A 288,358-nucleotide genomic window follows, 5' to 3' on the forward strand; every position below is an offset into this window, starting at 1 on the left:
GTACATAAAATATCATATTTCACCTAATAGGTATTATATACTATACATAAAATATGAAAGTACACTACATATATATAATATACTGTATATAAAATATCAAATTTCACCATATATGTTATATAACGTTTATAAAATATCAAATTTCACTAAATATGTATTATATACTGTACAGAAAGTATGAAAGAACACTAAATATATATTACATACTGTACATAAAATATCAAACTTCACCAAATATATATTATATACTGTACATACAATATCAAATTTCACCAAATATGTATTATATACTATACAAAAAATATGAAAGTACACTACATATATATTATATACTGTACATAAAATATCAAATTTCACCATATATATTATATAACGTACATAAAATATCAAATTTCACAAATGATATATTATATACTGTACATAAAGTATGAAAGAACACTACATATATATTATATACTGTACATAAAATATAAAATTTAACCAAATATATATTACATACTGTAGATAAAATATCAAATTTCACAAAATATATATTATATACTGTACATAAAATATCAAATTTCACCAAATATGTATTATATACTATACATAAAATATGACAGTACACTAGATATATATTATATACTGTACACGAAATATCACAGTTCACCAAATACATAGTTTATCCAGTACATAAAATTTCAAACTTCAGAAAATATATAATATACTGTACATAAAATATCAAATTACACAAAATATGTATTATATACTGTACATAAAGTATGAAAGAACACTAAATATATATTATATACTGTACATAAAATATCAAATTTCAACAAATATATATTACATTCGGTATGTAAAATATCAAATTTCACCAAATATATATTATATACTGTACATAAAATATCAAATTTCACCAAATATGTATTATATACTATACATAAAATATGAAAGTACACTACATATATATTATATACTGTACATAAAAAATCAAATTTCACAATATATATTATATAACGTACATAAAATATCAAATTTCACAAAATATATATTATATACTGTACATAAAGTATGAAAGAACACTAAATATATATTAAATACTGTATATAAAATATCAAATTTCACCAAATATGCATTAGATACTGTACATAAAATATCAAAGTTCACCAAATATATATTATATACTGTACATAAAATATAAAATTTCACGAAATATGTATTATATACTATACATAAAATATGACAATACACTACATATATATTATACACTGTACAGGAAATATCACAGTTCACCAAATACATAGTTTATACTGTACATAAAATATCAAACTTCAAAAAATATATAATACACTGTACATAAAATATCAAATTACATAAAATATGTATTATATACTGTACATAAAGTATGAAAGAACACTAAATATGTATTATATACTGTACAGAACATAGCAAATTTCACCAAATATATAAAACATTCGGTATGTAAAATATCAAATTTCACCAAATATATATTATATACTGTACATAAAATACCAAATTTCACCAAATATGTATTATATACTATACATAAAATATGAAAGTACACTACATTTATATTATATACTGTACATAAAATATCAAATTTCACCATATATGTTATATAAGGTACATAAAATATCAAATTACACAAAATATGTATTATATACTGTACATAAAGTATGAAAGAACACTAAATATATATTATATACTGTACATAAAATATCAAATTTCACCAAATATATATTACGTACTGTATGTAAAATATCAAATTTCACCAAATATATATTATATACTGTACATAAAATATCAAATTTCACCAAACATGTATTATATACTATACAAAAAATATGAAAGTACACTACATATATATTATATACTGTACATAAAATATCAAATTTCACCATATATATTATATAACGTACATAAAATATCAAATTTCACAAATGATATATTATATACTGTACATAAAGTATGAAAGAACACTACATATATATTATATACTGTACATATAATATAAAATTTAACCAAATATATATTACATACTGTAGATAAAATATCAAATTTCACAAAATATATATTATATACTGTACATAAAATATCAAATTTCACCAAATATGTATTATATACTATACATAAAATATGACAGTACACTAGATATATATTATATACTGTACACGAAATATCACAGTTCACCAAATACATAGTTTATCCAGTACATAAAATTTCAAACTTCAAAAAATATATAATATACTGTACATAAAATATCAAATTACACAAAATATGTATTATATACTGTACATAAAGTATGAAAGAACACTAAATATATATTATATACTGTACATAAAATATCAAATTTCAACAAATATATATTACATTCGGTATGTAAAATATCAAATTTTACCAAATATATATTATATACTGTACATAAAATATCAAATTTCACCAAATATGTATTATATACTATACATAAAATATGAAAGTACACTACATATATATTATATACTGTAAATAAAATATCAAATTTCACCATATATATTATATAACGTATATAAAATATCAAATTTCACAAAATAGGTATTATATACTGTACATAAAGTATGAAAGAGCACTAAATATATATTATATACTGTACATAAAATATCAAATTTCACCAAATATGTATTACATACCGTTTGTAAAATATCAAATTTCACCAAATATATATTATATACTGTACATAAAATATCAAATTTCACCTAATATGTATTATATACTATACATAAAATATGAAAGTACACTAAATATATATTATATACTGTACATAAAATATCAAATTTCACCATATATATTATGTAAGATGCATAAAATATCAAATTTCACAAACTATGTATTATATACTGAACATAAAGTATGAAATCACAATAAATATATATTATATACTGTACATAAAATATAAATTTCAACAAATATATATTACATACTGCACATAAAATATCAAATTTCACCAAATACATATTATATACTGTACATAAAATATCAAATTTCACCAAATATGTATTATATACTATTCATAAAATATGGAAGTACACTACATATATATTATATACTGTACACGAAATATCACATTTAACCAAATATATAGTTTATACTGTACATAAAATAACAAACTTCAAAATATATATAATATACTGTACATAAAATATCAAATTTCACAAAATAGGTATTATATACTGTACATAAAGTAAGAAAGAACACTAAATATATATTATATACTGTACATAAAATATCAAATTTCACCAAATATGTATTACATACTGTATGTAAAATATCAAATTTCACCAAATATATATTATATACTGTACATAAAATATCAAATTTCACCATATATATTATATAACATGCATTAAATATCAAATTTCACAAACTATGTATTATATACTGCACATAAAGTATGAAAGAACACTAAATATATATTATATACTGTACATAAAATGTAAATTTCAACAAATATATATTACATTCTGCAGATAAAATATCAAATTTCACCAAATATATATTATATACTGTACATAAAATATCAAATTTCACCAAATATGTATTATATACTATACATAAAATATGACAGTACACTACATATATATTATATACTGTACATGAAATATCACATTTCAACAAATATATATTACATTCGGTATATAAAATATCAAATTTGACCGAATATATATTATATACTGTACATAAAATATAAAATTTCACCAAATATGTATTATATACTATACATAAAATATGAAAGTACACTACATATATATTTTATACTGTACATGAAATATCACATTTCACCAAATATATAGTTTATACTGTACATAAAATAACAAACTTAAAAAAACATATAATATACTGTACATAAAATATCAAATTACGCAAAATATGTATTATATACTGTACATAAACTATGAAAGAACAGTAAATATATATTCTATACTGTACATAAAATATCACATTTCAACAAATATATATTACATACTGTACATAAAATATCAAAGTTCACCAAATATATATTATGTACTGTACATAAAATATCAAATTTCACCAAATATGTATTATATACTATACATAAAATATGAAAGTACACTGCATATATATTATATACTGTACACAAAATATCACATTTCACCAAATATATAGTTTATACTGTACATAAAATAACAAACTTCAACATATATTTAATATACTGTACATAAAATATCAAATTACACAAAATATGTATTATATACTGTACATAAACTATGAAAGAACACTAAATATATATTATATACTGTACATAAAATATCAAATTTCACCAAATATGTATTACATACTTTATGTAAAATATCAAATTTCACCAAATATATTTTATATACTGTACATAAAATATCAAATATCACCAAATATGTATTATACACTATACATAAAATATAAAAGTACACTACATATATATTATATACTGTACATAAAATAACAAATTTCACCATATATTGTATAACATACATAAAATATCAAATTTCACAAACTATGTAATATATACTGTAGATAAAGTATGAAAGAACACTAAATATATATTATATACTGTACATAAAATATCAAATTTCACCAAATATGCAATAGATACTGTACATAAAATATCAAAGTTCACCAAATATATATTATATACAGTACATAAAATATCAAATTTCAACAAATATGTATTATATACTATACATAAAATATGAAAGTACACTACATATATATTATATACTGTACATGAAATATCACATTTCACCAAATATATAGTTTATACTGTACATAATATATCAAACTTCAAAAAATATGTAATATACTGTACATAAAATATCAAATTACACAAAATATGTATTATATACTGTACATAAAGTATGAAAGAACAGTAAATATATATTATATACTGTACATAAAATATCAAATTTCACCAAATATATATTACATACTGTCTGTAAAATATCAAATTTCACCAAATATATATTATATACTGTACATAAAATATCATATTTCACCTAATAGGTATTATATACTATACATAAAATATGAAAGAACACTACATATATATTATATACTTTATATAAAATATCAAATTTCACCATATATGTTATATAACGTATATAAAATATCAAATTTCACAAAATATGTATTATATAGTGTACAAAAAGTATGAAAGAACACTAAATATATATTACATACTGTACATAAAATATCAAATTTCACCAAATATATATTATATACTGTACATAAAATATCAAATTTCACCAAATATGTATTATGTACTATACATAAAATATGACAATACACTACATATATATTATACACTGTACAGGAAATATCACAGTTCACCAAATTCATAGTTTATACTGTACATAAAATATCAAACTTCAAAAAATATATAATACACTGTACATAAAATATCAAATTACACAAAATATGTATTATATACTGTACATAAAGTTTGAAAGAACACTAAATATGTATTATATACTGTACATAACATAGCAAATATCACCAAATATATAATACATTCGGTATGTAAAATATCAAATTTCACCAAATATATATTACATACTGTACATAAAATACCAAATTTCACCAAATATGTATTATATACTATACATAAAATATGAAAGTACACTACATATATATTATATACTGTACATAAAATATAAAATTTCACCATATATGTTTTATAAGGTATAAAATATCATACTACACAAAATATGTATTATATACTGTACATAAAGTTTGAAAGAACACTAAATATATATTATGTACTGTACATAAAATATCAAATTTCACCAAATATATATTACATACTGTCTGTAAAATATCAAATTTCACCAAATATATATTATATACTGTACATAAAATATCATATTTCACCTAATATGTATTATATACTATACATAAAATATGAAAGAACACTACATATATATTATATACTGTATATAAAATATCAAATTTCACCATATATATTATATAAAGTATATAAAATATCAAATTTCACAAAATATGTATTATATACTGTACATAAAATATGACAATACACTAGATATATATTATATACTGTACATAAAATATCAAATTTCACTATATATATTATATAACGTACATAAAATATCAAATTTCACAAACTATGTATTATATACTGTACATAAAGTATGAAAGAACACTAAATATACATTATATACTGTACATAAAATATAAATTTCAACAAATATATATTACATACTGTACATAAAATATCAAATTTCACCAAATATATATTACATACTGTACATAAAATATCAAATTTCACCAAATATGTATTATATACTATACATAAAATATGAAAGTACACTACATATATATTATATACTGTACACGAAATATCACATTTCACCAAATATATAGTTTATACTGCACAGAAAATATCAAACTTCAAAAAATATATAATATACTGTACATAAAATATCAAATTACACAAAATATGTATTATATACTGTACATAAAGTATGAAAGAACACTAAATATATATTATATACTGTACATAAAATATCAAATTTCACCAAATATGTATTACATACATTATGTAAAATATCAAATTTCACCAAATATGTATTATATACTGTACATAAAATATCAAATATCACCAAATATGTATTATATACTATACATAAAATATGAAAGTACACTACATATATATTATATACTGTAAATAATATATCAAATTTCACCATATATATTATATAACGTATATAAAATATCAAATTTCACAAAATAGGTATTATATACTGTACGTAAGCTATGAAAGAACTCTAAATATATATTATATACTGTACATAAAATATCAAATTTCACCAAATATGTATTACATATTGTATGTAAAATACCAAATTTCACCAAATATATATTATATACTGTATATAAAATATCAAATTTCACCTAATATGTATTATATACTATACCTAAAATATGACAGTACACTACATATATATTATATACTGTACAGGAAATATCACATTTCAACAAATATATATTACATTCGGTATGTAAAATATCAAATTTCACCAAATATATATTATATACTCTACATAAAATATAAAATTTCACCAAATATGTATTATATACTATACATAAAATATGAAAGTACACTACATATATATTTTATACTGTACATGAAATATCACATTTCACCAAATATATAGTTTATACTGTACATAAACTAACAAACTTCAAAAAACATATAATATACTGTACATAAAATATCAAATTACACAAAATATGTATTATATACTGTACATAAACTATGAAAGAACAGTAAATATATATTATATACCGTACATAAAATATCATATTTCAACAAATATATATTACATACTGTACATAAAATATCAAAGTTCACCAAATATATATTATGTACTGTACATAAAATATCAAATTTCAACAAATATGTATTATATACTATACATAAAATATGAAAGTACACTACATATATATTATATACTGTACACGAAATATCACATTTCACCAAATATATAGTTTATACTGTCCTTAAAATAACAAACTTCAAAATATATTTAATATACTGTACATAAAATATCAAATTACACAAAATATGTATTATATACTGTACATAAAGTATGAAAGAACACTAAATATATATTATATACTGTACATAAAATATCAAATTTCACCAAATATGTATTACATTCTTTATGTAAAATATCAAATTTCACCAAATATATATTATATACTGTACAAAAAATATCAAATATCACCAAATATGTATTATATACTATACATAAAATATGAAAGTACGCTACATATATATTATATACTGTACATAAAATATCAAATTTCACCATATATTATATAACATACATAAAATATCAAATTTCACAAACTATGTATTATATACTGTACATAAAGTATGAAAGAACACTAAATATATATTATATACTGTACATAAAATATAAATTTCAACAAATATATATTACATACTCTACATAAAATATCTAATTTCACCAAATATATATTATATACTGTACATAAAATATCAAATTTCACCAAATATGTATTATATACTATACGTAAAATATGACAGTGCACTACCTATATATTATATACTGTACACGAAATATCACATTTCACCAAATATATAGTTTATACTGTACATAAAATATCAAACTTCAAAAAATATATAATACACTGTACATAAAATATCAAATTACCCAAAATATGTATTATATACTGTACATAAAGTATGAAAGAACACTAAATATATATTATATACTGTACATAAAATATCAAATTTCAACAAATATATATTACATTCGGTATGTAAAATATCAAATTTCACCAAATAAACATTATATACTGTACATAAAACATCAAATTTCACCAAATATGTATTATACACTATACATAAAATATGAAAGTACACTACATATATTATATACTGTACATAAAAAATCAAATTTCCCCATATATATTATATAACGTACATAAAATATCAAATTTCAGAAAATATATATTATATACTGTACATAAAGTATGAAAGAACACTAAATATATATTATATACTGAACATAAAATATCAAATTTCACCAAATATGCATTAGATACTGTACATAAAATATCAAAGTTCACCAAATATATATTATATACTGTTCATAAAATATCAAAATTCACCAAATATGTATTATATACTATACATAAAATATGAAAGTACACTACATATGTATTATATACTGTACATGAAATATCACATTTCACTAAATATATAGTTTATACTGTACATAAAATATCAAACTTCAAAAAATATATAATATACTGTACATAAAATATCAAATTACACAAAATATGTATTATATACTCTACATAAAGTATGAAAGAACACTAAATATATATTATATACTGTGCATAAAATATCAAATTTCACCAAATATATATTACATACTGTCTGTAAAATATCAAATTTCACCAAATATATATAATATACTGTATATAAAATATCATATTTCACCTAATATGTACTATATACTATACATAAAATATGAAAGTACACTACGTATATATTATATACTGTATATAAAATATCAAATTTCACCATATGTGTTATATAACGTATATAAAATATCAAATTTCACAAAATATGTATTATATACTGTACAAAAAGTATGAAAGAACACTAAATATATATTACATACTGTACATAAAATATCAAATTTCACCAAATATATATTATATACTGTACATAAAATATCAAATTTCACCAAATATGTATTATATACTATACATAAAATATGACAATACACTACATATATATTATATACTGTACACGAAATATCACAGTTCACCAAATATATAGTTTATACTGTACACAAAATATCAAACTTCAAAAAATATATAATACACTGTATATAAAATATCAAATTACACAAAATATGTATTATATACTGTACATAAAGTATGAAAGAACACTAAATATGTATTATATACTGTACATAAAATAGCAAATTTCACCAAATATATATTACATTCGGTATGTAAAATATCAAATTTCACCAAATATATATTATATACTGTACATAAAATATCAAATTTCACCAAATATGTATTATATACTATACATAAAATATGACAATACACTACTTATATATTGTATACTGTACACGAAATAACACAGTTCACCAAATATATAGTTTATACTGTACATAAAACATCAAACTTCAAAAAATATATAATACACTGTACATAAAATATCAAATTACACAAAATATGTATTATATACTGTACATAAAGTATGAAAGAACACTAAATATGTATTATATACTGTACATAAAATAGCAAATTTCACCAAATATATATTACATTCGGTATGTAAAATATCAAATTTCACCAAATATATATCATATACTGTACATAAAATACCAAATTTCACCAAATATGTATTATATACTAAACATAAAATATGAAAGTACACTACATATATATTATATACTGTACATAAAATATCAAATTTCACCATATATGTTATATAAGGTACATAAAATATCAAATTACACAAAATATGTATTATATACTGTACATAAAGTATGAAAGAACACTAAATATATATTATATACTGTACATAAAATATCAAATCTCACCAAATATATAATACATTCTGTATGTAATATATCAAATTTCACCAATTACATATTATATACTGTTCATAAAATATCAAATTTCACCAAATATGTATTATATACTATACATAAAATATGAAAGTACACTAGATATATATTATATACTGTACATAAAATATCAAATTTCACCATATATATTTTATAACATAGATAAAATATCAAATTTCACAAACTATGTATTATATGCTGTACATAAAGTATGAAAGAACACTAAATATATATTATATACTGTACATAAAATATCAAATTTCACCAAATATATATTACATACTGTCTGTAAAATATCAAATTTCACCAAATATATATAATATACTGTATATAAAATATCATATTTCACCTAATGTGTACTATATACTATACATAAAATATGAAAGTACACTACATATATATTATATACTGTATATAAAATATCAATTTTCACCATATATGTTATATAACGTATATAAAATATCAAATTTCACAAAATATGTATTATATACTGTACAAAAAGTATGAAAGAACACTAAATATATATTACATACTGTACATAAAATATCAAATTTCACCAAATATATATTATATACTGTACATAAAATATCAAATTTCACCAAATATGTATTATATAGTATACATAAAATATGACAATACACTACATATATATTATATACTGTACACGAAATATCACAGTTCACCAAATATATATTTTATACTGTACATAAAATATCAAACTTCAAAAAATATATAATACACTGCACATAAAATATCAAATTACACAAAATATGTATTATATACTGTACATAAAGTATGAAAGAACACTAAATATGTATTATATACTGTACATAAAATAGCAAATTTCACCAAATATATATTACATTCGGTATGTAAAATACCAAATTTCACCAAATATGTATTATATACTAAATATAAAATATGAGAGTACACTACATATATATTATATACTGTACATAAAATATCAAATTTCACCATATATGTTATATAAGGTACATAAAATATCAAATTACACAAAATATGTATTATATACTGTACATAAAGTATGAAAGAACACTAAATATATATTATATACTGTACATAAAATATCAAATCTCACCAAATATATAATACATACTGTATGTAATATATCAAATTTCACCAATTACATATTATATACTGTACATAAAATATCAAATTTCACCAAATATGTATTATATACTATACATAAAATATGAAAGTACACTAGATATATATTATATACTGTACATAAAATATCAAATTTCACCATATATATTATATAACGTAGATAAAATATCAAATTTCACAAACTATGTATTATATACTGTACATAAAGTATGAAAGAACACTAAATATACATTATACAGTGTACATAAAATATAAATTTCAACAAATATATATTACATACTGTACATAAAATATAAAATTACACCAAATATATATTACATACTGTACATCAAATATAAAATTTCACCAAATATGTATTATATACTATACATAAAATATGAAAGTACACTACATATATATTATATACTGTACATGAAATATCACATTACACCAAATATATAGTTTATACTGTACATAAAATATCAAATTACACAAAATATGTATTATATACTGTACATAATGTATGAAAGAACACTAAATATATATTATATACTGTACATAAAATATCAAATTTCACCAAATATATATTACATACTTTATGTAAAATATCAAATTTCACCAAATATATATTATATACTGTACAAAAAATATCAAATATCAACAAATATGTATTATATACTATACATAAAATATTAAAGTACACTAATATATATTATATACTGTACATAAAATATCAAATTTCACCATATATATTATATAACATACATAAAATATCAAATTTCACAAACTATGTAGTATATACTGTACATAAAGTTTGAAAGAACACTAAATATATATTATATACTGTACATAAAATATAAATTTCAACAAATATATATTACATATTGTACATAAAATATCAAATTTCACCAAATATATATTATATACTGTACATAAAATATCAAATTTCACCAAATATGTATTATATACTATACATAAAATATGACAGTACACTACATATATATTATATAATGTACACGAAATATCACTTTTCACCAAATATATAGTTTATACTGTACATAAAATATCAAACTTCAAAAAATATATAATACACTGTACATAAAATATCAAACTACACAAAATATGTATTATATACTGTACAGAAAGTATGAAAGAACACTAAATATATATTATATACTGTACATAAAATATCAAATTTCACCAAATATATATTACGTACCGTATGTAAAATATCAAATTTCACCAAATATATATTATATACTGTACATAAAATATCAAATTTCACCAAATATGAATTATATACTATACATAAAATATGAAAGTACACTACATATATATTATATACTGTACATAAGATATCAAATTTCACCATATATGTTATATAAGGTACATAAAATATCAAATTACACATAATATGTATTATATGCTGTACATAAAGTATGAAAGAACACTAAATATATATTATATACTGTACATAAAATATCAAATTTCACCTATATATTACATACAGTATGTAATATATCAAATTTCACCAAATACATATTATATACTGTACATAAAATATCAAATTTCACCAAATATGTATTATATACTATACATAAAATATAAAAGTACACTAGATATATATTATATACTGTACATAAAATATGAAATTTCGCCATATATATTATATAACGTACATAAAATATCAAATTTCACAAACTATGTATTATATACTGTACATAAAGTATGAAAGAACACTAAATATGCATTATATACTGTACATAAAATATAAATTTCAACAAATATATATTACATACTGTACATAAAATATCAAATTTCACCAAATATATATTATATACTGCACATAAAATATCAAATTTCACCAAATATGTATTATATACTATACATAAAATATGAAAGTACACTACTTATATATTATATACTGTACATGAAATATCACATTTCACCAAATATATAGTTTATACTGTACATAAAATATCAAAATTCAAAAAATATATAATATACTGTACATAAAATATCAAATTACACAAAATATGTATTATATACTGTACATAAAGTATGAAAGAACACTAAATATATATTATATACTGTACATAAAATATCAAATTTCACCAAATATGTATTACATACATTATGTAAAATATCAAATTTCACCAAATATGTATTATATACTGTACATAAAATATCAAATATCACCAAATATGTATTATATACTATACATAAAATATGAAAGTACACTACATATATATTATATACTGTAAATAAAATATCAAATTTCACCATATATATTATATAACGTATATAAAATATCAAATTTCACAAAATGGGTATTATATACTGTACATAAAGTATGAAAGAACACTAAATATATATTATATACTGTACATAAAATATCAAATTTCACCAAATATGTATTACATACTGTATTTAAAATATCAAATTTCACCAAATATATATTATATACTGTACATAAAATATCAAATTTCACCTAATATGTATTATATACTATAAATAAAATATGAAAGTACACTACATATATATTATATGCTGTACATAAAATATCAAATTTCACCATATATATTATATAACATGCATAAAATATCAAATTTCACAAACTATGTATTATATACTGTACATAAAGTATGAAAGAACACTAAATATATATTATATACTCTACATAAAATATAAATTTCAACAAATATATATTACATACTGCACATAAAACATCAAATTTCACAAAATATATATTATATACTGTACATAAAATATCAAATTTCACCAAATATGTATTATATACTATACCTAAAATATGACAGTACACTACATATGTATTATATACTGTACAGGAAATATCACATTTCAACAAATATATATTACATTCGGTATGTAAAATATCAAATTTCACCAAATATATATTATATACTGTACATAAAATATAAAATTTCACCAAATATGTATTATATACTATACATAAAATATGACAATACACTACATATATATTGTATACTGTACACGAAATAACACAGTTCACCAAATATATAGTTTATACTGTACATAAAACATCAAACTTCAAAAAATATATAATACACTGTACATAAAATATCAAATTACACAAAATATGTATTATATACTGTACATAAAGTATGAAAGAACACTAAATATGTATTATATACTGTACATAAAATATCAAATCTCACCAAATATATAATACATACTGTATGTAATATATCAAATTTCACCAATTACATATTATATACTGTACATAAAATATCAAATTTCACCAAATATGTATTATATACTATACATAAAATATGAAAGTACACTAGATATATATTATATACTGTACATAAAATATCAAATTTCACCATATATATTATATAACGTAGATAAAATATCAAATTTCACAAAGTATGTATTATATACTGTACATAAAGTATGAAAGAACACTAAATATATATTATATTCTGTACATAAAATATCAAATTTCACCAAATATATATTACATACTGTCTGTAAAATATCAAATTTCACCAAATATATATAATATACTGTATATAAAATATCATATTTCACCTAATATGTACTATATACTATACATAAAATATGAAAGTACACTAAATATATATTATATACTGTATATAAAATATCAAATTTCACCATATATGTTATATCACGTATATAAAATATCAAATTTCACAAAATATGTATTATATACTGTACAAAAAGTATGAAAGAACACTAAATATATATTACATACTGTACATAAAATATCAAATTTCACCAAATATATATTATATACTGTACATAAAATATCAAATTTCACCAAATATGTATTATATACTATACATAAAATATGATAATACACTACATATATATTATATACTGTACACGAAATATCACAGTTCACCAAATATATAGTTTATACTGTACATAAAATATCAAACTTCAAAAAATATATAATACACTGTACATAAAATATCAAATTACACAAAATATGTATTATATACTGTACATAAAGTATGAAAGAACACTAAATATGTATAATATACTGTACATAAAATAGCAAATTTCACCAAATATATATTACATTCGGTATTTAAAATATCAAATTTCACCAAATATATATTATATACTGTACATAAAATATAAAATTTCACCAAATATGTATTATATACTATACATAAAATATGACAATACACTACATATATATTGTATACTGTACACGAAATAACACAGTTCACCAAATATATAGTTTATACTGTACATAAAACATCAAACTTCAAAAAATATATAATACACTGTATATAAAATATAAAATTACACAAAATATGTATTATATACTGTACATAAAGTATGAAAGAACACTAAATATGTATTATATACTGTACATAAAATAGCAAATTTCACCAAATATATATTACATTCGGTATGTAAAATATCAAATTTCACCAAATATATATCATATAATGTACATAAAATACCAAATTTCACCAAATATGTATTATATACTAAACATAAAATATGAAAGTACACCACATATGTATTATATACTGTACATAAAATATCAAATTTCACCATATATGTTATATAAGGTACATAAAATATCAAATTACACAAAATATGTATTATATACTGTACATAAAGTATGAAAGAACACTAAATATATATTATATACTGTACATAAAATATCAAATCTCACCAAATATATAATACATACTGTATGTAATATATCAAATTTCACCAATTACATATTATATACTGTACATAAAATATCAAATTTCACCAAATATGTATTATATACTATACATAAAATATGAAAGTACACTAGATATATATTATATACTGTACATAAAATATCAAATTTCACCATATATATTATATAACGTAGATAAAATTTCAAATTTCACAAAATAGGTATTAGATACTGTACATAAAGTATGAAAGAACACTAAATATATATTATATACTGTACATAAAATATCAAATTTCACCAAATATATATTACATACTGTCTGTAAAATATCAAATTTCACCAAATATATATAATATACTGTATATAAAATATCATATTTCACCTAATATGTACTATATACTATACATAAAATATGAAAGTACACTACATATATATTATATACTGTATATAAAATATCAAATTTCACCATATATGTTATATAACGTATATAAAATATCAAATTTCACAAAATATGTATTATATACTGTACAAAAAGTATGAAAGAACACTAAATATATATTACATACTGTACATAAAATATCAAATTTCACCAAATATATATTATATACTGTACATAAAATATAAAATTTCACCAAATATGTATTATGTACTATACATAAAATATGACAATACACTACATATATATTATATACTGTACACGAAATATCACAGTTCACCAAATATATAGTTTATACTGTACATAAAATATCAAACTTCAAAAAATATATAATACACTCTACATAAAATATCAAATTACACAAAATATGTATTATATACTGTACATAAAGTATGAAAGAACACTAAATATGTATTATATACTGTACATAAAATATCAAATTTCACCAAATATATATTACATTCGGTATGTAAAATATCAAATTTCACCAAATATATATTATATACTGTACATAAAATATAAAATTTCACCAAATATGTATTATATACTATACATAAAATATGACAATACACTACATATATATTGTATACTGTACACGAAATAACACAGTTCACCAAATATATAGTTTATACTGTACATAAAACATCAAACTTCAAAAAATATATAATACACTGTACATAAAATATAAAATTACACAAAATATGTATTATATACTGTACATAAAGTATGAAAGAACACTAAATATGTATTATATACTGTACATAAAATAGCAAATTTCACCAAATATATATTACATTCGGTATGTAAAATATCAAATTTCACCAAATATATATCATATACTGTACATAAAATACCAAATTTCACCAAATATGTATTATATACTAAACATAAAATATGAAAGTACACTACATATATATTATATACTGTACATAAAATATCAAATTTCACCATATATGTTATATAAGGTACATAAAATATCAAATTACACAAAATGTGTATTATATACTGTACATAAAGTATGAAAGAACACTAAATATATATTATATACTATACATAAAATATCAAATCTCACCAAATATATAATACATACTGTATGTAATATATCAAATTTCACCAATTACATATTATATACTGTACATAAAATATCAAATTTCACCAAATATGTATTATATACTATACATAAAATATGACAGTACACTACATATATATTATATACTGTACACGAAATATCACATTTCACCAAATATATAGTTTATACTGTACATAAAATATCAAACTTCAAAAAATATATAATACACTGTACATAAAATATCAAATTACACAAAATATGTATTATATACTGTTCATAAAGTATGAAAGAACACTAAATATACATTATACAGTGTACATAAAATATAAATTTCAACAAATATATATTACATACTGTACATAAAATATAAAATTACACCAAATATATATTATATACTGTACATAAAATTTAAAATTTCACCAAGTATGTATTATATACTATACATAAAATATGAAAGTACACTACATATATATTATATACTGTACATGAAATATCACATTTCACCAAATATATAGTTTATACTGTACATAAAATATCAAACTTCAAAAAATATATAATATACTGTACATAAAATATCAAATTACACAAAATATGTATTATATACTGTACATAAAGTATGAAAGAACACTAAATATATATTATATACTGTACATAAAATATCAAATTTCACCAAATATGTATTACATACTTTATGTAAAATATCAAATTTCACCAAATATATATTATATACTGTACAAAAAATATCAAATACCACCAAATATGTATTATATACTATACATAAAATATGAAAGTACACTAATATATATTATATACTGTACATAAAATATCAAATTTCACCATATATATTATATAACATACATAAAATATCAAATTTCACAAACTAAGTAGTATACACTGTACATAAAGTTTGAAAGAACACTAAATATGTATTATATACTGTACATAAAATATAAATTTCAACAAATATATATTACATATTGTACATAAAATATCAAATTTCACCAAATATATATTATATACTGTACATAAAATATCAAATTTCACCAAATATGTATTATATACTATACATAAAATATGACAGTACACTACATATATATTATATAATGTACACGAAATATCACTTTTCACCAAATATATAGTTTATACTGTACATAAAATATCAAACTTCAAAAAATATATAATACACTGTACATAAAATATCAAATTACACAAAATATGTATTATATACTGTACAGAAAGTATGAAAGAACACTAAATATATATTATATACTGTACATAAAATATCAAATTTCACCAAATATATATTACGTACCGTATGTAAAATATCAAACTTCACCAAATATATATTATATACTGTACATAAAATATCAAATTTCACCAAATATGTGTTATATACTATACATAAAATATGAAAGTACACTACATATATATTATATACTGTACATAAGATATCAAATTTCACCATATATGTTATATAAGGTATATAAAATATCAAATTACACATAATATGTATTATATGCTGTACATAAAGTATGAAAGAACACTAAATATATATTATATACTGTATATAAAATATCAAATTTCACCAAATATATATTACATACAGTATGTAATATATCAAATTTCACCAAATACATATTATATACTGTACATAAAATATCAAATTTCACCAAATATGTATTATATACTATACATAAAATATGAAAGTACACTAGATATATATTATATACTGTACATAAAATATCAAATTTCACCATATATATTATATAACGTACATAAAATATCAAATTTCACAAACTATGTATTATATACTGTACATAAAGTATGAAAGAACACTAAATATGCATTATATACTGTACATAAAATATAAATTTCAACAAATATATATTACATACTGTACATAAAATATCAAATTTCACCAAATATATATTATATACTGTACATAAAATATCAAATGTCACCAAATATGTATTATATACTATACATAAAATATGAAAGTACACTACTTATATATTATATACTGTACATGAAATATCACATTTCACCAAATATATAGTTTATACTGTACATAAAATATCAAAATTCAAAAAATATATAATATACTGTACATAAAATATCAAATTACACAAAATACGTATCATATACTGTACATAAAGTCTGAAAGAACACTAAATATGTATTATATACTGTACATAAAGTATCAAATTTCACCAAATATGTATTACATACTTTATGTAAAATATCAAATTTCACCAAATATATATTATATACTGTACATAAAATATCAAATATCACCAAATATGTATTATATAGTATACATAAAATATGAAAGTACACTACATATATATTATATACTGTACATAAAATATCAAATTTCACCATATATATTATATAACATACATAAAATATCAAATTTCACAAACTATGTATTATATACTGTACATAAAGTATGAAAGAGCACTAAATATATATTATATACTGTACATAAAATATAAATTTCAACAAATATATATTACATACTGTACATAAAATTATCAAATTTCACCAAATATATATTATATACTGTACATAAAATATCAAATTTCACCAAATATGTATTATATACTATACATAAAATATGAGAGTACACTGCAGATATATTATATAAAGTACACGAAATATCACATTTCACCAAATATATAGTTTACACTGTACATAAAATATCAAACTTCAAAAAATATATAATACACTGTACATAAAATATCAAATTACACAAAATATGTATTATGTACTGTACAGAAAGTATGAAAGGACACTAAATATATATTATATACTGTACATAAAATATCAAATTTCACCAAATATGTTACATACTGTCTGTAAAATATCAAATTTCACCAAATATATATTATATACTGTACATAAAATATCAAATTTCACCAAATATGTATTATATACTATACATAAAATATGAAAGTACACTACATATATATTATATACTGTACATAAGTTATCAAATTTCACCATATATGTTATATAAGGTACATAAAATATATTACACAAAATATGTATTATATGCTGTACATAAAGTATGAAAGAACACTGAATATATATTATATGCTGTACATAAAATATCACATTTCACCAAATATATATTACATACTGTATGTAATATATCAAATTTCACCAAATACATATTATATACTGTACATAAAATATCAAATTTCACCAAATATGTATTATATACTATACATAAAATATGAAAGTACACTAGATATATATTATATACTGTACACGAAATATCACATTTCACCAAATATATAGTTTATACTGTACATAAAATATCAAACTTCAAAAAATATATAATACACTGTACATAAAATATCAAATTACACAAAATATGTATTATATACTGTACATAAAGTATGAAAGAACACTAAATATACATTATACAGTGTACATAAAATATAAATTTCAACAAATATATATTACATACTGTACATAAAATATAAAATTACACCAAATATATATTATATACTGTACATAAAATTTAAAATTTCACCAAGTATGTATTATATACTATACATAAAATATGAAAGTACACTACATATATATTATATACTGTACATGAAATATCACATTTCACCAAATATATAGTTTATACTGTACATAAAATATCAAACTTCAAAAAATATATAATATACTGTACATAAAATATCAAATTACACAAAATATGTATTATATACTGTACATAAAGTATGAAAGAACACTAAATATATATTATATACTGTACATAAAATATCAAATTTCACCAAATATGTATTACATACTTTATGTAAAATATCAAATTTCACCAAATATATATTATATACTGTACAAAAAATATCAAATACCACCAAATATGTATTATATACTATACATAAAATATGAAAGTACACTAATATATATTATATACTGTACATAAAATATCAAATTTCACCATATATATTATATAACATACATAAAATATCAAATTTCACAAACTAAGTAGTATACACTGTACATAAAGTTTGAAAGAACACTAAATATGTATTATATACTGTACATAAAATATAAATTTCAACAAATATATATTACATATTGTACATAAAATATCAAATTTCACCAAATATATATTATATACTGTACATAAAATATCAAATTTCACCAAATATGTATTATATACTATACATAAAATATGACAGTACACTACATATATATTATATAATGTACACGAAATATCACTTTTCACCAAATATATAGTTTATACTGTACATAAAATATCAAACTTCAAAAAATATATAATACACTGTACATAAAATATCAAATTACACAAAATATGTATTATATACTGTACAGAAAGTATGAAAGAACACTAAATATATATTATATACTGTACATAAAATATCAAATTTCACCAAATATATATTACGTACCGTATGTAAAATATCAAACTTCACCAAATATATATTATATACTGTACATAAAATATCAAATTTCACCAAATATGTGTTATATACTATACATAAAATATGAAAGTACACTATATATATATTATATACTGTACATAAGATATCAAATTTCACCATATATGTTATATAAGGTATATAAAATATCAAATTACACATAATATGTATTATATGCTGTACATAAAGTATGAAAGAACACTAAATATATATTATATACTGTATATAAAATATCAAATTTCACCAAATATATATTACATACAGTATGTAATATATCAAATTTCACCAAATACATATTATATACTGTACATAAAATATCAAATTTCACCAAATATGTATTATATACTATACATAAAATATGAAAGTACACTAGATATATATTATATACTGTACATAAAATATCAAATTTCACCATATATATTATATAACGTACATAAAATATCAAATTTCACAAACTATGTATTATATACTGTACATAAAGTATGAAAGAACACTAAATATGCATTATATACTGTACATAAAATATAAATTTCAACAAATATATATTACATACTGTACATAAAATATCAAATTTCACCAAATATATATTATATACTGTACATAAAATATCAAATGTCACCAAATATGTATTATATACTATACATAAAATATGAAAGTACACTACTTATATATTATATACTGTACATGAAATATCACATTTCACCAAATATATAGTTTATACTGTACATAAAATATCAAAATTCAAAAAATATATAATATACTGTACATAAAATATCAAATTACACAAAATACGTATCATATACTGTACATAAAGTCTGAAAGAACACTAAATATTTATTATATACTGTACATAAAGTATCAAATTTCACCAAATATGTATTACATACTTTATGTAAAATATCAAATTTCACCAAATATATATTATATACTGTACATAAAATATCAAATATCACCAAATATGTATTATATAGTATACATAAAATATGAAAGTACACTACATATATATTATATACTGTACATAAAATATCAAATTTCACCATATATATTATATAACATACATAAAATATCAAATTTCACAAACTATGTATTATATACTGTACATAAAGTATGAAAGAGCACTAAATATATATTATATACTGTACATAAAATATAAATTTCAACAAATATATATTACATACTGTACATAAAATTATCAAATTTCACCAAATATATATTATATACTGTACAAAAAATATCAAATTTCACCAAATATGTATTATATACTATACATAAAATATGACAGTACACTGCAGATATATTATATAAAGTACACGAAATATCACATTTCACCAAATATATAGTTTACACTGTACATAAAATATCAAACTTCAAAAAATATATAATACACTGTACATAAAATATCAAATTACACAAAATATGTATTATGTACTGTACAGAAAGTATGAAAGGACACTAAATATATATTATATACTGTACATAAAATATCAAATTTCACCAAATATGTTACATACTGTCTGTAAAATATCAAATTTCACCAAATATATATTATATACTGTACATAAAATATCAAATTTCACCAAATATGTATTATATACTATACATAAAATATGAAAGTACACTACATATATATTATATACTGTACATAAGTTATCAAATTTCACCATATATGTTATATAAGGTACATAAAATATATTACACAAAATATGTATTATATGCTGTACATAAAGTATGAAAGAACACTAAATATATATTATATGCTGTACATAAAATATCACATTTCACCAAATATATATTACATACTGTATGTAATATATCAAATTTCACCAAATACATATTATATACTGTACATAAAATATCAAATTTCACCAAATATGTATTATATACTATACATAAAATATGAAAGTACACTAGATATATATTATATACTGTACATAAAATATCAAATTTCACCATATATATTATATAACGTACATAAAATATCAAATTTCACAAACTATGTATTATATACTGTACGTAAAGTATGAAAGAACACTAAATATGCATTATATACTGTACATAAAATATAAATTTCAACAAATATATATTACATACTGTACATAAAATATCAAATTTCACCAAATATATATTACATACTGTACATAAAATATCAAATTTCACCAAATATGTATAATATACTATACATAAAATATGAAAGTACACTACTTATATATTATATACTGTACACGAAATATCACATTTCACCAAATATATAGTTTATACTGTACATAAAATATCAAAATTCAAAAAATATATAATATACTGTACATAAAATATCAAATTATACAAAATATGTATTATATACTGTACATAAAGTATGAAAGAACACTAAATATATATTATATACTGTACATAAAATATCAAATTTCACCAAATATGTATTACATACTTTATGTATAATACCAAATTTCACCAAATATATATTATATACTGTACATAGAATATCAAATATCACCAAATATGTATTATATTCTATACATAAAATATGAAAGTACACTACATATATATTATATACTGTACATAAAATATCAAATTTCACCATATATATTATATAACATACATAAAATATCAAATTTCACAAACTATGTATTATATACTGTACATAAAGTATGAAAGAACACTAAATATATATTATATACTGTACATAAAATATAAATTTCAACAAATATATATTACATACTGTACATAAAATATCTAATTTCACCAAATATATATTATATACTGTACATAAAATATCAAATTTCACCAAATATGTATTATATACTATACAAAAAATATGAAAGTACACTACATATATATTATATACTGTACATAAGATATCAAATTTCACCATATATGTTATATAAGGTACATAAAATATCAAATTACACAAAATATGTATTATATGCTGTACATAAAGTATGAAAGAACACTAAATATATATTATATACTGTACATAAAATATCAAATTTCACCAAATATATATTACATACTGTATGTAAGATATCAAATTTCACCAAATATATATTATATACTGTACATAAAATTTCAAATATCACCAAATATGTATTATATACTATACATAAAATATGAAAGTACACTACATATATATTATATACTGTACATAAAATATCAAATTTCACCAAATATGTATTATATACTATACATAAAATATGAAAGTACACTACATATATATTATATACTGTATATAAAATAACAAATTTCTCCATATATGGTTTATGACGTATATAAAATATGAAATTTCACAAAATATGTATTATATACTGTACAAAAAGTATGAAAGAACACTATATATATATTATATACTGTACATAAAATATCAAATTTCACCAAATATATATTACATACTGTACATAAAATATCAAATTTCACCAAATATATATTACATACTGTACATAAAATATCAAATTACACAAAATATGTATTATATACTGTACAGAAATTATGAATGAACACTAAATATATATTATATACTGTACATAAAATATCAAATTTCACCATATATATTATATAACGTACATATAATGTCAAATTTCACATAATATATATAATATACTGTACATAAAGTATGAAAGAACACTAAATATATATTATATGCTGTACATAAAATATCGAATTTTACGAAATATATATTACACACTGTACATAAAATATCAAATTTCACCAAATATATATTATATACTGTACATAAAATATCAAATTTCACCAAATATGTATTATATACTGTACATAAAATATGACAATTCACTACAAATATATTATATACTGTACACGAAATATCACATTTCACAAAATATATAGTTTATCCTGGGCATAAAATATCAAACTTCAAAAAATATATAATATACTGTACATAAAATATGAAATTACACAATATATGTATTATATACTGTACATAATGTATGAGAGAACAATAAATATATATTATATGCTGTACATAAAATATCAAATTTCACCAAATATATATTACATACTGTACATAAAATATCAAATTTCACCAAATACATATTATATACTGTACACAAAACATCAAATTTTACCAAATATGTATTATATACTATACATAAAATATGACAGTACACTACATATATATTATATACAGTAAACTAAATATCACAGTTCACCAAATACATAGTTTATACTGTACATAAAATATCAAACTTCAAAAAATATGTAATATACTGTACATAAAATATCAAATTACACAAAATATGTATTATATACTGTATATAAAGTATGAAAGAACACTAAATATGTATTATATACTGTACATTAAATATCAAATTTAACCAAATATGTATTATATACTATACATAAAATAGGAAAGTACACTACATATATATTATATACTGTACACGAAATATCACATTTCACCAAATATATAGTTTATACTGTACATAAAATATCAAACTTCAAAAAATATATAATATACTGTACATAAAATATCAAATTACACAAAATATGTATTATATACTGTACAGAAAGTATGAAAGAACACTAAATATATATTATATACTGTACATAAAATATCACATTTCAACAAATATATATTACATTCTGTACATAAAATATCAAATTTCACCAAATATATATTATATACTCTTCATAAAATATCAAATTTCACCAAATATGTATTATACACTATGCATAAAATATTACAATACACTACATATATATTATATACTGTACACGAAATATCACATTTCAAGAAATATATAGTTTATACTGTACATAAAATATCAAACTTCAAAAAATATATAATATACTGTACATAAAATATCAAATTACACAAAATATGTATTATATACTGTACAGAAAGTATGAAAGAACACTAAATATATATTATATACTGTACATAAAATATCAAATTTCACCAAATATATATTATATACTGTATGTAAAATATCAAATTTCACCAAATATATATTATATACTGTACAGAAAATATCAAATTTCACCAAATATATATTGTATACTGTATATAAAATATGAAAGTACACCAAAAATATGTTATCTACTGTACATAAAATATGAAAGTACACCAAATATATATTATATGCTGTACATAAAATATGAAAGTACACCAAATTTATTTTATACTGTATATGAAATATGAAAGTAGACGAAATATATATTATATACTGTATATAAAACATGAAATTTCACCTAATATATACTATATACTGTACATAAAACATGAAAGTACACTAAATATGTATTATATACAGTGCATAAAATATCAAATTTCACAAAATATATATGATATACTGTATATAAAATATGAAAGTACAGCAAATATATATTATATACTGTATATGAAATATCAAATTTCACCAAATATACATTATATACTGTACATAAAATATCAAATTTCAACAACTATATATAATATACTGTACATAAAATATCAAATTTCACCAAATATATTTGATATACTGTATATAAAATATCAAATTTCAGCAAATGTGCATTATATACTATACATAAAATATGAAAAGATAGCAAATATATATTATATACTGTACATATAATATGAAATTTCACCTAATATATATTATATACTGTCCATGAAATATCAAATTTCACCAAATATATATTAAATACTGTACATATAATATCAAATTTCAAAAAATATATATTACATACTGTACATAAAATATGAAAGTACACCAAGTATATATTATATACTGTACATAAAATATCAAATTTCACCAAATGTATATTATATACTGTACAGAAAATATCAAATTTCACCAAATATATATTGTATACTGTATATAAAATATGAAAGTACACCAAATATATGTTATCTACTGTACATAAAATATGAAATTTCACTAAATATATATTATATACTGTACATAAAATATCAAATTTCACCAAATATATATTATATACTGTCCATAAAATATCGAATTTCACCAAATATATATTATATACAGTACAGAAAATATCAAATTTCACCAAATATATATTGTATACTGTATATAAAATATGAAAGTACACCAAATATATGTTATCTACTGTACATAAAATATGAAAGTACACCAAATATATATTATATGCTGTACATAAAATATGAAAGTACACCAAATTTATTTTATACTGTATATGAAATATGAAAGTAGACGAAATATATATTATATACTGTATATAAAACATCAAATTTCACCTAATATATACTATATACTGTACATAAAACATGAAAGTACACTAAATATGTATTATATACAGTGCATAAAATATCAAATTTCACAAAATATATATGATATACTGTATATAAAATATGAAAGTACAGCAAATATATATTATATACTGTATATGAAATATCAAATTTCACCAAATATACATTATATACTGTACATAAAATATCAAATTTCAACAACTATATATAATATACTGTACATAAAATATCAAATTTCACCAAATATATTTGATATACTGTATATAAAATATCAAATTTCAGCAAATGTGCATTATATACTATACATAAAATATGAAAAGACAGCAAATATATATTATATACTGTACATATAATATGAAATTTCACCTAATATATATTATATACTGTCCATGAAATATCAAATTTCACCAAATATATATTAAATACTGTACATATAATATCAAATTTCAAAAAATATATATTACATACTGTACATAAAATATGAAAGTACACCAAGTATATATTATATACTTTACATAAAATATCAAATTTCACCAAATATATATTATATACTGTCCATAAAATATCAAATTTCACCAAATATATATTATATACTGTACATGTATCAAATTTCAAAAAATATATATTATATACTGTACATAAAATATGAAAGTACACCAAAAATATATTATATACTGTACATAAAATATCAAATTTCACCAAATATATATTATGTACTGTACAGAAAATATCAAATTTCACCAAATATATATTGTATACTGTATATAAAATATGAAAGTACACCAAATATATGTTATCTACTGTACATAAAATATGAAAGTACACCAAATATATGTTATCTACTGTACATAAAATATGAAAGTACACCAAATATATATTATATGCTGTACATAAAATATGAAAGTACACCAAATTTATTTTATACTGTATATGAAATATGAAAGTAGACGAAATATATATTATATACTGTATATAAAACATCAAATTTCACCTAATATATACTATATACTATACATAAAACATGAAAGTACACTAAATATGTATTATATACAGTGCATAAAATATCAAATTTCACAAAATATATATGATATACTGTATATAAAATATGAAAGTACAGCAAATATATATTATATACTGTATATGAAATATCAAATTTCACCAAATATACATTATATACTGTACATAAAATATCAAATTTCAACAACTATATATAATATACTGTACATAAAATATCAAATTTCACCAAATATATTTGATATACTGTATATAAAATATCAAATTTCAGCAAATGTGCATTATATACTATACATAAAATATGAAAAGACAGCAAATATATATTATATACTGTACATATAATATGAAATTTCACCTAATATATAATATATACTGTCCATGAAATATCAAATTTCACCAAATATATATTAAATACTGTACATATAATATCAAATTTCAAAAAATATATATTACATACTGTACATAAAATATGAAAGTACACCAAGTATATATTATATACTTTACATAAAATATCAAATTTCACCAAATATATATTATATACTGTCCATAAAATATCAAATTTCACCAAATATATATTATATACTGTACATGTATCAAATTTCAAAAAATATATATTATATACTGTACATAAAATATGAAAGTACACCAAAAATATATTATATACTGTACATAAAATATCAAATTTCACCAAATATATATTATATACTGTACAGAAAATATCAAATTTCACCAAATATATATTGTATACTGTATATAAAATATGAAAGTACACCAAATATATGTTATCTACTGTACATAAAATATGAAATTTCACTAAATATATATTATATACTGTACATAAAATATCAAATTTCACCAAATATATATTATATACTGTACATAAAATATCATATTTCACCAAATATATATTATATACTGTACAGAAAATTTCAAATATCACCAAATATGTATTATATACTATACATAAAATATGAAAGTACACCAAACATATATGATATACTGTACATAAAATATCAAATTTCACCAAATATATATTATATACTGTACATAAAACATCAAAGTACACCAAATATACATTATATACTGTACAAAAAATATCAGTGTACACCAAAATAGTATTATATACTGTATATAAAATATCAAATTTCATCAAACATATATAATATACTGTACAAAAAATATCAAATTTCACCGCATATATATTATATTCTGTACATAAAATATCAACTTTCAGCAAATATAAATTATATACTCTACATAAAGTATCTAAATTCACGAAATATATTATATACAGTACATAAAATATCAAATTTCACCAAATATATATTATATACTGTACATAAAATATCAAATTTCACCAAATATACACTATACACTGCACATGAAATATCAAAGTACACCAAATATCTCTTATACACTGTGCATAAAATATCAAAGCACACCAAATATATATTATATACTGTACATATAATATCAAATTTCACCACATGTATATTATTTACTGTACATAAAATATCAAATTTCACCACATGTATATTATATACTGTACATAAAATATCAAATTTCACCAAATATATATTATATACTGTACAGAAAATTTCAAATATCACCAAATATGTATTATATACTATACATAAAATATGAAAGTACACTACATATATATTATATACTGTACATAAAATATCAAATTTCACCAAATATGTATTATATACTATACATAAAATATGAAAGTACACTACATATATATTATATACTGTATATAAAATAACAAATTTCTCCATATATGGTTTATGACGTATATAAAATATGAAATTTCACAAAATATGTATTATATACTGTACAAAAAGTATGAAAGAACACTATATATATATTATATACTGTACATAAAATATCAAATTTCACCAAATATATATTACATACTGTACATAAAATATCAAATTTCACCAAATATATATTACATACTGTACATAAAATATCAAATTACACAAAATATGTATTATATACTGTACAGAAATTATGAATGAACACTAAATATATATTATATACTGTACATAAAATATCAAATTTCACCATATATATTATATAACGTACATATAATGTCAAATTTCACATAATATATATAATATACTGTACATAAAGTATGAAAGAACACTAAATATATATTATATGCTGTACATAAAATATCGAATTTTACGAAATATATATTACACACTGTACATAAAATATCAAATTTCACCAAATATATATTATATACTGTACATAAAATATCAAATTTCACCAAATATGTATTATATACTGTACATAAAATATGACAATTCACTACAAATATATTATATACTGTACACGAAATATCACATTTCACAAAATATATAGTTTATCCTGGGCATAAAATATCAAACTTCAAAAAATATATAATATACTGTACATAAAATATGAAATTACACAATATATGTATTATATACTGTACATAATGTATGAGAGAACAATAAATATATATTATATGCTGTACATAAAATATCAAATTTCACCAAATATATATTACATACTGTACATAAAATATCAAATTTCACCAAATACATATTATATACTGTACACAAAACATCAAATTTTACCAAATATGTATTATATACTATACATAAAATATGACAGTACACTACATATATATTATATACAGTAAACTAAATATCACAGTTCACCAAATACATAGTTTATACTGTACATAAAATATCAAACTTCAAAAAATATGTAATATACGGTACATAAAATATCAAATTACACAAAATATGTATTATATACTGTATATAAAGTATGAAAGAACACTAAATATGTATTATATACTGTACATTAAATATCAAATTTAACCAAATATGTATTATATACTATACATAAAATAGGAAATTACACTACATATATATTATATACTGTACACGAAATATCACATTTCACCAAATATATAGTTTATACTGTACATAAAATATCAAACTTCAAAAAATATATAATATACTGTACATAAAATATCAAATTACACAAAATATGTATTATATACTGTACAGAAAGTATGAAAGAACACTAAATATATATTATATACTGTACATAAAATATCACATTTCAACAAATATATATTACATTCTGTACATAAAATATCAAATTTCACCAAATATATATTATATACTCTTCATAAAATATCAAATTTCACCAAATATGTATTATACACTATGCATAAAATATTACAATACACTACATATATATTATATACTGTACACGAAATATCACATTTCAAGAAATATATAGTTTATACTGTACATAAAATATCAAACTTCAAAAAATATATAATATACTGTACATAAAATATCAAATTACACAAAATATGTATTATATACTGTACAGAAAGTATGAAAGAACACTAAATATATATTATATACTGTACATAAAATATCAAATTTCACCAAATATATATTATATACTGTATGTAAAATATCAAATTTCACCAAATATATATTATATACTGTACATAAAATATCAAATTTCACCATATATATTATATAACGTACATATTATATCAAATTTCATAAAATATGTATTATATACTGTACATAAAGTATGAAAAAACACTAAATATATATTATATGCTGTACATAAAATATCGAATTTTACCAAATATATATTACACACTGTACATAAAATATCAAATTTCACCAAATATATATTATATACTGTACATAAAATATCAAATTTCACCAAATATGTATTATATACTGTACATAAAATATGACAATTCACTACATATATATTATATACTGTACACGAAATATCACATTTCACGAAATATATAGTTTACACTTTACATAAAATATCAAACTTCAAAAAATATGTAATATACTGTACATAAACTATCAAATTACACAAAATATGTATTATATGCTGTACATAAAGTATGAAAGAACACTAAATATATTTTGTATACTGTACATAAAATATCAAATTTCACCAAATATATATTACATACTGTACATAAAATATCAAATTTCATCAAATATGTATTATATACTATACATAAAATATGAAAGTACACTACATATATATTATATACTGTACATAAAATATCAAATTTCACCATATATATTATATAACGTACTTAAAATATCAAATTTCACAAAATATGAATTATGTACTGTACATAAAGTATGAAAGAACACTAAATATATATTATATACTGTACATAAAATATCAAATTTCACCAAATATATATTACATACTGTACATAAAATATCAAATTTCACCAAATATATATTATATACTGTACACAAAATATCAAATTTCACCAAATATGTATTATATACTGTACATAAAACATGACAGTACACTACATATATATTATATACTGTACACGAAATATCACATTTAACCAAATATATAGTATATACTGTACATAAAATATCAAACTTGAAAAAATATATAATGCACTGTACATAAAATATAAAATTACACAAAATAGGTATTATATACTGTACATAAAGTATGAAAGAACACTAAATATATATTATATACTGTACATAAAATATCAAATTTCAACAAATATATATTACATTCGGTATGTAAAATATCAAATTTCACCAAATATACATTATATACTGTACATAAAATATCAAATTTCACAAACTATGTATTATATACTGTTCGTAAAGTATGAAAGAACACTAAATATATATTACATACTTTACATAAAATATCAAATTTCACCAAATATGTATTAAATACTGTACATAAAATATCAAATTTCACCAAATATATATTATATACTGTACATAAAATATAAAATTTCACCAAATATGTATTATATACTATACATAAAATATGTAAGTACACTACATATATATTATATACTGTACATGAAATATCACATTTCACCAAATATATAGTTTATACCGTAGATAAAATATCAAACTTCAAAAAATATATAATATACTGTATATAAAATATCAAATTACACAAAATATGTATTATATACTGTACATAAAGTATGAAAGAACACTAAATATATATTATATACTGTACATAAAATATCAAATTTCACCAAATATTTATTACATACTGTCTGTAAAATATCAAATTTCACCAAATACATATTATATACTGTACATGAAATATCAAATTTCACCAAATATGTATTAAATACTACATATAAAATATGAAAGTACAGTAGATATATATTATATACTGTATATAAAATATCAAATTTCTCCATATATGTTTTATGAAGTATATAAAATATGAAATTTCACAAAATATGTATTATATACTGTACAAAAATTATGAAAGAACACTAAAAATATATTATATACTGTACATAAAACATCAAATTTCACCAAATATATATTACATACTGTACATAAAATATCAAATTTCACCAAATATATATTATATACTGTACATAAAATATAAAATTTCACCAAATATGTATTATATACTATACATAAAATATGACAGTACACTACATATATATTATATACTGTACACGAAATATCACAGTTCACCAAATACATAGTTTATACTGTACATAAAATATCATACTTCAAAAAATATATAATATACTGTACATAAAATATCAAATTACAAAAAATATATATTAAATACTGTGCACATAATATCAAATTTCACCAAATATATATTACATAATGTACATAAAATATCAAACTTCACCAAATATATATTATATGCTGTACATAAAATATCAAACTTCACAAAATATATATTTTTTAATGTACATAAAGTACCAAATTTCACAAAATATATAATATACTGTACATAAAATATCAAATTTCATGAAATATATATTATATACTGTACATAAAGTATGAAAGTGCACTAAATATACATTATAAACTGTACATAAAATATCAAATTTAACCAAATACATATTTTATACTGTACATAAAATTTCACATTTCAACAAATATATACTTAATACTGTACATAAAATATCAAATTTCAACAAATATTTATTATATACTGTACATAAAATATCAAATTTCACCAAATATGTATTACATACTGTACATAAAATATCAAATTTCACCAGCTATGTATAATATACTGTACATCAAATATGAAAGTACCATAAATAGATAATTTATACTGTGCATAAAATATCAAATTTCACCAAATATATATTATATACTGTACATAAAATATGAAATTTAAGCAAATATTTATTATATACTGTACAAAAAATATCAAATTTCACCAAATACATAATATATACTCTACATAAAATATCAAACTTCACCAAATATATATTATATACTGTACATAGAATATCAAAGTACACCAAATACATATTACATACTGTACATAAAATATCAAATTTGACCAAATATATATTACATACTGTACATAAAATATCAAATTTAACCAAATATATTTTATATACTGTACATAAAATATCAAAGTACAACAAATATACATTATATGCTGTACACGAAACATCAAATTTCACCAAATATATAGTTTATGCTGTACATAAAATATCACGTTTCATCAAATGTATATTAAATACTATACATAAAATATCAAATTTCAACAAATATTTATTATATAGTGTACATAAAATATCAAATTTCATCAAATATATATTATATACTGTACATAAAATATCAAATTTCACCATATATGTAATATATACTATACATAAAATATGAAAGTACACTACATAAATATTATATACTGTACATAAAATATCAAATTTCTCCAAATATATATTAAATACTGTGCACATAGTATCAAATTTCATCAAATATATATTACATAAAGTACATAAAATATCAAACTTCACCAAATATGTATTATATGCATAACATAAAATATCCAACTTCACAAAGTAAATATTATTTAATGTACATAAAGTACCAAATTTCACAAAATATATAATATACTGTACATAAAATATCAAATTTGACCAAATATATATTATATACTGTATATAAAGTATGAAAGTGCACTAAATATACATTATAAACTGTACATAAAATATCAAATTTCACCAAATACATATTTTATACTGTACATAAAATTTCACATTTCAACAAATATATTTTTAATACTGTACATAAAATATCAAATTTCAAAAGATATTTATTATATACTGTACATAAAATATCAACTTTCACCAAATACATAACATATACTCTACATAAAATATCAAACTTCACCAAATATATATTATATACTGTACATAGAATATCAAAGTACCCAAATACATATTACATACTGTACATAAAATATCAAATTTGACCAAATATATATTACATACTGTACATAAAATATCAAAGTACACCAAATATATATTATATGCTGTACACGAAATATCAAATTTCACCTAATATGTAGTTTATGCTGTACATAAAATATCACGTTTCATCAAATGTATATTAAATACTATACATAAAATATCAAATTTCAACAAATATTTATTATATACTGTACATAATATATCAAATTTCACCAAATATATATTATATACTGTACATAAAATATCAAATTTCACCAAATATGTATTATATACTATACATAATATATGAAAGTACACTGCTTATATATTATATACTGTACACGAAATATCACATTGCACCAAATGTATAGATTATACTGTACATGAAATATCAAAATTCAAAAAATATGTAATATACTGTACATAAAATATCAAATTTCACCAAATATATATTATATACTGTACATAAAATATCAAATTTCTCCAAATATATATTAAATACTGTGCAAATAGTATCAAATTTCACCAAATATATATTACATAATGTACATAAAATATCAAACTTCACCAAATATATATTATATGCTGTACATAAAATATCCAACTTCAAAAAATATATATTATTTAATGTACATGAAGTACCAAATTTAAGAAAATATATAATATACTGTACATAAAATATCAAATTTCACCAAATATATATTATATGCTGTACATAAATTATGAAAGTGCACTAAATATACATTATAAACTGTACATAAAATATCAAATTTCACCAAATACATATTTTATACTGTACATAAAATTACACATTTCAACAAATATATATTTAATACTGTACATAAAATATCAAATTTCAACAAATATTTATTATATGCTGTACATAAAATATCAAATTTCACCAAATATGTATTACATATTGCACATAAAATATCAAATTTCACCAACTATGTATAATATACTGTACATAAAATATGAAAGTACCGTAAATATTTAATTTATACTGTACATAAAATATCAAATTTGACCAAATATATATTATATACTGTACATAAAATATCAAAGTACACCAAATATATATTATATACTGTACACAAAATATCAAATTTCACCAAATATATAGTGTATACTGTACATAAAATATGAAATTTAAGCAAATATGTATTATATACTGTACATAAAATATCAAATTTCACCAAATACATAATATATACTCTACATAAAATATCAAACTTCACCAAATATATATTATATACTGTACATAAAATATCAAAGTACACCAAATACATATTACATACTGTACATAAAATATCAAATTTGACAAAATATATATTATATACTGTACATAAAATATCAAAGTACACCAAATATATATTATATGCTGTACACGAAATATCAAATTTCACCAAATATACAGTTTATACTGTACATAAAATATCAATTTTCATCAAATGTATATTAAATACTATACATAAAATATCAAATTTCAACAAATATTTATTATATACTGTACATAAAATATCAAGTTTCACCAAATATATATTATATACTGTACATAAAATATCATATTTCACCAAATATGTAATATATACTATACATAAAATATGAAAGTACACTACATATATATTATATACTGTATATAAAATATCAAATTTCACCAAATATATATTAAATACTGTGCACATATTGTCAAATTTCACCAAATATATATTATATAATGTACATAAAATATCAAACTTCACCAAATATATGTTATAAGCTGTACATAAAATATCAAACTTCACAAAATATATATTATTTAAAGTACATAAAGTACCAAATTTCACCAAATATATAATATGCTGTACATAAAATATCAAATTTCTCCACATATATATTATATACTGTACATAAAGTATGAAAGTGCACTAAATATACATTATAAACTGTACATAAAATATCAAATTTCACCAAATACATATTTTATACTGTACATAAAATTTCACATTTCAACAAATATATATTTAATACTGTACATAAAATATCAAATTTCAACAGATATTTATTATATACTGTACAAAAAATATCAAATTTCTCCAAATATGTATTTCATACTGTACATAAAATATCAAATTTCACCAACTATGAATAGTAAACTGTACATAAAATATGAAAGTATCGTAAATATATAATTTATACTGTACATAAAATATCAAATTTCACCAAATATATATTATATACTGTACATAAAATATGAAATTTAAGCAAAGATGTATTATATACTGTACATAAAATATCAAATTTCACCAAATACATAATATATACTCTACATAAAATATCAAACTTCACCAAATATATATTATATACTGTTCATAAAATATCAAAGTACACCAAATACATAGTGTACATAAAATATCAAATTTCACCAAATATATATTATATACTGTACATAAAATATCAAAGTACACCAAATATATATTATATGCTGTACACGAAATATCAAATTTCACCAAATATATAGTTTATACTGTACATAAAATATGAAATTTAAACAAATATGTATTATATACTGTACTTAAAATATCAAATTTCACCAAATACATAATATATACTCTACATAAAATATCAAACTTCACCAAATATATATTATATACTATACATAAAATATCAAAGTACACCAAATACATATTACATACTGTACATAAAATATCAAATTTGACCAAATATATATTATATACTGTACATAATATATCAAAGTACACCAAATATATATTATATGCTGTACACGAAATATCAAATTTCACCAAACTTATAGATTATACTGTACATAAAATATCACGTTTCATCAAATGTATATTAAATACTATACATAAAATATCAAATTTCAACAAATATTTATTATATACTGTACATAAAATATCAAGTTTCACCAAATATATATTATATACTGTACATAAAATATCATATTTCACCAAATATGTAATATATACTATACATAAAATATGAAAGTACACTACATATATATTATATACTGTATATAAAATATCAAATTTCACCAAATATATATTAAATACTGTGCACATAATGTCAAATTTCACCAAATATATATTACATAATGTACATAAAATATCAAACTTCACCAAATATATATTATAAGCAGTACATAAAATATCAAACTTCACAAAATATATATTATTTAAAGTACATAAAGTACCAAATTTCACCAAATATATAATATGCTGTACATAAAATATCAAATTTCTCCACATATATATTATATACTGTACATAAAGTATGAAAGTGCACTAAATATACATTATAAACTGTACATAAAATATCAAATTTCAGCAAATACATATTTTATACTGTACATAAAATTTCACATTTCAACAAATATATATTTAATACTGTACATAAAATATCAAATTTCAACAGATATTTATTATATACTGCACATAAAATATCAAATTTCTCCAAATATGTACTTCATACTGTACCTAATATATCAAATTTCACCAACTATGTATAATAAACTGAACATAAAATATGAAAGTATCGTAAATATATAATTTATACTGTACATAAAATATCAAATTTCACCAAATATATATTATATACTGTACATAAAATATGAAATTTAAGCAAATATGTATTATATACTGTACATAAAATATCAAATTTCACCAAATACATAATATATACTCTACATAAAATATCAAACTTCACCAAATATATATTATATACTGTTCATAAAATATCAAAGTACACCAAATACATACTGTACATAAAATATCAAATTTGACCAAATATATATTATATACTGTAAATAAAATATCAAATTTCTGCAAATATATATTAAATACTGTGCAAATAGTATCAAATTTCACCAAATATATATTACATAATGTACATAAAATATCAAACTTCACCAAATATATATTATATGCTGTACGTAAAATATCCAACTTCACAAAATATATATTATTTAATGTACATGAAGTACCAAATTTCACAAAATATATAATATACTGTACATAAAATATCAAATTTCACCAAATATATATTATATACTGTACATAAAGTATTAAAGTGCACTAAATATACATTATAAACTGTACATAAAATATCAAATTTCACCAAATACATATTTTATACTGTACATAAAATTTCACATTTCAACAAATATATATTTAATACTGTACATAAAATATCAAATTTCAACAAATATTTATTATATACTGTGCATAAAATATGAAATTTCACCAAATATGTATTACATATTGTACATAAAATATCAAATTTCACCAACTATGTATAATATACTGTACATAAAATATGAAAGTACCGTAAATATTTAATTTATACTGTACATAAAATATCAAATTTCACCAAAGATATATTATATACTGTACATAAAATATGAAATTTAAGCAAATATGTATTATATACTGTACATAAAATATCAAATTTCACCAAATACATAATATATACACTACATAAAATATCAAACTTCACCAAATATATATTTTATACTGTACATAAAATATCAAAGTACACCAAATACATATTACATACTGTACATTAAATATCAAATTTGACCAAATATATATTATATACTATACATAAAATATCAAAGTACACCAAATATATATTATATGCTGTACACGAAATATCAAATTTCACCAAACATATAGTTTATACTGTACATAAAATATCACGTTTCATCAAATGTATATTAAATACTATACATAAAATATCAAATTTCAAAAAATATTTATTATATACTGTACATAAAATATCAAGTTTCACCAAATATATATTATATACTGTACATAAAATATCATATTTCACCAAATATGTAATATATACTATACATAAAATATGAAAGTACACTACATATATATTATATACTGTATATAAAATATCATATTTCACCAAATATATATTAAATACTGTGCACATAATGTCAAATTTCACCAAATATATATTACATAATGTACATAAAATATCAAACTTCACTAAATATATATTATATGCTGTACATAAAATATCAAACTTCACAAAATATATATTATTTAATGTACATACAGTACCAAATTTCACAAAATATATAATATACTGTACTTAAAATGACAAATTTCACCAAAAATATATTATATACTGTACATAGAGTACGAAAGTGCACTAAATATACATTATAAACTGTACATAAAATATCAAATTTAACCAAATACATATTTTATACTGTACATAAAATTTCACATTTCAACAGATATTTATTATATACTGTACATAAAATATCAAATTTCTCCAAATATGTATTTCATACTGTACCTAAAATATCAAATTTCACCAACTATGTATAATAAACTGTACATAAAATATGAAAGTATCGTAAATATATAATTTATACTGTACATAAAATATCAAATTTCACCAAATATATATTATATACTGTACATAAAATATGATATTTAAGCAAATATGTATTATATACTGTACATAAAATATCAAATTTCACCAAATACATATTATATACTCTACATAAAATATCAAACTTAACCAAATATATATTATATACTGTACATAAAACATCAAAGTACACCAAATACATATTACATACCGTACATATAATATCAAATTTGACCAAATATATATTATATACTGTACATAAAATATCAAAGTACACAAATATATATTATATGCTGTACAAGAAATATCAAATTTCACCAAACATATGCTTTATACTGTACATAAAATATCACGTTTCATCAAATGTATATTAAATACTATACATAAAATATCAAATTTCAACAAATATTTATAATATACTGTACATAAAATATCAAATTTCACCAAATATATATTATATACTGTACATAAAATATCAAATTTCACCAAATATGTAATATATACTATACATAAAATACGAAAGTACACTACATATATATTATATACTGTACATAAAATATCAAACTTCACCAAATATATATTAAATACTGTGCACATAATGTCAAATTTCACCAATTATATATTATATAATGTACATAAAATATCAAACTTCACCAAATATATATTATATGCTGTACATAAAATATCAAACTTCACAAAATATATATTATTTAATGTACATAAAGTACCAAATTTCACCAAATATATAATATACTGTACATAAAATACCAAATTTCACCTCATATATATTATATACTCTACATAAAGTATGAAAGAGCCCTAAATATACATTATAAACTGTACATAAAATATCAAATTTCACCAAATACATATTTTATACTGTACATAAAATTTCACATTTCAACAAATATATATTTAATACTGTACATATAATATCAAATTTCAACAGATATTTATTATATACTGTACATAAAATATCAAATTTCACCAAATATGTATTTCATACTGTACATAAAATATCAAATTTCACCAACTATGAATAATATACTGTACATAAAATATGAAAGTACCGTAAATATATAATTTATACTGTACATAAAATATCAAATTTCACCAAATATATATTATATACTGTACATAAAATATGAAATTTAAGCAAATATGTATTATATACTGTACATAAAATATCAAATTTCACCAAATACATATTATAAACTGTACATAAAATGTCAAAGTACACCAAATATATATTATATGCTGTACACGAAATATCAAATTTCACCAAATATATAGTTTATACTGTACATAAAACATCACGTTTCATCAAATGTATATTTAATACTATACATAAAATATCAAATTTCAACAAATATTTATTATATACTGTACATAAAATATCAAATTTCACCAGATATATATTATATAGTGTACACGAAATATCACATTTCACCAACTATATAGTTTATACTGTACATAAAATATCAAACTTCAAAAAATATATAATATACTGTACATAAAATATCAAATTACAAAAACTATACATTAAATACTGTGCACATAATATGAAATTTCACCAAATATATATAACATAATGTACATAAAATATCAAACTTCACAAAATATATATTATTTAATGTACATAAAGGACCAAATTTCACAAAATATATAATATACTGTACATAAAATATCAAATTTCACCAAATATATATTATATACTGTACATAAAGTATGAAAGTGCACTAAATATACATTATAAACTGTACATAAAATATCAAATTTCACCAAATACATATTTTATACTGTACATAAAATTTCACATTTCAACAAATATATATTTAATACTGTACATAAAATATCAAATTTCAACAGATATTTATTATATACTGTACATAAAATATCAAATTTCACCAAATATGTATTTCATACTGTACATAAAATATCAAATTTCACCAAATATGTATAATAAACTGTACATAAAATATGAAAGTACCGTAAATATATAATTTATACTGTACATAAAATATCAAATTTCACCAAATATATATTCTATACTGTACATAAAATATGAAATTTAAGCAAATATGTATTATATACTGTACATAAAATATCAAATTTCACCAAATACGTAATATATACTCTACATAAAATATCAAACTTCACCAAATATATATTATATACTGTACATAAAATATCAAAGTACACCAAATACATATTACATACTGTACATAAAATATCAAATTTGACCAAATATATATTATATACTGTACATAAAATATCAAAGTACAGCAAATATATATTATATGCTGTACACGAAATATCAAATTTCACCAAATTTATAGTTTATACTGTACATAAAATATCACGTTTCATCAAATGTATATTAAATACTATATATAAAATATCAAATTTAAACAAATATTTATTATATTCTGTACATAAAATATCAAATTTCACCAAATATATATTATATACTGTACACAAAATATCAAATTTCACCAAATATGTAATATATACTATACATAAAATCTGAAAGTACACTACATATATATTACATACTGTACATAAAATATCAAATTTCACCAAATATATATTAAATACTGTGCAGAAAATATCAAATTTCACCAAATATCTATTACATACTGTACATAAAATATCAAACTTCACCAAATATATATTACATGCTGTACATAAAATATCAAACTTCACAAAATATATATTATTTAATGTACATAAAGTACCAAATTTCACCAAATATATAATATGCTGTACATAAAATATCAAATTTCACCAAATACATATTTTATACCGTACATAATATATCACGTTTCATCAAATGTATCTTAAATACTATACATAAAATATCAAATTTCAACAAATATTTATTATATACTGTACATAAAATATCAAACTTCACCAAATATATATTATATACTGTACATAAAACATCAAAGTACACCAAATACATATTACATACCGTACATAAAATATCAAATTTGAGCAAATATATTTTATATACTGTACATAAAATATCAAAGTACACCAAATATATATTATATACTGTACACGAAATATCACATTTCACCAAATATATAGTTTACACAGTACATAAAATATCAAACTTCAAAAAATATATAATATACTGTACATAAAATATCAAATTACAAAAAATATATATTATATACTGTACATATAGTATGAAAGAACACTAAATATATATTATATACTGTACATATAATATCAAATTTCACCAAATATATATTACATACTGTATGTTAAATATCAAATTTCACCAAATATATATTATATACTGTACATAAAATATCAAATTTCACCAAATATGTATTATATACTATACATAAAATATGAAAGTACACTACATATATATTATATACTGTACACGAAATATCAAATTTCACCATATGTTTTATATAACGTACATAAAATATCAAATTTCACAAAATGTATATTATACACTGTACATAAAGTATGAAAGAACACTAAATATATGTTATATACTGTACATAAAATATCAAATTTCACCAAATATACATTACATAGTGTACCTTAAATAGAAAATTTCACCAAATATATATTATATACTGTACACAAAATATCAAATTTCACCAAATATGTATTATATACTATACATAAAATATGACAGTACACTACATATATATTATATACTGTACACGAAATATCACATTTCACAAAATATATACTTTATTCTGTACATAAAATATCAAACTTCAAAAAATATATAATATACTATACATAAAATATCAAATTACACAAAATATGTATTATAAACGATACATAAAGAATGAAAGAACACTAAATATATAATATACTGTACATATAATAGCAAATTTCTTCAAATATATATTACATACTGTATGTAAAATATGAAATTTCACCAAATATATATTATATACTGTACATAAAATATAAAATTTCACCAAATATATATTATATACTATACATAAAATATGAAAGAACACTACATATATATTATATACTGTACATAAAATATCAAATTTCACCATATATATTATCTAACGTACATAAAATATCAAATTTCTCAAAATATATAGTATATACTGTACATAAAGTATGAAAGCACACTAAATGTATATTATATACTGTTCATAAAATATCAAATTTCACCAAATATATATTACATACTGTACATAAAATAGAAAATTTCAACAAATATATATTATATACTGTAAATAAAATATCAAATTTCACCAAATACATATTTTATACTGTACATAAAATTTCACATTTCAACAAATATATATTTAATACTGTACATAAAATATCAAATTTCAACAGATATTTATTATATACTCTACATAAAATATCAAATTTCACCAAATATGTATTTCATACTGTACATAAAATATCAAATTTCACCAACTATGTATAATAAACTGTACATAAAATATGAAAGTACCGTAAATATATAATTTATACTGTACATAAAATATCAAATTTCACCAAATATATATTCTATACTGTACATAAAATATGAAATTTAAGCAAATATGTATTATATACTGTACATAAAATATCAAATTTCACCAAATACGTAATATATACTCTACATAAAATATCAAACTTCACCAAATATATATTATATACTGTACATAAAATATCAAAGTACACCAAATACATATTACATACTGTACATAAAATATCAAATTTGACCAAATATATATTATATACTGTCCATAAAATATCAAAGTACAGCAAATATATATTATATGCTGTACACGAAATATCAAATTTCACCAAATTTATAGTTTATACTGTACATAAAATATCACGTTTCATCAAATGTATATTAAATACTATATATAAAATATCAAATTTAAACAAATATTTATTATATTCTGTACATAAAATATCAAATTTCACCAAATATATATTATATACTGTACACAAAATATCAAATTTCACCAAATATGTAATATATACTATACATAAAATATGAAAGTACACTACATTTATATTATATACTGTACATAAAATATCAAATTTCACCAAATAAATATTAAATACTGTGCACATAATATCAAATTTCACCAAATATATATTACATTATGTACATAAAATATCAAACTTCACCAAATATATATTATATGCTGTACATAAAATATCAAACTTCACAAAATATATATTATTTAATGTACATAAAGTACCAAATTTCACAAAATATATAATATACTGTACATAAAATATCAAATTTCACGAAATATATATTATATACTGTACATAAAGTATGAAAGTGCACTAAATATACATTATAAACTGTACATAAAATATCAAATTTCACCAAATACATATTTTATACTGTACATAATATATCACGTTTCATCAAATGTATCTTAAATACTATACATAAAATATCAAATTTCAACAAATATTTATTATATACTGTACATAAAATATCAAACTTCACCAAATATATATTATATACTGTACATAAAACATCAAAGTACACCAAATACATATTACATACCGTACATAAAATATCAAATTTGACCAAATATATTTTATATACTGTACATAAAATATCAAAGTACACCAAATATATATTATATACTGTACACAAAATATCACATTTCACCAAATATATAGTTTACACAGTACATAAAATATCAAACTTCAAAAAATATATAATATACTGTACATAAAATATCAAATTACAAAAAATATATATTATATACTGTACATAAAGTATGAAAGAACACTAAATATATATTATATACTGTACATATAATATCAAATTTCACCAAATATATATTACATACTGTATGTTAAATATCAAATTTCACCAAATATATATTATATACTGTACATAAAATATCAAATTTCACCAAATGTGTATTATATACTGTACATAAAATACGAAAGTACACTACATATATATTATATACTGTACACGAAATATCACATTTCACAAAATATATACTTTATACTGTACATAAAATATCAAACTTCAAAAAATATATAATATACTATACATAAAATATCAAATTACACAAAATACGTATTATAAACGATACATAAAGAATGAAAGAACACTAAATATATAATATACCGTACATATAATATCAAATTTCTTCAAATATATATTACATACTGTATGTAAAATATGAAATTTCACCAAATATATATTATATACTGTACATAAAATATAAAATTTCACCAAATATATATTATATACTATACATAAAATATGAAAGAACACTACATATATATTATATACTGTACATAAAATATCAAATTTCACCATATATATTATCTAACGTACATAAAATATCAAATTTCTCAAAATATATAGTATATACTGTACATAAAGTATGAAAGCACACTAAATGTATATTATATACTGTTCATAAAATATCAAATTTCACCAAAGATATATTACATACTGTACATAAAATAGAAAATTTCAACAAATATATACTATATACTGTAAATAAAATATCAAATTTCACCAAATATGTAATATATACTATACATAAATTCTGAAAGTACACTACATATATCTTATATACTGTACATAAAATATCAAATTTCACCAAATATATATTAAATACTGTGCACATAATATCAAATTTCACCAAATATATATTACATAATGTACATAAAATATCAAACTTCACCAAATATATATTATATGCTGTATATAAAATATCAAACTTCACAAAATATATATTATTTAATGTACATAAAGTACCAAATTTCACCAAATGTATAATATACTGTACATAAAATATCAAATTTCACCACATATATATTATATACTGTACATAAAGTATGAAAGTGCACTAAATATACATTATAAACTGTACATAAAATATCAAATTTCACCAAATTCATATTTTATACTGTAGATAGAATTTCACATTTCAACAAATATATACTTAATCCTGTACATAAAATATCAAATTTCAACAAATATTTATTAAATACTGTACATAAAATATCAAATTTCACCAAATATGTATTACATACTGTACATAAAATATCAAATTTCCCCAACTATGTATATTATACTGTACATAAAATATGAAAGTACCGTAAATATATAATTTATACTGTACTTAAAACATCAAATTTCACCAAATATATATTATATACTGTACATAAAATATTAAATTTAAGCAAATATTTATTATATACTGTACATAAAATATCAAATTTCACCAAATACATAATATATACTCTACATAAAATATCAAACATCACAAAATATATATTATATACTGTACATAAAATACCAAAGTACACCAAATACATATTACATACTGTACTTAAAATATCAAAATTGACCAAATATATATTATGTACTGTACATAAAATATCAAAGTACACCAAAGATAAATTATATGCTGCACATATTATGTACTGTAAATAAAATATGAAAGTGCAATAAATATACATTATAAACTGTACATAAAATATCAAATTTCAGCAAATACATATTTTATACTGTACATAAAATTTCACATTTCAACAAATATATACTTAATACTGTACATAAAATATCAAATTTCAACAGATATTTATTATATACTGTACATAAAATATCAAATTTCACCAAATATGTATTACATACTGTACATAAAATATCAAATTTCAGCAACTATGTATAATAAACTGTACATAAAATATGAAAGTATCGTAAATATATAATTTATACTGTACATAAAATATTAAATTTCACCAAATATATAGTGTATACTGTACTTAAAATATGAAATTTAAGCAAATATGTATTATATACTGTACATAAAATATCAAATTTCACCAAATACATAATATATACTGTACATAAAATATCAAACTTCACCAAATAAATATTATATACTGTACATAAAATATCAAAGTACACCAAATACATATTACATACTGTACATAAAATATCAAATTTGACCAAATATATATTATATACTGTACATAAAATATCATAGTACACCAAATATATATTATATGCTGTACAGGAAATATCAAATTTCACCAAATATATAGTTTATACTGTACATAAAATATCACGTTTCATCAAATGTATATTAAATACTATACATAAAATATCAAATTTCAACAAATATTTATTATATACTGTACATAAAATATCAAATTTCACCAAATATATATTATATACTGTACATAAAATACCAAATTTCACCAAATATGTAATATATACTATACATAAAATATGAAAGTGCACTACATATATATTATATACTGTACATAAAATATCAAATTTCACCAAATATATATTAAATACTGAGCACATAATATCAAATTTCACCAAATATATATTACATAATGTACATAAAATATCAAACTTCACCAAATATATATTACATGCTGTACATAAAATATCAAACTTCACAAAATATATATTTTTTAATGTACACAAAGTACCAAATTTCACAAAATATATAATATACTGTACATAAAATATAAAACTTCACAAATATATATTATGTACTGTACATAAAATATGAAAGTGCACTAAATATACATTATAAACTGTAGATAAAATATCAAATTTCAACAAATACATATTTTATACTGTACATAAAATTTCACATTTCAACAAATATATACTTAATACTGTACATAAAATATCAAATTTCAACAGATATTTATTATATACTGTACATAAAATATCAAAGTACACCAAAAACATATTACATACTGTACATAAAATATCAAATTTCACCAACTATGTATAATAAACTGTACATAAAATATGAAAGTACCGTAAATATATAATTTATACTGTACATAAAATATCAAATTTCACCAAATATATATTATATACTGTACATAAAATATGAAATTTAAGCAAATATTTATTATATACTGTACAAAAAATATCAAATTTCACCATATACATAATATATACTCTACATAAAATATCAAACTTCACCAAATATATATTATATACTGTACATAAAATATCAACGTACACCAAATACATATTACATACTGTACAAAAAATATCAAATTTGACCAAATATATAATATACACTGTACATAAAATATCAAAGTACACCAAATATATATTATATACTGTACATAAAATATCAAAGTACACCAAATATATACTATATACTGTACATAAAATATCAATGTACACCAAATATATGTTTCATACTGTACATAAAATATCAAATTTCACCAAATATGTATTATATACTATACATAAAATATGAAAGTACACTACATATATATTTTATACTGTACATAAAATATCAAATTTCACCATATATATTATATAACGTACATAAAATATCAAATTTCACAAAATATGTATTATGTACTGTACATAAAGTATGAAAGAACACTAAATATATATTATATACTGTACATAAAATATCAAATTTCACCAAATATATATTACATACTGTAAATAAAATATCAAATTTCACCAAATATATATTATATACTGTACACAAAATATCAAATTTCACCAAATATGTATTATATACTCTACATAAAATATGACAGTGCACTGCATATATATTATATACTGTACACAAAATATCACATTTCACCAAATATATAGTTTATACTGTACGTAAAATATCAAACTTCAAAAAATATGTAATATACTGTACATAAAATATCAAATTACACAAAAAATGTATTATATACTGTACATAAAGTACGAAAGAACACTAAATATATTTTATATACTGTACATAAAATATCAAATTCCACCTAATATGTATTAAATACTATAGATAAAATATGAAAGTACACTACATATATATTATATACTGTATATAAAATATCAAATTTCTCCATATATGTTATAGGACGTATATAAAATATGAAATTTCAGGAAATATGTATTATATACTGTACAAAAAGTATGAAAGAACACTAAATATATATTATATACTGTACATAAAATATCAAATTTCACCAAATATACATTACATACTGTACATAAAATATCAAATTTCACCAAATATATATTATATACTGTACACAAAATATCAAATTTCACCAAATATGTATTATATACTATACATAAAATATGACAGTACACTACATATATATTATATACTGTACACGAATTATCACAGTTCACCAAATACATAGTTTATACTGTAAATAAAATATCAAACTTCAAAAAATATATAATATACTGTACATAAAATATCAAATTACACAAAATATGTATTATATACTGTACATAAAGTATGAAAGAACACTAAATATGTATTATATACTGTACTTTAAATATCAAATTTAACCAAATATTTATTATATACTATACATAAAATATGACAGTACACTACATATATATTATATACTGTACACAAAATATCTCATTTCACCAAATATATAGTTTATACTGTACATAAAATATCAAACTTCAAGAAATATATAATATACTGTACATAAAATATCAAATTACCCAAAATATGTATTATACACTATACAGGAAGTATGAAAGAACACTAAATATATATTATATACTGTACATAAAATATCAAATTTCAACAAATATATATTACATACTGTACAAAAAATATCAAATTTCACCAAATATATATTATATACTCTTCATAAAATATCAAATTTCACCAAATATGTATTATACACTAAACATAAAATATTACAATACACTACGTATATATTATATACTGTACACGAAATATCACATTTCACCAAATATATAGTATACACTGTACATAAAATATCAAACTTCAAAAAATATTTAATATACTGTACATAAAATATCTAATTACACAAAGTATGTATTATATACAGTACACATAGTATGAAAGAACACTAAATATATATTATATACTGTACATAAAATATAAAATTTCAGTAAATATATATTATATACTGTACATAAAATATCTAATTTCACCAAATATATATTATATACTGTACATAAAATATCAAGTTTCACCAAATATGTATTATATACTGTACATAAAAAATGACAATTCACTACATATATATTATATACTGCACACGAAATATCACATTTCACGAAATATATAGTTTATACTGTACATAAAATATCAAACTTCAAAAAATATATAATATACTGTACATAAAATATCAAATTACACAAAATATGTATTATATACTGTACATGAATTATGAAAAAATACTAGATATATATTGTATACTGTACATAAAATATCAAATTTCACCAAATATATGTTACATTCTGTCTGTAAAATATCAAATTTCACCAAATATATATTATATACTGTACATAAAATATCAAATTTCACCTAATATGTATTAAATACTATACATAAAATATGAAAGTACAGTACATATATCTTATATACTGTATATAAAATATCAAATTTCTCCATATATGTTTTATGAAGTATATAAAATATGAAATTTCACAAAATATGTATTATATACTGAACAAAAAGTATGAAAGAACACTAAATATATATTATATACTGTACATAAAACATCAAATTTCACCAAATATATATTACATACTGTACATAAAATATCAAATTTCACCAAATATATATTATATACTGTACACAAAATAACAAATTTCACCAAATATGTATTATATACTATACATAAAATATGACAGTACACTACATATATATTATATACTGTACACGAAATATCACAGTTCACCAAATACATAGTTTATACTGTACATAAAATATCAAACTTCAAAAAATATATAATATACTGTACATAAAATATCAAATTACACAAAATATGTATTATATGCTGTACATAAAGTATGAAAGAACACTAAATATATTTTATATAATGTAGATAAAATATCAAATTTCACGAAATATATATTATATACTGTACATAAAATATCAAATTTCACCTAATATGTATTAAATACTATACATAAAATATGAAAGTACAGTACATATATCTTATATACTGTATATAAAATATCAAATTTCTCCATATATGTTTTATGAAGTATATAAAATATGAAATTTCACAAAATATGTCTTATATACTGCACAAAAAGTATGAAAGAACACTAAATATATATTATATACTGTACATAAAACATCAAATTTCACCAAATATATATTACATACTGTACATAAAATATCAAATTTCACCAAATATATATTATATACTGTACACAAAATAACAAATTTCACCAAATATGTATTATATACTATACATAAAATATGACAGTACACTACATATATATTATATACTGTACACGAAATATCACAGTTCACCAAATACATAGTTTATACTGTACATAAAATATCAAACTTCAAAAAATATATAATATACTGTACATAAAATATCAAATTACACAAAATATGTATTATATACTGTACATAAGGTATGAAAGAACACTAAATATGTATTATATACTGTACATTAAATATCAAATTTAACCAAATATGTATTATATACTATACTTAAAATATGACAGTACACTTCATATATATTATATACTGTACACGAAATATCACATTTCACCAAATATATAGTTTATACTGTACATAAAATATCAAAGTTCAAAAAATATATAATATACTGTACATAAAATATCAAATTACACAAAATATGTATTATATACTGTACAGAAAGTATGAAAGAACAGTAAATATATATTATATACTGTACATAAAATATCAAATTTCAACAAATATATATTACATACTGTACATAAAATATCAAATTTCACCAAATATATATTATATACTCTTCATAAAATATCAAATTTCACCAAATAAGTATTATATACTATACATAAAATATGACAATACACTACATATATATTATATACTTTACACGAAATATCACAGTTCACCAAATATATAGTTTATACTGTACATAAAATATCAAATTTCACCTAATATGTATTAAATACTATACATAAAATATGAAAGTACACAACATATATATTATATACTGTATATAAAATATCAAATTTCTCCATATATGTTTTATGACGTATATAAAATATGAAATTTCAGAAAATATGTATTATATACTGTACAAAAAGTATGAAAGAACACTAAATATATATTATATACTGTACATAAAATATCAAATTTCACCAAATATATATTACATACTGTACATAAAATATCAAATTTCACCAAATATATATTACATACTGTACATAAAATATCAAATTACACAAAATATGTATTATATACTGTACAGAAATTATGAAAGAACACTAAATATATATTATATACTGTTCATAAAATATCAAATTTCACCATATATATTATATAACGTACATATAATGTCAAATTTCACAAAATATATATGATATACTGTACATAAAGTATGAAAGAACACTAAATATATATTATATGCTGTACATAAAATATCAAATTTTACCAAATATATATTACACACTGTACATAAAATATCAAATTTCACCAAATATATATTATATACAGTACATAAAATATCAAATTTCACCAAATATGTATTCAATACTGTTCATAACATATGACAATTCACTACATATATATTATATACTGTACAAGAAATATCACATTTCACAAAATATATAGTTTATACTGGGTATAAAATATCAAACTTCAAAAAATATATAATATACTGTACATAAAATATCAAATTACACAATATATGTATTATATACTGTACATAATGTATGAAAGAACAATAAATATATATTATATGCTGTACATAAAATATCAAATTTCACCAAATATATATTACATACTGTACATAAAATATCAAATTTCACCAAATACATATTATATACTGTACACAAAATATCAAATTTCACCAAATATGTATTATATACTATACATAAAATATGACAGTACACTACATATATATTATATACTGTAAACGAAATATCACAGTTCACCAAATACATAGTTTATACTGTACATAAAATATCAAACTTAAAAAAATATATAATATACTGTACATAAAATATCAAATTACACAAAATATGTATTATATACTGTACATAAAGTATGAAAGAACACTAAATATGTATTATATACTGTACATTAAATATCAAATTTAACCAAATATGTATTATATACTATACATAAAACATGAAAGTACACTATATATATATTATATACTGTACACGAAATATCACATTTCACCAAATATATAGTTCATACTGTACATAAAATATCAAACTTCAAAAAATATATAATATACTGTACATAAAATATCAAATTACACAAAATATGTATTATATACTGTACATAAAGTATGAAAGAACACTAAATATATATTATATAGTGTACATAAAATATCAAATTTCACCAAATATATATTACATACTGTAGATAAAATAGGAAATTTCACCAAATATATATTATATACTGTACATAAAATATCAAATTTCACCAAATATATATTAAATACTGTGCACATAGTATCAAATTTCACCAAATATATATTACATAATGTACATAAAATATCAAACTTCACCAAATATATATTATATGCTGTACATAAAATATAAAATTTCACCAAATATGTATTATATATTATACATAAAATATGAAAGTACACTACATATATATTATATACTGTACATGAAATATCACTTTTCACCAAATATATAGTTTATACTGTACATAAAATATCAAACTTCAAAAAATATATAATATACTGTATATAAAATATCAAATTACACAAAATATATATTATATACTGTACAGAAAGTATGAAAGAACACTAAATATATAATATATACTGTACATAAAATATCAAATTTCAACAAATATATATTACATACTGTACATAAAATATCAAATTTCACCAAATATATATTATATACTCTTCATAAAATATAAAATTTCACCAAATATGTATTATACACTATACATAAAATATTACAATACACTACATATATATTATATACTGTACACAAAAAATCACATTTCACGAAATATATAGTTTATACTGTACATAAAATATCAAACGTCAAAAAATATATAATATACTGTACATAAAATATCAAATTACACAAAACATGTATTATATACTGTACAGAATGTATGAAAGAACACTAAATATATATTATATACTGTACATAAAATATCAAATTTCAGCAAATATATATTATATACTGTACTTCAAATATCTAATTTCACCAAATATATATTATATACTGTACATAAAGTATCAAATTTCACCAAATATGTATTATATACTATACATAAAATACGACATTACACTACATATATATTATGTACTGTACACGAAATATCACATTTAATGAAATATATAGTTTATACTGTACAAAAATTTCAAACTTCAAAAAATACATAATATACTGTACATAAAATATCAAATTACACAAAATATGTATTATATACTGTACAGAACGTATGAAAGAACACTAAATATATATTATATACTTTACATAAAATATCAAATTTCACCAAATATATATTATATACTGTATGTAAAATATCAAATTTCACCAAATATATATTACATAGTGTAAATAAAATATCAAATTTCACCATATATATTATATAACGTACATATAATATCAAATTTCACAAACTATATATTATATATTGTACATAAAGTATGAAAGAACACTAAATATATATTATATGCTGTACATAAAATATCGAATTTTACCAAATATATATTACACACTGTACATAAAATATCAAATTTCACCAAATATATATTATATACTGTACATAAAATATCAAATTTCACCAAATATATATTACATTCTGTCTGTAAAATATCAAATTTCACCAAATATATATTATATACTGTACATAAAATATCAAATTTCACCTAATATGTATTAAATACTATACATAAAATATGAAAGTACAGTACATATATCTTATATACTGTATATAAAATATCAAATTTCTCCATATATGTTTTATGAGGTATATAAAATATGAAATTTCACAAAATATGTATTATATACTGTACAAAAAGTATGAAAGAACACTAAATATATATTATATACTGTACATAAAACATCAAATTTCACCAAATATATATTACATACTGTACATAAAATATCAAATTTCTCCAAATATATATTATATACTGTACACAAAATAACAAATTTCAACAAATATGTATTATATACTATACATAAAATATGACAGTACACTACATATATATTATATACTGTACACGAAATATCACAGTTCACCAAATACAAAGTTTATACTGTATATAAAATATCAAACTTCAAAAAATATATAATATACTGTACATAAAATATCAAATTACACAAAATATGTATTATATGCTGTACATAAAGTATGAAAGAACACTAAATATATTTTATATAATGTAGATAAAATATCAAATTTCACCAAATATATATTACATACTGTATGTAAAATATCAAATTTCACCATATACATATTAAATACTGTACATAAAATATCAAATTTCACCAAATATGTATTATATACTATACATAAAATATGAAAGTACACTACATATATATTATATACTGTACATAAAATATCAAATTTCACCATATGTATTATATAACGTACATAAAATATCAAATTTCACAAAATATGGATTATATACTGTACATAAAGTATGAAAGAACACTAAATATATATTATATACTGTACATAAAATATCAAATTTCACCAAATATATATTACATACTGTACATAAAATATCAAATTTCACCAAATATATATTATATTCTGTAAAAAAATATCAAATTTCAACAAATATGTATTAAATACTATACATAAAATATGACAGTACACTACATATATATTATATACTGTACACGAAATATCACATTTCACCAAATATATAGTATATACTGTACATAAAATATCAAACTTCAAAAAATATATAATACACTGTACATAAAATATAAAATAACACAAAATATGTATTATATACTGTACATAAAGTATGAAAGAACACTAAATATATATTATATGCTGTACATAAAATATCGAATTTTACCAAATATATATTACACACTGTACATAAAATATCAAATTTCACCAAATATATATTATATACTGTACATAAAATATCAAATTTCACCAAATATGTATTATATACTGTACATAAAAAATGACAATTCACTACATATATATTATATACTGCACACGAAATATCACATTTCACGAAATATATAGTTTATACTGTACATAAAATATCAAACTTCAAAAAATATATAATATACTGTACATAAAATATCAAATTACACAAAATATGTATTATATACTGTACATAAAGTATGAAAAAATACTAAATATATATTATATACTGTACATAAAATATCAAATTTCACCAAATATATATTACATTCTGTCTGTAAAATATCAAATTTCACCAAATATATATTATATACTGTACATAAAATATCAAATTTCACCTAATATGTATTAAATACTATACATAAAATATGAAAGTACAGTACATATATCTTATATACTGTATATAAAATATCAAATTTCTCCATATATGTTTTATGAGGTATATAAAATATGAAATTTCACAAAATATGTATTATATACTGTACAAAAAGTATGAAAGAACACTAAATATATATTATATACTGTACATAAAACATCAAATTTCACCAAATATATATTACATACTGTACATAAAATATCAAATTTCTCCAAATATATATTATATACTGTACACAAAATAACAAATTTCAACAAATATGTATTATATACAATACATAAAATATGACAGTACACTACATATATATTATATACTGTACACGAAATATCACAGTTCACCAAATACATAGTTTATACTGTATATAAAATATCAAACTTCAAAAAATATATAATATACTGTACATAAAATATCAAATTACACAAAATATGTATTATATGCTGTACATAAAGTATTAAAGAACACTAAATATATTTTATATAATGAAGATAAAATATCAAATTTCACCAAATATATATTACATACTGTATGTAAAATATCAAATTTCACCAAATACATATTAAATACTGTACATAAAATATCAAATTTCACCAAATATGTATTATATACTATACATAAAATATGAAAGTACACTACATATATATTATATACTGTACATAAAATATCAAATTTCACCATATGTATTATATAACGTACATAAAATATCAAATTTCACAAAATATGTATTATATACTGTACATAAAGTATGAAAGAACACTAAATATATATTATATACTGTACATAAAATATCAAATTTCACCAAATATATATTACATACTGTACATAAAATATCAAATTTCACCAAATATATATTATATTATGTACCAAAATATCAAATTTCAACAAATATGTATTAAATACTATACATAAAATATGACAGTACACTACATATATATTATATACTGTACATAAAATATCAAATTTCACCAAATATATATATTATATACTGTACATAAAATATCAAATTTCACCAAATATGTATTATATAGTATACGTAAAATATGAAAGTACAATACATATATATTATATTTTGTACATAAAATATGAAATTTCACCATATATATTATATAACGTACATAAAATATCAAATTTCACAAAATATATATTATATACTGTACATAAAGTATGAAAGAACACTAAATATACATTTTATACTGTACATAAAATATCAAATTTCACCAAATATATATTACATTCGATATGTAAAATATCAAATTTCAACAAATATATATTTTATACTGTACATAAAATATCAAATTTCACCAAATATGTATTATATACTATACATAAAATATGACAGTACACTACATATATATTATATACTGTAAACGAAATATCACATTTCACCAAATATATAGTTTATACTGTATATAAAATATGAAACTTCAAAAAATATATAATATACTGTACATAAAATATCAAATTACACAAAATATGTATTATATACTGTACATAAAGTATGAAAGAACTCTAAATATATATTATATACTGTACATAAAATATCAAATTTCACCAAATATATATTACTTACTGTATGTATAATATCAAATTTCACCAAATATATTTTTTATACTGTACTTAAAATACCAAATTTCACCAAATAGGTATTATATACTATACATAAAATATGAAAGTACACTACATATATTTTATATACTGTACATAAAATATGAAATTTCACCAAATATATATTGCATACTGTACATAAAATATCAAATTTCACAAAATATATATTATATACTGTACATAAAGTATGAAAGAACACTAAGTATATATTATATACTGTACAAAAAATATCAAATTTCACCAAATATTTATTAAATACTGTACATAAAATATCAAATTTCCCCATATATATATTATATACTGTACATAAAATATCAGATTTCACCAAATATATATTATATACTACACATAAAATATGACAGTACACTACATATATATAATATACTGTACACGAAATACCACCGTTCACCAAATACAGAGTTTATACTGTACATAAAATATCAAACTTCAAAAAATATATAATATACAGTACATAAAATATCAAATTATACAAAATATGTATTATATACTGTACATAAAGTATGAAAGAACACTGAATATATATTATATACTGTACATAATATATAAGTTTCAACAAATATATATTACATACTGTACATAAAATATCAAATTTCACCAAATATATATTATATACTGTACATAAAATATCAAATTTCACCAAATATGTATTATATAGTATAAATAAAATATGACAGTACACTACATATATATTATATACTGTACATGAAATATCACATTTCACCAAATATATAGTTTATACTGTACATAAAATATCAAACTTCAAAAAATATATAATATACTGTACATAAAATATCAAATTACGCAAAATATGTATTATATACTGTACAGAAAATATGAAAGAACAATAAATATATATTATATACTGTACATAAAATATCAAATTTCACCAAATATATATTACATACCGTATGTAAAATATCAAATTTCACCAAATATATATTATATACTGTACATAAAATATCAAATTTCACCAAATATGTATTATATACTATACATAAAATATGAAAGTACACTACATATATATTATATACTGTACATAAAATATCAAATTTCACTATATATATTATAGAACGTACATAAAATATCAAATTTCACAAAATATATATTATATACTGTACATAAAGTATGAAAGAACACTAAATATATATTATATACTGTACACGAAATATCACAGTTCACCAAATATATAGTTTATACTATACATAAAGTATGAAACTTCAAAAAATATATAATAAAGTGTACATAAAATATCAAATTACACTAAATATGTATTATATACTGTACATAAAGTATGAAAGAACTGTAAATATATATTATATACTGTACATAAAATATCAAATTACACAAAATATGTATTATATACTGTACATAACGTATGAAAGAACTCTAAATATGTATTATATACTGTACATAAAATATCAAATTTCAACAAATATATATTACATACTATACATAAAATATCAAATTTCACCAAATATATATTATATACTGTATGTGAAATATCAAATTTCACCAAATTTGAATTATATACTATACATAAAATATGAAAGTACACTACATATATATTATATTCTGTGCACGAAATATCACATTTCACCAAATATATAGTTTATACTGTACATAAAATAACAAACTTCAAAAAATATATAATATATTGCACATAAAATATCAAATTGCACAAAATATGTATTATATACTGTACATAAAATATCAAATTTCACCAAATATATATTACATACTGTATGTAAAATATCAAATTTCACCAAATATATATTATATACTGTACATAAAATATCAAATTTCACCAAATATGTATTATATACTATACATAAAATATGAAAGTAAACTACATATATATTATATACTGTACATGAAATATCAAATTCCACCATATATATTATATAACATACATAAAATATCAAATTTCACAAACTATGTATTATATACTGTACATAAAGTATTAAAGAACACTAAATATATATTATATACTGTACATAAAATATAAATTTCAACAAATATATATTACATACTGTACATAAAATATCAAAATTCACCAAATTTATATTATATACTGTACATAAAATATGAAATTTCACCAAATATGTATTATATACTTTACATAAAATATGACAGTACACTACATACATATTATATACTGTACACGAAATATCACATTTCACCAAATATATAGTTTATACTGTACATAAAATATCAAACTTCAAAAAATATATAATACACTGTACATAAAATATCAAATTACACAAAATATGTATTATATACTCTACATATAGTATGAAAGAACACTAAATATATATTATATACTGTACATAAAATATCAAATTTCACCAAATATATATTACATACCATATGTAAAATATCAAATTTCGCCAAATATATATTATATACTGTACATAAAATATCAAATTTCACCAAATATATATTATATTGTATACATAAAATATGAAAGTACACTACATATATATTATATTCTGTACATAAAATATCAAATTTCACCATATATATTATATAACGTACATTAAATATCAAATTTCACAAAATATATATTATATACTGTACATAAAGTATGAAAGAACACTAAATATATATTTTATACTTAACATAAAATTTCAAATTTCACCAAATATATATTACGTTCGGTATGTAAAATATCAAATTTCACCAAATATATTTTATATACTGTATATAAAATATCAAATTTCACCAAATATGTATTATATACTATACATAAAATAAAAAAGTACACTACATATATATTATATACTGTACATAAAATATCAAATTTCACCAAATATACATTACATACTGTACATAAAATATCAAATTTCACAAAATATATATTATATACTGTAAATAAAGTATGAAAGAACACTATATATATTATATACTGTGCATAAAATATCAAGTTTCACCAAATATATATTACATACTGTACATAAAATATCAAATTTCACCATAAATATATTATATACTGTACATAAAATATCGAATTTCACGAAATATGTATTATATACTACACATAAAATATGACAGTACACTGCATATATATTATATACTGTACACGAAATATCATAGTTCACCAAATACATAGTTTATACTGTACATAAAATATCAAACTTCAAAAAATATATAATATACTGTACATAAAATATCAAATTACACAAAATATGTATTATATACTGTACATAAAGTATGAAAGAACACTAAATATATATTATATACTGTACATAAAATATCAAATTTCAACAAATATATATTACATACTGTACATAAAATATCAAATTTCACCAAATATATATTATATACTGTACATAAAATATCAAATTTCACCAAATTTGAATTATATACTATACATAAAATATGAAAGTACACTACATATATATTATATTCTGTGCACGAAATATCACATTTCACCAAATATATAGTTTATACTGTACATAAAATAACAAACTTCAAAAAATATATAATATATTGCACATAAAATATCAAATTGCACAAAATATGTATTATATACTGTACATAAAATATCAAATTTCACCAAATATATATTACATACTGTATGTAAAATATCAAATTTCACCAAATATATATTATATACTGTACATAAAATATCAAATTTCACCAAATATGTATTATATACTATACATAAAATATGAAAGTAAACTACATATATATTATATACTGTACATGAAATATCAAATTCCACCATATATATTATATAACATACATAAAATATCAAATTTCACAAACTATGTATTATATACTGTACATAAAGTATGAAAGAACACTAAATATATATTATATACTGTACATAAAATATAAATTTCAACAAATATATATTACATACTGTACATAAAATATCAAAATTCACCAAATTTATATTATATACTGTACATAAAATATGAAATTTCACCAAATATGTATTATATACTTTACATAAAATATGACAGTACACTACATACATATTATATACTGTACACGAAATATCACATTTCACCAAATATATAGTTTATACTGTACATAAAATATCAAACTTCAAAAAATATATAATACACTGTACATAAAATATCAAATTACACAAAATATGTATTATATACTCTACATATAGTATGAAAGAACACTAAATATATATTATATACTGTACATAAAATATCAAATTTCACCAAATATATATTACATACCATATGTAAAATATCAAATTTCGCCAAATATATATTATATACTGTACATAAAATATCAAATTTCACCAAATATATATTATATTGTATACATAAAATATGAAAGTACACTACATATATATTATATTCTGTACATAAAATATCAAATTTCACCATATATATTATATAACGTACATTAAATATCAAATTTCACAAAATATATATTATATACTGTACATAAAGTATGAAAGAACACTAAATATATATTTTATACTTAACATAAAATTTCAAATTTCACCAAATATATATTACGTTCGGTATGTAAAATATCAAATTTCACCAAATATATTTTATATACTGTATATAAAATATCAAATTTCACCAAATATGTATTATATACTATACATAAAATAAAAAAGTACACTACATATATATTATATACTGTACATAAAATATCAAATTTCACCAAATATACATTACATACTGTACATAAAATATCAAATTTCACAAAATATATATTATATACTGTAAATAAAGTATGAAAGAACACTATATATATTATATACTGTGCATAAAATATCAAGTTTCACCAAATATATATTACATACTGTACATAAAATATCAAATTTCACCATAAATATATTATATACTGTACATAAAATATCGAATTTCACGAAATATGTATTATATACTACACATAAAATATGACAGTACACTGCATATATATTATATACTGTACACGAAATATCATAGTTCACCAAATACATAGTTTATACTGTACATAAAATATCAAACTTCAAAAAATATATAATATACTGTACATAAAATATCAAATTACACAAAATATGTATTATATACTGTACATAAAGTATGAAAGAACACTAAATATATATTATATACTGTACATAAAATATCAAATTTCAACAAATATATATTACATACTGTACATAAAATATCAAATTTCACCAAATATATATTATATACTGTACATAAAATATCAAATTTCACCAAATATGTATTATATACTATACATAAAATATGAAAGTACACTACATATATATTATATACTGTACACGAAATATCACATTTCACCATATATATTATATAACGTACATGAAATGTCAAATTTCACAAAATATGTATTATATACTGTACATAAAGTATGAAAGAACACTAAACATGTATTATATACTGTACATAAAATATCAAATTTCAACAAATATATATTACATTCTGTACATAAAATATGAAATTTCACCAAATATATATTATGTACTGTACATCCAATATCAAATTTCACCAAATATGTATTATATACTATACATAAAATATGAAAGTACACTACATATATATTATATAATGTACACGAAATATCACATTTCACCAAATATATAGTTGATACTATATATAAAATAACAAACCTCAAAAAATATTTAATATACTGTACATAAAATATCAAATTACACAAAATATGTATTATATACTGTACATAAATTATGAAAGAACACTAAATATATATTATATACTGTACATAAAATATCAAATTTCACCAAATACATATTACATACTGTACATAAAATATCAAATTTCACCGAATATATATTATATACTGTACATAAAATATCAAATTTCACCAAATATGTATTATACCCTATACATAAAATATGACAGTACACTACATATATATTATATACTGTACACAAAATATCACAGTTCACCAAATACATAGTTTATACTGTACATAAAATATCAAACTTCAAAAATATATAATATACTGTACATAAAATATCAAATTACACAAAATATGTATTATAAACTGTACATAAAGTATGAAAGAACACTAAATATATATTATATACTGTTCATAAAATATCAAATTTCAACAAATATATATTACATACTGTACTTTAAATATCAAATTTCACCAAATATATATTATGTACTGTACATAAAATATCAAATTTCACCAAATATGTATTATATACTATACATAAAATATGAAAGTACACTACATATATATTATATACTGTACACGAAATATCACATTTCACCAAATATACAGTTGATACTGTACATAAAATAACAAACTTCAAAAAATAAATAATATACAGTACATAAAATATCAAATTACACAAACTATGTATTATATACTGTGCATAAAGTATGAAAGAACACTAAATATATATTATATACTGTACATAAAATATCAAATTTCACCAAATGTATATTACATACTGTATGTAAAATATCAAATTTCACCAAATATATATTATATACCGTACATAAAATATCAAACATCACCAAATATGTATTATATACTAAACATAAAATATGAAAGTACACTACATATATTTTATATACTGTACATAAAATATCAAATTTCACCATATATATTATATAAAATACATAAAATATCAAATTTCACAAACTATGTATTATATACTGTACATAAAGTATGAAAGAACACTAAATATATATTATATACTGTACATAAAATATCAAATTACACCAAATATATATTACATACTGTATGTAATATATCAAATCGCACCAAATATATATTATATACTGTACATAAAATATCAAATTTCACCAAATATATATTACATACTGTATGTAATATATCAAATCTCACCAAATATATATTATATACTGTACATAAAATATCAAATTTCACCAAATATGTATTATATACTATACATAAAATATGAAAGTACACTACATATATATTATATACTGTACATGAAATATCACATTTCACCAAATGTATAGTTTATACTGTACATAAAATAACAAACTTAAAAAATATATAATATACTGTACATAAAATATCAAATTACACAAAATATGTATTATATACTGTGCATAAAATATGAAAGAACACTAAATATATATAATATATTTATTATATACATAAAATATCAAATTTCACCAAACATGTATAATATAGTATACATAAAATATGAAAGTACACTACATATATATTATATACTGTACATAAAATATCAAATTTCACCATATATATTATATAACGTACAAAAAATATCAAATTTCACAAAATATGTATTATACACTGTACATAAAGTAGGAAAGAACACTAAATATATATTATATACTGTACATAAAATATCAAATTTCACCAAATATGTATTAAATACTGTACAGAAAATATCAAATTTCACAAAATATGTATTATATACTGTACATAAAATATAAAATTTCACCAAATATGTATTATATACTATACATAAAATATGAAAGTACAGTACATATATATTATATACTATACATGAAATATCACATTTCACCAAATATATAGGTTATACTGTACATAAAATAACAAACCTCAAAAAATATATAATATACTGTACATAAAATATCAAATTACACAAAATATGTATTATATACTGAACATAAAGTATGAAAGAACACTAAATATATATTATATACTGTACATAAAATATCAAATTTCACCAAATATGTATTAAATACTATACATAAAATCTCAAATTTCACCAAATATATATTATATACTGAACATAAAATATAAAATTTCACCAAATATATATTACATACTGCATGTAATATATCAAATTTCACCAAATATATATTATATACTGTACATAAAATATAAAATTTCACCAAACATGTATTATATACTATACCTAAATTATGAAAGTACACTACATATATATTATATACTGTACATGAAATATCACATTTCACCAAGTATATAGTTTATACTGTACATAAAATAACAAACTTCAAAAAATATATAATATACTGTACATAAAATATCAAATTACACAAAATATGTATTATATACTGAACATAAAGTATAAAAGAACACTAAATATATATTATATACTGTACGTAAAATATCAAATTTCACCAAATATGTATTAAATACTGTACATAAAATATCAAATTTTACCAAATATGTATTATATACTCTACATAAAATATAAAATTTCACCAAATATGTGTTATATACTATACATAAAATTTGAAGGTACACTACATATATATTATATACTGTACATGAAATATCACATTTCACCAAATATATAGTTTACACTGTACATAAAATAACAAACTTCAAAAAATATATAATATACCGTACATAAAATATCAAATTACACAAAATATGTATTATATCCTGTACATAAAGTATGAAAGAACACTAAATATATATTATACACTGTACATAAAATATCAAATTTTACCAAATATGTATTATATACTATAGATAAAATATGAAAGTACACTGCATATATATTATATAGTGTACATAAAATATCAAATTTCACCATATATATCATATAACGTACATGAAATATCAAATTTCACAAAATATATATTATGTACTGTACATAAAGTATGAAAGAACACTAAATATATATTATATACTGAACATAAAATATCAAATTTCACCAAATATATATTGTATACTGTGCATAAAATATCAAATTTCACCAAATATGTATTATATACTATAGATAAAATATGACAGTACACTACATATATATTATATACTGTACACGAAATATCACAGTTCACCAAATATATAGTTTATACTGTACATAAAATAAAAAACTTCAAAAAATATATAATATAGTGTACATAAAATATCAAATTACACAAAATATGTATTATATACTGTGCATAAAATATGAAAGAACACTAAATATATATTATATACTGTACATAAAATATCAAATTTCACCAAATATGTATAATATAGTATACATCAAATATGAAAGTACACTACATATATATTATATACTGTACATAAAATATCAAATTTCACCATATATATTAAATAACGTACATAAAATATCAAATTTCACAAAATATATATTATATACTGTACATAAAGTATGAAAGAACACTAAATATATATTATGTACTGTACATAAAATATCAAATTTCAACAAATATGTATTAAATACTGTATAGAAAATATGAAATTTCACCAAATATGTATTATATACTGTACATAAAATATGAAAGTACACTACATATAAATTATATACTGTACATGAAATATCACATTTCACCAAATATATAGGTTATACTGTACATAAAATAACAAACTTCAAAAAATATATAATATACTGTACATAAAATATCAAATTACACAAAATATGTATTATATCCTGAACATAAAAAATGAAAGAACACTAAATATATATTATATACTGTACATACAACATCAAATTTCACCAAATATGTATTATATACTACACATAAAATACGAAAGTACTCTACATATATATTATATACTGTACATAAAATATCAAATTTCACCATATATATTATATGACGTACATAAAATACCAAATTTCACAAAATATATATTATATACTATACATAAAGTATGAAAGAACACTAAATATACATTTTATACTGTACATAAAATATCAAATTTCACCAAATATGTATTAAATACTGTACATAAAATATCAAATTTCACCAAATATATATTATATACTGTACATAAAATATAAAATTTCACCAAATATGTATAATATACTATACATAAAATATGAAACTACACTACATATATGTTATATACTGTACATAAAATATCAAATTTCACCATATATATTATATAACGTACAAAAAATATCAAATTTCACAAAATATATATTATATACTGTACATAAAATATAAAATTCCACCAAATATGTATTATATACTATACATAAAATATGAAAGTACACTACATATATATTATATACTGTACATGAAATATCACATTTCACCAAATATATAGTTTATACTGTAGATAAAATTACAATCTTAAAAAAATATATAATATACTGTACATAAAATATCAAATTACACAAAATATGTCTTATATACTGTACATAAAGTAAGAAAGAACACTAAATATGTATTATATACTGTACGTAAAATATCAAATTTCACCAAGTATGTATTACATTCAGTATGTAAAATATCAAATTTCACCAAATATATATTATGTACTGTACATAAAATATCAAATTTCACCAAATATGTATAATATAGTATACATAAAATATCAAATATTACCAAATATATATTACATACTGTATGTAATATATCAAATTTCACCAAATATATATTATATACTGTACATAAAATATCAAATTTCACCAAATATGTATTAAATACTGTACATAAAATATCAAATTTCACCAAATATATATTACTTACTGTATGTATAATATCAAATTTCACCAAATATATTTTATATACTGTACTTAAAATACCAAATTTCACCAAATAGGTATTATATACTATACATAAAATATGAAAGTACACTACATATATTTTATATACTGTACATAAAATATGAAATTTCACCAAATATATATTGCATACTGTACATAAAATATCAAATTTCACAAAATATATATTATATACTGTACATAAAGTATGAAAGAACTCTATATATGTATTATATAGTGTACAAAAAATATCAAATTTCACCAAATATATATTAAATACTGTACATAAAATATCAAATTTCCCCATATATATATTATATACTGTACATAAAATATCAGATTTCACCAAATATATATTATATACTACACATAAAATATGACAGTACACTTCATATATATAATATACTGTACACGAAATATCACAGTTCACCAAATACATAGTTTATACTGTACATAAAATATCAAACTTCAAAAAATATATAATATACAGTACATAATATATCAAATTACACAAAATATGTATTATATACTGTACATAAAGTATGAAAGAACACTAAATATATATTATATACTGTACATATTATATAAGTTTCAACAAATATATATTACATACTGTACATAAAATATCAAATTTCACCAAATATATATCATATACTGTATATAAAATATAAAATTTCACCAAATATGTATTATATACTATACATAAAATATGAAAGTACACTACATATATATTATATACTGTACATGAAATATCACATTTCGCCAAATATATAGTTTATACTGTACATAAAATAACAAACTTCAAGAAATATATAATATACTGTACATAAAATATCAAATTAAACAAAATATGTGTTATATACTGAACATAAAGTATGAAAGAACACTAAATATATATTATATACTGTACAGAAAATATCAAATTTCACCAAATATGTATTAAATACTGTACATAAAATATCAAATTTCAGCAAATATATATTATATACTGTACATAAAATATAAAATTTCACCAAACATGTATTATATACTATACATAAAATATGAAAGTACACTACATATATATTATATACTGTACATGAAATATCACATTTCACCAAATATATAGTTTACACTGTACATAAGATAACAAACTTAAAAAAATATATAATATACTGTACATAAAATATCAAATTTCACAAAATATGAATTATATCCTGTAGATAAAGTATGAAAGAACACTAAATATATATTGTATACTGTACATAAAATATCAAATTTCACCAAATATGTATTATATACTATACCTAAAATATGAAAGTACACTACATATATATTATATACTGTACACGAAATATCACATTTCACAAAATATATAGTTTATACTGTACATAAAATATCAAACTTCAAAAAATATATAATACACTGTACATAAAATATCAAATTACACAAAATATGTATTATATACTGTTCATAAAGTATGAAAGAACACTAAATATATATTATATACTGTGCATAAAATATCAAATTTCACCAAATATATATTACATATTGTCTGTAAAATATCAAATTTGCCCAAATATATATTATATACTGTATATAAAATATCAAATTTCACCGTATATGTTATATAACGTACATAAAATATCAAATTTCACAAAATATGTATTATATACTGTACATAAATTATGACAGAACACTAAATATATATTATATACCGTACATAAAATATCAAATTTCAACAAATATATATTACATACTCTACATAAAATATCAAATTTCACCAAATATATATTATATACTGTACATAAAATATCAAATTTCACCAAATATGTATAATATACTATACATAAAATATGACAGTACACTACCTATATATTATATTCTGCACATGAAATAACCCAGTTTACCAAATACATAGTTTATACTGTACATAAAATATCAAACCTCAAAAAATATATAATATACTGTACATAAAATATCAAATTACACAAAATATGTATTATATACTGTACATAAAGTATGAAAGCACACTAAATTTGTATTATATACTGTACATAAAATATCAAATTTCACCAAATATATATTACTTACGGTATGTAAAATATCAAATTTCACCAAATATATATTTTATACTGTACATAAATTATCAAATTTCAACAAATATATATTATATACTATACATAAAATCTGACAGTACACTACATATATATTATATACTGTATACGAAATATCACATTTCACCAAATATATAGTTTATAATGTACATAAAATATCAAACTTCGAAAAATATATAATACACTGTACATAAAATATCAAATTTCACAAAATATGTATTATATACTGTACATAAAGTATGAAAGAACACTAAATATATATTATATACTGTACATAAAATATCAAATTTCACCAAATATGTATTATATACTATACATAAAATATGAAAGTACACTACATATACATTATATACTGTACATAAAATATCAAATTTCACCACATAGATTATATAATGTACATAAAATATCAAATTTCACAAAATATATATTATATACTGTACATAAAGTATGAAAGAACACTAAATATATATTATATACTGTACATAAAATATCAAATTTCGCCAAATATATATTACATGCTGTACATAAAATATCAAATTTCACCAAATATATATTATATACTGTACATAAAATATAAAATTTCACCAAATATGTATTATATTCTATACATAAAATATGACAGTACACTACATATATATTATATACTGTGCACGAAATATCACAGTTCACCAAATACATAGTTTATACTGTACATAAAATATCAAACTTCAAAAAATATATAATATACTGTACATAAAATATCAAATTACACAAAATATGTATTAAATACTGTACAGAAAGTATGAAAGAACACTAAATATATATTATATACTGTACATAAAATAACAAATTTCACCAAATATATATATTATATACTTTACATAAAATATCAAATTTCACCAAACATGTATTATATAGTATACGTAAAATATGAAAGTACAATACATATATATTATATTCTGTACATAAAATATCAAATTTCACCATATATATTATATAACGTACATAAAATATCAAATTTCACAAAATATATATTATATACTGTACTTAAAGTATGAAAGAACACTAAATATATATTATATACTGTATATAAAATATCAAATTTCACCAAATATATATTGCAATCGGTATGTAAAATATCAAATTTCACCAAATATGTATTATATACTGTACATAAAATATCAAATTTCACCAAATATGTATTATATACTATACATAAAATATGACAGTACACTACATATTTATTATATACTGTACATGAAATATCACAGTTCACCAAATATATAGTTTATAATGTACATAAAATATGAGACTTCAAAAAATATATAATAAACTGTACATAAAATATCAAATTACACTAAATATGTATTATATACTGTACATAAAGTATGAAAGAAATCTAAATATATATTATATGCTGTACATAAAATATCAAATTACACAAAATATGTATTATATACTGTACATAAACTATGAAAGAACTCTAAATATATATTATATACTGTACATAAAATATCAAATTTCAGCAAATATATATTACATACTGTACATAAAACATAAAATTCACGAAATATATATTATATACTGTACGTAAAATATCAAATTTCACCAAATATGTATTATATACTATACATAAAATATGAAAGTACACTACATATATATTATATACTGTACACCAAATATCACATTGCACCAAATATATAGTTTATACTGTACATAAAATAACAAAGTTCAAAAAATATATAATATACTGTACATAAAATATCAAATTACACAAAATATGTATTATATACTGTTCATAAAGTACGAAAGAACACTAAATATATATTACATACTGTACATAAAATATCAAATTTCACCAAATATATATTATATACTGTACATAAAATAATCAAATTTCACCAAATATATATTATATACTGTACATAAAATATCAAATTTCACCAAACTTGTATTATATACTATTCATAAAATATGACAGTACACTACATATGTATTATATACTGTACACGAAATATTGCAGTTCACCAAATACATAGTTTATACTGTACATAAAATATCAAACTTCAAAAAATATATAATATACTGTACATAAAATATCAAATTACACAAAATATGTTTTATATACTGTACATAAAGTATGAAAGAATACTAAATATATATTATATACTGTACATAAAATATCAAATTTCACCAAATATATATATTATATACTGTACATAAAATATCAAATTTCACCAAATATGTATTATATAGTATACGTAAAATATGAAAGTACAATACATATATATTATATTCTGTACATAAAATATGAAATTTCACCATATATATTATATAACGTACATAAAATATCAAATTTCACAAAATATATATTATATACTTTACATAAAGAATGAAAGAACACTAAATATATATTTTATACTGTACATAAAATATCAAATTTCACCAAATATATATTGCATACTGTACATAAAATATCAAATTTCACAAAATATATATTATATACTGTACATAAAGTATGAAAGAACACTATATATATATTATATACTGTACAAAAAATATCAAATTTCACCAAATATATATTAAATACTGTACATAAAATATCAAATTTCCCCATATATATATTATATACTGTACATAAAATATCAGATTTCACCAAATATATATTATATACTACACATAAAATATGACTGTACACTACATATATATAATATACTGTACACGAAATATCACAGTTCACCAAATACATAGTTTATACTGTACATAAAATATCAAACTTCAAAAAATATATAATATACAGTACATAAAATATCAAATTACACAAAATATGTATTATATACTGTACATAAAGTATGAAAGAACACTAAATATATATTATATACTGTACATAATATATAAGTTTCAACAAATATATATTACATTCTGTACATAAAATATCAAATTTCACCAAATATATATTATGTACTGTACATCCAATATCAAATTTCACCAAATATGTATTATATACTATACATAAAATATGAAAGTACACTACATATATATTATATACTGTACACGAAATATCACGTTTCACCAAATATATAGTTGATACTGTATATAAAATAACAAACTTCAAAAAATATATAATATACTGTACATAAAATATCAAATTACACAAAATATGTATTATATACTATACATAAAGTATGAAAGAACACTAAATATATATTATATACTGTACATAAAATATCAAATTTCACCAAATGTGTATTACATACTGTAAGTAAAATATCAAATTTCACCAGATATATATTATATACTGTACATAAAATATCAAATCTCACCAAATATATATTATATACTATACATAAAATATGACAGTACACTACATATATATTATATACTGTACACGAAATATCACAATTCACCAAATATATACTTTATTCTGTACATAAAATATCAAACTTCAAAAAATATATAATACACTGTACATAAAATATCAAATTTCACCAAATATATATTACATACTGTATGTAAAATATCAAATTTCACCAAATATATATTATATACTGTACAGAAAATATCAAATTTCACCAAATATGTATTATATACTATACATAAAATGTGAAAGTACACTACATATATATTATATACTGTACGTAAAATATCAAATTTCACCATATATATTATATAACGTTCAAAAAATATCAAATTTCACAAATTATATATTATATACTGTACAAAAAGTGTGAAAGAACACTAAATATATATTATATACTGTACATAAAATATCAAATTTCACCAAATGTATATTACATACTGTACATAAAATATCAAATTTCAGCAAATATATATTATATACTGTACATAAAATATCAAAATTCACCAAATATATATTATATACTATACATAAAATATGACAGTACACTACATATATATTATATACTGCACACAAAATATGACAGTTCACCAAATACATAGTTTATACTGTACATAAAATATCAAACTAAAAAAAAAATATATTATACTGTACATAAAATATCAAATTACACAAAATATGTATTATATACTGTACATAAAGTATGAAAGAACACTAAACATGTATTATATACTGTACATAAAATATCAAATTTCAACAAATATATATTACATTCTGTACATAAAATATGAAATTTCACCAAATATATATTATGTACTGTACATGCAATATCAAATTTCACCAAATATGTATTATATACTATACATAAAATATGAAAGTACACTACATATATATTATATACTGTACACGAAATATCACATTTCACCAAATATATAGTTGATACTGTATATAAAATAACAAACCTCAAAAAATATTTAATATACTGTACATAAAATATCAAATTACACAAAATATGTATTATATACTGTACAGAAAGTATGAAAGAACACTAAATATATATTATATACTGTACATAAAATATCAAATTTCACCAAATACATATTACATACTGTACATAAAATATCAAATTTCACCGAATATATATTATATACTGTACATAAAATATCAAACATCACCAAATATGTATTATATACTAAACATAAAATATGAAAGTGCACTACATATATATTATATACTGTACATAAAATATCAAATTTCACCATATATATTATATAACATACATAAAATATCAAATTTCACAAACTATGTATTATATACTGTACATAAAGTATGAAAGAACACTAAATATATATTATATACTGTACATAAAATATCAAATTACACCAAATATATATTACATACTGTATGTAATATATCAAATCTCAGCAAATATATATTATATACTGTACATAAAATATCAAATTTCACCAAATATATATTACATACTGTATGTAATATATCAAATCTCACCAAATATATATTATATACTGTACATAAAATATCAAATTTCACCAAATATGTATTATATACTATACATAAAATATGAAAGTACACTACATATATATTATATACTGTACATAAAATATCAAATTTCACCATATATATTATATAACATACATAAAGTATCAAATTTCACAAACTATGTATTATATACTGTACATAAAGTATGAAAGAACCCTAAATATATATTATATACTGTACATAAAATATCAAATTTCACCAAATGTGTATTAAATACTGTACATAAAATATCAAATTTCAGCAAATATATATTATATACTGTACATAAAATATAAAATTTCACCAAATATGTATTAGATACTGTACATAAAATATGAAAGTACACTACATATATATTATATACTGTACATGAAATATCACATTTCACCAAATATATAGTTTACACTGTACATAAGATAACAAACTTAAAAAAATATATAATATACTGTACATAAAATATCAAATTACACAAAATATGTATTATATACTGAACATAAAGTATGAAAGAACACTAAATATATATTATATACTGTACATAAAATATCAAATTTCACCAAATATGTATTAAATACTGTACATAAAATCTCAAATTTCACCAAATATATATTATATACTGAACATAAAATACAAAATTTCACCAAATATATATTACATACTGCATGTAATATATCAAATTTCACCAAATATATATTATATACTGTACATAAAATATAAAATTTCACCAAACATGTATTATATACTATACCTAAATTATGAAATTACACTACATATATATTATATACTGTACATGAAATATCACATTTCACCAAGTATATAGTTTATACTGTACATAAAATAACAAACTTCAAAAAATATATAATATACTGTACATAAAATATCAAATTACACAAAATATGTATTATATACTGAACATAAAGTATAAAAGAACACTAAATATATATTATATACTGTACGTAAAATATCAAATTTCACCAAATATGTATTAAATACTGTACATAAAATATCAAATTTTACCAAATATGTATTATATACTCTACATAAAATATAAAATTTCACCAAATATGTGTTATATACTATACATAAAATTTGAAGGTACACTACATATATATTATATACTGTACATGAAATATCACATTTCACCAAATATATAGTTTACACTGTACATAAAATAACAAACTTCAAAAAATATATAATATACCGTACATAAAATATCAAATTACACAAAATATGTATTATATCCTGTACATAAAGTATGAAAGAACACTAAATATATATTATACACTGTACATAAAATATCAAATTTTACCAAATATGTATTATATACTATAGATAAAATATGAAAGTACACTGCATATATATTATATAGTGTACATAAAATATCAAATTTCACCATATATATCATATAACGTACATGAAATATCAAATTTCACAAAATATATATTATATACTGTACATAAAGTATGAAAGAACACTAAATATATATTATATACTGAACATAAAATATCAAATTTCACCAAATATATATTGTATACTGTGCATAAAATATCAAATTTCACCAAATAAGTATTATATACCATAGATAAAATATGACAGTACACTACATATATATTATATACTGTACACGAAATATCACAGTTCACCAAATATATAGTTTATACTGTACATAAAATAAAAAACTTCAAAAAATATATAATATAGTGTACATAAAATATCAAATTACACAAAATATGTATTATATACTGTGCATAAAATATGAAAGAACACTAAATATATATTATATACTGTACATAAAATATCAAATTTCACCAAATATGTATAATATAGTATACATCAAATATGAAAGTACACTACATATATATTATATACTGTACATAAAATATCAAATTTCACCATATATATTAAATAACGTACATAAAATATCAAATTTCACAAAATATATATTATATACTGTACATAAAGTATGAAAGAACACTAAATATATATTATGTACTGTACATAAAATATCAAATTTCAACAAATATGTATTAAATACTGTATAGAAAATATGAAATTTCACCAAATATGTATTATATACTGTACATAAAATATGAAAGTACACTACATATAAATTATATACTGTACATGAAATATCACATTTCACCAAATATATAGGTTATACTGTACATAAAATAACAAACTTCAAAAAATATATAATATACTGTACATAAAATATCAAATTACACAAAATATGTATTATATCCTGAACATAAAATATGAAAGAACACTAAATATATATTATATACTGTACATACAACATCAAATTTCACCAAATATGTATTATATACTACACATAAAATACGAAAGTACACTACATATATATTATATACTGTACATAAAATATCAAATTTCACCGTATATATTATATAACGTACATAAAATACCAAATTTCACAAAATATATATTATATACTATACATAAAGTATGAAAGAACACTAAATATACATTTTATACTGTACATAAAATATCAAATTTCACCAAATATGTATTAAATACTGTACATAAAATATCAAATTTCACCAAATATATATTATATACTGTACATAAAATATAAAATTTCACCAAATATGTATAATATACTATACATAAAATATGAAACTACACTACATATATGTTATATACTGTACATAAAATATCCAATTTCACCATATATATTATATAACGTACAAAAAATATCAAATTTCACAAAATATATATTATATACTGTACATAAAATATAAAATTCCACCAAATATGTATTATATACTATACATAAAATATGAAAGTACACTACATATATATTATATACTGTACATGAAATATCACATTTCACCAAATATATAGTTTATACTGTAGATAAAATTACAATCTTAAAAAAATATATAATATACTGTACATAAAATATCAAATTACACAAAATATGTCTTATATACTGTACATAAAGTAAGAAAGAACACTAAATATGTATTATATACTGTACGTAAAATATCAAATTTCACCAAGTATGTATTACATTCAGTATGTAAAATATCAAATTTCACCAAATATATATTATGTACTGTACATAAAATATCAAATTTCACCAAATATGTATAATATAGTATACATAAAATATCAAATATTACCAAATATATATTACATACTGTATGTAATATATCAAATTTCACCAAATATATATTATATACTGTACATAAAATATCAAATTTCACCAAATATGTATTAAATACTGTACATAAAATATCAAATTTCACCAAATATATATTACTTACTGTATGTATAATATCAAATTTCACCAAATATATTTTATATACTGTACTTAAAATACCAAATTTCACCAAATAGGTATTATATACTATACATAAAATATGAAAGAACACTACATATATTTTATATACTGTACATAAAATATGAAATTTCACCAAATATATATTGCATACTGTACCTAAAATATCAAATTTCACAAAATATATATTATATACTGTACATAAAGTATGAAAGAACTCTATATATGTATTATATAGTGTACAAAAAATATCAAATTTCACCAAATATATATTAAATACTGTACATAAAATATCAAATTTCCCCATATATATATTATATACTGTACATAAAATATCAGATTTCACCAAATATATATTATATACTACACATAAAATATGACAGTACACTTCATATATATAATATACTGTACACGAAATATCACAGTTCACCAAATACATAGTTTATACTGTACATAAAATATCAAACTTCAAAAAATATATAATATACAGTACATAAAATATCAAATTACACAAAATATGTATTATATACTGTACATAAAGTATGAAAGAACACTAAATATATATTATATACTGTACATATTATATAAGTTTCAACAAACATATATTACATACTGTACATAAAATATCAAATTTCACCAAATATATATTATATACTGTACATAAAATATAAAATTTCACCAAATATGTATTATATACTATACATAAAATATGAAAGTACACTACATATATATTATATACTGTACATGAAATATCACATTTCACCAAATATATAGTTTATACTGTACATAAAATAACAAACTTCAGGAAATATATAATATACTGTACATAAAATATCAAATTAAACAAAATATGTGTATATACTGAACATAAAGTATGAAAGAACACTAAATATATATTATATACTGTACATAAAATATCAAATTTCACCAAATATGTATTAAATACTGTACATAAAATATCAAATTTCAGCAAATATATATTATATACTGTACATAAAATATAAAATTTCACCAAACATGTATTATATACTATACATAAAATATGAAAGTACACTACATATATATTATATACTGTACATGAAGTATCACATTTCACCAAATATATAGTTTACACTGTACATAAGATAACAAACTTAAAAAAATATATAATATACTGTACATAAAATATCAAATTTCACAAAATATGAATTATATCCTGTAGATAAAGTATGAAAGAACACTAAATATATATTGTATACTGTACATAAAATATCAAATTTCACCAAATATGTATTATATACTATACCTAAAATATGAAAGTACACTACATATATATTATATACTGTACACGAAATATCACATTTCACAAAATATATAGTTTATACTGTACATAAAATATCAAACTTCAAAAAATATATAATACACTGTACATAAAATATCAAATTACACAAAATATGTATTATATACTGTTCATAAAGTATGAAAGAACACTAAATATATATTATATACTGTGCATAAAATATCAAATTTCACCAAATATATATTACATATTGTCTGTAAAATATCAAATTTGACCAAATATATATTATATACTGTATATAAAATATCAAATTTCACCGTATATGTTATATAACGTACATAAAATATCAAATTTCACAAAATATGTATTATATACTGTACATAAATTATGAAAGAACACTAAATATATATTATATACCGTACATAAAATATCAAATTTCAACAAATATATATTACATACTCTACATAAAATATCAAATTTCACCAAATATATATTATATACTGTACATAAAATATCAAATTTCACCAAATATGTATAATATACTATACATAAAATATGACAGTACACTACCTATATATTATATTCTGCACATGAAATAACCCAGTTTACCAAATACATAGTTTATACTGTACATAAAATATCAAACCTCAAAAAATATATAATATACTGTACATAAAATATCAAATTACACAAAATATGTATTATATACTGTACATAAAGTATGAAAGCACACTAAATTTGTATTATATACTGTACATAAAATATCAAATTTCACCAAATATATATTACTTACGGTATGTAAAATATCAAATTTCACCAAATATATATTTTATACTGTACATAAATTATCAAATTTCAACAAATATATATTATATACTATGCATAAAATATGACAGTACACTACATATATATTATATACTGTATACGAAATATCACATTTCACCAAATATATAGTTTATAATGTACATAAAATATCAAACTTCGAAAAATATATAATACACTGTACATAAAATATCAAATTTCACAAAATATGTATTATATACTGTACATAAAGTATGAAAGAACACTAAATATATATTATATACTGTACATAAAATATCAAATTTCACCAAATATGTATTATATACTATACATAAAATATGAAAGTACACTACATATACATTATATACTGTACATAAAATATCAAATTTCACCACATAGATTATATAATGTACATAAAATATCAAATTTCACAAAATATGTATTATATACTGTACATAAAGTATGAAAGAACACTAAATATATATTATATACTGTACATAAAATATCAAATTTCACCAAATATATATTACATACTTTATGTAATATATCAAATTTCACCAAATATATATTATATACTGTACATAAAATATCAATTTTCACAAAATATGTATTATATACTATACATAAAATATGAAAGTACACTGCATATATATTATATACTGTACATAAAACATCAAATTTCACCATATATATTATATAACATACATAAAATATCAAATTTCACAAACTATGTATTATATACTGTACATAAAGTATGAAAGAACACTAAATATATATTATATACTGTACATAAAATATAAATTTCAACAAATATATATTACATACTGTACATAAAATATCAAATTTCACCAGGTATATATTATATACTGTACATAAAATATCAAATTTCACCAAATATGTAATATATACTATACATAAAATGTGAAAGTGCACTACATATATATTATATACTGTACATAAAATATCAAATTTCACCATAGATATTATATAACATTCGTAAAATATCAAATTTCACAAACTATGTATTATATACTGTACATAAAGTATGAAAGAACACTAAATATATATTATATACTGTACATAAAATATAAATTTCAACAAATATATATTACATATTGTACAAAAAATATCAAATTTCACCAAATATATATTATATACTGTACATAAAATATCAAATTTCACAAAATATGTATTATATACTATACGTAAAATATGACAGTACACTACATATATATTATATACTGTACACGAAATATCACATTTCACAAAATATTTAGTTTATACTGTACATAAAATATCAAACTTCAAAAAATATATAATATACTGTACATAAAATATCAAATTACACAACATATGTATTATATACTGTACATAAAGTATGAAAGAACACTAAATATATATTATATACTGTAAATAAAATATCAAATTTCAACAAATATATATTACATTCTGTATGTTTAATATCAAATTTCACCAAATATATATTATATACTGTACATAAAATATCAAATTTCACCAAATATGTATTATATACTATACATAAAATATGAAAGTACACTACATATATATTATATACTGTACATAAGATATCAAATTTCACCAAATATATAGTTTATACTGTACATAAAATATCAAACTTCAAAAAATATATAATATACTGTACATAAAATATCAAATTTCACCAAATATATATTACATATTGTCTGTAAAATATCAAATTTGACCAAATATATATTATATACTGTATATAAAATATCAAATTTCACCGTATATGTTATATAACGTACATAAAATATCAAATTTCACAAAATATGTATTATATACTGTACATAAATTATGACAGAATACTAAATATATATTATATACCGTACATAAAATATCAAATTTCAACAAATATATATTACATACTCTACATAAAATATCAAATTTCACCAAATATATATTATATACTGTACATAAAATATCAAATTTCACCAAATATGTATAATATACTATACATAAAATATGACAGTACACTACCTATATATTATATTCTGCACATGAAATAACACAGTTAACCAAATACATAGTTTATACTGTACATAAAATATCAAACTTCAAAAAATATATAATATACTGCACATAAAATATCAAATTACACAAAATATGTATTATATACTGTACATAAAGTATGAAAGCACCCTAAATTTGTATTATATAATGTACATAAAATATCAAATTTCACAAAATATATATTATATACTGTACATAAAGTATGAAAGAACACTAAATATATATTATATACTGTACATAAAATATCAAATTTCGCCAAATATATATTACATGCTGTACATAAAATATCAAATTTCACCAAATATATATTATATACTGTACATAAAATATAAAATTTCACCAAATATGTATTATATTCTATACATAAAATATGACAGTACACTACATATGTATTATATACTGTACACGAAATATTGCAGTTCACCAAATACATAGTTTATACTGTACATAAAATATCAAACTTCAAAAAATATATAATATACTGTACATAAAATATCAAATTACACAAAATATGTATTATATACTGTACATAAAGTATGAAAGAATACTAAATATATATTATATACTGTACATAAAATATCAAATTTCACCAAATATATATATTATATACTGTACATAAAATATCAAATTTCACCAAATATGTATTATATAGTATACGTAAAATATGAAAGTACAATACATATATATTATATTCTGTACATTAAATATGAAATTTCACCATATATATTATATAACGTACATAAAATATCAAATTTCACAAAATATATATTATATACTGTACATAAAGTATGAAAGAACACTAAATATATATTTTATACTGTACATAAAATATCAAATTTCACCAAATATATATTACATTCGGTATGTAAAATATCAAATTTCAACAAATATATATTTTATACTGTACATAAAATATCAAATTTCACCAAATATGTATTATATACTATACATAAAATATGACAGTACACTACATATATATTATATACTGTAAACGAAATATCACATTTCACCAAATATATAGTTTATACTGTATATAAAATATGAAAGTTCAAAAAATATATAATATACTGTACATAAAATATCAAATTACACAAAATATGTGTTATATACTGTACATAAAGTATGAAAGAACTCTAAATATATATTATATACTGTACATAAAATATCAAATTTCACCAAATATATATTACTTACTGTATGTATAATATCAAATTTCACCAAATATATTTTATATACTGTACTTAAAATACCAAATTTCACCAAATAGGTATTATATACTATAAATAAAATATGAAAGTACACTACATATATTTTATATACTGTACATAAAATATGAAATTTCACCAAATATATATTGCATACTGTACATAAAATATCAAATTTCACAAAATATATATTATATACTGTACATAAAGTATGAAAGAACACTATATATATATTATATACTGTACAAAAAATATCAAATTTCACCAAATATATATTAAATACTGTACATAAAATATCAAATTTCCCCATATATATATTATATACTGTACATAAAATATCAGATTTCACCAAATATATATTATATACTACACATAAAATATGACAGTACACTACATATATATAATATACTGTACAGGAAATATCACAGTTCACCAAATACATAGTTTATACTGTACATAAAATATCAAACTTCAAAAAATATATAATATACAGTACATAAAATATCAAATTACACAAAATATGTATTATATACTGTACATAAAGTATGAAAGAACACTAAACATATATTATATACTGTACATAATATATAAGATTCAACAAATATATATTACATACTGTACATAAAATATAAAATTTCACCTAATATATATTATATACTGTACATAAAATATCAAATTTCACCAAATATGTATTATATAGTATAAATAAAATATGACAGTACACTACATATATATTATATACTGTACATGAAATATCACATTTCACCAAATATATAGTTTATACTGTACATAAAATATCAAACTTCAAAAAATATATAATATACTGTACATAAAATATCAAATTACGCAAAATATGTATTATATACTGTACAGAAAATATGAAAGAACAATAAATATATATTATATACTGTACATAAAATATCAAATTTCACCAAATATATATTACATACCGTATGTAAAATATCAAATTTCACCAAATATATAATATACTGTACATAAAATATCAAATTTCACCAAATATGTATTATATACTATACATAAAATAGGTAAGTACACCACATATATATTATATACTGTACATAAAATATCAAATTTCACTATATATATTATAGAACGTACATAAAATATCAAATTTCACAAAATATATATTATATACTGTACATAAAGTATGAAAGAACACTAAATATATATTATATACTGTACACGAAATATCACAGTTCACCAAATATATAGTTTATACTATACATAAAGTATGAAACTTCAAAAAATATATAATAAAGTGTACATAAAATATCAAGTTACACTAAATATGTATTATATACTGTACATAAAGTATGAAAGAACTCTAAATATATATTATATACTGTACATAAAATATCAAATTACACAAAATATGTATTATATACTGTACATAACGTATGAAAGAACTCTAAATATATATTATATACTGTACATAAAATATCAAATTTCAACAAATATATATTACATACTACACATAAAATATTAAATTTCACCAAATATATATTATATACTGTATGTGAAATATCAAATTTCACCAAATTTGAATTGTATACTATACATAAAATATGAAAGTACACTACATATATATTATATACTGTGCACGAAATATCACATTTCACCAAATATATAGTTTATACTGTACATAAAATAACAAACTTCAAAAAATATATAATATACTGCACATAAAATATCAAATTGCACAAAATATGTATTATATACTGTACATAAAGTATGAAAGAACACTAAATATATATTATATACTGTACAAAAAATATCAAATTTCACCAAATATATATTACATACTGTATGTAAAATATCAAATTTCACCAAATATATATTATATACTGTACATAAAATATCAAATTTCACCAAATATGTATTATATACTATACATAAAATATGAAAGTAAACTACATATATATTATATACTGTCCATGAAATATCAAATTCCACCATATATATTATATAACATACATAAAATATCAAATTTCACAAACTATGTATTATATACTGTACATAAAGTATGAAAGAACACTAAATATATATTATATACTGTACATAAAATATAAATTTCAACAAATATATATTACATACTGTACATAAAATATCAAATTTCACCAAATTTATATTATATACTGTACATAAAATATGAAATTTCACCAAATATGTATTATATACTTTACATAAAATATGACAGTACACTACATATAAATTATATACTGTACACGAAATATCACATTTCACCAAATATATAGTTTATACTGTACATAAAATATCAAACTTCAAAAAATATATAATACACTGTACATAAAATATCAAATTACACAAAATATGTATTATATACTGTACATAAAGTATGAAAGAACACTAAATATATATTATATACTGTACATAAAATATCAAATTTCACCAAATATATATTACATACCAAATGTAAAATATCAAATTTCACCAAATATATATTATATACTGTACATAAAATATCAAATTTCACCAAATATATATTATATAGTATACATAAAATATGAAAGTACACTACATATATATTATATTCTGTATATAAAATATCAAAGTTCACCATATATATTATATAACGTACATTAAATATCAAATTTCACAAAATATATATTATATACTGTACATAAAGTATGAAAGAACACTAAATATATATTTTATACTTAACATAAAATTTCAAATTTCACCAAATATATACTACATTCGGTATGTAAAATGTCAAATTTCACCAAATATATTTTATATACTGTACATAAAATATCAAATTTCACGAAATATGTATTATATACTATACATAAATAAAAAAGTACACTACATATATATTATATACTGTACATAAAATATCAAATTTCACCAAATATACATTACATACTGTACATAAAATATCAAATTTCACAAAATATATATTATATACTGTACATAAAGTATGAAAGAACACTATATATATTATATACTGTAAATAAAATATCAAGTTTCACCAAATATATATTACATACTGTACATAAAATATCAAATTTCACCATAAATATATTATATACTGTACATAAAATATCAAATTTCACGAAATATGTATTATATACTACACATAAAATATGACAGTACACTACATATATATTATATACTGTACACGAAATATCATAGTTCACCAAATACATAGTTTATACTGTACATGAAATATCAAACTTCAAAAAATATATAATATACTGTACATAAAATATCAAATTACACAAAATATGTATTATATACTGTACATAAACTATGAAAGAACACTAAATATATATTATATACTGTACATAAAATATCAAATTTCAACAAATATATATTACATACTGTACATAAAATATCAAATTTCACCAAATATATATTATATACCGTACATAAAATATCAAATTTCACCAAATATATATTATATAGTATACATAAAATATGAAAGTACACTACATATATATTATATTCTGTACATAAAATATCAAATTTCACCATATATATTATATAACGTACATTAAATATCAAATTTCACAAAATATATATTATATACTGTACATAAAGTATGAAAGAACACTAAATATATATTATATACTGTACATAAAATATCAAATTTCACCAAATATATATTACATACCAAATGTAAAATATCAAATTTCACCAAATACATATTATATACTGTACATAAAATATCAAATTTCACCAAATATGTATTATAAACTATACGTAAAATATGAAAGCACACTACATATATATTATATACTGTACACAAAATATCACAGTTCACCAACTACATAGTTTATACTGTACATAAAATATCAAACTTAAAAAAATATATAATATACTGTATATAAAATATCAAATTACACAAAATATGTATTATATACTGTACATAAAGTATGAAAGAACACTAAACATATATTATATACTGTACATAATATATCAAATTTCAACAAATATATATTACATTCTGTACCTAAAATATCAAATTTCACCAAATATATATTATGTACTGTACATCCAATATCAAATTTCACCAAATATGTATTATATACTATACATAAAATATGAAAGTACACTACATATATATTATATACTGTACACGAAATATCACATTTCACCAAATATATTGTTGATACTGTATATAAAATAACAAACTTCAAAAAATATATAATATACTGTACATAAAATATCAAATTACACAAAATATGTATTATATACTGTACATAAAGCATGAAAGAACACTAAATATACATTATATACTGTACATAAAATAACAAATTTCACCATATATATTATATAACGTACATAACATATCAAATTTCACAAAATATATATTATATACTGTATAAAGTATGAAATAACTCTAAGTATATATTATATACTGTACATAAAATATCAAATTTCAGCAAATATATATTACATACTGTACATATAATATAAAATTCACGAAATATATATTATATACTGTACGTAAAATATCAAATTTCACCAAATATATATTACATACTGTACATAAAATATCAAATTTCACCGTATATATATTATATAATGTACATAAAATATAAAATTTCACCAAATATGTATTATAACTTATACATAAAATATGACAGTACACTACATATATATTATATACTGTACACAAAATATCACAGTTCACCAAATACATAGTTTATAATGTACATAAAATATGAAACTTCAAAAAATATATAATATACTGTACATAAAATATCAAATTACACAAAATATGTATTAAAACTGTACATAAAGTATGAAAGAACACTAAATATATATTATATACTGTAGATAAAATATCAAATGTCAACAAATACATATTACATACTGTACTTAAAATATCAAATTTCACCAAATATTTATTATGTACTGTAATAAAATATCAAATTTCACCAAATATGTAGTATATACTAAACATAAAATATGAAAGTAAACTACATATATATTATATACAGTACACGAAATATCACATTTCACCAAATATATAGTTGATACTGTACATTAAATAACAAACTTCAAAAAATAATAATATGCTGTACATAAAATATCAAATTACACAAAATATGTAATATATACTGTGCATAAAGTATGAAAGAACACTAAATACATATTATATACGGTACATAAAATATCAAATTTCACCAAATGTATATTACATACTGTATGTAAAATATCAAATTTCACCATATATATATTATATACTGTACATAAAATATCAAATTTCACCAAATATGTATTATATACTATACATAAAATATGAAAGTACACTACATATATATTATATACTGTAAATAAAATATCAAATTTCACCATATATATTATTTAACGTATATAAAATACAAAATTTCAGAAAATATGTATTATATACTGTTCATAAAGTATGAAAGAACACTAAATATATATTATATACTGTACATAAAATATCAAACTTCACCAAATATGTATTATATACTAAACATAAAATATGAAAGTACACTACATATATATTATATACTGTACATAAAATATCAAATTTCACCATATATATTATATAACATACATAAAATATCAAATTTCACAAGCTATGTATTATATACTGTACATAAAGTATGAAAGAACAGTAAATATATATTATATACTGTACATAAAATATAAATTTCAACAAATATATATTACACACTGTTCATAAAATATCAAATTTCACCAAATATATATTATATACTGTACATAAAATATCAAATTTCACCAGATATGTATTATATACTATACATAAAATATGACAGTACACTACATATATATTATATACTGAACACGAAATATCGTATTTCACCAAATATATAGTTTATACTGTACATAAAATATCAAACTTCAAAAAATATATAGTATACTGTACATAAAATATCAAATTACACAAAATATGTATTATATACTGTACATAAAGTATGAAAGAACACAAAATATATATTATATACTGTACATAAAATATCAAATTTCACTAAATGTATATATACATACTGTATGTAAAATATCAAATTTCACCAAATATATATTATATACTGTACATAAAATATCAAATTTCACCAAATATGTATTATATACTATACATAATATATGACAGTACACTACATATATATTATATACTGTTCATAAAATATCAAATTTCAGCCTATATATTATATAACGTATATAAAATACCAAATTTCACAAAATATATATTATATACTGTACATAAAGTATGAAAGAACACTAAATATATATTATATACTGCACAAAAAATATCAAATATCCCCAAATATATATTACATTCAGTATGTAAAATATCAAATTTCACCAAATATATATTATATACTGTACATAAAATATAAAATTTCACCAAATATGTATTATATACTATACATAAAATATGACAGTATACTACATATATATTATATATTGTACACGAAATATCACAGTTCACCAAATACATAGTTTATACTGTACATAAAATATCAAACTTCAAAAAATATATAATATACTGTACATTAAATATCAAATTACACATAATATGTATTATATACTGTACATAAAGTATGAAAGAACACTAAATATACATTATATACTGTACATAAAATACCGAATTTCACCAAATATATATTACTTACTGTATGTAAAATATCAAATTTCACCAAATATATATTATATACTATACATAAAATATGAAAGTACACTACATATATATTATATACTGTAAATAAAATATCAAATTTCACCATATATATCATATAACGTATATAAAATATCAAATTTCACAAAATAGGCATTATATACTGTACATAAAGTATGAAAGAACACTAAATATATATTATGTACTGTACATAAAATATCAAATTTCACCAAATATGTATTACATACTGTATGTAAAATATCAAATTTCACCAAATATATATTATATACTGTACATAAAATATAAAATTTCACCTAATATGTATTATATACTATACATAAAATATGAAAGTACACTACATATATATTATATACTGTACATAAAATATCAAATTTCACCCTATATATTATATAACATGCATAAAATATCAAATTTCACAAACTATGAATCATATACTGTACATAAAGTATGAAAGAACACAAAATATGTATTATATACTGTACATAAAATATAAAATTCAACAAATATATATTACATACTGCACATAAAATATCAAATTTCACCAAATATATATTATATACTATACATAAAATATGACAGTACACTACATATATATTATATACTGTACACGAAATATCACAATTCACCAAATATATACTTTATTCTGTATATAAAATATCAAACTTCAAAAAATATATAATATACTGTACATAAAATATCAAATTACACAAAATATGTATTATATACTGTACATAAAGTATGAAAGAACACTGATTATATATTATATATTGTACATAAAATATGAAATTTCAACAAATATATATTATATACTGTACATAAAATATCAAATTTCACTAAATGTATATATACATACTGTATGTAAAATATCAAATTTCACCAAATATATATTATATACTGTACATAAAATATCAAATTTCACCAAATATGTATTATATACTATACATAATATATGACAGTACACTACATATATATTATATACTGTTCATAAAATATCAAATTTCAGCCTATATATTATATAACGTATATAAAATACCAAATTTCACAAAATATATATTATATACTGTACATAAAGTATGAAAGAACACTAAATATATATTATATACTGCACAAAAAATATCAAATATCCCCAAATATATATTACATTCAGTATGTAAAATATCAAATTTCACCAAATATATATTATATACTGTACATAAAATATAAAATTTCACCAAATATGTATTATATACTATACATAAAATATGACAGTATACTACATATATATTATATATTGTACACGAAATATCACAGTTCACCAAATACATAGTTTATACTGTACATAAAATATCAAACTTCAAAAAATATATAATATACTGTACATTAAATATCAAATTACACATAATATGTATTATATACTGTACATAAAGTATGAAAGAACACTAAATATACATTATATACTGTACATAAAATACCGAATTTCACCAAATATATATTACTTACTGTATGTAAAATATCAAATTTCACCAAATATATATTATATACTATACATAAAATATGAAAGTACACTACATATATATTATATACTGTAAATAAAATATCAAATTTCACCATATATATCATATAACGTATATAAAATATCAAATTTCACAAAATAGGCATTATATACTGTACATAAAGTATGAAAGAACACTAAATATATATTATGTACTGTACATAAAATATCAAATTTCACCAAATATGTATTACATACTGTATGTAAAATATCAAATTTCACCAAATATATATTATATACTGTACATAAAATATAAAATTTCACCTAATATGTATTATATACTATACATAAAATATGAAAGTACACTACATATATATTATATACTGTACATAAAATATCAAATTTCACCCTATATATTATATAACATGCATAAAATATCAAATTTCACAAACTATGAATCATATACTGTACATAAAGTATGAAAGAACACAAAATATGTATTATATACTGTACATAAAATATAAAATTCAACAAATATATATTACATACTGCACATAAAATATCAAATTTCACCAAATATATATTATATACTATACATAAAATATGACAGTACACTACATATATATTATATACTGTACACGAAATATCACAATTCACCAAATATATACTTTATTCTGTATATAAAATATCAAACTTCAAAAAATATATAATATACTGTACATAAAATATCAAATTACACAAAATATGTATTATATACTGTACATAAAGTATGAAAGAACACTGATTATATATTATATATTGTACATAAAATATCAAATTTCAACAAATATATATTACATACTGTACATAAAATATCAAATTTCACCAAATATATATTACATGCTGTATGTAAAATATCAAATTTCACCAAATATATATTATATACTATACAGAAAATATCAAATTTCACCAAATATGTATTATATACTATACATAAAATGTGAAAGTACACTACATATATATTATATACTGTACATAAAATATCAAATATCACCATATATATTATATAACGTTCAAAAAATATCAAATTTCACAAATTATATATTATATACTGTACATAAAGTATGAAAGAACACTAAATATATATTATACACTGTACATTAAATATCAAATTTCACCAAATACATATTACATACTGTACATAAAATATCAAATTTCACCAAATATATATTATATACTGTACATAAAATATCAAATTTCACCAAATATGTATTATAACCTATACATAAAATATGACAGTACACTACATATATATTATATACTGTACACAAAATATCACAGTTCACCAAATACATAGTTTATACTGTACATAAAATATCAAACTTCAAAAATATATTACATACTGTACATAAAATATCAAATTACACAAAATATGTACTATAAACTGTACATAAAGTATGAAAGAACACTAAATATATATTATATACTGTACATAAAATATCAAATTTCAACAAATATATATTACATACTGTACTTAAAATATCAAATTTCACCAAATATATATTATGTACTGTACATAAAATATCAAATTTCACCAAATATGTATTATATACTATGCATAAAATATGAAAGTACACTACATATATATTATATACTGTACACGAAATATCACATTTCACCAAATATACAGTTGATACTGTACATAAAATAACAAACTTCAAAAAATAAATAATATACAGTACATAAAATATCAAATTACACAAACTATGTATTATATACTGTGCATAAAGTATGAAAGAACACTAAATATATATTATATACTGTACATAAAATATCAAATTTCACCAAATGTATATTACATACTGTATGTAAAATATCAAATTTCAACAAATATATATTATATACCGTACATAAAATATCAAACATCACCAAATATGTATTATATACTAAACATAAAATATGAAAGTACACTACATATATATTATATACTGTACATAAAATATCAAACTTCACCATATATATTATATAACATACATAAAATATCAAATTTCACAAACTATGTATTATATACTGTACATAAAGTATGAAAGAACACTAAATATATATTATATACTGTACATAAAATATCAAATTACACCAAATATATATTACATACTGTATGTAATATATCAAATCTCACCAAATATATATTATATACTGTACATAAAATATCAAATTTCACCAAATATATATTACATACTCTATGTAATATATCAAATCTCACCAAACATATATTATATACTGTACAGAAAATATCAAATTTCACCAAATATGTATTATATACTATACATAAAATATGAAAGTACACTACATATATATTATATACTGTACATAAAATATCAAATTTCACCATATATATTATATAACATACATAAAATATCAAATTTCACAAAATATATATTATATACTGTACATAATGTATGAAAGAACACTAAATATGTATTATATACTGTACATAAAATATCAAATTTCACCAAATATATATTACTTTCGGTATGTAAAATATCAAATTTCACCAAATATATATTATATACTGTACATAAAATATCAAATTTCACCAAATATGTGTAATATAGTATACATAAAATATGAAAGTACACTACATGTACATTATATACTGTACATAAAATATCAAATTTCACCATATATATTATATAACATACATAAAATATCAAATTTAACAAAATATATATTATATTCTGTACATAAAGTATGAAAGAACACTAAATATATATTATATACTGTACATAAAATATCAAATTTCACCAAATATGTATTAAATACTGTACATAAAATATCAAATTTCACCAAATATATATTATATACTGTACATAAAATATAAAATTTCACCAAATATGTGTGATATGTACTATACATAAAATATGAAAGTACACTATATATATTATATACTGTACATGAAATATCACATTTCACCAAATATATAGTTTATACTGTACATGAAATATCAAACATCAAAAATATGTAATATACTGTACATACAATATCAAATTACACAAAATATGTATTACATAGTGAACACAAAGTATGAAAGAACACTAAATATATATTATATACTGCACATAAAATTTCAAATTTCACCAAATATGTATTAAATACTGTACATAAAATATCAAATTTCACCAAATATATATTATATACTGTACATAAAATATAAAATTTCACCAAATATGTATTATATACTATACATAAAATATGTAAGTACAATACATATATATTATATAATGTACATGAAATATCACATTTCACCAAATATATAGTTTATACTGTACATAAAATTACAAACTTCAAAAAATATATAATATACTGTACATAAAATATCAAATTACACAAAATATGTATTATATACTGTACATAAAGTATGAAAGAACACTAAATATATATTATATACTGTACATAAAATATGAAATTTCACCAAACATATAATACATACTGTCTGTAAAATATCAAATTTCACCATATATATATTATATACTGTACATAAAATATCAAATTTCACCAAATATAAATTACATACTGTATGTAATATATCAAATTTCACCAAATATATATTATATACTGTACATAAAAAATCAAATTTCACCAAATATGTATTATATACTATACATAAAATATGAAAGTACACTACATATATATTATATCTGTACATAAAATATCAAATTTCACCATATATAATATAACATACATAAAATATCAAATTTCACAAAATATATATTATATACTGTACATAATGTATGAAAGAACACTAAATATGTATTATATACTGTACATAAAATATCAAATTTCACCAAATATATATTACATTCGGTAAGTAAAATATCAAATTTCACCAAATATATATTATATACTGTACATAAAATATCAAATTTCACCAAATATGTATTATATACTATACATAAAATATGACAGTACACTACATACATATTATATACTGTACACAAAATATCACAGTTCACCAAATACAAAGTTTATACTGTACAAAAAATATCAAACTTCAAAAAATATATAATATACTGTACATAAAATATCAAATTACACAAAATATGTATTATATACTGTACATAAAGTATGACAGAACACTAAATATGTATTATATACTGTACATAAAATATCAAATTTCACCAAATATGTGTAATATAGTATACATAAAATATGAAAGTACACTACATATATATTATATACTGTACATAAAATATCAAATTTCACCATATATATTATATAACGTACATAAAATATCAAATTTCACAAAATATATATTATATACTGTACATAAAATATAAAATTTCACCAAATATGTATTATATACTATACATAAAATATGAAAGTACACTACATATATATTATATACTGTACATGAAATATCACATTTCACCAAATGTATAGTTTATACTGTACATAAAATAACAAACTTAAAAAATATATAATATACTGTACATAAAATATCAAATTACACAAAATATGTATTATATACTGAACATAAAGTATGAAAGAACACTAAATATATATTATATACTGTACATAAAATATCAAATTTCACCAAATGTATATTACATACTGTACATAAAATATCAAATTTCACCAAATATGTATTATATACTATACATAAAATATGAAAGTACACTACATATATATTATATACTGTACATAAAATATCAAATTTCACCATATGTATTATATAACGTACATAAAATATCAAATTTCGCAAAATATGTATTATATACTGTACATAAAGTATGAAAGAACACTAAATATATATTATATACTGTACATAAAATATCAAATTTCACCAAATATATATTACATACTGTACATAAAATATCAAATTTCACCAAATATATATTATATACTGTACACAAAATATCAAATTTCAACAAATATGTATTATATACTATACATAAAATATGACAGTACACTACATATATATTATATACTGTACACGAAATATCACATTTCACCAAATATATAGTATATGCTGTACATAAAATATCAAACTTCAAAAAATATATAATACACTGTACATAAAATATAAAATTACACAAAATATGTATTATATAGTGTACATAACGTATGAAAGAACACTAAATATATATTATATACTGTACATAAAATATCAAATTTCAACAAATATATATTACATTCGGTATGTAAAATATCAAATTTCACCAAATACATATTAAATACTGTACATAAAATATCAAATTTCACCAAATATGTATTATATACTATACAAAAAATATGAAAGTACACTACATATATATTATATAGTGTACATAAAAAATCAAATTTCACCATATATATTATATAACATACATAAAATATCAAATTTCACCAAATATATATTATATACTGTACATAAAATATCAAATTTCACCATATATATTATATAACGTACATATAATATCAAATTTCATAAAATATATATTATATACTGTACATAAGGTATGAAAGAACACTAAATATATATTATATGCTGTACATAAAGTATCGAATTTTACCAAATATATATTTCACACTGTACATAAAATATCAACTTTCACCAAATATATATTATATACTGTACATAAAATATCAAATTTCACCAAATATGTATTATATACTGTACATAAAATATGACAAATCACTACATATATATTATAAACTGTACACAAAATATCACATTTCACGAAATATATAGTTTACACTGTACATAAAATATCAAACTTCAAAAAATATGTAATATACTGTACATAAAATATCAAATTACACAAAATATGTATTATATGCTGTACATAAAGTATGAAAGAACACTAAATATATTTTATATACTGTACATAAAATATAAAATTTCACCAAATATATATTACATACTGTACATAAAATATCAAATTTCATCAAATATGTATTATATACTATACATAAAATATGAAAGTACACTACATATATATTATATAGTGTACATAAAATATCAAATTTCACCATATATATTATATAACGTACTTAAAATATCAAATTTCACAATATATGAATTATGAACTGTACATAAAGTATGAAAGAACACTAAATATATATTATATACTGTACATAAAATATGAAATTTCACCAAATATATATTACATACTGTACATAAAATATCAAATTTCACCAAATATATATTACATTCGGTATGTAAAATATCAAATTTCACCAAATATACATTATATACTGTACATAAAATATCAAATTTCACAAACTATGAATTATATACTGTACATAAAGTATGAAAGAACACTAAATATATATTACATACTGTACATAAAATATCAAATTTCACCAAATATGTATTAAATACTGTACATAAAATATCAAATTTCACCAAATATATATTATATACTGTACATAAAATATAAAATTTCACCAAATATATATTATATACTATACATAAAATATGACAGTACACAACATATATATTATATACTGTACACGAAATATGACATTTCACCAAATATATACTTTATTCTGTACATAAAATATCAAACTTCAAATAATATATTATATACTGTACATAAAATATCAAATTACACAAAATATGTATTATATACTGTACATAAAGTATGAAAGAACACTGAATATATATTATATATTGTACATAAAATATCAAATTTCAACAAATATATATTACATACTGTACATAAAATATCAAATTTCACCAAATATATATTACATACTGTATGTAAAATATCAAATTTCACCAAATATATATTATATACTGTACAGAAAATATCAAATTTCACCAAATATGTATTACATACTATACATAAAATGTGAAAGTACACTACATATATATTATATACTGTACATAAAATATCAAATTTCACCACATATATTATATAACGTACAAAAAATATCAAATTTCACAAATTATATATTATATACTGTACATAAAGTATGAAAGAACACTAAATATATATTATATACTGTACATAAAATATCAAATTTCACCAAATATGTATTATATACTATACATAAAATATGAAAGTATACTACATATGTATTATATACTGTACACGAAATATCACTTTTCACCAAATATATAGTTGATACTGTATATAAAATAACAAACTTCAAAAAATATATAATATACTGTACATAAAATATCCAATTACACAAAATATGTATTATATACTGTACATAAAGTATGAAAGAACACTAAATATATATTATATACTGTACATAAAATATCAAATTTCACCAAATGTATATTACATACTGTACATAAAATATCAAATTTCACCAAATATATATTATATACTGTACATAAAATATCAAATTTCACCAAATATATATTATATACTATACATAAAATATGACAGTACACTACATATATATTATATACTGTACACGAAATATCACATTTCACCAAATATATACTTTATTCTGTACATAAAATATCAAACTTCAAAAAATATATAATATACTGTACATAAAATATCAAATTACACAAAATATGTATTATATACTGTACATAAAGTATGAAAGAACACTGAATATATATTATATATTGTACATAAAATATCAAATTTCAACAAATATATATTACATAGTGTACATAAAATATCTAATTTCACCAAATATATATTACATACTGTATGTAAAATATCAAATTTCACCAAATATTTATTATATACTGTACAGAAAATATCAAATTTCACCAAATATGTATTACATACTATACATAAAATATGAAAGTACACTACATGTATATTATATAATGTACATAAAATATCAAATTTCACCATATATATTATATAACGTACAAAAAATATCAAATTTCACAAATTATATATTATATACTGTACATAAAGTATGAAAGAACACTAAATATATATTATATACTGTACATAAAATATCAAATTTCACCAAATGTATATTACATACTGTACATAAAATATCAAATTTCACCAAATATGTATTATATACTATACATAAAATATGACAGTACACTTCATATATATTATATACTGTACACAAAATATCACAGTTCACCAAATACATAGTTTATACTGTACATAAAATATCAAACTTAAAAAAATATATAATATACTGTACATAAAATATCAAATTACACAAAATATGTATTATATACTGTACATAAAGTATGAAAGAACACTAAACATATATTATATACTGTACATAAAATATCAAATTTCAACAAATATATATTACATTCTGTACATAAAATATCAAATTTCAAAAAATATATATTATGTACTGTACATCCAATATCAAATTTCACCAAATATGTATTATATACTATACATAAAATATGAAAGTACACTACATATATATTATATACTGTACACGAAATATCACATTTCACCAAATATATAGTTGATACTGTATATAAAATAACAAACTTCAAAAAATATATAATATACTGTACATAAAATATCAAATTACACAAAATATGTATTATATACTATACATAAAGTATGAAAGAACACTAAATATATATTATATACTGTACATAAAATATCAAATTTCACCAAATGTATATTACATACTGTAAGTAAAATATCAAATTTCACCAGATATATATTATATACTGTACATAAAATATCAAATTTCACCAAATATATATTATATACTATACATAAAATATGACAGTACACTACATATATATTATATACTGTACACGAAATATCACAATTCACCAAATATATACTTTATTCTGTACATAAAATATCAAACTTCAAAAAATGTATAATATACTGTACATAAAATATCAAATTACACAAAATATGTATTATATACTGTACATAAAGTATGAAAGAACACTGATTATATATTATATATTGTACATAAAATATCAAATTTCACCAAATATATATTACATACTGTATGTAAAATATCAAATTTCACCAAATATATATTATATACTGTACAGAAAATATCAAATTTCACCAAATATGTATTATATACTATACATAAAATGTGAAAGTACACTACATATATATTATATACTGTACATAAAATATCAAATTTCACCATATATATTATATAACGTTCAAAAAATATCAAATTTCACAAATTATATATTTTATACTGTACATAAAGTATGAAAGAACACTAAATATATATTATATACTGTACATAAAATATCAAATTTCACCAAATACATATTACATACTGTACATAAAATATCAAATTTCACCGAATATATATTATATACTGTACATAAAATATCAAATTTCACCAAATATGTATTATAACCTATACATAAAATATGACAGTACACTACATATATATTATATACTGTACACAAAATATCACAGTTCACCAAATACATAGTTTATACTGTACATAAAATATCAAACTTCAAAAATATATTATATACTGTACATAAAATATCAAATTACACAAAATATGTATTATAAACTGTACATAAAGTATGAAAGAACACTAAATATATATTATATACTATACATAAAATATCAAATTTCAACAAATATATATTACATACTGTACTTAAAATATCAAATTTCACCAAATATATATTATGTACTGTACATAAAATATCAAATTTCACCAAATATGTATTATATACTATACAAAAAATATGAAAGTACACTACATATATATTATATACTGTACACGAAATATCACATTTCACCAAATATACAGTAGATACTGTACATAAAATAACAAACTTCAAAAAATAAATAATATACTGTACATAAAATATCAAATTACACAAACTATGTATTATATACTGTGCATAAAGTATGAAAGAACACTAAACATATATTATATACTGTACATAAAATATCAAATTTCACCAAATGTATATTACATACTGTATGTAAAATATCAAATTTCACCAAATATATATTATATACCGTACATAAAATATCAAACATCACCAAATATGTATTATATACTAAACATAAAATATGAAAGTACACTACATATATATTATATACTGTACATAAAATATCAAATTTCATCATATATATTATATAACATACATAAAATATCAAATTTCACAAACTATGTATTATATACTGTACATAAAGTATGAAAGAACACTAAATATATATTATATACTGTACATAAAATATCAAATTACACCAAATATATATTACATACTGTATGTAATATATCAAATCTCACCAAATATATATTATATACTGTACATAAAATATCAAATTTCACCAAATATATATTACATACTGTATGTAATATATCAAATCTCACCAAATATATATTATATACTGTACATAAAATATCAAATTTCACCAAATATGTATTATATACTATACATAAAATATGAAAGTACACTACATATATATTATATACTGTACATAAAATATCAAATTTCACCAAATACATATTACATACTGTACATAAAATATCAAATTTCACCGAATATATATTATATACTTTACATAATGTATGAAAGAACACTAAATATGTATTATATACTGTACATAAAATATCAAATTTCACCAAATATATATTATATACTGTACATAAAATATCAAATTTCACCAAATATGTATTATATACTATACATAAAATATGACAGTACACTTCATACATATTATATATTGTACACAAAATATCACAGTTCACCAAATACAAAGTTTATACTGTAGATAAAAGATCAAACTTCAAAAAATATATAATATACTGTATATAAAATATCAAATTACACAAATTATGTATTACATACTGTACATAAAGTATGACAGAACACTAAATATGTATTATATACTGTACATAAAATATCAAATTTCACCAAATATACATTACATTCAGTATGTAAAATATCAAATTTCACCAAATATATATTATATACTGTACATAAAATATCAAATTTCACCAAATATGTGTAATATAGTATACATAAAATATGAAAGTACACTACATGTATATTATATACTGTACATAAAATATCAAATTTCAGCATATATATTATATAACATACATAAAATATCAAATTTCACAAAATATATATTATATTCTGTACATAAAGTATGAAAGAACACTAAATATATATTATATACTGTACATAAAATATCAAATTTCACCAAATATGTATTAAATACTGTACATAAAATATCAAATTTCACCAAATATATATTATATACTGTACATAAAATATAAAATTTCACCAAATATGTGTTATATACTATACATAAAATATGAAAGTACACTATATATATTATATACTGTACATGAAATATCAGATTTCACCAAATATATAGTTTATAGTGTACATGAAATATCAAACATCAAAAATATGTAATATACTGTACATAAAATATCAAATTACACAAAATATGTATTATATACTGAACACAAAGTATGAAAGAACACTAAATATATATTATATACTGCACATAAAATTTCAAATTTCACCAAATATGTATTAAATACTGTACATAAAATATCAAATTTCACCAAATATATATTATATACTGTACATAAAATATAAAATTTCACCAAATATGTATTATATACTATACATAAAATATGAAAGTACAATACATATATATTATATACTGTACATGAAATATCACATTTCACCAAATATATAGTTTATACTGTACATAAAATTACAAACTTCAAAAAATATATAATATACTGTACATAAAATATCAAATTACACAAAATATGTATTATATACTGTACATAAAGTATGAAAGAACACTAAATATATATTATATACTGTACATAAAATATGAAATTTCACCAAACATATAATACATACTGTCTGTAAAATATCAAATTTCACCATATGTATATTATATACTGTACATAAAATATCAAATTTCACCAAATATATATTACATACTGTATGTAATATATCAAATTTCACCAAATATATATTATATACTGTACATAAAAAATCAAATTTCACAAAATATGTATTATATACTATACATAAAATATGAAAGTACACTACATATATATTATATCTGTACATAAAATATCAAATTTCACCATATATAATATAACATACATAAAATATCAAATTTCACAAAATATATATTATATACTGTACATAATGTATGAAAGAACACTAAATATGTATTATATACTGTACATAAAATATCAAATTTCACCAAATATATATTACATTCGGTATGTAAAATATCAAATTTCACCAAATATATATTATATACTGTACATAAAATATCAAATTTCACCAAATATGTATTATAAACTATACATAAAATATGACAGTACACTACATACATATTATATACTGTACACAAAATATCACAGTTCACCAAATACAAAGTTTATACTGTACAAAAAATATCAAACTTCAAAAAATATATAATATACTGTACATAAAATATCAAATTACACAAAATATGTATTATATACTGTACATAAAGTATGACAGAACAGTAAATATGTATTATATACTGTACATAAAATATCAAATTTCACCAAATATGTGTAATATAGTATACATAAAATATGAAAGTACACTACATATATATTATATACTGTACATAAAATATCAAATTTCACCATATATATTATATAACGTACATAAAATATCAAATTTCACAAAATATATATTATATACTGTACATAAAATATAAAATTTCACCAAATATGTAATATATACTATACATAAAATATGAAAGTACACTACATATATATTATATACTGTACATGAAATATCACATTTCACCAAATATATAGTTTATACTGTACATAAAATAACAAACTTAAAAAAATATATAATATACTGTACATAAAATATCAAATTACACAAAATATGTATTATATACTGTGCATAAAATATGAAAGAACACTAAATATATATAATATATTTATTATATACATAAAATATCAAATTTCACCAAACATGTATAATATAGTATACATAAAATATGAAAGTACACTACATATATATTATATACTGTACATAAAATATCAAATTTCACCATATATATTATATAACGTACAAAAAATATCAAATTTCACAAAATATATATTATATACTGTACATAAAGTAGGAAAGAACACTAAATATATATTATATACTGTACATAAAATATCAAATTTCACCAAATATGTATTAAATACTGTACAGAAAATATCAAATTTCACCAAATATGTATTATATACTGTACATAAAATATAAAATTTCACCAAATATGTATTATATACTATACATAAAATATGAAAGTACAGTACATATATATTATATACTGTACATGAAATATCACATTTCACCAAATATATAGGTTATACTGTACATAAAATAACAAACTTCAAAAAATATATAATATACTGTACATAAAATATCAAATTACACAAAATATGTATTATATACTGAACATAAAGTATGAAAGAACACTAAATATATATTATATACTGTACATAAAATATCAAATTTCACCAAATATGTATTAAATACTGTACATAAAATCTCAAATTTCACCAAATATATATTATATACTGAACATAAAATATAAAATTTCACCAAATATATATTACATACTGTCTGTAAAATATCAAATTTCACCAAATACATATTATATACCGTACATAAAATATCAAATTTCACCTAATATGTATTAAATACTATATATAAAATATGAAAGTACAGTACATATATATTATATACTGTATGTAAAATATCAAATTTCTCCATATATGTTTTATGAAGTATATAAAATATGAAATTTCACAAAATATGTATTATATACTCTACAAAAAGTATGAAAGAACACTAAACATATATTACATACTGTACATAGAATATGAAATTTCACCAAATATATATTACATACTGTACATAAAATATCAAATTTCAACAAATATATATTATATACTGTACATAAAATATAAAATTTCACCAAATATGTAATATATACTATACATAAAATATGAAAGTACACTACATATATATTATATACTGTACATGAAATATCACATTTCACCAAATATATAGTTTATACTGTACATAAAATATCAAACTTAAAAAAATATATAATATACTGTACATAAAATATCAAATTACACAAAATATGTATTATATACTGTGCATAAAATATGAAAGAACACTAAATATATATAATATATTTATTATATACATAAAATATCAAATTTCACCAAACATGTATAATATAGTATACATAAAATATGAAAGTACACTACATATATATTATATACTGTACATAAAATATCAAATTTCACCATATATATTATATAACGTACAAAAAATATCAAATTTCACAAAATATATATTATATACTGTACATAAAGTAGGAAAGAACACTAAATATATATTATATACTGTACATAAAATATCAAATTTCACCAAATATGTATTAAATACTGTACAGAAAATATCAAATTTCACCAAATATGTATTATATACTGTACATAAAATATAAAATTTCACCAAATATGTATTATATACTATACATAAAATATGAAAGTACAGTACATATATATTATATACTGTACATGAAATATCACATTTCATCAAATATATAGGTTATACTGTACATAAAATAACAAACTTCAAAAAATATATAATATACTGTACATAAAATATCAAATTACACAAAATATGTATTATATACTGAACATAAAGTATGAAAGAACACTAAATATATATTATATACTGTACATAAAATATCAAATTTCACCAAATATGTATTAAATACTGTACATAAAATCTCAAATTTCACCAAATATATATTATATACTGAACATAAAATATAAAATTTCACCAAATATATATTACATACTGTCTGTAAAATATCAAATTTCACCAAATACATATTATATACCGTACATAAAATATCAAATTTCACCTAATATGTATTAAATACTATATATAAAATATGAAAGTACAGTACATATATATTATATACTGTATGTAAAATATCAAATTTCTCCATATATGTTTTATGAAGTATATAAAATATGAAATTTCACAAAATATGTATTATATACTCTACAAAAAGTATGAAAGAACACTAAACATATATTACATACTGTACATAGAATATGAAATTTCACCAAATATATATTACATACTGTACATAAAATATCAAATTTCAACAAATATATATTATATACTGTACATAAAATATAAAATTTCACCAAATATGTAATATATACTATACATAAAATATGAAAGTACACTACATATATATTATATACTGTACATGAAATATCACATTTCACCAAATATATAGTTTATACTGTACATAAAATATCAAACTTAAAAAAATATATAATATACTGTACATAAAATATCAAATTACACAAAATATGTATTATATACTGTGCATAAAATATGAAAGAACACTAAATATATATAATATATTTATTATATACATAAAATATCAAATTTCACCAAACATGTATAATATAGTATACATAAAATATGAAAGTACACTACATATATATTATATACTGTACATAAAATATCAAATTTCACCATATATATTATATAACGTACAAAAAATATCAAATTTCACAAAATATATATTATATACTGTACATAAAGTAGGAAAGAACACTAAATATATATTATATACTGTACATAAAATACCAAATTTCACCAAATATGTATTAAATACTGTACAGAAAATATCAAATTTCACCAAATATGTATTATATACTGTACATAAAATATAAAATTTCACCAAATATGTATTATATACTATACATAAAATATGAAAGTACAGTACATATATATTATATACTGTACATGAAATAACACATTTCACCAAAAATATAGGTTATACTGTACATAAAATAACAAACTTCAAAAAATATATAATATACTGTACATAAAATATCAAATTACACAAAATATGTATTATATACTGAACATAAAGTATGAAAGAACACTAAATATATATTATATACTGTACATAAAATATCAAATTTCACCAAATATGTATTAAATACTGTACATAAAATCTCAAATTTCACCAAATATATATTATATACTGAACATAAAATATAAAATTTCACCAAATATATATTACATACTGTCTGTAAAATATCAAATTTCACCAAATACATATTATATACCGTACATAAAATATCAAATTTCACCTAATATGTATTAAATACTATATATAAAATATGAAAGTACAGTACATATATATTATATACTGTATGTAAAATATCAAATTTCTCCATATATGTTTTATGAAGTATATAAAATATGAAATTTCACAAAATATGTATTATATACTCTACAAAAAGTATGAAAGAACACTAAACATATATTACATACTGTACATAAAATATGAAATTTCACCAAATATATATTACATACTGTACATAAAATATCAAATTTCACCAAATATATATTATATACTGTACATAAAATATAAAATTTCACCAAATATGTATTATATACTATACATAAAATATGACAGTACACTACATATATATTATATACTGTACACGAAATATCACAGTTCACCAAATACATAGTTTATACTGTACATAAAATATCAAACTTCAAAAAATATATAATATACTGTACATAAAATATCAAATTACACAAAATATGTTTTATATGCTGTACATAAAGTATGAAAGAACAATAAATATATTTTATATACTGTACATAAAATATCAAATTTCACCAAATATATATTACATACTGTATGTAAAATATCAAATTTCACCAAATACATATTAAATACTGTACATAAAATATCAAGTTTCACCAAATATGTATTATATACTATACATAAAATATGAAAGTACACTACATATATATTATATACTGTAAATAAAATATCAAATTTCACCATATGTATTATATAACGTACATAAAATATCAAATTTCACAAAATATGTATTATATACTGTACATAAAGTATGAAAGAACACTAAATATATATTATATACTGTACATAAAATATCAAATTTCACCAAATATATATTACATACTGTACATAAAATATCAAATTTTACCAAATATATATTATACACTGTACACAAAATATGAAAATTCAACAAACATGTATTATATACTATACATAAAATATGACAGTACACTACATATATATTTTATACTGTACACGAAATATCACATTTCACCAAATATATAGTATATGCTGTACATAAAATATCAAACTTCAAAAAATATATAATACACTGTACATAAAATATAAAATTACACAAAATATGTATTATATACTGTACATAAAGTATGAAAGAACACTAAATATATATTATATACTGTACATAAAATATCAAATTTCAACAAATATATATTACATTCGGTATGTAAAATATCAAATTTCACCAAATATATATTATATACTGTACATAAAATATAAAATTTCACCAAATATGTATTATATACTTTACATAAAATATGAAAGTACACTACATATATTTTATATGCTGTACATGAAATATCACATTTCACCAAATATATAGTTTATACTGCACATAAAATATCAACCTTCAAAAAATATATAATATACTGTACATAAAATATCAAATTAAACAAAATATGTATTATATACTGTACATAAAGTATGAAAAACACTAAATATATATTATATACTGTACATAAAATATCAAATTTCACCAAATATATATTACATACTGTCTTTAAAATATCAAATTTCACCAAATATATATTATATACTGTACATAAAATATCATATTTCACCTAATATGTATTATATACTATACATAAAATATGAAAGTACACTTCATATATATTATATACTGTATATAAAATATCAAATTTCACCATATATTTTATATAACGTTTATAAAATATCAAATTTCACAAAATATGTATTATATACTGTACAAAAAGTATGAAAGAACACTAAATATATATTACATACTGTACATAAAATATCAAATTTCACCAAATATATATTATATACTGTACATAAAATATCAAATTTCACCAAATATGTATTATATACTATACATAAAATATGACAATACACTACATATATATTATATACTGTACACGAAATATCACAGTTCACCAAATACATAGTTTATCCAGTATATAAAATTTCAAACTTCAAAAAATATATAATATACTGTACATAAAATATCAAATTACACAAAATATGTATTATATACTGTACATAAAGAATGAAAGAACACTAAATATATATTATATACTGTACATAAAATATGAAATTTCACCAAACATATAATACATACTGTCTGTAAAATATCAAATTTCACCATATATATATTATATACTGTACATAAAATATCAAATTTCACCAAATATATATTACATACTGTATGTAATATATCAAATTTCACCAAATATATATTATATACTGTACATAAAAAATCAAATTTCACCAAATATGTATTATATACTATACATAAAATATGAAAGTACACTACATATATATTATATCTGTACATAAAATATCAAATTTCACCATATATAATATAACATACATAAAATATCAAATTTCACAAAATATATATTATATACTGTACATAATGTATGAAGGAACACTAAATATGTATTATATACTGTACATAAAATATCAAATTTCACCAAATATATATTACTTTCGGTATGTAAAATATCAAATTTCACCAAATATATATTATATACTGTACATAAAATATGAAATTTCACCAAATATGTATTATATACTATACATAAAATGTGACAGTACACTACATACATATTATATACTGTACACAAAATATCACAGTTCACCAAATACAAAGTTTATACTGTACAAAAAATATCAAACTTCAAAAAATATATAATATACTGTACATAAAATATCAAATTACACAAAATATGTATTATATACTGTACATAAAGTATGACAGAACACTAAATATGTATTATATACTGTACATAAAATATCAAATTTCACCAAATATGTGTAATATAGTATACATAAAATATGAAAGTACACTACATATATATTATATACTGTACATAAAATATCAAATTTCACCATATATATTATGTAACGTACATAAAATATCAAATTTCACAAAATATATATTATATACTGTACATAAAATATAAAATTTCACCAAATATGTAATATATACTATACATAAAATATGAAAGTACACTACATATATATTATATACTGTACATGAAATATCACATTTCACCAAATATATAGTTTATACTGTACATAAAATAACAAACTTAAAAAAATATATAATATACTGTACATAAAATATCAAATTACACAAAATATGTATTATATACTGTGCATAAAATATGAAAGAACACTAAATATATATAATATATTTATTATATACATAAAATATCAAATTTCACCAAACATGTATAATATAGTATACATAAAATATGAAAGTACACTACATATATATTATATACTGTACATAAAATATCAAATTTCACCATATATATTATATAACGTACAAAAAATATCAAATTTCACAAAATATATATTATATACTGTACATAAAGTAGGAAAGAACACTAAATATATATTATATACTGTACATAAAATATCAAATTTCACCAAATATGTATTAAATACTGTACAGAAAATATCAAATTTCACCAAATATGTATTATATACTGTACATAAAATATAAAATTTCACCAAATATGTATTATATACTATACATAAAATATGAAAGTACAGTACATATATATTATATACTGTACATGAAATAACACATTTCACCAAATATATAGGTTATACTGTACATAAAATAACAAACTTCAAAAAATATATAATATACTGTACATAAAATATCAAATTACACAAAATATGTATTATATACTGAACATAAAGTATGAAAGAACACTAAATATATATTATATACTGTACATAAAATATCAAATTTCACCAAATATGTATTAAATACTGTACATAAAATCTCAAATTTCACCAAATATATATTATATACTGAACATAAAATATAAAATTTCACCAAATATATATTACATACTGTCTGTAAAATATCAAATTTCACCAAATACATATTATATACCGTACATAAAATATCAAATTTCACCTAATATGTATTAAATACTATATATAAAATATGAAAGTACAGTACATATATATTATATACTGTATGTAAAATATCAAATTTCTCCATATATGTTTTATGAAGTATATAAAATATGAAATTTCACAAAATATGTATTATATACTCTACAAAAAGTATGAAAGAACACTAAACATATATTACATACTGTACATAAAATATGAAATTTCACCAAATATATATTACATACTGTACATAAAATATCAAATTTCACCAAATATATATTATATACTGTACATAAAATATAAAATTTCACCAAATATGTATTATATACTATACATAAAATATGACAGTACACTACATATATATTATATACTGTACACGAAATATCACAGTTCACCAAATACATAGTTTATACTGTACATAAAATATCAAACTTCAAAAAATATATAATATACTGTACATAAAATATCAAATTACACAAAATATGTTTTATATGCTGTACATAAAGTATGAAAGAACAATAAATATATTTTATATACTGTACATAAAATATCAAATTTCACCAAATATATATTACATACTGTATGTAAAATATCAAATTTCACCAAATACATATTAAATACTGTACATAAAATATCAAGTTTCACCAAATATGTATTATATACTATACATAAAATATGAAAGTACACTACATATATATTATATACTGTAAATAAAATATCAAATTTCACCATATGTATTATATAACGTACATAAAATATCAAATTTCACAAAATATGTATTATATACTGTACATAAAGTATGAAAGAACACTAAATATATATTATATACTGTACATAAAATATCAAATTTCACCAAATATATATTACATACTGTACATAAAATATCAAATTTTACCAAATATATATTATACACTGTACACAAAATATGAAAATTCAACAAACATGTATTATATACTATACATAAAATATGACAGTACACTACATATATATTTTATACTGTACACGAAATATCACATTTCACCAAATATATAGTATATGCTGTACATAAAATATCAAACTTCAAAAAATATATAATACACTGTACATAAAATATAAAATTACACAAAATATGTATTATATACTGTACATAAAGTATGAAAGAACACTAAATATATATTATATACTGTACATAAAATATCAAATTTCAACAAATATATATTACATTCGGTATGTAAAATATCAAATTTCACCAAATATATATTATATACTGTACATAAAATATAAAATTTCACCAAATATGTATTATATACTTTACATAAAATATGAAAGTACACTACATATATTTTATATGCTGTACATGAAATATCACATTTCACCAAATATATAGTTTATACTGCACATAAAATATCAACCTTCAAAAAATATATAATATACTGTACATAAAATATCAAATTAAACAAAATATGTATTATATACTGTACATAAAGTATGAAAAACACTAAATATATATTATATACTGTACATAAAATATCAAATTTCACCAAATATATATTACATACTGTCTTTAAAATATCAAATTTCACCAAATATATATTATATACTGTACATAAAATATCATATTTCACCTAATATGTATTATATACTATACATAAAATATGAAAGTACACTTCATATATATTATATACTGTATATAAAATATCAAATTTCACCATATATTTTATATAACGTTTATAAAATATCAAATTTCACAAAATATGTATTATATACTGTACAAAAAGTATGAAAGAACACTAAATATATATTACATACTGTACATAAAATATCAAATTTCACCAAATATATATTATATACTGTACATAAAATATCAAATTTCACCAAATATGTATTATATACTATACATAAAATATGACAATACACTACATATATATTATATACTGTACACGAAATATCACAGTTCACCAAATACATAGTTTATCCAGTATACAAAATTTCAAACTTCAAAAAATATATAATATACTGTACATAAAATATCAAATTACACAAAATATGTATTATATACTGTACATAAAGAATGAAAGAACACTAAATATATATTATATACTGTACATAAAATATGAAATTTCACCAAACATATAATACATACTGTCTGTAAAATATCAAATTTCACCATATATATATTATATACTGTACATAAAATATCAAATTTCACCAAATATATATTACATACTGTATGTAATATATCAAATTTCACCAAATATATATTATATACTGTACATAAAAAATCAAATTTCACCAAATATGTATTATATACTATACATAAAATATGAAAGTACACTACATATATATTATATCTGTACATAAAATATCAAATTTCACCATATATAATATAACATACATAAAATATCAAATTTCACAAAATATATATTATATACTGTACATAATGTATGAAGGAACACTAAATATGTATTATATACTGTACATAAAATATCAAATTTCACCAAATATATATTACATTCGGTATGTAAAATATCAAATTTCACCAAATATATATTATATACTGTACATAAAATATGAAATTTCACCAAATATGTATTATATACTATACATAAAATATGACAGTACACTACATACATATTATATACTGTACACAAAATATCACAGTTCACCAAATACAAAGTTTATACTGTACAAAAAATATCAAACTTCAAAAAATATATAATATACTGTACATAAAATATCAAATTACACAAAATATGTATTATATACTGTACATAAAGTATGACAGAACACTAAATATGTATTATATACTGTACATAAAATATCAAATTTCACCAAATATGTGTAATATAGTATACATAAAATATGAAAGTACACTACATATATATTATATACTGTACATAAAATATCAAATTTCACCATATATATTATGTAACGTACATAAAATATCAAATTTCACAAAATATATATTATATACTGTATATAAAATATAAAATTTCAGCAAATATGTAATATATACTATACATAAAATATGAAAGTACACTACATATATATTATATACTGTACATGAAATATCACATTTCACCAAATATATAGTTTATACTGTACATAAAATAACAAACTTAAAAAAATATATAATATACTGTACATAAAATATCAAATTACACAAAATATGTATTATATACTGTGCATAAAATATGAAAGAACACTAAATATATATAATATATTTATTATATACATAAAATATCAAATTTCACCAAACATGTATAATATAGTATACATAAAATATGAAAGTACACTACATATATATTATATACTGTACATAAAATATCAAATTTCACCATATATATTATATAACGTACAAAAAATATCAAATTTCACAAAATATATATTATATACTGTACATAAAGTAGGAAAGAACACTAAATATATATTATATACTGTACATAAAATATCAAATTTCACCAAATATGTATTAAATACTGTACAGAAAATATCAAATTTCACCAAATATGTATTATATACTGTACATAAAATATAAAATTTCACCAAATATGTATTATATACTATACATAAAATATGAAAGTACAGTACATATATATTATATACTGTACATGAAATAACACATTTCACCAAATATATAGGTTATACTGTACATAAAATAACAAACTTCAAAAAATATATAATATACTGTACATAAAATATCAAATTACACAAAATATGTATTATATACTGAACATAAAGTATGAAAGAACACTAAATATATATTATATACTGTACATAAAATATCAAATTTCACCAAATATGTATTAAATACTGTACATAAAATCTCAAATTTCACCAAATATATATTATATACTGAACATAAAATATAAAATTTCACCAAATATATATTACATACTGTCTGTAAAATATCAAATTTCACCAAATACATATTATATACCGTACATAAAATATCAAATTTCACCTAATATGTATTAAATACTATATATAAAATATGAAAGTACAGTACATATATATTATATACTGTATGTAAAATATCAAATTTCTCCATATATGTTTTATGAAGTATATAAAATATGAAATTTCACAAAATATGTATTATATACTCTACAAAAAGTATGAAAGAACACTAAACATATATTACATACTGTACATAAAATATGAAATTTCACCAAATATATATTACATACTGTACATAAAATATCAAATTTCACCAAATATATATTATATACTGTACATAAAATATAAAATTTCACCAAATATGTATTATATACTATACATAAAATATGACAGTACACTACATATATATTATATACTGTACACGAAATATCACAGTTCACCAAATACATAGTTTATACTGTACATAAAATATCAAACTTCAAAAAATATATAATATACTGTACATAAAATATCAAATTACACAAAATATGTTTTATATGCTGTACATAAAGTATGAAAGAACAATAAATATATTTTATATACTGTACATAAAATATCAAATTTCACCAAATATATATTACATACTGTATGTAAAATATCAAATTTCACCAAATACATATTAAATACTGTACATAAAATATCAAGTTTCACCAAATATGTATTATATACTATACATAAAATATGAAAGTACACTACATATATATTATATACTGTAAATAAAATATCAAATTTCACCATATGTATTATATAACGTACATAAAATATCAAATTTCACAAAATATGTATTATATACTGTACATAAAGTATGAAAGAACACTAAATATGTATTATATACTGTACATAAAATATCAAATTTCACCAAATATATATTACATACTGTACATAAAATATCAAATTTTACCAAATATATATTATACACTGTACACAAAATATGAAATTTCAACAAACATGTATTATATACTATACATAAAATATGACAGTACACTACATATATATTTTATACTGTACACGAAATATCACATTTCACCAAATATATAGTATATGCTGTACATAAAATATCAAACTTCAAAAAATATATAATACACTGTACATAAAATATAAAATTACACAAAATATGTATTATATACTGTACATAAAGTATGAAAGAACACTAAATATATATTATATACTGTACATAAAATATCAAATTTCAACAAATATATATTACATTCGGTATGTAAAATATCAAATTTCACCAAATATATATTATATACTGTACATAAAATATAAAATTTCACCAAATATGTATTATATACTATACATAAAATATGAAAGTACACTACATATATTTTATATACTGTACATGAAATATCACGTTTCACCAAATATATAGTTTATACTGCACATAAAATATCAACCTTCAAAAAATATATAATATACTGTACATAAAATATCAAATTAAACAAAATATGTATTATATACTGTACATAAAGTATGAAAAACACTAAATATATATTATATACTGTACATAAAATATCAAATTTCACCAAATATATATTACATACTGTCTTTAAAATATCAAATTTCACCAAATATATATTATATACTGTACATAAAATATCATATTTCACCTAATATGTATTATATACTATACATAAAATATGAAAGTACACTTCATATATATTATATACTGTATATAAAATATCAAATTTCACCATATATTTTATATAACGTTTATAAAATATCAAATTTCACAAAATATGTATTATATACTGTACAAAAAGTATGAAAGAACACTAAATATATATTACATACTGTACATAAAATATCAAATTTCACCAAATATATATTATATACTCACATAAAATATCAAATTTCACCAAATATGTATTATATACTATACATAAAATATGACAATACACTACATATATATTATATACTGTACACGAAATATCACAGTTCACCAAATATATAGTTTATACTGTACATAAAATATCAAACTTCAAAAAATATATAATACACTGTACATAAAATATCAAATTACACAAAATATGTATTATATACTGTACATAAAGTATGAAAGAACACTAAATATGTATTATATACTGTACATAAAATAGCAAATTTCACCAAATATATATTACATTCGGTATGTAAAATATGAAATTTCACCAAATATATATTATATACTGTACATAAAATACCAAATTTCACCAAATATGTATTATATACTAAATATAAAATATGAAAGTTCACTACATATATATTATATACTGTACATAAAATATCAAATTTCACCATATATGTTATATAAGGTACATAAAATATCAAATTACACAAAATATGTATTATATACTGTACATAAAGTATGAAAGAACACTAAATATATATTATATAATGTACATAAAATATCAAATTTCACCAAATATATAATACATACTGTATGTAATATGTCAAATTTCACCAAATACATATTATATACTGTTCATAAAATATCAAATTTCACCAAATATGTATTATATACTATACATAAAATATGAAAGTACACTACATATATATTATATACGGTACGTAAAATATCAAATTTCACCATATATTATATAACATACATAAAATATCAAATTTCACAAACTATGTATTATATACTGTACATAAAGTATGAAAGAACACTAAATATATATTATATACTGTACATAAAATATAAATTTCAACAAATATATATTACATACTCTACATAAAATATCAAATTTCTCCAAATATATATTATATACTGTACATAAAAAATCAAATTTCACCAAATTTATATTATGTACTGTACACAAAATATCAAATTTCACCAAATAAGAATTATATACAATACATAAAATATGACAGTACACTACATTTATATTATATACTGTACACGAAATATCACATTTCACCAAATATATAGTATATACTGTACATAAAATATCAAACTTCAAAAAATATATAATATACTGTACATAAAATATCAAATTACACAAAATATGTATTATATACTGTACAGAAAATATGAAAGAACACTACATATATATTATATACTGTACACGAAATATCACATTTCACCAAATATATAGTATATACTGTACATAAAATATCAAATTTCAAAAAATATATAATATACTGTACATAAAATATCAAATTACACAAAATATGTATTATATACTGTACAGAAAATATGAAAGAACACTACATATATATTATATACTGTAGATAAAATATCAAATTTCAACAAATATATATTACATTCGGTATGTAAAATATCAAATTTCACCAAATATACATTATATACTGTACATAAAATATCAAATTTCACCAAATATGTATTATACACTATACATAAAATATGAAAGTACACTACATATATATTATATACTGTACATAAAAAATCAAATTTTACCATATATATTATATAATGTGCATAAAATTTCAAATTTCACAAAATATATATTATATACTGTACATAAAGTATGAAAGAACACTAAATATATATTATATACTGTACATAAAATATCAAATTTCACCAAATATATATTACATACTGTCTGTAAAATATCAAATTTCACAAAATATATATTATATACTGTACATAAAATATCATATTTCACCTAATATGCACTATATACTATACATAAAATATGAAAGTACACTACATATATATTATATACTGTATATAAAATATCAAATTTCACCATATATGTTATATAACGTATATAAAATATCAAATTTCACAAAATATGTATTATATACTGTACAAAAAGTATGAAAGAACACTAAATATATATTACATACTGTACATAAAATATCAAATTTCACCAATTATATATTATATACTGTACATAAAATATCAAATTTCACCAAATATGTATTATATACTATACATAAAATATGACAATACACTACATATATATTATATACTGTACACGAAATATCACAGTTCACCAAATATATAGTTTATACTGTACATAAAATATCAAACTTCAAAAAATATATAATACACTGTACATAAAATATCAAATTACACAAAATATGTATTATATACTGTACATAAAGTATGAAAGAACACTAAATATATATTATATACTGTACATAAAATATCAAATTTCACCAAATATATATTACATACTGTCTGTAAAATATCAAATTTCACCAAACACATATTATATACCGTACATAAAATATCAAATTTCACCTAATATGTATTAAATACTATATATAAAATATGAAAGTACAGTACATATATATTATATACTGTATATAAAATATCAAATTTCTCCATATATGTTTTATGAAGTATATAAAATATGAAATTTCACAAAATATGTATTATATACTGTATAAAAAGAATGAAAGAACATTAAATATATATTATATACTGTACATAAAACATCAAATTTCACCAAATATATATTACATACTGTACATAAAATATCAAATTTCACCAAATATATATTATATACTGTACATAAAATATAAAATTTCACCAAATATGTATTATATACTATGCATAAAATATGACAGTACACTACATATATATTTTATACTGTACACGAAATATCACAGTTCACCAAATACATAGTTTATACTGTACATAAAATATCAAACTTCAAAAAATATATAATATACTGTACATAAAATATCAAATTACACAAAATATGTTTTATATGCTGTACATAATGTATGAAAGAACAATAAATATATTTTATATACTGTACATAAAATATCAAATTTCACCAAATATATATTACATACTGTATGTAAAATATCAAATTTCACCAAATACATATTAAATACTGTACATAAAATATCAAATTTCACCAAATATGTATTATATACTATACATAAAATATGAAAGTACAATACATATATATTATATACTGTACATAAAATATCAAATTTCACCATATATTATATAACATACATAAAATATCAAATTTCACAAACTATGTATTATATACTGTACATAAAGTATGAAAGAACACTAAATATATATTATATACCGTACATAAAATATAAATTTCAACAAATATATGTTACATACTCGACATAAAATATCAAATTTCACCAAATGTATATTATATACTGTACATAAAATATCAAATTTCACCAAATATGTATTATATACTATACATAAAGTATGACAGTATACTACCTATATATTATATACTGTACACGAAATATCATATTTCACCAAATATATAGTTTATACTGTACATAAAATATCAAACTTCAAAAAATATATAATACACTGTACATAAAATATCATATTACCCAAAATAAGTATTATATACTGTACATAAAGAATGAAAGAACACTAAATATATATTATATAATGTACATTAAATATCAAATTTCAACAAATATATATTACATTCGGTATGTAAAATATCAAATTTCACCAAATATACATTATATACTGTACATAAAATATCAAATTTCACCAAATATGTATTATACACTATACATAAAATATGAAAGTACACTACATATATATTTTATACTGTACATAAAAAATCAAATTTCACCATATATATTATATAACATACATAAAATATCAATTTTCCCAAAATATATATTATATACTGTACATAAAGTATGAAAGAACACTAAATATATATTATATACTGTATATAAAATATCAAATTTCACCAAATATGCATTAGATACTGTACATAAAATATCAAAGTTCACCAAACATATATTATATACTGTTCATAAAATATCAAAATTCACCAAATATGTATTATATACTATACATAAAATATGAAAGTACACTACATATATATTATATACTGTACATGAAATATCACATTTCAGTAAATATATAGTTTATACTGCACATAAAATATCAAACTTCAAAAAATATATAATATACTGTACATAAAATATCAAATTACACATAATATGTATTATATACTGTACATAAAGTATGAAAGAACACTAAATATATATTATATACTGTACATAAAATATCAAATTTCACCAACTATATATTACATACTGTCTGTAAAATATCAAATTTCACCAAATACATATTATATACTGTACATAAAATATCATGTTTCACCTAATATGTACTATATACTATACATAAAATATGAAAGTACACTACATACATATTATATACTGTATATAAAATATCAAAATTCACCATATATGTTATATAACGTATATAAAATATCAAATTTCACCATATATTTTATATAACGTTTATAAAATATCAAATTTCACAAAATATGTATTATATACTGTACAAAAAGTATGAAAGAACACTAAATATATATTACATACTGTACATAAAATATCAAATTTCACCAAATATATATTATATACTCACATAAAATATCAAATTTCACCAAATATGTATTATATACTATACATAAAATATGACAATACACTACATATATATTATATACTGTACACGAAATATCACAGTTCACCAAATATATAGTTTATACTGTACATAAAATATCAAACTTCAAAAAATATATAATACACTGTACATAAAATATCAAATTACACAAAATATGTATTATATACTGTACATAAAGTATGAAAGAACACTAAATATGTATTATATACTGTACATAAAATAGCAAATTTCACCAAATATATATTACATTCGGTATGTAAAATATGAAATTTCACCAAATATATATTATATACTGTACATAAAATACCAAATTTCACCAAATATGTATTATATACTAAATATAAAATATGAAAGTACACTACATATATATTATATACTGTACATAAAATATCAAATTTCACCATATATGTTATATAAGGTACATAAAATATCAAATTACACAAAATATGTATTATATACTGTACATAAAGTATGAAAGAACACTAAATATATATTATATAATGTACATAAAATATCAAATTTCACCAAATATATAATACATACTGTATGTAATATGTCAAATTTCACCAAATACATATTATATACTGTTCATAAAATATCAAATTTCACCAAATATGTATTATATACTATACATAAAATATGAAAGTACACTACATATATATTATATACGGTACGTAAAATATCAAATTTCACCATATATTATATAACATACATAAAATATCAAATTTCACAAACTATGTATTATATACTGTACATAAAGTATGAAAGAACACTAAATATATATTACATACTGTACATAAAATATAAATTTCAACAAATATATATTACATACTCTACATAAAATATCAAATTTCTCCAAATATATATTATATACTGTACATAAAAAATCAAATTTCACCAAATTTATACTATGTACTGTACACAAAATATCAAATTTCACCAAATAAGAATTATATACAATACATAAAATATGACAGTACACTACATTTATATTATATACTGTACACGAAATATCACATTTCACCAAATATATAGTATATACTGTACATAAAATATCAAACTTCAAAAAATATATAATATACTGTACATAAAATATCAAATTACACAAAATATGTATTATATACTGTACAGAAAATATGAAAGAACACTACATATATATTATATACTGTACACGAAATATCACATTTCACCAAATATATAGTATATACTGTACATAAAATATCAAATTTCAAAAAATATATAATATACTGTACATAAAATATCAAATTACACAAAATATGTATTATATACTGTACAGAAAATATGAAAGAACACTACATATATATTATATACTGTACATAAAATATCAAATTTCAACAAATATATATTACATTCGGTATGTAAAATATCAAATTTCACCAAATATACATTATATACTGTACATAAAATATCAAATTTCACCAAATATGTATTATACACTATACATAAAATATGAAAGTACACTACATATATATTATATACTGTACATAAAAAATCAAATTTTACCATATATATTATATAATGTGCATAAAATTTCAAATTTCACAAAATATATATTATATACTGTACATAAAGTATGAAAGAACACTAAATATATATTATACACTGTACATAAAATATCAAATTTCACCAAATATGCATTAGATACTGTACATAAAATATCAAAGTTCACCAAATATATATTATATACTGTTCATAAAATGTCAAAATTCACCAAATATGTATTATATACTATACATAAAATATGAAAGTACACTACATATATATTATATACTGTACATGAAATATCACATTTCACTAAATATATAGTTTATACTGCACATAAAATATCAAACTTCAAAAAATATATAATATACTGTACATAAAATATCAAATTACACAAAATATGTATTTTATACTGTACATAAAGTATGAAAGAACACTAAATATATATTATATACTGTACATAAAATATCAAATTTCACCAAATATATATTACATACTGTCTGTAAAATATCAAATTTCACCAAATATATATTATATACTGTACATAAAATATCATATTTCACCTAATATGCACTATATACTATACATAAAATATGAAAGTACACTACATATATATTATATACTGTATATAAAATATCAAATTTCACCATATATGTTATATAACGTATATAAAATATCAAATTTCACAAAATATGTATTATATACTGTACAAAAAGTATGAAAGAACACTAAATATATATTACATACTGTACATAAAGTATCAAATTTCACCAATTATATATTATATACTGTACATAAAATATCAAATTTCACCAAATATGTATTATATACTATACATAAAATATGACAATACACTACATATATATTATATACTGTACACAAAATATCACAGTTCACCAAATATATAGTTTATACTGTACATAAAATATCAAACTTCAAAAAATATATAATACACTGTACATAAAATATCAAATTACACAAAATATGTACTATATACTGTACATAAAGTATGAAAGAACACTTAATATGTATTATATACTGTACATAAAATAGCAAAATTCACCAAACATATATTACATTCGGTATGTAAAATATGAAATTTCACCAAATATATATTATATACTGTACATAAAACACCAAATTTCACCAAATATGTATTATATACTATACATAAAATATGAAAGTACACTACATATATATTATATACTGTACATAAAATATCAAATTTCACCATACGTTATATAAGGTACATAAAATATCAAATTACACAAAATATGTATTATATACTGTACATAAAGTATGAGAGAACACTAAATATATATTATATACTGTACATAAAATATCAAATTTCACCAAATGTATAATACATACTGTATGTAATATATCAAATTTCACCAAATACATATTATATACAGTACATAAAATATAGAATTTCACCAAATATGTATTATATACTATACATAAAATATGAAAGTACAATACATATATATTATATACTGTACATAAAATATCAAATTTCACCATATATTATATAACATACATAAAATATCAAATTTCACAAACTATGTATTATATACTGTACATAAAGTATGAAAGAACACTAAATATATATTATATACCGTACATAAAATATAAATTTCAACAAATATATGTTACATACTCTACATAAAATATCAAATTTCACCAAATGTATATTATATACTGTACATAAAATATCAAATTTCACCAAATATGTATTATATACTATACATAAAGTATGACAGTATACTACCTATATATTATATACTGTACACGAAATATCATATTTCACCAAATATATAGTTTATACTGTACATAAAATATCAAACTTCAAAAAATATATAATACACTGTACATAAAATATCATATTACCCAAAATAAGTATTATATACTGTACATAAAAAATGAAAGAACACTAAATATATATTATATACTGTACATTAAATATCAAATTTCAACAAATATATATTACATTCGGTATGTAAAATATCAAATTTCACCAAATATACATTATATACTGTACATAAAATATCAAATTTCACCAAATATGTATTATACACTATACATAAAATATGAAAGTACACTACATATATATTTTATACTGTACATAAAAAATCAAATTTCACCATATATATTATATAACATACATAAAATATCAGTTTTCCCAAAATATATATTATATACTGTACATAAAGTATGAAAGAACACTAAATATATATTATATACTGTACATAAAATATCAAATTTCACCAAATATGCATTAGATACTGTACATAAAATATCAAAGTTCACCAAATATATATTATATACTGTTCATAAAATATCAAAATTCACCAAATATGTATTATATACTATACATAAAATATGAAAGTACACTACATATATATTATATACTGTACATGAAATATCACATTTCAGTAAATATATAGTTTATACTGCACATAAAATATCAAACTTCAAAAAATATATAATATACTGTACATAAAATATCAAATTACACATAATATGTATTATATACTGTACATAAAGTATGAAAGAACACTAAATATATATTATATACTGTACATAAAATATCAAATTTCACCAAATATATATTACATACTGTCTGTAAAATATCAAATTTCACCAAATACATATTATATACTGTACATAAAATATCATGTTTCACCTAATATGTACTATATACTATACATAAAATATGAAAGTACACTGCATATATATTATATACTGTATATAAAATATCAAAATTCACCATATATGTTATATAACGTATATAAAATATCAAATTTCACAAAATATGTATTATCTACTGTACATAAAGTATGAAAGAACACTAAATATATATTACATACTGTACATAAAATATCAAATTTCACCAAATATATATTATATACTGTACATAAAATATCAAATTTCACCAAATATGTATTATATACTATACATAAAATATGACAATACACTACATATATTATATACTGTACACGAAATATCACAGTTCACCAAATATATAGTTTATACTGTACATAAAATATCAAACTTCAAAAAATATATAATACACTGTACATGAAATATCAAATTACACAAAATATGTATTATATACTGTACATAAAGTATGAAAGAACACTTAATATGTATTATATACTGTACATAAAATAGCAAATTTCACCAAATATATATTACATTCGGTATGTAAAATATCAAATTTCACCAAATATATATTATATACTGGACATAAAATACCAAATTTCACCAAATATGTATTATATACTAAACGTAAAATATGAAAGTACACTACATATATATTATATACTGTACATAAAATATCAAATTTCACCATATATGTTATATAAGGTACATAAAATATCAAATTACACAAAATATGTATTATATACTGTACATAAAGTATGAAAGAACATTAAATATATATTATATACTGTACATAAAATATCAAATTTCACCAAATATATAATACATACTGTATGTAATATATCAAATTTCACCAAATACATATTATATACTGTACATAAAATATCAAATTTCACCAAATGTGTGTTATATACTATACATAAAATATGAAAGTACACTAGATATATATTATATACTGTACATAAAATATAAAATTTCAACATATATATTATATAACGTACATAAAATATCAAATTTCACAAACTATGTATTATATACTGAACATAAAGTATGAAAGAACACTAAATATATATTATATACTGTACATAAAATATCAAATTTCACCAAATATGTATTAAATACTGTACATAAAATCTCAAATTTCACCAAATATATATTATATACTGAACATAAAATATAAAATTTCACCAAATATATATTACATACTGTCTGTAAAATATCAAATTTCACCAAATACATATTATATACCGTACATAAAATATCAAATTTCACCTAATATGTATTAAATACTATATATAAAATATGAAAGTACAGTACATATATATTATATACTGTATGTAAAATATCAAATTTCTCCATATATGTTTTATGAAGTATATAAAATATGAAATTTCACAAAATATGTATTATATACTCTACAAAAAGTATGAAAGAACACTAAACATATATTACATACTGTACATAAAATATGAAATTTCACCAAATATATATTACATACTGTACATAAAATATCAAATTTCACCAAATATATATTATATACTGTACATAAAATATAAAATTTCACCAAATATGTATTATATACTATGCATAAAATATGACAGTACACTACATATATATTATATACTGTACACGAAATATCACAGTTCACCAAATACATAGTTTATACTGTACATAAAATATCAAACTTCAAAAAATATATAATATACTGTACATAAAATATCAAATTACACAAAATATGTTTTATATGCTGTACATAATGTATGAAAGAACAATAAATATATTTTATATACTGTACATAAAATATCAAATTTCACCAAATATATATTACATACTGTATGTAAAATATCAAATTTCACCAAATACATATTAAATACTGTACATAAAATATCAAATTTCACCAAATATGTATTATATACTATACATATAATATGAAAGTACACTACATATATATTATATACTGTACATAAAATATCAAATTTCACCATATGTATTATATAACGTACATAAAATATCAAATTTCACAAAATATGTATTATATACTGTACATAAAGTATGAAAGAACACTAAATATATATTATATACTGTACATAAAATATCAAATTTCACCAAATATATATTACATACTGTACATAAAATATCAAATTTCACCAAATATATATTATATACTGTACAAAAAATATCAAATTTCAACAAATATGTATTATATACTATACATAAAATATGACAGTACACTACATATATATTTTATACTGTACACGAAATATCACATTTCACCAAATATAAAGTATATGCTGTACATAAAATATCAAACTTCAAAAAATATATAATACACTGTACATAAAATATAAAATTACACAAAATATGTATTATATACTGTACATAAAGTATGAAAGAACACTAAATATATATTATATACTGTACATAAAATATCAAATTTCAACAAATATATATTACATTCGGTATGTAAAATATCAAATTTCACCAAATACATATTAAATACTGTACATAAAATATCAAATTTCACCAAATATGTATTATATACTATACATAAAATATGAAAGTACACTACATATATATTATATACTGTATATAAAATATCAAATTTCACCATAGGTATTATATAACGTACATAAAATATCAAATTTCACAAAATATGTATTATGTACTGTACTTAAATTATGAAAGAACACTAAATATATATTATTTACTGTACATAAAATATCAAATTTCACCAAATATATATTACATACTGTACATAAAATATCAAATTTCACCAAATTTATCTTATATACTGTACACAAAATATCAAATTTCACCAAATAAGTATTATATACAATACATAAAATATGACAGTACACTACATATATATTATATACTGTACACGAAATATCACATTTCACCAAATATATAGTATACACTGTACATAAAATATCAAACTTCAAAAAATATATAATATACTGTTCATAAAATATCAAATTACACAAAATATGTATTATATACTGTACAGAAAATATGAAAGAACACTACATATATATTATATACTGTACATAAAATATCAAATTTCAACAAATATATATTACATTCGGTATGTAAAATATCAAATTTCACCAAATATACATTATATACTGTACATAAAATATCAAATTTCACCAAATATGTATTATACACTATACATAAAATATGAAAGTACACTACATATATATTATATAGTGTACATAAAAAATCAAATTTCACCATATATATTATATAACATACATAAAATATCTAATTTCACAAAATAGATATTATATACTGTACATAAAGTATGAAAGAACACTAAATATATATTATATACTGTACATAAAATATCAAATTTCACCAAATATGCATTAGATACTGTACATAAAATATCAAAGTTCACCAAATATATATTTTATACTGTTCATAAAATGTCAAAATTCACCAAATATGTATTATATACTATACATAAAATATGAAAGTACAATACATATATATTATATACTGCATTGAAATATCACATTTCACTAAATATATAGTTTATACTGCACATAAAATATCAAACTTCGAAAAATATATAATATACTGTACATAAAATATCAAATTTCACAAAATATGTATTATATACTGTACAAAAAGTATGAAAGAACACTAAATATATATTACATACTGTACATAAAATATCAAATTTCACCAAATATATATTATATACTGTACATAAAATATCAAATTTCACCAAATATGTATTATATACTATACATAAAATATGACAATACACTATATATATATTATATACTGTACACGAAATATCACAGTTCACCAAATACATAGTTTATCCAGTACATAAAATTTCAAACTTCAAAAAATATATAATATACTGTACATAAAATATCAAATTACACAAAATATGTATTATATACTGTACATAAAGAATGAAAGAACACTAAATATATATTATATACTGTACATAAAATATGAAATTTCACCAAACATATAATACATACTGTCTGTAAAATATCAAATTTCACCATATATATATTATATACTGTACATAAAATATCAAATTTCACCAAATATATATTACATACTGTATGTAATATATCAAATTTCACCAAATATATATTATATACTGTACATAAAAAATCAAATTTCACCAAATATGTATTATATACTATACATAAAATATGAAAGTACACTACATATATATTATATCTGTACATAAAATATCAAAATTCACCATATATAATATAACATACATAAAATATCAAATTTCACAAAATATATATTATATACTGTACATAATGTATGAAAGAACACTAAATATGTATTATATACTGTACATAAAATATCAAATTTCACCAAATATATATTACATTCGGTATGTAAAATATCAAATTTCACCAAATATATATTATATACTGTACATAAAATATCAAATTTCACCAAATATGTATTATATACTATACATAAAATATGACAGTACACTACATACATATTATATACTGTACACAAAATATCACAGTTCACCAAATACAAAGTTTATACTGTACAAAAAATATCAAACTTCAAAAAAAATATAATATACTGTACATAAAATATCAAATTACACAAAATATGTATTATATACTGTACATAAAGTATGACAGAACACTAAATATGTATTATATACTGTACATAAAATATCAAATTTCACCAAATATGTGCAATATAGTATACATAAAATATGAAAGTACACTACATATATATTATATACTGTACATAAAATATCAAATTTCACCATATATATTATATAACGTACATAAAATATCAAATTTCACAAAATATATATTATATACTGTACATAAAATATAAAATTTCACCAAATATGTAATATATACTATACATAAAATATGAAAGTACACTACATATATATTATATACTGTACATGAAATATCACATTTCACCAAATATATAGTTTATACTGTACATAAAATAACAAACTTAAAAAAATATATAATATACTGTACATAAAATATCAAATTACACAAAATATGTATTATATACTGTGCATAAAATATGAAAGAACACTAAATATATATAATATATTTATTATATACATAAAATATCAAATTTCACCAAACATGTATAATATAGTATACATTAAATATGAAAGTACACTACATATATATTATATACTGTACATAAAATATCAAATTTCACCATATATATTATATAACGTACAAAAAATATCAAATTTCACAAAATATATATTATATACTGTACATAAAGTAGGAAAGAACACTAAATATATATTATATACTGTACATAAAATATCAAATTTCACCAAATATGTATTAAATACTGTACAGAAAATATCAAATTTCACCAAATATGTATTATATACTGTACATAAAATATAAAATTTCACCAAATATGTATTATATACTATACATAAAATATGAAAGTACAGTACATATATATTATATACTGTACATGAAATATCACATTTCACCAAATATATAGGTTATACTGTACATAAAATAACAAACTTCAAAAAATATATAATATACTGTACATAAAATATCAAATTACACAAAATATGTATTATATACTGAACATAAAGTATGAAAGAACACTAAATATATATTATATACTGTACATAAAATATCAAATTTCACCAAATATGTATTAAATACTGTACATAAAATCTCAAATTTCACCAAATATATATTATATACTGAACATAAAATATAAAATTTCACCAAATATATATTACATACTGTCTGTAAAATATCAAATTTCACCAAATACATATTATATACCGTACATAAAATATCAAATTTCACCTAATATGTATTAAATACTATATATAAAATATGAAAGTACAGTACATATATATTATATACTGTCTGTAAAATATCAAATTTATCCATATATGTTTTATGAAGTATATAAAATATGAAATTTCACAAAATATGTATTATGTACTCTACAAAAAGTATGAAAGAACACTAAACATATATTACATACTGTACATAAAATATGAAATTTCACCAAATATATATTACATACTGTACATAAAATATCAAATTTCACCAAATATATATTATATACTGTACATAAAATATAAAATTTCACCAAATATGTATTATATACTATACATAAAATATGACAGTACACTACATATATATTATATACTGTACACGAAATATCACAGTTCACCAAATACATAGTTTATACTGTACATAAAATATCAAACTTCAAAAAATATATAATATACTGTACATAAAATATCAAATTACACAAAATATGTTTTATATGCTGTACATAAAGTATGAAAGAACAATAAATATATTTCATATACTGTACATAAAATATCAAATTTCACCAAATATATATTACATACTGTATGTAAAATATCAAATTTCACCAAATACATATTAAATACTGTACATAAAATATCAAGTTTCACCAAATATGTATTATATACTATACATAAAATATGAAAGTACAATACATATATATTATATACTGTACATAAAATATCAAATTTCACCATATGTATTATATAACGTACATAAAATATCAAATTTCACAAAATATGTATTATATACTGTACATAAAGTATGAAAGAACACTAAATATATATTATATACTGTACATAAAATATCAAATTTCACCAAATATATATTACATACTGTACATAAAATATCAAATTTTACCAAATATATATTATACACTGTACACAAAATATGAAATTTCAACAAATATGTATTATATACTATACATAAAATATGACAGTACACTACATATATATTTTATACTGTACACGAAATATCACATTTCACCAAATATATAGTATATGCTGTACATAAAATATCAAACTTCAAAAAATATATAATACACTGTACATAAAATATAAAATTACACAAAATATGTATTATATACTGTACATAAAGTATGAAAGAACACTAAATATATATTATATACTGTACATAAAATATCAAATTTCAACAAATATATATTACATTCGGTATGTAAAATATCAAATTTCACCAAATATATATTATATACTGTACATAAAATATAAAATTTCACCAAATATGTATTATATACTATACATAAAATATGAAAGTACACTACATATATTTTATATACTGTACATGAAGTATCACATTTCACCAAATATATAGTTTATACTGTAGATAAAATATCAAACTTCAAAAAATATATAATATACTGTACATAAAATATCAAATTAGACAAAATATGTATTATATACTGTACATAAAGTATGAAAGAACACTAAATATATATTATATACTGTACATAAAATATCAAATTTCACCAAATATATATTACATACTGTCTGTAAAATATCAAATTTCACCAAATACATATTATATACCGTACATAAAATATCAAATTTCACCTAATATGTATTAAACACTATATATAAAATATGAAAGTACAGTACATATATATTATATACTGTATATAAAATATCAAATTTCTCCATATATGTTTTATGAAGTATATAAAATATGAAATTTCACAAAATATGTATTATATACTGTACAAAAAGAATGAAAGAACACTAAATATATATTATATACTGTACATAAAACATCAAATTTCACCAAATATATATTACATACTGTACATAAAATATCAAATTTCACCAAATATATATTATATACTGTACATAAAATATAAAATTTCACCAAATATGTATTATATACTATACATAAAATATGACAGTACACTACATATATATTATATACTGTACACGAAATATCACAGTTCACCAAATACATAGTTTATACTGTACATAAAATATCAAACTTCAAAAAATATATAATATACTGTACATAAAATATCAAATTACACAAAATATGTTTTATATGCTGTACATAAAGTATGAAAGAACAATAAATATATTTTATATACTGTACATAAAATATCAAATTTCACCAAATATATATTACATACTGTATGTAAAATATCAAATTTCACCAAATACATATTAAATACTGTACATAAAATATCAAGTTTCACCAAATATGTATTATATACTATACATAAAATATGAAAGTACACTACATATATATTATATACTGTACATAAAATATCAAATTTCACCATATGTATTATATAACGTACATAAAATATCAAATTTCACAAAATATGTATTATATACTGTACATAAAGTATGAAAGAACACTACATATATATTATATACTGTACATAAAATATAAATTTCAACAAATATATATTACATACTCTACATAAAATATCAAATTTCACCAAATATGTATTATATACTGTACAAAAAGTATGAAAGAACACTAAATATATATTACATACTGTACATAAAATATCAAATTTCACCAAATATATATTATATACTGTACATAAAATATCAAATTTCACCAAATATGTATTATATACTATACATAAAATATGACAATACACTACATATATATTATATACTGTACACAAAATATCACAGTTCACCAAATATATAGTTTTTACTGTACATAAAATATCAAACTTCAAAAAATATATAATACACTGTACATAAAATATCAAATTACACAAAATATGTATTATATACTGTACATAAAGTATGAAAGAACACTAAATATATATTATATACTGTACATAAAATATCAAATTTCACCAAATATATAATACATACTGTATGTAATATATCAAATTTCACCAAATACATATTATATACTGTACATAAAATATCAAATTTCACCAAATATGTATTATATACTGTATATAAAATATGAAAGTACACTACATATATATTATATACTGTACATAAAATATCAAATTTCACCATATATTATATAACATACATAAAATATCAAATTTCACAAACTATGTATTATATACTGTACATAAAGTATGAAAGAACACTACATATATATTATATACTGTACATAAAATATAAATTTCAACAAATATATATTACATACTCTACATAAAATATCAAATTTCACCAAATATGTATTATATACTATACATAAAATATGACAGTACACTACATATATATTATATACTGTACATAAAGTATCAAATTTCACCATATATATTATATAACGTACATAAAATATCAAATTTGACCAAATATATATTATATACTGTACATAAAATATTAAAGTACACCAAATATATATTATATGCTGTACACGAAATATCAAATTTCACCAAATATATAGTGTATACTGTACATAAAATATGAAATTAAAGCAAATATGTATTATATACTGTACATAAAATATCAAATTTCACCAAATACATAATATATACTCTACATAAAATATGAAACTTCACCAAATATATATTATCTACTGTACATAAAATATCAAAGTACACCAAATATATATTATATGCTGTACACGAAATATCAAATTTCACCAAACATATAGTTTATACTGTACATAAAATATCACGTTTCATCAAATGTATATTAAATACTATACATAAAATATCAAATTTCAACAAATATTTATTATATACTGTACATAAAATATCAAGTTTCACCAAATATATATTATATATTGTACATAAAATATCATATTTCACCAAATATGTAATATATACTATACATAAAATGTGAAAGTACACTACATATATATTATATACTGTATATAAAATATCAAATTTCACCAAATATATATTAAATACTGTGCACATATTGTCAAATTTCACCAAATATATATTATATAATGTACATAAAATATCAAACTTCACCAAATATATGTTATAAGCTGTACATAAAATATCAAACTTCACAAAATATATATTATTTAAAGTACATAAAGTACCAAATTTCACCAAATATATAATATGCTGTAGATAAAATATCAAATTTCTCCACATATATATTATATACTGTACATAAAGTATGAAAGTGTACTAAATATACATTATAAACTGTACATAAAATATCAAATTTCACCAAATACATATTTTATACTGTACATAAAATTTCACATTTCAACAAATATATATTTAATACTGTACATAAAATATCAAATTTCAACAGATATTTATTATATACTGTACATAAAATATCAAATTTCTCCAAATATGTATTTCATACTGTACATAAAATATCAAATTTCACCAACTATGAATAGTAAACTGTACATAAAATATGAAAGTATCGTAAATATATAATTTATACTGTACATAAAATATCAAATTTCACCAAATATATATTATATACTTTACATAAAATATGAAATTTAAGCAAATATGTATTATATACTGTACATAAAATATCAAATTTCACCAAATACATAATATATACTCTACATAAAATATCAAACTTCACCAAATATATATTATATACTGTTCATAAAATATCAAAGTACACCAAATACATACTGTACGTAAAATATCAAATTTCACCAAATATATATTATATACTGTACATAAAATATCAAAGTACACAAAATATGTATTATATACTGTACAGAAAGTTTGAAAGAACACTAAATATATATTATATACTGTACATAAAATATCAAATTTCAACAAATATATATTACATACTGTATGTAAAATATCAAATTTCACCAAATACATATTAAATACCGTACATAAAATATCAAATTTCACCAAATATGTATTATATACTATACACAAAATATGAAAGTACACTACATATATATTATATACTGTACATAAAATATCAAATTTCACCATATGTATTATATAACGTACATAAAATATCAAATTTCACAAAATATGTATTATGTACTGTACATAAAGTATGAAAGAACACTAAATATATATTATATACTGTACATAAAATATCAAATTTCACCAAATATATAACATACTGTACTTAAAATAGAATATTTCACCAAATATATATTATATACTGTACATAAAATATCAAATTTCACCATATATGTATTTTATACTATACATAAATTACAACAGTACACTACATATATACTATATACTGTACACGAAATATCACATTTCACGAAGTATATAGATTATACTGTACATAAAATATCAAACTTCAAAAAATATATAATATACTGTTCATAAAATATAAAATTACACAAAATATGTATTATATACTGTACAGAAAGTATGAAAGAACACTAAATATATATTATATACTGTACATACAATATCAAATTTCACCAAATATATATTATATACTGTACATAAAATATCTAATTTCACCAAATATATATTATATACTGTACATAAAATATCAAATTTCAACAAATATATATTATATACTATACATAAAATATGACAGTACACTACATATATTTTATATACTGTACACGAAATATCACATTTCACCAAATATATAGTTTATACTATACATAAAATATCAAACTTCAAAAAATATATAATATACTGTACAGAAAATATCAAATTACACAAAATATGTATTATATACGGTACAGAAAGTATGAAAGAAAACTAAATATATATTATATACTGTACATAAAATATCAAATTTCACCTAATGTATATTACATACTGTATGTAAAATATCAAATTTCACCAAATATATATTATATACTGTACATAAAATATCAAATTTCACCATATATATTATACAACGTACATATAATATCAAATTTCACAAAATATATATTATATACTGTACATAAAGTATGAAAGAACACTAAATATATATTATATGCTGTACATTAAATATCAAATTTTACCAAATATATATTTCACACTGCACATAAAATATCAAATTTCACCAAATATATATTATATACTGTACATAAAATATCAAATTTCACCAAATATGTATTATATACTGTACATAAAATATGACAATTCACTACATATATATTATATACTGTACAAGAAATATCACATTTCACTAAATTTATAGTTTATACTGTGCATAAAATATCAAACTTCAAAAAATATGTAATATACTGTACATAAGATATCAAATTTCACAAAATATGTATTATATACTATACATAAAGTATGAAAGAACACTAAATATATTTTATATACTGTACATAAAATATCAAATTTCACCAAATATATATTACATACTGTATGTAAAATATCAAATTTCACCAAATACATATTATATACTGTACATACAATATCAAATTTCACCAAATATGTATTATATACTACACTTAAAATATGAAAATACACTACATATGTATTTTATACTGTACATAAAATATCAAATTTCACCATATATATTATATAACGTAAATAAAATATCAAATTTCACCAAATATATATTATATACTGTACATAAAATATCAAATTACACCAAATATGCATTATATACTATACATAAAATATGACAGTACACTACATATATATTATATACTGTACACGAAATATCACAGTTCACCAAATACATAGTTTATACTGTACATAAAATATCAAACTTCAAAAAATATATAATACACTGTACATAAAATATCAAATTACACAAAATATACATTATATACTGTACATAAAGTTTGAAAGAACACAAAATGTATATTATATACTGTACATAAAATATCTAATTTCAACAAACATATATTACATTCGGTATGTAAAATATCAAATTTCACCAAATATACATTATATACTGTACATAAAATATCAAATTTCACTAAATATGTATTATACGCTATACAGAAAATATGAAAGTACACTATATATATTATATAGTGTACATAAAGAATCAAATTTCACCATATATATTATATAATGTACATAAAATATCAAATTTCACAAAATATATATTATATACTGTACATAAAGTATGAAAGAACACTAAATATATATTATATACTGTACATAAAATATCAAATTTCACCAAATATGCATTAGATACTGTATATAAAATATCAAAGTTCACCAAATATATATTATATACTGTTCATAAAATGTCAAAATTCACCAAATATGTATTATATACTATACATAAAATATGAAAGTACACTACATATATATTATATACTGCATTGAAATATCACATTTCACTAAATATATAGTTTATACTGCACATAAAATATCAAACATCAAAAAATATATAAGATACTGTACATAAAATATCAAATTAAACAAAATATGTATTATATACTGTACATAAAGTATGAAAAACACTAAATATATATTATATACTGTACATAAAATATCAAATTTCACCAAATATATATTACATACTGTCTGTAAAGTATCAAATTTCACCAAATATATATTATATACTGTACAGAAAATATCATATTTCACCTAATATGTATTATATACTATACATAAAATATGAAAGTACAATTCATATATATTATATACTGTATATAAAATATCAAATTTCACCATATATTTTATATAACGTTTATAAAATATCAAATTTCACAAAATATGTATTATATACTGTACAAAAAGTATGAAAGAACACTAAATATATATTACATACTGTACATAAAATATCAAATTTCACCAAATATATATTATATACTGTACATAAAATATCAAATTTCACCAAATATGTATTATATACTATACATAAAATATGACAATACACTACATATATATTATATACTGTACACGAAATATCACAGTTCACCTAATATATAGTTTATACTGTACATAAAATATCAAACTTCAAAAAATATATAATACACTGTACATAAAATATCAAATTACACAAAATATGTATTATATACTGTACATAAAGTATGAAAGAACACTAAATATGTATTATATACTGTACATAAAATAGCAAATTTCACCAAATATATATTACATTCGGTATGTAAAATATGAAATTTCACCAAATATATATTATATACTGTACATAAAATACCAAATTTCACCAAATATGTATTATATACTAAATATAAAATATGAAAGTACACTACATATATATTATATACTGTACATAAAATATCAAATTTCACCATATATGTTATATAAGGTACATAAAATATCAAATTACACAAAATATGTATTATATACTGTACATAAAGTATGAAAGAACACTAAATATATATTATATAATGTACATAAAATATCAAATTTCACCAAATATATAATACATACTGTATGTAATATGTCAAATTTCACCAAATACATATTTTATACTGTTCATAAAATATCAAATTTCACCAAATATGTATTATATACTATACATAAAATATGAAAGTACACTACATATATATTATATACGGTACGTAAAATATCAAATTTCACCATATATTATATAACATACATAAAATATCAAATTTCACAAACTATGTATTATATACTGTACATAAAGTATGAAAGAACACTAAATATATATTATATACTGTACATAAAATATAAATTTCAACAAATATATATTACATACTCTACATAAAATATCAAATTTCTCCAAATATATATTATATACTGTACATAAAAAATCAAATTTCACCAAATTTATATTATGTACTGTACACAAAATATCAAATTTCACCAAATAAGTATTATATACAATACATAAAATATGACAGTACACTACATTTATATTATATACTGTACACGAAATATCACATTTCACCAAATATATAGTATATACTGTACATAAAATATCAAACTTCAAAAAATATATAATATACTGCACATAAAGTATCAAATTACACAAAATATGTATTATATACTGTACAGAAAATATGAAAGAACACTACATATATATTATATACTGTACACGAAATATCACATTTCACCAAATATATAGTATGTACTGTACATAAAATATCAAATTTCAAAAAATATATAATATACTGTACATAAAATATCAAATTAAACAAAATATGTATTATATACTGTACAGAAAATATGAAAGAACACTACATATATATTATATACTGTACATAAAATATCAAATTTCAACAAATATATATTACATTCGGTATGTAAAATATCAAATTTCACCAAATATACATTATATACTGTACATAAAATATCAAATTTCACCAAATATGTATTATACACTATACATAAAATATGAAAGTACACTACATATATATTATATACTGTACATAAAAAATCAAATTTTACCATATATATTATATAATGTGCATAAAATTTCAAATTTCACAAAATATATATTATATACTGTACATAAAGTATGAAAGAACACTAAATATATATTATACACTGTACATAAAATATCAAATTTCACCAAATATGCATTAGATACTGTACATAAAATATCAAAGTTCACCAAAAATATATTATATACTGTTCATAAAATGTCAAAATTCACCAAATATGTATTATATACTATACATAAAATATGAAAGTACACTACATATATATTATATACTGTACATGAAATATCACATTTCACTAAATATTTAGTTTATACTGCACATAAAATATCAAACTTCAAAAAATATATAATATACTGTACATAAAATATCAAATTACACAAAATATGTATTTTATACTGTACATAAAGTATGAAAGAACACTAAATATATATTATATACTGTACATAAAATATCAAATTTCACCAAATATATATTACATACTGTCTGTAAAATATCAAATTTCACCAAATATATATTATATACTGTACATAAAATATCATATTTCACCTAATATGCACTATATACTATACATAAAATATGAAAGTACACTACATATATATTATATACTGTATATAAAATATCAAATTTCACCATATATGTTACATAACGTATATAAAATATCAAATTTCACAAAATATGTATTATATACTGTACAAAAAGTATGAAAGAACACTAAATATATATTACATACTGTACATAAAATATCAAATTTCACCAAATATATATTATATACTGTACATAAAATATCAAATTTCACCAAATATGTATTATATACTATACATAAAATATGACAGTACACTACATATATATTATATACTGTACACGAAATATCACATTTCAACAAATATATATTACATTCGGTATGTAAAATATCAAATTTGACCAAATATATATTATATACTGTACATAAAATATCAAATTTCACCAAATATATATTATATACTGTACATAAAATATGAAATTTCACCAAATATATACTATACACTGCACATAAAATATCAAAGTACACCAAATATCTCTTAGACACTGTGCATAAAATATCAAAGTACCCCAAATATATATTATACACTGTACATAAAAGATCAACTTTCACCAAATATATATTATATACTCTACATAAAATATATAAATTCACGAAATATATTATACACTGTACATAAAATATCAAATTTCACCAAATATATATTATATACTGTGCATAAAATATCAAAGTACACCAAATATCTCTTATATGCTGTGTAAAAAATATCAAAGTACACCAAATATATATTATATACTGTACATAAAATATGAAATTTCACCAAATGTATATTATTTACTGTGTATATAATATCAAATTTCTCCACATATATATTATATACTGTACATAAAATATCAAATTTCACCAAATATATATTATATACTGTACATAAAATATCAAATTACACCAAATATATATTATATACTGTACAAAAATATCAATGTACACCAAAATAGTATTATATACTGTATATAAAATATCAAATTTCACCAAATATATATTATAAACTGTACATAAAATATCAAATTTCACCACATATATATTATATACTGTATATAAAATATCAACTTTCACCAAATATATATTATATACTCTACATAAAATATCTAAATTCACGAAATGTATTATATACTGTACATAAAATATCAAATTTCACCAAATATATATTATATACTGTACATAAAATATCAAAGCACACCAAATATATATTATATACTGTACAAAAAATATCAAAGTACACCAAACATATATGATATACTGTACATAAAATATCAAATTTCACCAAATATATATTATATACTGTACATAAAATATCAAATTTCACCACATATATATTATATACTGTACATAAAATATCAACTTTCACCAAATATATATTATGTACTCTACATAAAATATCTAAATTCACGAAATATATTATATACTGTTAATAAAATATCAACTTTCACCAAATATATATTATATACTGTACATTAAATATCAAATTTCACCAAATATATATTATATACTGTACATAAAATATCAAATTTCACCAAATATATACTATACACTGCACATAAAATATCAAAGTACACCAAATATCTCTTAGACACTGTGCATAAAATATCAAAGTACCCCAATTATATATTATACACTGTACATAAAATATCAACTTTCACCAAATATATATTATATACTCTACATAAAATATATAAATTCACGAAATATATTATATACTGTTCATAAAATATCAAATTTCACCAAATATATATTATATACTGTACATAAAATATCAAATTTCACCAAATATATATTATATACTGTACATAAAATATCAAAGTACACCAAACATATATGATATACTGTACATAAAATATCAAATTTCACCAAATATATATTATATACTGTACATAAAACATCGAAGTACACCAAATATACATTATATACTGTACAAAAAATATCAGTGTACACGAAAATAGTGTTATATACTGTACATAAAATATCAAATTTCATCAAATATATATTATATACTGTACAAAAAATATCAAATTTCACCTCATATATATTATATACTGTACACAAAATATCAACTTTCAACAAATATAAATTATATACTCTACATAAAGTATCTAAATTCACGAAATATATTATATACTGTACATAAAATATCAAATTTCACCAAATATATATAATATATTGTACATAAAATATCAAATTTCACCAAATATATACTATACACTGCACATAAAATATCAAAGTACACCAAATATCTCTTATACACTGTGCATAAAATATCAAAGTACCCCAAATATATATTATACACTGTACATAAAATATCAAAATACACCAAATATCTCTTATATACTGTGCATAAAATATCAAAGTACACCAAATATGTATTATATACTGTACATATAATATCAAATTTCACCACATGTATATTATTTACTGTACATACAATATCAAATTTCACCACATGTATATTATATACTGTACATAAAATATCAACTTTCACCAAATATACATTATATACTGTACATAAAATATCAAAGTACACCAAATATCTCTTATATGCTGTGTAAAAAATATCAAAGTACACCAAATATATATTATATACTGTACATAAAATATGAAATTTCACCAAATGTATATTATATACTGTGTATATAATATCAAATTTCTCCACATATTTATTATATACTGTACATAAAATATCAAATTTCACCAAATATATATTATATACTGTACATAAAATATCAAATTACACCAAATATATATTATATACTGTACAAAAGTATCAATGTACACCAAAATAGTATTATATACTGTACATAAAATATCAAATTTCACCAAATATATATTATATACTGTACATAAAATATCAAATTTCACCACATATATATTATATACTGAACATAAAATATCAACTTTCACCAAATATATATTATATACTCTACATAAAATATCTAAATTCACCAAATATATTATATACTGTACATAAAATATCAAATTTCACCAAATATATATTATATACTGTACATAAAATATCAAAGTACACCAAATATACATTATATACTGGACATAAAATATCAAAGTACACCAAACATATATGATATACTGTACATAAAATATCAAATTTCACCAAATATGTATTATATACCGTACATGAAATATCAAATTTCACCACATATATATTATATACTGTACATAAAATATCAAGTTTCACCAAATATATATTATATACTCTACATAAAATATCTAAATTCACGAAATATATTATATACTGTGCATAAAATATCAAATTTCACCAAATATATATTATATACTGTATATAAAATATCAAAGTACAACAAATATATATTATATACTGTACATAAAATATCAAAGTACACCAAACATATATGATATACTGTACATAAAATATCAAATTTCACCGAATATATATTATATACTGTACATAAAATATCAAATTTCACCACATATATATTATATACTGTACATAAAATATCAACTTTCACCAAATATATATTATGTACTCTACATAAAATATCTTAATTCACGAAATATATTATATACTGTTCATAAAATATCAACTTTCACCAAATATATATTATATACTGTACATAAAATATCAAATTTCACCAAATATATATTATATACTGTACATAAAATATCAAATTTCACCAAATATATACTATACACTGCACATAAAATATCAAAGTACACCAAATATCTCTTAGACACAGTGCATAAAATATCAAAGTACCCCAAATATATATTATACACTGTACATAAAATATCAACTTTCCCCAAATATATATTATATACTCTACATAAAATATATAAAATCACGAAATATATTATATACTGTACATAAAATATCAAATTTCACCAAATATATATTATATACTGTACATAAAATATCAAGTACACCAAATATATATTATATACTGTACATAAAATATCAAAGTACACCAAACATATATGATATACTGTACATAAAATATCAAATTTCACCAAATATATATTATATACTGTACATAAAACATCAAAGTACACCAAATATACATTATATACTGTACAAAAAATATCAGTGTACACGAAAATAGTGTTATATACTGTACACAAAATATCAAATTTCATCAAATATATATTATATACTGTACAAAAAATATCAAATTTCACCTCATATATATTATATACTGTACATAAAATATCAACTTTCAACAAATATAAATTATATACTCTACATAAAGTATCTAAATTCACGAAATATATTATATACTGTACATAAAATATCAAATTTCACCAAATATATATAATATACTGTACATAAAATATCAAGTTTCACCAAATATATACTATACACTGCACATAAAATATCAAAGTACACCAAATATCTCTTATACACTGTGCATAAAATATCAAAGTACCCCAAATATATATTATACACTGTACATAAAATATCAAAATACAACAAATATCTCTTATATACTGTGCATAAAATATCAAAGTACACCAAATATATATTATATACTGTACATATAATATCAAATTTCACCACATGTATATTATTTACTGTACATACAATATCAAATTTCACCACATGTATATTATATACTGTACATAAAATATCAACTTTCACCAAATATACATTATATACTGTACATAAAATATCAAAGTACACCAAATATCTCTTATATGCTGTGTAAAAAATATCAAAGTACACCAAATATATATTATATACTGTACATAAAATATGAAATTTCACCAAATGTATATTATATACTGTGTATATAATATCAAATTTCTCCACATATTTATTGTATACTGTACATAAAATATCAAATTTCACCAAATATATATTATATACTGTACATAAAATATCAAATTACACCAAATATATATTATATACTGTACAAAAGTATCAATGTACACCAAAATAGTATTATATACTGTACATAAAATATCAAATTTCACCAAATATATATTATATACTGTACATAAAATATCAAATTTTACCACATATATATTATATACTGAATATAAAATATCAACTTTCACCAAATATATATTATATACTCTACATAAAATATCTAAATACACCAAATATATTATATACTGTACATAAAATATCAAATTTCACCAAATATATATTATATACTGTACATAAAATATCAAAGTACACCAAATATATATTATATACTGTACATAAAATATCAAAGTACACCAAACATATATGATATACTGTAGATAAAATATCAAATTTCACCAAATATATATTATATACTGTACATAAAATATCAAAGTACACCAAATATACATTATATACTGGACATAAAATATCAAAGTACACCAAACATATATGATATACTGTACATAAAATATCAAATTTCACCAAAAATATATTATATACCTTACATAAAATATCAAATTTCACCACATATATATTATATACCGTACATAAAATATCAAGTTTCACCAAATATATATTATATACTCTACATAAAATATCTAAATTCACGAAATATATTATATACTGTGCATAAAATATCAAATTTCACCAAATATATATTATATACTGTAAATAAAATATCAAAGTACAACAAATATCTATTATATACTGTACATAAAATATCAAAGTACACCAAACATATATGATATACTGTACATAAAATATCAAATTTCACCAAATATATATTATATACTGTACATAAAATATCAAATTTCACCACATATATGTTATATACTGTACATAAAATATCAACTTTCACCAAATATATATTATGTACTCTACATAAAATATCTAAATTCACGAAATATATTACATACTGTTCATAAAATATCAACTTTCACCAAATATATATTATATACTGTACATAAAATATCAAATTTCACCAAATATATATTATATACTGTACATAAAATATCAAATTTCACCAAATATATACTATACACTGCACATAAAATATCAAAGTACACCAAATATCTCTTAGACACTGTGCATAAAATATCAAAGTACCCCAAATATATATTATACACTGTACATAAAATATCAACTTTCAACAAATATATATTATATACTCTACATAAAATATATAAATTCACGAAATATATTATATACTGTTCATAAAATATCAAATTTCACCAAATATATATTATATACTGTACATAAAATATCAAATTTCACCAAATATATATTATATACTGTACATAAAATATCAAAGTACACCAAACATATATGATATACTGTACATAAAATATCAAATTTCACCAAATATATATTATATACTGTACATAAAACATCGAAGTACACCAAATATACATTATATACTGTAGAAAAAATATCAGTGTACACGAAAATAGTGTTATATACTGTACATAAAATATCAAATTTCATCAAATATATATTATATACTGAAGAAAAAATATCAAATTTCACCTCATGTATATTATATACTGTACATAAAATATCAACTTTCAACAAATATAAATTATATACTCTACATAAAGTATCTAAATTCACGAAATATATTATATACTGTACATAAAATATCAAATTTCACCAAATATATAAAATATACTGTACATAAAATATCAAATTTCACCAAATATATACTATACACTGCACATAAAATATCAAAGTACACCAAATATCTCTTATACACTGTGCATAAAATATCAAAGTACCCCAAATATATATTATACACTGTACATAAAATATCAAAATACACCAAATATCTCTTATATACTGTGCATAAAATATCAAAGTACACCAAATATATATTATATACTGTACATATAATATCAAATTTCACCACATGTATATTATTTACTGTACATACAATATCAAATTTCACCACATGTATATTATATACTGTACATAAAATATCAACTTTCACCAAATATACATTATATACTGTACATAAAATATCAAAGTACACCAAATATCTCTTATATGCTGTGTAAAAAATATCAAAGTACACCAAATATATATTATATACTGTACATAAAATATGAAATTTCACCAAATGTATATTATATACTGTGTATATAATATCAAATTTCTCCACATATTTATTATATACTGTACATAAAATATCAAATTTCACCAAATATATATTATATACTGTACATAAAATATCAAATTACACCAAATATATATTATATACTGTACAAAAGTATGAATGTACACCAAAATAGTATTATATACTGTACATAAAATATCAAATTTCACCAAATATATATTATATACTGTACATAAAACATCAAATTTCACCACATATATATTATATACTGAACATAAAATATCAACTTTCACCAAATATATATTATATACTCTACATAAAATATCTAAATTCACCAAATATATTATATACTGTACATAAAATATCAAATTTCACCAAATATATATTATATACTGTACATAAAATATCAAAGTACACCAAATATATATTATATACTGTACATAAAATATCAAAGTAAACCAAACATATATGATATACTGTACATAAAATATCAAAGTACACCAAACATATATGATATACTGTACATAAAATATCAAATTTCACCAAATATATATTATATACTGGACATAAAATATCAAAGTACACCAAACATATATGATATACTGTACATAAAATATCAAATTTCACCAAATATGTATTATATACCGTACATAAAATATCAAATTTCACCACATATATATTATATACTGTACATAAAATATCAAGTTTCACCAAATATATATTATATACTCTACATAAAATATCTAAATTCACGAAATATATTATATACTGTGCATAAAATATCAAATTTCACCAAATATATATTATATACTGTATATAAAATATCAAAGTACAACAAATATATATTATATACTGTACATAAAATATCAAAGTACACCAAACATATATGATATACTGTACATAAAATATCAAATTTCACCGAATATATATTATATACTGTACATAAAATATCAAATTTCACCACATATATATTATATACTGTACATAAAATATCAACTTTCACCAAATATATATTATGTACTCTACATAAAATATCTTAATTCACGAAATATATTATATACTGTTCATAAAATATCAACTTTCACCAAATATATATTATATACTGTACATAAAATATCAAATTTCACCAAATATATATTATATACTGTACATGAAATATCAAATTTCACCAAATATATACTATACACTGCACATAAAATATCAAAGTACACCAAATATCTCTTAGACACAGTGCATAAAATATCAAAGTACCCCAAATATATATTATACACTGTACATAAAATATCAACTTTCACCAAATATATATTATATACTCTACATAAAATATATAAAATCACGAAATATATTATATACTGTACATAAAATATCAAATTTCACCAAATATATATTATATACTGTACATAAAATATCAAGTACACCAAATATATATTATATACTGTACATAAAATATCAAAGTACACCAAACATATATGATATACTGTACATAAAATATCAAATTTCACCAAATATATATTATATACTGTACATAAAACATCAAAGTACACCAAATATACATTATATACTGTACAAAAAATATCAGTGTACACGAAAATAGTGTTATATACTGTACACAAAATATCAAATTTCATCAAATATATATTATATACTGTACAAAAAATATCAAATTTCACCTCATATATATTATATACTGTACATAAAATATCAACTTTCAACAAATATAAATTATATACTCTACATAAAGTATCTAAATTCACGAAATATATTATATACTGTACATAAAATATCAAATTTCACCAAATATATATAATATACTGTACATAAAATATCAAATTTCACCAAATATATACTATACACTGCACATAAAATATCAAAGTACACCAAATATCTCTTATACACTGTGCATAAAATATCAAAGTACCCCAAATATATATTATACACTGTACATAAAATATCAAAATACAACAAATATCTCTTATATACTGTGCATAAAATATCAAAGTACACCAAATATATATTATATACTGTACATATAATATCAAATTTCACCACATGTATATTATTTACTGTACATACAATATCAAATTTCACCACATGTATATTATATACTGTACATAAAATATCAACTTTCACCAAATATACATTATATACTGTACATAAAATATCAAAGTACACCAAATATCTCTTATATGCTGTGTAAAAAATATCAAAGTACACCAAATATATATTATATACTGTACATAAAATATGAAATTTCACCAAATGTATATTATATACTGTGTATATAATATCAAATTTCTCCACATATTTATTGTATACTGTACATAAAATATCAAATTTCACCAAATATATATTATATACTGTACATAAAATATCAAATTACACCAAATATATATTATATACTGTACAAAAGTATCAATGTACACCAAAATAGTATTATATACTGTACATAAAATATCAAATTTCACCAAATATATATTATATACTGTACATAAAATATCAAATTTTACCACATATATATTATATACTGAATATAAAATATCAACTTTCACCAAATATATATTATATACTCTACATAAAATATCTAAATACACCAAATATATTATATACTGTACATAAAATATCAAATTTCACCAAATATATATTATATACTGTACATAAAATATCAAAGTACACCAAATATATATTATATACTGTACATAAAATATCAAAGTACACCAAACATATATGATATACTGTAGATAAAATATCAAATTTCACCAAATATATATTATATACTGTACATAAAATATCAAAGTACACCAAATATACATTATATACTGGACATAAAATATCAAAGTACACCAAACATATATGATATACTGTACATAAAATATCAAATTTCACCAAAAATATATTATATACCTTACATAAAATATCAAATTTCACCACATATATATTATATACCGTACATAAAATATCAAGTTTCACCAAATATATATTATATACTCTACATAAAATATCTAAATTCACGAAATATATTATATACTGTGCATAAAATATCAAATTTCACCAAATATATATTATATACTGTAAATAAAATATCAAAGTACAACAAATATCTATTATATACTGTACATAAAATATCAAAGTACACCAAACATATATGATATACTGTACATAAAATATCAAATTTCACCAAATATATATTATATACTGTACATAAAATATCAAATTTCACCACATATATGTTATATACTGTACATAAAATATCAACTTTCACCAAATATATATTATGTACTCTACATAAAATATCTAAATTCACGAAATATATTACATACTGTTCATAAAATATCAACTTTCACCAAATATATATTATATACTGTACATAAAATATCAAATTTCACCAAATATATATTATATACTGTACATAAAATATCAAATTTCACCAAATATATACTATACACTGCACATAAAATATCAAAGTACACCAAATATCTCTTAGACACTGTGCATAAAATATCAAAGTACCCCAAATATATATTATACACTGTACATAAAATATCAACTTTCAACAAATATATATTATATACTCTACATAAAATATATAAATTCACGAAATATATTATATACTGTTCATAAAATATCAAATTTCACCAAATATATATTATATACTGTACATAAAATATCAAATTTCACCAAATATATATTATATACTGTACATAAAATATCAAAGTACACCAAACATATATGATATACTGTACATAAAATATCAAATTTCACCAAATATATATTATATACTGTACATAAAACATCGAAGTACACCAAATATACATTATATACTGTAGAAAAAATATCAGTGTACACGAAAATAGTGTTATATACTGTACATAAAATATCAAATTTCATCAAATATATATTATATACTGAAGAAAAAATATCAAATTTCACCTCATGTATATTATATACTGTACATAAAATATCAACTTTCAACAAATATAAATTATATACTCTACATAAAGTATCTAAATTCACGAAATATATTATATACTGTACATAAAATATCAAATTTCACCAAATATATAAAATATACTGTACATAAAATATCAAATTTCACCAAATATATACTATACACTGCACATAAAATATCAAAGTACACCAAATATCTCTTATACACTGTGCATAAAATATCAAAGTACCCCAAATATATATTATACACTGTACATAAAATATCAAAATACACCAAATATCTCTTATATACTGTGCATAAAATATCAAAGTACACCAAATATATATTATATACTGTACATATAATATCAAATTTCACCACATGTATATTATTTACTGTACATACAATATCAAATTTCACCACATGTATATTATATACTGTACATAAAATATCAACTTTCACCAAATATACATTATATACTGTACATAAAATATCAAAGTACACCAAATATATATTATATACTGTACATAAAATATGAAATTTCACCAAATGTATATTATATACTGTGTATATAATATCAAATTTCTCCACATATTTATTATATACTGTACATAAAATATCAAATTTCACCAAATATATATTATATACTGTACATAAAATATCAAATTACACCAAATATATATTATATACTGTACAAAAGTATCAATGTACACCAAAATAGTATTATATACTGTACATAAAATATCAAATTTCACCAAATATATATTATATACTGTACATAAAACATCAAATTTCACCACATATATATTATATACTGAACATAAAATATCAACTTTCACCAAATATATATTATATACTCTACATAAAATATCTAAATTCACCAAATATATTATATACTGTACATAAAATATCAAATTTCACCAAATATATATTATATACTGTACATAAAATATCAAAGTACACCAAATATATATTATATACTGTACATAAAATATCAAAGTACACCAAACATATATGATATACTGTAGATAAAATATCAAATTTCACCAACTATATATTATATACTGTACATAAAATATCAAAGTACACCAAATATACATTATATACTGGAGATAAAATATCAAAGTACACCAAACATATATGATATACTGTACATAAAATATCAAATTTCACCAAATATGTATTATATACCGTACATAAAATATCAAATTTCACCACATATATATTATATACTGTACATAAAATATCAAATTTCACCAAATATATACTATACACTGCACATAAAATATCAAAGTACACCAAATATCTCTTAGACACAGCGCATAAAATATCAAAGTACCCCAAATATATATTATACACTGTACATAAAATATCAACTTTCACCAAATATATATTATATACTCTACATAAAATATATAAAATCACGAAATATATTATATACTGTACATAAAATATCAAATTTCACCAAATATATATTATATACTGTACATAAAATATCAAGTACACCAAATATATATTATATACTGTACATAAAATATCAAAGTACACCAAACATATATGATATACTGTACATAAAATATCAAATTTCACCAAATATATATTATATACTGTACATAAAACATTAAAGTACACCAAATATACATTATATACTGTACAAAAAATATCAGTGTACACGAAAATAGTGTTATATACTGTACACAAAACATCAAATTTCATCAAATATATATTATATACTCTACAAAAAATATCAAATGTCACCTCATATATATTATATACTGTATATAAAATATCAACTTTCAACAAATATAAATTATATACTCTACATAAAGTATCTAAATTCACGAAATATATTATATACTGTACATAAAATATCAAATTTCACCAAATATATATAATATACTGTACATAAAATATCAAATTTCACCAAATATATACTATAAACTGCACATAAAATATCAAAGTACACCAAATATCTCTTATACACTGTGCATAAAATATCAAAGTACCCCAAATATATATTATACACTGTACATAAAATATCAAAATACAACAATTATCTCTTATATACTGTGCATAAAATATCAAAGTACACCAAATATATATTATATACTGTACATATAATATCAAATTTCACCACATGTATATTATTTACTGTACATACAATATCAAATTTCACCACATGTATATTATATACTGTACATAAAATATCAACTTTCACCAAATATACATTATATACTGTACATAAAATATCAAAGTACACCAAATATCTCTTATACGGTGTGTAAAAAATATCAAAGTACACCAAATATATATTATATACTGTACATAAAATATGAAATTTCACCAAATGTATATTATATACTGTGTATATAATATCAAATTTCTCCACATATTTATTATATACTGTACATAAAATATCAAATTTCACCAAATATATATTATATACTGTACATAAAATATCAAAGTACACCAAATATACATTATATACTGGACATAAAATATCAAAGTACACCAAACATATATGATATACTGTACATAAAATATCAAATTTCACCAAATATATATTATATACCGTACATAAAATATCAAATTTCACCACATATATATTATATACTGTACATAAAATATCAAGTTTCACCAAATATATATTATATACTCTACATAAAATATCTAAATTCACGAAATATATTATATACTGTGCATAAAATATCAAATTTCACCAAATATATATTATATACTGTAAATAAAATATCAAAGTACAACAAATATCTATTATATACTGTACATAAAATATCAAAGTACACCAAACATATATGATATACTGTACATAAAATATCAAATTTCACCAAATATATATTATATACTGTACATAAAATATCAAATTTCACCACATATATATTATATACTGTACATAAAATATCAACTTTCACCAAATATATATTATGTACTCTACATAAAATATCTAAATTCACGAAATATATTACATACTGTTCATAAAATATCAACTTTCACCAAATATATATTATATACTGTACATAAAATATCAAATTTCACCAAATATATATTATATACTGTACATAAAATATCAAATTTCACCAAATATATACTATACACTGCACATAAAATATCAAAGTACACCAAATATCTCTTAGACACTGTGCATAAAATATCAAAGTACCCCAAATATATATTATACACTGTACATAAAATATCAACTTTCAACAAATATATATTATATACTCTACATAAAATATATAAATTCACGAAATATATTATATACTGTTCATAAAATATCAAATTTCACCAAATATATATTATATACTGTACATAAAATATCAAATTTCACCAAATATATATTATATACTGTACATAAAATATCAAAGTACACCAAACATATATGATATACTGTACATAAAATATCAAATTTCACCAAATATATATTATATACTGTACATAAAACATCGAAGTACACCAAATATACATTATATACTGTAGAAAAAATGTCAGTGTACACGAAAATAGTGTTATATACTGTACATAAAATATCAAATTTCATCAAATATATATTATATACTGAAGAAAAAATATCAAATTTCACCTCATGTATATTATATACTGTTCATAAAATATCAACTTTCAACAAATATAAATTATATACTCTACATAAAGTATCTAAATTCACGAAATATATTATATACTGTACATAAAATATCAAATTTCACCAAATATATAAAATATACTGTACATAAAATATCAAATTTCACCAAATATATACTATACACTGCACATAAAATATCAAAGTACACCAAATATCTCTTATACACTGTGCATAAAATATCAAAGTACCCCAAATATATATTATAACCTGTACATAAAATATCAAAATACACCAAATATCTCTTATATACTGTGCATAAAATATCAAAGTACACCAAATATATATTATATACTGTACATATAATATCAAATTTCACCACATGTATATTATTTACTGTACATACAATATCAAATTTCACCACATGTATATTATATACTGTACATAAAATATCAACTTTCACCAAATATACATTATATACTGTACATAAAATATCAAAGTACACCAAATATCTCTTATATGCTGTGTAAAAAATATCAAAGTACACCAAATATATATTATATACTGTACATAAAATATGAAATTTCACCAAATGTATATTATATACTGTGTATATAATATCAAATTTCTCCACATATTTATTATATACTGTACATAAAATATCAAATTTCACCAAATATATATTATATACTGTACATAAAATATCAAATTACACCAAATATATATTATATACTGTACAAAAGTATCAATGTACACCAAAATAGTATTATATACTGTACATAAAATATCAAATTTCACCAAATATATATTATATACTGTACATAAAATATCAAATTTCACCACATATATATTATATACTGAACATAAAATATCAACTTTCACCAAATATATATTATATACTCTACATAAAATATCTAAATTCACCAAATATATTATATACTGTACATAAAATATCAAATTTCACCAAATATATATTATACACTGTACATAAAATATCAAAGTACACCAAATATATATTATATACTGTACATAAAATATCAAAGTACACCAAACATATATGATATACTGTAGATAAAATATCAAATTTCACCAAATATATATTATATACTGTACATAAAATATCAAAGTACACCAAATATACATTATATACTGGACATAAAATATCAAAGTACACCAAACATATATGATATACTGTACATAAAATATCAAATTTCACCAAATATGTATTATATACCGTACATAAAATATCAAATTTCACCACATATATATTATATACTGTACATAAAATATCAAGTTTCACCAAATATATATTATATACTCTACATAAAATATCTAAATTCACGAAATATATTATATACTGTGCATAAAATATCAAATTTCACCAAATATATATTATATACTGTAAATAAAATATCAAAGTACAACAAATATATATTATATACTGTACAAAAAATATCAAAGTACACCAAACATATATGATATGCTGTACATAAAATATCAAATTTCACCGAATATATATTATATACTGTACATAAAATATCAAATTTCACCACATATATATTATATACTGTACATAAAATATCAACTTTCACCAAATATATATTATGTACTCTACATAAAATATCTTAATTCACGAAATATATTATATACTGTTCATAAAATATCAACTTTCACCAAATATATATTATATACTGTACATAAAATATCAAATTTCACCAAATATATATTATATACTGTACATAAAATATCAAATTTCACCAAATATATACTATACACTGCACATAAAATATCAAAGTACACCAAATATCTCTTAGACACAGTGCATAAAATATCAAAGTACCCCAAATATATATTATACACTGTACATAAAATATCAACTTTCACCAAATATATATTATATACTCTACATAAAATATATAAAATCACCAAATATATTATATACTGTACATAAAATATCAAATTTCACCAAATATATATTATATACTGTACATAAAATATCAAGTACACCAAATATATATTATATACTGTACATAAAATATCAAAGTACACCAAACATATATGATATACTGTACATAAAATATCAAATTTCACCAAATATATATTATATACTGTACATAAAACATCAAAGTACACCAAATATACATTATATACTGTACAAAAAATATCAGTGTACACGAAAATAGTGTTATATACTGTACATAAAATATCAAATTTCATCAAATATATATTATATACTGTACAAAAAATATCAAATTTCACCTCATATATATTATATACTGTACATAAAATATCAACTTTCAACAAATATAAATTATATACTCTACATAAAGTATCTAAATTCACGAAATATATTATATACTGTACATAAAATATCAAATTTCACCAAATATATATAATATACTGTACATAAAATATCAAATTTCACCAAATATATACTATACACTGCACATAAAATATCAAAGTACACCAAATATCTCTTATACACTGTGCATAAAATATCAAAGTACCCCAAATATATATTATACACTGTACATAAAATATCAAAATACACCAAATATCTCTTATATACTGTGCATAAAATATCAAAGTACACCAAATATATATTATATACTGTACATATAATATCAAATTTCACCACATGTATATTATTTACTGTACATACAATATCAAATTTCACCACATGTATATTATATACTGTACATAAAATATCAACTTTCACCAAATATACATTATATACTGTACATAAAATATCAAAGTACACCAAATATATATTATATACTGTACATAAAATATGAAATTTCACCAAATGTATATTATATACTGTGTATATAATATCAAATTTCTCCACATATTTATTATATACTGTACATAAAATATCAAATTTCACCAAATATATATTATATACTGTACATAAAATATCAAATTACACCAAATATATATTATATACTGTACAAAAGTATCAATGTACACCAAAATAGTATTATATACTGTACATAAAATATCAAATTTCACCAAATATATATTATATACTGTACATAAAACATCAAATTTCACCACATATATATTATATACTGAACATAAAATATCAACTTTCACCAAATATATATTATATACTCTACATAAAATATCTAAATTCACCAAATATATTATATACTGTACATAAAATATCAAATTTCACCAAATATATATTATATACTGTACATAAAATATCAAAGTACACCAAATATATATTATATACTGTACATAAAATATCAAAGTACACCAAACATATATGATATACTGTAGATAAAATATCAAATTTCACCAACTATATATTATATACTGTACATAAAATATCAAAGTACACCAAATATACATTATATACTGGAGATAAAATATCAAAGTACACCAAACATATATGATATACTGTACATAAAATATCAAATTTCACCAAATATGTATTATATACCGTACATAAAATATCAAATTTCACCACATATATATTATATACTGTACATAAAATATCAAATTTCACCAAATATATACTATACACTGCACATAAAATATCAAAGTACACCAAATATCTCTTAGACACAGCGCATAAAATATCAAAGTACCCCAAATATATATTATACACTGTACATAAAATATCAACTTTCACCAAATATATATTATATACTCTACATAAAATATATAAAATCACGAAATATATTATATACTGTACATAAAATATCAAATTTCACCAAATATATATTATATACTGTACATAAAATATCAAGTACACCAAATATATATTATATACTGTACATAAAATATCAAAGTACACCAAACATATATGATATACTGTACATAAAATATCAAATTTCACCAAATATATATTATATACTGTACATAAAACATTAAAGTACACCAAATATACATTATATACTGTACAAAAAATATCAGTGTACACGAAAATAGTGTTATATACTGTACACAAAACATCAAATTTCATCAAATATATATTATATACTCTACAAAAAATATCAAATGTCACCTCATATATATTATATACTGTATATAAAATATCAACTTTCAACAAATATAAATTATATACTCTACATAAAGTATCTAAATTCACGAAATATATTATATACTGTACATAAAATATCAAATTTCACCAAATATATATAATATACTGTACATAAAATATCAAATTTCACCAAATATATACTATAAACTGCACATAAAATATCAAAGTACACCAAATATCTCTTATACACTGTGCATAAAATATCAAAGTACCCCAAATATATATTATACACTGTACATAAAATATCAAAATACAACAATTATCTCTTATATACTGTGCATAAAATATCAAAGTACACCAAATATATATTATATACTGTACATATAATATCAAATTTCACCACATGTATATTATTTACTGTACATACAATATCAAATTTCACCACATGTATATTATATACTGTACATAAAATATCAACTTTCACCAAATATACATTATATACTGTACATAAAATATCAAAGTACACCAAATATCTCTTATACGGTGTGTAAAAAATATCAAAGTACACCAAATATATATTATATACTGTACATAAAATATGAAATTTCACCAAATGTATATTATATACTGTGTATATAATATCAAATTTCTCCACATATTTATTATATACTGTACATAAAATATCAAATTTCACCAAATATATATTATATACTGTACATAAAATATCAAAGTACACCAAATATACATTATATACTGGACATAAAATATCAAAGTACACCAAACATATATGATATACTGTACATAAAATATCAAATTTCACCAAATATATATTATATACCGTACATAAAATATCAAATTTCACCACATATATATTATATACTGTACATAAAATATCAAGTTTCACCAAATATATATTATATACTCTACATAAAATATCTAAATTCACGAAATATATTATATACTGTGCATAAAATATCAAATTTCACCAAATATATATTATATACTGTAAATAAAATATCAAAGTACAACAAATATCTATTATATACTGTACATAAAATATCAAAGTACACCAAACATATATGATATACTGTACATAAAATATCAAATTTCACCAAATATATATTATATACTGTACATAAAATATCAAATTTCACCACATATATATTATATACTGTACATAAAATATCAACTTTCACCAAATATATATTATGTACTCTACATAAAATATCTAAATTCACGAAATATATTACATACTGTTCATAAAATATCAACTTTCACCAAATATATATTATATACTGTACATAAAATATCAAATTTCACCAAATATATATTATATACTGTACATAAAATATCAAATTTCACCAAATATATACTATACACTGCACATAAAATATCAAAGTACACCAAATATCTCTTAGACACTGTGCATAAAATATCAAAGTACCCCAAATATATATTATACACTGTACATAAAATATCAACTTTCAACAAATATATATTATATACTCTACATAAAATATATAAATTCACGAAATATATTATATACTGTTCATAAAATATCAAATTTCACCAAATATATATTATATACTGTACATAAAATATCAAATTTCACCAAATATATATTATATACTGTACATAAAATATCAAAGTACACCAAACATATATGATATACTGTACATAAAATATCAAATTTCACCAAATATATATTATATACTGTACATAAAACATCGAAGTACACCAAATATACATTATATACTGTAGAAAAAATGTCAGTGTACACGAAAATAGTGTTATATACTGTACATAAAATATCAAATTTCATCAAATATATATTATATACTGAAGAAAAAATATCAAATTTCACCTCATGTATATTATATACTGTTCATAAAATATCAACTTTCAACAAATATAAATTATATACTCTACATAAAGTATCTAAATTCACGAAATATATTATATACTGTACATAAAATATCAAATTTCACCAAATATATAAAATATACTGTACATAAAATATCAAATTTCACCAAATATATACTATACACTGCACATAAAATATCAAAGTACACCAAATATCTCTTATACACTGTGCATAAAATATCAAAGTACCCCAAATATATATTATACACTGTACATAAAATATCAAAATACACCAAATATCTCTTATATACTGTGCATAAAATATCAAAGTACACCAAATATATATTATATACTGTACATATAATATCAAATTTCACCACATGTATATTATTTACTGTACATACAATATCAAATTTCACCACATGTATATTATATACTGTACATAAAATATCAACTTTCACCAAATATACATTATATACTGTACATAAAATATCAAAGTACACCAAATATCACTTATATGCTGTGTAAAAAATATCAAAGTACACCAAATATATATTATATACTGTACATAAAATATGAAATTTCACCAAATGTATATTATATACTGTGTATATAATATCAAATTTCTCCACATATTTATTATATACTGTACATAAAATATCAAATTTCACCAAATATATATTATATACTGTACATAAAATATCAAATTACACCAAATATATATTATATACTGTACAAAAGTATCAATGTACACCAAAATAGTATTATATACTGTACATAAAATATCAAATTTCACCAAATATATATTATATACTGTACATAAAATATCAAATTTCACCACATATATATTATATACTGAACATAAAATATCAACTTTCACCAAATATATATTATATACTCTACATAAAATATCTAAATTCACCAAATATATTATATACTGTACATAAAATATCAAATTTCACCAAATATATATTATATACTGTACATAAAATATCAAAGTACACCAAATATATATTATATACTGTACATAAAATATCAAAGTAAACCAAACATATATGATATACTGTAGATAAAATATCAAATTTCACCAAATATATATTATATACTGTACATAAAATATCAAAGTACACCAAATATACATTATATACTGGACATAAAATATCAAAGTACACCAAACATATATGATATACTGTACATAAAATATCAAATTTCACCAAATATGTATTATATACCGTACATAAAATATCAAATTTCACCACATATATATTATATACTGTACATAAAATATCAAGTTTCACCAAATATATATTATATACTCTACATAAAATATCTAAATTCACGAAATATATTATATACTGTGCATAAAATATCAAATTTCACCAAATATATATTATATACTGTAAATAAAATATCAAAGTACAACAAATATATATTATATACTGTACATAAAATATCAAAGTACACCAAACATATATGATATACTGTACATAAAATATCAAATTTCACCGAATATATATTATATACTGTACATAAAATATCAAATTTCACCACATATATATTATATACTGTACATAAAATATCAACTTTCACCAAATATATATTATGTACTCTACATAAAATATCTTAATTCACGAAATATATTATATACTGTTCATAAAATATCAACTTTCACCAAATATATATTATATACTGTACATAAAATATCAAATTTCACCAAATATATATTATATACTGTACATAAAATATCAAATTTCACCAAATATATACTATACACTGCACATAAAATATCAAAGTACACCAAATATCTCTTAGACACAGTGCATAAAATATCAAAGTACCCCAAATATATATTATACACTGTACATAAAATATCAACTTTCACCAAATATATATTATATACTCTACATAAAATATATAAAATCACGAAATATATTATATACTGTACATAAAATATCAAATTTCACCAAATATATATTATATACTGTACATAAAATATCAAGTACACCAAATATATATTATATACTGTACATAAAATATCAAAGTACACCAAACATATATGATATACTGTACATAAAATATCAAATTTCACCAAATATATATTATATACTGTACATAAAACATCAAAGTACACCAAATATACATTATATACTGTACAAATAATATCAGTGTAGACGAAAATAGTGTTATATACTGTACACAAAATATCAAATTTCATCAAATATATATTATATACTGTACAAAAAATATCAAATTTCACCTCATATATATTATATACTGTACATAAAATATCAACTTTCAACAAATATAAATTATATACTCTACATAAAGTATCTAAATTCACGAAATATATTATATACTGTACATAAAATATCAAATTTCACCAAATATATATAATATACTGTACATAAAATATCAAATTTCACCAAATATATACTATACACTGCACATAAAATATCAAAGTACACCAAATATCTCTTATACACTGTGCATAAAATATCAAAGTACCCCAAATATATATTATACACTGTACATAAAATATCAAAATACAACAAATATCTCTTATATACTGTGCATAAAATATCAAAGTACACCAAATATATATTATATACTGTACATATAATATCAAATTTCACCACATGTATATTATTTACTGTACATACAATATCAAATTTCACCACATGTATATTATATACTGTACATAAAATATCAACTTTCACCAAATATACATTATATACTGTACATAAAATATCAAAGTACACCAAATATCTCTTATATGCTGTGTAAAAAATATCAAAGTACACCAAATATATATTATATACTGTACATAAAATATGAAATTTCACCAAATGTATATTATATACTGTGTATATAATATCAAATTTCTCCACATATTTATTATATACTGTACATAAAATATCAAATTTCACCAAATATATATTATATACTGTACATAAAATATCAAATTACACCAAATATATATTATATACTGTACAAAAGTATCAATGTACACCAAAATAGTATTATATACTGTACATAAAATATCAAATTTCACCAAATATATATTATCTACTGTACATAAAATATCAAATTTCACCACATATATATTATATACTGAACATAAAATATCAACTTTCACCAAATATATATTATATACTCTACATAAAATATCTATATACACCAAATATATTATATACTGTACATAAAATATCAAATTTCACCAAATATATATTATATACTGTACATAAAATATCAAAGTACACCAAATATATATTATATACTGTACATAAAATATCAAAGTACACCAAACATATATGATATACTGTAGATAAAATATCAAATTTCACCAAATATATATTATATACTGTACATAAAATATCAAAGTACACCAAATATACATTATATACTGGACATAAAATATCAAAGTACACCAAACATATATGATATACTGTACATAAAATATCAAATTTCACCAAAAATATATTATATACCTTACATAAAATATCAAATTTCACCACATATATATTATATACTGTACATAAAATATCAAGTTTCACCAAATATATATTATATACTCTACATAAAATATCTAAATTCACGAAATATATTATATACTGTGCATAAAATATCAAATTTCACCAAATATATATTATATACTGTAAATAAAATATCAAAGTACAACAAATATCTATTATATACTGTACATAAAATATCAAAGTACACCAAACATATATGATATACTGTACATAAAATATCAAATTTCACCAAATATATATTATATACTGTACATAAAATATCAAATTTCACCACATATATATTATATACTGTACATAAAATATCAACTTTCACCAAATATATATTATGTACTCTACATAAAATATCTAAATTCACGAAATATATTACATACTGTTCATAAAATATCAACTTTCACCAAATATATATTATATACTGTACATAAAATATCAAACTTCACCAAATATATATTATATACTGTACATAAAATATCAAATTTCACCAAATATATACTATACACTGCACATAAAATATCAAAGTACACCAAATATCTCTTAGACACTGTGCATAAAATATCAAAGTACCCCAAATATATATTATACACTGTACATAAAATATCAACTTTCAACAAATATATATTATATACTCTACATAAAATATATAAATTCACGAAATATATTATATACTGTTCATAAAATATCAAATTTCACCAAATATATATTATATACTGTACATAAAATATCAAATTTCACCAAATATATATTATATACTGTACATAAAATATCAAAGTACACCAAACATATATGATATACTGTACATAAAATATCAAATTTCACCAAATATATATTATATACTGTACATAAAACATCGAAGTACACCAAATATACATTATATACTGTAGAAAAAATATCAGTGTACACGAAAATAGTGTTATATACTGTACATAAAATATCAAATTTCATCAAATATATATTATATACTGAAGAAAAAATATCAAATTTCACCTCACGTATATTATATACTGTACATAAAATATCAACTTTCAACAAATATAAATTATATACTCTACATAAAGTATCTAAATTCACGAAATATATTATATACTGTACATAAAATATCAAATTTCACCAAATATATAAAATATACTGTACATAAAATATCAAATTTCACCAAATATATACTATACACTGCACATAAAATATCAAAGTACACCAAATATCTCTTATACACTGTGCATAAAATATCAAAGTACCCCAAATATATATTATACACTGTACATAAAATATCAAAATACACCAAATATCTCTTATATACTGTGCATAAAATATCAAAGTACACCAAATATATATTATATACTGTACATATAATATCAAATTTCACCACATGTATATTATTTACTGTACATACAATATCAAATTTCACCACATGTATATTATATACTGTACATAAAATATCAACTTTCACCAAATATACATTATATACTGTACATAAAATATCAAAGTACACCAAATATCTCTTATATGCTGTGTAAAAAATATCAAAGTACACCAAATATATATTATATACTGTACATAAAATATGAAATTTCACCAAATGTATATTATATACTGTGTATATAATATCAAATTTCTCCACATATTTATTATATACTGTACATAAAATATCAAATTTCACCAAATATATATTATATACTGTACATAAAATATCAAAGTACACCAAACATATATGATATACTGTACATAAAATATCAAATTTCACCAAATATATATTATATACTGTACATAAAACATTAAAGTACACCAAATATACATTATATACTGTACAAAAAATATCAGTGTACACGAAAATAGTGTTATATACTGTACACAAAACATCAAATTTCATCAAATATATATTATATACTCTACAAAAAATATCAAATGTCACCTCATATATATTATATACTGTATATAAAATATCAACTTTCAACAAATATAAATTATATACTCTACATAAAGTATCTAAATTCACGAAATATATTATATACTGTACATAAAATATCAAATTTCACCAAATATATATAATATACTGTACATAAAATATCAAATTTCACCAAATATATACTATACACTGCACATAAAATATCAAAGTACACCAAATATCTCTTATACACTGTGCATAAAATATCAAAGTACCCCAAATATATATTATACACTGTACATAAAATATCAAAATACAACAAATATCTCTTATATACTGTGCATAAAATATCAAAGTACACCAAATATATATTATATACTGTACATATAATATCAAATTTCACCACATGTATATTATTTACTGTACATACAATATCAAATTTCACCACATGTATATTATATACTGTACATAAAATATCAACTTTCACCAAATATACATTATATACTGTACATAAAATATCAAAGTACACCAAATATCTCTAATATGCTGTGTAAAAAATATCAAAGTACACCAAATATATATTATATACTGTACATAAAATATGAAATTTCACCAAATGTATATTATATACTGTGTATATAATATCAAATTTCTCCACATATTTATTATATACTGTACATAAAATATCAAATTTCACCAAATATATATTATATACTGTACATAAAATATCAAAGTACACCAAATATACATTATATACTGGACATAAAATATCAAAGTACACCAAACATATATGATATACTGTACATAAAATATCAAATTTCACCAAATATGTATTATATACCGTACATAAAATATCAAATTTCACCACATATATATTATATACTGTACATAAAATATCAAGTTTCACCAAATATATATTATATACTCTACATAAAATATCTAAATTCACGAAATATATTATATACTGTGCATAAAATATCAAATTTCACCAAATATATATTATATACTGTAAATAAAATATCAAAGTACAACAAATATATATTATATACTGTACATAAAATATCAAAGTACACCAAACATATATGATATACTGTACATAAAATATCAAATTTCACCACATATATATTATATACTGTACATAAAATATCAAATTTCACCACATATATATTATATACTGTACATAAAATATCAACTTTCACCAAATATATATTATGTACTCTACATAAAATATCTAAATTCACGAAATATATTACATACTGTTCATAAAATATCAACTTTCACCAAATATATATTATATACTGTACATAAAATATCAAATTTCACCAAATATATATTATATACTGTACATAAAATATCAAATTTCACCAAATATATACTATACACTGCACATAAAATATCAAAGTACACCAAATATCTCTTAGACACTGTGCATAAAATATCAAAGTACCCCAAATATATATTATACACTGTACATAAAATATCAACTTTCAACAAATATATATTATATACTCTACATAAAATATATAAATTCACGAAATATATTATATACTGTTCATAAAATATCAAATTTCACCAAATATATATTATATACTGTACATAAAATATCAAATTTCACCAAATATATATTACATACTGTACATAAAATATAAAAGTACACCAAACATATATGATATACTGTACATAAAATATCAAATTTCACCAAATATATATTATATACTGTACATAAAACATCGAAGTACACCAAATATACATTATATACTGTAGAAAAAATATCAGTGTACACGAAAATAGTGTTATATACTGTACACAAAACATCAAATTTCATCAAATATATATTATATACTCTACAAAAAATATCAAATGTCACCTCATATATATTATATACTGTATATAAAATATCAACTTTCAACAAATATAAATTATATACTCTACATAAAGTATCTAAATTCACGAAATATATTATATACTGTACATAAAATATCAAATTTCACCAAATATATATAATATACTGTACATAAAATATCAAATTTCACCAAATATATACTATACACTGCACATAAAATATCAAAGTACACCAAATATCTCTTATACACTGTGCATAAAATATCAAAGTACCCCAAATATATATTATACACTGTAAATAAAATATCAAAATACAACAAATATCTCTTATATACTGTGCATAAAATATCAAAGTACACCATATATATTATATACTGTACATATAATATCAAATTTCACCACATGTATATTATTTACTGTTCATACAATATCAAATTTCACCACATGTATATTATATACTGTACATAAAATATCAACTTTCACCAAATATACATTATATACTGTACATAAAATATCAAAGTACACCAAATATCTCTTATATGCTGTGTAAAAAATATCAAAGTACACCAAATATATATTATATACTGTACATAAAATATGAAATTTCACCAAATGTATATTATATACTGTGTATATAATATCAAATTTCTCCACATATTTATTATATACTGTACATAAAATATCAAATTTCACCAAATATATATTATATACTGTACATAAAATATCAAATTACACCAAATATATATTATATACTGTACAAAAGTATCAATGTACACCAAAATAGTATTATATACTGTACATAAAATATCAAATTTCACCAAATATATATTATATACTGTACATAAAACATCAAATTTCACCACATATATATTATATACAGAACATAAAATATCAACTTTCACCAAATATATATTATATACTCTACATAAAATATCTAAATTCACCAAATATATTATATACTGTACATAAAATATCAAATTTCACCAAATATATATTATATACTGTACATAAAATATCAAAGTACACCAAACATATATGATATACTGTACATAAAATATCAAATTTCACCAAATATATATTATATACTGTACATAAAACATTAAAGTACACCAAATATACATTATATACTGTACAAAAAATATCAGCGTACACGAAAATAGTGTTATATACTGTACACAAAACATCAAATTTCATCAAATATATATTATATACTCTACAAAAAATATCAAATGTCACCTCATATATATTATATACTGTATATAAAATATCAACTTTCAACAAATATAAATTATATACTCTACATAAAGTATCTAAATTCACGAAATATATTATATACTGTACATAAAATATCAAATTTCACCAAATATATATAATATACTGTACATAAAATATCAAATTTCACCAAATATATACTATACACTGCACATAAAATATCAAAGTACACCAAATATCTCTTATACACTGTGCATAAAATATCAAAGTACCCCAAATATATATTATACACTGTACATAAAATATCAAAATACAACAAATATCTCTTATATACTGTGCATAAAATATCAAAGTACACCAAATATATATTATATACTGTACATATAATATCAAATTTCACCACATGTATATTATTTACTGTACATACAATATCAAATTTCACCACATGTATATTATATACTGTACATAAAATATCAACTTTCACCAAATATACATTATATACTGTACATAAAATATCAAAGTACACCAAATATCTCTAATATGCTGTGTAAAAAATATCAAAGTACACCAAATATATATTATATACTGTACATAAAATATGAAATTTCACCAAATGTATATTATATACTGTGTATATAATATCAAATTTCTCCACATATTTATTATATACTGTACATAAAATATCAAATTTCACCAAATATATATTATATACTGTACATAAAATATCAAAGTACACAAAATATACATTATATACTGGACATAAAATATCAAAGTACACCAAACATATATGATATACTGTACATAAAATATCAAATTTCACCAAATATGTATTATATACCGTACATAAAATATCAAATTTCACCACATATATATTATATACTGTACATAAAATATCAAGTTTCACCAAATATATATTATATACTCTACATAAAATATCTAAATTCACGAAATATATTATATACTGTGCATAAAATATCAAATTTCACCAAATATATATTATATACTGTAAATAAAATATCAAAGTACAGCAAATATATATTATATACTGTACATAAAATATCAAAGTACACCAAACATATATGATATACTGTACATAAAATATCAAATTTCACCAAATATATATTATATACTGTACATAAAATATCAAATTTCACCACATATATATTATATACTGTACATAAAATATCAACTTTCACCAAATATATATTATGTACTCTACATAAAATATCTAAATTCACGAAATATATTACATACTGTTCATAAAATATCAACTTTCACCAAATATATATTATATACTGTACATAAAATATCAAATTTCACCAAATATATATTATATACTGTACATAAAATATCAAATTTCACCAAATATATACTATACACTGCACATAAAATATCAAAGTACACCAAATATCTCTTAGACACTGTGCATAAAATATCAAAGTACCCCAAATATATATTATACACTGTACATAAAATATCAACTTTCAACAAATATATATTATATACTCTACATAAAATATATAAATTCACGAAATATATTATATACTGTTCATAATATATCAAATTTCACCAAATATATATTATATACTGTGCATAAAATATCAAATTTCACCAAATATATATTATATACTGTACATAAAATATAAAAGTACACCAAACATATATGATATACTGTACATAAAATATCAAATTTCACCAAATATATATTATATACTGTACATAAAACATCGAAGTACACCAAATATACATTATATACTGTAGAAAAAATATCAGTGTACACGAAAATAGTGTTATATACTGTACACAAAACATCAAATTTCATCAAATATATATTATATACTCTACAAAAAATATCAAATGTCACCTCATATATATTATATACTGTATATAAAATATCAACTTTCAACAAATATAAATTATATACTCTACATAAAGTATCTAAATTCACGAAATATATTATATACTGTACATAAAATATCAAATTTCACCAAATATATATAATATACTGTACATAAAATATCAAATTTCACCAAATATATACTATACACTGCACATAAAATATCAAAGTACACCAAATATCTCTTATACACTGTGCATAAAATATCAAAGTACCCCAAATATATATTATACACTGTACATAAAATATCAAAATACAACAAATATCTCTTATATACTGTGCATAAAATATCAAAGTACACCATATATATTATATACTGTACATATAATATCAAATTTCACCACATGTATATTATTTACTGTACATACAATATCAAATTTCACCACATGTATATTATATACTGTACATAAAATATCAACTTTCACCAAATATACATTATATACTGTACATAAAATATCAAAGTACACCAAATATCTCTTATATGCTGTGTAAAAAATATAAAAGTACAGCAAATATATATTATATACTGTACATAAAATATGAAATTTCACCAAATGTATATTATATACTGTGTATATAATATTAAATTTCTCCACATATTTATTATATACTGTACATAAAATATCAAATTTCACCAAATATATATTATATACTGTACATAAAATATCAAAGTACACCAAATATACATTATATACTGGACATAAAATATCAAAGTACACCAAACATATATGATATACTGTACATAAAATATCAAATTTCACCAAATATATATTATATACCGTACATAAAATATCAAATTTCACCACATATATATTATATACTGTACATAAAATATCAAGTTTCACCAAATATATATTATATACTCTACATAAAATATCTAAATTCACGAAATATATTATATACTGTGCATAAAATATCAAATTTCACCAAATATATATTATATACTGTAAATAAAATATCAAAGTACAACAAATATCTATTATATACTGTACATAAAATATCAAAGTACACCAAACATATATGATATACTGTACATAAAATATCAAATTTCACCAAATATATATTATATACTGTACATAAAATATCAAATTTCACCACATATATATTATATACTGTACATAAAATATCAACTTTCACCAAATATATATTATGTACTCTACATAAAATATCTAAATTCACGAAATATATTACATACTGTTCATAAAATATCAACTTTCACCAAATATATATTATATACTGTACATAAAATATCAAATTTCACCAAATATATATTATATACTGTACATAAAATATCAAATTTCACCAAATATATACTATACACTGCACATAAAATATCAAAGTACACCAAATATCTCTTAGACACTGTGCATAAAATATCAAAGTACCCCAAATATATATTATACTCTGTACATAAAATATCAACTTTCAACAAATATATATTATATACTCTACATAAAATATATAAATTCACGAAATATATTATATACTGTTCATAAAATATCAAATTTCACCAAATATATATTATATACTGCACATAAAATATCAAATTTCACCAAATATATATTACATACTGTACATAAAATATCAAAGTACACCAAACATATATGATATACTGTACATAAAATATCAAATTTCACCAAATATATATTATATACTGTACATAAAACATCGAAGTACACCAAATATACATTATATACTGTAGAAAAAATATCAGTGTACACGAAAATAGTGTTATATACTGTACATAAAATATCAAATTTCATCAAATATATATTATATACTGAAGAAAAAATATCAAATTTCACCTCATGTATATTATATACTGTACATAAAATATCAACTTTCAACAAATATAAATTATATACTCTACATAAAGTATCTAAATTCACGAAATATATTATATACTGTACATAAAATATCAAATTTCACCAAATATATAAAATATACTGTACATAAAATATCAAATTTCACCAAATATATACTATACACTGCACATAAAATATCAAAGTACACCAAATATCTCTTATACACTGTGCATAAAATATCAAAGTACCCCAAATATATATTATACACTGTACATAAAATATCAAAATACACCAAATATCTCTTATATACTGTGCATAAAATATCAAAGTACACCAAATATATATTATATACTGTACATATAATATCAAATTTCACCACATGTATATTATTTACTGTACATACAATATGAAATTTCACCACATGTATATTATATACTGTACATAAAATATCAACTTTCACCAAATATACATTATATACTGTACATAAAATATCAAAGTACACCAAATATCTCTTATATGCTGTGTAAAAAATATCAAAGTACACCAAATATATATTATATACTGTACATAAAATATGAAATTTCACCAAATGTATATTATATACTGTGTATATAATATCAAATTTCTCCACATATTTATTATATACTGTACATAAAATATCAAATTTCACCAAATATATATTATATACTGTACATAAAATATCAAATTACACCAAATATATATTATATACTGTACAAAAGTATCAATGTACACCAAAATAGTATTATATACTGTACATAAAATATCAAATTTCACCAAATATATATTATATACTGTACATAAAACATCAAATTTCACCACATATATATTATATACTGAACATAAAATATCAACTTTCACCAAATATATATTATATACTCTACATAAAATATCTAAATTCACCAAATATATTATATACTGTACATAAAATATCAAATTTCACCAAATATATATTATATACTGTACATAAAATATCAAAGTACACCAAATATATATTATATACTGTACATAAAATATCAAAGTACACCAAACATATATGATATACTGTAGATAAAATATCAAATTTCACCAAATATATATTATATACTGCACATAAAATATCAAAGTACACCAAATATACATTATATACTGGACATAAAATATCAAAGTACACCAAACATATATGATATACTGTACATAAAATATCAAATTTCACCAAATATGTATTATATACCGTACATAAAATATCAAATTTCACCACATATATATTATATACTGTACATAAAATATCAAGTTTCACCAAATATATATTATATACTCTACATAAAATATCTAAATTCACGAAATATATTATATACTGTGCATAAAATATCAAATTTCACCAAATATATACTATACACTGCACATAAAATATCAAAGTACACCAAATATCTCTTAGACACTGTGCATAAAATATCAAAGTACCCCAAATATATATTATACACTGTACATAAAATATCAACTTTCAACAAATATATATTATATACTCTACATAAAATATATAAATTCACGAAATATATTATATACTGTTCATAAAATATCAAATTTCACCAAATATATATTATATACTGTACATAAAATATCAAATTTCACCAAATATATATTATATACTGTACATAAAATATCAAAGTACACCAAACATATATGATATACTGTACATAAAATATCAAATTTCACCAAATATATATTATATACTGTACATAAAACATCGAAGTACACCAAATATACATTATATACTGTACAAAAAATATCAGTGTACACGAAAATAGTGTTATATACTGTACATAAAATATCAAATTTCATCAAATATATATTATATACTGAAGAAAAAATATCAAATTTCACCTCATGTATATTATATACTGTACATAAAATATCAACTTTCAACAAATATAAATTATATACTCTACATAAAGTATCTAAATTCACGAAATATATTATATACTGTACATAAAATATCAAATTTCACCAAATATATAAAATATACTGTACATAAAATATCAAATTTCACCAAATATATACTATACACTGCACATAAAATATCAAAGTACACCAAATATCTCTTATACACTGTGCATAAAATATCAAAGTACCCCAAATATATATTATACACTGTACATAAAATATCAAAATACACCAAATATCTCTTATATACTGTGCATAAAATATCAAAGTACACCAAATATATATTATATACTGTACATATAATATCAAATTTCACCACATGTATATTATTTACTGTACATACAATATGAAATTTCACCACATGTATATTATATACTGTACATAAAATATCAACTTTCACCAAATATACATTATATACTGTACATAAAATATCAAAGTACACCAAATATCTCTTATGTGCTGTGTAAAAAATATCAAAGTACAGCAAATATATATTATATACTGTACATAAAATATGAAATTTCACCAAATGTATATTATATACTGTGTATATAATATCAAATTTCTCCACATATTTATTATATACTGTACATAAAATATCAAATTTCACCAAATATATATTATATACTGTACATAAAATATCAAATTTCACCACATATATATTATATACTGTACATAAAATATCAAATTTCACCAAATATATATTATGTACTCTACATAAAATATCTTAATTCACGAAATATATTATATACTGTTCATAAAATATCAACTTTCACCAAATATATATTATATACTGTACATAAAATATCAAATTTCACCAAATATATATTATATACTGTACATAAAATATCAAATTTCACCAAATATATACTATACACTGCACATAAAATATCAAAGTACACCAAATATCTCTTAGACACAGTGCATAAAATATCAAAGTACCCCAAATATATATTATACACTGTACATAAAATATCAACTTTCACCAAATATATATTATATACTCTACATAAAATATATAAAATCACGAAATATATTATATACTGTACATAAAATATCAAATTTCACCAAATATATATTATATACTGTACATAAAATATCAAGTACACCAAATATATATTATATACTGTACATAAAATATCAAAGTACACCAAACATATATGATATACTGTACATAAAATATCAAATTTCACCAAATATATATTATATACTGTACATAAAACATTAAAGTACACCAAATATACATTATATACTGTACAAAAAATATCAGTGTACACGAAAATAGTGTTATATACTGTACACAAAACATCAAATTTCATCAAATATATATTATATACTCTACAAAAAATATCAAATGTCACCTCATATATATTATATACTGTATATAAAATATCAACTTTCAACAAATATAAATTATATACTCTACATAAAGTATCTAAATTCACGAAATATATTATATACTGTACATAAAATATCAAATTTCACCAAATATATATAATATACTGTACATAAAATATCAAATTTCACCAAATATATACTATACACTGCACATAAAATATCAAAGTACACCAAATATCTCTTATACACTGTGCATAAAATATCAAAGTACCCCAAATATATATTATACACTGTACATAAAATATCAAAATACAACAAATATCTCTTATATACTGTGCATAAAATATCAAAGTACACCAAATATATATTATATACTGTACATATAATATCAAATTTCACCACATGTATATTATTTACTGTACATACAATATCAAATTTCACCACATGTATATTATATACTGTACATAAAATATCAACTTTCACCAAATATACATTATATACTGTACATAAAATATCAAAGTACACCAAATATCTCTTATATGCTGTGTAAAAAATATCAAAGTACACCAAATATATATTATATATTGTACATAAAATATGGAATTTCACCAAATGTATATTATATACTGTGTATATAATATCAAATTTCTCCACATATTTATTATATACTGTACATAAAATATCAAATTTCACCAAATATATATTATATACTGTACATAAAATATCAAAGTACACCAAATATACATTATATACTGGACATAAAATATCAAAGTACACCAAACATATATGATATACTGTACATAAAATATCAAATTTCACCAAATATATATTATATACCGTACATAAAATATCAAATTTCACCACATATATATTATATACTGTACATAAAATATCAAGTTTCACCAAATATATATTATATACTGTACATAAAATATCTAAATTCACGAAATATATTATATACTGTGCATAAAATATCAAATTTCACCAAATATATATTATATACTGTAAATAAAATATCAAAGTACAACAAATATCTATTATATACTGTACATAAAATATCAAAGTACACCAAACATATATGATATACTGTACATAAAATATCAAATTTCACCAAATATATATTATATACTGTACATAAAATATCAAATTTCACCACATATATATTATATACTGTACATAAAATATCAACTTTCACCAAATATATATTATGTACTCTACATAAAATATCTAAATTCACGAAATATATTACATACTGTTCATAAAATATCAACTTTCACCAAATATATATTATATACTGTACATAAAATATCAAATTTCACCAAATATATATTATATACTGTACATAAAATATCAAATTTCACCAAATATATACTATACACTGCACATAAAATATCAAAGTACACCAAATATCTCTTAGACACTGTGCATAAAATATCAAAGTACCCCAAGTATATATTATACACTGTACATAAAATATCAACTTTCAACAAATATATATTATATACTCTACATAAAATATATAAATTCACGAAATATATTATATACTGTTCATAAAATATCAAATTTCACCAAATATATATTATATACTGTACATAAAATATCAAATTTCACCTAATATATATTATATACTGTACATAAAATATCAAAGTACACCAAACATATATGATATACTGTACATAAAATATCAAATTTCACCAAATATATATTATATACTGTACATAAAACATCGAAGTACACCAAATATACATTATATACTGTAGAAAAAATATCAGTGTACACGAAAATAGTGTTATATACTGTACATAAAATATCAAATTTCATCAAATATATATTATATACTGAAGAAAAAATATCAAATTTCACCTCATGTATATTATATACTGTACATAAAATATCAAATTTCAACAAATATAAATTATATACTCTACATAAAGTATCTAAATTCACGAAATATATTATATACTGTACATAAAATATCAAATTTCACCAAATATATAAAATATACTGTACATAAAATATCAAATTTCACCAAATATATACTATACACTGCACATAAAATATCAAAGTACACCAAATATCTCTTATACACTGTGCATAAAATATCAAAGTATCCCAAATATATATTATACACTGTACATAAAATATCAAAATACACCAAATATCTCTTATATACTGTGCATAAAATATCAAAGTACACCAAATATATATTATATACTGTACATATAATATCAAATTTCACCACATGTATATTATTTACTGTACATACAATATGAAATTTCACCACATGTATATTATATACTGTACATAAAATATCAACTTTCACCAAATATACATTATATACTGTACATAAAATATCAAAGTACACCAAATATCTCTTATATGCTGTGTAAAAAATATCAAAGTACACCAAATATATATTATATACTGTACATAAAATATGAAATTTCACCAAATGTATATTATATACTGTGTATATAATATCAAATTTCTCCACATATTTATTATATACTGTACATAAAATATCAAATTTCACCAAATATATATTATATACTGTACATAAAATATCAAATTACACCAAATATATATTATATACTGTACAAAAGTATCAATGTACACCAAAATAGTATTATATACTGTACATAAAATATCAAATTTCACCAAATATATATTATATACTGTACATAAAACATCAAATTTCACCACATATATATTATATACTGAACATAAAATATCAACTTTCACCAAATATATATTATATACTCTACATAAAATATCTAAATTCACCAAATATATTATATACTGTACATAAAATATCAAATTTCACCAAATATATATTATATACTGTACATAAAATATCAAAGTACACCAAATATATATTATATACTGTACATAAAATATCAAAGTACACCAAACATATATGATATACTGTAGATAAAATATCAAATTTCACCAAATATATATTATATACTGTACATAAAATATCAAAGTACACCAAATATACATTATATACTGGACATAAAATATCAAAGTACACCAAACATATATGATATACTGTACATAAAATATCAAATTTCACCAAATATGTATTATATACCGTACATAAAATATCAAATTTCACCACATATATATTATATACTGTACATAAAATATCAAGTTTCACCAAATATATATTATATACTCTACATAAAATATCTAAATTCACGAAATATATTATATACTGTGCATAAAATATCAAATTTCACCAAATATATATTATATACTGTAAATAAAATATCAAAGTACAACAAATATATATTATATACTGTACATAAAATATCAAAGTACACCAAACATATATGATATACTGTACATAAAATATCAAATTTCACCGAATATATATTATATACTGTACATAAAATATCAAATTTCACCACATATATATTATATACTGTACATAAAATATCAACTTTCACCAAATATATATTATGTACTCTACATAAAATATCTTAATTCACGAAATATATTATATACTGTTCATAAAATATCAACTTTCACCAAATATATATTATATACTGTACATAAAATATCAAATTTCACCAAATATATATTATATACTGTACATAAAATATCAAATTTCACCAAATATATACTGTACACTGCATATAAAATATCAAAGTACACCAAATATCTCTTAGACACTGTGCATAAAATATCAAAGTACCCCAAATATATATTATACACGGTACATAAAATATCAACTTTCACCAAATATATATTATATACTCTACATAAAATATATAAAATCACGAAATATATTATATACTGTACATAAAATATCAAATTTCACCTAATATATATTATATACTGTACATAAAATATCAAATTTCACCAAATATATACTATACACTGCACATAAAATATCAAAGTACACCAAATATCTCTTAGACACTGTGCATAAAATATCAAAGTACCCCAAATATATATTATACACTGTACATAAAATATCAACTTTCAACAAATATATATTATATACTCTACATAAAATATATAAATTCACGAAATATATTATATACTGTTCATAAAATATCAAATTTCACCAAATATATATTATATACTGTACATAAAATATCAAATTTCACCAAATATATATTATATACTGTACATAAAATATCAAAGTACACCAAACATATATGATATACTGTACATAAAATATCAAATTTCACCAAATATATATTATATACTGTACATAAAACATCGAAGTACACCAAATATACATTATATACTGTACAAAAAATATCAGTGTACACGAAAATAGTGTTATATACTGTACATAAAATATCAAATTTCATCAAATATATATTATATACTGAAGAAAAAATATCAAATTTCACCTCATGTATATTATATACTGTACATAAAATATCAACTTTCAACAAATATAAATTATATACTCTACATAAAGTATCTAAATTCACGAAATATATTATATACTGTACATAAAATATCAAATTTCACCAAATATATAAAATATACTGTACATAAAATATCAAATTTCACCAAATATATACTATACACTGCACATAAAATATCAAAGTACACCAAATATCTCTTATACACTGTGCATAAAATATCAAAGTACCCCAAATATATATTATACACTGTACATAAAATATCAAAATACACCAAATATCTCTTATATACTGTGCATAAAATATCAAAGTACACCAAATATATATTATATACTGTACATATAATATCAAATTTCACCACATGTATATTATTTACTGTACATACAATATGAAATTTCACCACATGTATATTATATACTGTACATAAAATATCAACTTTCACCAAATATACATTATATACTGTACATAAAATATCAAAGTACACCAAATATCTCTTATGTGCTGTGTAAAAAATATCAAAGTACAGCAAATATATATTATATACTGTACATAAAATATGAAATTTCACCAAATGTATATTATATACTGTGTATATAATATCAAATTTCTCCACATATTTATTATATACTGTACATAAAATATCAAATTTCACCAAATATATATTATATACTGTACATAAAATATCAAATTACACCAAATATATATTATATACTGTACAAAAGTATCAATGTACACCAAAATAGTATTATATACTGTACATAAAATATCAAATTTCACCAAATATATATTATATACTGTACATAAAATATCAAATTTCACCACATATATATTATATACTGAACATAAAATATCAACTTTCACCAAATATATATTATATACTCTACATAAAATATCAAAATTCACCAAATATATTATATACTGTACATAAAATATCAAATTTCACCAAATATATATTATATACTGTACATAAAATATCAAAGTACACCAAATATATATTATATACTGTACATAAAATATCAAAGTACACCAAACATATATGATATACTGTAGATAAAATATCAAATTTCACCAAATATATATTATATACTGTACATAAAATATCAAAGTACACCAAATATACATTATATACTGGACATAAAATATCAAAGTACACCAAACATATATGATATACTGTACATAAAATATCAAATTTCACCAAATATGTATTATATACCGTACATAAAATATCAAATTTCTCCACATATATATTATATACTGTACATAAAATATCAAGTTTCACCAAATATATATTATATACTCTACATAAAATATCTAAATTCACGAAATATATTATATACTGTGCATAAAATATCAAATTTCACCAAATATATATTATATACTGTACATAAAATATCAAAGTACAACAAATATATATTATATACTGTACATAAAATATCAAAGTACACCAAACATATATGATATACTGTACATAAAATATCAAATTTCACCGAACATATATTATATACTGTACATAAAATATCAAATTTCACCACATATATATTATATACTGTACATAAAATATCAACTTTCACCAAATATATATTATGTACTCTACATAAAATATCTTAATTCACGAAATATATTATATACTGTTCATAAAATATCAACTTTCACCAAATATATATTATATACTGTACATAAAATATCAAATTTCACCAAATATATATTATATACTGTACATAAAATATCAAATTTCACCAAATATATACTATACACTGCACATAAAATATCAAAGTACACCAAATATCTCTTAGACACTGTGCATAAAATATCAAAGTACCCCAAATATATATTATACACTGTACATAAAATATCAACTTTCACCAAATATATATTATATACTCTACATAAAATATATAAAATCACGAAATATATTATATACTGTACATAAAATATCAAATTTCACCAAATATATATTATATACTGTACATAAAATATCAAGTACACCAAATATATATTATATACTGTACATAAAATATCAAAGTACACCAAACATATATGATATACTGTACATAAAATATCAAATTTCACCAAATATATATTATATGCTGTACATAAAACATCAAAGTACACCAAATATACATTATATACTGTACAAAAAATATCAGTGTACAAGAAAATAGTGTTATATACTGTACATAAAATATCAAATTTCATCAAATATATATTATATACTGTACAAAAAATATCAAATTTCACCTCATATATATTATATACTGTACATAAAATATCAACTTTCAACAAATATAAATTATATACTCTACATAAAGTATCTAAATTCACGAAATATATTATATACTGTACATAAAATATCAAATTTCACCAAATATATATTATATACTTTACATAAAATATCAAATTTCACCAAATATATACTATACACTGCACATAAAATATCAAAGTACACCAAATATCTCTTATACACTGTGCATAAAATATCAAAGTACCCCAAATATATATTATACACTGTACATAAAATATCAAAATACACCAAATATCTCTTATATACTGTGCATAAAATATCAAAGTACACCAAATATATATTATATACTGTACATATAATATCAAATTTCACCACATGTATATTATTTACTGTACATACAATATCAAATTTCACCACATGTATATTATATACTGTACATAAAATATCAACTTTCACCAAATATACATTATATACTGTACATAAAATATCAAAGTACACCATATATCACTTATATGCTGTGTAAAAAATATCAAAGTACACCAAATATATATTATATACTGTACATAAAATATGAAATTTCACCAAATGTATATTATATACTGTGTATATAATATCAAATTTCTCCACATATTTATTATATACTGTACATAAAATATCAAATTTCACCAAATATATATTATATACTGTACATAAAATATCAAATTTCACCAAATATATACTATACACTGCACATAAAATTTCAAAGTACACCAAATATCTCTTATACACTGTGCATAAAATATCAAAGTACCCCAAATATATATTATACACTGTACATAAAATATCAAAATACACCAAATATCTCTTATATACTGTGAATAAAATATCAAAGTACACCAAATATATATTATATACTGTACATATAATATCAAATTTCACCACATGTATATTATTTACTGTACATAAAATATCAAATTTCACCACATGTATATTATATACTGTACATAAAATATCAAATTTCACCAAATATATATTATATACTGTACATAAAATATCAAAGTACACCAAATATACATTATATACTGAACATAAAATATCAAAGTACACCAAACATATATGATATACTGTACATAAAATATCAAATTTCACCAAATATATATTATATACCGTACATAAAATATCAAATTTCACCACATATATATTATATACTGTACATAAAATATCAACTTTCACCAAATATATATTATATACTCTACATAAAATATCTAAATTCACGGAATATATTATATACTGTATATAAAATATCAAATTTCACCAAATATATATTATATACTGTTAATAAAATATCAAAGTACACCAAATATATATTATATACTGTACATAATATATCAAAGTAGACCAAACATATATGATATACTGTACATAAAATATCAAATTTCACCAAATATATATTATATACTGTACATAAAATATCAAATTTCACCACATATATATTATATACTGTACATAAAATATCAACTTTCACCAAATATATATTATGTACTCTACATAAAATATCTAAATTCACGAAATATATTATATACTGTTCATAAAATATCAACTTTCACCAAATATATATTATATACTGTACATAAAATATCAAATTTCCCCAAATATATATTATATACTGTACATAAGATATCAAATTTCACCAAATATATACTATACACTGCACATAAAATATCAAAGTACACCAAATATCTCTTAGACACTGTGCATAAAATATCAAAGTACCCCAAATGTATATTATACACTGTACATAAAATATCAACTTTCACCAAATATATATTATATACTGTACATAAAATATCAAAGTACACCAAATATATATTATATACTGTACATAAAATATGAAAGTACACCAAACATATATGATATACTGTACATAAAATATCAAATTTCACCAAATATATATTATATACTGTACATAAAACATCAAAGTACACCAAATATACATTATATACTGTACAAAAAATATCAGTGTACACCAAAATAGTATTATATACTGTACATAAAATATCAAATTTCATCAAATATATATTATATACTGTACAAAAAATATCAAATTTCACCACATATATATTATATACTCTACATAAAATATCAACTTTCAACAAATATAAATTATATACTCTACATAAAATATCTAAATTCACGAAATATATTATATACTGTACATAAAATATCAAATTTCACCCAATATATATTATATACTGTACATAAAATATCAAATTTCACCAAATATATACTATACACTGCACATAAAATATCAAAGTACACCAAATATCTCTTATACACTGTGCATAGAATATCAAGGTACCCCAAATATATATTATACACTGAACATAAAATATCAAAATACACCAAATATCTCTTATATACTGTGCATAAAATATCAAAGTACACCAAATATATATTATATACTGTACATATAATATCAAATTTCACCACATGTATATTATTTACTGTACATAAAATATCAAATTTCACCACATGTATATCATATACTGTACATAAAATATCAAATTTCACCAAATATATATTATATACTGTATATAAAATATCAAAGTACACCAAATATACATTATATACTGAACATAAAATATCAAAGTACACCAAACATATATGATATACTGTACATAAAATATCAAATTTCACCAAATATATATTTTATACCGTACATAAAATATCAAATTTCACCACATATATGTTATATACTGTACATAAAATATCAACTTTCACCAAATATATATTATATACTCTACATAAAATATCTAAATTCACGAAATATATTATATACTGTACATAAAATATCAAATTTCACCAAATATATATTATATACTGTAAATAAAATATCAAAGTACACCAAATATATATTATATACTGTACATAATATATCAAAGTACACCAAACACATATGATATACTGTACATAAAATATCAAATTTCACCAAATATATATTATATACTGTACATAAAATATCAAATTTCACCACATATATATTATATACTTTACATAAAATATCAACTTTCACCAAATATATATTATGTACTCTACATAAAATATCTAAATTCACGAAATATATTATATACTGTTCATAAAATATCAACTTTCACCAAATATATATTATATACTGTACATAAAATATCAAATTTCACCAAATATATATTATATACTGTACATAAAATATCAAATTTCACCAAATATATACTATGCACTGCACATAAAATATCAAAGTACACCAAATATCTCTTAGACACTGTGCATAAAATATCAAAGTACCCCAAATGTATATTATACACTGAACATAAAATATCAACTTTCACCAAATATATATTATTTACTCTACATAAAATATATAAATTCACGAAATATATTATATACTGTACATAAAATATCAAATTTCACCAAATATATATTATATACTATACATAAAATATGAAAGTACACCAAATATATATTATATACTGTACATAAAATATGAAAGTACACCAAACATATATGATATACTGTACATAAAATATCAAATTTCACCAAATATATATTATATACTGTACATAAAACATCAAAGTACACCAAATATACATTATATACTGTACAAAAAAATCAGTGTACACCAAAATAGTATTATATACTGTATACAAAATATCAAATTTCATCAAACATATATTATATACTGTACAAAAAATATCAAATTTCACCACATATATATTATATTCTGTACATAAAATATCAACTTTCAGCAAATATAAATTATATACTCTACATAAAGTATCTAAATTCACGAAATATATTATATACAGTACATAAAATATCAAATTTCACCAAATATATATTATATACTGTACATAAAATATCAAATTTCACCAAATATACACTATACACTGCACATGAAATATCAAAGTACACCAAATATCTCTTATACACTGTGCATAAAATATCAAAGCACACCAAATATATATTATATACTGTACATATAATATCAAATTTCACCACATGTATATTATTTACTGTACATAAAATATCAAATTTCACCACATGTATATTATATACTGTACATAAAATATCAAATTTCACCAAATATATATTATATACTGTAGATAAAATATCAAAGTACACCAAATATCTGTTATATGCTGTGTAAAAAATATGAAAGTACACCAAATATATATTATATACTGTACATAAAATATGAAATTTCACCAAATGTATATTATATACTGTGTATATAATATCAAATTTCTCCACATATATATTATATACTGTACATAAAATATCAAGTACACCAAATATACATTATATACTGTACATAAAATATCAAAGTACTCCAAACATATATGATATACTGTACATAAAATATCAAATTTCACCAAATATATATTATATACTGTACATAAAATATCAAATTTCACCACATATATATTATATACTGTACATAAAATATCAACTTTCACCAAATATATATTATGTACTCTACTTAAAATATCTAAATTCACGAAATATATTATATACTGTTCATAAAATATCAACTTTCACCAAATATATATTATGTACTCTACATAAAATATCAAAGTACACCAAATATACATTATATACTGTACATAAAATATCAAAGTACACCAAACATATATGATATACTGTACATAAAATATCAAATTTCACCAAATATATATTATATACTGTACATAAAATATCAAATTTCACCACATATATATTATATACTGTACATAAAATATCAACTTTCACTAAATATATTTTATATAATCTACATAAAATATATACATTCACGAAATATATTATATACTGTAGAGAAAATATCAAATTTCACCAAATATATATTATATACTGTACATAAAATATCAACTTTCACCAAATATATACTATACACTGCACATAAAATATCAAAGTACACCTAATATCTCTTAGACACTGTGCATAAAATATCAAAGTACCCCAAATGTATATTATACACTGTACATAAAATATCAACTTTCACCAAATATATGTTATATACTCTACATAAAATATATAAATTCACGAAATATATTATATACTGTACTTAAAATATCAAATTTCACCAAATATATATTATATACTGTACATAAAATATCAAAGTACACCAAATATATATTATATACTGTACATAAAATATGAAAGTACAGCAAACATATATGATATACTGTACATAAAATATCAAATTTCACCAAATATATATTATATACTGCACATAAAACATCAAAGTACACCAAATATACATTATATACTGTACAAAAATATCAGTGTACACCAAAATAGTATTATATACTGTACATAAAATATCAAATTTCATCAAACATATATTATATACTGTACAAAAAATATCAAATTTCACCACATATATATTATATTCTGTACATAAAATATCAACTTTCAACAAATATAAATTATATACTCTACATAAAGTATCTAAATTCACGAAATATATTATATACAGTACATAAAATATCAAATTTCACCAAATATATATTATATACTGTACATAAAATATCAAATTTCACCAAATATATACTATACACTGCACATAAAATATCAAAGTACACCAAATATCTCTTATACACTGTGCATAAAATATCAAAGCACACCAAATATATATTATATACTGTACATATAATATCAAATTTCACCACATGTATATTATTTACTGTGCATAAAATATCAAATTTCACCACATGTATATTATATACTGTACATAAAATATCAAATTTCACCAAATATATATTATATACTCTAGATAAAATATCAAAGTACACCAAATATCTCTTATATGCTGTGTAAAAAATATCAAAGTACACCAAATATATATTATATACTGTACATAAAATATGAAATTTCACCAAATGTATATTATATACTGTGTATATAATATCAAATTTCTCCACATATATATTATATACTGTACATAAAATATCAAATTTCACCAAATATATATTATATACTGTACATAAAATATCAAATTACACCAAATATATATTATATACTGTACATAAAATTTCAAAGTACACCAAACATATATGATATACTGTACATAAAATATCAAATTTCACCAAATATATATTATATACTGTACATAAAATATCAAATTTCACCACATATATATTATATACTGTACATAAAATATCAACTTTCACCAAATATATTTTATATAATCTACATAAAATATATAAATTCACGAAATATATTATGTACTGTACATAAAATATCAAATTTCACCAAATATATATTACCTACTGTACATAAAATATCAAAGTACACCAAATATATATTATATACTGTACATAAAATATCAAAGTACACCAAACATATATGATATACTGTACATAAAATATCAAATTTCACCAAATATATATTATATACTGTACATAAAATATCAAATTTCACCCCATATATGTTATATACTGTACATAAAATATCAACTTTCACCAAATATATATTATGTACTCTACTTAAAATATCTAAATTCACGAAATATATTATATACTGTTCATAAAATATCAACTTTCACCAAATATATATTATGTACTCTACATAAAATATCAAAGTACACCAAATATACATTATATACTGTACATAAAATATCAAAGTACACCAAACATATATGATATACTGTACATAAAATATCAAATTTCACCAAATATATATTATATACTGTACATAAAATATCAAATTTCACCACATATATATTATATACTGTACATAAAATATCAACTTTCACTAAATATATTTTATATAATCTACATAAAATATATAAATTCACGAAATATATTATATACTGTACAGAAAATATCAAATTTCACCAAATATATATTATATACTGTACATAAAATATCAACTTTCACCAAATATATACTATACACTGCACATAAAATATCAAAGTACACCTAATATCTCTTAGACACTGTGCATAAAATATCAAAGTACCCCAAATGTATATTATACACTGTACATAAAATATCAACTTTCACCAAATATATGTTATATACTCTACATAAAATATATAAATTCACGAAATATATTATATACTGTACTTAAAATATCAAATTTCACCAAATATATATTATATACTGTACATAAAATTTCAAAGTACACCAAATATATATTATATACTGTACATAAAATATGAAAGTACAGCAAACATATATGATATACTGTACATAAAATATCAAATTTCACCAAATATATATTATATACTGCACATAAAACATCAAAGTACACCAAATATACATTATATACTGTACAAAAATATCAGTGTACACCAAAATAGTATTATATACTGTACATAAAATATCAAATTTCATCAAACATATATTATATACTGTACAAAAAATATCAAATTTCACCACATATATATTATATTCTGTACATAAAATATCAACTTTCAACAAATATAAATTATATACTCTACATAAAGTATCTAAATTCACGAAATATATTATATACAGTACATAAAATATCAAATTTCACCAAATATATATTATATACTGTACATAAAATATCAAATTTCACCAAATATATACTATACACTGCACATAAAATATCAAAGTACACCAAATATCTCTTATACACTGTGCATAAAATATCAAAGCACACCAAATATATATTATATACTGTACATATAATATCAAATTTCACCACATGTATATTATTTACTGTGCATAAAATATCAAATTTCACCACATGTATATTATATACTGTACATAAAATATCAAATTTCACCAAATATATATTATATACTCTAGATAAAATATCAAAGTACACCAAATATCTCTTATATGCTGTGTAAAAAATATCAAAGTACACCAAATATATATTATATACTGTACATAAAATATGAAATTTCACCAAATGTATATTATATACTGTGTATATAATATCAAATTTCTCCACATATATATTATATACTGTACATAAAATATCAAATTTCACCAAATATATATTATATACTGTACATAAAATATCAAATTACACCAAATATATATTATATACTGTACATAAAATTTCAAAGTACACCAAACATATATGATATACTGTACATAAAATATCAAATTTCACCAAATATATATTATATACTGTACATAAAATATCAAATTTCACCACATATATATTATATACTGTACATAAAATATCAACTTTCACCAAATATATTTTATATAATCTACATAAAATATATAAATTCACGAAATATATTATATACTGTACATAAAATATCAAATTTCACCAAATATATATTACCTACTGTACATAAAATATCAAAGTACACCAAATATATATTATATACTGTACATAAAATATCAAAGTACACCAAACATATATGATATACTGTACATAAAATATCAAATTTCACCAAATATATATTATATACTGTAAATAAAACATCAAAGTACACCAAATATACATTATATACTGTACAAAAAATATCAATGTACACCAAAATAGTATTATATACTGTACATAAAATATCAAATTTCATCAAATATATATTATATACTGTACAAAAAATATCAAATTTCACCACATATATATTATATACTGTACATAAAATATCAACTTTCAACAAATATAAATTATATACTCTACATAAAGTATCTAAATTCACAAAATATATTATATACTGTACATAAAATATCAAATTTCACCAAATATATATAATATACTGTACATATAATATCAAATTTCACCACATGTATATTATTTACTGTACATAAAATATCAAATTTCACCACATGTATATTATATACTGTACATAAAATATCAAATTTCACCAAATATATATTATATACTGTACATAAAATATCAAAGTACACCAAATATCTCTTATATGCTGTGTAAAAAATATCAAAGTACACCAAATATATATTATATAGTGTACATAAAATATGAAATTTCACCAAATGTATATTATATACTGTGTATATAATATCAAATTTCTCCACATATATATTATATACTGTACCTAAAATATCAAATTTCACCAAATATATATTATATACTGTACATAAAATATCAAATTACACCAAATATATATTATATACTGTACAAAAATATCAATGTACACCAAAATAGTATTATATACTGTACATAAAATATCAAATTTCACCACATATATATTATATACTGTACATAAAATATCAAATTTCACCACATATATATTATATACTGTACATAAAATATCAACTTTCACCAAATATATATTATGTACTCTACATAAAATATCTAAATTCACGAAATATATTATATACTGTTCATAAAATATCAACTTTCACCAAATATATATTATATACTGTACATAAAATATCAAATTTCACCAAATATATATTATATACTGTATATAAGATATCAAATTTCACCAAATATATACTATACACTGCACATAAAATATCAAAGTACACCAAATATCTCTTAGACACTGTGCATAAAATATCAAAGTACCCCAAATGTATATTATACACTGTACATAAAATATCAACTTTCACCAAATATATATTATATACTGTACATAAAATATCAAAGTACACCAAATATATATTATATACTGTACATAAAATATGAAAGTACACCAAACATATATGATATACTGTACATAAAATATCAAATTTCACCAAATATATATTATATACTGTACATAAAACATCAAAGTACACCAAATATACATTATATACTGTACAAAAAATATCAGTGTACACCAAAATAGTATTATATACTGTACATAAAATATCAAATTTCATCAAATATATATTATATACTGTACAAAAAATATCAAATTTCACCACATATATATTATATACTCTACATAAAATATCAACTTTCAACAAATATAAATTATATACTCTACATAAAATATCTAAATTCACGAAATATATTATATACTGTACATAAAATATCAAATTTCACCCAATATATATTATATACTGTACATAAAATATCAAATTTCACCAAATATATACTATACACTGCACATAAAATATCAAAGTACACCAAATATCTCTTATACACTGTGCATAGAATATCAAGGTACCCCAAATATATATTATACACTGAACATAAAATATCAAAATACACCAAATATCTCTTATATACTGTGCATAAAATATCAAAGTACACCAAATATATATTATATACTGTACATATAATATCAAATTTCACCACATGTATATTATTTACTGTACATAAAATATCAAATTTCACCACATGTATATTATATACTGTACATAAAATATCAAATTTCACCAAATATATATTATATACTGTATATAAAATATCAAAGTACACCAAATATACATTATATACTGAACATAAAATATCAAAGTACACCAAACATATATGATATACTGTACATAAAATATCAAATTTCACCAAATATATATTTTATACCGTACATAAAATATCAAATTTCACCACATATATGTTATATACTGTACATAAAATATCAACTTTCACCAAATATATATTATATACTCTACATAAAATATCTAAATTCACGAAATATATTATATACTGTACATAAAATATCAAATTTCACCAAATATATATTATATACTGTAAATAAAATATCAAAGTACACCAAATATATACTATATACTGTACATAATATATCAAAGTACACCAAACACATATGATATACTGTACATAAAATATCAAATTTCACCAAATATATATTATATACTGTACATAAAATATCAAATTTCACCACATATATATTATATACTGTACATAAAATATCAACTTTCACCAAATATATATTATGTACTCTACATAAAATATCTAAATTCACGAAATATATTATATACTGTTCATAAAATATCAACTTTCACCAAATATATATTATATACTGTACATAAAATATCAAATTTCACCAAATATATATTATATACTGTACATAAAATATCAAATTTCACCAAATATATACTATGCACTGCACATAAAATATCAAAGTACACCAAATATCTCTTAGACACTGTGCATAAAATATCAAAGTACCCCAAATGTATATTATACACTGAACATAAAATATCAACTTTCACCAAATATATATTATTTACTCTACATAAAATATATAAATTCACGAAATATATTATATACTGTGCATAAAATATCAAATTTCACCAAATATATATTATATACTATACATAAAATATGAAAGTACACCAAATATATATTATATACTGTACATAAAATATGAAAGTACACCAAACATATATGATATACTGTACATAAAATATCAAATTTCACCAAATATATATTATATACTGTACATAAAACATCAAAGTACACCAAATATACATTATATACTGTACAAAAAATATCAGTGTACACCAAAATAGTATTATATACTGTATATAAAATATCAAATTTCATCAAACATATATAATATACTGTACAAAAAATATCAAATTTCACCGCATATATATTATATTCTGTACATAAAATATCAACTTTCAGCAAATATAAATTATATACTCTACATAAAGTATCTAAATTCACGAAATATATTATATACAGTACATAAAATATCAAATTTCACCAAATATATATTATATACTGTACATAAAATATCAAATTTCACCAAATATACACTATACACTGCACATGAAATATCAAAGTACACCAAATATCTCTTATACACTGTGCATAAAATATCAAAGCACACCAAATATATATTATATACTGTACATATAATATCAAATTTCACCACATGTATATTATTTACTGTACATAAAATATCAAATTTCACCACATGTATATTATATACTGTACATAAAATATCAAATTTCACCAAATATATATTATATACTGTAGATAAAATATCAAAGTACACCAAATATCTGTTATATGCTGTGTAAAAAATATCAAAGTACACCAAATATATATTATATACTGTACATAAAATATGAAATTTCACCAAATGTATATTATATACTGTGTATATAATATCAAATTTCTCCACATATATATTATATACTGTACATAAAATATCAAATTTCACCAAATATATATTATATACTGTACATAAAATATCAAATTACACCAAATATATATTATATACTGTACATAAAATATCAAATTTCACCACATATATATTATATACTGTACATAAAATATCAACTTTCACCAAATATATATTATATACTCTACATAAAATATCTAAATTCACGAAATATATTATATACTGTACATAAAATATCAAATTTCACCAAATATCTATTATATACTGTACATAAAATATCAAGTACACCAAATATATATTATATACTGTACATAAAATATCAAAGTACTCCAAACATATATGATATACTGTACATAAAATATCAAATTTCACCAAATATATATTATATACTGTACATAAAATATCAAATTTCACCACATATATATTATATACTGTACATAAAATATCAACTTTCACCAAATATATATTATGTACTCTACTTAAAATATCTAAATTCACGAAATATATTATATTCTGTTCATAAAATATCAACTTTCACCAAATATATATTATGTACTCTACATAAAATATCAAAGTACACCAAATATACATTATATACTGTACATAAAATATCAAAGTACACCAAACATATATGATATACTGTACATAAAATATCAAATTTCACCAAATATATATTATATACTGTACATAAAATATCAAATTTCACCACATATATATTATATACTGTACATAAAATATCAACTTTCACTAAATATATTTTATATAATCTACATAAAATATATAAATTCACGAAATATATTATATACTGTACAGAAAATATCAAATTTCACCAAATATATATTTTATACTGTACATAAAATATCAACTTTCACCAAATATATACTATACACTGCACATAAAATATCAAAGTACACCTAATATCTCTTAGACACTGTGCATAAAATATCAAAGTACCCCAAATGTATATTATACACTGTACATAAAATATCAACTTTCACCAAATATATGTTATATACACTACATAAAATATATAAATTCACGAAATATATTATATACTGTACTTAAAATATCAAATTTCACCAAATATATATTATATACTGTACATAAAATATCAAAGTACACCAAATATATATTATATACTGTACATAAAATATGAAAGTACAGCAAACATATATGATATACTGTACATAAAATATCAAATTTCACCAAATATATATTATATACTGCACATAAAACATCAAAGTACACCAAATATACATTATATACTGTACAAAAATATCAGTGTACACCAAAATAGTATTATATACTGTACATAAAATATCAAATTTCATCAAACATATATTATATACTGTACAAAAAATATCAAATTTCACCACATATATATTATATTCTGTACATAAAATATCAACTTTCAACAAATATAAATTATATACTCTACATAAAGTATCTAAATTCACGAAATATATTATATACAGTACATAAAATATCAAATTTCACCAAATATATATTATATACTGTACATAAAATATCAAATTTCACCAAATATATACTATACACTGCACATAAAATATCAAAGTACACCAAATATCTCTTATACACTGTGCATAAAATATCAAAGCACACCAAATATATATTATATACTGTACATATAATATCAAATTTCACCACATGTATATTATTTACTGTGCATAAAATATCAAATTTCACCACATGTATATTATATACTGTACATAAAATATCAAATTTCACCAAATATATATTATATACTGTAGATAAAATATCAAAGTACACCAAATATCTGTTATATGCTGTGTAAAAAATATCAAAGTACACCAAATATATATTATATACTGTACATAAAATATGAAATTTCACCAAATGTATATTATATACTGTGTATATAATATCAAATTTCTCCACATATATATTATATACTGTACATAAAATATCAAATTTCACCAAATATATATTATATACTGTACATAAAATATCAAATTACACCAAATATATATTATATACTGTACATAAAATATCAAATTTCACCACATATATATTATATACTGTACATAAAATATCAACTTTCACCAAATATATATTATATACTCTACATAAAATATCTAAATTCACGAAATATATTATATACTCTACATAAAATATCAAATTTCACCAAATATATATTATATACTGTACATAAAATATCAAGTACACCAAATATATATTATATACTCTACATAAAATATCAAAGTACACCAAACATATATGATATACTGTACATAAAATATCAAATTTCACCAAATATATATTATATACTGTACATAAAATATCAAATTTCACCACATATATATTATATACTGTACATAAAATATCAACTTTCACCAAATATATATTATGTACTCTACTTAAAATATCTAAATTCACGAAATATATTATATACTGTTCATAAAATATCAACTTTCACCAAATATATATTATGTACTCTACATAAAATATCAAAGTACACCAAATATACATTATATACTGTACATAAAATATCAAAGTACACCAAACATATATGATATACTGTACATAAAATATCAAATTTCACCAAATATATATTATATACTGTACATAAAATATTAAATTTCACCACATATATATTATATACTGTACATAAAATATCAACTTTCACCAAATATATTTTATATAATCTACATAAAATATATAAATTCACGAAATATATTATATACTGTACATAAAATATCAAATTTCACCAAATATATATTATATACTGTACATAAAATATCAACTTTCACCAAATATATACTATACACTGCACATAAAATATCAAAGTACACCAAATATCTCTTAGACACTGTGCATAAAATATCAAAGTACCCCAAATGTATATTATACACTGTACATAAAATATCAACTTTCACCAAATATATGTTATATACTCTACATAAAATATATAAATTCACGAAATATATTATATACTGTACTTAAAATATCAAATTTCACCAAATATATATTATATACTGTACATAAAATATCAAAGTACACCAAATATATATTATATACTGTACATAAAATATGAAAGTACACCAAACATATATGATATACTGTACATAAAATATCAAATTTCACCAAATATATATTATATACTGCACATAAAACATCAAAGTACACCAAATATACATTATATACTGTACAAAAATATCAGTGTACACCAAAATAGTATTATATACTGTACATAAAATATCAAATTTCATCAAACATATATTATATACTGTACAAAAAATATCAAATTTCACCACATATATATTATATTCTGTACATAAAATATCATCTTTCAACAAATATAAATTATATACTCTACATAAAGTATCTAAATTCACGAAATATATTATATACAGTACATAAAATATCAAATTTCACCAAATATATATTATATACTGTACATAAAATATCAAATTTCACCAAATATATACTATACACTGCACATAAAATATCAAAGTACACCAAATATCTCTTATACACTGTGCATAAAATATCAAAGCACACCAAATATATATTATATACTGTACATATAATATCAAATTTCACCACATGTATATTATTTACTGTGCATAAAATATCAAATTTCACCACATGTATATTATATACTGTACATAAAATATGAAATTTCACCAAATATATATTATATTCTGTAGATAAAATATCAAAGTACACCAAATATCTCTTATATGCTGTGTAAAAAATATCAAAGTACACCAAATATATATTATATACTGTACAAAAAATATGAAATTTCACCAAATGTATATTATATACTGTGTATATAATATCAAATTTCTCCACATATATATTATATACTGTACATAAAATATCAAATTTCACCAAATATATATTATATACTGTACATAAAATATCAAATTACACCAAATATATATTATATACTGTACATAAAATATCAAAGTACACCAAACATATATGATATACTGTACATAAAATATCAAATTTCACCAAATATATATTATATACTGTACATAAAATATCAAATTTCACCACATATATATTATATACTGTACATAAAATATCAACTTTCACCAAATATATTTTATATAATCTACATAAAATATCTAAATTCACGAAATATATTATATACTGTACATAAAATATCAAATTTCACCAAATATATATTACCTACTGTACATAAAATATCAAAGTACACCAAATATATATTATATACTGTACATAAAATATCAAAGTACACCAAACATATATGATATACTGTACATAAAATATCAAATTTCACCAAATATATATTATATACTGTAAATAAAACATCAAAGTACACCAAATATACATTATATACTGTACAAAAAATATCAATGTACACCAAAATAGTATTATATACTGTACATAAAATATCAAATTTCATCAAATATATATTATATACTGTACAAAAAATATCAAATTTCACCACATATATATTATATACTGTACATAAAATATCAACTTTCAACAAATATAAATTATATACTCTACATAAAGTATCTAAATTCACGAAATATATTATATACTGTACATAAAATATCAAATTTCACCAAATATATATTATATACTGCACATATAATATCAAATTTCACCACATGTATATTATTTACTGTACATAAAATATCAAATTTCACCACATGTATATTATATACTGTACTTGAAATATCAAATTTCACAAAATATATATTATATACTGTACATAAAATATCAAAGTACACCAAATATCTCTTATATGCTGTGTAAAAAATATCAAAGTACACCAAATATATATTATATAGTGTACATAAAATATGAAATTTCACCAAATGTATATTATATACTGTGTATATAATATCAAATTTCTCCACATATATATTATATACTGTACATAAAATATCAAATTTCACCAAATATATATTATATACTGTACATAAAATATCAAATTACAACAAATATATATTATATACTGTACAAAAATATCAATGTACACGAAAATAGTATTATATACTGTACATAAAATATCAAATTTCACCAAATATATATTATATACTGTACATAAAATATCAAATTTCACCACATATATATTTTATACTGTACATTAAATATCAACTTTCACCAAATATATATTATATACTCTACATAAAATATCTAAATTCACGAAATATATTATATACTGTATATAAAATATCAAATTTCACCAAATATATATTATATACTGTACATAAAATATCAAAGTACACCAAATATATATTATATACTGTACATAAAATAACAAAGTACACCAAACATATGTGATATACTGTACATAAAATATCAAATTTCACCAAATATATATTATATACTGTACATAAAATATCAAAGTACACCAAATATACATTATATACTGAACATAAAATATCAAAGTACACCAAACATATATGATATACTGTACATAAAATATCAAATTTCACCGAATATATATTATATACCGTACATAAAATATCAAATTTCACCACATATATATTATATACTGTACATAAAATATCAAATTTCAACAAATATATATTATATACTCTTCATAAAATATCTAAATTCACGAAATATATTATATACTGTACATAAAATATCAAATTTCACCAAATATATATTATATACTGTAAATAAAATATCAAAGTACACCAAATATATATTATATACTGTACATAAAATATCAAAGTACACCAAACATATATGATATACTGTACATAAAATATCAAATTTCACCAAATATATATTATATACTGTACATAAAATATCAAATTTCACCACATATATATTATATACTGTACATAAAATATCAACTTTCACCAAATATATATTATGTACTCTACATAAAATATCTAAATTCACGAAATACATTATATACTGTTCATAAAATATCAAATTTCACCAAATATATATTATATACTGTAAATAAAATATCAAAGTACAACAAATATCTATTATATACTGTACATAAAATATCAAAGTACACCAAACATATATGATATACTGTACATAAAATATCAAATTTCACCAAATATATATTATATACTGTACATAAAATATCAAATTTCACCACATATATATTATATACTGTACATAAAATATCAACTTTCACTAAATATATTTTATATAATCTACATAAAATATATAAATTAACGAAATATATTATATACTGTACAGAAAATATCAAATTTCACCAAATATATATTATATACTGTACATAAAATATCAACTTTCACCAAATATATACTATACATTGCACATAAAATATCAAAGTACACCTAATATCTCTTAGACACTGTGCATAAAATATCAAAGTACCCCAAATGTATATTATACACTGTACATAAAATATCAACTTTCACCAAATATATGTTATATACACTACATAAAATATATAAATTCACGAAATATATTATATACTGTACTTAAAATATCAAATTTCACCAAATATATATTATATACTGTACATAAAATATCAAAGTACACCAAATATATATTATATACTGTACATAAAATATGAAAGTACAGCAAACATATATGATATACTGTACATAAAATATCAAATTTCACCAAATATATATTATATACTGCACATAAAACATCAAAGTACACCAAATATACATTATATACTGTACAAAAATATCAGTGTACACCAAAATAGTATTATATACTGTACATAAAATATCAAATTTCATCAAACATATATTATATACTGTACAAAAAATATCAAATTTCACCACATATATATTATATTCTGTACATAAAATATCAACTTTCAACAAATATAAATTATATACTCTACATAAAGTATCTAAATTCACGAAATATATTATATACAGTACATAAAATATCAAATTTCACCAAATATATATTATATACTGTACATAAAATATCAAATTTCACCAAATATATACTATACACTGCACATAAAATATCAAAGTACACCAAATATCTCTTATACACTGTGCATAAAATATCAAAGCACACCAAATATATATTATATACTGTACATATAATATCAAATTTCACCACATGTATATTATTTACTGTGCATAAAATATCAAATTTCACCACATGTATATTATATACTGTACATAAAATATCAAATTTCACCAAATATATATTATATACTGTAGATAAAATATCAAAGTACACCAAATATCTGTTATATGCTGTGTAAAAAATATCAAAGTACACCAAATATATATTATATACTGTACATAAAATATGAAATTTCACCAAATGTATATTATATACTGTGTATATAATATCAAATTTCTCCACATATATATTATATACTGTACATAAAATATCAAATTTCACCAAATATATATTATATACTGTACATAAAATATCAAATTACACCAAATATATATTATATACTGTACATAAAATATCAAATTTCACCACATATATATTATATACTGTACATAAAATATCAACTTTCACCAAATATATATTATATACTCTACATAAAATATCTAAATTCACGAAATATATTATATACTGTACATAAAATATCAAATTTCACCAAATATCTATTATATACTGTACATAAAATATCAAGTACACCAAATACATATTATATACTGTACATAAAATATCAAAGTACTCCAAACATATATGATATACTGTACATAAAATATCAAATTTCACCAAATATATATTATATACTGTACATAAAATATCAAATTTCACCACATATATATTATATACTGTACATAAAATATCAACTTTCACCAAATATATATTATATACTCTACTTAAAATATCTAAATTCACGAAATATATTATATTCTGTTCATAAAATATCAACTTTCACCAAATATATATTATGTACTCTACATAAAATATCAAAGTACACCAAATATACATTATATACTGTACATAAAATATCAAAGTACACCAAACATATATGATATACTGTACATAAAATATCAAATTTCACCAAATATATATTATATACTGTACATAAAATATCAAATTTCACCACATATATATTATATACTGTACATAAAATATCAACTTTCACTAAATATATTTTATATAATCTACATAAAATATATAAATTCACGAAATATATTATATACTGTACAGAAAATATCAAATTTCACCAAATATATATTTTATACTGTACATAAAATATCAACTTTCACCAAATATATACTATACACTGCACATAAAATATCAAAGTACACCTAATATCTCTTAGACACTGTGCATAAAATATCAAAGTACCCCAAATATATATTATACACTGTACATAAAATATCAACTTTCACCAAATATATATTATATACTCTACATAAAATATATAAATTCACGAAATATATTATATACTGTACATAAAATATCAAATTTCACCAAATATATATTATATACTGTACATAAAATATCAAAGTACACCAAATATATATTATATACTGTACATAAAATATGAAAGTACAGCAAACATATATGATATACTGTACATAAAATATCAAATTTCACCAAATATATATTATATACTGTACATAAAACATCAAAGTACACCAAATATACATTATATACTGTACAAAAAATATCAGTGTACACCAAAGTAGTATTATATACTGTATATAAAATATCAAATTTCATCAAACATATATTATATACTGTACAAAAAATATCAAATTTCACCACATATATATTATATTCTGTACATAAAATATCAACTTTCAGCAAATATAAATTATATACTCTACATAAAGTATCTAAATTCACGAAATATATTATATACAGTACATAAAATATCAAATTTCACCAAATATATATTATATACTGTACATAAAATATCAAATTTCACCAAATATACACTATACACTGCAAATAAAATATCAAAGTACACCAAATATCTCTTATACACTGTGCATAAAATATCAAAGCACACCAAATATATATTATATACTGTACATATAATATCAAATTTCACCACATATATATTATTTACTGTACATAAAATATCAAATTTCACCACATGTATATTATATACTGTACATAAAATATCAAATTTCACCAAATATATATTATATACCGTAGATAAAATATCAAAGTACACCAAATATCTGTTATATGCTGTGTAAAAAATATCAAAGTACACCAAATATATATTATATACTGTACATAAAATATGAAATTTCACCAAATGTATATTATATACTGTGTATATAATATCAAATTTCTCCACATATATATTATATACTGTACATAAAATATCAAATTTCACCAAATATATATTATATACTGTACATAAAATATCAAATTACACCAAATATATATTATATACTGTACATAAAATATCAAATTTCACCACATATATATTATATACTGTACATAAAATATCAACTTTCACCAAATATATATTATATACTCTACATAAAATATCTAAATTCACAAAATATATTATATACTCTACATAAAATATCAAATTTCACCAAATATATATTATATACTGTACATAAAATATCAAGTACACCAAATATATATTATATACTCTACATAAAATATCAAAGTACACCAAACATATATGATATACTGTACATAAAATATCAAATTTCACCAAATATATATTATATACTGTACATAAAATATCAAATTTCACCACATATATATTATATACTGTACATAAAATATCAACTTTCACCAAATATATATTATGTACTCTACTTAAAATATCTAAATTCACGAAATATATTATATACTGTTCATAAAATATCAACTTTCACCAAATATATATTATGTACTCTACATAAAATATCAAAGTACACCAAATATACATTATATACTGTACATAAAATATCAAAGTACACCAAACATATATGATATACTGTACATAAAATATCAAATTTCACCAAATATATATTATATACTGTACATAAAATATTAAATTTCACCACATATATATTATATACTGTACATAAAATATCAACTTTCACCAAATATATTTTATATAATCTACATAAAATATATAAATTCACGAAATATATTATATACTGTACATAAAATATCAAATTTCACCAAATATATATTATATACTGTACATAAAATATCAACTTTCACCAAATATATACTATACACTGCACATAAAATATCAAAGTACACCAAATATCTCTTAGACACTGTGCATAAAATATCAAAGTACCCCAAATGTATATTATACACTGTACATAAAATATCAACTTTCACCAAATATATGTTATATACTCTACATAAAATATATAAATTCACGAAATATATTATATACTGTACTTAAAATATCAAATTTCACCAAATATATATTATATACTGTACATAAAATATCAAAGTACACCAAATATATATTATATACTGTACATAAAATATGAAAGTACACCAAACATATATGATATACTGTACATAAAATATCAAATTTCACCAAATATATATTATATACTGCACATAAAACATCAAAGTACACCAAATATACATTATATACTGTACAAAAATATCAGTGTACACCAAAATAGTATTATATACTGTACATAAAATATCAAATTTCATCAAACATATATTATATACTGTACAAAAAATATCAAATTTCACCACATATATATTATATTCTGTACATAAAATATCATCTTTCAACAAATATAAATTATATACTCTACATAAAGTATCTAAATTCACGAAATATATTATATACAGTACATAAAATATCAAATTTCACCAAATATATATTATATACTGTATATAAAATATCAAATTTCACCAAATATATACTATACACTGCACATAAAATATCAAAGTACACCAAATATCTCTTATACACTGTGCATAAAATATCAAAGCACACCAAATATATATTATATACTGTACATATAATATCAAATTTCACCACATGTATATTATTTACTGTGCATAAAATATCAAATTTCACCACATGTATATTATATACTGTACATAAAATATGAAATTTCACCAAATATATATTATATTCTGTAGATAAAATATCAAAGTACACCAAATATCTCTTATATGCTGTGTAAAAAATATCAAAGTACACCAAATATATATTATATACTGTACATAAAAAATGAAATTTCACCAAATGTATATTATATACTGTGTATATAATATCAAATTTCTCCACATATATATTATATACTGTACATAAAATATCAAATTTCACCAAATATATATTATATACTTTACATAAAATATCAAATTACACCAAATATATATTATATACTGTACATAAAATATCAAAGTACACCAAACATATATGATATACTGTACATAAAATATCAAATTTCACCAAATATATATTATATACTGTACATAAAATATCAAATTTCACCACATATATATTATATACTGTACATAAAATATCAACTTTCACCAAATATATTTTATATAATCTACATAAAATATCTAAATTCACGAAATATATTATATACTGTACATAAAATATCAAATTTCACCAAATATATATTACCTACTGTACATAAAATATCAAAGTACACCAAATATATATTATATACTGTACATAAAATATCAAAGTACACCAAACATATATGATATACTGTACATAAAATATCAAATTTCACCAAATATATATTATATACTGTAAATAAAACATCAAAGTACACCAAATATACATTATATACTGTACAAAAAATATCAATGTACACCAAAATAGTATTATATACTGTACATAAAATATCAAATTTCATCAAATATATATTATATACTGTACAAAAAATATCAAATTTCACCACATATATATTATATACTGTACATAAAATATCAACTTTCAACAAATATAAATTATATACTCTACATAAAGTATCTAAATTCACGAAATATATTATATACTGTACATAAAATATCAAATTTCACCAAATATATATTATATACTGCACATATAATATCAAATTTCACCACATGTATATTATTTACTGTACATAAAATATCAAATTTCACCACATGTATATTATATACTGTACATGAAATATCAAATTTCACAAAATATATATTATATACTGTACATAAAATATCAAAGTACACCAAATATCTCTTATATGCTGTGTAAAAAATATCAAAGTACACCAAATATATATTATATAGTGTACATAAAATATGAAATTTCACCAAATGTATATTATATACTGTGTATATAATATCAAATTTCTCCACATATATATTATATACTGTACATAAAATATCAAATTTCACCAAATATATATTATATACTGTACATAAAATATCAAATTACAACAAATATATATTATATACTGTACAAAAATATCAATGTACACGAAAATAGTATTATATACTGTACATAAAATATCAAATTTCACCAAATATATATTATATACTGTACATAAAATATCAAATTTCACCACATATATATTTTATACTGTACATTAAATATCAACTTTCACCAAATATATATTATATACTCTACATAAAATATCTAAATTCACGAAATATATTATATACTGTATATAAAATATCAAATTTCACCAAATATATATTATATACTGTACATAAAATATCAAAGTACACCAAATATATATTATATACTGTACATAAAATAACAAAGTACACCAAACATATGTGATATACTGTACATAAAATATCAAATTTCACCAAATATATATTATATACTGTACATAAAATATCAAAGTACACCAAATATATATTATATACTGAACATAAAATATCAAAGTACACCAAACATATATGATATACTGTACATAAAATATCAAATTTCACCGAATATATATTATATACCGTACATAAAATATCAAATTTCACCACATATATATTATATACTGTACATAAAATATCAAATTTCAACAAATATATATTATATACTCTTCATAAAATATCTAAATTCACGAAATATATTATATACTGTACATAAAATATCAAATTTCACCAAATATATATTATATACTGTAAATAAAATATCAAAGTACACCAAATATATATTATATACTGTACATAAAATATCAAAGTACACCAAACATATATGATATACTGTACATAAAATATCAAATTTCACCAAATATATATTATATACTGTACATAAAATATCAAATTTCACCACATATATATTATATACTGTACATAAAATATCAACTTTCACCAAATATATATTATGTACTCTACATAAAATATCTAAATTCACGAAATACATTATATACTGTTCATAAAATATCAACTTTCACCAAATATATATTATATACTGTACATAAAATATCAAATTTCACCAAATATATATTATATACTGTACATAAAATATCAAATTTCACCAAATATATACTATACACTGCACATAAAATATCAAAGTACACCAAATATCTCTTAGACACTGTGCATAAAATATCAAAGTACCCCAAATATATATTATACACTGTACATAAAATATCAACTTTCACCAAATATATATTATATACTCTACATAAAATATATAAATTTACAAAATATATTATATACTGTACATAAAATATCAACTTTCACCTAATATATATTATGTACTCTACATAAAATATCTAAATTCACGAAATATATTATATACTGTTCATAAAATATCAACTTTCACCAAATATATATTATATACTGTACATAAAATATCAAATTTCACCAAATATATATTATATACTCTACATAAAATATCAAATTTCACCAAATATATACTATACACTGCACATAAAGTATCAAAGTACACCAAATATCTCTTAGACACTGTGCATAAAATATCAAAGTACCCCAAATGTATATTATACACTGTACATAAAATATCAACTTTCACCAAATATATGTTATATACTCTACATAAAATATATAAATTCATGAAATATATTATATACTGTACATAATATATCAAATTTCACCAAATATATATTATATACTGTACATAAAATATCAAAGTACACCAAATATATATTATATACTGTACATAAAATATGAAAGTACACCAAACATATATGATATACTGTACATAAAATATCAAATTTCACCAAATATATATTATATACTGCACATAAAACATCAAAGTACGCCAAATATACATTATATACTGTACAAAAATATCAGTGTACACCAAAATAGTATTATATACTGTACATAAAATATCAAATTTCACCAAATATATACTATACACTGCACATAAAATATCAAAGTACACCAAATATCTCTTATACACTGTGCATAAAATATCAAAGCACACCAAATATATATTATATACTGTACATATAATATCAAATTTCACCACATGTATATTATTTACTGTGCATAAAATATCAAATTTCACCACATGTATATTATATACTGTACATAAAATATCAAATTTCACCAAATATATATTATATTCTGTAGATAAAATATCAAAGTACACCAAATATCTCTTATATGCTGTGTAAAAAATATCAAAGTACACCAAATATATATTATATACTGTACATAAAATATGAAATTTCACCAAATGTATATTATATACTGTGTATATAATATCAAATTTCTCCACATATATATTATATACTGTACATAAAATATCAAATTTCACCAAATATATATTATATACTGTACATAAAATATCAAATTACACCAAATATATATTATATACTGTACATAAAATATCAAAGTACACCAAACATATATGATATACTGTACATAAAATATCAAATTTCACCAAATATATATTATATACTGTACATAAAATATCAAATTTCACCACATATATATTATATACTGTACATAAAACATCAAATTTCAACAAATATATTTTATATAATCTACATAAAATATCTAAATTCACGAAATATATTATATACTGTACATAAAATATCAAATTTCACCAAATATATATTACCTACTGTACATAAAATATCAAAGTACACCAAATATATATTATATACTGTACATAAAATATCAAAGTACACCAAACATATATGATATACTGTACATAAAATATCAAATTTCACCAAATATATATTATATACTGTAAATAAAACATCAAAGTACACCAAATATACATTATATACTGTACAAAAAATATCAATGTACACCAAAATAGTATTATATACTGTACATAAAATATCAAATTTCATCAAATATATATTATATACTGTAAAAAAAATATCAAATTTCACCACATATATATTATATACTGTACATAAAATATCAACTTTCAACAAATATAAATTATATACTCTACATAAAGTATCTAAATTCACGAAATATATTATATACTGTACATAAAATATCAAATTTCACCAAATATATATTATATACTGCACATATAATATCAAATTTCACCACATGTATATTATTTACTGTACATAAAATATCAAATTTCACCACATGTATATTATATACTGTACATGAAATATCAAATTTCACCAAATATATATTATATACTGTACATAAAATATCAAAGTACACCAAATATCTCTTATATGCTGTGTAAAAAATATCAAAGTACACCAAATATATATTATATAGTGTACATAAAATATGAAATTTCACCAAATGTATATTATATACTGTGTATATAATATCAAATTTCTCCACATATATATTATATACTGTACATAAAATATCAAATTTCACCAAATATATATTATATACTGTACATAAAATATCAAATTACAACAAATATATATTATATACTGTACAAAAATATCAATGTACACGAAAATAGTATTATATACTGTACATAAAATATCAAATTTCACCAAATATATATTATATACTGTAGATAAAATATCAAAGTACACCAAATATCTCTTATATGCTGTGTGAAAAATATCAAAGTACACCAAATATATATTATATACTGTACATAAAATATGAAATTTCACCAAATGTATATTATATACTGTGTATATAATATCAAATTTCTCCACATATATATTATATACTGTACATAAAATATCAAATTTCACCAAATATATAATATATACTGTACATAAAATATCAAATTACACCAAATATATATTATATACTGTACATAAAATATCAAATTTCACCACATATATATTATATTCTGTAGATAAAATATCAACTTTCACCAAATATATATTATATACTCTACATAAAATTTCTAATTTCACGAAATATATTATATACTGTACATAAAATATCAACTTTCACCAAATATATATTATGTACTCTACTTAAAATATCTAAATTCACGAAATATTTTATATACTGTTCATAAAATATCAACTTTCACCAAATATATATTATGTACTCTACATAAAATATCAAAGTACACCAAATATACATTATATACTGTACATAAAATATCAAAGTACACCAAATATATACTATACACTGCACATAAAATATCAAATTTCACCACATATATATAATATACTGTACATAAAATATCAAATTTCACCAAACATATTTTATATACTCTACATAATATATATAAATTCACGAAATATATTAAATACTGTACATAAAATATCAAATTTCACCAAATATATATTATATACTGTACATAAAATATCAACTTTCACCAAATATATATTATATACTGTACATAAAATATCAAAGTACACCAAACATATATGATATACTGTACATAAAATATCAAATTTCACCAAATATATATTATATACTGTACATAAAACATCAAAGTACACCAAATATACATTATATACTGTACAAAAAATATCAATGTACACCAAAATAGTATTATATACTTTACATAAAATATCAAATTTCATCAAATATATATTATATACTGTACAAAAAATATCAAATTTCACCACATATATACTATACACTGCACATAAAATATCAAAGTACACCAAATATCTCTTCGACACTGTGCATAAAATATCAAAGTACCCCAAATATATATTATACACTGTACATAAAATATCAACTTTCTCCAAATATATATTATATACTCTACATAAAATATATAAATTCACGAAATATATTATATACTGTACATAAAATATCAAATTTCACCAAATATATATTATATACTGTACATAAAATATCAAAGTACACCAAATATATATTGTATACTGTACATAAAATATCAAAGTACACCAAACATGTATGATATACTGTACATAAAATATCAAATTTCATCAAATATTTATTATATACTCTACATAAAACATCAAAGTACACCAAATATACATTATATACTGTACAAAAAATATCAACGTACACCAAAATAGTATTATATACTGTACATAAAATATCAAATTTCTTCAAATATATATTATATACTGTACAAAAAATATCAAATTTCACCACATATATATTATATACTGTACATAAAATATCAAATTTCACCAAATATATATTATATACTCTATATAAAGTATCTAAATTCACGAAATATATTATATACTGTACATAAAATATCAAATTTCACCAAATATATACTATATACTGTACATAAAATATCAAATTTCACCAAATATATACTATACACTGCACATAAAATATCAAAGTACACCAAATATCTCTTAAACACTGTACATAAAATATCAAAATACACCAAATATCTCTTATATACTGTGCATAAAATATCAAAGTACACCAAATATATATTATATACTGTACATATAATATCAAATTTCACCACATGTATATTATTTACTGTACATAAAATATCAAATTTCACCACAAGTATATTATATACTGTACATAAAATATCAAATTTCACCAAATATATATTATATACTGTACATAAAATATCAAAGTACACCAAATATCTCTTATATGCTGTGTAAAAAATATCAAAGTACACCAAATATATATTATATACTGTACATAAAATATGAAATTTCACCAAATGTATATTATATACTGTGTATATAATATCAAATTTCTCCACATATATATTATATACTGTACACAAAATATCAAATTTCACCAAATATATATTATATACTGTACATAAAATATCAAATTTCACCAAATATATATTATATACTCTGCATAAAATATCAAAGTACACCAAATATCTCTTATATACTGTGTAAAAAATATCAAAGTACAGCAAAAATATATTATATACTGTACATAAAATATGAAATTTCACCAAATGTATATTATATACTGAGCATATAATATCAAATTTCACCGAATATATATTATATACTCTGCATAAAATATCAAAGTACACCAAATATCTCTTATATACTGTGTAAAAAATATCAAAGTACAGCAAAAATATATTATATACTGTACATAAAATATGAAATTTCACCAAATGTATATTATATACTGAGCATATAATATCAAATTTCACCAAATATATATTATACACTGTACATAAAATATCAAATTTCACCAAATAAATATTGTATACTGTACATAAAATATCAAAGTACACCAAATATATATTATATACTGTATATAAAATATCAATGTACACCAAAATAGTATTATATACTGAACATAAAATATCAAATTTCACAAGATATGTATTATATACTGTACATAATATATCAAATTTCACCAATTATATATTATATACTGTACATAAAATATGAAAGTACACTAAATATGTACTTTATACCGTACATAAAATATCAAATTTCACCAAATATATGTTATACGCTGTAGATAAAATATCAAATTTCTAGAAATATGTATCATATACTATAAATTAATTATGAAAGTTCACTAAATATGTATTAAATACTGTACATAAAATATCAAATTTCACCAAATATACACTATATACAGTACATAAACTATGAAAGTACACTAATCATATATTATATACTGTATATAAAATGTCAAATTTCACCAAATATATATTATGTACTGTACGTAACATATCAAAGTACACCAAATATATATTATATACTGTACATAAAATATCAAATTTCTCCAAATGTATATTATATACTGTACATATAATATCAAATTTCACCACATATATATTATATACTGTACATAAAATATCAAATTTCCCCAAATATACGTTATATACTGTACATAATCTATGAAAGTACACTAAACATATATACTGTACATGAAATATCAAATTTCACCAAATATATATTATATACTGTACATAACATATCAAGGTACACCAAATAAATATTATATACTGTACATAAAATATCAAATTTCTCCAAATATATATTATATACTGTACATACAATATCAAATTTCACCACATATATATTATATACTGTACATAAAATATCAAATTTCACCAAATATATATTATATAATGTACATAAAATATCAAAGTACACCAATTATCTTTATATACTGTGTAAAATATATCAAAGTACACCAAATATATTTTATATACTGTACATAAAATATCATATTTCATCAAATGTATATTATATACTGTACATATAATATCAAATTTCACCAAAGATATATTACATACTGAATATAAGATATCAAATTTCACCAAATATATATTATAAACTGTACATAAAATATAAAATTTCACCAAATATATATTAAACACTGTACAAAAAATATCAAAGTACACCAAATGTCTCTCATATACTGTGTAAAAAATATCAAAGTACACCAGATATATATTATATACTGTACATAAAATATGAAATTTCACCAAATGTATATTATTTACTGAGCATATAATATCAAATTTCTCCAAATATATATTATATACTGTACATAAAGTATCAAATTTCACCAAATATATATTGTATACTGTACATAAAATATCAAAGTACACCAAATATATATTATATACTGTACATAAAATATCAATGTACACCAAAATAGTATTATATACTGAACATAAAATATCAAATTTCACCAGATATGTATTATATACTGTATATAATATATCAAATTTCACCAAATATATATTATATACTGTACATAAAATATGAAAGTACACTAAATATATATTTTATACCATACATAAAATATCAAATTTCACCAAATATATATTATATGCTGTACATGAAATATCAAATTTCTAGAAATATGTATCATATACTATAAATTAATTATGAAAGTACACCAAATATGTATTATATACTGTATATAAAATATCAAATTTTTCAAACATACATTATATACTGTACAAAAACTATGAAAGTACACTAAATATATATTATATACTGTACATAAAATATCAAATTTCACGAAATATATATTATGTACGGTAGAGAACATATCAAATTTCGCCAAATATATATTATATACTGTACATAAAATATCAAATTTCTCCAAATGTATATTATATACTGTACAAATAATATCAAATTTCGCCACATATATATTATATACTGTACATAAAATATCAAATTTCACCAAATATATATTATACACTGTACGTAAAATATAACAGTACACCAAATATCTCTTATATACTGTGCATAAAATATCAAAGTACACCAAAAATATATTGTATACTGTACATAAAATATGAAATTTCACCAAATGTATATTATATACTGAGCATACAATATCAAATTTCACCAAATATATATTACATACTGTACATAAAATATCAAATTTCACCTAATAAATATTATATACTCTACATAAAATATCAAAGTACACGAAATATGTATTATATACTGTACAAAAAATATCAATGTACACCAAAATAGTATTATATACTGAACATAAAATACCAAATTTCACAAGATATGTATTTTATACTGTACATAATATATCAAATTTCACCAAATATATATTTCATACTGTACATAAAATATGAAAGTACACTAAATATATATTTTATACCGTACATAAAATATCAAATTTCACCAAATATATATTATACGCTGTAGATAAAATATCAAATTTCTAGAAATATGTATCATATACTATAAATTAATTATGAAAGTTCAGTAAATATGTATTAAATACTTTATATAAAATATCAAATTTCACCAAATATACATTATATACAGTACATAAACCATGAAAGTACACTAATTATATATTATATACTGTACATAAAATATCAAATTTCACCAGATATATATTATATACTGAACATATCAAAGTACACCAAATATATATTATATACTGTACATAAAATATCACATTTCTCCAAATGTATTATATACTGTACATATAATATCAAATTCCACCACATATATATTAAATACTGTACATAAAATATCAAATTTCGCCAAATATATATTATATAATGTTCATAAAATATCAAAGTACACCAAATATCTCTTATATACTGTGTAAATTATATCAAAGTACACCAAATATATTTTATACACAGTATTTAAAATATCAAATTTCACCAACTGTATATTATATACTGTACACATAATATCAAATTTCACCAAAGATATATTACATAGTGTACATAAAATATCAAATTTCAGCAAATATATATTATATACTGTACATAAAATATCAAATTCCACCAAATATATATTATACACTGTACATAAAATATGAAAGTACACCAAATATCTCTTATATACTGTGTAAAAAATATCAAAGTACACCAAATATATATTATATACTGTACATAAAATATGAAATTTCACCAAATGTATATTATATACTGAGCATATAATATCAAATTTCACCAAATATATATTACATACTGTACATAAAATATAAAATTTCACCAAATATATATTATATACTGTACATAAACTATGAAAGTACACTAAATATATATTATATACTGTACATAAAATATCAAATTTCACCAAATATATATTATATACTGTACATAACATATCAAAGTACACCAAATAAATATTATATACTGTACATAAAATATCAAATTTCTCCAAATGTATATTATATAGTGTACATACAATATCAAATTTCACCAAATATATATTATATACTGTACATAAAATTTCAAATTTCCCCAAATATATATTATATAATGTACATAAAATATCTAAGTACACCAAATATCTCTTATATACTGTGTAAAATATATCAAAGTACACCAAATATATTTTATATACTGTACATAAAATATCAAAGTACACCAAACATATATGATATACTGTACATAAAATATCAAATTTCACCAAATATATATTATATACTGTACATAAAATATCAAAGTACACCAAACATATATGATATACTGTACATAAAATATCAAATTTCACCAAATATATATTATATACTGTACATAAAATATCAAATTTCACCACATATATATTATATACTGTACATAAAATATCAACTTTCACCAAATATATATTATGTACTCTACTTAAAATATCTAAATTCACGAAATATTTTATATACTGTTCATAAAATATCAACTTTCACCAAATATATATTATGTACTCTACATAAAATATCAAAGTACACCAAATATACATTATATACTGTACATAAAATATCAAAGTACACCAAATATATATTATACACTGCACATAAAATATCAAATTTCACCACATATATATAATATACTGTACATAAAATATCAAATTTCACCAAATATATTTTATATACTCTACATAAAATATATAAATTCACGAAATATATTAAATACTGTACATAAAATATCAAATTTCACCAAATATATATTATGTACTGTACATAAAATATCAACTTTCACCAAATATATATTATATACTGTACATAAAATATCAAAGTACACAAAACATATATGATATACTGTACATAAAATATCAAATTTCACCAAATATATATTATATACTGTACATAAAACATCAAAGTACACCAAATATACATTATATACTGTACAAAAAATATCAATGTACACCAAAATAGTATTATATACTTTACATAAAATATCAAATTTCATCAAATATATATTATATACTGTACAAAAAATATCAAATTTCACCACATATATACTATACACTGCACATAAAATATCAAAGTACACCAAATATCTCTTAGACACTGTGCATAAAGTATCAAAGTACCCCAAATATATATTATACACTGTACATAAAATATCAACTTTCTCCAAATATATATTATATACTCTACATAAAATATATAAATTCACGAAATATATTATATACTGTACATAAAATATCAAATTTCACCAAATATATATTATATACTGTACATAAAATATCAAAGTACACCAAATATATATTATATACTGTACATAAAATATCAAAGTACACCAAACATGTATGATATACTGTACATAAAATATCAAATTTCATCAAATATTTATTATATACTCTACATAAAACATCAAAGTACACCAAATATACATTATATACTGTACAAAAAATATCAACGTACACCAAAATAGTATTATATACTGTACATAAAATATCAAATTTCTTCAAATATATATTATATACTGTACAAAAAATATCAAATTTCACCACATATATATTATATACTGTACATAAAATATCAAATTTCACCAAATATATATTATATACTCTATATAAAGTATCTAAATTCACGAAATATATTATATACTGTACATAAAATATCAAATTTCACCAAATATATACTATATACTGTACATAAAATATCAAATTTCACCAAATATATACTATACACTGCACATAAAATATCAAAGTACACCAAATATCTCTTAAACACTGTACATAAAATATCAAAATACACCAAATATCTCTTATATACTGTGCATAAAATATCAAAGTACACCAAATATATATTATATACTGTACATATAATATCAAATTTCACCACATGTATATTATTTACTGTACATAAAATATCAAATTTCACCACAAGTATATTATATACTGTACATAAAATATCAAATTTCACCAAATATATATTATATACTGTACATAAAATATCAAAGTACACCAAATATCTCTTATATGCTGTGTAAAAAATATCAAAGTACACCAAATATATATTATATACTGTACATAAAATATGAAATTTCACCAAATGTATATTATATACTGTGTATATAATATCAAATTTCTCCACATATATATTATATACTGTACACAAAATATCAAATTTCACCAAATATATATTATATACTGTACATAAAATATCAAATTTCACCAAATATATATTATATACTCTGCATAAAATATCAAAGTACACCAAATATCTCTTATATACTGTGTAAAAAATATCAAAGTACAGCAAAAATATATTATATACTGTACATAAAATATGAAATTTCACCAAATGTATATTATATACTGAGCATATAATATCAAATTTCACCAAATATATATTATACACTGTACATAAAATATCAAATTTCACCAAATAAATATTGTATACTGTACATAAAATATCAAAGTACACCAAATATATATTATATACTGTACATAAAATATCAATGTACACCAAAATAGTATTATATACTGAACATAAAATATCAAATTTCACAAGATATGTATTATATACTGTACATAATATATCAAATTTCACCAATTATATATTATATACTGTACATAAAATATGAAAGTACACAAAATATGCACTTTATACCGTACATAAAATATCAAATTTCACCAAATATATGTTATACGCTGTAGATAAAATATCAAATTTCTAGAAATATGTATCATATACTATAAATTAATTATGAAAGTTCACTAAATATGTATTAAATACTGTACATAAAATATCAAATTTCACCAAATATACACTATATACAGTACATAAACTATGAAAGTACACTAATCATATATTATATACAGTATATAAAATGTCAAATTTCACCAAATATATATTATGTACTGTACGTAACATATCAAAGTACACCAAATATATATTATATACTGTACATAAAATATCAAATTTCTCCAAATGTATATTATATACTGTACATATAATATCAAATTTCACCACATATATATTATATACTGTACATAAAATATCAAATTTCACCAAATATATATTATATACAGTACATAAAATATCAAAGTACACCAAATATCTCTTATATACTGTGTAAATTATATTAAAGTACACCAAATATATTTTATATTCTGTACATAAAATATCAAATTTCACCAACTGTATATTATATACTGTACATATAATATCAAATTTCACCAAAGATATATTACATAGTGTACATAAAATATCAAATTTCACCAAATATATGTTATATACTGTACATAAAATATCAAATTTCACCAAATATATATTATACACTGTACATAAAATATGAAAGTACACCAAATATCTCTTATATACTGTGTAAAAAATATCAAAGTACACCAAATATATATTATATACTGTACATAAAATATGAAATTTCACCAAATGTACATTATATACTGACCATATATCAAATTTCACCAAATATATATTATATACTGTACATAAAATATCAAATTTCCCCAAATATACGTTATATACTGTACATAAACTATGAAAGTACACTAAACATATATACTGTACATGAAATATCAAATTTCACCAAATATATATTATATACTGTACATAACATATCAAGGTACACCAAATAAATATTATATACTGTACATAAAATATCAAATTTCTCCAAATATATATTATATACTGTACATACAATATCAAATTTCACCACATATATATTATATACTGTACATAAAATATCAAATTTCACCAAATATATATTATATAATGTACATAAAATATCAAAGTACACCAATTATCTTTATATACTGTGTAAAATATATCAAAGTACACCAAATATATTTTATATACTGTACATAAAATATCATATTTCATCAAATGTATATTATATACTGTACATATAATATCAAATTTCACCAAAGATATATTACATACTGAATATAAGATATCAAATTTCACCAAATATATATTATATACTGTACATAAAATATAAAATTTCACCAAATATATATTAAACACTGTACAAAAAATATCAAAGTACACCAAATATCTCTTATATACTGTGTAAAAAATATCAAAGTACACCAGATATATATTATATACTGTACATAAAATATGAAATTTCACCAAATGTATATTATTTACTGAGCATATAATATCAAATTTCTCCAAATATATATTATATACTGTACATAAAGTATCAAATTTCACCAAATATATATTGTATACTGTACATAAAATATGAAAGTACACCAAATATATATTATATACTGTACATAAAATATCAATGTACACCAAAATAGTATTATATACTGAACATAAAATATCAAATTTCACCAGATATGTATTATATACTGTATATAATATATCAAATTTCACCAAATATATATTATATACTGTACATAAAATATGAAAGTACACTAAATATATATTTTATACCATACATAAAATATCAAATTTCACCAAATATATATTATATGCTGTACATGAAATATCAAATTTCTAGAAATATGTATCATATACTATAAATTAATTATGAAAGTACACCAAATATGTATTATATACTTTATATAAAATATCAAATTTTTCAAACATACATTATATACTGTACAAAAACTATGAAAGTACACTAAATATATATTATATACTGTACATAAAATATCAAATTTCACGAAATATATATTATGTACGGTACAGAACATATCAAATTTCGCCAAATATATATTATATACTGTACATAAAATATCAAATTTCTCCAAATGTATATTATATACTGTACAAATAATATCAAATTTCGCCACATATATATTATATACTGTACATAAAATATCAAATTTCACCAAATATATATTATACACTGTACGTAAAATATAACAGTACACCAAATATCTCTTATATACTGTGCATAAAATATCAAAGTACACCAAAAATATATTGTATACTGTACATAAAATATGAAATTTCACCAAATGTATATTATATACTGAGCATACAATATCAAATTTCACCAAATATATATTACATACTGTACATAAAATATCAAATTTCACCTAATAAATATTATATACTGTACATAAAATATCAAAGTACACCAAATATGTATTATATACTGTACAAAAAATATCAATGTACACCAAAATAGTATTATATACTGAACATAAAATACCAAATTTCACAAGATATGTATTTTATACTGTACATAATATATCAAATTTCACCAAATATATATTTCATACTGTACATAAAATATGAAAGTACACTAAATATATATTTTATACCGTACATAAAATATCAAATTTCACCAAATATATATTATACGCTGTAGATAAAATATCAAATTTCTAGAAATATGTATCATATACTATAAATTAATTATGAAAGTTCAGTAAATATGTATTAAATACTTTATATAAAATATCAAATTTCACCAAATATACATTATATACAGTACATAAACCATGAAAGTACACTAATTATATATTATATACTGTACATAAAATATCAAATTTCACCAGATATATATTATATACTGAACATATCAAAGTACACCAAATATATATTATATACTGTACATAAAATATCACATTTCTCCAAATGTATATTATATACTGTACATATAATATCAAATTCCACCACATATATATTAAATACTGTACATAAAATATCAAATTTCGCCAAATATATATTATATAATGTTCATAAAATATCAAAGTACACCAAATATCTCTTATATACTGTGTAAATTATATCAAAGTACACCAAATATATTTTATACACAGTATTTAAAATATCAAATTTCACCAACTGTATATTATATACTGTACACATAATATCAAATTTCACCAAAGACATATTACATAGTGTACATAAAATATCAAATTTCAGCAAATATATATTATATACTGTACATAAAATATCAAATTCCACCAAATATATATTATACACTGTACATAAAATATGAAAGTACACCAAATATCTCTTATATACTGTGTAAAAAATATCAAAGTACACCAAATATATATTATATACTGTACATAAAATATGAAATTTCACCAAATGTATATTATATACTGAGCATATAATATCAAATTTCACCAAATATATATTACATACTGTACATAAAATATCAAATTTCACCAAATATATATTATATACTGTACATAAACTATGAAAGTACACTAAATATATATTATATACTGTACATAAAATATCAAATTTCACCAAATATATATTATATACTGTACATAACATATCAAAGTACACCAAATAAATATTATATACTGTACATAAAATATCAAATTTCTCCAAATGTATATTATATAGTGTACATACAATATCAAATTTCACCAAATATATATTATATACTGTACATAAAATTTCAAATTTCCCCAAATATATATTATATAATGTACATAAAATATCTAAGTACACCAAATATCTCTTATATACTGTGTAAAATATATCAAAGTACACCAAATATATTTTATATACTGTACATAAAATATCAAATTTCACCAAATGTATATTATATACTGTACATATAAGATCAAATTTCACCAAAGATATATTACATACTAAACATAAAATATCATATTTCACCAAATATATATTATATACTGTACATAAAATATCAAATTTCACCAAATATATATTATACACTGTACAAAAAATATCAAAGTACACCAAATATCTTTTATATACTGTGTAAAAAATATATAAGTACACCAAATATATATTATATACTGTACATAAAATATGAAATTTCACCAAATGTATATTATATACTGTGTATATAATATCAAATTTCACCACATATATATTATATACTGTACATAAAATATCAAATTTTACGAAATATACATTATATACTGTACATAAAATATCAAAGTACACCAAATATATATTATATACTGTACATAAAGTATCAACTTTCATCAAATATATATTATATGCTCTACATAAAATATCTAAATTCACGAAATATATTATATACTGAACATAAAATATCAAATTTCACCAAATATATATTATATTCTGTACATAAAATATCAAAGTACATAAAATATATATTATATACTCTACATAAAATATCAAAGTACACCAAACATATATTATATACTGTACATAAAATATCAAATTTCACCAAATATATATTATACACTGTACATTAAATATCAAAGTACAACAAATATCTCTTATATACTGTGCATAAAATATCAAAGTACACCAAATATATATTATACATTGTATATAAAATATCAAATTTCACCAAATATATATTATATACTGTACATATAATATCAAATTTCGCCACATATATATTGTGTACTGTACATATAATATCAAATTTCACAAAATATTTATTATATACTGTACATAAAGTATCAAATTTCACCAAATAAATATCATCTACTGTACATATAATATCAAAGTACACCAAATAAATATTATATACTGTGCATAAAATATCAAATTACACCAAATATATTTTATATACTGTACATAAAATATCAAATTTCACCAAATGTATATTATATACTGTACATATAATATCAAATTTCACCAAAGATATATTACATACTGTACATAAAATATCAAATTTCACCAAATATATATTATATACTGTACATAAAATATCAAATTTCACCAAATATATATTTTACACTGTACATAAAATATCAAAGTACACCAAATATCTCTTATATACTGTGTAAAAAGTATCAAAGTACACCAAATATATATTATATACTGTACATGAAATATGAAATTTCACCAAATGTATATTATATACCGAGCATATAATATCAAATTTCACCAAATATATATTATATACTGTACATAAAATATCAAATTTCACCAAATATATATAATATACTGTACATAAAATGTCAAATATCACCACATATATATTATGTACTGTACATAAAATATCAACTTTCACCAAATATATATGATATACTCTACATAAAATATCTAAATTCACGAAATATATTATATACTGTACATAAAATATCAAATTTCACCAAATATAAATTATATACTCTACATAAAATATCAAAGTACACCAAATATATATTATATACTGTACATAAAATATCAAAGTACACCAAACATATATTATATATTGTACATAAAATATCAAATTTCACCAAATATATATTATCTACTGTACATAAAATATCAAAGTACACCAAATACGCCTTATATACTGTGCATAAAATATCAAAGTACACCAAAAGATATTACATATTGTACATAAAATATCAAATTTCTTCTAATATATATTATATACTGTACATATAATATCAAATTTCACCAAATATTTATTATATACTGTACATAAAGTATCAAATTTCACCAAATATATATTATATACTGTACATAATATATCAAAGTACACCAAATATATATTATATACTGTACATCAAATATCAAAGTACATCAAAGATATATGATATACTGTACATAAAATATGAAATTTCACCAAATATATATTATACACTGTGCGTAAAATATCAAATTGCACCAAATATATTTTATACACTGCACATAAAATATCATATTTCACCAAATGTATATTATATACTGTACATATAATATCAAATTTCACCAAAGATATATTACATACTGTACAAAAATATCAAATTTCACCAAATATATATTATATACTGTACATAAAATATCAAATTTAACCAAATATAAATTATAAACTGTACATAAAATATCAAATTTCACCAAATATATATTATACACTGTACATAAAATATCACAGTACACCAAATATCTCTTATATACTGTGCATAAAATATCAAAGTACAGCAAATATATATTATACACTGTACACAAAATATCAAATTTCTCCAAATGTATATTATATACTGTACATATAATATCAAATTTCACAAAATATTTATTATATACTGTACATAAAGTATCAAATTTCACCAAATATATATTATGTACTGTACAAAAAATATCAAATTTCACCAAATATATATTATATACTGTGCGTAAAATATCAAATTACATCAAATATATTTTATATACTGCACATAAAATATCAAATTTCACCAAATGTATATTATATAGTGTACATATAATATCAAATTTCACCTAAGATATATTACATACTGTTTGTAAAATATCAAATTTCACCAAATGTATATTATATACTGTACATAAAATATCAAATTTCACCAAATATGTATTATACACTGTACATAAAATATCAAATTAGACCAAATATCTCTTATATACTGTGCAAAAAATATCAAAGTACACCAAATATATATTATACACTGTACATAAAATATCAAATTTCACCAAATGTGTATTATATACTGTACATATAATATCAAATTTCACCATTTATATATTATATACTGAACATAAAATATCAAATTTCACCAAATATATATTATATACTCTACATAAAAATTCAAAGTACACCAAATATCTCTTATATACTGTGTAAAAAATATCAAAGTACACAAAACATATGTTATATACTGTACATAAAATATGAAATTTCACCAAATGTATATTATATACTGAGCATATAATATCAAATTTCACAAAATATATATTATATACTGTACATAAAATATCAAATTTCACCAAATATATATTATATAATGTACATAAAATATGAAAGTACAGTAAAGATATATTTTATACCGTACATTAAATATCAAATTTCACCAAATATATATTATATGCTGTACATAAAATATCAAATTTCTAGAAATATGTATCATATACTATAAATTAATTATGAAAGTTCACTAAATATGTATTATATACTGTACATAAAATATCAAATTTCACCAAATATACACTATATACTGTACATAAACTATGAAAGTACACTAAATATATATTATATACTGTACATAAAATATAAAATTTCAAAAAATATATATTATATACTGTACATGACATATCAAAGTACACCAAATATCTCTTATATACTGTGTAAAATATATCAAAGTACACCAAATATATATTATATACTGTACATAAAATATGAAATTTCGCCAAATGTATATTATATACTGTGTATATATTATCAAATTTCACCAGATATATATTATATACTGTACATAAAATATCAAATTTCACCAAATATATATTATATACTGTACATAAAATATCAAAGTACACCAAATATATATTATATACTGTACAAAAAATATCAATGTACACCAAAATAGTATTATATACTGTACATAAAATATCAAATTACACCAAATATATTTTATATACTGTACGTAAAATATCAAATTTCACCAAATGTATAGTGTATACTGTACATATAATATCAAATTTCACCAAAGATATATTTCATACTGTACATAAAATATCAAATTTCACCAAATATATATTATATACTGTACATAAAATATCAAATTTCACGAAATATATATTTTACACTGTACATAAAATATCAAAGTACACCAAATATCTCTTATATACTGTGTAAAAAATATCAAAGTTCACCAAATATATATTATATAGTGTACATAAAATATGAAATTTCACCAAATGTATATTATATACTGAGCGTATAATATCAAATTTCACCAAATATATATTATATACTGTACATAAAATATCAAATTTCACCAAATATATATTATGTACTGTACATAAAGTATCAAAGTACACCAAATATATTTTATATACTGTACATAAAATATCAACATACACAAAAATAGTATTATATACTGTACATAAAATATCAAATTTCACCAAATAAATATTTTATACTGTACATAAAATATCAAATTTCACCTAATATATATTTTACACTGTACATAAAATATCAAAGTACACCAAATATCTCTTATATTCTGTGTAAAAAATATCAAAGATCACCAAATATATATTATCTACTGTACATAAAATATCAAAGTACACCAAATATATCTTATATACTGTACATAAAATATCAAAGTGCACCAAATATATATTATATACCGTTCATAAAATATCAAACTTCCACAAATGTGTATTATATACTGTAAATATAATATTAAATTTCAACAAATATATATTATATACTGTACATAAAATATGAAATTTCACTAAACATGCATTATATACTGTACATAAAGTATCAAAGTACACCAAATATATATTAAATACTTTACATAAAATAACAAAGTACACCAAACATATATTATATACTGTACATAAAATATCAAATTTCACCAAATATAAATTATATACTGAATATAAAACATCTAGTTTCACTGAACTTATATTATTTACTGTGCATAAAATAGCATATTTCACCAATTATATATTATATACTGTAGATAATCTATCAAACTACTCCAAATATGCATTATATATTGTACATACAATATGGAAATACACGAAATATATATTATACCCTGAACATAAAATATGAAAGTACACCAAATATATATTATATAATGTATATAAAATATGAATGTACACCAAACATACATTATATACTGTTCATAAAATATCAAATTTCACCAAATATATACTATATGCTGCACATAAAATATCGAATTTCACCAAATATATACTATATATTGTACATAAAATATCAAACTCCACAAAATATATACTATATACTGTACATAAAATATCAAACTACAGCAAATATATATTATAAGCTGTATGTAAAGTATCAAATTTCACCAAATATATATTATATACTGTACATAAAATATGAAATTTCACCAAATGTATACTATACACTATACATAATATATCAAATTTCACCAAATATTTATTATATAGTGTACACATAATATCAAATTTCACGAAATATATACTATATACTGCACATAAAATATGAAAGTACCCCAAATACATATTGCATACTGTACAAAAAATATCAAATTTCAGCAAATATATACTATATACTGTACATAAAATTGGAAAGTACCCCAAATATATATTATATACTGTACATAAAATATGAAAGTACACCAAATATATTTTATATACTGTACATAAAATATGAAACTATATGAAATATATATTATATACTGTATATAAAATATCAAATTTCGCCTAGTATATACTATATACTGTACATATGACATGAAAATACACCAAATATATATTATATATTTTATATAAAATATCATATTTCACAATATATGTATTATATACTCTAAATAAAATATCAAATTTCAACAAATACATATTATATACTGTACATAAAACATCAAATTTCACCAAATATATACTCTATACTGTACATAAAATATCAACATACACGAAACTTATATACTGTACATAAAATACCAAATTTCACCAAATGTATAATATATACTATACATAAAATATCAAATGTCACCAAATATATATTTTTACTGTATATAAAATATGAAAGTACAACAAATATATAGTATATACTGTATATTAAATATCAAATTTCATCAATATATATTATATACTGTACGTAAAATGTCAAATTTCACGTAATATATATTATATACTGTACATAAAATATCAAATTTCACCGAATATATATTACCTACTGTACATAACATAGGAAAGCACATCAAATATGTATTATACACAGTACATAAAATATCAAATTTCACCAAATATATATTATATACTATACATAAAATATCAAAGTACGCCAAATATATATTTTATACTGTACATAAACTAGGAAAATATACAAAATATATAGTACACTGTAAATCAAATATCAAAGTACACAAAATATATTATATACTGTACATAAAATATCAAATTTCACCAAATATGTATTATATACTGAAAATATAATATGAACAGTACACCAAATATATACTATTTACTGTACATAAAATATCAAATTTCACCAAATATATATTATATACTGCAAATAAAATAAGAAATTACACGAAATATATATTGTATACTGTACATAAAATATCAAATTTCACCAAATATATATTATATACCGTACATAAAATATCAAAGTATACCAAACATGTATTATATACTCTACATAAAATATCAAATTTCAGCAAATATATACTATATACTGTAAAAAAATATCAAATTTCACCAAATATAAATTATATACTCCACACGAAATATCAAAGTACACCAAATATATCTTATATACTGTACATAAAATATGAAAGTACACCAAATATATACTTTATACTGTATATAACATATCAAATTTCGCCAGATATATATTATATACTGAACATAAAATGTCAAAATTCACCAAATATATATTATTTACTGTACACAAAATATGAAAGTTCAGCAAATATATATTTTATACTGTACATAAAATATGAAAGTACACCAAACATATAGTATAAACTGTATGTTAAATATCAAATTTCATCAATATATATTATATACTGTATGCAAAATATCAAATTTAACCAAATATATATTACCTACTGTAAATAACATAGGAAAGTACACCAAATATGTATTATATACAGTACATAAAATATCAAATTTCACCAAATATATATTATATACTATACATAAAATATCAAAGTACACCAAATATATATTATATAGTGTATATACAATATCAAATTTCCCCAATAAATATTATGTACTGTACTTGAAATATCATATTTCACCAAATATATATTATATAGTGTACATAAAATATTAAACTCCCCCAAAAAAATATACTATATACGGTACATAAAATATCAAACTACACCAAATATATATTATATAGTGTACATCAAATATGAATATACACCAAATATGTAATATATACTGTACGTAAAATATGAAAGTACACCAAATATATGTTATATACTGTACATAAAATATGAATGTACACCAAATATATATTATATACTGTACATAAAATAGGAAAGTACACCAAATATATATATTATATACTGTATATACAATATCAAATTTCACTAATAAATATTATGTACTGTACATAAAATATCAAATTTCACCAAATATATATTATATACTGTACAAAAAATATCAAATTTCAACAAATATATATTATATAGTGTACATAAAATATCAAACTCCACCAAATATATACTATATACTGTACATAAAATATCAAACTACACCAAATATATATTATATACTTCATATAAAATATGAAAGTACACCAAATACTATACTGTATACTGTATATAAAATATGAAATTACACCATATATGTATTATATACTGTATATAAAATTTCAAATTTCACCAAATATACATTATATACTATACGTAAAATATCAAATTTCACCAAATGTATATTATACACTATACATAAAATTTCAAATTTCACCATATATATCATATACTGTACATAAAGTATCAAATTTCACCAACTATATATTATATTCTCTATTTAATATATAAAAGTACACAAAATGCATATTATGTAATGTACATAAAATATCAAATTTCACCAAATATATATTATATACTGTACATAAAATATCAAATTTCACCAAATATATATTATATCCTGTACATAAAATATGAAAGTACACCAAATATATATTCTATACTGCACATAAAATATGGAAGTACACCAAATATATATTATATAATGTACATAAAATTTCAAATTCCTCCAAATACATATTATATACTGTCCATAAAATCTCAAATTTCACGAAATAGATATTTTACACTGAATATAAAATATCAAATTTCACCAAATATATATTATAGAGTGTACATAAAATATCAAAGTACAGCAAATATATATTATATACCCTACATAAAATATCAAATTTCAACAAAAATATATTATATACTCCACATACAATATCAAATTTCACCAAATATATACTATATACTGTACATAAAATATGAAAGTACACAAAATATATATTATATATTGTACATAAAATATGAAAGCTCACCAAATATATATTATATACTGTGTATACAATATCAAATTTCACCAAAATATTCTATATACTGTACATAAAATATCAAATTTCACCAGATATATATTATATACTGTACATATAATTTCAAATTTCACCAAATATATATTATATATGGTACATAAAATATCAAAGTACACCAAATCTATATTATACACTGTACATAAAACATCAAATTACACCAAATATATATTATATACTATACACAAAATATCAAATTTCACCAAATATATATTATATACTGTACCTAAAATATGAAATTTCACCAAATATATATTATATACTGTTCATAAAATATCAATTTTCACCAAATATATATTATATACTGAATATAAAACATCTAGTTTCACCGAATATATATTATTTACTGTGCATAAAATATCATAATTAACCAACTATATATTATATACTGTAGATAAACTATCAAACGACTCCAAATATGCATTATATACTGTACATACAATATGGAATAACACGAAATATATATTATATCCTGTACATAAAATATGAAAGTACACCAAATATATATTATATACTGTATATAAAAAATGAATGTACACCAAACATATATTATGTACTGTACATATAATATCAAATTTCACCAAATATATACTATATACTGCACATAAAATATCGAATTTCACCAAATATATACTATGTACTGTACATAAAATATCAAATTCCACCAAATATATACTATATACTGTACATAAAATATCAAACTACACCAAATATATATTATATACTGTACATAAAGTATCAAACTACACCAAATATATAGTATATACTGTACATAATATATGAAATTACACCAAATATATATTAGAAGCTGTATATAAAATATCAAATTTCCCCAAATACATATTATATACTGTACATAAAATATGAAATTTCACCTAATGTATATTATGCACTATTCATAATATATCAAATTTCACCAAATATATATTATATAGTGTACACATAATATCAAATTTCACGAAATATATACTATATACTGTACATAAAATATGAAAGTACCCCAAATATATATCGCATACTGTACATAAAATATCAAATTTCACCAAATATATACTATGTACTGTACATAAAATGGGAAAGTACACCAAATATATATTATATACTGTACATAAAATATGAAAGTACACCAAACATATTTTATATACTGTACATAAAATATGAAACTATATGAAATATATATTATATACTGTGTATAAAATATCAAATTTCGCCTAGTATATACTATCTACTGTACATATAACATGAAAATACCCCAAATATATATTATATAATTTATATGAAATATCAAATTTCACAAAACATGTATTATATACTGTACATAAAATATCAAATTTCAACAAATATATATTATATACTTTACATAAAATATCAAATTTCACAAAACATGTATTATATACTGTACATAAAATTTCAAATTTCAACAAATATATATTATGTACTTTACATAAAATATCAAATTTCACAAAATATATATTGTATACTGTACATAAAATATCAAATTTCACCAAATGTATATTATACACTGTACATAAAATATCAAATTTCACCAAACATATATTATATACTGTACATAAAATATCAAATTTCACCAAATATATTTTATATACTGTAAATAAAATATGAAGGCACACCAAATATATATTAAATACTGTGCATAAAGTATGAAAGTACCCCAAATATATAGTGTATACTGTATATTAAATATCAAATTTCATCAATATATATTATATACTGTACATAAAATATCAAATTTCACCAAATATATACTCTATACTGTGGATAAAATATCAACGTACACCAAACAAATATTATATACTGTACATAAAATACCAAATTTCACCATATGTATAATATATACTATACATAAAATATCAAATTTCATCAAATATATATTTTATACTGTGCATAAAATATGAAAGTACACCAAATATATAGTATATACTGTATATTAAATATAAAATTTCACCAATATATAATATACTGTACGTAAAATATCAAATTTCAACAATCATATATTATATACTGTACATAAAATATCAAATTTCACGGAATATATATTACCTACTGTACATAACATAGGAAAGTACACCAAATATGTATTATATACAGTATATAAAATATTAAATTTCACCAAATATATATGATATACTATACATAAAATATCAAGGTAAACCAAATATATATTTTATACTGTACATAAACTAGGAAAATATACAAAATATATAATACACTGTAAATCAAATATCAAAGTACACTAAATATATTATATACTGTACATAAAATATCAAATTTCCCCAAATACTTATTATATATTGAAAATAAAATATGAAAGTACACCAAATATATAGTATATACTGTATATTATATATAAAATTTCAATAATATATATTATATACTGTACATAAAATATCAAATTTCACCAAGTATATATTATGTACTGTACATAAAATATCAAATTTCAAAAAATATATATTATATACTTTACAGAATATATCATATTTCACCAAATATATATTATATGATGTATATAAATTATCAATTTACACCAAATATATTTTATATACTGTACATAAAATATGAAAGTACACCAAATATATATTATATACTGTACAAAAAATATGAAAGTACCCCAAATATATATTATATACTGCACATAAAATATGAAAGTACACGAAATATATATTATGCACTGTATATAAAATATCAAATTTCACCAAATATATACTATATCCTGTACATAAAATACCAAACTACACCAAATATGTATTATGTACTGTACATAAAATACCAAATTTCACCAAATATATATCATATACTGTACATAAAATATCAAATTTCACCAAATATTTATTATATACTGTATATGAAATTTCAAATTTCACCAAATATATAATATATACTATACATAAAATATCAAATTTCACCAAATATATATTTAATACTGTACGTAAAATATCAAAGTACACCAAATATATAGTATATACTGTATATTAAATATCAATTTTCACCAATATATATTATATACTGTACATAAAATATCAAATTTCACCAAATATATATTATACACTGTACATAAAATATGAAAGTACACCAAATATCTCTTATATACTGTGTAAAAAATATCAAAGTACACCAAATATATATTATATACTGTACATAAAATATGAAATTTCACCAAATGTACATTATATACTGACCATATATCAAATTTCACCAAATATATATTATATACTGTACATAAAATATCAAATTTCCCCAAATATACGTTATATACTGTACATAAACTATGAAAGTACACTAAACATATATACTGTACATGAAATATCAAATTTCACCAAATATATATTATATACTGTACATAACATATCAAGGTACACCAAATAAATATTATATACTGTACATAAAATATCAAATTTCTACAAATATATATTATATACTGTACATACAATATCAAATTTCACCACATATACATTATATACTGTACATAAAATATCAAATTTCACCAAATATATATTATATAATGTACATAAAATATCAAAGTACACCAATTATCTTTATATACTGTGTAAAATATATCAAAGTACACCAAATATATTTTATATACTGTACATAAAATATCATATTTCATCAAATGTATATTATATACTGTACATATAATATCAAATTTCACCAAAGATATATTACATACTGAATATAAGATATCAAATTTCACCAAATATATATTATATACTGTACATAAAATATAAAATTTCACCAAATATATATTAAACACTGTACAAAAAATATCAAAGTACACCAAATATCTCTTATATACTGTGTAAAAAATATCAAAGTACACCAGATATATATTATATACTGTACATAAAATATGAAATTTCACCAAATGTATATTATTTACTGAGCATATAATATCAAATTTCTCCAAATATATATTATATACTGTACATAAAGTATCAAATTTCACCAAATATATATTGTATACTGTACATAAAATATCAAAGTACACCAAATATATATTATATACTGTACATAAAATATCAATGTACACCAAAATAGTATTATATACTGAACATAAAATATCAAATTTCACCAGATATGTATTATATACTGTATATAATATATCAAATTTCACCAAATATATATTATATACTGTACATAAAATATGAAAGTACACTAAATATATATTTTATACCATACATAAAATATCAAATTTCACCAAATATATATTATATGCTGTACATGAAATATCAAATTTCTAGAAATATGTATCATATACTATAAATTAATTATGAAAGTACACCAAATATGTATTATATACTTTATATAAAATATCAAATTTTTCAAACATACATTATATACTGTACAAAAACTATGAAAGTACACTAAATATATATTATATACTGTACATAAAATATCAAATTTCACGAAATATATATTATGTACGGTACAGAACATATCAAATTTCGCCAAATATATATTATATACTGTACATAAAATATCAAATTTCTCCAAATGTATATTATATACTGTACAAATAATATCAAATTTCGCCACATATATATTATATACTGTACATAAAATATCAAATTTCACCAAATATATATTATACACTGTACGTAAAATATAACAGTACACCAAATATCTCTTATATACTGTGCATAAAATATCAAAGTACACCAAAAATATATTGTATACTGTACATAAAATATGAAATTTCACCAAATGTATATTATATACTGAGCATACAATATCAAATTTCACCAAATATATATTACATACTGTACATAAAATATCAAATTTCACCTAATAAATATTATATACTGTACATAAAATATCAAAGTACACCAAATATGTATTATATACTGTACAAAAAATATCAATGTACACCAAAATAGTATTATATACTGAACATAAAATACCAAATTTCACAAGATATGTATTTTATACTGTACATAATATATCAAATTTCACCAAATATATATTTCATACTGTACATAAAATATGAAAGTACACTAAATATATATTTTATACCGTACATAAAATATCAAATTTCACCAAATATATATTATACGCTGTAGATAAAATATCAAATTTCTAGAAATATGTATCATATACTATAAATTAATTATGAAAGTTCAGTAAATATGTATTAAATACTTTATATAAAATATCAAATTTCACCAAATATACATTATATACAGTACATAAACCATGAAAGTACACTAATTATATATTATATACTGTACATAAAATATCAAATTTCACCAGATATATATTATATACTGAACATATCAAAGTACACCAAATATATATTATATACTGTACATAAAATATCACATTTCTCCAAATGTATTATATACTGTACATATAATATCAAATTCCACCACATATATATTAAATACTGTACATAAAATATCAAATTTCGCCAAATATATATTATATAATGTTCATAAAATATCAAAGTACACCAAATATCTCTTATATACTGTGTAAATTATATCAAAGTACACCAAATATATTTTATACACAGTATTTAAAATATCAAATTTCACCAACTGTATATTATATACTGTACACATAATATCAAATTTCACCAAAGATATATTACATAGTGTACAAAAAATATCAAATTTCAGCAAATATATATTATATACTGTACATAAAATATCAAATTCCACCAAATATATATTATACACTGTACATAAAATATGAAAGTACACCAAATATCTCTTATATACTGTGTAAAAAATATCAAAGTACACCAAATATATATTATATACTGTACATAAAATATGAAATTTCACCAAATGTATATTATATACTGAGCATATAATATCAAATTTCACCAAATATATATTACATACTGTACATAAAATATCAAATTTCACCAAATATATATTATATACTGTACATAAACTATGAAAGTACACTAAATATATATTATATACTGTACATAAAATATCAAATTTCACCAAATATATATTATATACTGTACATAACATATCAAACTACACCAAATAAATATTATATACTGTACATAAAATATCAAATTTCTCCAAATGTATATTATATAGTGTACATACAATATCAAATTTCACCAAATATATATTATATACTGTACATAAAATTTCAAATTTCCCCAAATATATATTATATAATGTACATAAAATATCTAAGTACACCAAATATCACTTATATACTGTGTAAAATATATCAAAGTACACCAAATATATTTTATATACTGTACATAAAATATCAAATTTCACCAAATGTATATTATATACTGTACATATAAGATCAAATTTCACCAAAGATATATTACATAGTAAACATAAAATATCATATTTCACCAAATATATATTATATACTGTACATAAAATATCAAATTTCACCAAATATATATTATACACTGTACAAAAAATATCAAAGTACACCAAATATCTTTTATATACTGTGTAAAAAATATATAAGTACACCAAATATATATTATATACTGTACATAAAATATGAAATTTCACCAAATGTATATTGTATACTGTGTATATAATATCAAATTTCACCACATATATATTATATACTGTACATAAAATATCAAATTTTACGAAATATACATTATATACTGTACATAAAATATCAAAGTACACCAAATATATATTATATACTGTACATAAAGTATCAACTTTCATCAAATATATATTATATGCTCTACATAAAATATCTAAATTCACGAAATATATTATATACTGAACATAAAATATCAAATTTCACCAAATATATATTATATTCTGTACATAAAATATCAAAGTACATAAAATATATATTATATACTCTACATAAAATATCAAAGTACACCAAACATATATTATATACTGTACATAAAATATCAAATTTCACCAAATATATATTATACACTGTACATTAAATATCAAAGTACAACAAATATCTCTTATATACTGTGCATAAAATATCAAAGTACACCAAATATATATTATACATTGTATATAAAATATCAAATTTCACCAAATATATATTATATACTGTACATATAATATCAAATTTCGCCACATATATATTGTGTACTGTACATATAATATCAAATTTCACAAAATATTTATTATATACTGTACATAAAGTATCAAATTTCACCAAATAAATATCATCTACTGTACATATAATATCAAAGTACACCAAATAAATATTATATACTGTGCATAAAATATCAAATTACACCAAATATATTTTATATACTGTACATAAAATATCAAATTTCACCAAATGTATATTATATACTGTACATATAATATCAAATTTCACCAAAGATATATTACATACTGTACATAAAATATCAAATTTCACCAAATATATATTATATACTGTACATAAAATATCAAATTTCACCAAATATATATTTTACACTGTACATAAAATATCAAAGTACACCAAATATCTCTTATATACTGTGTAAAAAGTATCAAAGTACACCAAATATATATTATATACTGTACATGAAATATGAAATTTCACCAAATGTATATTATATACCGAGCATATAATATCAAATTTCACCAAATATATATTATATACTGTACATAAAATATCAAATTTCACCAAATATATATAATATACTGTACATAAAATGTCAAATATCACCACATATATATTATGTACTGTACATAAAATATCAACTTTCACCAAATATATATGATATACTCTACATAAAATATCTAAATTCACGAAATATATTATATACTGTACATAAAATATCAAATTTCACCAAATATAAATTATATACTCTACATAAAATATCAAAGTACACCAAATATATATTATATACTGTACATAAAATATCAAAGTACACCAAACATATATTATATATTGTACATAAAATATCAAATTTCACCAAATATATATTATCTACTGTACATAAAATATCAAAGTACACCAAATACGCCTTATATACTGTGCATAAAATATCAAAGTACACCAAAAGATATTACATATTGTACATAAAATATCAAATTTCTTCTAATATATATTATATACTGTACATATAATATCAAATTTCACCAAATATTTATTATATACTGTACATAAAGTATCAAATTTCACCAAATATATATTATATACTGTACATAATATATCAAAGTACACCAAATATATATTATATACTGTACATCAAATATCAAAGTACATCAAAGATATATGATATACTGTACATAAAATATGAAATTTCACCAAATATATATTATACACTGTGCGTAAAATATCAAATTGCACCAAATATATTTTATACACTGCACATAAAATATCATATTTCACCAAATGTATATTATATACTGTACATATAATATCAAATTTCACCAAAGATATATTACATACTGTACAAAAATATCAAATTTCACCAAATATATATTATATACTGTACATAAAATATCAAATTTAACCAAATATAAATTATAAACTGTACATAAAATATCAAATTTCACCAAATATATATTATACACTGTACATAAAATATCACAGTACACCAAATATCTCTTATATACTGTGCATAAAATATCAAAGTACAGCAAATATATATTATACACTGTACACAAAATATCAAATTTCTCCAAATGTATATTATATACTGTACATATAATATCAAATTTCACAAAATATTTATTATATACTGTACATAAAGTATCAAATTTCACCAAATATATATTATGTACTGTACAAAAAATATCAAATTTCACCAAATATATATTATATACTGTGCGTAAAATATCAAATTACATCAAATATATTTTATATACTGCACATAAAATATCAAATTTCACCAAATGTATATTATATAGTGTACATATAATATCAAATTTCACCTAAGATATATTACACACTGTTTGTAAAATATCAAATTTCACCAAATGTATATTATATACTGTACATAAAATATCAAATTTCACCAAATATGTATTATACACTGTACATAAAATATCAAATTAGACCAAATATCTCTTATATACTGTGCAAAAAATATCAAAGTACACCAAATATATATTATACACTGTACATAAAATATCAAATTTCACCAAATGTGTATTATATACTGTACATATAATATCAAATTTCACCATTTATATATTATATACTGAACATAAAATATCAAATTTCACCAAATATATATTATATACTCTACATAAAAATTCAAAGTACACCAAATATCTCTTATATACTGTGTAAAAAATATCAAAGTACACAAAACATATGTTATATACTGTACATAAAATATGAAATTTCACCAAATGTATATTATATACTGAGCATATAATATCAAATTTCACAAAATATATATTATATACTGTACATAAAATATCAAATTTCACCAAATATATATTATATAATGTACATAAAATATGAAAGTACAGTAAAGATATATTTTATACCGTACATTAAATATCAAATTTCACCAAATATATATTATATGCTGTACATAAAATATCAAATTTCTAGAAATATGTATCATATACTATAAATTAATTATGAAAGTTCACTAAATATGTATTATATACTGTACATAAAATATCAAATTTCACCAAATATACACTATATACTGTACATAAACTATGAAAGTACACTAAATATATATTATATACTGTACATAAAATATAAAATTTCAAAAAATATATATTATATACTGTACATGACATATCAAAGTACACCAAATATCTCTTATATACTGTGTAAAATATATCAAAGTACACCAAATATATATTATATACTGTACATAAAATATGAAATTTCGCCAAATGTATATTATATACTGTGTATATATTATCAAATTTCACCAGATATATATTATATACTGTACATAAAATATCAAATTTCACCAAATATATATTATATACTGTACATAAAATATCAAAGTACACCAAATATATATTATATACTGTACAAAAAATATCAATGTACACCAAAATAGTATTATATACTGTACATAAAATATCAAATTACACCAAATATATTTTATATACTGTACGTAAAATATCAAATTTCACCAAATGTATAGTGTATACTGTACATATAATATCAAATTTCACCAAAGATATATTTCATACTGTACATAAAATATCAAATTTCACCAAATATATATTATATACTGTACATAAAATATCAAATTTCACGAAATATATATTTTACACTGTACATAAAATATCAAAGTACACCAAATATCTCTTATATACTGTGTAAAAAATATCAAAGTTCACCAAATATATATTATATAGTGTACATAAAATATGAAATTTCACCAAATGTATATTATATACTGAGCGTATAATATCAAATTTCACCAAATATATATTATATACTGTACATAAAATATCAAATTTCACCAAATATATATTATGTACTGTACATAAAGTATCAAAGTACACCAAATATATTTTATATACTGTACATAAAATATCAACATACACAAAAATAGTATTATATACTGTACATAAAATATCAAATTTCACCAAATAAATATTTTATACTGTACATAAAATATCAAATTTCACCTAATATATATTTTACACTGTACATAAAATATCAAAGTACACCAAATATCTCTTATATTCTGTGTAAAAAATATCAAAGATCACCAAATATATATTATCTACTGTACATAAAATATCAAAGTACACCAAATATATCTTATATACTGTACATAAAATATCAAAGTGCACCAAATATATATTATATACCGTTCATAAAATATCAAACTTCCACAAATGTGTATTATATACTGTAAATATAATATTAAATTTCAACAAATATATATTATATACTGTACATAAAATATGAAATTTCACTAAACATGCATTATATACTGTACATAAAGTATCAAAGTACACCAAATATATATTAAATACTTTACATAAAATAACAAAGTACACCAAACATATATTATATACTGTACATAAAATATCAAATTTCACCAAATATAAATTATATACTGAATATAAAACATCTAGTTTCACTGAACTTATATTATTTACTGTGCATAAAATAGCATATTTCACCAATTATATATTATATACTGTAGATAAACTATCAAACTACTCCAAATATGCATTATATACTGTACATACAATATGGAAATACACGAAATATATATTATACCCTGAACATAAAATATGAAAGTACACCAAATATATATTATATAATGTATATAAAATATGAATGTACACCAAACATACATTATATACTGTTCATAAAATATCAAATTTCACCAAATATATACTATATGCTGCACATAAAATATCGAATTTCACCAAATATATACTATATATTGTACATAAAATATCAAACTCCACAAAATATATACTATATACTGTACATAAAATATCAAACTACAGCAAATATATATTATAAGCTGTATGTAAAGTATCAAATTTCACCAAATATATATTATATACTGTACATAAAATATGAAATTTCACCAAATGTATACTATACACTATACATAATATATCAAATTTCACCAAATATTTATTATATAGTGTACACATAATATCAAATTTCACGAAATATATACTATATACTGCACATAAAATATGAAAGTACTCCAAATACATATTGCATACTGTACAAAAAATATCAAATTTCAGCAAATATATACTATATACTGTACATAAAATTGGAAAGTACCCCAAATATATATTATATACTGTACATAAAATATGAAAGTACACCAAATATATTTTATATACTGTACATAAAATATGAAACTATATGAAATATATATTATATACTGTATATAAAATATCAAATTTCGCCTAGTATATACTATATACTGTACATATGACATGAAAATACACCAAATATATATTATATATTTTATATAAAATATCATATTTCACAATATATGTATTATATACTCTAAATAAAATATCAAATTTCAACAAATACATATTATATACTGTACATAAAACATCAAATTTCACCAAATATATACTCTATACTGTACATAAAATATCAACATACACGAAACTTATATACTGTACATAAAATACCAAATTTCACCAAATGTATAATATATACTATACATAAAATATCAAATGTCACCAAATATATATTTTTACTGTATATAAAATATGAAAGTACAACAAATATATAGTATATACTGTATATTAAATATCAAATTTCATCAATATATATTATATACTGTACGTAAAATATCAAATTTCACGTAATATATATTATATACTGTACATAAAATATCAAATTTCACCGAATATATATTACCTACTGTACATAACATAGGAAAGCACATCAAATATGTATTATACACAGTACATAAAATATCAAATTTCACCAAATATATATTATATACTATACATAAAATATCAAAGTACGCCAAATATATATTTTATACTGTACATAAACTAGGAAAATATACAAAATATATAGTACACTGTAAATCAAATATCAAAGTACACAAAATATATTATATACTGTACATAAAATATCAAATTTCACCAAATATGTATTATATACTGAAAATATAATATGAACAGTACACCAAATATATACTATTTACTGTACATAAAATATCAAATTTCACCAAATATATATTATATACTGCAAATAAAATAAGAAATTACACGAAATATATATTGTATACTGTACATAAAATATCAAATTTCACCAAATATATATTATATACCGTACATAAAATATCAAAGTATACCAAACATGTATTATATACTCTACATAAAATATCAAATTTCAGCAAATATATACTATATACTGTAAAAAAATATCAAATTTCACCAAATATAAATTATATACTCCACACGAAATATCAAAGTACACCAAATATATCTTATATACTGTACATAAAATATGAAAGTACACCAAATATATACTTTATACTGTATATAACATATCAAATTTCGCCAGATATATATTATATACTGAACATAAAATGTCAAAATTCACCAAATATATATTATTTACTGTACACAAAATATGAAAGTTCAGCAAATATATATTTTATACTGTACATAAAATATGAAAGTACACCAAACATATAGTATAAACTGTATGTTAAATATCAAATTTCATCAATATATATTATATACTGTATGCAAAATATCAAATTTAACCAAATATATATTACCTACTGTAAATAACATAGGAAAGTACACCAAATATGTATTATATACAGTACATAAAATATCAAATTTCACTAAATATATATTATATACTATACATAAAATATCAAAGTACACCAAATATATATTATATAGTGTATATACAATATCAAATTTCCCCAATAAATATTATGTACTGTACTTGAAATATCATATTTCACCAAATATATATTATATAGTGTACATAAAATATTAAACTCCCCCAAAAAAATATACTATATACGGTACATAAAATATCAAACTACACCAAATATATATTATATAGTGTACATCAAATATGAATATACACCAAATATGTAATATATACTGTACGTAAAATATGAAAGTACACCAAATATATGTTATATACTGTACATAAAATATGAATGTACACCAAATATATATTATATACTGTACATAAAATAGGAAAGTACACCAAATATATATATTATATACTGTATATACAATATCAAATTTCACTAATAAATATTATGTACTGTACATAAAATATCAAATTTCACCAAATATATATTATATACTGTACAAAAAATATCAAATTTCAACAAATATATATTATATAGTGTACATAAAATATCAAACTCCACCAAATATATACTATATACTGTACATAAAATATCAAACTACACCAAATATATATTATATACTTCATATAAAATATGAAAGTACACCAAATACTATACTGTATACTGTATATAAAATATGAAATTACACCATATATGTATTATATACTGTATATAAAATTTCAAATTTCACCAAATATACATTATATACTATACGTAAAATATCAAATTTCACCAAATGTATATTATACACTATACATAAAATTTCAAATTTCACCATATATATCATATACTGTACATAAAGTATCAAATTTCACCAACTATATATTATATTCTCTATTTAATATATAAAAGTACACAAAATGCATATTATGTAATGTACATAAAATATCAAATTTCACCAAATATATATTATATACTGTACATAAAATATCAAATTTCACCAAATATATATTATATCCTGTACATAAAATATGAAAGTACACCAAATATATATTCTATACTGCACATAAAATATGGAAGTACACCAAATATATATTATATAATGTACATAAAATTTCAAATTCCTCCAAATACATATTATATACTGTCCATAAAATCTCAAATTTCACGAAATAGATATTTTACACTGAATATAAAATATCAAATTTCACCAAATATATATTATAGAGTGTACATAAAATATCAAAGTACAGCAAATATATATTATATACTCTACATAAAATATCAAATTTCAACAAAAATATATTATATACTCCACATACAATATCAAATTTCACCAAATATATACTATATACTGTACATAAAATATGAAAGTACACAAAATATATATTATATATTGTACATAAAATATGAAAGCTCACCAAATATATATTATATACTGTGTATACAATATCAAATTTCACCAAAATATTCTATATACTGTACATAAAATATCAAATTTCACCAGATATATATTATATACTGTACATATAATTTCAAATTTCACCAAATATATATTATATATGGTACATAAAATATCAAAGTACACCAAATCTATATTATACACTGTACATAAAACATCAAATTACACCAAATATATATTATATACTATACACAAAATATCAAATTTCACCAAATATATATTATATACTGTACCTAAAATATGAAATTTCACCAAATATATATTATATACTGTTCATAAAATATCAAATTTCACCAAATATATATTATATACTGAATATAAAACATCTAGTTTCACCGAATATATATTATTTACTGTGCATAAAATATCATAATTAACCAACTATATATTATATACTGTAGATAAACTATCAAACGACTCCAAATATGCATTATATACTGTACATACAATATGGAATAACACGAAATATATATTATATCCTGTACATAAAATATGAAAGTACACCAAATATATATTATATACTGTATATAAAAAATGAATGTACACCAAACATATATTATGTACTGTACATATAATATCAAATTTCACCAAATATATACTATATACTGCACATAAAATATCGAATTTCACCAAATATATACTATGTACTGTACATAAAATATCAAATTCCACCAAATATATACTATATACTGTACATAAAATATCAAACTACACCAAATATATATTATATACTGTACATAAAGTATCAAACTACACCAAATATATAGTATATACTGTACATAATATATGAAATTACACCAAATATATATTAGAAGCTGTATATAAAATATCAAATTTCCCCAAATACATATTATATACTGTACATAAAATATGAAATTTCACCTAATGTATATTATGCACTATTCATAATATATCAAATTTCACCAAATATATATTATATAGTGTACACATAATATCAAATTTCACGAAATATATACTATATACTGTACATAAAATATGAAAGTACCCCAAATATATATCGCATACTGTACATAAAATATCAAATTTCACCAAATATATACTATGTACTGTACATAAAATGGGAAAGTACACCAAATATATATTATATACTGTACATAAAATATGAAAGTACACCAAACATATTTTATATACTGTACATAAAATATGAAACTATATGAAATATATATTATATACTGTGTATAAAATATCAAATTTCGCCTAGTATATACTATCTACTGTACATATAACATGAAAATACCCCAAATATATATTATATAATTTATATGAAATATCAAATTTCACAAAACATGTATTATATACTGTACATAAAATATCAAATTTCAACAAATATATATTATATACTTTACATAAAATATCAAATTTCACAAAACATGTATTATATACTGTACATAAAATTTCAAATTTCAACAAATATATATTATGTACTTTACATAAAATATCAAATTTCACAAAATATATATTGTATACTGTACATAAAATATCAAATTTCACCAAATGTATATTATACACTGTACATAAAATATCAAATTTCACCAAACATATATTATATACTGTACATAAAATATCAAATTTCACCAAATATATTTTATATACTGTAAATAAAATATGAAGGCACACCAAATATATATTAAATACTGTGCATAAAGTATGAAAGTACCCCAAATATATAGTGTATACTGTATATTAAATATCAAATTTCATCAATATATATTATATACTGTACATAAAATATCAAATTTCACCAAATATATACTCTATACTGTGGATAAAATATCAACGTACACCAAACAAATATTATATACTGTACATAAAATACCAAATTTCACCATATGTATAATATATACTATACATAAAATATCAAATTTCATCAAATATATATTTTATACTGTGCATAAAATATGAAAGTACACCAAATATATAGTATATACTGTATATTAAATATAAAATTTCACCAATATATAATATACTGTACGTAAAATATCAAATTTCAACAATCATATATTATATACTGTACATAAAATATCAAATTTCACGGAATATATATTACCTACTGTACATAACATAGGAAAGTACACCAAATATGTATTATATACAGTATATAAAATATTAAATTTCACCAAATATATATGATATACTATACATAAAATATCAAGGTAAACCAAATATATATTTTATACTGTACATAAACTAGGAAAATATACAAAATATATAATACACTGTAAATCAAATATCAAAGTACACTAAATATATTATATACTGTACATAAAATATCAAATTTCCCCAAATACTTATTATATATTGAAAATAAAATATGAAAGTACACCAAATATATAGTATATACTGTATATTATATATAAAATTTCAATAATATATATTATATACTGTACATAAAATATCAAATTTCACCAAGTATATATTATGTACTGTACATAAAATATCAAATTTCAAAAAATATATATTATATACTTTACAGAATATATCATATTTCACCAAATATATATTATATGATGTATATAAATTATCAATTTACACCAAATATATTTTATATACTGTACATAAAATATGAAAGTACACCAAATATATATTATATACTGTACAAAAAATATGAAAGTACCCCAAATATATATTATATACTGCACATAAAATATGAAAGTACACGAAATATATATTATGCACTGTATATAAAATATCAAATTTCACCAAATATATACTATATCCTGTACATAAAATACCAAACTACACCAAATATGTATTATGTACTGTACATAAAATACCAAATTTCACCAAATATATATCATATACTGTACATAAAATATCAAATTTCACCAAATATTTATTATATACTGTATATGAAATTTCAAATTTCACCAAATATATAATACATACTATACATAAAATATCAAATTTCACCAAATATATATTTAATACTGTACGTAAAATATCAAAGTACACCAAATATATAGTATATACTGTATATTAAATATCAATTTTCACCAATATATATTATATACTGTACATAAAATATCAAATTTCACCAAATATGTATTATATACTGTACATAAAATATGAAAATAAACCAAATATATATTATATACTGTACATAAGATATCAAATTTCACCAAATATAAATTATATACTCTACATGAAATATCAAAGTACACCAAATATATCTTATATACTGTACATAAATTATGAAAGTACACAAAATATATACTATATACTGTATATAAAATATCAAATTTCGCCAGATATATATTACATGTCGAACATAAAATGTCAAATTTCACCAAATATACATTATATACAGTACATAAAATATGAAAGTTCAGCAAATATATATCACATATAGTACATAAAATATGGAAGTACACCAAACATATATTGTATACTGTGCATAAAATATCAAATTTCACCAAATATATCTTATCTACTGTATACAAAATATCAAATTTCACCATATATATCATATACTGTACATAAAATATCAAATTTCACCAACTATATATTATATTCTCTATTTAATATACGAAAGTACACCAAATACATATTATATACTGTTCATAAAATATCAAATTTCACCAAACATATGTTATATACTGAACATGAAATATCAAACTACTCCAAATGTATTTTATATACTGTACATAAAATATAGAAGTACACCAAATATATAATATGTACAGTTCATAAAATATGAAAGTACACCAAATATATATTATATACTGTACATAAAATATGAACGTACACCAAATATATATTATATACTGTACATAAAATAGGAGAGTACACCAAATATATATTATATACTGTATATACAATATCAAATTTCACCAATAAATACTAAGTACTGTACATAAAATATCAAATTTCACAAATTATATATTATATACTGTACATAAAATATCAAATTTCACCATACATATCATATACTGTACATAAAATATCAAATTTCACCAACTATATATTATATTCTCTATTTAATATACAAAAGCACACCAAATACATATTATATACTGTACATAAAATATCAAATTTCACCAAGTATATATTATATACTGTACATAAAATATCAAATTTCACCAAATATATATTATATACTGTACATAAAATACGAAATTTCACCAAATATATATTATATACTGAATATAAAACATCAACTTTCACCAAACATATATTATATACTGTGCATAAAATATCATATTTCATCAATTACGTATTATGTACTGTACGTAAACTATGAAACCACTCCAAATATGCATTATATACTGTACATGCAACATGGAAATACACCAAATATATATTATATCCTGTACATAAAATATGAAAGTACACCAAATATATATTATATACTGTACATAAAATATGAATGTACACCAAATATATATTATATACTGTACATAAAATATCAAATTTCACCAGATATATACTATATACTGTACATAAAATATGAAATTATTCCAAATACATAATATATAGTGTACATAAAATATCAAATTTCACCAAATATACATTATATACTGTACAAAATATATCAAATTTCACCACATATATATTATATACTGCACATAAAATATCAAATTTCACCAAATATATACTATATCCTGTACATAAAATATGAAAGTAAACCAAATATATATTTTATACTGTACATAAAATATGAATGTACTCCAAATATATATTATATACTGTACATAAAAAATGAAAGTACAACAAATATATATTAAATACTGTATATACAGTATCAAATTTTACCAATAAATGTTAAGTACTGTAAATAAAATATCAAACTTCACCAACTATATATTATATTCTCTATATAATATATGAAAGTACACCAAGTATATACTATATACTGTACATAAAACATGAAAGTACCCCAAATATATATTACGTACTGTACATAAAATATCAAATTTCACCAAATATATACTATATACTGTACATAAAAAAGGAAAGTACACCAAATATATTTTATATACTGAACATAACATATGAAACTATATGAAATATACGTTATATACTGTATATAAAATATCCAATTTCGCCTAGTATATACTGTATACTGTACATATAATATCAAAATACACCAAATATATATTACATATTTTACATAAAATATCAAATTTCACAAAATATATATTATATACTGTGCTTAAAATATCAAATCTCAACAAACGTATATTATATACTGTACATAAAATACCAAATTTCACCAAATATATATTATATACTGTACATAAAATATCAAATTTCACCAAATGTATATTATGTACTGTACATAAAATATCAAATTTCACCAAACATATATTATATACTGTACATAAATATCAAACTACTCCAAATATATATTATATACTGTACATAAAATATCAAAGTACACCAAATATTTATTATATACTGTACATAAAATACCAAATTTCAGCAAATATATGTTATATACTGTACAAAAAATTTCAAATTTCACCAAATATAAATTATATACTCTACAAGAAATATCAAAGTTCACCAAATATATGTTATATACTGTACATAAAATATCATAATACACTTAATATATACTATATACTGTACACAACATATCAAATTTCACCAAATATATATTATATAGTGTACATAAAATATCAAATTTCACCATATTTATATTATATACTGCACATAAAATATCAAATTTCACCAAATATATAATATACTGTTCATAAAATATCAAATTACACCAAATATGTATTATACACTGTACATAAAATATGAAAGTAAACCAAATATATTTTATATACTGTACATGAGATATCAAATTCCACCAAATATATATTATATACTGTACATAAAATATCAAATTTCACCAAATATACATTATATACTGTACATAGAATACCAAATTTCACCAAATTTATACTGTGTACTTTACATAAAATATCATTCTACACCATATATATATTATATACTGTACAAAAATCTCGAATTTCACCAAATATATATTATATACTGTACACAAAATATAAAATTCCTCCAAATATATATTTTATACTGTACATACAATATCGAATTTCACCAAATATATATTATATACTGCATATAAAATATCAAATTTCACCAAATATATATTGCATACTGTATATAAAATATAAATCTACACCAAATATGTAATATATACTGTACATAAAATATCAAATTTCACCATATATATATTATGTACTGTACATAAAATATCAAAATACCACAAATATATATTATATACAGCACATAAAATATCAAATTGCACCAAATATATATTGCATACTGTACATAAAATATCAAATTTCACCAAATATATATTATATACTGTACATAAAAAATCAAATTTCACCTATTATATACTATATAATGTACATAAAATATAAAATTACACCAAATATATATTATATAGTTTACATAAAATATGAAAGTACACCGAATATATATTATATACTGTATATACAATATCAAATTCCACCAAATATATACAATATACTATACATAAAATATCAAACTACACCATATATTTATTATATAGTGTACATGAAATATGAAAGTACACCAAATACATGCTATATACTGTACATAAAATACGAAATTACACCAAATATATGTTATACACTGTATATAAAATATCAAGTTTCACCTAATATATGTTATATACTGTACATAAAATATCAAATTTCACCGAATATATATTATATACTGTATATAAAATACCAAATTTCACCATATATATTATATACTGTACATAAAATATCAAATTTCCCCAAATATATATTATATACTGTACACAAAATATGAAAGAGCACCAAATATATATTATATACTGTACATAAAATATGAAAGTACACCAAACATATATTATATACTGTGCATAAAATATCAAATTTCACCAAATGTATATTATATACTCATCATAAAATAACAAATTTCACGAAATATGTATTATAAAGTGTACAAAAAATATCAAATTTCACCAAATATATACCATATTCCGTACATAAAATATGAAAGTACACCAAATATATATTCTATACTGTACATAAAATATGGACGTACACTAAATTTATATACTCTACATAAAATATCAAATTTCATCAAGTATATATTATATACTATTCAAATATCAAATTTCACCAACTATATATTATATACTGTACATAAAATATCAAAGTACACGAAATATTTATTATATACTGGACATAAAATATCAAACTACACCAAATATATATTATATACTGTACATAAAATATGGAAGTTCACCAAATATATATTATATACTGTACATAAAATATGAAATTTCACCAAATGTATAATATACTGTGTTTATCTTATCAAATTTCACCACATATATATTATATACTGTACATAAAATATCAAATTTCACCAAATATATGTTATACACTGTACATTAAATATCAAAATACACCAAATATCTCTTATATACTGTGCATAAAATATCAAAGTACACCAAATATATAATATGCATTGTATATAAAATATCAAATTTCACCAAATGTATATTATATACTGTACATAAAATATCAAATTTCGCCACATATATGTTATATACTGTACATAAAATATCAAATTTCACCAAATATATATTATATACTCTACATAAAATATCAAAGTACACCAAATATCTCTTATATACTGTGTAAACAATATCAAAGTACACCAAATATATATTATATACTGTACATAAAATATGAAATTTCACCAAATGTATAATATACTGTGTTTATTTTATCAAATTTCACCACATATATATTATATACTGTACATAAAATATCAAAATTCACCAAATATACATTATATACTGTACATAAAATATCAAAGTACACCAAATATATATTATATACTGTACATAAAATATCAACTTTCACCAAATATATATTATATACTCTACATAAAATATCTAAATTCACGAAATATATTATATACTGTACATAAAATATCAAATTTCACCAAATATATATTATATTCTGTACATAAAATATCAAAGTTCATCAAATATATATTATGTACTGTACATAAAATATCAAAGTACACCAAACATATATTATATATTGTACATAAACTATCAAATTTCACCAAATATATATTATCTACTGTACATAAAATATCAAAGTACACAAAATATATCTTATATACTGTGCATAAAATATCAAAGTACACCAAAAGACATTATATATTGTACATAAAATATCAAATTTCTCCAAATGTATATTATATACTGTACATATAATATCAAATTTCACAAAATATTTATTATATACTGTACGTAAAGTATACCAAATTTCACCAAATGTATATTATATACTGAATATAAAATATGAAATTTCACCTAATATATATTATATACTGTTTATAAAATATAAAACTACACCAAATATGTATTATATACTGTACATATAATATCAAATTTCACCAAATATATATTATATACTGTACATAAAATATCAAAGTACTCCAAAAATATATTATATACTGTACATGAAATATCAAATTTCACCAAATATATACTATGTACTGTACATAATATATCAAACTACACCAAATATATATTATACACTGTACATAAAATATGGAAGTACACCAAATCTATATTACATACTGTACATAAAATATCATATTCCTCCAAATATATATAATATACTGTACATACAATATATAATTTCACCAAATATATATTATATACTGTATATAAAATATCAAAGTACACCAAATTCATATTGTATACTGTGCATAAAATATCAAAGTACACCAAATATCATCTAGGGGCTGGGTGTCCACTTGGGACCCAATTTCCACCTGGTGTCTAGTGACCCACCTGGGATCTGGTGTTCACTCAAGATTGGTGTTCGTCTGTGGCCTAATGACTCCCAGGGTCACGGTGTCTACGTTGGATTGGGTGCTCACCTGGAGCCAGTGTTCACTGGGGACCTAGTGTGCCCTTGAGACTAGGGGATGCACCTGGGGCCTGGTGTCTACCTGATGCCTAGGTATGCACTTGGGACCTAATGTTCATTGGGAATCTGATATCCACCTGGGGCCTTGTAATTACCTGGGGTCTGGGCATCCTCCTAGGGCTTGAGGCTCCTCCTGGTACCTTGAGGTTTACTGCGAACTCGTGTATGCCTTGGACCTGGGTATACATATGTGGCCTAATGTACACCTTGAGAGTGATGTCAACATGGGGACAGTGGTCCTCTAGGGGTCTGAGTGTGCAGCTGGTAATTAATGTCTGCATGGGGACTTGTGTTCACCTGAGACCTCATATCCACCAGGCGACTGGGCGTCCACGAGGGAATGATGTTCAGCTGCACACCGGATATCTACCTGGGGCTTAAGGATCCACCCAGAAATTGATGTCAAACCCCAATTTCCAGGGAGGGTTGAGAGTCTCAGGTTGAGTTGATCACCAATAGCCTATGGTTTAACCCATCATGCCTATAGAATGAGGTCTCCATAAAAACCCAAAAGGACTGGATTCAGAGAGCTTCTGGATAACACTTCCTGGAAGGTAGTGCGCCCCTCCCCACATGCCGGGCCCCAAATTTATCTCTGAACTTTTTGCAATATCCGCTAAAATACAACGGCAAATGTAAGTGATTCCCTGCGTGCTGTGAGCTCTTCCAGAAAATGAATGCAAATAAATCTCGGAGTGGTGGCAACCTGATTTCTAGCCAGTTGCTGAGAAGTACAGGTAAAACAAAGTAGGGCTTCCCATTGTTATTAGTGTGGGAGGCCTGTCTGGCGGGACTCGGCCCTTTGGAATCTAATGCTATGTCCCGGTAGATAGCGTCACCATTCAATTAGAAGACACACATATGTTGAGAATAATATTTCTGGTCCTTTGCTGCACGTCTTATTTACAATATGTAATCAAATTCTTTATCCTGACCTTATGGCACCTGGGTTGAGAACCATGATGGGAAGCAAACATTGGTCTGTCACTTTCTGAGTTTGAAACTTTATTTTGCCTTTAGCGTTTTGCTATTGCTTTTTCGTTTTCTTTTGTTTCGTTTTGTTTCTAAGTTCTGGGGTATATGTGCGGGACGTGCAGATTTGTTACTGAGGTAAACAAACGTGTGCCATGGTGGTTTGCTGCACCTGTCAACCCATCACCTAGGTATTAAGCCCAGCGTGCAGTGGCTGTTTTTCTTAACGCTCTGCCTCCCGAAAGGCCCCAGTGTGTTTTGTTCCCCATCCTGTGTCCATGTGATCCCATTTTTCAGCTCCCATTATAAGTGAGAATGTGGCGTTTGGTTTTCTTTCCCTGGATTAGTTTGCTGAGGATAATGACCTCACATCACCAGTGTTTTTGTTTTTTATTATAAAGAGTAGTATTTTATTGAATAAGATTTGCTCACAGAAAACGAAGCTTAAATCTACAATGAATGCCAGACTCTACAGCCGAAAGCAATTTTCTCACTCTTCCACACACAATGGTTCCTTCTAAGTGAAAAAAACCCATAAAATTTCATTCACAAATGTACTACTCTGTCTCAAAACATCTCACATAATCATGCACTGTACTAAAGCCATTAGATCAGTTCTTCAGTCAGGTTAAAGAAGTATCCCTCTAATAACTGATTTTTATAATGCTATCAATCTCCACTCCCAATCAGTCTGCCATTGTTAATGGCGTACAGCATTATTGAATACAATGGAATTGATGACGCCCATATCCACGGACAAACCGTGACTTACGATGGTTTGATTTATGATTTTTCAACGTTATGATGGGTTTATGGGAATATTAGATGCGTTTCTGAGTTACACTGGGTTTATGAGTATGCGACCCTATAGTCCAGAAACAGGTGTATAAAGAAAAACAGGTGTATCCAATTAAAATATGCCTAGTGACTTGGGATAAATCAATAGATGTTCACAACTGATGGAGAGCCGTGAAAGAGAGATAGCGGTAAATAGTTACAATAACACAATTTTCCTGCAGCTGTCGAGGATTTCCCCAAAGAAACGCAGAATGTGGGATGCACCTAAGCCATGTGAAAGAGAGAGGGCTGAAGGAGTAAGAGAGAAATAGGAGGAAGGAAGGAAGGAAGGAAGGAAGGAAGGAAGGAAGGAAGGAAGAAAGGAAAGAAGGAAGGAAGGAAGGAAGGAGGGAAGGAAGGAAAGAAGGAAGGTAGGAATGAAGGAAGGAAGGAAGGAAGGAAGGAAGGAAAGAAGGAAAGAAGGACGGAAGGAAGGAGAAAACACCCGGTGTTACTAAAACCCCAAAAAGACTGGTTACCCCCTGTGGGTAAGCCTACAATGTGGATGAATCTTGAAAATATTGTGCTACGTGTTATGTCAGTCATAAAAGCTCACCTATTGTGCAATGCCGTTTATAGGAATTGTCCACAATATGGAAATCTATGCATATGGGGTTGATCGCACTATGTAGTTGCTACCTAGTACTGAGGGTCAGGGAGAGGGTTTGAGACAGAATGAGGAGTGACTAATGTCTACAGGGTTTTTCTCTGGTCGGGGGTGATAAGACGTTCTACAATGGTTTGCGAATTAAAAGGGAATGTGCACAACCACAGGTATACTAAAAGCCACTCAATTCATGACTTTTAATGGGGGAATCTTATGTGGCGCACTCTCATCGAGACCACGGCAGACATAGTGAGAGAGAAAAAGGTGAGTAAATATCTGAAACGGAGGCAGAAACAGAGAGAATGAAAAGCCCTGTGAATGGAAGGGAGAGCGAAAAGGGCAAATGGTCCTATTTACAAATGACAGATGTGAAACTGGGGTTCACATCAACAGTGTCACTGCCAGGAAGGAGGGTCATGCTAGCCATGTCACCGGTAGTGCGGCCCGCAGGGACGCCGACATGCTGGAGCGTTGTGCCAGCATGGGCTCTGGCAGCCACGTGGGCCAGCAGGAGGGTCCCGCTGCACAGCTGTGGGGTGAGGATAGACTGGGTGGTGATATCGGCCATGACAGGGGCCTCTTCTGCTGGCAAGAGTGTGACAGTAGCAAGTAGAGGGACAGGCCTGCGTGTGAGGACGGAATGCAGGAGGGGCTCTTCTGAGGCTGGGTGTGGGGCCCTCACCGGAACTGTGGAGAAATGGCCAGGTAACTGCGTCACGTGGGCTAGTAGATTGGCCAGGGCTTCGAACTGAAGGACAATAACGGGGAGTAGCTGTCAGGCCCTGGGAGTGTCTGAGTGTAAGTGGAGATGGGTTTGGGGTCACTGAGGGATGCGTGGGAGCCATCCCTGTATAGGTCCAGGTCATAGGGAGATAGGCTCGTGAGGCCTGTGGGTGTCTAGGGTTGTCCTGGTTGCCTGGGGCTGACTGTGGCAGAAATCTGGGGAGGGCTGGAGAGAAGCTGGGAGACACAGGAGAGTCCCTGAAGGCAGGGGGTGAAGAGGTGAAAGAAATGGGGGAGGGTTGCAGTAAGGTCCCTGAGTTTGTAGGTGATTCCTGGGTGTGGGAAGCTGACTCCAGGTGAAATCTGTACATATATTATCAAATTTCACAAAATATTTATTATATACTGTACGTAAAGTATACCAAATTTCACCAAATGTATATTATATACTGAATATAAAATATGAAATTTCACCTAATATATATTATATACTGTTTATAAAATATAAAACTACACCAAATATGTATTATATACTGTACATATAATATCAAATTTCACCAAATATATATTATATACTGTACATAAAATATCAAAGTACTCCAAAAATATATTATATACTGTACATGAAATATCAAATTTCACCAAATATATACTATGTACTGTACATAATATATCAAACTACACCAAATATATATTATACACTGTACATAAAATATGGAAGTACACCAAATCTATATTACATACTGTACATAAAATATCATATTCCTCCAAATATATATAATATACTGTACATACAATATATAATTTCACCAAATATATATTATATACTGTATATAAAATATCAAAGTACACCAAATTCATATTGTATACTGTGCATAAAATATCAAAGTACACCAAATATCATCTAGGGGCTGGGTGTCCACTTGGGACCCAATTTCCACCTGGTGTCTAGTGACCCACCTGGGATCTGGTGTTCACTCAAGATTGGTGTTCATCTGTGGCCTAATGACTCCCAGGGTCACGGTGTCTACGTTGGATTGGGTGCTCACCTGGAGCCAGTGTTCACTGGGGACCTAGTGTGCCCTTGAGACTAGGGGATGCACCTGGGGCCTGGTGTCTACCTGATGCCTAGGTATGCACTTGGGACCTAATGTTCATTGGGAATCTCATATCCACCTGGGGCCTTGTAATTACCTGGGGTCTGGGCATCCTCCTAGGGCTTGAGGCTCCTCCTGGTACCTTGAGGTTTACTGCGAACTCGTGTATGCCTTGGACCTGGGTATACATATGTGGCCTAATGTACACCTTGAGAGTGATGTCAACATGGGGACAGTGGTCCTCTAGGGGTCTGAGTGTGCAGCTGGTAATTAATGTCTGCATGGGGACTTGTGTTCACCTGAGACCTCATATCCACCAGGCGACTGGGCGTCCACGAGGGAATGATGTTCAGCTGCACACCGGATATCTACCTGGGGCTTAAGGATCCACCCAGAAATTGATGTCAAACCCCAATTTCCAGGGAGGGTTGAGAGTCTCAGGTTGAGTTGATCACCAATAGCCTATGGTTTAACCCATCATGCCTATAGAATGAGGTCTCCATAAAAACCCAAAAGGACTGGATTCAGAGAGCTTCTGGATAACACTTCCTGGAAGGTAGTGCGCCCCTCCCCACATGCCGGGCCCCAAATTTATCTCTGAACTTTTTGCAATATCCGCTAAAATACAACGGCAAATGTAAGTGATTCCCTGCGTGCTGTGAGCTCTTCCAGAAAATGAATGCAAATAAATCTCGGAGTGGTGGCAACCTGATTTCTAGCCAGTTGCTGAGAAGTACAGGTAAAACAAAGTAGGGCTTCCCATTGTTATTAGTGTGGGAGGCCTGTCTGGCGGGACTCGGCCCTTTGGAATCTAATGCTATGTCCCGGTAGATAGCGTCACCATTCAATTAGAAGACACACATATGTTGAGAATAATATTTCTGGTCCTTTGCTGCACGTCTTATTTACAATATGTAATCAAATTCTTTATCCTGACCTTATGGCACCTGGGTTGAGAACCATGATGGGAAGCAAACATTGGTCTGTCACTTTCTGAGTTTGAAACTTTATTTTGCCTTTAGCGTTTTGCTATTGCTTTTTCGTTTTCTTTTGTTTCGTTTTGTTTCTAAGTTCTGGGGTATATGTGCGGGACGTGCAGATTTGTTACTGAGGTAAACAAACGTGTGCCATGGTGGTTTGCTGCACCTGTCAACCCATCACCTAGGTATTAAGCCCAGCGTGCAGTGGCTGTTTTTCTTAACGCTCTGCCTCCCGAAAGGCCCCAGTGTGTTTTGTTCCCCATCCTGTGTCCATGTGATCCCATTTTTCAGCTCCCATTATAAGTGAGAATGTGGCGTTTGGTTTTCTTTCCCTGGATTAGTTTGCTGAGGATAATGACCTCACATCACCAGTGTTTTTGTTTTTTATTATAAAGAGTAGTATTTTATTGAATAAGATTTGCTCACAGAAAACGAAGCTTAAATCTACAATGAATGCCAGACTCTACAGCCGAAAGCAATTTTCTCACTCTTCCACACACAATGGTTCCTTCTAAGTGAAAAAAACCCATAAAATTTCATTCACAAATGTACTACTCTGTCTCAAAACATCTCACATAATCATGCACTGTACTAAAGCCATTAGATCAGTTCTTCAGTCAGGTTAAAGAAGTATCCCTCTAATAACTGATTTTTATAATGCTATCAATCTCCACTCCCAATCAGTCTGCCATTGTTAATGGCGTACAGCATTATTGAATACAATGGAATTGATGACGCCCATATCCACGGACAAACCGTGACTTACGATGGTTTGATTTATGATTTTTCAACGTTATGATGGGTTTATGGGAATATTAGATGCGTTTCTGAGTTACACTGGGTTTATGAGTATGCGACCCTATAGTCCAGAAACAGGTGTATAAAGAAAAACAGGTGTATCCAATTAAAATATGCCTAGTGACTTGGGATAAATCAATAGATGTTCACAACTGATGGAGAGCCGTGAAAGAGAGATAGCGGTAAATAGTTACAATAACACAATTTTCCTGCAGCTGTCGAGGATTTCCCCAAAGAAACGCAGAATGTGGGATGCACCTAAGCCATGTGAAAGAGAGAGGGCTGAAGGAGTAAGAGAGAAATAGGAGGAAGGAAGGAAGGAAGGAAGGAAGGAAGGAAGGAAGGAAGGAAGAAAGGAAAGAAGGAAGGAAGGAAGGAAGGAGGGAAGGAAGGAAAGAAGGAAGGTAGGAATGAAGGAAGGAAGGAAGGAAGGAAGGAAGGAAAGAAGGAAAGAAGGACGGAAGGAAGGAGAAAACACCCGGTGTTACTAAAACCCCAAAAAGACTGGTTACCCCCTGTGGGTAAGCCTACAATGTGGATGAATCTTGAAAATATTGTGCTACGTGTTATGTCAGTCATAAAAGCTCACCTATTGTGCAATGCCGTTTATAGGAATTGTCCACAATATGGAAATCTATGCATATGGGGTTGATCGCACTATGTAGTTGCTACCTAGTACTGAGGGTCAGGGAGAGGGTTTGAGACAGAATGAGGAGTGACTAATGTCTACAGGGTTTTTCTCTGGTCGGGGGTGATAAGACGTTCTACAATGGTTTGCGAATTAAAAGGGAATGTGCACAACCACAGGTATACTAAAAGCCACTCAATTCATGACTTTTAATGGGGGAATCTTATGTGGCGCACTCTCATCGAGACCACGGCAGACATAGTGAGAGAGAAAAAGGTGAGTAAATATCTGAAACGGAGGCAGAAACAGAGAGAATGAAAAGCCCTGTGAATGGAAGGGAGAGCGAAAAGGGCAAATGGTCCTATTTACAAATGACAGATGTGAAACTGGGGTTCACATCAACAGTGTCACTGCCAGGAAGGAGGGTCATGCTAGCCATGTCACCGGTAGTGCGGCCCGCAGGGACGCCGACATGCTGGAGCGTTGTGCCAGCATGGGCTCTGGCAGCCACGTGGGCCAGCAGGAGGGTCCCGCTGCACAGCTGTGGGGTGAGGATAGACTGGGTGGTGATATCGGCCATGACAGGGGCCTCTTCTGCTGGCAAGAGTGTGACAGTAGCAAGTAGAGGGACAGGCCTGCGTGTGAGGACGGAATGCAGGAGGGGCTCTTCTGAGGCTGGGTGTGGGGCCCTCACCGGAACTGTGGAGAAATGGCCAGGTAACTGCGTCACGTGGGCTAGTAGATTGGCCAGGGCTTCGAACTGAAGGACAATAACGGGGAGTAGCTGTCAGGCCCTGGGAGTGTCTGAGTGTAAGTGGAGATGGGTTTGGGGTCACTGAGGGATGCGTGGGAGCCATCCCTGTATAGGTCCAGGTCATAGGGAGATAGGCTCGTGAGGCCTGTGGGTGTCTAGGGTTGTCCTGGTTGCCTGGGGCTGACTGTGGCAGAAATCTGGGGAGGGCTGGAGAGAAGCTGGGAGACACAGGAGAGTCCCTGAAGGCAGGGGGTGAAGAGGTGAAAGAAATGGGGGAGGGTTGCAGTAAGGTCCCTGAGTTTGTAGGTGATTCCTGGGTGTGGGAAGCTGACTCCAGGTGAAATCTGTACATATATTATCAAATTTCACAAAATATTTATTATATACTGTACGTAAAGTATACCAAATTTCACCAAATGTATATTATATACTGAATATAAAATATGAAATTTCACCTAATATATATTATATACTGTTTATAAAATATAAAACTACACCAAATATGTATTATATACTGTACATATAATATCAAATTTCACCAAATATATATTATATACTGTACATAAAATATCAAAGTACTCCAAAAATATATTATATACTGTACATGAAATATCAAATTTCACCAAATATATACTATGTACTGTACATAATATATCAAACTACACCAAATATATATTATACACTGTACATAAAATATGGAAGTACACCAAATCTATATTACATACTGTACATAAAATATCATATTCCTCCAAATATATATAATATACTGTACATACAATATATAATTTCACCAAATATATATTATATACTGTATATAAAATATCAAAGTACACCAAATTCATATTGTATACTGTGCATAAAATATCAAAGTACACCAAATATCATCTAGGGGCTGGGTGTCCACTTGGGACCCAATTTCCACCTGGTGTCTAGTGACCCACCTGGGATCTGGTGTTCACTCAAGATTGGTGTTCGTCTGTGGCCTAATGACTCCCAGGGTCACGGTGTCTACGTTGGATTGGGTGCTCACCTGGAGCCAGTGTTCACTGGGGACCTAGTGTGCCCTTGAGACTAGGGGATGCACCTGGGGCCTGGTGTCTACCTGATGCCTAGGTATGCACTTGGGACCTAATGTTCATTGGGAATCTGATATCCACCTGGGGCCTTGTAATTACCTGGGGTCTGGGCATCCTCCTAGGGCTTGAGGCTCCTCCTGGTACCTTGAGGTTTACTGCGAACTCGTGTATGCCTTGGACCTGGGTATACATATGTGGCCTAATGTACACCTTGAGAGTGATGTCAACATGGGGACAGTGGTCCTCTAGGGGTCTGAGTGTGCAGCTGGTAATTAATGTCTGCATGGGGACTTGTGTTCACCTGAGACCTCATATCCACCAGGCGACTGGGCGTCCACGAGGGAATGATGTTCAGCTGCACACCGGATATCTACCTGGGGCTTAAGGATCCACCCAGAAATTGATGTCAAACCCCAATTTCCAGGGAGGGTTGAGAGTCTCAGGTTGAGTTGATCACCAATAGCCTATGGTTTAACCCATCATGCCTATAGAATGAGGTCTCCATAAAAACCCAAAAGGACTGGATTCAGAGAGCTTCTGGATAACACTTCCTGGAAGGTAGTGCGCCCCTCCCCACATGCCGGGCCCCAAATTTATCTCTGAACTTTTTGCAATATCCGCTAAAATACAACGGCAAATGTAAGTGATTCACTGCGTGCTGTGAGCTCTTCCAGAAAATGAATGCAAATAAATCTCGGAGTGGTGGCAACCTGATTTCTAGCCAGTTGCTGAGAAGTACAGGTAAAACAAAGTAGGGCTTCCCATTGTTATTAGTGTGGGAGGCCTGTCTGGCGGGACTCGGCCCTTTGGAATCTAATGCTATGTCCCGGTAGATAGCGTCACCATTCAATTAGAAGACACACATATGTTGAGAATAATATTTCTGGTCCTTTGCTGCACGTCTTATTTACAATATGTAATCAAATTCTTTATCCTGACCTTATGGCACCTGGGTTGAGAACCATGATGGGAAGCAAACATTGGTCTGTCACTTTCTGAGTTTGAAACTTTATTTTGCCTTTAGCGTTTTGCTATTGCTTTTTCGTTTTCTTTTGTTTCGTTTTGTTTCTAAGTTCTGGGGTATATGTGCGGGACGTGCAGATTTGTTACTGAGGTAAACAAACGTGTGCCATGGTGGTTTGCTGCACCTGTCAACCCATCACCTAGGTATTAAGCCCAGCGTGCAGTGGCTGTTTTTCTTAACGCTCTGCCTCCCGAAAGGCCCCAGTGTGTTTTGTTCCCCATCCTGTGTCCATGTGATCCCATTTTTCAGCTCCCATTATAAGTGAGAATGTGGCGTTTGGTTTTCTTTCCCTGGATTAGTTTGCTGAGGATAATGACCTCACATCACCAGTGTTTTTGTTTTTTATTATAAAGAGTAGTATTTTATTGAATAAGATTTGCTCACAGAAAACGAAGCTTAAATCTACAATGAATGCCAGACTCTACAGCCGAAAGCAATTTTCTCACTCTTCCACACACAATGGTTCCTTCTAAGTGAAAAAAACCCATAAAATTTCATTCACAAATGTACTACTCTGTCTCAAAACATCTCACATAATCATGCACTGTACTAAAGCCATTAGATCAGTTCTTCAGTCAGGTTAAAGAAGTATCCCTCTAATAACTGATTTTTATAATGCTATCAATCTCCACTCCCAATCAGTCTGCCATTGTTAATGGCGTACAGCATTATTGAATACAATGGAATTGATGACGCCCATATCCACGGACAAACCGTGACTTACGATGGTTTGATTTATGATTTTTCAACGTTATGATGGGTTTATGGGAATATTAGATGCGTTTCTGAGTTACACTGGGTTTATGAGTATGCGACCCTATAGTCCAGAAACAGGTGTATAAAGAAAAACAGGTGTATCCAATTAAAATATGCCTAGTGACTTGGGATAAATCAATAGATGTTCACAACTGATGGAGAGCCGTGAAAGAGAGATAGCGGTAAATAGTTACAATAACACAATTTTCCTGCAGCTGTCGAGGATTTCCCCAAAGAAACGCAGAATGTGGGATGCACCTAAGCCATGTGAAAGAGAGAGGGCTGAAGGAGTAAGAGAGAAATAGGAGGAAGGAAGGAAGGAAGGAAGGAAGGAAGGAAGGAAGGAAGGAAGGAAGAAAGGAAAGAAGGAAGGAAGGAAGGAAGGAGGGAAGGAAGGAAAGAAGGAAGGTAGGAATGAAGGAAGGAAGGAAGGAAGGAAGGAAGGAAGGAAAGAAGGAAAGAAGGACGGAAGGAAGGAGAAAACACCCGGTGTTACTAAAACCCCAAAAAGACTGGTTACCCCCTGTGGGTAAGCCTACAATGTGGATGAATCTTGAAAATATTGTGCTACGTGTTATGTCAGTCATAAAAGCTCACCTATTGTGCAATGCCGTTTATAGGAATTGTCCACAATATGGAAATCTATGCATATGGGGTTGATCGCACTATGTAGTTGCTACCTAGTACTGAGGGTCAGGGAGAGGGTTTGAGACAGAATGAGGAGTGACTAATGTCTACAGGGTTTTTCTCTGGTCGGGGGTGATAAGACGTTCTACAATGGTTTGCGAATTAAAAGGGAATGTGCACAACCACAGGTATACTAAAAGCCACTCAATTCATGACTTTTAATGGGGGAATCTTATGTGGCGCACTCTCATCGAGACCACGGCAGACATAGTGAGAGAGAAAAAGGTGAGTAAATATCTGAAACGGAGGCAGAAACAGAGAGAATGAAAAGCCCTGTGAATGGAAGGGAGAGCGAAAAGGGCAAATGGTCCTATTTACAAATGACAGATGTGAAACTGGGGTTCACATCAACAGTGTCACTGCCAGGAAGGAGGGTCATGCTAGCCATGTCACCGGTAGTGCGGCCCGCAGGGACGCCGACATGCTGGAGCGTTGTGCCAGCATGGGCTCTGGCAGCCACGTGGGCCAGCAGGAGGGTCCCGCTGCACAGCTGTGGGGTGAGGATAGACTGGGTGGTGATATCGGCCATGACAGGGGCCTCTTCTGCTGGCAAGAGTGTGACAGTAGCAAGTAGAGGGACAGGCCTGCGTGTGAGGACGGAATGCAGGAGGGGCTCTTCTGAGGCTGGGTGTGGGGCCCTCACCGGAACTGTGGAGAAATGGCCAGGTAACTGCGTCACGTGGGCTAGTAGATTGGCCAGGGCTTCGAACTGAAGGACAATAACGGGGAGTAGCTGTCAGGCCCTGGGAGTGTCTGAGTGTAAGTGGAGATGGGTTTGGGGTCACTGAGGGATGCGTGGGAGCCATCCCTGTATAGGTCCAGGTCATAGGGAGATAGGCTCGTGAGGCCTGTGGGTGTCTAGGGTTGTCCTGGGTGCCTGGGGCTGACTGTGGCAGAAATCTGGGGAGGGCTGGAGAGAAGCTGGGAGACACAGGAGAGTCCCTGAAGGCAGGGGGTGAAGAGGTGAAAGAAATGGGGGAGGGTTGCAGTAAGGTCCCTGAGTTTGTAGGTGATTCCTGGGTGTGGGAAGCTGACTCCAGGTGAAATCTGGAGATGGCTGGAGAGTAGCTGAGAGAGACAGAAGAGTCCCTGAGGGCTGGGGGTGAGAACATGAGGGAGACTGGGGAGTAAGTCAGTGAAATTCGCGAGTTCGGTGGTGTATCGTGGGCGCCTGGAACTGACTCCAGCTGGAATCTAGAGAAGTTTTGACAGTAGCTGAAAGAGACACAAGAGTCCCTGTGGGCTGAGGGCAAAGACCTGAGAGAGACCAGGGAGGACCTCCGTGAAGTCTGTGAGTCTGTAGGTGATTCCGGAGTGTGGGAGGCTGACTCCCGCTGAAATCTGGGCGTGGTGGGAGAGTAGCTGGGACAGACAGGAGAGTCCCAGGGGGCTGAGGGTGAAGACATGAGAGAGACTGGGGAGTAACTCAGTGAAACTGCTGAGTTTGTAGGTGATGCCTGGGAGCCTGGAACTGACTCCTGCTGAAATCTGGGCATGGTTGGAGAGTAGCTGGGACACACAGGAGAGTCCCTGAGTTCTGGGGGTGAAGACGTGAGAGAGACCGGGGAGTAACTCAGTGAAACTGGTGAGTTTGGTGGTGACTGCGGGGTGCCTGGAACGGACTCCAGCTGAAATGTGGGCGTGGTTGGAGAGTAGCTGGGACAGACAGGAGAGTCCAAGAGGGCTGGTGAAGACATGAGAGAGACTGGAGAGTAATTGAGTGAAATTGGTGAGTTTGGTGGTGATTCCTGGGTGCCAGGAACTGACACCCGCTGAAGTGTGGGCGTGGTTGGAGAGTAGCTGGGACACACAGGAGAGTCCCTGAGGGTTGGAGATAAAGACGTGCTAGAGACTGGGGAGTAACTGAGTGAAACTGGTGAGCTTGGTGGTGATTCCGGGGTGCCTGGAACTGACTCCAGCTGAAATGTGGGCGTGGTTGGAGAGTAGCTGGGACAGACGGAAGAGTCCCTGAGGGATGGTGAAGACATGAGAGAGACTGGGGAGTAAGGCAGTGAAACTGGTGAGTTTGGTGGTGATTTCTGGGTGCCTGCAACGGACTCCCGCTGAAGTGTGGGCGTGTTTGGAGAGTAGCTGGGACACACAGGCGAGTCCCTGAGGGTTGGAGATAAAGGCGTGCTAGAGACTGGGGAGTAACTCAGTGAAAGTGGCGGGCTTGGTGGTGATCCCTGGGTTCCTGGAACTGACCCGCGCTGAAATGTGGGCGTGGTTGGAGAGTAGCTGGGACAGACTGGAGGGTCCGTAAGGGCTGGGGGTGAAGACGTGAGAGAGACTGGCGAGGATCTCACTGAGGTCTGTGAGTTTGTAGGTGTTTCTGGGGTGTGGGGTACAGACTCCCGCTGAAATCTGGGCGTAGTTGGAGAGTAGCTGGGACAGACAGGAGAGTCATGGGTGGCTGGGGGTGAGCTGCTGGATGATGGCAGTAAGAACATATGGTATATTATTGATGAATGAGGTGACTGTGGAGAATCTCCAGAGGAGGACACGGGAGAACACGATGACATGAGTGACTGTCCTGCTTGGTTAGGAAAGGGAAACTTAAAGTTGTGGAATTCTGCTGATGATGGATGTGAGAGTGGTAAAGCCCTGTGGGATGATGTAGAGTACTTCCACATCCCTGGTGAGGAGCTGCCCCTTGGGTGTGAGTTTCTGGGAGGGGAGAGGGAGAAGCTGGGTGAGGCAGGCATGAATCTTGAGCAGTCAGGGCTGGGGGACCGCTCATAATCTCCCGAGACCTGTGAGTGTCTGGGGGACTCCTGGGTAAATGGGGCTGACTCCCGCAGGAACCTGGGGATGGCTGGCGAGTAACTGGGAGCCACAGGAGAGTCCCTGAGGCCTGGGGGTGAAGAGATGAAAGACACAGGGGTGGAGCACTGTGAGGCTCGTGAGTTTGTTGGTGATTCCTGGGTGTGGGGGGCTGACTCCAGCTGAAATCTGGGGTTGTTTTGAGAGTAGCTGGGAGACACAGGAGAGCCCCCGAGAGCTGGGGGTGAGCTGCTGGGTGATGGCAGTAAGAACATGTGGTATATTATTGATGAACGTGGGGACTCTGAGGAATCCTCAGAGGAGGACACAGGAGAGCCCAATGGCTTCATTGATTGCCCATCACGGTGAGGACAGGGAAATGGGAGCTTGTGGGATTCTGGTGATGACAGAGGTGAGTGTGGTGAAGCCCTAGGGGATGGTGAATGGTAGCTCCGGATCCCTGGTGAGGAGCTTCCCCTTAAGCCTGAGTTTCTGAGAGGGGAGAGGGAGAAGCTGGGGGAGGCTCGCATGGACCTTGGGGAGTCCGGGCTGGGGGACCGTTCATAAGAAGAGCCAGACAAGACCCTACTGTTCTTAGGTGCAGACATGATTAGGAAACCTGCAGCTCCCAGGGGCCCCTACTAATTTTCTAACTCGCAGAAGGAAGGAGTGTGTGTGTGTGTGTGTGTGTGTGTGTGTGTGTGTGTGAGTGTGTGTGTGTGTTTGTGTGTGTGCGGTGTGAGGTATGTGCCCCTTAAGAAAATGGAAATCAACCAACCAATGAGACAGACAGACAGACAGACAGACAGAGATTCACTTGCCCAAGTGTTCTGTCCTGTCCTCTGAATCCGCTTCCAAGTCGCAAGACGCTGTGAGCTCCAAGTCCACGCAGAGTCCGCCAAACGCTCCGGCCGCTGATCCGCTCCACGAAGATCTGAGTACAGGCCAGCCAGGGCGGGTTTAAATAGCCTCGGGCGCAGCCTAGCAGCGGAAAGGGCGGAGCTTCACTCCTCCTTTCCATCAGTCACCCCCAACTTTCCCAGGCTACACCTCGTAGGAAACTGTTCTCCTGCTTTGATTTCATGCGCCACCTTTGGGACAATCTAAGAACTTACAAGTTTTCTTGGCCAGATAACTTAGGAATTGTATGCACTGAAACACGGAAAACCAACTAGTGGTTCTGTGGTTCCCACGTTGTGGTTTTGACACCAGCAGCATCCTTGCAACAATCAAACCCCGGAGATCCACAGATCTGCGTTTTAACAAGACCTCCCCCGACCCTGATGCATGGCAGTTTAAGAAGTCTTTCCGTGTAAGCGAAAAGACTTGAAAGAAAAGGTGGGGATATGCGTTGTAGAAACATTCTTTTGCTCTGGAACCACGTAGAGACTTGGGAGCCAGTTGGGTGGAGCATTCGTTGGATGAGGGTGCTCGGGTTAGGAATATCAAGGTGTGGCTCCAGGTAATCCAATCATCTAATTAAGATTCCAGTTGTGCTTATCTGTTTTAAAATTCCGTTTGTGTAAATTCTTTCAGTCAGAATGAGAATGGCAAAGCCTCAACCCCAATTTGCAGGGAGGGCTGAGAGCCTCAGGTGGAGTTGATCACCAATAGCCTATGGTTTAACCCATCATGCCTATAGAATGAGGTCTCCATAAAAACCCAAAAGGACTGGGTACAGAGAGCTTCTGGATAACACTTCCTGGAAGGCAGTGCGCCCCTCCCCACATGCCGGGCCCCAAATTTATTTCTGAATTTTTGCAATATCCGCTAAAATACTATGGCAAATGTAATTGTTTCCCTGCGTGCTGTGAGCTCTTCCAGCAAATGAATGCAACTAAATCCGGGAGTGGTGGCAACCTGATTTCTAGCCAGTTGCTGAGAAGCACAGGTAAAACAACGTAGGGCTTCCCATTGTTATTAGTGTGGGAGGCCTGTCTGGCGGGACTCGGCCCTTTGGAATCTAATGCTATGTCCCGGTAGATAGCGTCACCATTCAATTAGAAGACACACATATGTTGAGAATAATATTTCTGGTCATTTGCTGCACGTCTTATTTACAATATGTAATCAAATTCTTTATCCTGACCTTATGGCACCTGGGTTGAGAACCATGATGGGAAGCAAACATTGGTCTGTCACTTTCTGAGTTTGAAACTTTATTTTGCCTTTAGCGTTTTGCTATTGCTTTTTCGTTTTCTTTTGTTTCCTTTTGTTTCTAAGTTCTGGGGTGTATGTGCAGGACGTGCAGATTTGTTACTGAGGTAAACAAACGTGTGCCATGGTGGTTTGCTGCACCTGTCAACCCATCACCTAGGTATTAAGCCCAGCGTGCAGTGGCTGTTTTTCTTAACGCTCTGCCTCCCGAAAGGCCCCAGTGTGTTTTGTTCCCCATCCTGTGTCCATGTGATCCCATTTTTCAGCTCCCATTATAAGTGAGAATGTGGCGTTTGGTTTTCTTTCCCTGGATTAGTTTGCTGAGGATAATGACCTCACATCACCAGTGTTTTTGTTTTTTATTATAAAGAGTAGTATTTTATTGAATAAGATTTGCTCACAGAAAACGAAGCTTAAATCTACAATGAATGCCAGACTCTACAGCCGAAAGCAATTTTCTCACTCTTCCACACACAATGGTTCCTCCTAAGTGAAAAAAACCCATAAAATTTCATTCACAAATGTACTACTCTGTCTCAAAACATCTCACATAATCATGCACTGTACTAAAGCCATTAGATCAGTTCTTCAGTCAGGTTAAAGAAGTATCCCTCTAATAACTGATTTTTATAATGCTATCAATCTCCACTCCCAATCAGTCTGCCATTGTTAATGGCGTACAGCATTATTGAATACAATGGAATTGATGACGCCCATATCCACGGACAAACCGTGACTTACGATGGTTTGATTTATGATTTTTCAACGTTATGATGGGTTTATGGGAATATTAGATGCGTTTCTGAGTTACACTGGGTTTATGAGTATGCGACCCTATAGTCCAGAAACAGGTGTATAAAGAAAAACAGGTGTATCCAATTAAAATATGCCTAGTGACTTGGGATAAATCAATAGATGTTCACAACTGATGGAGAGCCGTGAAAGAGAGATAGCGGTAAATAGTTACAATAACACAATCTTCCTGCAGCTGTCGAGGATTTCCCCAAAGAAACGCAGAATGTGGGATGCACCTAAGCCATGTGAAAGAGAGAGGGCTGAAGGAGTAAGAGAGAAATAGGAGGAAGGAAGGAAGGAAGGAAGGAAGGAAGGAAGGAAGGAAGGAAGGAAGGAAGGAAGAAAGGAAAGAAGGAAGGAAGGAAGGAAGGAGGGAAGGAAGGAAAGAAGGAAGGTAGGAATGAAGGAAGGAAGGAAGGAAGGAAGGAAGGAAAGAAGGAAAGAAGGACGGAAGGAAGGAGAAAACACCCGGTGTTACTAAAACCCCAAAAAGACTGGTTACCCCCTGTGGGTAAGCCTACAATGTGGATGAATCTTGAAAATATTGTGCTACGTGTTATGTCAGTCATAAAAGCTCACCTATTGTGAAATGCCGTTTATAGGAATTGTCCACAATATGGAAATCTATGCATATGGGGTTGATCGCACTATGTAGTTGCTACCTAGTACTGAGGGTCAGGGAGAGGGTTTGAGACAGAATGAGGAGTGACTAATGTCTACAGGGTTTTTCTCTGGTCGGGGGTGATAAGACGTTCTACAATGGTTTGCGAATTAAAAGGGAATGTGCACAACCACAGGTATACTAAAAGCCACTCAATTCATGACTTTTAATGGGGGAATCTTATGTGGCGCACTCTCATCGAGACCACGGCAGACATAGTGAGAGAGAAAAAGGTGAGTAAATATCTGAAACGGAGGCAGAAACAGAGAGAATGAAAAGCCCTGTGAATGGAAGGGAGAGCGAAAAGGGCAAATGGTCCTATTTACAAATGACAGATGTGAAACTGGGGTTCACATCAACAGTGTCACTGCCAGGAAGGAGGGTCATGCTAGCCATGTCACCGGTAGTGCGGCCCGCAGGGACGCCGACATGCTGGAGCGTTGTGCCAGCATGGGCTCTGGCAGCCACGTGGGCCAGCAGGAGGGTCCCGCTGCACAGCTGTGGGGTGAGGATAGACTGGGTGGTGATATCGGCCATGACAGGGGCCTCTTCTGCTGGCAAGAGTGTGACAGTAGCAAGTAGAGGGACAGGCCTGCGTGTGAGGACGGAATGCAGGAGGGGCTCTTCTGAGGCTGGGTGTGGGGCCCTCACCGGAACTGTGGAGAAATGGCCAGGTAACTGCGTCACGTGGGCTAGTAGATTGGCCAGGGCTTCGAACTGAAGGACAATAACGGGGAGTAGCTGTCAGGCCCTGGGAGTGTCTGAGTGTAAGTGGAGATGGGTTTGGGGTCACTGAGGGATGCGTGGGAGCCATCCCTGTATAGGTCCAGGTCATAGGGAGATAGGCTCGTGAGGCCTGTGGGTGTCTAGGGTTGTCCTGGTTGCCTGGGGCTGACTGTGGCAGAAATCTGGGGAGGGCTGGAGAGAAGCTGGGAGACACAGGAGAGTCCCTGAGTTCTGGGGGTGAAGACGTGAGAGAGACCGGGGAGTAACTCAGTGAAACTGGTGAGTTTGGTGGTGACTGCGGGGTGCCTGGAACGGACTCCAGCTGAAATGTGGGCGTGGTTGGAGAGTAGCTGGGACAGACAGGAGAGTCCAAGAGGGCTGGTGAAGACATGAGAGAGACTGGAGAGTAATTGAGTGAAATTGGTGAGTTTGGTGGTGATTCCTGGGTGCCAGGAACTGACACCCGCTGAAGTGTGGGCGTGGTTGGAGAGTAGCTGGGACACACAGGAGAGTCCCTGAGGGTTGGAGATAAAGACGTGCTAGAGACTGGGGAGTAACTGAGTGAAACTGGTGAGCTTGGTGGTGATTCCGGGGTGCCTGGAACTGACTCCAGCTGAAATGTGGGCGTGGTTGGAGAGTAGCTGGGACAGACGGAAGAGTCCCTGAGGGATGGTGAAGACATGAGAGAGACTGGGGAGTAAGGCAGTGAAACTGGTGAGTTTGGTGGTGATTTCTGGGTGCCTGCAACGGACTCCCGCTGAAGTGTGGGCGTGTTTGGAGAGTAGCTGGGACACACAGGCGAGTCCCTGAGGGTTGGAGATAAAGGCGTGCTAGAGACTGGGGAGTAACTCAGTGAAAGTGGCGGGCTTGGTGGTGATCCCTGGGTTCCTGGAACTGACCCGCGCTGAAATGTGGGCGTGGTTGGAGAGTAGCTGGGACAGACTGGAGGGTCCGTAAGGGCTGGGGGTGAAGACGTGAGAGAGACTGGCGAGGATCTCACTGAGGTCTGTGAGTTTGTAGGTGTTTCTGGGGTGTGGGGTACAGACTCCCGCTGAAATCTGGGCGTAGTTGGAGAGTAGCTGGGACAGACAGGAGAGTCATGGGTGGCTGGGGGTGAGCTGCTGGATGATGGCAGTAAGAACATATGGTATATTATTGATGAATGAGGTGACTGTGGAGAATCTCCAGAGGAGGACACGGGAGAACACGATGACATGAGTGACTGTCCTGCTTGGTTAGGAAAGGGAAACTTAAAGTTGTGGAATTCTGCTGATGATGGATGTGAGAGTGGTAAAGCCCTGTGGGATGATGTAGAGTACTTCCACATCCCTGGTGAGGAGCTGCCCCTTGGGTGTGAGTTTCTGGGAGGGGAGAGGGAGAAGCTGGGTGAGGCAGGCATGAATCTTGAGCAGTCAGGGCTGGGGGACCGCTCATAATCTCCCGAGACCTGTGAGTGTCTGGGGGACTCCTGGGTAAATGGGGCTGACTCCCGCAGGAACCTGGGGATGGCTGGCGAGTAACTGGGAGCCACAGGAGAGTCCCTGAGGCCTGGGGGTGAAGAGATGAAAGACACAGGGGTGGAGCACTGTGAGGCTCGTGAGTTTGTTGGTGATTCCTGGGTGTGGGGGGCTGACTCCAGCTGAAATCTGGGGTTGTTTTGAGAGTAGCTGGGAGACACAGGAGAGCCCCCGAGAGCTGGGGGTGAGCTGCTGGGTGATGGCAGTAAGAACATGTGGTATATTATTGATGAACGTGGGGACTCTGAGGAATCCTCAGAGGAGGACACAGGAGAGCCCAATGGCTTCATTGATTGCCCATCACGGTGAGGACAGGGAAATGGGAGCTTGTGGGATTCTGGTGATGACAGAGGTGAGTGTGGTGAAGCCCTAGGGGATGGTGAATGGTAGCTCCGGATCCCTGGTGAGGAGCTTCCCCTTAAGCCTGAGTTTCTGAGAGGGGAGAGGGAGAAGCTGGGGGAGGCTCGCATGGACCTTGGGGAGTCCGGGCTGGGGGACCGTTCATAAGAAGAGCCAGACAAGACCCTACTGTTCTTAGGTGCAGACATGATTAGGAAACCTGCAGCTCCCAGGGGCCCCTACTAATTTTCTAACTCGCAGAAGGAAGGAGTGTGTGTGTGTGTGTGTGTGTGTGTGTGTGTGTGTGTGTGTGTGTGAGTGTGTGTGTGTGTTTGTGTGTGTGCGGTGTGAGGTATGTGCCCCTTAAGAAAATGGAAATCAACCAACCAATGAGACAGACAGACAGACAGACAGACAGAGATTCACTTGCCCAAGTGTTCTGTCCTGTCCTCTGAATCCGCTTCCAAGTCGCAAGACGCTGTGAGCTCCAAGTCCACGCAGAGTCCGCCAAACGCTCCGGCCGCTGATCCGCTCCACGAAGATCTGAGTACAGGCCAGCCAGGGCGGGTTTAAATAGCCTCGGGCGCAGCCTAGCAGCGGAAAGGGCGGAGCTTCACTCCTCCTTTCCATCAGTCACCCCCAACTTTCCCAGGCTACACCTCGTAGGAAACTGTTCTCCTGCTTTGATTTCATGCGCCACCTTTGGGACAATCTAAGAACTTACAAGTTTTCTTGGCCAGATAACTTAGGAATTGTATGCACTGAAACACGGAAAACCAACTAGTGGTTCTGTGGTTCCCACGTTGTGGTTTTGACACCAGCAGCATCCTTGCAACAATCAAACCCCGGAGATCCACAGATCTGCGTTTTAACAAGACCTCCCCCGACCCTGATGCATGGCAGTTTAAGAAGTCTTTCCGTGTAAGCGAAAAGACTTGAAAGAAAAGGTGGGGATATGCGTTGTAGAAACATTCTTTTGCTCTGGAACCACGTAGAGACTTGGGAGCCAGTTGGGTGGAGCATTCGTTGGATGAGGGTGCTCGGGTTAGGAATATCAAGGTGTGGCTCCAGGTAATCCAATCATCTAATTAAGATTCCAGTTGTGCTTATCTGTTTTAAAATTCCGTTTGTGTAAATTCTTTCAGTCAGAATGAGAATGGCAAAGCCTCAACCCCAATTTGCAGGGAGGGCTGAGAGCCTCAGGTGGAGTTGATCACCAATAGCCTATGGTTTAACCCATCATGCCTATAGAATGAGGTCTCCATAAAAACCCAAAAGGACTGGGTACAGAGAGCTTCTGGATAACACTTCCTGGAAGGCAGTGCGCCCCTCCCCACATGCCGGGCCCCAAATTTATTTCTGAATTTTTGCAATATCCGCTAAAATACTATGGCAAATGTAATTGTTTCCCTGCGTGCTGTGAGCTCTTCCAGCAAATGAATGCAACTAAATCCGGGAGTGGTGGCAACCTGATTTCTAGCCAGTTGCTGAGAAGCACAGGTAAAACAACGTAGGGCTTCCCATTGTTATTAGTGTGGGAGGCCTGTCTGGCGGGACTCGGCCCTTTGGAATCTAATGCTATGTCCCGGTAGATAGCGTCACCATTCAATTAGAAGACACACATATGTTGAGAATAATATTTCTGGTCATTTGCTGCACGTCTTATTTACAATATGTAATCAAATTCTTTATCCTGACCTTATGGCACCTGGGTTGAGAACCATGATGGGAAGCAAACATTGGTCTGTCACTTTCTGAGTTTGAAACTTTATTTTGCCTTTAGCGTTTTGCTATTGCTTTTTCGTTTTCTTTTGTTTCCTTTTGTTTCTAAGTTCTGGGGTGTATGTGCAGGACGTGCAGATTTGTTACTGAGGTAAACAAACGTGTGCCATGGTGGTTTGCTGCACCTGTCAACCCATCACCTAGGTATTAAGCCCAGCGTGCAGTGGCTGTTTTTCTTAACGCTCTGCCTCCCGAAAGGCCCCAGTGTGTTTTGTTCCCCATCCTGTGTCCATGTGATCCCATTTTTCAGCTCCCATTATAAGTGAGAATGTGGCGTTTGGTTTTCTTTCCCTGGATTAGTTTGCTGAGGATAATGACCTCACATCACCAGTGTTTTTGTTTTTTATTATAAAGAGTAGTATTTTATTGAATAAGATTTGCTCACAGAAAACGAAGCTTAAATCTACAATGAATGCCAGACTCTACAGCCGAAAGCAATTTTCTCACTCTTCCACACACAATGGTTCCTCCTAAGTGAAAAAAACCCATAAAATTTCATTCACAAATGTACTACTCTGTCTCAAAACATCTCACATAATCATGCACTGTACTAAAGCCATTAGATCAGTTCTTCAGTCAGGTTAAAGAAGTATCCCTCTAATAACTGATTTTTATAATGCTATCAATCTCCACTCCCAATCAGTCTGCCATTGTTAATGGCGTACAGCATTATTGAATACAATGGAATTGATGACGCCCATATCCACGGACAAACCGTGACTTACGATGGTTTGATTTATGATTTTTCAACGTTATGATGGGTTTATGGGAATATTAGATGCGTTTCTGAGTTACACTGGGTTTATGAGTATGCGACCCTATAGTCCAGAAACAGGTGTATAAAGAAAAACAGGTGTATCCAATTAAAATATGCCTAGTGACTTGGGATAAATCAATAGATGTTCACAACTGATGGAGAGCCGTGAAAGAGAGATAGCGGTAAATAGTTACAATAACACAATCTTCCTGCAGCTGTCGAGGATTTCCCCAAAGAAACGCAGAATGTGGGATGCACCTAAGCCATGTGAAAGAGAGAGGGCTGAAGGAGTAAGAGAGAAATAGGAGGAAGGAAGGAAGGAAGGAAGGAAGGAAGGAAGGAAGGAAGGAAGGAAGGAAGGAAGAAAGGAAAGAAGGAAGGAAGGAAGGAAGGAGGGAAGGAAGGAAAGAAGGAAGGTAGGAATGAAGGAAGGAAGGAAGGAAGGAAGGAAGGAAAGAAGGAAAGAAGGACGGAAGGAAGGAGAAAACACCCGGTGTTACTAAAACCCCAAAAAGACTGGTTACCCCCTGTGGGTAAGCCTACAATGTGGATGAATCTTGAAAATATTGTGCTACGTGTTATGTCAGTCATAAAAGCTCACCTATTGTGCAATGCCGTTTATAGGAATTGTCCACAATATGGAAATCTATGCATATGGGGTTGATCGCACTATGTAGTTGCTACCTAGTACTGAGGGTCAGGGAGAGGGTTTGAGACAGAATGAGGAGTGACTAATGTCTACAGGGTTTTTCTCTGGTCGGGGGTGATAAGACGTTCTACAATGGTTTGCGAATTAAAAGGGAATGTGCACAACCACAGGTATACTAAAAGCCACTCAATTCATGACTTTTAATGGGGGAATCTTATGTGGCGCACTCTCATCGAGACCACGGCAGACATAGTGAGAGAGAAAAAGGTGAGTAAATATCTGAAACGGAGGCAGAAACAGAGAGAATGAAAAGCCCTGTGAATGGAAGGGAGAGCGAAAAGGGCAAATGGTCCTATTTACAAATGACAGATGTGAAACTGGGGTTCACATCAACAGTGTCACTGCCAGGAAGGAGGGTCATGCTAGCCATGTCACCGGTAGTGCGGCCCGCAGGGACGCCGACATGCTGGAGCCTTGTGCCAGCATGGGCTCTGGCAGCCACGTGGGCCAGCAGGAGGGTCCCGCTGCACAGCTGTGGGGTGAGGATAGACTGGGTGGTGATATCGGCCATGACAGGGGCCTCTTCTGCTGGCAAGAGTGTGACAGTAGCAAGTAGAGGGACAGGCCTGCGTGTGAGGACGGAATGCAGGAGGGGCTCTTCTGAGGCTGGGTGTGGGGCCCTCACCGGAACTGTGGAGAAATGGCCAGGTAACTGCGTCACGTGGGCTAGTAGATTGGCCAGGGCTTCGAACTGAAGGACAATAACGGGGAGTAGCTGTCAGGCCCTGGGAGTGTCTGAGTGTAAGTGGAGATGGGTTTGGGGTCACTGAGGGATGCGTGGGAGCCATCCCTGTATAGGTCCAGGTCATAGGGAGATAGGCTCGTGAGGCCTGTGGGTGTCTAGGGTTGTCCTGGTTGCCTGGGGCTGACTGTGGCAGAAATCTGGGGAGGGCTGGAGAGAAGCTGGGAGACACAGGAGAGTCCCTGAGTTCTGGGGGTGAAGACGTGAGAGAGACCGGGGAGTAACTCAGTGAAACTGGTGAGTTTGGTGGTGACTGCGGGGTGCCTGGAACGGACTCCAGCTGAAATGTGGGCGTGGTTGGAGAGTAGCTGGGACAGACAGGAGAGTCCAAGAGGGCTGGTGAAGACATGAGAGAGACTGGAGAGTAATTGAGTGAAATTGGTGAGTTTGGTGGTGATTCCTGGGTGCCAGGAACTGACACCCGCTGAAGTGTGGGCGTGGTTGGAGAGTAGCTGGGACACACAGGAGAGTCCCTGAGGGTTGGAGATAAAGACGTGCTAGAGACTGGGGAGTAACTGAGTGAAACTGGTGAGCTTGGTGGTGATTCCGGGGTGCCTGGAACTGACTCCAGCTGAAATGTGGGCGTGGTTGGAGAGTAGCTGGGACAGACGGAAGAGTCCCTGAGGGATGGTGAAGACATGAGAGAGACTGGGGAGTAAGGCAGTGAAACTGGTGAGTTTGGTGGTGATTTCTGGGTGCCTGCAACGGACTCCCGCTGAAGTGTGGGCGTGTTTGGAGAGTAGCTGGGACACACAGGCGAGTCCCTGAGGGTTGGAGATAAAGGCGTGCTAGAGACTGGGGAGTAACTCAGTGAAAGTGGCGGGCTTGGTGGTGATCCCTGGGTTCCTGGAACTGACCCGCGCTGAAATGTGGGCGTGGTTGGAGAGTAGCTGGGACAGACTGGAGGGTCCGTAAGGGCTGGGGGTGAAGACGTGAGAGAGACTGGCGAGGATCTCACTGAGGTCTGTGAGTTTGTAGGTGTTTCTGGGGTGTGGGGTACAGACTCCCGCTGAAATCTGGGCGTAGTTGGAGAGTAGCTGGGACAGACAGGAGAGTCATGGGTGGCTGGGGGTGAGCTGCTGGATGATGGCAGTAAGAACATATGGTATATTATTGATGAATGAGGTGACTGTGGAGAATCTCCAGAGGAGGACACGGGAGAACACGATGACATGAGTGACTGTCCTGCTTGGTTAGGAAAGGGAAACTTAAAGTTGTGGAATTCTGCTGATGATGGATGTGAGAGTGGTAAAGCCCTGTGGGATGATGTAGAGTACTTCCACATCCCTGGTGAGGAGCTGCCCCTTGGGTGTGAGTTTCTGGGAGGGGAGAGGGAGAAGCTGGGTGAGGCAGGCATGAATCTTGAGCAGTCAGGGCTGGGGGACCGCTCATAATCTCCCGAGACCTGTGAGTGTCTGGGGGACTCCTGGGTAAATGGGGCTGACTCCCGCAGGAACCTGGGGATGGCTGGCGAGTAACTGGGAGCCACAGGAGAGTCCCTGAGGCCTGGGGGTGAAGAGATGAAAGACACAGGGGTGGAGCACTGTGAGGCTCGTGAGTTTGTTGGTGATTCCTGGGTGTGGGGGGCTGACTCCAGCTGAAATCTGGGGTTGTTTTGAGAGTAGCTGGGAGACACAGGAGAGCCCCCGAGAGCTGGGGGTGAGCTGCTGGGTGATGGCAGTAAGAACATGTGGTATATTATTGATGAACGTGGGGACTCTGAGGAATCCTCAGAGGAGGACACAGGAGAGCCCAATGGCTTCATTGATTGCCCATCACGGTGAGGACAGGGAAATGGGAGCTTGTGGGATTCTGGTGATGACAGAGGTGAGTGTGGTGAAGCCCTAGGGGATGGTGAATGGTAGCTCCGGATCCCTGGTGAGGAGCTTCCCCTTAAGCCTGAGTTTCTGAGAGGGGAGAGGGAGAAGCTGGGGGAGGCTCGCATGGACCTTGGGGAGTCCGGGCTGGGGGACCGTTCATAAGAAGAGCCAGACAAGACCCTACTGTTCTTAGGTGCAGACATGATTAGGAAACCTGCAGCTCCCAGGGGCCCCTACTAATTTTCTAACTCGCAGAAGGAAGGAGTGTGTGTGTGTGTGTGTGTGTGTGTGTGTGTGTGTGTGTGTGTGTGAGTGTGTGTGTGTTTGTGTGTGTGCGGTGTGAGGTATGTGCCCCTTAAGAAAATGGAAATCAACCAACCAATGAGACAGACAGACAGACAGACAGACAGAGATTCACTTGCCCAAGTGTTCTGTCCTGTCCTCTGAATCCGCTTCCAAGTCGCAAGACGCTGTGAGCTCCAAGTCCACGCAGAGTCCGCCAAACGCTCCGGCCGCTGATCCGCTCCACGAAGATCTGAGTACAGGCCAGCCAGGGCGGGTTTAAATAGCCTCGGGCGCAGCCTAGCAGCGGAAAGGGCGGAGCTTCACTCCTCCTTTCCATCAGTCACCCCCAACTTTCCCAGGCTACACCTCGTAGGAAACTGTTCTCCTGCTTTGATTTCATGCGCCACCTTTGGGACAATCTAAGAACTTACAAGTTTTCTTGGCCAGATAACTTAGGAATTGTATGCACTGAAACACGGAAAACCAACTAGTGGTTCTGTGGTTCCCACGTTGTGGTTTTGACACCAGCAGCATCCTTGCAACAATCAAACCCCGGAGATCCACAGATCTGCGTTTTAACAAGACCTCCCCCGACCCTGATGCATGGCAGTTTAAGAAGTCTTTCCGTGTAAGCGAAAAGACTTGAAAGAAAAGGTGGGGATATGCGTTGTAGAAACATTCTTTTGCTCTGGAACCACGTAGAGACTTGGGAGCCAGTTGGGTGGAGCATTCGTTGGATGAGGGTGCTCGGGTTAGGAATATCAAGGTGTGGCTCCAGGTAATCCAATCATCTAATTAAGATTCCAGTTGTGCTTATCTGTTTTAAAATTCCGTTTGTGTAAATTCTTTCAGTCAGAATGAGAATGGCAAAGCCTCAACCCCAATTTGCAGGGAGGGCTGAGAGCCTCAGGTGGAGTTGATCACCAATAGCCTATGGTTTAACCCATCATGCCTATAGAATGAGGTCTCCATAAAAACCCAAAAGGACTGGGTACAGAGAGCTTCTGGATAACACTTCCTGGAAGGCAGTGCGCCCCTCCCCACATGCCGGGCCCCAAATTTATTTCTGAATTTTTGCAATATCCGCTAAAATACTATGGCAAATGTAATTGTTTCCCTGCGTGCTGTGAGCTCTTCCAGCAAATGAATGCAACTAAATCCGGGAGTGGTGGCAACCTGATTTCTAGCCAGTTGCTGAGAAGCACAGGTAAAACAACGTAGGGCTTCCCATTGTTATTAGTGTGGGAGGCCTGTCTGGCGGGACTCGGCCCTTTGGAATCTAATGCTATGTCCCGGTAGATAGCGTCACCATTCAATTAGAAGACACACATATGTTGAGAATAATATTTCTGGTCATTTGCTGCACGTCTTATTTACAATATGTAATCAAATTCTTTATCCTGACCTTATGGCACCTGGGTTGAGAACCATGATGGGAAGCAAACATTGGTCTGTCACTTTCTGAGTTTGAAACTTTATTTTGCCTTTAGCGTTTTGCTATTGCTTTTTCGTTTTCTTTTGTTTCCTTTTGTTTCTAAGTTCTGGGGTGTATGTGCAGGACGTGCAGATTTGTTACTGAGGTAAACAAACGTGTGCCATGGTGGTTTGCTGCACCTGTCAACCCATCACCTAGGTATTAAGCCCAGCGTGCAGTGGCTGTTTTTCTTAACGCTCTGCCTCCCGAAAGGCCCCAGTGTGTTTTGTTCCCCATCCTGTGTCCATGTGATCCCATTTTTCAGCTCCCATTATAAGTGAGAATGTGGCGTTTGGTTTTCTTTCCCTGGATTAGTTTGCTGAGGATAATGACCTCACATCACCAGTGTTTTTGTTTTTTATTATAAAGAGTAGTATTTTATTGAATAAGATTTGCTCACAGAAAACGAAGCTTAAATCTACAATGAATGCCAGACTCTACAGCCGAAAGCAATTTTCTCACTCTTCCACACACAATGGTTCCTCCTAAGTGAAAAAAACCCATAAAATTTCATTCACAAATGTACTACTCTGTCTCAAAACATCTCACATAATCATGCACTGTACTAAAGCCATTAGATCAGTTCTTCAGTCAGGTTAAAGAAGTATCCCTCTAATAACTGATTTTTATAATGCTATCAATCTCCACTCCCAATCAGTCTGCCATTGTTAATGGCGTACAGCATTATTGAATACAATGGAATTGATGACGCCCATATCCACGGACAAACCGTGACTTACGATGGTTTGATTTATGATTTTTCAACGTTATGATGGGTTTATGGGAATATTAGATGCGTTTCTGAGTTACACTGGGTTTATGAGTATGCGACCCTATAGTCCAGAAACAGGTGTATAAAGAAAAACAGGTGTATCCAATTAAAATATGCCTAGTGACTTGGGATAAATCAATAGATGTTCACAACTGATGGAGAGCCGTGAAAGAGAGATAGCGGTAAATAGTTACAATAACACAATCTTCCTGCAGCTGTCGAGGATTTCCCCAAAGAAACGCAGAATGTGGGATGCA

The sequence above is a fragment of the Gorilla gorilla genome, chromosome Y (assembly GCF_029281585.2).
Source record: "Gorilla gorilla gorilla isolate KB3781 chromosome Y, NHGRI_mGorGor1-v2.1_pri, whole genome shotgun sequence".
Taxonomy (NCBI): domain Eukaryota; kingdom Metazoa; phylum Chordata; class Mammalia; order Primates; family Hominidae; genus Gorilla; species Gorilla gorilla.